Source organism: Bos javanicus, chromosome 24, assembly GCF_032452875.1.
Source record: "Bos javanicus breed banteng chromosome 24, ARS-OSU_banteng_1.0, whole genome shotgun sequence".
Lineage (NCBI taxonomy): Eukaryota > Metazoa > Chordata > Mammalia > Artiodactyla > Bovidae > Bos > Bos javanicus.
In genome coordinates this window covers 56730273-57018630 of record NC_083891.1, presented here as the reverse complement: position 1 = coordinate 57018630, position 288358 = coordinate 56730273, and the positions used below count along the sequence as shown (strand labels likewise).

Below are 288358 nucleotides of genomic sequence, written 5' to 3'. Positions count from 1 at the left end.
AAGTATTGGAGTTTCAGCTTCAGAATCAGTCCTTCCAATGAACACCCAGGACTGATTTCCTTTAGGATGGACTGGTTTGATCTCCTTGCTGTCCAAGGGACTCTCAAGAGTCTTCTCCAACACCACAGTTCAAAAGCATCAATTCTTCGGTGCTCAGCTTTCTTTACAGTGCAGCTCTCACATCCATACATGACGACAGGAAAAACCATAGCTTTGACTAGCCAGACCTTTGTTGGCAAAGTAGCGTCCCTGCTTCTTAATACGCTATCTAGGTTGGTCATAACTTTTCTTCCAAGGAGCAAGTGTCTTTTAATTTCATGGCAGCAGTCACCATCTGTAGTGATTTTGGAACCCAAAATACTGAGTGTCCTCAGTAGGACCCTTACGGGAGGCACACTTCTGCATTTGGACTAGAACCTGTAATGCCACGTCCCCAGCACACCCAGGACTGTACTTCTCAACTCCCTTTGTTGGTTGCATGGGGCCATGTGACTCTTCCAGTCAAGGAGTCCTGAGCAGAAGTGATGTGTGCCTTTTTGAGCAGGTACATTTAATGATCAGTGCCAGACCCTCCTGAACTCTTTCTTTCCAACCCAGCAATTGGTGACATTCAAGATGGTGGCTGCCCTATGAGCCAGGGTTCCTAAGTGACCATCCTTAGCACAGCCTTCTTACCCCTGGGTGCTTAGCGTAGGTAGGCTATGAACCTTTGGGTGAGATTGCTAGGGCTGACATAACAAAGTAGCAGGTTGGCTGGCATCAAGCACAGGTGCTTGCTCACGGTGCTGCAGGTTAGAAGCGCCAGCACACAGCGCCGGCGCGGTGGCTCCTTCTGAAGCCGTGAGGGAGGAAGCTGTCCCGAGTCTCCCGCCTTGGCTTCTAGATGATCATCTTCCCTTTTTACCTGCGTATCCTCTTCTCTCTGTGTGTTTGTGTGTCCAAATGTTCTCTTATAAAAAGCCCCATCCTACTGGATTAGAACCCATTTGAATGACCTTACTTTAAATTAATTACCTCTTGAAGACCCTCTCTCTGAACATGGTCGCATTCTGAGAGATTGAGACCTGGGACTTCCACATATAAATTTCGGTGGGGGAGGGGAGGGACACAACCCATTACAACCTTTATTGTTTTACACTACTGAGATTTGGAGGTTGTCAGCCACCTCAGCACAACCCAGACTATCCTGACTAACAAAGGAACAATCACCCAGAGACTCAGAATGACAGCTTCTTTGAGTTGTCTGTGCATATTTACGGCCCTGGCTTCCCTGGTGGCTCAGTGGTAAAGAATGCGCCTGCCCATCCAGGAGATTCCTGCCAATGCAGGAGACTCGGGTTCGATCTCTGGGTTGGGAAGATCCCCTGGAGAAGTCTTCCTGCCTGGGAAATCCCATGCACAGGGGAGCCTGATGAGCTACAGTCCGTGGGGTGGCAAAGAGTTACACATGACTGAACGACCAACAAAAATTTATGGCCCTATTAAAAATGGGCCTCTACTTGGGGGAGTTTACTTTTTAAAAAACTCACAGGCGTCACAGGCATGAACATAACCTTCAGCAGTAACTGAGCTGCAACTTTCTTTTTTTTCCCGTTTCAGGAATGGAAGCGAACTCTGGCAGACAGGGAAGTCCCTGCCCCAGGATGACTCCCAGTCACATGCAGATGCCCGCAGCGCAGCCTCCTTCCCGCCTGCCAGGAGCTGATGACCCCGCCAGTCACCCAGGCAGCAATCTCTCCCCTCAGGCCAGACCTGTCAGCGACTCCTCAGAGCCTGTCAGGCCTCCGTGGTGGTTCTGAACTCAGGATGCTGCTTGCTCACCGAGATGTTATCATCTGACTTCTGACAGAGTAATTCCTTAATCACCTGTTTGAGTTTTTCCAATTAACATTAAGCCTCACGTGCTACTTCCTCGTGGTTTTGAGGTGTTGAGAGCTTAGACGTGGTTCACTCCTTCTCCAGGAAGTGAGGTGGTCCTCCAGACTCTGAGAGGGACTCCTCAGGGAAGGAAAATACCCTCTGTGTTCCTTACCTGTAGCTGCTGTAGCAGTTGTCACAAGCTTGGTGACTGGAAGCAAAGCAGACAGAAACGTGCTCTCTCACAGTTCTGGAGGCCGGAAGTCCGAACTCAGGGTGTCCTCTGAAAGTTCCAGAGGAGCGTCCTTCCTGGCCTCTTCCAGCTGCTGGTGGCCCTGACGTTGCTCGGCTGTGTCACTCCAACCTTTGCTCTGTCTTCACATGACCTCCTCCTCCCATGTCTCAAATCTCTCTCTGCTCGTCTCCTGTAAGGATGAGTGTCATTGGATTTAGGGCCCACCTGGATAATCCGGGAGGAGCTCCTCTCAGGACCCTTGGCCTATTTACATCTGCGAAGAACTTTTTTCCCGAATAAGATCGCAACTACAACTTGATCAGGACATGACAATGTCCTTTGCAGGGGGCGCCGTTTAACCCACTGTACTCTGTGTGAGATTTGTGGAAACGTCTTTCCAGGACAAATGTGGGATGTGAACGAAGTCTGTGGTCTGCCTAGCTGTCCCTTTCTTGACTGGTTTGTCTCCTCTTAGCCCCCTGCTTCTGCCTTTTCTGCACAGCCTCGGATACTCCTGTTCCCTGGGTTTTAAGGGATTCATATGTGGTTCCTCCACAGATATTTGCAGTTTAAACTTATATAATAGACAGGGTAATGCTAATGCCAGTGGGAAAATGTTCTTTAAAATTTTGGATGTTGAAGAGAAATATATTTCTGGAATAGAAGAGGAAAGTTAGTGGCAAAGTTCCTTCGAGTGAGCGAACACTCCGTGTACCAGGGTCTATCAGATTCTGTCACTATGTTAATTTCTGGGATAGACTCAGAAAGAACACTGGTTAAAAATGTGTCTAGGACTTCCCCTTTCAATGCAGGGGACATGGATTCAGTCGTTGGTCAGGGAAAATCCCACATGCTACACGCGTCCAGCTTGAGGCTGGAAAGCTCTGTGTGTGTGTAGCAGATGTGACAGACAGCTCAACCTCAATAGGCTAAATTGCTGAAATCTGGAAAATTAAACCTAACAAGGCTAATATGATATTATTGGTAATATTTAGTAACAATATTAATTAACAATATTGTCTTCTACTAATATTACTAAAAAATGGAATCATTTATTTAGTGCTGACAGCTGGCTAGGCACTATGCTAGTTTCTTAAAAATTTCCCCCTTTGACCTTCAAAATCAGTAATTCATGTTCAGGACAAGGAAAACTTGCTTAAAAGTGGTTCCTTTGAAAAAAATTTAAAGGTGTCAGTTGGCCACAGGCTTAGTCACTGAGTAGCATCCTCAGCATGTGTGGGTGCAAAAGAGGGGCGCAAATTTAAGCCATTTTCATGACCCTGTGGTGCCCAAATTGAGGGTGATAAACAGAATATAGCAAGAGGACCCTTCTTGCACCTCATTTTTGGTCTTTTAAAAAATATATAGTTGATTTACGATGTTGTGTTAGTTTCAGGGGCACGGCAAAGTGATTCAATTAAATCCATTTTTTTCCAGATTATATTCCATTACAGGCTGTTATAAGACACCGAGTATACTGCCTTGTGCTATGTAGTAATCCTTGTGGCCTGTCTATCTTAGGTATACTAGTTCGTATCTGTTAATCCCATCCTCCCCGTTTATCCCTCCTCCTTGCCTTTTGGTAACCATCAGTTTGCTTTCTGTGTCTGTTTTGTATATACACTTATTTGTAGTATTGTTCAGATTCCACAGATAAGTGATATCAAGATATTTGTCTTTGTGTGACTTTCAGTTCAGTCGCTCAGTTGTGTCAGACTCTTTGCGACCCCATGAATCTCAGCACGCCAGGCCTCCCTGTCCATCACCAACTCCTGGAGTTCACTCAGACTCACGTCCATCGAGTCAGTGATGCCATCCAGCCATCTCATCCTCTGTCATCCCCTTCTCCTCCTGCCCACAATCCCTCCCAGCATCAGAGTCTTTTCCAATGAGTCAACTCTTCGCATGAGGTGGCCAAAGTACTGCAGTTTCAGCTTTAGCATCAGTCCTTCCAAAGAAATCCCAGGGCTGATCTCCTTCAGAATGGACTGGTTTGGATCTCCTTGCAATCCAAGGGACTCTCAAGAATCTTCTCCAACACCACAGTTCAAAAGCATCAATTCTTCGGCGCTCAGCCTTCTTCACAGTCCAACTCTCACATCCATACGTGACCACAGGAAAAACCATAGCCTTGACTAGATGGACCTGTGTTGGCAAAGTAATGTCTCTGCTTTTGAATATGCTATCTAGGTTGGTCATAACTTTCCTTCCAAGGAGTAAGCATCTTTTAATTTCATGGCTGCAGTCAACATCTGCAGTGATTTTGGAGCCCAGAAAAAGAAAGTCTGACACTGTTTCCACTGTTTCCCCATCTATTTCCCATGAAGTGATGGGACCAGATGCCATGATCTTCATTTTCTGAATGTTGAGCTTTAAGCCAACATTTTCACTCTCCTCTTTCACTTTCATCAAGAGGCTTTTTAGTTCCTCTTCTATGAAGACCTACAAGACCTTTTAGAACTAACACCCAAAAAAGATGTCCTTTTCATTATAAGGGACTGGAATGCAAAAGTAGCAAGTCAAGAAACACCTGGGGTAACAGGCAAATTTGGCCTTCGAATACGGAATGAAGCAGGGCAAAGACTGATAGAGTTTTGCCAAGAAAATGCACTGGTCATAACAAACACCCTCTTCCAACAACACAAGAGAAGACTCTATACATGGACATCACCAGATGGTCAACACCGAAATCAGATTGATTATATGCTTTACAGCCAAAGATGGAGAAGCACTATAGAGTCAACAAAAACAAGACCAGGAGCTGACTGTGGCTCAGACCATGAACTCCTTATTGCCAAATTCAGACTGAAATTGAAGAAAGTAGGGAAAACCACTAGACCATTCAAGTATGACCTAAATCAAATCCCTTATGATTATACAGTGGAAGTGAGAAATAGATTTAAGGGCCTAGATCTGATAGATAGAGTGCCTGATGAACTATGAAATGAGGTTTGTGACATTGTACAGGAGACAGGGATCAAGACCATTCCCATAGAAAAGAAATGCAAAAAAGCAAAATGGCTGTCTGGGGAGGCCTTACAAATAGCTGTGAAAAGAAGAGAAGCAAAAAGCAAAGGAGAAAAGGAAAGATATAAGCATCTGAATGCAGAGTTCCAAAGAATAGCAAGAAGAGATAAGAAAGCCTTCTTTCAGCCATCAATGCAAAGAAATAGAGGAAAACAACAGAATGGGAAAGACTAGGGATCTCTTCAAGAAAATCAGAGATACCAAAGGAACATTTCATGCAAAGATGAGCTCGATAAAGGTCAGAAATGGTATGGACCTAGCAGAAGCAGAAGATATTAAGAAGAGATGACAAGAATACACAGAAGAACTGTACAAAAAAGATCTTCACGACCCAGATCATCACAATGGTGTGATCACTGACCTAGAGCCAGACATCCTGGAATGTGAAGTCAAGTGAGCCTTAGAAAGCATCACTATGAACAAAGCTAGTGGAGGTGATGGAATTCCAGTTGAGCTATTCCAAATCCTGAAAGATGATGCTGTGAAAGTGCTGCACTCAATATGCCAGCAAATTTGGAAAACTCAGCAGTGGCCACAGGACTGGAAAAGGTCAGTTTTCATTCCAATCCCAAAGAAAGGCAAAGCCAAAGAATGCTCAAACTACGGCACAATTGCACTCATCTCACATGCTAGTAAAGTAATGCTCAAAATTCTCCAAGCCAGGCTTCAGCAATATGTGAACCGTGAACTTCCTGATGTTCAAGCTGGTTGTAGAAAAGGCAGAGGAACCAGAGATCAAATTGCTAACATCCGCTGGTATCATGGAAAAAGCAAGAGAGTTCCAGAAAAGCATCTATTTCTGCTTTATTGACTATGCCAAAGCCTTTGACTGTGTGGATCACAATAAACTGTGGAAAATTCTGAAAGAGATGGGAATACCAGACCACCTGACCTGCCTCTTGAGAAACCTGTATGCAGGTCAGGAAGCAACAGTTAGAACTGGACACGGAACAACAGACTGGTTCCAAATAGGAAAAGGAGTTCATCAAGGCTGTATATTGTCACCCTGCTTATTTAACTTCTATGCAGAGTCCATCGTGAGAAACGCTGGGCTGGAAGAAACACAAGCGGGAATCAAGATCACCGGGAGAAATAGCAATAATCAGATATGCAGATGACACCACCCTTATGGCAGAAAGTGAAGAGGAACTAAAAAGCCTCTTGATGAAGGTGAAAGTGGAGAGTGAAAAAGTTGGCTTAAAGCTCAACATTCAGAAAACGAAGATCATGGCATCTGGTCCCGTCACTTCATGGGAAATAGATGGGGAAACAGTGGAAACAGTGTCAGACTGTTTTTTTGGGCTCCAAAATCACTGCGGATGGTGACTGTAGCCATGAAATTAAAAGACGCTTACTCCTTGGAAGGAAAGTTATGACCAACCTAGATAGCATATTCAAAAGCAGAGACATTACTTTGCCAACACAGGTCCATCTAGTCAAGGCTATGGTTTTTCCTGTGGTCATGTATGGATGTGAGAGTTGGACTGTGAAGAAGGCTGAGCGCCGAAGAATTGATGCTTTTGAACTGTGGTGTTGGAGAAGATTCTTGAGAGTCCCTTGGATTGCAAGGAGATCCAAACCAGTCCATTCTGAAGGAGATCAGCCCTGGGATTTCTTTGGAAGGACTGATGCTAAAGCGGAAACTGCAGTACTTTGGCCACCTCATGCGAAGAGTTGACTCATTGGAAAAGACTCTGATGCTGGGAGGGATTGTGGGCAGGAGGAGAAGGGGACTACAGAGGATGAGATGGCTGGATGGCATCACTGACTCAATGGACGTGAGTCTGGGTGAACTCCAGGAGTTGGTGATGGACAGGGAGGCCTGGTGTGCTGCGATTCATGGGGTCGCAAAGAGTCGGACACGACTAAGCGACTGAACTGAACTGAACTGAATCAGAATATCTCCATGGAATCCCAGCTGGCTTCCTTTTCCTTGGAGAAAGCTTGAAAGCTCTGGGAGAAAAGCTTGAATCTCCCACTTTAGCTTTCTCTCCCTCCATATACTACAGGCCTGGAGTAGCCACCTCTGAGCTCCAGGTCTTGACCCTGACTTTCTCCAGGGTCCTTCCACCCCAAAGACCTCCTCCCACCAAGAATGGCCCAGCTGCCCCAGGTTACAAATAACCCTATGACTCCTACTCCAGGAGCCCACTGCAGCTCTTCTTCCTTGAGTCTCTCTGCATTGCAGGTCTCTCCAGGATGAAGACCAATGTGGGAAGGAGACATGAATCCTGATGGTAAGCCTTGAAAGAGAGGCAAACAGAATGGGGTGGGAGCTGACCACCATGTCAGGTGGGAGCTGCTGGAGAAAATGGAGATTATTCAAATTAGAGAAGACTTTGGGGTCCCAAGAGCTGAACCTAAATAACAATCATTCTAATTGCCATCTCTTGGATAAATACTTGGGTCCAGGCTCTGTCTTCCATATTTTATGGACATCATGCTTATTTCCTTTACCTTTCACATGAACCTTCTGAAAATTCAAGGCCCCTCTTTTAAAGATAAATAAGTCAAGACAATGAGAGCTTAATCAACTGATCTGAGATCCAACAGCTAAGTTAATGTCAAAGCCAGCATTCTTCCCCGGAAAGGTCTAATTCCACTCCATCACCATCAAGAGGGAGAGAGCAAAGACGTGTATTATGTTTCAGCAGAAGATGAATGCAGAAACAATGGACCAGCATTCTGGGAAGCAGATTGTTGGCTTTGCTCAGGGGAGAATTCTGTAGCAGTTAAAGCTGCCTGGTAACCAGTGGGCGGCCTGTGGCTCCCTGAGGCCCCTGTCACGGAGCGTCCAAGCAGAAGTCGGCAACCATCTGCTGCGGATATATTAAGGAATTCCTCCCTGGCATGAAGGTTGGGCCAGGAAAACTTGATGAGAGGCTGTGTGTGCTTTGTTCAATGAAACACTAACTGATTCAAGGCAATTCTATAAAAACCTGGCATTCTCTGATTTCTAGAGCCCGATAAATTCCTTTGCAACATACAACCCATAACAGTCAATGTCTCCTGAATCTTACCATTCAAACCAGAGAAAAGCAGTGTTTGACCATGGTCACTTCCTGGCTGCTTCTCTCTCCTGTAGGATTAACTCTACATTTGCTATATTTTCTTTTCTTTCATGCACCAGGGAACACTCGTGTACTTACACGCTCGTTAGAGTGTTCCTGAGACATGAATAAGGCCTGAATGCGCCATTCCTCTTGAATGAGTCCATGTGTACCAAGCATCAATTCATACACTTGATTCTACAATGAGGTTTTGGTTTCTCGGGCTGTGCGTTCTGAGCATCTGGTCTAAGAACTTCTTGGCATCCTCTGCTTCTTTCCGATTCCCCATTTTCCATGGTGTTGAATGCCTTCATTCTGAAGGCCGAAGAATGCCGACACAGGAAAGGGCTCTGCATCAGTGTACTTAAATCCACTTCAGTAGATAAACTCATTTCATCTTCGCAACAGCCCCATCGTGGGTACTATTCTAATTATTCCCATTTTAAAGATGAGGAAACAGACGCATAAGAACCTTAAGTAATTTGCAAGGATTCAAATCCAGGTTGTTGTTGTTTAGTTGCTAAGTGGTATCCAAATCCTTACGACCCCAAGGACTATAGCCCACCAGGCATCTCTGTCCATGGGATTTCCCAGGCAAGAATACTGGAGTGGGTCGCCATTTCCTTCCCCGGGGGATCTTCTTGACCCAGGGGATCTTCTTGATCAAAGCTGTGTCTCCTGTATTGGCAGGCAGATTCTTTACCACCTAGCCATCTGGGAAGTCCAGATCCAGGTAACTGGTTCTCTTATTCCCACTCTGAATCCACTCTTTCCTGCCTTGAGCTGTGGGTTTGCTGATGATGGAGGGTTCCTGGGTGAGTTACCCACTTCCCTGGGCTGCGGCTTCCTCATCTGTGAAGACCTGCCTAGGTTCTCAGCCACCTCCAGCTCTGAGGTTCCAGGAAGCAGCAAGTTCCAGGCTATGACTCTGTGTCTTCACAAGGCTCTGCAGTATACCTGAGAGCCAGCCAAGGAGCCTCCAGTCAACCTAATAGGAAGGGCTCCCTAGTCTGTTTTTGGTGCTCTCCAGGCATGAAGCTGATCTCATTTGACTCAGAAATCCACTCCACGGTACGGCTCCCTTTTCCTGTGTCAACTTCAATTCATTTCCTGCTTGTACTTCCATGTGGAGCTGGAGAACCCGGGCTCAACAAGGTGGATTAAAACACCTCTGGCTGCCGTGTGCTTCGTCGCTCAGTTGTGTCTGACTCTTCGGAACCGCATGGACTGTAGCCCACCAGGCTCCTCTGTCCATGGGGATTCTCCAGGCAAGAATACTGGAGTGGGTTTCCATGCCCTTCTCCAAAAGATCTTCCCAACCTAGGGATCGAACCCAGGTCTCCCGCATTGCAGGCAAATTCTTTATCATCTGAGCCACCAGGGAAGTCCATGAATACTGGAGTAGGTAGTCTATCCCTTCTTGAGGTGATCTTCCCGACACAGGAATTGAACTGGGGTCTCCTGAATCGCAGGCAGATTCTTTACCAGCTGAGTTACCAGGGAATTAAAACACCTTTGACATCCTGAGCTATTTATGAGCACTTCCTAACCTCCTTTTGACAAAGTACATATGAAATTTTATATTTTAGATTCATTTCTGCCTTTGCCCAATGCATATTTCTTGACAGCCTCTCATGTGCCAGGTACTGGGAGAAATTCTGTGTTTATATATTTACATTTTGCTGCAATCCAATTTGAGCAGCTGTATAAGGGTTTGCTAGTTGCAATAACCAAAAAAGAAGAAAAGAAAAAAATCTCCACATTTTAATGGCTTAACAGATAAAAGTTTATTTCTCATTCAGGTAACTGTAAAACTGGTTCTGCCCCAGGTTCTTTCCCTCTTGTGACTCCACCCTCCCCTGGGACATGGGAATCATTTACACTCAGCTGCCTGATGGGAAGTGAGCCAGAGCAGAGAAGCTGCACCTTTTCCATAATCACCTTTTCCCAGAGGTACCCATCCCCTCCACTCATGTTGGTGATGATCTGGGGTCTGGGGTGAGTGGATGGAGGTGGGGTGCTGAGGAATGTCACCCCAGCTTGGCAGCCTCTTCTCAGAGGGCAGCTTCCCTCTTGGGTGGTGGCTAGCATGGCTGGTTTGTGGCCCGTGTACCAGAAGGTGCCCATCAGGGACTGCTGGACCCTCCTGTGGAGTTTCCCCAGGCAGGTGTGCCCTACTTCATTGATGCTGACATTGCTCAGCAGATCTTTGGCAACCCTTCTTTGGAAATTTTAAAGCAATTGGGGAACAAAAGATCTTTCTTGACAAACCCCGCAAAGGTGGAAATATGCATTCTTTGTGCACTGATTTAATTCTTGCAAATTAAGTGTGAGTCATTCAGAGCTGAGTCTGGAGTATCAAGCAGAGACTCAGTCATGCAGTTTTGAATCAAAGTCAAAATTATCAATAAAGTGAAGAGACTGATTCACTTGTGTGCCCTCTGAATCAGCTCTGAAAGTGGTTCTGTGAAAGGTGCTGAGCTCCCAGTGTTTCGAGTCAGGGAAGGACCGTTTGATGAGGGCAGAGGGAGGGAGAAAGCTGTTCTTCTTGGTGTCAGAGCATCCAAATATAAACATATAAGCAGGACACACCCGGGAACCTCCATGGGCCTCAGTTTCCTTTTCTGTAAATTGAGGAGGGAGGGGGTAGATTACATCACTGCCTGTCTTCCTGGAAGCTCTGACATTTGCGATGCTAAGGACAGTTTCAAATACCATCTCTCGCCTGCACAGGTCGGTGCCGAGCATTTATTTTCAATATGGCCTCATAATAGCTAAATTCAGCCTTGTATTCCTGGCTATTTACACACTGGATGTTCCAGTTGAGAAGCTCATGTTGGAAGATCATCCATCAGGGTGCTTGTGGGTCATATGCAGCACTGGCCCAGCCTTGGAGCCTCCACTTCTTCAAATATAAACTGGACAAGTACTATTTCCTCCCTTTGGGCATAGTATAATAAGGGAAGGCAGTGTCTTAGCCCAATGAGTGGAACCAGAAAGCACCAATAGATCCTCAGTGTGGGGGCTGGGTTCTTTGGACCCTTGCCATCACCCAACTTCCTCCAGATCTCCCCTGTAACATCCCTGCTAGTGGTCTGTGGATGGGACCCCATGGCATGTCCCTTGGAAGAGGACTCTCTGCTTCACTCTTTGGATAGTGCTGTTTTTAAGACATATTTTATAAACGACGATGAAACCATGAAAGTGAAAGTGCTAGTCACTCAGGCCTGTCCGACTCTTTGCAACTCCATGGACTGTAGCCACCAGGCTCCTCTGTCCATAGAATTATACAGTCAAGAACACTGGAGTGGGCTCCATCTCCTTCTCCAGGAGATCTTCCTGACCCAGGAATCGAACCCAGGTCTCCCACATTGCAGGCAAATTCTTTACTGTCTGAGCCACCAGGGAAGCCCTTATCATAAAAGAGGATAATAATAGCTAATACCTGCTGTTCCCTGTTTCAAGCACCTCTTCTTGGGACCCACCATAAATAGAAGGCTCTTCCAAGAGACGGTCTTACACCCTGATCTCCAGGTACAGACACCACAGTGTTTATCCAAAGTCTTCACATTTTTGCTTTCTCAATTATTTCTCTTAATAAAAATAAGTTATTGTTCTTCCACAATTCTGACTCCTCTGTGAACAGTAACCAGCTTGTCTTTACTTCCCTTAAACTGGACACATGGAGTGAAGTCATAGGTGTCATTGGGCCAGAAAGTGAAACTCGCTCAGTTGTGTCCAACTCTTTGGGGCCCCATGGACTAATTCTAGAGACTAGAATTGGAGTGGGTAGCCTTTCCCTTCTCCAGGGGATCTTCCCAACCAAGGGATCGAACCCAGGTCTCCCACATTGCAGGCAGATTCTTTACCAGCGGAGCCACAAGGGAAGCCCAAGAATACTGGAGTGGGTAGCCTATCCCTTCTCCAGGGGACCTTCCCAACCCAGGAATCGAACTGGGGTCCCCTGGATTGCAGGTGGATTCTTTACCAGCTGATCTATCAGGGAAGCCTCACTGGGCCTGAACCCAACAGAGTAGCAACAGCTCAGGGTCTCACGTTGGGCGGTACATTGGGATCACTTGAGACTTTAAACATCCTGATGCTCAGGCTGCATCCCAGACCATTTTCACTGACTTTCTCGAGAATCTGACACCAGTGTTTTTATATCTTCCAGGCGGTTCCGGTGTGCTGCCAAGACTGCTAGGTGCCTGCTCCCTGTTAACATGGTCTGACGGTACAATCAGCATTTGCCGCTTCATTCATCATCATGTTATATTTAGAAAGACCACTACTTTTTTTTTTTTTAACTAAGCTGTGGATCTCCAGTTCTTTATGGTGTACTTGATTTTCTGCACATCTAAATCACGGATAAAACTGTGAACAAAATTAGTCTAAATCGGAGCCTGTCAAGACCACAGTGAGAGACCACCTCACACCCATTAGGATGGCTCTCATCAAAAAACAGAAAGCAAGTGTTGGCAAGGATGTGGAGGAAACTGGCGTCCTTATGCACTGTTGGGGGAAGTGTAAAATGATGCACCTTCTGCAGAGAACACTATGGCAGGTCCTCAAAAATTTAAACACAGAATTACTATATGATCCAGCAACTTCACTCCTCAAAGAAATTTAAAGCAAGCACTCAAACAGGCATTTGTACACCCGTGTTCACAGAAGCATTATTCACAATTGCTGTATGGGAACAACCCGTGTCCATCAGTGGGTGAATGGCCGAGCAAAACGCTGTACATGCATGTAGTGGAATTATTATTCACCTTAAAAAGGAATGGAATTCTGACAAGGATAAGTCTTGAGGACGTTACGCTAAGTGACATAAGCCAGACATAAGAGTGGAAATGATTCTACTTCTACGGGGAAACTAGAGTAGGCAAATTCAAACAGACATTAGAGGTTACCAAAGCCTGAGGGGAAAGGGAGAATGCAGACATGGAATTTCAATTTGGGAAAATGCAGAAGTTCTAGAGGTGGATGGTGGGGACAGTTGCACAGCAACAGAAACGTGCTTACAGCTCCGTAAGTGCCGGTAGGAATCCGCCTGCCAAAGAGATGTGAGATGAGGGTTCAGTCCCTGCGTGGGGAAGATCTGCTGGAGGAGGAAATGGCAACCCACGCCAATACTGGCTGAAAACTCCTGTGGACAGAGGAGGGTCCTGGGGGTCAACAGTCCATGGGGTCACAAAGAGTTGGACAAGGCTGAGCATCTGAGCACACACATTAAAAATGGTTAAAATGGAGGAAGTCTCTGGGTGCCTAGTGGTTAGAATTCTCGGCTTTTATTGCCTTGGCCCACGTTCAGTCCCTGGTTGGGGAACTGAGATCCTGTAAGCTGGGCGGTGTGGCCAAAAAAGAAGGTTAAATTGGCAAATTTTATGTTGTTTATCGTTTGCTGCAATTAACAAAACAACAACAAAACGGCCTGAAGGCTGCCTCTAAAGACCTCCCTCCTGTTATCAAAGCCTGAGCCCGTACACTTGGAATGTAACCGTTGTAGCACAGACTGAGTGATAGATAACTGTGAATAAAAATAAATAAATGAACCTGATGTCAATTTCCCATCTACATCATTTTCTTCTCATCGTAAAAATGTCAGCGTGTTCACTAACCTATGTCTATTAATTTACCAGCTTAGTCACTTGTCAAGGACAGGAAGTGAGGTTGGCTTTTCATTCTGAAAAAGAACAGTTGGTGGAGGACTTCAACATCAGGACCTGCTCAGACCTGAGACGCTCCCTCTGGGGTCCGTGACTGCCTCCCAACGGGAACAGACACCAGGAGCGGTCTGCTAGGCCCCTCCCGACAAGTATACAAACGGGAGGAGGTACTCCTTCTCCGTGTTTTTGCTGATCTCTTGTATATAACTCAACGTATGCAGTTGTGATCCACACAGTCAAAGGCTTTGGCATAGTTAATAAAGCAGAGGAAAACCTCTATTTCTGCTTTATTGACTGTGCCAAAGCCTTTGATTGTACGGATCACAATAAACTGTGGAAAATTCTTCAAGAGATGGGAATACCAGACCACCTGACCTGCCTCTTGAGAAACCTGTATGCAGGTCAGGAAGCAACAGTTAGAACTGGACATGGAACAACAGACTGGTTCCAAATAAGAAAAGGACTACATCAAGGCTATATATTGTCACCCTGCGTATTTAACTTATATGGAGAGTACATTATGAGAAATGCTGAGCTGGAAGAAGCACAAGCTGGAATCCAGATTGCCAGGAGAAATATCAATGACCTCAGATATGCAGATGACACCACCCTTATGGCAGAAAGTGAAGAGGAACTGAAAAGCCTCTTGATGAAAGTGAAAGTGGAGAGTGAAAAAGTTGGCTTAAAGCTCAACATTCAGAAAATGAAGATCATGTCATCTGGTCCCATCGCTTCATGGGAAATAGATGGGGAAACAATGGAAACAGTGTCAGACTTTATTTTGGGGGGCTCCAAAATCACTGCAGATGGTGACTGCAGCCATGAAATTAAAAGACACTTACTCCTTAGAAGGAAAGTTATGACCAACCTAGATAGCATATTCAAAAGCAGAGCCATTACTTTGCCAACAAAGGTCCATCTAGTCAAGGCTATGGTTTTTCCTGTGGTCATGTATGGATGTGAGAGTTAGACTGTGAAGAAAGCTGAGCAAAGGAGAATTGATGCTTTTGAACTGTGGTTGGTGTTGGAGAAGACTCTTGAGAGTCCCTTGGACTGCAAGGAGATTCAACCAATCCATTCTAAAGGAGATCAACCCTGGGTGTTCATTGGAAGGACTGATGCTGACGCTGAAACTCCAGTACTTTGGCCACCTCATACGAAGAGTTGACTCACTGGAAAAGACTCTGATGCTGGGAGGGAGTGGGGGCAGGAGGAGAAGGGGACGACAGAGGATGAGATGGCTGGATGGCATCACCGACTCGATGGACGTGAGTCTGAGTGAACTCCAGGAGTTGGTGATGGACAGGGAGGCCTGGCGTGCTGCGATTCATGGGGTCGCAAAGAGTCGGACGCGACTGAGCGACTGAACTGAACTGAACTGAACTGAACTGATGCACAGTTGAGCCGCTGCTGCCAACAGCGGATTCCATGAAGTGCAGAGAACCGCAGCGTCCCTGTGGTGTGTTGCGCCCTCTGGTGTTTACTGGCAAGAACAGACCAGAAAAACAGGCATTGCAGACTTTCCTCCTGTATTCGAACTTTTTTGCCACACAATTAGGCTTGTCCTGCGATTTCCAACAGCTGTCTGTTGTACCTATAACGTTCTGATGAAAACTTTCACGTATTATTATGAAAACACCTAAGACTATTTAAGTGTCCACAAAGAAAGAAAGGAAAGAAAAACTATGATGCTTTTTTAATTTTTCATTCTCAATTTCCCAGGGCAGTGTTCCAGAGGTAAAAGTCCTCTTATGACATAGGATTTTTAAGGAGCAAAATTAATTCCTATTTATTGCATAAACCATCCCCCTTTCATTATTTTCCCGCAAAGTTCCAGCATATCTCTGTACGACCACAAAGCTAAAGAGACTTTTCTTTTAAACTAAAGCTGGAGAACTATCAATACTACAACGAATCTCCTTTAAGGGCAGAGTTTTCACATCCTTAGCTTCTAAGGTCTTGTTTGAATAGTTTTCTCTCAAAAAGAAGTGGCTTACTGTTAATATTTCTAAGGTCACGAACTTTTGCGAAATAATGAAAGCTGTGGACCCAAACCCTTTCTATGCTCCTCAAATGCATAATAACACACACACACACACACACATAACACAAATGCACACACAACTCCAGGAGATTCAGTCTCTCTGAAATCCAGTTCTGGGTTAAGAATCCAAAGGGGGAAAGAGAGGGTGGGACTAATTGAGAGAGTAGCATTGAAACATATACATTACCACACGTGAAATAGATAGCCAGTGGGAATTTGCTGTATGACGCAGGGATCCCAAAGCTGGTGCTCTGTGACAACCTAGAGGGGTGGGGAGGGGAAGGGAGGCTCAAGAGGGAGGAGACATAGGTGTGCCTACAGCTGATTCATGTTGATGTATGGCAGAAACCATCACAATATTGTAAAGCAATTATCCTTCAATTAAAAATAAATAAATTTTTTAAAAATCCAAAGGGGATGATGGCCTTTCAGCGTGGAGGTTGAAGCCTGCTTAGAGTGGAGCTCCGTCCTTTCCTTGGGTGTGTGGCCAAAGTGGGTCCAGCTGTAAGAGCACATGCAGGACAGAGAAGCTCCCCGATTTCAGGGTGGCTCACGCGGTTGTCTCGTGACCCCACGACCACCTAGTGGGATGCGCAGGGGCAGTGCACGTGGCACCCACGAGGGAGCTATCAGAGAAACGCAGACGGAAAGCAGGGGCTGTCATTGCCAATACCACCTAGTTAGGAAACACTTGCCTCTTCCCCAGTTCCGTGAAGCCACAGGAACGGGAATTGCCTTATGATGCCCTGGGGAGTGACATCCGAGGAGGCTGTGCTCATTCAAAGGAGTAACTGAGATATCCCTAACCAGGTGTTCGTGGGGACGCCCAAGAGACTAACAACTGAACACCAAGCCTGGCACTAAACTAATGTGTTTTTCTTGACAGCACTGTTTCTTGCAGGGTCTGAGTTCCCCCGCCAGGGATTGAACTCGTGCCCTCTGCAATGGAAGTGCCGAGTCCTAATCAGTGGACTCCCAGGGAATTTCCTAATGGGCCTGTCTTCAGCAGGTGGGATATCCACCTCCCCAAAGTGTCACCATCTTCCTTACCCCCTGTGAATGCCCAAATAACATCCAGGGCTGCTGGGCAGTCCCTATTATAGCCCTTCCTGTGCCATCCTGCAATCAGAGGTTATTTTTCTCTTTTATTGGTTCTTCTGCAGGGTAGGGACCATGTTATTTATTTCTCAGGCTCCACACATAGCACAGTGCCTGACCCATAATCTCGGTTTCACACTCTACTCAAGAACCGTCACCTTCTGTGTTAGTCTAGGTCCTCTGAGAAGCAGCTGCCAAGATGGAATTACCCGCGCAAGGATTTTAACAGGGGCAGTGCCATGGTGAGAAACGATAAGGAGAGAGTTGGGTGATGCTGAATGCAGGAGGATGGGCGAGAAGGCTGGGGAGACGCTTGGATTGTCCTGCCGTCTAAGGAAGATTCATCAAAATCATGAGCTAAAGTCATGATCAGCAGCTAAAGTCAGCCACGTCAAGAACGTGTGCCCCTGAGCCTGCAGGCCTTACTACCTTTGCCACCCCCGCCTGCTGGCTGGAAGCAGCCCGTGGTCAGCGTGATCTTGGTGTAAACAGAGCGCCCTTGGTCACTTACACTTCTGCAGCTGGAGGTCTGGGAGTCCATTCCCGTGGCCGTCACCGCCGGCTCACTCTAATTCTGCAGCCTCGTTGAGCTCCTGGTCCACTAGCCCCACTTTCCACCAACCATCATTCCTTGGAATCTTCATTTCCCTTCCCTGTTTAGGCTTCAGGGCCCATCCCTGGAACCGTTCCCTGGTAAGCACCCTTAGCTCTGCCGACTGCCTCTCACTGAGATGCTCACCTGGCCTGTTACCCACACTCTCCTTCCTAACAGAATCCTCATGTCATCCATGCTGTTGGCCATGCTCTCCTAAGCCAGGGGTTCTCAGACTTTACTGTGAGTCATTATCAACCTGAAGGGCTTCTAAAGCTTGCTGGACCCCATACCCAGAATTTCCGATTTAATAGGTCTCCCCAGAGATCCAGGAATTTACCTTTTAGACAAATGATCGGGAGATGCTAATGCTGCTGGTCCCCAAATCCCACCTCGAGAACCACTGTTCTAAATCCATCCTAGTGACCCCATGGTCCTCCTTAAGGAGGCCTGACTGAAGCCAGCAAGCCCGTGGCATTCCCAACGGTCATTGCTCGCGTCTGGAGGAAAAGCCCTGTGTTCCCTGGCTAAAGAAGGTTTTCTTGGGGCTTCCCTAGTGGCTCAGTGGTAAAGAAATCTGCCTGTCAATGCAGGAGATGCGGGTTCGATCCCTGGTCCAGGGAGATCCCACAATGAAGGAGCAACTCAGCCCATGTGCCGCAACTATTGAGACTGTGCTCTAGAGCCTGTGCGCCGCAACAAGAGAAGCCACCGCAACGAGAAGCCTGCTCACTGCAACTCCGGAGTAGCCCCCGCTCGCCACAGCTAGAGCAAAGCCCCCGCAGCAACGAAGATCCAGCATGGCCAAAAATAAACAAATAAGCTTTTCTTTCTCCCCTGCTCTACGTGAATGAGGAAGCAAGCAGGCCTAATTGCCACCCTTGGATGTGTCACGAGCAAGACATCACTATAAGAAGCCCATCTGTGGGCAACAAAGTAGATTAGAAACCTGAAGGGAAAAAAGAACCTGTGTCCTTGATGAAATCCGTGTGCCATGGAATCAACCAACCTGGAGCCTGACCCACCTCTGAACTCTGCTTTAAGTTAAATAATTCATTTTCTTATTGTGTAAGCTAGTTCCAGAGAGGGTTTCTGTTACTTGCAATCAAAAGGCACCTTAGCTGAGGCACCCAGGAAAAACCAAACCCTGGTCTGCTGCTACCGCTCCCCGACTGCGCCTACACCGAAACAGCCGAATGCTTCTTATTTAACTGCACAAACCCAGCTGACTCAGTTTACATCAAAATCATGGCCACCTTTAGGATCTCAGCGGCACCGAGGAATGCCTGTCGGGCCGCCTCCAATCCCCTTTACTGTCCCCTTCCTTGCTGTCTGCGGAGGTGGCGGTTTGTTGCTCATTCCCCAGAGGCTAAAACTCAACGCTCCGTCAGCTAGAAGAGTCCAGGCGGGCAAGTGGAGGTTTGTGTCTGTGACAATGGTGGTCAGACCCCAGCGAGGGCGCGCCCCTCTGGTCTCCCGCCCGGCCCCCAGTGGTCCTGTGAGCACCCCGTGGGAGCCCCAGGAGAGGAATGGGAGTGAGGGCCGGGCTTCCTTGTGTCTGGGTTTCCTCTGGCTGCTGTACTGTCCTGCCTGCCGAGACTCAGCCTCTAGCCAGCGGTTACAATTTTAGCTGATTTTTTTTTTCTTTTTTTGAGCTGATTCCTTCTTACCTGCTTATATGCTGGCTGGTGTCTCCTTCTCCTGTGCTGGGCCACAGGTATAGCAGTCCACGTATCCCACTTCGGGGTGGGTCCTGGGCCACAGGCATAGCAGTCCACGTATCCCACTTCGGGGTGGGTCCTGTCCCTCCTTGGAGTTCCAACAGCTTAGTTGCCTCGCGGCATCTACTGTGTGAAATGCCCAGGGAAAGGTGTGACGCTGTATTGTACCCAGTTTTCCCGTATTTTAAAAGTGAAAGTCGCTAAGTCACGTCCAACTCTGCGACCCCATGGACTGTAGCCTGTCAGTCCTCTGTCCATGGGATTCTCCAGGCAAGAATACTGGAGTGGGAAGCCATTCCCTTCTCCAGGGGATCTTTGCAACCCAGGAATTGAACCCAGGTCTCCTGCATTGCAGGCAGATTCTTTACTGTCTGAGCCACCAGGGAAGCCCTCCCTCATTTTAAGGTAGGAGCAAATTCTTTCCAGCTTTCAGTAGAAGAATCATCACAGAGGTATTCTGAAATTCAAATGAAGAAATATAAGTGCAGTCATTGGAAAGATTCTATAGTCTTCATAGAAACGAAAGTGATTCCATTTACATGAAGGCAGCAGGTAAGATCTGTAGGAACACGTTATGATTTGTTGGGGCTTTATTTATTTATTTATTTTTGCCATTCTGCAAGGCTTGCAGGATTCTAGTTCCCCGACTAGGGATTGAACCCAGGCCCCAGTAGTAAAAGCATCCTAACCACTGGGCCACCAGAGAATTCCCTAGAATGCACCATGATTTGCAATAGCAATCAGACAAACAAAAACAGAAACAATCAAAATTTCTGTTGACAGCAGAGTAGATATTAACAAATAGTGATACAGGCATGGAATGGAATAAACACCTCACTGCATGAAACCACGCTAACCAATCTGAAAACGATGTCAAGCTAAAGAAGCCAGGCACGAAAGAGCACATACTGTATGCTTCCACTTATGGAAAGTTTGAAAACATGCAGAAAACTAAATCTATTTTAGGGGGTAGCATATAAAGTCAAGCTATAAGAAAAGCTAGAGAATGATTAGCACAAAATCCAGAATAGTGGTTACTATTTTTTAAAGTAATAACTTGATAAAAAGCCAGTGACATTTAGGATTTCTATTTCCCTGGGACAGCTGTCCTCATTATAGCACTTCGGGGAAGATCAGGTGTAATAACCGATGATGCGTTGGTCTCATTAGACATTAATTTTCTAGCCCCAGGGGTGGAGCTTGGATCAGATGCTTTCTTCCATGGATACGAAGGCTTCACTCAGGGACACTGACTCACAAACTATGTGGGCTTCATCGCCACCTCTTGTCATCCTGGGACCCCAGGGCTCTCTGGTAAAGCAGGGTGTGAAGGAGTCAAGTTCTCACAAGTCTAGCAGGGTTTGCTACATACTCGCTGCAGAAAAGAATGAGTGCGATCTAATGTAACAGCCTGATCTAATGTAACAGCCTGATCTAATGTAACAGCCTGATCTAATGTAACAGCCTGCACACGTGCTCAGTCCCATCCGACCCTTTGCAACCCCATGGACTGTAGCCCACCAGGCTCCTGTGTCCATGGAATTTCCCAGGCAAAAACACTGGAGTGGGTGGCCATTTCCTTCTCCAGGGGATCTTTCCATCCTAGGGATCAAACCCACGTCTCTTGCATCTCCTGCATTGGCAAATGTATTCTTTAGTGCCTCCTGGAAAGTTCAATACAACAGCCTGCTGCTGCTGCTAAGTCACTTCAGTCGTGTCTGACTCTGTGCAACCCCATAGATGGCAGCCCACCAGGCTCCGCCGTCCCTGGGATTCTCCAGGCAAGAACACTGGAGAGGGTTGCCATTTCCTTCTCCAATGCATGAAAGTGAAAAGTGAAAGTGAAGTCGCTCAGTCATGTCTGACTCCTAGTGACCCCATGGACTGCAGCCTACAGGCTCATCTCTCCATGGGATTTTCCAGGCAAGAGTATTGGAGTGGATTGCTATTGCCTTCTCCAATACAACAGCCTAGGTATCTTCAAAGAAAATTGGATTCCAGCTTGTCTCACTGGAAGAAGACTAACCGTTTGGTCAGGAGGTCTCAGTAGATGGGAGAGCAGTAGACAGTCCAGTAACCCAATGAAGGAAGTTACATTTCAAAGCACACACACACATATATAGGCTGCATCATGCCGCTTGCAGGATCTCAGTTCCCCAACCAGGGATTGAGTGCGGACCTTTGGCAGTGAAAGCTCATAGTCCTAACTACTGGACACCAGAGAATTCCCTGCAGCAAGTATTTTGGCGTGGTCGAATCCCCCATCCCTTGAAGAGGCACCAGGGACCTCTGATCCAGACAAATTGAAAGTGCTTTGAGAAACATTTAACAGAGCACTGACCAGCATTTACCTAGGACTTACAAAATGCCAGCCCCCGTTCTGGGCCCATTATAAATATTAGCCCACTTAATCCTCATAATAACCCTAAGAGGCAGGTAATATTATTATCCCCGGTTTATGGCAGAGACAGTAAGTGTGGGCTGAAACGTGGGCCGCGCCACCTGGCCCCGGAGCCCAGGCTCTCAACCTCTACCCTGGGCTGCCTCTGTGTCAACAGCAGCTTTCACCTGTGCCTAATCCATGGCGCCAGAGTGCTAAAGTCACCTGTTTGAATAGGCAGAGGGAGGGGTCTTGCCCAGCTTCCTCTGCCAGGGTGTAGATGTGAGCTCGTTTTCATAGAATTTACCTACTGGCCTGGAGCCAGTTGCTGGATTTGCATAGCCCAGAGTCCAGCCCTGCAGAATACCACCCAAGCCTGTCCTTGGTCCAGACTCTCAACGGCCCTGGGCCCCAAATCACAAGAATGTACAATAGACAGGGTAAAAATGGGCACTGAAATGAGAAATTGCATGAGTGATCTAGTGAGGGTAGAAGACCAGAATCAACAGGAAAGCACCTTGATCGTCTGCAGACAACTCCTTCCTGGTCTCCACCTGTGACATAAGAAGCTGGATCAGGAGTTTCCAGACATCCTCTAAATCCCCTGGAAAGCTATGGAAAAAATAGAGGCTTCTCCTCTTGACCCTCAAGTTCTGACTCAGCATAGAAAACTAGGCACCATTGTGTACCAGCTCATTCATCCATGAGTCAAGACGATCAAGTTTTTAGCATATACAAGGCTTAATAAGGGGCTTCCCTAGTGGCTCAGTGGTAGAGAATCCTCCTGTTGCCCAGGAGATGCAGGTTAGATCCCTGGGTTGGGAAGATCCCCTGGAGGAGGGCATGGTAACCCACTCCAGTATTCTTGCCTGGAGAATCCCCTGAACAGAGGAGCCTGGCGGGCTACAGTCCATGGGGCTGCAAAGAGTCGGACATGACTGAAGTGACTGAGCACGCACAGAGGCTAGTAAGGGAGAGTTCTGATTTACTGTGAGTTTGCATTAATTACAGAATTAAAAAGAATGCATAGCAAAATGTCAGCAACTCTGATGTATTTAGAAGTTGATAATCCCCCCTCTCTCATAAAAATAGTTTTAGATTTTGAATGGGAAGGAGAGAGCACTTTTTTAGGCTTTAGAATCAGAGCTCACATGTCACACTCTATATCAGGCCTGCGTAGTTTGTGCACCATTTTAAAGCTCTTTATTGGATTTGTCACAGTGCTTCTTTGCTTCTTCTGTTGTTTATGTTCTGATCTGGGGGCCATGAGGCGTGTGAGATGCCTCAGCTCCCCAACCAGGGATCGAACCCTCACCCTCTACCTTGGAAAGCAAAGTCGTAACCACTGGACTGCCAGCAGAGTCCCAGGCACCGTATGGTCTTATTGAACAGCCATCTGTGTTGTGTTCCATCATCTCCATTTTACAAGTGAAAAGTGGGATTATGGAAAAATGAGTATTTTTGCCACAAAACTCATAAAGGTCTGTCAGATGCTGAATAAATACATTCCATAAACGCTTGCCATGCATTCCCATAGATTCCTTCATGTCTATTCACAGGCCCATTCCATATATCCATTCACTCCTTCAACAAGTATTTCCTGAGCCATTTGCTCTCCTTAATGCCGAGAACACAAAAACGTACCAATTCCTGCTTGATTACAAGTCCATTTCAAAACACCTGAAGAGAACAGAAAAGATCTAAACCCTTTCTAAATGAACCAGTATAAATCCTTGGCTCTCAAACACAAAAGTCTTAATTCTGTGTTTTAAGAGCATCTGCATTCATCCTACAGTCAATACAAAATTGGCAGTTTTTTAAGAGTATTAACAGGAATGTTAATATCAAAAGAAATCCTGGAAAAGGAACCCCAGTAAAAGCAAAATTCAAGTCCAAAAAACATGAGAGAAAATTATAAAAGACATTCATGTCTCAGAAAACTATTTTTCTTAAACCACACTGTCGATAGTGGGCTCCAGTCATAGTTAATGAGCACCAGAGATGCACACAGCTCCTCCTCTGCCCTCAAACACGGCACATCTGGGAAAGGACTCCTGGCTCAGTGTGGGCCATTTTAACCATCACTTTAACTTGTTTAAACAGTTATCATTAAGACCACTTTCAGAACAAGTTGAGTAATTTAGTTTTACCCTCACTTTTTAACATTTTATTTGTTTACTTTTGGCTGAGCTGGGTCTTTGTTGCTGCACACAGGCTCTCTCTAACTATGGGGAGTAGGGTCTCCTCTCTAGGTGCGGAGTACAGACTCTAGGCTTCAGTAGTTAACAGCTCTCGGGCTCAGCAGTTGTGGCTCGTGGGCCTTAGGGTACAAGAGTTTTGTTTTTGATAGCAGCATGATACTACCAGACACCATCATTAAAAGCTAAAGTGAAAAACTGACCCATGCAGTTAGGCTCTAGAAGTTTTCTTAGAGAGCCTTTGGGCCAAATGTCCTCTTACATGCTTGAGGAGGCTGATGATCAGAGCTTGCTCGCTCCTCACCTGGGGCTCCTTCTCTTAGGTCTTTGAAGCTCCTTGAGAGAACAGCCCTACTCTGACGTCCTTAACTGGAGACTGAAACCAGGGAAAGGGAGATGGGGCTTGGATAGTGAGTGCTGAGCAGTCTGGGGCCATACATGGCGAGGCACTTAGCGATGGTGGGCGTCTTGTAGACAGGGGTGGGGGTGGGGGAAAGAAGCCACCAGCACACACACATAAATAGGCGCTCAAACGTGCTCACTGCTGCAAGATCCCAGTTTATTTAGTCAAGAGAATAAGGGTTTAGGAGAGGTGAGATGTTTACACAACGACAGACTCTACAACAGAGGCAGCATATAATTTTCCTGAGTTCCTTCAGGGCATGCAGCATTTCTCATGCTGTTTACTCTTTGCTGTCGTGCCTGACTCTTTGTGACCCCATGGACGCCAGCACACCAGGCTTCCCTGTCTTTCACTATCTCCTGGAGTTTGCCCAAGCTCATGTCCATTGAGTCGGTGATGCCATCCAACCATCTCATCCTCTGTCGTCCCCTTCTCTTCCTGACTTCAATCTTTCCCAGCATCAGGGTCTTTTCCAGTGAGTCAGCTATATCTGATAGACCCTCATGTCATGGAATGACAGTTGGGAGCAAGCAATGTTAGAATCGTGGTTGGAAGGGCATATAGCTCCATGGTTTGCAAGAGTTACATGCAGGATCTATGTAGTCAGAGTCCAGATCTGAACTTTTTACAATTTGTCTTTCCTTAATTTGGCCTTGCTGTGTGGCATGTAGCATCTTAGTCCTGAACCAGGGATCAAACCCTTGCCTCCTGCATTTGAAGGCTGGAGTCTTAACCACTGGGCCATCAGGGAAGTCCCCTAGAGTCTAAATTTTAAAAGCCCTTTAGATGGTTCTGGTGGACAAGTTGGTTTGGGAAACACTGCTGTGGATCAACTTCTACCTAGGGTCAGAGTCATTTCTCATGCAATCAGGAGCAGTCAAAGAAGGCTTAAATATTTCCAATGATGGGGAGCTTGAGAGCATCTGAAAATGATCCCCCATTGAAAAAAATATTTCTCTTTCATTCTGGTTTAGCCTTTGCCAATGATTGTTTGGAATCCTTCTACACCTTTTCAAATAAGTCACTAATAGTCCTCTTATAAGTACTGAAATTTAGTCCTTCTACTCCTTCAACTAAATAGTTAGGCCAAATGCCTTAGAAACGTCTGTACACATTGACACAATAATTCCATTTGTGGGGTCCTGTCCTAAGGAAATAATCTGAAATATTTTAGACACAGCCCAGAAGCTTATCACTCCCAGTTGGCCTTGTAAATAAAGCATCTGTATTCCTTTCTATAGCATAGTGATAAGAATAGCAATGGCTACAGTTTCCTTTTCCTGATTAAGGAGCCTCATGATGACAATCAAGCCTCTACTGGCTCATCAGCATTTTTCTCAGAATTGTTTCCTATGTGTCAGCTCTACTGGGCATCTTAAAGGAAGTAGAATATAACTACTGAAAAAAATATTATGCAATTTTTTTGAAAGTCAGATATTGGTTAAAACGTTGAGGGAACTCTATCCTCTTACCCTCCTATACACATTCATTCACTCAACTAATATTCATGAAAACCTCCTATGGCGCAGAATTTGTGTTAGAAATGGGAATCTGATGAACAGACAAGGCGTCTGCCCTTTTTGATTCTTAGACTATGTGGAAGAGGTAGACCATCGCCTGAACGTGACAAGTTCTATGACAAAGCAGAGACTGGAAGTGGGCATAGGTTTGGGGGCAGTGGGAGAGGAGAGAGTATAAATTATTTCCAAATACAGTCCCATTGAGGGTTAGAGAGTCAACATATGAATTTGACGGGTGGGGGACACAATTCAATCCATAACAGAAGGGAAAACTGAAGTCCTGGTGGGGAGAAAATTAAACCCAAAACAAGTATGTGGAAGGGGACTGAGTGCAGAAATAATGTTCCAGGCAGAGGGAACAGTAAGTGCAATGTCTCCCAAGCAAATGACACGCCTGTGAAGCGAAGATCAGGACAAAGCCAAGGTGAAAGGAACAGGAAGAAGGGGCAGGTGGTGAGTTGGTCAGTACACAGCTCGAGTTTGGCAAGGGCCAGAACTTGCAGAGACTTAGAGACCATGATAGAGCATTCTAGGCTTTATTTTATATGTGATAAAAAATGAATCAGAAGGGTTTTTTTTCCCCACAGGAAATCAACATGACCCAAATTACAATTCCAGATCACCATGGCTGTTGTCAGAAAAATAAAATATTGAGGGAAATATAAGCAGGGAGATAAGTAAGGAGGCTCTTGCAGAAGTTGAGGAGAATCATCATGACTGTCAACTTCAAGAAGAAGGCAGTGATCAACTGGTAGAAACACTCCCAATTTGTTATTCAGGTGGGATAAGCATTGCCTCATGGATCTGATGAGAGGAATTGGAGGGAGTACTGGGATCAAATAGCAGGTTGGCGTGAATGCAGGGGAGCATGGACATAGGGAGTCAAGCCAGAAACCATGACAAGTCTTTGGAGAGATTTTGAATGTAAAGGAGAACAGAAAAGTGAAACATAACTGGGGTAGAATGTAGGTGAAAGGGAAATGTCTAAAGACAGGATCCAAAGAATCCAGTAACAGGGAGGACTCTGGGGGAAAAAAGGAAAATTGCAGAGCAAGCCTGGGTCAAGAATATCCCCTGGAGGAAGAAATGGCAACTCATTCCAGTGTTCTTGCCTGGAGAATCCCGCCTGACAGAAGAGCCTGGAGGGTTACAGTCCATGGGCTCACACAGAGTCAGACCCGACTGAGCGCCTGAGCACCCACACACACCTAGGTCTCAGCTCCTTTGTCCAGAGAGGATCTAATAGTTGTTTCTAGCCCAATAATGTTCCCATGATACTTTGATTTCCCCTTTCCAGTTATTCCCTTTTTAAGAATTCCTTTTGATAGAGGGTTTAATCAATTCATGTCATTAAATTGGTTTTGGCTAACATCATGAGTCAGAAGTACCCATAAGACCCAAGTGCAAAAAGGGTGATTTTTAATGAATCTTCCCTGGAAGATCAGTGGATTTTGTTAAATTTACCCAAGATTTTTGGTTGTGGTTGGTGTATCTGATTCTGCTCTCAAAATACCATTTAAGCAACAAGCAATCAGAAAGCTCCTTCCCAGGCTAATGCAGAGACAGCTAGACAATTTTCTGATCCTATTTTCACAGCTCCCATCTTGCCTCTGATCCAAGGATTTAATTTTCCCAGCTTCCAGCCAGCTCTTTGTGAAAGCCATTATGTTTTGTCACCTTCCCTGGTCTCTCAGTAGGAAAATCCCCACTTGTCCAATATGCTGGCCATTAGCAATTTGAAATTTTACCTCTGAGAGTGCTGCTTATGGAGAAAGGAGCAATTTGCAGTCCATTTATTGTGCCCTTTGTTGTTTTTAAAATTTTAGGTCATTTGCTTTGATCCTTATTGCCGAAAGCGAATTGACCATTAGCAGGAGAATATGAGCTGCTAAGTGGAATCTATTGTAGATGAATCTAGAAGACCATTAGCTTTTCATTGAGGGGAACAATTAGTGTTTACTGCTTATTGTATAGTGCAATCACATGCATTTTCCCCCTAGAGGTTGTAAACCTTTAAAAGCACGGAGAATAGGTTTTTAAAGCCACTTGAAAATGTACAGGCAAGATGGAGATAGAGTTAGCGAGCAGGAGGAAGAGTCGATAGCCGGGGCTTTATTTTACTCGTGATCAGGCTGATTTACCTGCCTTCTAACTCAGTATATTATCCCCCTTCCCCTTGAGCTTCTGAGTTAATCATAAATAATGTGCATCAATTCATTTCACCCTAAATGCAAACATCAGTCCTGGAACAAATATTTAAATAGTACCAATCAGAGCCTTTTATGTTCTTTTATCAACCCCCAGTGTAAACAGCAGCTTCTGAAAAGGCTTTCTTTTTGATGAATGCTATTCTGAAATCTGGCTTACAGGCTACAGGGTTTGAACTTAGGCTTTGGCTTCACCAGGGAGGAGAATGAGGCAAAGTGATACAGCTGGGACCTGCTCTAGGACCCGGGCACTAGGGAGTAAAACCCAGGTTTGGGATGGACTTGTGCACACGGCTGTAATTCAAATGGATGACCACCAAGGTCCTCCTGTAGAGCACAGGGGACTCTGCTCAATGTCATGTGGCAGCCCGGATGGGAGGGGAGTTTGGGGGAGAATGGATACACGTGTATGTGTGGCTGAGTCCCTTTGCTGTCCGCCTAAAAGTATCATAACATTGTTAATTGGCTATACTCCAATACAAAAAAAAAAAAAAAAAAAACCTGCGTCTCTCAGCTGCCAGCCTGGGGCTCCCCCATCCCTCCTTTCCACAGGCACTCATTTGTTTCAGGAGTGGGGAGGCCTCTTCTGGCTTGATGCTCTTGCAGGGGAAGGAGTCTTCTCTCATTGCCAGAATGAGGGAGAGAGGAGTCTGTCTGTCCCTGGCTCAGGAGGGAGGCACAAAGTCTTGCTTCTCAAGACTGGGGCAGAGTGGGAGCCTCTTTCACTTACATGCATGAGGGAGGAGGAGGGAGAATCCCTTCTTAGACCAGAGTGGGATGGGGGCGATCACTCTCTACTAGAGCCTGAACATCTGCCCTGTCCCTCCCCATCCCTGCAGCACATCCACCAGCCTAGTCCCGACCACCACCCCTTCTCACTGGCTTGGGCAACAGTCTTTCAACTGGACTCAGCCCCTCTACTCCTCCAATCCAGCACCCATGCAGCCCAAGTGGACTTTCTGAAATGGAGATCTGACCACCCCGTGCAGGGGATCTGCCGTTTGGCAGGATAAAACCAACACCATGATATGACTTACCAGGTGCTTGGTAATCTGGGTCCTACTGCTTCTTCAGCCCCATCTCTCCACATCCAAAGAGTCTTCAGAACAAACAAACAAAAGAGCCTTCCAAAAAGGGAACGCACCTACACTGTTGCTGGGAATGTAAATCGGTGCAGCCACTATGGAGAGCAGTCTGAGTTTCCTTAAAAAACTAAAAATAGAGTTACCATGTGATCCAGCAAGGGTTTCCCAGGTGGCCCTAGGGTGAAGAACCCGGCTGCCAATGCCGGAGACATAAGAGACATGGTTCAATCCCCGGGTTGTGAAGAATTCCTAAAGAGGGGAGGGCATGGCAACCCACTCCAGTATCCTTGCCTGGAGAACTCCATGGACAGAGGAGCCTGTGGGCTACAGTCCACGGGTCATGAAGAACTGGACACGACTGAGCGCTCACACGTGCTGGTGTAATTGAGTCACTTTGTTGTACACCAGATGCGAGTACAACACTGTAAATCAACTATACTTACATTAAAACAAAAAATAAAAGAGAGAGCCCTCCTGCAGACTCTGTCCCTCAGCCCTGGGCCTCTGCTGTGCTGTGGACTGGAGTCTCTCCCTCTCCCACCCACTCCTGGTGTAATTATTCATTAATGTTTGCCTCCTCTAATACATCGCAAGTCCTACGGGGACAGAGTTATGTCTTTGTTGGTGGTTGTTGTGTTCTGGTGCATGCTGAGTCGTGTCCGATACTTTGAGACTCCATAGACTGTAGTCCACCAGGCTCCTCTGTCCTTGGGATTTCTCAGGCAAGAATACTGCAATGGCTTGCCATTTCCTTTTTCCAGGGGATCTTCCCAACCCAGGGAGCAAACCTGCGTCTCCTGCGTACCCTGCCTTGCAGGCGGGTTCTGTACCATTGAGCCACGGAGAAAGTCCCAGTGTCTATCCAGCTATTGCTTTCTTTCTCTGTTTGCCTGAATTCTTGCCTTTCCTGGTTTGTGAATCTTTCTCTTTCTCCGGTTTGTGGATCTTCTCCATCAATCAACCAGTCTCTCTCTCTCTTTCGATCATATTTTTCTCTGCTTCTTTTTGTAAAGTTAACATTCAAGCTGGATGACTTCGGGTAAATTATTCAACTTCTCTGTTTCCCTTACATAACTATAAATTGGAGATACTACTAATATTTCACAGGGTTTAGTGTTAAAATCAAAGAAAACCATACGTATAAAAAATGGAATGGTTCTTACCACGTATGAACTTATGGTGCCACTGCTACTGTTGAGATATAAACCTCCAGCCAGGCCTGCCCCAACCCGGGTCTGCAGCCCTCCCAGAGAAGCAATCAGCAGAGTTAGGGAACACCTCTGCACGATTCCAAACTCTCCAGAGACCTGGTGCGGGTCAGAGGTTTAATCTGGTGGGGGCCCGAGGCGTAGAGATAAAGTACAGGACTGTATTACCTGCTATAGGCTGGATTGTGTCTCCACCCAAATTCTCACGTAGAAGCCCTAACCCCCAGATTCGACTGCATTTGGAGGTGGGGCCTTTGAGGTAATTAAGGTTAAATGAGGTCCAGGGACATTCTGGGTGAAGTTGGACTCCAGCAGAATTGCTGCTCTTATAGAAACAGGTGGGCGTCGGGGGCGGACAGGCCGGGTGAGGGTGCCCAAAGTGGGTGCTGCCTGCAAGCCTGAAAGCTAGAGGCCTCGGGGGAGACAAACCTGTGGACGCCTTCCTGTCAGACGTGTAGCCTTCAGAACGGTGAGAGAGAAATCTCTGTTGTTTAAGCCCTCTAGTAGGTGGTATCTTGTATGGTGTGTGTGTGCTAGTCACTCAGTCGCATCTAACTCTCTGTGACCCCATGGACCATACAGTCCCTGGAATTCTTCAGGCCAGAATACTGGAGTGGGTAGCCTTTCCCTTCTCCAGGGGCTCTTCCCGACCCAGGGATCGAACCCCAGTCTCCCGGTCTCCCGCACTGCAGGCGGATTCTTTACAGTCTGAGCCACCAGGGAAGCCCATCTAGTATAGTAACTCTAGCAAAGTAACTCATTACTCAGAGACAGTTGATAGCCTTTGTTTTTGCTTTGAGAGAGTGAATCTTATGACTTAGGCAGAAAAAGAAGCACTTTTTCTTTTAAATTTAGTGCCTGGAACAGGGTAAGTGAGCTCTAAGTGGTCATAATTGTTTATTTCTTTTTTTTTTTAATGTGGACCATTCTTAAAGTCTTTATTGAATTTGTTACAAGATTGCCTCTGTTGTTTATGCTCTGGTTTTTTGGTTGGTGAGATCTCGGTTCAGAAGTAAAGAATCCACCTGCCAATGCGGGAGATGCAGGTTTAATCCTTGGGTCAGGAAGATCCCCTGGAGGAGGGCATGGCAACCCACTCCAGTATTCTTGTCTGGAGAATCCCATGGACAGAGGAGCCTGGCGGGCTGCAGTCCATGGGGTTGCAGAGAGTCTGAGCTGACTGAACAACTGAGCACAGGCATGTGTGAGATCTTAGGGCCACGGCCAGGGGTTGACCCCACACCCTTGGCGCTGAAGTCGACCCCCAGGCCGCCTGGGAGGGCTCACAGCTGTTTCTCATCTGTCAGCACTGTCGCTGCTGTTTCTGTTGCTGGTGGTCATGTTTCTGAAACACTCATTGATGAGAAGAGGAACCCAGACCACATTACAGCCCCCCAGAAGGTACAGAGACTGCCCCCCTCCCACAAGGGGCAAAAATAACTTTCGTGTTTTTTATATACAAGATTTTTTTAGGCACGGTTGAGAAACAACAGTATTAGTTTCACGTGTAAAACCATGATTTGACATTTGTGTATTTTGTGAAATGACGACCACAATGCAGTGCAGCGCTCAGGTCGCTTCAGTGTCTGACTTCGTGACCCCATGGACTGTAGCCTGCCAGGCTCCTCTGTCCATGGGATTTCCCAGGCAAGAATATGGAGTGGGTTGCCGTGCCCTCTTCCAGGGGATCTTCCTGACCCAGGGATCAAACCCACGTCTCCTGCGTCTCCTACATTGCAGGGGGATTCTTTGCTGCTGAGCCACTGAGGCTCAGACGAAAATACGTCTTAGTGCCACTCGTCACACAGAGCTAGAATTGTTTTCCTGGGATGAGGATTTTCAGAATCTACTCTCAAATTGCAGCACGGTGTTAGTAACTGTGGTCACCAGGCTGTCCCTTATACTCATGACATTAGTATCTGAAAGTTTCTGCCTTTCGACCTGCACAGGTCTTGCCTGTTTCCCCGGCTCCCTGTCTCTGGCACCCACCAATCTGTTCTCTGCTTCTGTGAGCTTTGTTGTTGTTGTCATCATTTTCCTAAAGATTTCGCGCGTAAGTGAGCCCATACGGCGTTTCTCTTTTCTCTGTCGTATTTCGCTTGGCATAATGCCCTTGAGGTCCATCCATGTCGCTTCAAATGGGCACTAGTTTGTTCTTTTTCACGGCTGAAAAGTGTCCATTGTAGATATGTTCACATTTTCTTTATCTAGTCATCTGCTGGTGGACACTTAGGTAGCTTCCATATCTTGACTATTGTAAGTAATGCTGCAATAATATGAAGGCGCCTGTATCTCCTCATATTAATGTTTTCGCTTTCTTTGGGAAAATACCCAGATGTGGAATTTCCGGATCATATGGTAGTTTAATCGTTAGTATCACATCTTATGTGAAAAAATTATCTTATCACAACAGAATTGAAATTCATTCCCTGCCTTGTAAATATGTTCCTGTTATAAAAGGTTAACTTCAGCCTTGTAAAATTCTGACTTAGTGAACTTTCCTCTTTAATGTTTATGAATTTCCTAAGTTTCTACAACAATGCATTTCATCGTCTTTTTACCATTAGAAAAAGAGTATACCAAAAGTATTTTTTTAAAGGAAAAAGACTGCAATTTTCTTTCATGTGATTTTTGAAAAATCAGAGTTGAAAAAATTCCATTTGGCATTGAGAAGAGTTCATATGATGCTGCTTCTCTTGAACAAAGCCGCAAACTTCATTTTCAATGTATTGTTTACCTTTGGACAGAAGATTGCCAAAGAACAGTGGGGAGGGCAGATGTACTTTACATGCAGTTAGCCTCATAAAAGCCAACTTATTCTTTGCCATCTGTTACCGACAACACCTGCTTGATGGGTGTAACAAAAGAAGTAGTCAGGGGCAGAGAACTACAGTTACACAGTTGAAAGTCAAGGTTGCTTCTTGGAGCTCATCAGATAGCAGTGGATTTTTTTCCTCTCAATAATAAATACACACGGTTCATGAATTTGAAATACTTTACAGCAAAAACTTTTTCAGAAAAAAAATTTAAAAATAAAATTAAAGCCATTTGAGAAAAGAAACCAACTTTTGTGGACTCCAGTTTTCATCTCCAAGCCCTTGCAGGTCACTGATTTGTTTGATCAGTTTCAAGTGTATTCTCACAGAATTTCTTCAGGCAAATATAAGTGCATATGACCTCATGCATATTTTAAGCTGTGGATCCCCTAAAGAACATGATATCTAGTGGGAATGATTTCTTTCAGAGTTTTTTTCCCTTTTGGGAATAAGGGAAAAAACCCATTGTGGTTAATGTTTATATGGCTCTACTGTTCTAACAATAGAAGAGATTGCCCAGCCTAGTAAAGAGAGCTGGGCTAGGCATCAGTAAATGTGCCATCAGTTTAAACTATAACTCTGACTGCAGTTCTCTCCTTCAGCTGAGAAGGAGACTGTGAATCTGCATGCAGGGAAAATGGAAACATGGATAACGTGGATGTATCATTGCCTTGAAATGTACAAGCTCCTGGGCAAAAAGAAGGTATTAATGATTGCCTTCATAAGGACCATAACATCTTCTAACTTTCCTTTGATGGATGAAGAGCCTTACATTGTACCTCAAAACTATAAACTAGATTTGCAAAGCAGAATGCTGCTAGCAAGACACTGCTATCAAATATAATCTTTTTTTTTTTTTTTTAAGTATTTTTGGCTATGCTGGGTCTTTACTGCTATGAGGGCTTTTCTCTAGTTGTGGTGAGTAGGGGCTACTCCTCCATGGCATGTAGGATCCCCCTGAATCAAGGATCAAACCTGTGTCTCCTGCATTGGCAGAAGGATTCTTTGCCACTGAGCCACCAGGGAAGCCTCAGATATAATCTTGACGATGAATTCATCAACCCAAACTTCTTTATTATTTGCAAATATCACTACCACTCAGTTCAGTTCAGTCACTCAGTCATGTCCGACTCTTTGCAACACCTGGACTGCAGCACGCCAGGCTTCCCTGTCTATCACCAACTCCCTGAGCTTACTCAAACTCATGTCCATCGAGTTGGTGATGCCATCCAACCATCTCATCCTCTGTCATCCCCTTCTCCTCCCACCTTCAATCTTGCCCACCATCAAGGTCTTTTCAAATGAGTCAGTTCTTTGCATCAGGTGGCCAAACTATTGGAGCTACAGCATCAGTCCTTCCAACGAACATTCAGGACTGATTTCCTTTAGGATAGAAAGGCTAATCACTATCACTAGCCAAAGTGTATTGAACTTCAGTGCTTTCTACCACACACAGCTGGACATCTTACTGGGAGACCTCTCTGGACATATAGAATGTCTGAAAAGGCAGCCAGTAGCCAGCCATAGAAGAGCTCTGTGGGCAATTGCTAAGGAAGTGATGAAGATGTCTTCTTTCTTTCAGTACAGCTAAGGAGTAAGTCAAGGGTGTATATTGTCACCCTGCTTATTTAACTTCTATGCAGAGTACATCATGAGAAACTCTGGGCTAGAAGAAGCACAAGCTGGAATCAAGATTGCTGGGAGAAATATCAATAACCTCATATATGCAGATGACACCACCCTTATGGCAGAAAGTGAAGAGGAACTAAAGAGCCTCTTGATGAAAGTGAAAGAGGAGAGTGAAAAAGTTGGCTTAAAGCTCAACATTCAGAAAACGAAGATTATGGCATCTGGTCCCATTACTTCATGGGAAATAGATGGGGAAACAGTGGAAACAGTGGCTGACTTTATTTTTGGGGGCTCCAAAATCACTGCAGATGGTGACTGCAGCCATGAAATTAAAAGACGCTTTCTCCTTGGAAGGAAAGTTATGACCAACCTAGATAGCATATTCAAAAGGAGAGACATTACTTTGCCAACAAAGATCCGTCTAGTCAAGGCTAGCTATGGTTTTTCAAGTAGTCATGTATGGATGTGAAAGTTGGACTGTGAAGAAAGCTGAGTGCTGGAGAATTGATGCTTTTGAACTGTGGTGTTGGAGAAGACTCTTGAGAGTCCCTTGGACTGCAAGGAGATACAACCAGTCCATTCTAAAGGAGATCAGCCCTGGGATTTCTTTGGAAGGAATGATGCTAAAGCTGAAACTCCAGTACTTTGGCCACCTCATGCGAAGAGTTGACTCATTGGAAAAGACTCTGATGTTGGGAGGGATTGGGGGCAGGAGGAGAAGGGGACGACAGAGGATGAGATGGCTGGATGGCATCACTGACTCGATGGACTTGAGTCTGAGTGAACTCCGGGAGTTGGTGATGGACAGGGAGGCCTGGCGTGGTGCGATTCATGGGGTCGCAAAGAGTCGGACACGACTGAGGGACTGAACTGAACTGAAGGACGCTAGTTTAACTGAGCAGGATTTCACAGCATGGTTCTACATAAATCAGTATTCTATAGGCTGCATTTTAAAAACCCTGTCCGGTATCTTTAGTCAGTCTAATCTATGGAAAGCATTTGCCTCATTTGTTTTATCTATATTTTACATAACATATATGCTACATGTTATACATATTTTTCTGAACATTTAAAACAAAGCTGTAGACATCACAGCCTTTAATCCTGAAAGATTAAATGTGTTTACTTCCTAAGAATGTACATTATCATAGTACAATTACCAAAATCAGAATTTTAACATTGGCACAATGCAGTTGTCGTTTGCGAATCTCATCCTAATCGCACCAATCGTATTGGAAATGTGCTCGACAGCAGTTTTAGTTTTTTCTTTAGCGTGGAGTCCAGTGCAGGGTCATTAAATGCATTTGGTTTCCTTCAGAATGCAATAGTTCCTCTGCTTTTGTCTCTCCCAGGATTGGCATCTTTGAAGAACACAGTCGTTTTGTATGAAAAGGGCAGGATGAATGAGAAGGATGAAATCACTGGTAGCGAGGGGGTGGAGGAAGAGAAAGAAAGGCAAACAGTGGCAAAGGCGCTGAAGAAAAGCCTTTGAATGAGATTGATTTGCAAATGAGCATGTGATAATATGCATATCTAAATAATTTTTTACATCAAAATAGTAGTCCTGGAAGGTCTGCATTCATGATGCATGTGCTCAAAATCTGAACGTATTGAACTCTTACTGCAGGATGTGTGCTGGGCCCTTTACACATGCAAAATAGAAGTCAGTTAAAATGCCTTGCACTTTGAGATGCAAATAATATTCGCTGGAACTCTATAACACTCGCTGCAGGGAAGGGGTGGCGCAGTTTCCCCAACCACCTCTAGCTACACCTCGGCCGCAGGGCTCAATTTCTTCCGGTGATCACCCCACCGTGACTCCCTTGGTGAGAAGATACCTTAACACTGCAGGGAGTTCCCTGGTGGCCTCGAGGTTAGGATTCTCTGCCCTCACCTCCAGGCTTCCCTGGTGGCTCGAAGTAAAGATTCCTCCTGTCAATGCAGGAGATGCCGGTTCATTCCCCGGTTGGGAAAATCCCCTGGAGGAGAAAATGGCAAACCACTCTCTAGATTTTCTTGCTTGGGAAATCCCTTGGACAGAGGAGCTTGGCAGGCTGCAGTCGGAGACGACGCATGCTCTCACCCTCTAGGGCCCAGGTTTGATCTCTGGTTGGGGAGCTGGAATTCTGCAGGCCATGCAGTGCGGTCCAGAAGAGTACCACTCCAGTAACTGGGGGTTGGAACACGTTCTGTCGGCAATGGACTGGGTTTTGTTTCCCTCTATTCCATATTAACTGCAATGAACATCCCTTTGGATAAACTGTAAAATATATCATGTGCACGCGTGCTAAGTTGCTTCAGTCCTGTCTGACTCTTTGCGACCTTATGAACTGTAGCCCACCAGACTCCTCTGTCCATGGGATTCTCCAGACAAGAATACTGGAGTAGGTCGCTATGCCCTCCTCCAGGGGATCTTCCCAACCCAGGGATGAAATCTGTGTCTCTTGCGTGTCCTGTATTGTCCAGCCGTTTTTATCACTACCCCCACCTGGGAAGCATAATTGCCCGGAAGTGAAATCCCTCATGAAAAGCAGTGAGCCGTTTTCAAAGCTTTGGACATAGATACTGCCAAACTGATTTCCAAAATATTGTAGCAAAACACACCCCAGCAAGCAGAGATTTCCTTTTCCTCAGCATCAGTACTGATACCAGAGATAAATTTTTCTAACCTGGTAAGTGAAAAAATAACATCTCGATGTTTTACTTTGTGCTGAATTGCTTTTGATGAAAGATAAATATGGATGGATAGGTAGGTAGATAACTAAATTTTAAACTAAAAAGATGAACAATCTCCACAATTGAGATCGATTAAAAAAAGAATATGCCACAGAGTCAAAATATAAATAAAAATAAAGCCCCAAAGGAGAGTTTCAACAGTGCTGTGAGCAGTAACAGAATTACTGGAATGCTCTTCAAGAATGATTTAAGATAAACAGCTTTTCATGTCTACATCTTAAGGAAAAATAGAAAACATGTGTTTTCTCTGGATTAGTGTCAGTTGTAAATAATACACGCAATACAGCTGGCACCTAACAGGAGATCAGCATGGGATTACGTACTTTTAAAAAGTTACATTATTTTAAAGACACACCTCAAGGGTATCTGATGTATTAGCAAACATGGAGAGTACAATAAAGGTTGAATTCAGGAAGCGAGAGTCTTGAAACATACTCATAATCCTCTGACTCCCACAAGGCTGAGCAAGCTTACTCCTCCTGTGTGGAATCACAGAATCTATTTATGCTGCGACAAGATTTCCCATGAGATGTTTACCAAAGTAGCCACAGTGTTCAACCCAGTTGATCCAGTTGACTGCACACATATCACATCTAGATCCACCTAGGAAAAATCTGGAAAATCATACAATAGTCCACAAGGATCATACCAACTGTCTGAGGCTACATTTGGCAGAACAGATCACGGGGAAAGATAAGGCAGGACGGATTTACAAGGAGACACACTTAGCGAAAATGCTTCCCAGGTGGCTCAGAGACACAGAACCTATCTGCCAGTGCAGGAGACGGGGGTTCAACCCCTGGATTGGGAAGACCCCCCTGGAGAAGGAAATGGCAATCCACTCCAGTATTCTTGCCTGGAGAATCCCTTGGACAGAGGAGCCTGGTGGACTGCATTCCATGAGGCCCGCAAAAGAATCGGACACCACTTAGTGACTAAATAACAACAATACTTACTGAAGCAAATTAGTACGTATGTAAAATGTTAGTTCTATAAATGTGTCTCAGTTCAGTTCAGTTCAGTTAAGTCGTTCAGTCGTGTCCGACTCTTTGCGACCCCATGAATCGCACCACGCCAGGCCTCCCTGTCCATCACCAGCTCCCGGAGTTCACCCAGACTCACGTCCATCAAGTCAGTGATGCCATCCAGCCATCTCATCCTCTGTCATCCGCTTCTCCTCCTGCCCCCAATCCCTCCCAGCATCAGAGTCTTTTCCAATGAGTCAACTCTTCGCATGAGGTGGCCAAAGTACTGGAGTTTCAGCTTTAGCATCATTCCTTCCAAAGAAATCCCAGGGCTGATCTCCTTCACAATGGACTGGTTGGATCTCCTTGCAGTCCAAGGGACTCTCAAGAGTATTCTCCAACACCACAGTTCAAAAGCATCAATTCTTCTGCGCTCAGCCTTCTTCACAGTCCAACTCTCACATCCATACATGACCACAGGAAAAACCATAGCCTTGACTAGACAAACCTTTGTTGGCAAAGTAATGTCTCTGCTTTTGAATATGCTATCTAGGTTGGTCATAACTTTCCTTCCAAGGAGTAAGTGTCTTTTAATTTCATGGCTGCAGTCACCATCTGCAGTGATTTTGGAGCCCAGAAAAATAAAGTCTGACACTGTTTCCACTGTTCCCCCATCTATTTCCCATGAAGTGATGGGACCGGATGCCATGACCTTCGTTTTCTGAATGTTGAGCTTTAAGCCAACTTTTTCACTCTCCTCTTTCACTTTCATCAAGAGGCTTTTGAGTTCCTCTTCACTTTCTGCCATAAGGGTGGTGTCATCTGCGTATCTGAGGTCATTGATATTTCTCCCGGCGATCTTGATTCCAGCTTGTGTTTCTTCCAGCCCAGCGTTTCTCATGATGTACTCTGCATAGAAGTTAAATAAGCAGGGTGACAATATACAGCCTTGACGAACTCCTTTTCCTATTTGGAACCAGTCTGTTGTTCCATGTCCAGTTCTAACTGTTGCTTCCTGACCTGCATACAGATTTCTCAAGAGGCAGATCAGGTGGTCTGGTATTCCCATCTCTTGAAGAATTTTCCACAGTTTATTGTGATCCACACAGCCAAAGGCTTTGGCATAGTCAATAAAGCAGAAATAGATGCTTTTCTGGAACGCTCTTGCTTTTTCCATGATCCAGCGGATGTTGGCAATTTGATCTCTGGTTCCTCTGCCTTTTCTAAAACCAGCTTGAACATCAGGAAGTTCACAGTTCACATATTGCTGAAGCCTGGCTTGGAGAATTTTGAGCATTACTTTACTAGTGTGTGAGATGAGTGCAATTGTGCGGTAGTTTGAGCATTCTTTGGCATTGCCTTTCTTTGGGATTGGAATGAAAACTGACCTTTTCCTGAGGCGATTTTAAATTTAAGAAATTGTTTTACACCCAACTGCAGTTTTGACTTTTCATTTTGAAATAATGATAGGATCACAACAAGTTGCAGGAGGAAAAAAAATGCAGGGAAAGTCAGCTGTACCCGGTGCCCAGCCTTCTCTGTGGTAAAATCTATCGTACAGCATCAGGTCTTCCCCGACGGTCCAGTGGTTCAGACTCTGAGCTTCCACTGTGGGTGACATGGATTTGATCCTGGTGGGGAAACTAAGATTCCCCATGGCTCACAGAGCAGCTTAGCAAAAAAAAAAAAGAAGAAGAAGAAGAAGAAGGAATGTTGTAGGATAGTATCAAAGCCAGGAAACTGATGCTGAGAAGATCCAAGGAGCTTATTCAGATTTCACTAATTTTACGAGCACTCATGTGTCTGGGTTAGTGGTATAGAAGCCGCCTGCCAATGCAGGAGATGTAAGAGATGCGGGTTCGATCCCTGGGTCAGGAAGATCCCTGGAGAAGAAGATGGCAACCTACTCCAGTATTCTTGCCTGGAGAATCCCTATGGACAGAGGAGCCTGGCGGGCTACAGTCCATGGGGTCGCACATAGTGGGGCACGACTGAAGTGACTGAGCACGCACACACGTGTATGTTGCGTATGTGTGTGTGTGTGAGAGGCATCCGATGCAGTTTTATCACGTGTGCCATCACGTAACCAGCAGCATAATTAAGATACTGAGCTGTTCCATCACCCCAGGCGACCTTGTGTGGCCTTTTCCTATCTCCCCAACTCCCACCCTCGGCCCTGGCAATCACTAGTCAGTTTTCCCTATCTGTAAGTTTGTTATTTCAGGAATGTTACATAACTGAAATCGTACAATATGGAACCTTTGTGATTGGCTTCTTTCTGCTTGAGGTCCATCCAGGTTGCGGTGAGTCAGGATTTCATTCCCTGTTATTGCTGGAGAGTGTTCCATGACACGGATGTACTACAGGTTGTTTAACCAGTCACCTATTGAACATCGGAGTTTTTTCCAGTTTGAGGTTATTGTCAATAAAGCTGCTGTGAACATTTGCGTACAGGTTTTGCATGAACGTAAGGTTTTGTTTCTCGGAGTAAATGCCAAAGAGTGCAGTTGCTGAGTCATATGGTAAATGCTTGTTTCATTTTTTAAGAAACTGAAAAACTGTTTTCTAGACAGGCTGCAGCATTTTATATTCCCACTAGCAATGTACGAGAGGCCCAGTGATTCATATCCTTGCCAGCATTCTGTGTTATCACAAATGTTTTACTCATTCTGATAGGTGTGTTCGGTATCTCGTGATGGCTTTCATTTGCATTTCCGTCATGGCTAAAGATGCTGAACATTTCTTTGCGTGCTTTGTCATTTGCATATGCTTTGCAATGAAATGTCTGTTAATCTTTCTTTTTCTAAATTGAAGTATAGTTGATTTACAGTATCAGTTTCAGGTAGGCAACCGTGATTCAGTATTTTTATAGCGTGTACTCCCTTTAAAATTGTTATGAAATATTGGCGATATCCCCTGCTCTGTACACTATATCCTTTTACCTTATTTTATGCAGAGTAGTTTATACCTCTCTGTCTCTCTTTTTTAACCTGCAGACTAGCCAGTTGCTTGGTTTGATTTTATATATACTTACATATTTGACCATGCGGCGTGCAGAAGTCTTAGTTTCTAAGAGGGAACTAAGACGCCCTTCTGTGGGAGCAGGGACTGCCGGGGGAATCCGGAGTGAGCCTCCTGATCGCCTGCACCGGCTTTGCCCCTCTTCTCTTCCCTCCGCCCACCAGATTGTTCTTTATACCTATGAGTCTCTTTCTGTTCTGTTTGTTTATTGACTCTGTTTTTTAGTTCCGCTTGTATCATAACTTACAGAATTTATCTTTCTCTGTCTGACATTTCTCCAAGCATAATATCCTGAAGGTCCATTGATGTTGTTACCAATGGCAAAATTTCATTCTTTTTAGGGCTAAGTAATATTCCACTGGCTATATGTACCACATCTTCCTTATCTATTTATTTGCTGATGGACACCTATGTTGAATACATATAGTGGCTATTATTAGTAATGGATAAAAAAACAACAAGAAGGCTGCTGTGAGCATTGCGGGGTGTGCATCTTTTTGAACTAGTGTTTTTGTTGTCTTTGGCCGCACGCCCGAGAGTGGGACTGCTGGATCCTGTGGCCGTTCTAGTTTTAGTTTTTTGTGGAATCTCCATTTCGTGTTCCATAGTGGCTGCACCAACTTACATTCCTGCCAACAGAGTGCTAGGGTCCCCTTTTTCCAACATCCTCTCCGACATTCGTTATTTCTAGACTTCAGTGACAGCTGTTCTGACAGGTGTGAGGTGATGTCTCATTGTGGTTTTCGTTTGCGTTTCTCTGCTTAGCAACATTGACCGTCTTTGCATGTGCGCTTAGCCATCTGCACACCTTATTTAGAAAAATGTCGAATTCAGGTCTCCTGCCCATTTTTTTAAGTCAAGTTGTTTGCTTTTATTAAAACCGAGTTGTATAAGCTGCTTGTATATCAACGCTTTATCAGTCGTATAATTTGCAAGTATTTTCTCCCATTCAATATGCTTCCCTTTTGTCTTGTCAAAGATGATCCTGAGCTTATTTCATGCAAAATGGAATTTTTGTGGCATCTCAGTGACTATTGGTGGCTTCCTAGATCATAGTGTTTGACCAGGATTCAGAGGTTAGCTCTGGGCTCAGAACAGAGTGCCATTTGCCCACGCTCAGAAGGGGGACTGGCAACATTAGACAAGCAACCGCCTGTCCCTCAGCTGGGGTGATCCTCTCATTACACCAACGAGGAACCAGGGGCCCCTGGAGTGCGACAGAGTGAGCGGCTGGGCAGTGCACACTGTTGGCTTGCAGGATCTCAGTTCCCCAACCAGGGACTGAACCCAGGCCTCAGGCAGTAAAAGTGCCAAGTCCTAAGCACCGGACTGCCAGGGAATTGGCTGGATTTTTTAAATGATCGTCAACATGAAACATTTTATGCCTTCACTATTTTCATGATTAAGTTCACTGAAGTAAAAGAAATGGAGTAATACACTGTCAGTCGCCCCGAGAAGTGTCCCAGCCTTTGAACTTGTGTTTTTTTTTCTCAGGGAGACCTTTTTTCCCTAGATTTGGGCCAGGCCTCCGATACTGTGGTTCCCTCTTCTTCCTTGTGGGTTCAGGGAGGAGAGAAAGGCTTATCTGCTTCCTTTCCTACCCCACACCCACAAAGATGCTCCTTGTTCTTTTATCTAAGTCCACAAGTCAACCTTTTTCTTTATCACTTACCCTGGTAGAAGAAGCTGCCCACACCACTCACCCTGGGCCAAACACGGACAGAGCCTCCACCCCAATCATACGTAGTCAAAGGTCCCTGAAGAAACCTGAAGCAACTTCTAAAGTAGTGCAATTGTGTTTAAAATGCCCAAGGAAGCATGCACTCTTTAAATAGTGCATAGAGTCATATATAACTTTTTTTTTAATTTCTTCATTTGTTTGGTAACTTTTGGTTTTTCATCTGCTGGGTTTCTCTAAAGAACACAACAGTGTTTAGGCACAGGCCACTTTCGTGGTTATCTTGGTGTCTACATTACTCTCCATGTTTTCAAGTGCTTATAACTTCAGTCATTCCACCGTGGCTCAGGAACCCCTGAAACACTGGATCAGGGCGATACACTGGAATTATGCAAGGGCAGCAGAAAGAACTGATCTTCTTGCCAATAGCTGAGCCAAGTAAAGAATATGAGTCGAGGGTAGGTGACAGGAAGATTATTATTTTTGACTGAGATGTTGTCAAGAACGAAAATGAGGATGTCAGACTCCAGGGGATGGATGGTCCTCTCTGGTTTACACACACACACACACACACACACAGAGCTGGGCTCAGTGACACCATATAACAGTAATAGACTTGAGCACAGACACAGTTGCACTGGGCTGCCATGGCTGGTGGGCCTCCCCAGGAACAACAGTCCACCTCCACCCACCTGAGTGTGGGGAGGGGCTTGTGTCCACCTGTGGTCAACCTAGGTGTTGACGGACAAAATGAGGTTCAGGTGTGATTCCTAAAAATTCCATTTGCAAACTTCTTGAGGGTGAAGGGTTGAACTAAGTGGAATTATGGAAGCAATTGTCTGCATTTAATCGTCTTCAGTAATCGTCTCCTGTGGTCACGCATCAGTTCATTCATCTATTCAGCAGGTGTATCCCATGCACGTCTTTGTACCATTGCTGTTGTGAGCACTGGCTTTATAAGGATGAATGGGACAAACTGGGCCCCAGGCCACCGAAAGCTTACAGTCTAGAGAGTGGCTGACCGATAGAAATGCCATGAAATCCACATGCGAGGCAAATACGTAATTTTGAATGTTCTAGTAAGTACAGTTTTAAAAAGTGAAAAGAAAAAGGAAAAATTTATAATAATATTTTATTGAGATTAATAAGGAGATATTTTCTTTTCCTTCTCTTACACTATGTCTTAGGCATCTTACACTATGTCTTAGGCATCTTACACTATGTCTTCGGTATCTTTCTTACACTATGTCTTAGGCATCTTACACTATGTCTTCGGTATCTTTCTTACACTATGTCTTCGGTATCTTTCTTACACTGTCTTAGGCATCTTACACTATGTCTTAGGCATCTCTCTTACACTACGTCTTAGGTATCTTTCTTACACTATGTCTTAGGCATCTTACACTATGTCTTCGGTATCTTTCTTACACTATGTCTTAGGCATCTTACACTATGTCTTCGGTATCTTTCTTACACTATGCTTCGGTATCTTTCTTACACTGTCTTAGGCATCTTACACTATGTCTTAGGCATCTCTCTTACACTACGTCTTAGGTATCTTTCTTACACTATGTCTTAGGCATCTTACACTATGTCTTCGGTATCTTTCTTACACTATGTCTTAGGCATCTTACACTATGTCTTCAGTATCTTTCTTACACTATGTCTTAGGCATCTTAAACTATGTCTTCGGCATCTCTCTTACACTATGTCTTCGGTATCTCTCTTACACTATGTCTTCGGCATCTGTGGCACATATTCCAGCTGTGGCGTGACTCAGTTTGGACCTGGCAGGTTTCTAGTTTTCAGTAGCTACGCACAGCTCGTGGCTACTATCTGAGATAGTGCGGCTCCAGGAAACACAGTTCTAGGTGCCACACTTTACACAGTGTTCAGAGACTCATTTATTTTTTAAAAGATGTTTTATATACATATCTGCAGGAGAATGGATAAACAAACTGTAGTATATATGTCATATATATTACATATGTTTAGTTGCTAAGTCATGTCCAACTCTTGGTGACCCCATGGACTGTATCCTGTCAAGCTTCTCTGTTCATGGGATTTTCCAGGCAAGAATACTGGAGTGGGTTGCCTTTTCCTTCTCAAGGCAGTGAAAATGAATGAAACAGAGCTACACCTATCAAGCCAATGGATGACTCAATGTTGAACAGGAAGTTGCAGTAGAATGCAGGGATGATGCTGTGAAAGTGCTGCACTCAACATGCCAGCAAATCTGGAAAACTCAGCAGTGGCCACAGGACGGAAAAGGGCAGCTTTCATTCCAATCCCAAAGAAAGGCATTGCCAAAGAATGCTCAAACTACCGCACAATTGCACTCATCTCACACACTAGTAAAGTAATGCTCAAAATTCTCCAAGCCAGGCTTCAGCAATATGTGAACCGTGAACGTCCTGATATTCAAGCTGGTTTTAGAAAAGGCAGAGGAACCAGAGATCAAATTGCCAACATCCGCTGGATCATCAAAAAAGCAAGAGAGTTCCAGAAAAGCATCTATTTCTGCTTTATTGACTATGCCAAAGCCTTTGACTGTGTGGATCACAATAAACTGTGGAAAAATCTTCAAGAGATGGGAATACCAGACCACCTGATCTGCCTCTTGAGAAATCTGTATGCAGGTCAGAAAGCAACAGTTAGAACTGGACATGGAACAACAGACTGGTTCCAAATAGGAAAAGGAGTTCGTCAAGGCTGTATATTGTCACCCTGCTTATTTAACTTCTATGCAGAGTCCATCGTGAGAAACGCTGGGCTGGAAGAAACACAAGCTGGAATCAAGATCGCCGGGAGAAATATCAATCACCTCAGATATGCAGATGACACCACCCTTATGGCAGAAAGTGAAGAGGAACTAAAGAGCCTCTTGATGAAAATGAAAGTGGAGAGTGAAAAAGTTGGCTTAAAGCTCAACATTCAGAAAACGGAGATCATGGCATCCGGTCCCATCACTTCATGGGAAATAGATGGGGAAACAGTGGAAACAGTGTCAGACTTCCTTTTTCTGGGCTCCAAAATCACTGCAGATGGTGACTGCAGCCATGAAATTAAAAGACGCTTACTCCTTGGAAGGAAAGTTATGACCAACCTAGATAGCATATTCAAAAGCAGAGACATTACTTTGGCAACAAGTTTCGTCTAGTCAAGGCTATGGTTTTTCCTATGGTCATGTATGGATGTGAGAGTTGGACTGTGAAGAAGGCTGAGCAAAGGAGAATTGATGCTTTTGAACTGTGGTGTTGGAGAATACTCTTGAGAGTCCCTTGGACTGCAAGGAGATCCAACAAGTCCATTGTGAAGGAGATCAGCCCTGGGATTTCTTTGGAAGGAATGATGCTAAAGCTGAAACTCCAGTACTTTGGCCACCTCATGCGAAGAGTTGACTCATTGGCAAAGACTCTGATGCTGGGAGGGATTGGGTGCAGGAGGAGAAGGGGATGACAGAGGATAAGATGGCTGGATGGCATCACTGACTCGATGGACGTGAGTCTCAGTGGACTCCAGGAGTTGGTGATGGATAGGGAGGCCTGGCGTGCTGCGATTCATGGGGTCGCAAAGAGTCGGACACGACTGAGCGACTGATCTGATCTGATCTGATCTGATTACTCTATTTATAAAATGATTCAAATGTACAACATTAAGTAACATACTGTTTAGAAGTATATGTATTAAAATATAAAGAAATGCCTGGGAATGGTTAGTTCCAAATTAAGGATAAGCCAAATTCAAAAAGAAAGAAAGGAATACATAGAAGGCTCCTATAGTGGTTCAGTCACTCAGTCGAGTCCAGCTCTTTGTGACCCCATGGACTGCAGCATGCCAGGCCTCCCTGTCCATCACCAACTCCCAGAGTTTATTCAAACTCATATGCATTGAGTTGGTGATGCCATCCAACCATCTCATCCTCTGTCATCCCCTTCTCCTCCTGCCCTCAATCTTTCCCAGTTCAGGGTCTTTTCCAATGAGTCAGCTCTTTGCATCAGGTGGTCAAAGTATTGGAGTTTCAGCTTCAGCATCAGTCCTTCCAATAAACATTCAGGACTGATCTCCTTTAGGATGGACTGGTTGGATCTCCTTGCAGTCCAAGGGACTCTCAAAAGTCTTCTCCAACTCCACAGTTCAAAAGCATCAGTTCTCCTGAGCTCAGCTTTCTTTATAGTCCAACTCTCACATCCATATATGACTACTGGAAAAATCATAGCCCTGACTAGATGGACCTTTGTTAGTAACGTTTTATTCCTTCCACTGGGTAGTGAGTGCAAGGATATTTGTTATGCCTCTCATCCTTTGCAATTGTCTTAACTATTTCATAGCTAAAATGTCCAAGGAATTAAAAACAACAACACCATGGGAATTCCTTAGCGGTCCAGCGGTTAAGACTTTGCCTTCCAACACAGGGAGTGTGGGTTCGATCCCCAGTTGGAGAGCTAAGATCCCACATGCCTTGCAGCCAAAAAACCAAAACATAAAGCAGGAGCAATATTGTAACACATTTAATAAAGACTATAAATACGGTCCACATCAAAAAAACTTAAAAAAAAAAAAAGCCAGACTTGAGCCTGCAGCTCTTTCTACCTATCAGCTAAGAAAGGAATGACACTTTCAAGAATCCTTCACTTAAGAGAGCTGGAGTAGACAGTGTTGGAAATGGATAGCTGGCATTTTCTCCAACCCTGGCCACAGGCAGCAAAGAGAGGGAGGCTAGATGGTGCTCTGAGATACAAGACAGGTCATCAAACCACCTTGTGAAGAGCCAGGTCTGATTACTCAGCCTCCGTTGTTCCCTTTCCTGCCACATGGAACATAAACTCCAACCTGATGAGGTCTTGGGCATGACACTGACCTTCAACTTAGCCCTGATGTGAACACTGAGGGATCCCTTATGGAAAAGTCTACTGTAACCACAAGGCTTACCTGCTTTGGAACATGGTCAAATGTCACAGACTTAGACCATTCATTCTGAGATGAGAACTCAGTACCTGTGGCCATCAGCTGTGAAACATACTGGCCGAGTCTATCCTCAGATAGAGACAGATAGGATTGCCATGGTCCACCCTGATGGTTGAGGTCACTGACATGAGCTGGGTATCTGTATGTGGATCTGCATTTTATTCTATCAGTTCACGTGAGAGGAAATGAGGGCAAAAGCATTTGTCACTTAAGAAATGTTTTTATTTCTTTGGATGAATTACAGTTATTTGTTTCATTTTTCCAAAACATTTGAGATTACTTTCCAGCTGAACTATGAAGTGAGTAAAGTCTGATTTTTGTTTCTTCATTCATGGTTCCCTCCCCTTGCCTTCTTTTGATGGTGAAATCAGTTAGGATACCAGGCCATCTGCCATAAAAGAGAGGATCCAAAATAATACTGCCCTGGGTAAGACACTCATAGGTAAGAGGTTTATTTCTCTGACACAGAAAAGTCTAAGCTAGTAGGGCCTCAAATGCTTACCTAGTTACTTTGCAGTCTTCAACATGTGTTTTTTTTGTATTTGGCTACACCCCCTGGACTGAACCCACACACCCTGCATGGAAGGCAGAGTCTTAATCACTGGACCACCAGGGAAATCCCCAACTTGCAGTTTTTTTAATCTCATGATCCAACCTAGCTGCTCCTGGTCCTGCTAACTCGCCCAGTCAAAAGCATGACTTGAAAATTACACACATCACTTCTGCTCAAGCCCCATTGGCCAGAATTTAGTCCTATGCACACACTAAGAGGCAAAGGGTAAGGGGACGGTTAGTTTAAAGCACAGGACAGTCATTTGGGTTCAAAATGAAGACCCAAGTGATTTAGAAAAGGTTACATTTGTTCACTATGTGGTAAGTTGGTGATTAATTTGAGACTGTGCTCTGGAGGAGAGCTGGAAGACCTGAGTGCGCTAAGAAGGTGCTGACAGATTCAGTGATGACAGGAAGCGATCCTCTGGCTGGGAAGGAGAAGCCATAAGTAAAGGAGAGAAACTGGGGAGCTTACGAAAAGGGGGCTTGTGGCATTCCCTTTCTCCTTTCAACTCAGACCTTCCTGACCACTGGTAAGACTACCATGTGCAGGGGGATCCTGGGAGTCCCTGTGAAATTTACATCAGGAGTGAATTAATTATGTTGTTTAGTCAAAACGTGATACTCCTCAGTTCAAATTGTACACTCTAAGCAAAGTCAAAAGTTCTTACCTTGGCCACAAAGCCCATTGTTCATCTGGCCCCCACCTGGATCCTCCATCTCCCATCACCTCATCCCATCTTTACTGTGGCTCTCTTGGCTGTTTCCTCAGGACATAGAGCGTGTTTCTGCCTCAGGGACTTTGCACTTCCTGTTCTTCAGTCTAGATGGCTCTTCCCCCAATTATGTACTAGGCTGGCTCTCCCTGACTCCTTTCAAGTCTCTGCTCAAATGTCACCTCTTTCAAAAGGCAATCTCTGACCACTCTCTTTAAAATGATGCTGCTCAAAGTGGGGCAACACTCTGGAACTGGTTTTTTTTTGCTTTGTTTTGTTTTTACTGGTTTGTTATGAGTTAAGCACAGAAGTTTTGGGGTCTTCCTCCAGAATGTTGACACTCTTACAACATCCAAGACTATGATCAGAGGATTTGTCTCACTATTCAGGGTTTAGAGGAGGAGTTCAGGTGTGGCTGAATTCACGTGCTGAGTCACTTATGGTTGTACCAAATGCTAGTACAACTTCATGATATCACGTGATACTTAAAGGTTAGCTTGTCAAGTGTAGGACTTCCCTGGTGGCTCAGATGGTAAAGAATACACCTGCAATGAAGGAGACCTGGGTTCGATCTCTGGGTCGGGAAGATCCCCTGGAGGAGGGAATGGCAACCCACTGCAGTATTCTTGCCTGGAGAATCCCACGGATGGAGGAGCCTGGTGGGCTACAGTCCATGGGGTCACACAGAGTCAGACACCGCTGGGTGACTAACACGTTCATTTTCACTGTCAACTGTAACTCAAAATACTAAAAAAAATTGTAGAAAATGTAAGCATGCACTTATCTTTTATATTACATAATCACTTTAAATTCTTAGTCAAGCCTCTTTTAGAGTTTAATATTTTTGGTTATACTAGGGAAGAAAGCTTTGTATTAATTTTCTCATGCTTGGACATTCTCACTCTCTAAAAATAATCTCAGTGATTTGTTACTAAATGACAAATTAAAAGGAACCTTGACAGGATATTCTGTAAATAGTTCTCTTCTAACTGGAAGTGTGATTAATTCTTGTTCTAAATAGATGAAAAATCAAGTTTGGTATATTTTTACATTTTTATTAATAGCATTCTAACAATTATTAAAACATCTTGATGTACTACATTCTATTTTTTTAATTAATTATTTTATAATTGACCTTGGCATGTGACATGTGGGATTCCACTTCACCAGGGACTGACCCCAAGCCCCCTAATGTGAGCATGGAGTCTTCACCACTGATCACCAGGGAAGTTTTGATGTACTACAGAAAGAAAGTTTTCATAAGATATAGGCAAATCTGGTAAAGACCATTTTGAGTTAGATTTGCAAAACTTGCATCGTTTCCTGCCTTGGGAACATGCTACGTATCAACATCAACATGTGATAGAGGCATTTGGAAGAAACTCTCATTGTTGGAGGTCTCTGGTACCCGAAACTCAGTCATTTCCAATTGCTTCAACTCCAGGTCAGAAGTGAAGGGACATTTTGTTGATGTGTGCTGATGGTTGTATAGGGAATGATAATGTAGAGACTGGCTAGTAATCATAGTTACACTGTAGTAGAGAGAATCATGGTCTCCCAAAGATGTCCACGTGTCCTAACCCTAGAACCTGTGAAGTGGACTTTGCAAATATGATGAAGTCATGGATATTGGTGTGGGCGTTACTCCAGTCTATTTCCATATTGGTAGATCCCAACCTTGGCTGCAAGATAGAATTACCTGGTGAGTGGTTGCAACTCCTGACGCATGGCCACACCCAACAATTAAATCAGTATTTTTAAAACTCGTCAGGTGATTCCAATGTGTAGTCAAGCTTGCATGACACTGGTCTGGAGCACGGCTTCTCAAACATTAACTTTCACACCATCACCTGGGGGTCTTATTAGATGCAAATTCCAATTCAGTAGGTCTGTGGCAAGCCTGAGATTCTCTGATTCTAACAAGCTCCCCGGTAAAGCTGATGCTGCTGGCCCAGGGACCACACTTTGAGTAGCAAGGTTCAAGATAATAAGTGGCACCTACATAAAGGTGCAACTCAGTTCAGTTCAGTCACTCAGTCGTGTCCGACTCTTCGCGACCCCATGAATCGCAGCATGCCAGGCCTCTCTGTCCATCTAGTGAACAATTATAAGGAAAACTGGTAAGACTTTAGAGAAAGCTCTTCAGACACATTGTTATTACATTGTGATAAAATATATAGAAATTAAAATGTATCATTTTAACCATATTTAATGTTCAGTGCAGGGCTTTCCTGGTGGCTGAATGGTAAAGAATCCACCTATCAATGCAGGAGATGTGGGTTCAATCCCTGGGTTGGGAAGATCCCCTGGAGAAGGAAATGGCAAGCCACTCCAGTATTCTTGGCTGGGAAATTCCAAAGACAGAGCAACCTGGTGGGCTTCAGTCCCCAGGTTTGCAAAAGAGTCGATACAACTGAGCAACCAAGAAGCAAAACACTGAGTGCCATCAAGCACATTGGTTTTGCAACTATCATGACCATCCATCTTCATGTCGTTTCATCTTCCCGAGCTGAAACTCTGTACCCATTAAACACTAGTTGTTCATTCCTTCCCTCCCCTCAGCCCCTGGCAACCACCATGATGCTTTCTGTCTCTGTGGATTTGACTCTGGGAATCTCTGTAAGTGGAATCTTTCGATATTTGTCTCCTTGCCACTGGTTTATCTTACTTGATACATTGTCCTCAAGGCTAATCCATGTTGTGGAATGTGTCAGAATTTTGGTCCTGAAATTCCATTGTCTGTATCAATTTCAGTTCAGTCACTCAGTCGTATCCGACTCTTTGCAACCCCATGTACCGCAGCTTGCCAGGCCTCCCTGTCCATCACCAATTCCCGGAGTTCACTCAAACTCATGTCCATTGAGTCGGTGATGCCATCCAAGCGTCTCATCCTCTGTCGTCCCCTTCTCCTCCTGCCTTCAATCTTTCCCAGCATCAGGGTCTTTTCTAAGGAGTCAGTTCGCATCAGGTGGCCAAAGTATTGGAGTTTCAGCTTCAGCAGACATCATTTTTTTTTAGTAAATCTATTTCTGTAGGAATGAATGGGATTACCGGTTCTGACTACAGAAGAGCACACCCAGAGTGCTTCAGTAAAAAGGAATCCATTAGGTCGGGCAAAGGTCATCGTCCAATATGGGCTTCCCTTTGAATATGAAAACCACCCATGGTCGGGGACCCTGGCTGACCATTCTTTTCCCAGTTAATATTAATCGGGAAATTCCTAGTTTGAAAAGGAATTATTAATGACCTAGCTATGGTAGCGGGCATGCACGGCAGCTCAGTGGTAAAGAATCTGCCTACCAATGTAGTTCAATCCCTAATCCAGGAAGATGCCCTGGAGAAGGAAATGGCAAACCACTCCAGTATTCCTGCTTGGGAAATCCCAAGGATTGAGGAAGCTGGTGGGCTACAGTCCATGGGATCTCAAAGAGTCGGACACGACTTAGTGACTAAACTAAAAGAAGAAGCATGGCAGAAAGAAGGCAACCATCCGCCCACGATGACGAGACTTCCGGTTCAGGAGCGGCTTCTGGACCAGATCCAGAAGGCTGATGTCACCCCCGAGCATCAGCTCCCAGGCTCTGGGGCTGTCTCAAAGTGACAGAGGCGCTTTAGGGGGAAACGCCCAGTGACAACTGCACAGAAGCAGCTGACCTCTAGGGCCCTGGTAACCATTTTTTCCTGGTAGAAGTACTGCCTTTCTAAAAAAGGATTTAAAAAAAAAGAAAAACCCAAAGGAAATGAACAGTGACTACTTTGCTGGACTGAAATGGAAAGGTTGACACCCAAGAAGAAAACAATGTAAAAGATATTCCAAAGGAAACACTCTGTCTCCATTTAGAAATGTGAAGATTTTACTTCGAGAAAACCAATAAGAACCAAACTGACCAAGTGGGGAGGTTCTTTTCATGAGTCTCAAATACCAGGAAGCTCTGCTTGAAGGCCTGTTCCTCACATAAATCTGACTGTGATCTCTGTTATCCTTGTTTTATGCCTTCCTTGGAGCATAAACTTTTGACCTGTTGCTCATTTCTCTGTTTAATTCTCATTTGTGAACAAGGGCTTCTCTAATGACTGGAGTGGAAGGAATTTGTGGTTTTGATTCCAGAAACAGCCTGGTATTAGTGGAAAGATCTTAGTGGCCTTAGAATTCAAGAATCCTCCCCTACCACTTACCAGCTTTGGGCAAGTTATTTATTTATACTGTCTCAGCTTCACTGATCTCGTTGGTAAAATGAAGCTATGGCTACCTGCCACATCAGATTATTATGAGGATTACATGAGATAGTGTTTGTAAAAGTGTCTGATTATAGGAGGTACTCTGAATATCGGTCCCCACATCCTCTCTGTATTTGTACTCCAGCCACAGTTAAATAGGAGGATCTAGGACTTCCCTTGTGGTCCAGTGATTAAGAATCCACCTGCCAATGCAGGGGACACGGGTTCGATCCCTGGTCCAGGAAGATCCCACATGCCGCACGGCAGCTAAGCTCCTGGATCACACTCCTGAGCTTGCGTGCCTAGAGCCTGTGCTCCACAATAAGAGCAGTCACCACAGTGAGAATCCCACACACCCCAACCAGGGAGTAGTCACTGCTCTCCGCAGCTAGAGAAAGCCCATGTAGCAGCAAAGAGCCAGTGCAGCAGTATTAAATAAGCAATAAATTAAAAAAAAAAAATAGGATCCAGTGGTGGCAAAACTAGATAACCACCTCCCCTTAAAGAGCTTACCGTCTAGAGGGGCGGCAGATCTTAATCAAACAGTCACGAATGTCCAGTTGATTCTGGGTCAAGCTCTGTAACAAGGAAAGGTACAGAATGCTATGAGGGTCATGAGAGGTGTGGACGGGACTCGCAGGAAGGACTTCTCTTGGAAGGGACGACTGGCCTGGGATCTGAAGAATAAACCGACGTTGGCCAGAGGAAGAGATGGAACAGTGTTCCAGGCAGAGGCTTCCAGATGGGGAGAAGGGTGGACCGCAGCGAGTGAGAGGACTTGAGAGAACCCTAGGAGAGCCAGAAGCCAGGGACACCCTGGGACGGGCGTGGGGGAGGCGCCGCACCAGGGGGAGGGCTGTGGGCCACACCCAGGGGTTTGTCTTTATTCTGAGGCCAAAGGAAGTCGTGAGTGTGGGCAGGTCACTGCTGAAGGCTACCGTTTCATTTTTATAAAGCTCCCTCCCTGGTCCAGGAGACAGATGATGGTAGACTGGGATGGTGGTGATGGGGACGGCAACATGGAGATGAAATGGAAAGTTGGGGGTAGGGGGATGTAAAACCCTAGGCATAACATTTTCTACGTGTTTATAGAACAAATCAATGAGTCAGTGGCCTTTTTAATGTACAGGACTGATGGCTAGCCCAGATGACCATCTGAAACACACGCAAAGTGATATGTGTGTATAACTTGGCGGTGAAAAAGAACAGAGCTCACGTTCTAACACAGATGTACCTTGAAAACATTATGCCCAGTCACAAAGACCGCATAGTGTATGATCCCACTTACATGAAATGCTAAGAATAGGCAGAAGTCAGAGAGACAAAGTAAATTGGTGACTGCAGGGGCTGAAGGAAACGGGAAAATTAGGGGGTGACAGCTAAAAGGTGTGGGGCTTACTGATTTTTAATATTTATTTGTCTATCTGGCTGTGTCAGGTCTTAGCTTCGGCAGGCACATGGGATCTTCAGCTGCAGCGTTTGGACTCCTGGTTTCGGCATGTGGGATCTAGTTTCCCCACCAGAGACTGACTGGGAGCCCCTGCATTGGGGCAGCTTCCCTGGTGGCTCAGCTGGTAAAGAATCCGCCTGCAATGCGGGAGACCTGGGTTCGATCTCTGAGTTGGGAAGATCCCCTGGAAAAGGGAACAGCTACCCACTCCAGTGTTCTGGCCTGGAGAATTCCATGGACAGTGTAGTCTGTGGGGTCGCAAAGAGTCGGACAGGACTGAGCGACTTTCACTCACTTGACCTGCATGAGGAGCACAGAGTCTTAGCCACTGGACTGCCAGGGAAGCCCCAGGGGCTTATATTTGAAGTGATGAAAATGCTCCAGAACCGAATGTGGAGATGATTGAACAGTTCCATGAATGTGCTAAAAATCATTAAGCTGCACACTGTTTTACTGTTTATTTATGTGGCTGGGTTGGGTCTTAGCTGGGGCATGTGGGATCTCTGTTTTTTGTTTTTTTTTAAATCTGCGGCGCTCGCGCGGGGAGGAGCGGCGCAAAGCGGGCGGCGGCCGCGTCCCCGCCCCGCGCGCCAGCCGAGCGCTGCCCGCAGCCCCCTGCGCCCGCGCCAGCCCCCGGGATCTCTGTTGAGGCACACAGACTCTCTAGCTGTGTCTCGAGGGCTCAGTAGTGGGGGCACACGAGCTTAGATGCTCCATGCCATGCGGGGGCCTCAGTTCCCTGACCAGGGCTGGAACCCATTGTTCCCGCATTGCAAGGTGGATTCTTAACCACTGGAGCACCAGGGGAGTCCCAAGTTGTACACTTCAAATGAGTGAATTATATAAAATTATATTTAATGATTTTTAAATTATATCTCAACAAATCTGTTTGAAAAACATATATACATGTGTATTTTAAACTTTTATTTATTTATGTATTTTGGCTGTGCTGGGTCTTTGCTGCTGCCCCAGTTTTTCTCTATTGCAGCAAGTGGGGGCTACTCTCTAGCTGTCATGTGGTGGGTCTCTCACTGCCGTGGCTCCTCTTGTTGCAAAACATGGACTCCAGGGCGCTCAGGCTTCAACAGATGCAGCGTGAGGGCTCAGGAGTTGTGGTTCCCGGGCTCCAGAGCACAGGCCCAGTAGTTGCAGGATTAGTTGCTCTGCAGCACGTGGGATCTTCCCGGATCAGGGATCAAACCCACGTCTCCTTCATTGGCAGGTGGATTCTTTACCAGTGAGCCGCCAGGGGAAGCCCCAAACATACTTATATTTATGTTTATATATTTTGTATTTACGGCTTTCCAGGTGGCACAGTGGTAAAGAACTTGCTTGCAACGCAGGAGACCCAGGCTCGATCCCTGGGTTGGGAAGATCCTCTGGAGAAGGAAATGGCAACTCACTCCAGGATGCTGGCTTGAAAAATCCCATGGACAGAGGAAACTGGCGGGCTACAGTCCATGGGGTCACAAACAGTCAGACATGACTGAGCGCACGTGCGAAGCACACTCACACACACATTTTTATATTTACAGGGGTGAGAAGTGCACGGTTGTAAGCACTGCACCCACGGCCAGAAGAACCCCATGGGCATGACCTCCCAGGTGTCCACACTGGCATTTTTGGATCCTTGGCCCCACTCTTGACCCTGGCTTCTGACTCCTTTCAGAACAAAGGAGATAGTACTGTCTGCAGACTTCAAGGGAAGGAAGAGAGAGGGCGTTTGTTTTTTAGCTACGTCATCACTATATATTTCACTCTGTGGATCTGGAGTGACGAACCATCACATGACATCAGCTGCCACTGAAGAGTCAGTGACTCAGGGAGGACAGAAACTCCTATTCATTCTCCAGGTCTCTATTTAGATGTCCCCTCCTCTAAGAAGCCTTCTGTGGTTTCTCAATGTGAGTCAGGGACCCCTCCTGCCTTCCTACCTGCCTTTTTTTCTTACAGGCACTAACACTCCTGGGCCAGGGTTGCTTGTTTCCTTACCTAAGTTCCCACTTTGTCCCATCCTTCAGGGCAAGCGTGGGGGCTGGGTCATTAGCTGTACTCCCCAGTTCTGCAGGCTTCTGCATACGACGAGTCTCTACTGCGTGAAGGAAACAAACACAGCCCTGGATCTGTTCACAAGGGAGACAAAATCCCTCCTTTCCAAAAACGGCTCATGAAATCTTAGATAATAAAAGATTTTGCCGCTGCTGTGGCCAAAACAGAGATTGGTCTCAGGGAGGTGCTGGGGAGCCAGACCCTTCACAGAGCGGAGAGAACAGGAATCAGCACGTGCAGATGACATCACGCTTCCCCAAAGCAACAATCGCTTTTGAATTGCTCATGCTTTGGGAATTCCCTTCCCAAACAACTCCAGGTGGTAACAGCCGTGACACTTGACCTATCTCCCTCTCCCTGTGGGGGAGAAGCAGTAATCCACCAATGCTGATACCAAGCTGGTTCCCATTTTTTTTTTTTTTTCCTTTCTTTTTCTATCCTATACCTCCGGATTTCTGGGACTTTGGGTTTAAATGAATGTCTCCTTGTGTGTGTGTGTGTGTGTGTGTGTGTGTGCTCATTGGCTCAGTTGTGTCTGACTATTGACAATCCCATGGACTGTAGCCCGCCAGGCTCCTCTGTCTATGAAATTTTCCTGGCAAGAATATCAGAGCGGGTTGCCATTTCCTTCTCCAGGGGAGCTTCCTGACCCAGGGATTGAACACACATCACCTGCGTTGCAGTCGAATTCTTTACCGATGAGCCACCAGGGAAGCTGTCTTCTTGAGTGGGTCCCCATAAAACCTTACGTAGGAAAATGAACACATACGAACCTATTTTCGTTTTTTTAAAGCTGCAAGAGTTCCAGGCTCCCACCATCTGCAACACAGTGTCATTTGACATTATTGTTATTTTGTTTTTTCCCTGCTTACAAGAACACATTTTATTTTAACTGAAGCATAACTGATGTCATCATTTGGCATTATTAATAGCTAAAAACATATTTGCAAGTAATTGAAGCACCTTTTACTCACCACCTCTTTAAAAGGGCAAAGTGACTACACTGGGGCCTTTGAAACGGTTGTCTGGTTGTCTGTCTGGCTTGGCTCTGTTATACCCTCCCCTGGGGCTACTCTTTTCCTCTGTGTACAGTTGGGGGGGTGTTGTTTGAGTGTTTTAAGGTGGCTTCTGTTTCTCCAAGGCTGCATTCTATTTTTGCTTGCTGACTCCTTCCTTAAAAAGGTGAAAATCTTAGTTGTACCGTTTAGTCTCCCTTTCCAGGGTGAGGATGGAATTGTACCTGAAGTGTCCACCATCCTAGTGTTTAACCCTAACAACTGTTAGTGTGAATGGCTTTCCAAGTGAGATAAAGCTCCTCTCGTGCCCAGGTTGACAAGCCCTTCAGTCCAGGCTGGTCTCTCGCTTCTGGAACAAAGGGCAGTGGCACCAGGTGACATGAGGGCCTCTGAGGAACGCTTGTTCCTGGAAGTTCTCCTAGGCTTGACTGTAGCTGCTCCCTGAAACTCCCCCGCTGAAGGGTTATTCCATTGAGACAAAACACTGACTTCTATTTAGAATGAAGCTACCATTGAAAGGGCTACCATATGGGACTACAACGGTCATTTCTCTCTCCCCGCTGACATCTAGGGGGAGAGGGTGCAGTGAATCGTGGGGCAGAGACCTATCTCGTCACTGTCACTGAGGTCCTTTCTAAAGCTGGCGGGTCTCAGAACAGGGCCTGAGGTTTCCCAGCACCTCAGGGAGGAAGAACAAGCCTGGGAGTGGGAGTTGCTGGGAGGGAGTTTAAGAAGTAGCCCCCGTGAATTTTGGATCAAAGATTTTGAGGGGTTTTTTTTTAAGTTGCTTTTGCTGTTTTGTTGTTGTTGCTGTTTGCTTTTTTTTGGCTACAGTGTGTGACCTGTAGGATCTTAGTTCCCTGACCAGGGTTTGAACCTACGCCCCCAGCAGTGGAGACATGCAGTCTTAACCACTGGACCGCCAGGGAAGTCCCAAGATTCTGAATTTTGAAAGGGACCTCAGGGATCATCTTGTCACACATACCCAGTTGACAGATGAGGAAACCGTTGAGGCAGTCTGAGTGCGGGTTGGAAGAGAATTTCCAGACACAGTTCAGAAGGGAGTAAGTTTATTAAGAGCAAAGAGCAGAGATAATGTGGGCCCTGCAAGCGCAGCGGGCTGGCGTCCTTACAGACCAGGGCGAGCTGATGCTTTTTGTGGGTTAGCAGCCAATTTGGGGGAGAAGGAAATGGCAACCCATTCCAGGATTCTTGCCTGGAGAATTCCGTGGACAGAAGAGCCTGGTGGGCTGCCGTCTATGGGGTCGCACAGAGCCGGATACGAGTGAAGCGACTTAGCAGCAGCAGCAGCCGCCAATTTTTATAGCCTCAAGACAAAATTCCTGCTGGAAGGCTGGCATTAGGTGATTGGTTAGGGCGCTATAGGGTGACTACTGGGGTGGGCATTTTTGCCTAATTTTGGTCAGGAAGCCTGCTGGTGATGATCAGAGGGGCTTTTGGCAATGGTTACAAAGGGGCTCTGGAGGCCTGGCGTGCTGCAACTCATGGGGTCGCAAAGAGTCGGACATGACGGAGCGACTGAACTGAACTGAACAAAGGGGCTCAGTCAACTTTGGAGGTGACCTTGGTTCTGGGCTCCGCTTCTGTGGCCTCGGTGCAGGGCCTCACACCTGAAGCCTTGGGGGCAGGACTCGATAGAAACCAAGTCCAAAAGAGGGCCCATGACCTGATGGAGGCTCACACAAGGCTAGGAGCAGGCACAGGCCTCCTCAGCCCCTTGTCTTCTGATTCCTAGTCTGAGGATGGTTCCACCTTACATGCTGTTCACCTTGTTCCACAGCGGATTAGGATTTGCTGGAGAAGGACTGAAGGGAAGAGGGGAAGGGGTGAGGCTCTGAGTAGAACCAGGTTTTATGGAGCCTGAAGTTTATACAACTGGTGGAGGGGAAAGCTCCTTAAAGAAAAAAAATTAAAAATACAGAATCAGGCAGAAGGCCTTGGAAGGACCCTGAACTTTCACTACCATTAGCTTCTTGGTAAACCTGCCACTGGGGGTCCCACCATGGATTCAAACAGGTCAGTTCCTCCCACTTCTGTTTTACACGACACTCCTGCTTTAAGGTGTGACCGTTAATGGCAGCAACAAAAAACACCTGTGTAAAAAAGTTTGCCAATCACTGTGCTGTCACTCAGCGTTGCTCAGGACAGCCACCGTAGCAGGAACAGTCACCTGCCAGCATTTCATTGTCAACATTTTTGAGGAATTAAATTGAGTGAGTCGTGGGCATATGTTTGTATTGGACATGCGTGCTGGGACTCAGGGAAGCACAGCGACCTTTGACTCACAAGATGGAATTTGAATAACTCTTGATCAGGGGCCCCATAATCAGAGGTCTTGCTTGTTTAGATTTTAAAACTTGTGGATTTAAAAATTACTTTCAAATGAAGTGTCCCTTCAAAAACCACTTTTTTTTAATGTATTTATTCGGCTGTGTTGGGTCACAGCTGCAGGAAGCGTGATCTTCATCGTGCTGCGTGAGATCTTTTGTTAAGGCACACAGACTCTCTAGTTGTGGCACACGGGCCCCAGAGTACACAGGTAGTTGTGGCACTCAGGCTGAGCTGCTCAGCAGCATGTGGGATCTTGGTTCCCTGACCAGGGACCGAACCCACGTCCCCTGCATCGCAAGACGGGTTCCTAACCACTGGACCAGCAGGGACGTCCCCTGGTGGGTGTTTCAGATACTGGCGTTTATTTCTACTAGTGGGTGAGTGAAGGCGTGTCAGCTCGAATTCTCGGTGCATTCTCTGACAAGGTGAGGAACATCTTGGGACTGTCCTCATCCTAATGAAAAAGAGGGAGATTAGAGCAACGAGCTTTATGCACCTTCACATCCTTGGTAATCTAGAGGAAAGAGCTGTCCCAAGAACAGTGTGGAGCTTCTGGCTTCGTTCCATCCCTAGTCTACGGACTGCTCTTGGATTCTAAAAGTGCTGTAAGATATCAGGGTCCACCCTGGACCTAACTGAGAGCTTACTGGACCCTGCTGAGAGGGCGACAAGAAAAAGGCGGAAAAGGCATTGCCTCTGTGATGAGGTTTCTCCCCTCTCTCCCGCAGACCCAGGGACAGGTCTTCTTTGCTTGGAAGCTCCCGGGGCCTGCAGACAGCAGTGGCTGATGGAAGATGCTGGGTGTCAGTGAAAGTGAAAGAGAAGTGAAGGTGTTCGTCGCTCAGTCATGTCCGACTCTGCAACCCCATGGACTGTAGCCCCCCAGGCGCCTCTGTCCATGGGATTCTCCAGGGAAGAATACGGCAGTGGGTTGCCATTCCCTTCTCCAGGGGATCTTCCCAACCCAGGGATCAAACCCAGGTCTCCTGCAATGCAGGCAGATTCCTTACTGTCTGAGCCACCAGGGAAGCCTTTATAGGGGCAGGAGCCACAGGAAGAGGGACTTGTATCCAGGGCACAACCAGCTGTGTCAGTGTGTTCTTACAAGCTGATCTCCAGGGACTGCATAACTCATTTGAGGAATTTATGGAACTCTGTACTGGCAGGTGAGGGTCAGCCCTGGAAACATAGGAGAGGGGATTTTTCTGTCATCTCAGATTCAAATTCTACAGTTCTGGTCAAATTTTGTTCCAAAGGGAAATAGGTAACATAGAAAAACAAACAAACAAACACATGACACCCAGAAACAGAAAAGAAAGGGACAAAACTCCCCAAACACACTCTCCACCAGCATTTGTCTTATTCTAATCGCACTTCTTGGGTGGCTCAGGTGTAAAGAATCTGCCTGCAGTGCAGGAGATGCAGGTTCCATCCCTGGCTCAGGAAGATCCCCTGGAGGAAGAAATGGCAACCCACTCGAGAATTCTTGCCTGGAAAATCCCATGGACAGAGGAGCCTGGCTGACTATAATCCATGAAGTTGTAAAAGAGTCAGACATGACTTAGTGACTGAAAAACAAGACAAATCCACTTGCCGGGGTGCAATAAAGCCAATCTACTGACACCCAATTACGGTGAAGGCAAGTGCAGCATTCACCGCAGGGCTCCAAGCAAGGAGTCCAGGGCAGCTGGTCCTGAAAACACCTCAACTCCATGCTGAATTTCAGGAAAGCATTTTTAAAGACCCGGCGAAAAGGGTTGCAGCGTGTGTGACCAGCTCATGCACAATTCTCTGATTGGCTGATGGTGGGGTAACAGGGTGGAGTCACAGGGTTTAACATTATCAGTCCTTAGGCTTCGGTAGGCCTGGGGGCCACCAGTTCATGGTCATTAAGTAGTTTACAGCCTTCCATCTGGTGGAGGTTTTAGCCTGTATATAACATCTCAGGAAATGTACATCCAATAGTGTTATCTAGATACTTCAGGCAATGGCACCCCACTCCAGTACTCTTGCCTGGAAAATCCCATGGACAGAGGAACCTGGTGGGCTACAGTCCACGGGGTTGCTAGGAGTCGGACACGACTGAGCGACTTCACTTTCACTTTTCATTTTCATGCATTGGAGAAGGAAATGGCAACCCACTCCAGTGTTCTTGCCTGGAGAATCCCAGGGACAGAGAAGCCTGGTAGGCTGCCGTCTATGGGGTCGCACAGAGTCGGACACGACTGAAGCGATTTAGCAGCAGCAGCAGCAGATACTTCAGGGAGACGCTAAAACAGAGAGTGTGGGGGAGGACTCTGTCCTGGCAAGGACTCATAGGGTCCTACTTGCTTACAGGACGAACGGGAGGTACCATGGAACAAACACATGTTGAACGTACAGCAAAGACGCCCTGCCAACCCCCTGTACAGTAGGAAAAAGATGCGTTCTGTATTACTCGCATTTGTGGTGTCTTTGAATAAAGGTATGTAATATGTTTCAGTGTTTTGTATACCCACCTTTTAAAAAGAAGAGGGGAAGGGTGGATTAACTAACTTTATTGTGGTAAACATTTCACAATACATATGTGCATCAAATCATAAAATTGTACACCCAAAGCTTACACTACATTATGTGTGTAATGAGCTTATTTTCTGTTTTTGTCTCCACATGTAAGAGAAATCATGTGGGGAATTCCCTGGTGTTCCAGTGGCTGGCACTGAGCCCATTCACTGCTGAAGCCTGGATCTGATCCCTGGTCAGAGGACTAAGACTATGCAAGCTGTGTGGCATGGCCAAAAAAAAAAAGAGAGAGAGCAGTTTTGTATTTGTCTTTTTCTGTCTAGCTTATTTCACATAGCACAATGGTCCATCCATGCAGTCTTGCAAAGAGCAAGATTTCATTTTTTATGGTTGAAATAAACATTCCTATGTATATTAGTATAAACCTCAGAATTTCTTTATCCGCTCATCCATCAATGGGCACAGACTGTTTCCACATCTCAGCTATTGTAAATAATGCTGCAGTGAACGCGGAGGTGCACATAGCTTTTCAAATTCGTGTTTCTGCTTTCTTTGGACAAATACTCGGAAGCTGGATCATAGGGTAGTTCTGCTTTCATTTTTGAGGAACCTCCATAGTGTTTTCCACAGTGGCTGCACCAATATACGTTCCCACCAAAAATGTGCAAGTTTTCCCAGTTCTCCGCATTCTACCCAGGATTTGTTATTTCTTGTCTTTTTGATCACAGTCATTCTGACGGATGTGAAGTGATATCTCATTGTGGTTTTGACTGGAATTTTCCTGCTGATGAATAATATTGAACATCTTTTTCTATACCTGTTGACCACCTGTGTGTCTTCTTTAGAAAAATGTCTATTCAGATCTTCTGCCAATTAAAAAAAAATCAGATAGTTTTGCTACTGAATTGTGTAAGTTCTTTATGTATTTTGGATTTAGTCCCTTATCAGATATATGACTTGCAATTATCTTCTCCTATCCAGGAGGTTAGATTTTCATTTTGTTGACGTTCTCCTTTGCTGTGAAGATTCTTTTTAGTTTGACGTTGTCCCACCTTATTTTTGCTTTTGTTTCTTTTGTTTTTGTTGTCAGATTAAAAAAGTCATCACCAAGGCCTGTGTTAAGCAGTTTACAGCCTATGTTTTTGTCTAGAAGTTTCATGGTTTCAGGTCTTACATTCGAGCCTTTAATCCATTTTGAGTTAATTTTTGTGTATGGTGTAAGACAGTGTTCCAGTTTCATTCTCCTGCATGTGGCTGTCCAATTTTTCCAGTACCATTTACAGAAGAGACTGTCCTTTCTCTCATTGAATACTCTTGGCTCCTTTGTGGTAAGTTAATTGGCCAAATATGCGTGGGTTTATTTCTGGGCTCTCTATTCTGTTTTGTTGGTCTATGTGTCTGTTTTTATGCCAATATTACATTGTTTTAATACTCTAGCTTTGGTAATACAGTTTGAAACCAAGGAGCACACATAGATGTGATTTACAGGGACACACTCTTTTTTACTTTGCCTTTTCATGTGACTGCACCTTGGAGATGTTCCTAACAGCCCAACAAGATCTCCTTGATTATTATACATTGTATGGATGTAACCTCTGTTAATGGACACTGAGGTCACCTCCTGTCTTTTGCAGTGAAAATCCTGCTGCAGTGAATATCTATGCACATTTACTTTTGTGTAAATGCTCAAATACAACTCTAAGATAAATTCCTAGACATGAGTTCTTATGGTACAAGGTATGTTTAAAATATTGATATGTGTTTCTGAAGTCCCTTCCAAAGAAGTTGTATAATCTGCACCCCACGAACTGTGTATGAAAGCCCATTTCCTTATAAAACTGCCAATGCAGTGCAATACCAGACTATTTTTTTTTTTATCTTTGCCAGTGTGATAAGTGAAAAATTTTTTCTCACTATTTGAGGTGTTTTTTTTGCATTTAATCTGCTTTTTTTTTTTAATTTGGAGGAATAATAATCACTCATGTTGGCTGCCAAAAAGGCAGTACTCATACAAAGCATAGGCTGCTCTGACTTAATGGAAAACTTGAATACCATTCTTCTTACTGTTCCAATAACAACATCAAAGACTTACTCATAACTCCTCTTGTACAGGAGGCACACTGTTTCTAGAATGAAGTAAAGGACAAATCACAACCCACTGAATAATAGGAGCCAGAGAAAAATAAGATGTTTAGAAGTCCTTAAAATAGTTGGTGGGTTGTGACTGATCAGATACTTCTGGAAGTTGATCTGATAAAGGCATAAATATTCAATGATAGCAAATGCTTAGATGAGAAGCTGCAGAAGAAAATACTATACAACTATTTGAGAATAGAACTCTGCAGACCATTCATTGGAATAGACACTTGGGATACCGTGGAATATTCTGGATCAAGAGATACCAAAAGAATAAGATCAGTATGGGGGTCTTGAAGGGCTCACAGTGCAGCAGGGGATGAGGAAGATGACCAAATAAAATATAACGGGAAGAGGTTTCTCTAGACTTTAGGTGCAAAGTGTTTTGGATACTACTCTCTGGGGGAGACTAGGGCATGGCTTTCCCAGAAGAAGTTGCTTTGGAATTGGAGACCCAGCAGATGAGGGCATTTCAAGCAAGGGAACATGTGCTATTCAGAATTCAGTGAATCAGAAGCAGCGTGGAATGGGTGGCGCTTAGGTCTCCGAGGATGGGGCACGAAGGTGAAAAGGGAGCTGTGTTTTCACGTCACAGTGGTCAATGATGAAAAGAGAGCATCAGGCAATACGTTCAAACGTCTGCTGCTGCTAAGTCGCTTCAGTCGTGTCCGACTCTGTGCGACCCCATAGACGGCAGCCCACTAGGCCCTACCGTCCCTGGGATTCTCCAGGCAAGAACACTGGAGTGGGTTGCCATTTCCTCCTCCAATGCATGAAAGTGAAAAGTGAAAGTGAAGTTGCTCAGTCATCTCCGACTCTAGCGACCCCATTGACTGCAGCCTATCAGGCTCCTCCGTCCATGGGATTTTCCAGGCAAAAGTAAAACTTCTTACAATTACATAAAAACATGGCTATGTATACTAACAATGACGCTAAGGTACTTTTAAAAATTATCGATTAAATGTCTACATTAACTATATTAAGTTTAATTAGTGTTCTACCATTTATATATCATATTAAATATTGATATATCATATAATTACTATATTTCCACAGAGATAATAGGTTAGTGGTGAGCCTGGATCAGAACCCAGGTCTACTGACTTCATAGCCCAAGCTTTTCTAACCATTATAAAGGAGTAAATCTGCATCTGGGTTTATAGACCAGTCCCTTGAGAATGTATTAAATATGGATTGCTGTTTGGGTACATTGACAAAATCAAGTTTCTGGTCCCACAACACTCAGGACCTGATACTGAGCTGAGGAAACTATTCAAAGGTCCTTGACCCAATGAGGTCTTAGCAGGGCTGCTGGCTGGCCACTGATCTCTACTCCTTTTTTACTTTTTTTTCTTTAAGGTAAAAAGTCATTTATTTTATTACTTAATTGACACATAGTTGATTTACAAGAATGCTCAAACTACTGCACAGTTGCACTCATCTCACATGCTAGTAAAGTCATGCTCAAAATTCTCCAAGCCAGGCTTCAGTAATATGTGAACCGTGAACTTCCTGATGTTCAAGCTGGTTTTAGAAAAGGCAGAGGAACCAGAGATCAAATTGCCAACATCCTCTGGATCATAGAAAAAGCAAGAGAGTTCCAGAAAAACATCTATTTCTGCTTTATTGACTATGCCAAAGCCTTTGGCTGTGTGGATCACAATAAACTGTGGAAAATTCTTCAAGAGATGGGAATACCAGACCACCTGATCTGCCTCTTGAGAAATCTGTATGCAGGTCAGGAAGCAACAGTTAGAACTGGACATGGAACAACAGACTGGTTCCAAATAGGAAAAGGAGTACGTCAAGGCTGTATATTGTCACCCTGTTTATTTAACTTCTATGCAGAGTCCATCATGAGAAACACTGGACTGGAAGAAACAGAAGCTGAAATCCAGATTGCTGGGAGAAATATCAATGACCTCAGATATGCAGATGACACCACCCTTATGGCAGAAAGTGAAGAGGAACTCAAAAGCCTCTTGATGAAGGTGAAACTGTAGAGTGAAAAAGTTGGCTTAAAGCTCAACATTCAGAAAATGAAGATCATGGCATCTGGTCCCATCACTTCATGGGAAATAGATGGGGAAACAGTGTGAGACTTCCTTTTTCTGGGCTCCAAAATCACTGCAGATGGTGACTGCAGCCATGAAATTAAAAGACGCTTACTCCTTGGAAGGAAAGTTATGACCAACCTAGATAGCATATTCAAAAGCAGAGACATTACTTTGCCAACAAAGGTCAGTCTAGTCAAGGCTATGGTTTTTCCAGTGGTCATGTATGGATGTGAGAGTTGGACTGTGAAGAAGGCTGAGCGCCAAAGAATTGATGCTTTTGAACTGTGGTGTTGGAGAAGACTCTTGAGAGTCCCTTGGACTGCAGGGAGATCCAACCAGTCCATTCTGAAGGAGATCAGCCCTGGGATTTCTTTGGAAGGAATGATGCTAAAGCTGAAACTCCAGTACTTCGGCCACCTCATGGGAAGAGTTGACTCCTTGGAAAAGACTCTGATGCTGGGAGGGATTGTGGGCAGGAGGAGAAGGGGACGACAGAGGATGAGATGGCTGGATGGCATCACTGACTCGATGGATGTGAGTCTGAGTGAACTCCAGGAGTTGGTGATGGACAGGGAGGCCTGGCGTGCTGTGATTCATGGGGTCGCAAAGAGTCGGACACGACTGAGCGACTGATCTGATCTGATTAGTTTCAGGTGTGCAGCATGGCGATTCAGTATTTTTGCAGATTAAATTCCATTATAAGCTATTATAAAATAATGGGTACAATGCCTTGTGCTATACAGTAAGTCCTTATTGCTTATCTATTTTACATATAGTATTTTTTAATCTGTTAATACTGTACCCTTAATTTGTCCCTAACATCCCTATTTCTGAATTTTAACTTCAACATTTATGACCTGATAACATCACAAAATAATCTGTCAGAGGGAACAGTTAACATATTTCCATTTTTTCCTGGAGGCTCAGTGGAAAGAATCTGCCTGCCAGTGCAGGAGATGCAGGCTCCATCCCTGGGTTGGGAAGATCCCTGGAAGAAGGCAACCCACTCCATTATTCTTGCTGGGAAAAATCTCATAGACAGAGGAGGCTGGCGGGCTACGGTCCCTGTGGTTACAGAGTCTGATACTAAACAACAGCAATAAGAGAGTACTAAAATCTCCTCCTTGAAGAAAGCATGTAGCCTAGTCCCATACATTTACAAACTCATAAATATGAGAAAAAAAAGACCAGTGAATTGTTATAATAGACCCAGGAATAACACCTGCCCTACAATCTCTTGCATGTTAAGCACTATTCAGAGAAGGCAATGGCATCCCACTCCAGTACTCTTGCCTGGAAAATCACATGGACGGAGGAGCCTAGTAGGCTACAGTCCACTACAGTCCATGGGGTCGCTAGGAGTCAGACACGACAGAGTGACTTCACTTTCACTTTTCACTTTCATGCTTTGGAGAAGGAAATGGCAACCCACTCCAATGTTCTTGCCTGGAGAATCCCAGGGACAGTAGGGCCTGATGGGCTGCCGTCTATGGGGTTGCACAGAGTCGGACGTGGCTGAAGCGACTTAGCAGCAGCAGCAGCAGTAACAAATTAACTGAGATACATTGTTAACTGAGGCTTAACATTGCTTTTGCAAACCCAATAAAAAATGTTGGTCAGAAAAAAAAATAAGTCACTTAGTAGTAAAAGAGGCGGAAAGCATACAAGTCCCAAGGAATCTGGAAAATTAGTTGTGCAGGAACAGCAGAATGTATCATCTGTAGCTGTTGTTTAAAACAGACTATTTGAAGCTTCTAATTTCACTTATTGCAAAGACGGGCTCCCCATAAAAGTTACCTTCTTTTCATGTTTTAAATTCTGGAGCCAGTCTAGACTGACTGTGAAGAATTCTCCTTCCAAGGAATTCATCTTAACTGCCAAGCACGGGTTACAATAACACCTGGTGTGGCATGTAATGCCACCTTTCCATTGGCATTAAATGCTTTAGCTTAAATGACCACAGAGCTTAGCAAAGAACTGAATACAGGCAGTATCACCTCTCTTTAAGCATATCTTTTATCCTTTAGCTCTTATAGAAAAAAATTCTAGGAAATGAACTTTTAGTAAAATTGGGTATGTTCTTTTGGCAACCTCCCCAGCCTTCCTACCTACATTGTGGAAATGCACAGGAATATTGCCAAGAAAAGGAAAAAAGAAAGGGAGTGAAAGAAACAAGAGGGAATTGTGAGCTACAAAAGATGAAAAGCGTTGTCATCCTCTTTTAGAAATGATTGTTTAATAATTTCCCCCAGCAGTTCACAGGTAAAGGTATTGGTTACTGATTGGGAGCTGCGTCCTATTCAGTCCCATCTTGGGATGCCGAGCAAGTGTGGGCTGAAGCCAGTGGCCCCCATCCTGGACAAAGAAGCCATCACTCAAAGGACTCACGGAAGGCACATTTCAACATCAACCTCTGCTGCATTCATGAGACACTTTTGATCATTGCCCTGACAAGGCACCCTGAAATTTGGCACAGTTCTTTCAGAGAGGTCAAGGGAAGGAGCTTACAGGTGAATGACCGCCTTTATCAGGAACATCAACAGACACACGCTGAGTCTCATTCCTTGCAACCAGGAAGATGCAGAAGACTTACATGGGGGAAATGCAATAGGACAAGGTTTGACCACGTCCCTTCTGGTGGATTCCAGGTGAGATGAGAGTTTTCTAAGAATTTCTCTCAATTGGGATGAAACTCCTTTACCTCCCGGCAAGCCAAATGTAGGTTTCCATGAAGTCTACCCCGACCACATTATTTAAAATTGCATCTCATTCTCCTACCTCTAATTCTTAAGCCTGTTCTTTTTTCCCCTAGGTGATGCTCTTTTTTTTTTTAATTGAAGTACAGTTGATTTACGGTACTATATTAGTTTCAGGTGTACAACATAGGGATTCAAAATTTTTATAGATTAAACTTCACTTAAGTTATTACAAAACGTTTGACTACATCCCTTGTGCTGTGCAATATATCCTTGTAGTTTATTTTAGTTTATATGGATTAGTTTGTACCTCTTAATCACCTTCTCTTAGCTTGCCCTTCCCTCTTCCTTCGCCACTAGTCTGTTTTTTATATCTGTGAATCTGTTTCTGTTTTGTTATATTCATGCCTTTGTTTGTTTTTTGTTTTTGATTCTACACGTAAGTGATAATGTACCGTATTTGTCTTTGTCTGACATTTCATTTTAGCATAAGACCCTCTATGTCTATCCATGTTGTTGCAAATAGTAGGATTTCATGCTTTCTCAATTGCTGAGTTGTAGTCCATTGTGTGTGTGTGTGTGTGTGTGTGTGTATACACATACCGCTTTTCCTTTATCTAGTAATCTGTTGATGGACACTTAGGGTGCTTCCATGTCTTGGCTATTATAAATAATGCTGCTTTGAACATTGGGGTGCATGTATTTTTTTTTAAATTAGTGTTGTTTTTCAGGTAAATACCCAGGACTGTAATTGCTGGATCATATGGTGACTCAGATGATAAGGACTCTACCTGCAAGGCAGGAGACCCGGGTTCAGACCCTGGTTTGGGAAAATCCCCTGGAGAAGGGAATGGCAACCCACTCCAGTATTCTTGCCTGGAGAATTCCATGGACAGAGGAGCCTGGAAGACTACAGTCCATGGGGTCGTAAAGAGTCGGACATGACTGAGCAGCACTAACATGGTAATTCTATTTTTAGTTTTTTTTTTCAGGAATCTCCATACTGTTTTCCATAGGAGCTGTACCAATTTATATTTGCACCGATATATACAGGGGCTCCCTTTTCTTCACATCCTTGCCGACATTTCTTACGTGTGGTCTTTTGTTGATAGCCATTCCGACAGTGTGAGGTGACACTTCACTGTGGTTTTAACTTGCATCTCCCTGATGACTAGTGATGCTGACGATCTTTTCATGTGCCTGTTGGCCATCTTATGTCTTCTTTGGAAAAATGTCTCTTCAGGTATTTGTCCATTTTTAATCAGGTTGTTTGTTTTATTGATATTGAGTTATATGAGCTCTTTATATATTAACCCCTTTTGGTCACATCATATGCAAACATTTTCTCCCATTCAGTACACTATCTTCATCTTGTCAATGGCTTCCTTTGCTGTGCCAAAGCTTTTACATTTAATTAGGTTCCATTTGTTTATTTTTGCTTTTGTTTCCTGCCTTAGACCAAATAATACATTGCCACAATTTATGTCAAAGAGTGTTCTGTTAATGTTTTTCCCAAGGAGTTTTAAGTGTCTGATTTTGGTCTTTTTTATTATTTAATTTTTTAGTATACAAATCTTAAGTACACAGTTCAATAAACTTCTCTCTCTATATATATATATATATGTATACACACACACACACACACACACACACACACACACACCATTAATAGAATAACTACCACCTGATCAAGATATAGAACTTGCACAGCACCCTAGAAGGCGTCCTCAGTGGCCCACCCCCCAGCCACTCCTGCTCTATTTTTTCAAAGCATTTGTCACCCTTTATGGTACAATTTGCCTGATTGGTTCATTGATGTACCCAAGCCACTAGAACCATGCCTAGCACATAGTAGGCAGTCAGTAAACATTTGTTAAGTGAATAAATCTTTGAAACAACACCCATCATGTTGCATTGTCCACACTTTCCCATCCCCACCTCCTACCCCCTCCCTGGGGCCTGTAAGAGAAGCAACCTAGCTTGAAATCTTCAGGGTCTACTTGTCGTTTAGACGCTGTTGTGCTCAACTCTTTTTTCGACCCCATGGACCCCTCAGGGAACTGGGCAGAGATACTGTGTGGACACGTCCACAGGTCACCTGCCGTGTGTGTGCATGCGTGTTCAGTTGTATCCGACTCTTTGTGACCCAAGGGAGTGAAGCCCACCAGGCTCCTCTGTCCATGGGATTCTCCAGGCGAGAATACTGGTGTGGGTTGCTATTTCCTTCTCCAGGGGATCTTCCTGACCCAGGGATCAAACTTGCATCATCTGCACTGCGGGTGGATTCTTTACTGCTGAGCCACCTGGGAAGCCCCGACACAGGGAAGTTAAATGCAGCTGTGGGAATGGTGTTTATCAGATCTGGGCACGGGACTGGAGCGATGTGTCTTAGTATAGTTTATCTCTTATGCACTGTTTTCCTGGACAGATTGAGCTCCTGCTGGGATGTCTGCAAGGAGGAAGGGATCCAATCATCTCTTGATTCCTAGGTTTACTGGCGTTTGCCTTTCTCAGCAGCCTCTCTCTCCTCCAACTCTCTTGTTCTTACTAATACCGTCACCCGGTCTGGAGAACTTGGCTCATCTTCCGTGCTGCAGGTTCTGGCCCCTCTGCACCCTGGCCATTTCTCCTCCCTCCTGTCCCGGGAGGCTCCTCCTCCTTTTCACCCCCACTGGCGGCTCCTTCAGGCCCGCTTTATGATACGAGGTACCAAGTCGCACCCTAATCCTCAGTCTTATTTTTCCAAACTATCCCCGTTGCTTCCCATAAAACACACCCTGATCGTGTCACTGCTGTGGCCATAAACTTTCAATCACTTGCAGGTGCTGCCAAAAGCAAGCCCCCAACTCAGCCCCTAAGTTGTGTCCAACTCTTTGGGACCCCACGAACTAGGCTTCCCTGTCCTTCACCATCTCCCGGAGTTTGCTCAAACTCATGTCCATTGAGTCGATGAGGCCAGCCAACCATCTCATCCTCTGCCGTGCCCTTCTCCCACCTTCAATCTTTCCCAGCATCAGGGTCTTTTTCAATGAGTCAGCTCTTCACATCAGGTGGCCAAAGTATTGGAGCTTCAGCTTCAGCATCAGTCCTTCCAATCAATATTCAGGGTTGATTTCCTTTAGGACTGACTGGTTTGATCTCCTTGCTGTTTCCAAGGAACTCTCAAGAGTCTTTTCCAGCACCATAGTTCAAAGGCATCAATTCTTCGGTGCTCAGCCTTTTTTTTACTGTTCAACTCTCACATCTGTACATGACTACTGGAAAAACCATAGCTTTGACTATATGCACATTTGTCAGCAAAGTGATGTTTCTGCTTTTTAATATGCTGTCTAGGATTGTCATAGCTTCTCTTCCAAGGAGCAGGCGTCTTTTAATTTCATGGCTGCAGTCACCATCCGCAGTGATTTTGGAGCCCAAGAAAATACAGTTTGTTACTGTTTCCATTGTTTCCCCATCTAATTGCCATGAAGTGATGGGACCGGATGCCATGATCTTAGTTTTTTGAATGTTGAGTTTTAAGCCAGGTTTTTTTTTTTTTCCATTGTCCTCTTTTACCTTCATCAAGAAGCTCTTTAGTTCCTCTTTGCTTTCTGCCATTAGAATGGTATTATCTGCATAACTGAGGTTATTGATATTTTTCCTGGCAATCTTGATTCCAGCTTGTGATTCATCCAGTGCAGTATTTCGTATGATGTACCCAGTTCTTTAGCCTGCGTTCAATCTTGGCCTGCTTCCAGGCTCCAGCCCCCTGCCTAGTGCTGTTTTACCCCCGCACTGCCAGTCTGGTCTACCCCATTGTCACTAAACAGTCACTGTGTTTTCTGGCTTCTGGACCTTTGCTCTATTGTTGGAGTCAGAAAATCAGCACTGAAATTCTAGGGATGAGAAAACTGTGAGCAGGAAAGATTAGATGACTGACCAGCACCACTGAGTCAAAGATCAAATGTAGTTAATGAAAAAGAAACTAAAGGCAGTCTAGTGTTTAACAAGATCAGTAGAGTCTTTCATCTGCTGAAGATCAAGTTGGTGGCCCACTTTTGGAACACCCTCCCCATGCAGCCCTGATTCCTGAATGTGTGGATCTTTGAGTCCCCACTCAAGCCTGCCACTTCAATGACATCTTCCTTAAGCTCCCAGTTGGGAGTCTGAACTCTGCCTCTCTGATCTGCAGATAACTAGTTACTGGTGTCTGAGTCCTATCTCCTCTACTATACTTTCAGCAGACTCTTTGATTCAGCTTTGGATTTCCTCCTTGCTTATCCCAGAGACTTGCCATAGCAGGTGAGCAGTAACATCCTGCGGAACCGAGTTTCTGATGTAAGGGAGGGGTGATTCAAGCGCCCAGACACCAGCCAGCAATCATGCACGAGAGTCCAAAAGTTCCAGTTGACACCAAACCATTTGCACGCTGCACTCCGGCTCGTTTTGACTCCAAACCAGTCAAGTCTTTTGGCGCCGTCTCTTCCCCCACCCTCCGCGCGGCGAGCCGCGACGCGCATTCGGTCACCGGTCCTGGAACGTGACTTGGCATCGAGAGGGTACAGCTCTCCTTACCGAGGGAGCTCAGGTCCGGGTCGAGCTGCGGCCTCGCCAGCTTTCCAGGCTGGCGCGGTCACCGACCCCAGGCGGCGGCCGGGCTAGTCGAGGGCAGCGGGAAAGTGACGCGGGGCGGACGGGGCGGGGTGGCAAGCGCGTCCCCAGGGAGGCGGGGGCGTCCGGGGAGGCGAGAGAGGCCCCGACGAGGCGGGGGACGCGCTCGGACCGCGGCCAGGGTGCCCACCTGCCGCCGGAGCGCGCAGGGCGGGGGACTGAAGCCGGGCCGCGTCGGCCGGTCTCGGGGCTCGGCGTCCGGCTCCTCTCCGCCCCAGGGAGGGACCGAGGGAGGGCCGACGGCCGGGCCCGCCCCCGAACCAGCTGAGGCTGCTAAAAGGAGACCAGAGGCACCACCCCGGAGCGGAGAAACCAGTTTGGCCGGTCCAGCCGAGCGGAGGGAAAAGGGCGGCCGCAGAGGAAGGGGGCGCGGACGCGGGGCGGGGGAAGGCGGGGAGCCATTGGAGAGCTGCGAGAGCCAGAGGAGCCGCCGCCAACTGGACACGCTTCCCGGGGCCCCGGCCAGCCCCGTGCGCCATGAAGCGCTAGCGCGGCGGCCAGCGCTGGGGCCGGCGGGCGGCGGCGGGCAGGTGCGCACCGAGCGCGCGGGGAGGCGCACACCCGGCGGATGCCCCAGCCGGGGCCCAGCGAGCGCCAGGTGAGGAGGGGCGCGGCGGCCGGACCCTCGATGTGCCCCACAGGTCCCCTGCCGTCCCGCGGGGCGACGAGTCCCGGGGAACCGGGAGGCGGGGGCAGCAGCTGTCTGCGCCCGCGGGCTCCGGAGCCCACACGGATGGGATCTGGGTGGAGGTGCCGGGAGCCTTCGCGGCCTCGGGGATGGGAAGACACAGCTGGCGGGGTAGGCTGCACCGCGGGGGCGGCCCTGGGCTCTTCACCGGGTGCGCCAGGCGTTCGGGTTCTGCGCTCGTTTGCTGCGCTCAGGTCCCGGCTTAAGCGCCGAAGATCCAACCTGGCTGGGCTTGTGGCTCCTTGAGGGGCGCCGCTGGCTTCCCCTCGGGTAGCCCCCGTTGACAGGGTTCTGCTGGGGGCCTCGTTGGGAGCCGATGCCCACGCATCCGGCAAAGACCTCCAGGGCTGAACATACCGGCCGCGCCTTCGAGGAAAGATGGGGAGTGAGCTCGCCGCCACCGCGCCTACTGCGGGACCGGCGCCCTCCAGACGGCTTCCGAGAGCCTTAATGCTGTTTGGGAAGTGATGGGGAGGAGGGATCCTGTTTTCTGCCGGGGACTGTAGGGGCTTATCCACCAGCTCCCATGGCACCTCCAACAGCCCAGCTCCTTCCCTCTCCAGCTTGGTGCCCGGCGCTGTCACCTCGCTGTCTGACTGCGGAGTGCCACTTGCGGGGAAGGGCTGTTGCAGAGAAGGGCGAGAGTTTTACCCGCCCCTCTTGCCCACCCCTCCCCACGTTGGGGAAGAGTTGTCATTGTCCCCTCAGCTTCTCCGAGGGAGTGTGCGCGCCTGGGCCCCGCCGGAGTGGGGTGAGGAGGCTTGGGACACTGATCGGTGACAGCTGTGGGGGAGCACGAGGTGCCCGGGGGATGCCGAACGCAGGAGGCGGGTTGACAGGTTCGGAGAAGGGGAACCTGAGCTCCATTTCCGCTGAGCGAGCCCGGCTCAACCCCACCCGGATCCCTCGGCCCGCCGCTCTCCAAGTCCTTCTTGGGTAGCTCCGGACGCCGCCAGTTTCCCCTCCCGGAAACTGCCCGCCCTGTGGGCCTAATAAAAGATTTCCCCCGTCTTCCTGGTCGCAGTGCCTGCAAGTCTCTTGCTTCCGTTCCTCGAGAATGAAATGAGACAACGCAGGCGACGCACTGAAAGACCACCCGGCGCGCCGCAGGTTAGAGGAGGGTTAACCGCGTTTAGAAACGAGCTTAAAAGGGTGTGTGATCGAGTCTCCAGTGATGGTAAACACGAGGCAGATAAAGAGAGAAAACAGCGCAAAGTAGGAAGGAGAAGTTCTAATTTTCATGTCTGGGGAGTACTTTTATGTTAGACCTTAAAATACCATTCATTAATTCCGGGCCTATTGTTGAAGGCTTTATTAAAACCTGTTATAAATGCATGTACTGTGCAAAAGTTGATGAATGGTTATTAGCTGATGCTTATTACTTCTGGGGGAGACGTCTGCCTGACTGCAATTACTCCTCTAAATCCTCTTGATAATATTCATTAGTTAGTGGAGGCTTCCTTGTTCTAATTTTAGGAAAGAAATCTTAACCTATGTTCACTTGCCATTTTCTAGTGATCACTTGGATAATTTTTAGGGATTCTTTGGTCTGTTATAGGGCGCCAAACAAGACTCAGACAGCTTAGTACTAGTGAACAGGAACACCATGTGTGAAAGCAGCCTTGGCCACTTTCGAGTTTTCCTTCTGTTTTTTGTTTTTTTTTTTTTAAGGAAAATGCATATCAGTGTGCACTTACTGTGGTTCAGTGGTGAAGAATCCCCCTACAATGAGGGAGATTTGATTCCTGGTGGGTGGGAAGATCCCCTGGAAAGGGAAATGGCAACCCATTCCAGTATTCTTGCCTGGGAAATCCCACGGATAGAGGAGCGTGATGGGCTGCAGTCCATGGGGTCACAAGAGAGTCAGACAGGACATGAGCCACTAAACAATAATGCTATTGTTAGTGATAGTCGTTAGGGATAGAGCTCGGAGGGGTCTTTTTATTTTTGTAATAATTGAGGCTTTAAGACAGTTTAGTAAAAAGTTGCAGGTGTAAGTAGTCTGCAGGCATAACGCAAGTTCAGGACTGGTTGTTTTGCCCGGTGTCTCTCCGGTCTTGGCACTAACAGCTCCAGCCACATCCAGCTGTGGAATGTTTCTTCCCATCCCTGGCTTCTCCCTCATTGCCTCCTTCCTTTTCTCCCTTCTTACCTCCCTCCTCTTCCCCTTTTTCCTGGAGCAAGGAGTTGTGGAAAACATAGGGATTTAGATTCCCACAGATTTCAATTCTTTTACTTTAAATTGTATTTAATCTTTACAGTTTATTCTTATCTTTATTTTTGAAATTGTGTCACTTTAGATGAATTCCTGAATTTTCTGAAAAAAATGTTTTTCAACCTCCCTGGCTTGCGGAAGATTAAATAAGAAAACAAGTAAACCTTGCTTATACATAGTAGGTGTTTGTTCTTTTCTTAGTTTTCTTTATTAAATGGATTTTTTAAAAAAATAGTATGATGCCCAGGTATTTAGTGTGTTTTTTGTATTTTATTGCCTTACTGAAGCTTGAATCCAGTGTTGGTGTTCAGTAGACTCATGGACTCCAGGTGATTCTTACAGCTCACCTGAGATTGTAATCTCCTAGTTACCTTTGCTCTTTAGTTTCAATCATTGTGTTAAAAAAAAAAAAAAAGCCTGTTCGCTTATGAATGCAGAGGAACTTGCTTTTTAGATACCAGAACAAGTGTTATGGGGTCTGTTCATGTTTTGTGTCTCTAAAGAGGTGCCTTTAAAGTTTCTCAGGCAGTTAATTTTAGAGTTTACTTCTAGACCTCCCTCTAGGTTAGTCTCCTGGAAAGTTTTTTTGTGTGTGTATAGGTGGTATCTTTAGGTGTCTTGTGAGTTTTCAGGCCTGTTTGTTGGCATTGTTCAATTAGATTAATTGTATTCATGCCTGTAGGTGTTGTTTTGTTACCTACTAAGATAAGTAAAAATTAATTTGCTACCAGAGGAGTTTTAAGCCCCTGGTGGCTCAGCAGTAAAGAATCTACCTGCCAAGGTTCGATCCCTGGGTCAGGAAAATCCCCTGGAGAAGATTTCCCACTCCAGCCTGGCGTGCTGCAGCCCATGGGGTCGCAAAGACTCGAACACAGCTGAGCGACTGAACATCAGTTCTTGCCCGGGAAATCCTGTGGACAGAGGAGCCTGGCAGGCTACAGTCCACGGGGTCACAAAAGAGTCGGACACCACTTAGTGACTGAACAGCAACAGTGAAAATTAATTTGCTACCAGAAGAGTTTTTATAACATGAAAAGAAGATAGGTCCTCCCAAATCCCCATCCTTGTGCCCAGCTAAAAATCATATCCAGTATGAGACCTTCAGAGGTCCCATATTGCTGAAGAGCTGGCATTATGGAAGAAGAGTCTAGAAAGCACACACACACACACACACATAATTAATAGTATATATATATATATATATAAAACAGTCTTGTATCTCATCTTTATTAGAAAACGAAGGATTTTTTTTTTCTCATCTGATCGTTAAGGAACACGTTAATACTTTTCCTAATTGTTAAAAATTTGTTTAGTCGTATCTGACTCTTTTGCAACCCCATGGATAATTGCACTTTAAATTGTCACCAAAACCACGCACAGTGGGAACTATGTTTGTTAGATGGTCCCGTGGACATTGAGCCCAGAGGCAGCAGTTAAGGACTGGTGCACGTGTGCTGGGGTACTGTGGTCTGGCTTGGGGTCCTGGCCTCACGGCTCCCGAGTTGTATAACCCACGGCCAGTTGTTACCTTGATTGCTCTAGCTTCAGTGTACTCATCTGTAAGATGGAAGCGGAATAGTACTACCTCAGAGTGTCACGTGATGAGTTCCAACTGAGGGGATTTAAAAGGGCTTAGCACAGACCTCAGTCAAGCGTAGTCAGTGTTACTACCGTTGTGCTGTTGATGGCTGCCTAGTCACTCAGTCATGTCCGACTCTTTGTGACCCCACGGCCTGTAGCCCCACCAGGCTCCTCTATCCATGGGATTCTCCAGCCAAGAATACTGGAGTGGGTTGCCATGCCCTCTTCCAGGGATCTTCCCAACTCAGGGACCAACCCCAGGTCTCCCGCATTGCAGGTGAATTCTTTACTGTCTGAGCCACCAGGGAAGCCTGGTGTGCTGTTGATACCAGTCAGATCAGTAAATACTCATGGCTCAGGCCACCTTTGCCTTTCTCCTAGACAGATCAGGAAATGGGCATCACTCCGTATGTTAGTATTCACTAGGCAAACATAGGTGTGTATTTGCACCAGGCAGTGGCAAGAAAAAGTCCTCTAGAGCCGGGGTGCGGTTCTGAACTTCTAGACCCAGGGCTTGGGTTCCAGAGTCCAGGTGTCTAAGGACCAGGGGGCACGGTGACCTAGGGGTATGCGTTCCCAGTCACAGCCTCGAGGGATGGCCGCCCCCACCTGGGTGCGCCCTCCTCCTGCAGAGTTGAGGGGCGGCCCTTGGGACACAGCTCCTCTCCTTCGCCCCCACTTCCTGACTGCTTTCATCTCCCTCACCTCTGTACTCTTATTCTTTATTTAAATTTTTTGGTCACACCCCATGACATGTGAGACTTTAGTTTCCTATCTGGGGATTGAACCTGCACCCCCTGCATTGGAAGGTCAAGTCCTAAGTGCTGAATTATGGAGAAAGCCCTGTATTCTTGCTTAAACAAAAAACGAAAACTCTTCTCTGTTCCAAACTTGGGTTCTTTTTAAAGGATCAGTGCTTTCTGTTGGTTTCTGAGTTGTGGCCCCTGGTGAGCATCACTAATGACAGAGACCACTGGTACAATCCCATTTACCTATCTATCCACCACCTACCCATCCATCCCATCCATTCATTTAAAAAATGGCTTGAGCATACTCTCCCAGCACTGGACTGGCGATGTGGAAGCCTTCGAAGTTCCTGGAGGGCCTGACTTCTGTTTTTGTCTTTTCCTCTTTGGTAAGGCAATGGCAACCCACTCCAGTACTCTTGCCTGGAAAACCCCATGGATGGAGGAGCCTGGTAGGCTGCAGTCCATGGGGTCGCTAAGAGTCAGACACGACTGAGCGACTTCACTTTCACTTTCATGCATTGGAGAAAGAAAAGGCAACCCACTCCAGTGTTCTTGCTTGGAGAATCCCAGGGACAGCGGAGCCTGGTGGGCTGCCGTCTCTAGGGTCGCACAGAGTCGGACACAACTGAAGTGACTTAACAGCAGCAGCAGCAGCAGTAAGACAGTAGAGTGGATGTTTTCTCTCTTCCTGCTCTGGACTTTGCCCCTCTGTACATGGGGAGGTGGTTGCCTTAGACCATGGAGGGTGGCCTGGGCCTCTCCCAGCTCTGAAGCTCTGTGTTCATTATTAGTCTTCAAGTCTTATACTTTATAAGGGAGAGCTGGGCCTGGAGGCTCTGGCGGATCAGCAGTAGGAAGCTGGCTGTCAGTCTGGGGAGAGGACTCCTGGGTTTGGGGGCCCCGGGTGTCAGAGGTCACCCTTGCTCCAGGGTCACCTTCCCTAGTGTGACTGAGAAGCCTGGTGCTTCTCATCGAGTATGTGTAGCCTGACCTTTGGCTAGCAGCTATGGCCCTTATTTACAGGACTGTCATTTATGGCTTTGTCTCTCTGCTGAGTAGCTTTTGTTCACCAGAGTTGAAGTTTGTTTGATTTAGAGCAAGGAAGCATTGGAAACCAGTTTTCTAACCTTTACTCAGATGGGGCCCAGTTGGAATATCCTCATCGGAACGACTCGGGCGCTGAGCATGATTGGCTCACAGCCTCTGACCGCCCGTTCCTGCCGTTTGGGGAGGCTCCTGTGGTGGGTGCGTTACTTATTTTATGGTGTGATATGAAACTGTCAGTCGCTCAGTTGTGTCCAACTCTTTGTGACCCCATGGACTGTAGCCCACCAGGCTCCTCTGTCCGTGGAATTCTCCAGGCCAGTATACTGGAGTGGGTTGCCATGCCCTCCCCCAGGGGATCTTCCTGACCCAGGGATCGAACCCTGGTCTCCTGCATTGCAGGCAGACTCTTTACCATCTGAGCCACCAGGGAAGCCCATGGTGTGCTGTGATTCATGTACAAACCTTTACCCTATCTTCTTGTGACGCAGTGAACTACTGAGACCACTCTCTGAGATTGGTATATGATCTGTGGATCCAGAAGAAACATTTAATATTCTCTCTAAGGAAACAGATAACCCTTGAACGTGGGTGGTTGAAACACACACTCATGTGGGGGGGTGGGTCGGGGTGTGTGTATTTCACCCTGGAACAGATCAGCCCAGCCACCATGGTGGAAATCATACGTGTGGGCCCCTAAGCCAGGCACTAGCAGATGCTCTATAAGCCTTCAGAACTCTTGATAAAACAGTGAAATTAAGTGTGTGTGGGGTCATCAGCTGCTGAGACGGTGAGAATGAAGTGAAAATCTACCCTCTGTTTTTGGTACCAGAACAACACTGGGAGGAGAGGAGGTTCCTCATGATGTCATCCCAGAGCAGTAGTTCATTTCATGGGAGTTTTGTTTCAATCACTGTAAAATATTTATAAAATTTGTCATTTCAGCCATTTTAAAGTGTGAATTCAGTGGCATTAAGCATATTCACAATATCTTGTGGCTCTCACCACTGTCCATATCCAGAAGTTTTCTACCATCCCATTTGGAAACTCTGTACCTATTAAACAGTCACTCCCCGTTTCGCCCTCACTGTATCCCCTAATAACCTCTGGCCTGCATGGTCTCCATGAAGTTGGCTGTTCTAAGGTCCCTCAGCTACATCACACAGCACGAGTCCTTTTATGACGCTGATTCCACTCAGCACAATGTCCTAAAGGTTCGTCCACGTTGCAGCATGAGTCAGAATTGCCTTTCGCTTCCTTTTCAAGGCTGAATGATATTCCCCGGTGTGTGTATACCACATTTGGTTTATCCAGTTGTCTGATGAAGGGCCTTTGGCTGTTGTGAACATGGGCATGTGAACATCTGTTTCTTCCTGGGAGCTGCTGCGATGTGATTCAGTTTTGTGAGATTTGTCATTCATAGAACATAGAACCTGGCTAAGATGACCAGGGTTAGAATCACATTTTCCTCCAAAGCATCTTGGAGATGAGGATGTGGGACACTGCGCGGAGGCTGGTGGCATGGAAGACACGTGGCAGCAGCCACGTTTCTCCTTTGCACCTGAGGCTGCTCTCACACAGCTGGCACACCTCCTCTCCTCCCAGTGTTGTTCTGGTACCAAAAACAGGTCATTCATCACCCGCTGACCTGCGGTGTGGGTGACACCGTGCTCTATACCAGGGTGGGCTTAAAAGCTCAGAAGGCCTGGCTCCACCATCTGAAGATTTCTGCAGGCCACAGCTGCCCTCCAGGGAGGCTATTTCCTAGTAGAGGTGAAAATCCGTAACTTTCCTCCAGAATTGACTTGAATTAAAGAAAAAAAAAATTTTTTTTTTTTGGTGGATAGAGGGAGCGTGAGAATGAGAGAAAAACTTATATGTAATGTTTGAAAATGGGATACTTAAAAATCAGATTGTTTTCTACCTTAGGGTAGAACCCATGGTTTTCAAAATAGGTTTCAAGGCAAGAGATCAGTCACAGGGTAGCAGAATTGTCAGATGTTGCATCTGTGTACTAATGTGCTTATTCATGGAGCAGGATCAAAACCAGAACCCTTTCGATCATGATTAGATGTCTGTTAGGCTAAAAACATCTTAATTGGAACAATAGACTCTTACGTGACCTTTTGCTCATAGGGTGTCTTGAAAATTAGCCTAGATAAGGATTTGCATATTTTAAAAGCAAGACTTTTTTTTTTTTTTAAGTAAAACATACACACATTTCCCACTGACTCCAATGTCACTATCCCTGGATATCATTCCATCTTCCTATCCTGTGCCAGTCCCAACCACAGAAAGGATATTAATCTGTCGGAGCTTTGCTACTTTATCTAGTTCAACTCGGTTGAGATTTAGAATATTTTTTTAAAATCAGTCTTAGCCTTCCCCTCTTGCATAGAGAAATATGGTGAAAATTCTCAAAGGTCACATAAGTAGCATCCAGTGTGACCTGGATCCTTGAGATCATTCAGAGCAACACTTGAAAAAAAAAAAGCTGAAGAAAGTTTGCTCAGGCCCTGTGCTCTTAGTCACTACTGGTCTCATTTCTTGAGTTCTAGCAGGTGGCTCAGTGGTAAAGAACCCGCCTGCCAATGCAGGAGACAAGGGTTTGGATCCCTGGGTTGGAAAGATCCCCTGGGAAAGGAAATGACAACCCACTCCAGTATTCTTGCCTGAGAAATCCCATGGACAGAGGAGCCTGGCGGGCTACAGTCCATGGGCTTGCCAGAGGCAGACATGACTGAGCAAGCTTCTTGAATGGCTTCTCTTAGGGAATTTCCTGTCTCCTCAGTCATTCCGCAGCATGGACACTCCTCCTTAGCCTTACAAAGTCTAAGACAGCTGGCCAACAGCTACTTACAAACCACATCCTTCGTGCCAGGCACTCAGCATCGGTCAATTAATCAAGGAGGTGAAGAGCCTGCCCTTAAGGAGCTCACATTCTATCGAGATGAGGACAGTGGATAATAAAGATAGTGAATAGGTAAATTACAGGCTTCCCTGGTGGCTCAGATGGTAAAGAATCTGCCTGCAATGCAGGAGACCTGGGTTCCATCCCTGGGTTGGGAAGATCCCCTGGAGGAGGAAATGGCAACCCATTCCAATATTCTTGCCTGAAGAATCCCATGGACAGAAGAGCCTGGCGGGCTACAGTCCAAGGGGTTGCAAAGAGTCGGACACTACTGAGCGACTAAGCACAGCGCACAGGTAAATTACATGGTGTGTGTGAAGATCAGTGCTACAGGGGAGGAAGAAGAGGAAGCTGAGAAGGGAAAAAGAATCTGGGCGGGGGGTGGTGGGGAAGGCAAGGGAGCAGGATGCAGTTGGACAGTGGACAGGGTGGCATCTGGGTGAAGACTCAGCAGGGAGAGAGTGAATTAGGAAGATCTTGGCAGAGCAGGGGTGGGGAGAGTGTCCCGGGCACAGATGACTTGGTGCTTGGCTGGTGTGGTGAAGGCAAACAGGTCATTGGCTGTTCCTCAAACCTGGAGTGCTGAGGGGCAGGGCCGGGAAGACAGAGCAAGGGGGTATGGCGCCCCTGGTGCAGGGCTTCCTATGAGTGTGAGGACTTTGGCTCTGACTTTGTGCAAGCTGGATGAGGGTGTCGGTGGAGGACGTTGCCCCCTGAGGGTCATGATCTAGCCTCTGACTTCTGTTTTAGTCCCTCCGGTTGCTGTGTGGAGACCATGCCAGGGGAAGGCTCTTAGACTGGGAGGGTAGTTAGGAAGCGGAACCAGGTGAACTATATTGGAGTCTGGGACCAAGGTGAGACGTCTGAGAGAAAGAAGGCTGTGGATATTTTTTCAAGGTAGAGCCAACAGGATTTCCAGATGGATTGAACTTGGGATGTAAGAGAAAGAGGAGTCAAAGATAACTTTCTTGGCAGACTCTGGGTTGCAGATGGAAATCTGAATTTTCAAAATGCGGTAAATTCAACGGGCTGTGTTCAGATCACTCATAATAGGTTATAAAAAGGCTCTTCAGAAGACACATTTGTGTAAGATTTTCATTCACAGAACTTCAGCAGAGAACTTTATCGTCAGAGCATGCCTTTCTTTGCTGGGGAGAGGGGAGGTGCTGGAAAAGATGATTTCCATGAAGCAGAGGCTTTTGCTTGTACTGGAAGGAAAGTGACCGTGTTAGGTGCTCAGTTATGTCTGACTCTGTGACCCTGTGGACTGTAGCCCACCAGGCTCCTCTGTCCACGGGATTTTCCAGGCAAGAATACTGGAGTGGGTTGCCATGCCCTCCTCCAGGGGATCTTCCTGATCCAGGGATTGAGCAGAGTTTTTACCCCTAGCTCCACCTGGGAAGGAAGATGGTCTGTATTCCATGGGGGGCGTAGGGTATGGAGACCTCTCCTGCAAGAGGAAACAGGTGAAATTGCTGGTAAGGCCCTGATCCCTGCTCCCACCGCTCCCAACCTTACCACGCATTGTCTAGTGGGGAAGCTGCTTCTCGCCCACAAACACAGGCTGGCCACCCCTATCTCCACACACGTGGGTTATCTTTTTTCAAACAGTTTTATTGAGATATAATTCCTGCACTGTACAATCCACCCTTTCACAGTGTACAGTTCTGTGGTTTTAGTCTATTTACAGAGTTGCACCACCATCACTACGGTCTTTTTTTTTAATATCTGAATACTTTTTTGGCCCCACTGGTCTTAGGTGTGGCATTCAGGATCTTTGATCTTCATCGCAGCTTGCAGACTCTTCGTCGTGGTGTTGGGCTCTAGTTCCTTGACCAGGGATCAAACCTGGGCCCCCTGCGTTGGGAGCACAGAATGTTAGCCACTAGACCACCAGGGAAGTCCCATCGCAGTCTATTCTGGAAGCTTTTTATAACCTCAAAAAAGGAGTCTGGTCCCCTTTAGCTGTCACTCGTAATCTTGCTCCCGTTAGCTCCTGGCAACCTCTGCTTTCTGAACCTGTGTATTTGCCAATCTGGACCTTTTCTCTAAATGGAAGCACACAACATATGTTCTTTTGTGAGCTGCCTTATTTCACTTAGCACGATGTTTCTGTGGTGTTTTGTTTAGCGTAATCATCCATGTTGTAGCATTTAGCCGTGTTTAAGTCCTTAATTGCTGAGTACACAAGTTACTTTTGCATGTGACGCATTCTTGAAAGGGTCACAGGGAATGGAAATGTGTGTTAGTCACAAATAGATCGATTAACATTGTTCGAAAAGGAATTGTTTGTGCCCAGAGAGCTAAATATTTCTCTGTGAAGGTGTATGTGTGTGTATATGTGTGTGTGTGCATTAATTTGTTCTTTCATAGCTAACTACAAAGTACATGGAATTTGTGGCTGACTCTACAAACTGGTGGCTTTTGAGCGGCCTTATCATTTTTCTTTCATTTTAAAAAGTCCACATTTACTTATTAAACGCTGACTACATTCCAGACCACGTGGCAGGTGCTGGTGGCTGATGCCAGGATGAACAAAACAGGGACCTTCCCCTGCGGTGCTCACAGGGTTGCTGGAGGAGGGTTAGTAGGAGTCAGTATTGAACCAAAGAGATATGAGATGCACTGATATTAGGATCTGTGATAAGCACTTACAGGAAAATAAGACATGACTAAGAATAATGAGGGCTGACTTTAAGATGGCCCCGGAGGAACCCAAATGGTCATGGAAGGATGGATGGATAAATACACAGTGATCATCCATATGATGGAATACTGTTCAGTCTTGAAACAGGAGGAAATTCTGACACACGCCACAACATGAATGAACCTTGAAGAATTATGCTGAATGAAATAAGTCAGACACAAAAGGAGAACTACTGTATGATTCCACTTCTGTGAGGTACACAGAATAGTCAAATCCATAGAGGCAGAAAGGAGAACAGGGGTTACCAGAGGTGGAGGGAGGGGGCATGGGAATTACTGTTTAAGAGGACAGAGTTTCGGTTGGGGAGGATGAGAACGTTCCCAAGGTGGGTGGCGGTGATGGTTGTACAATGGGCATGTACTGCACATCACTGAAGCATGCTCTTGGAAATGGCTAAAATGGTCAATTTTAGGTTGTGTATATTTTACCACAACAAACGACTTAGCCCAGGAAGATGTCTTGAAGGAGGTTATTCTGAGACCTGAAGGATGAGAAGGCATCAGGTAAGGCTTTTCCTGGTCCAGCTCAGGGCAAGAGCATGTGCGAAGACCCTATGGGGAGAGCTTCCTGCTGTGTCCTGCGACCTGTGAGAAGGCCAGGATAGCTGGGGCTGGGATGGCTGGGACCGAGAAGCTTGGGGTGAGGTGGGCACGGACCAAGCTGGTTGGAAGACATCGATGTATTTGTAAGCTGTGCAGTGACATGATTTGATTTTGAGTTTCACTTGAAAACTCAGACTATGATGTGGAGAATGGGCGGGGTAGGGAGCCAAGAGCAGAAGCAAGGAGACCAGTGAGGAGGCTGCTGCCCGGGTCTGAGAGAGAGAGATGAGAGGTGGGGCTTGGGCCAGGATGACGGTGGAGATGTGGAGCAGGGGGCGGAAGCTGCGGTTTGGTTGTGGAGTCTCCACCTGGGCGATGGATCAGATTCCAGGATCTCATGAATGGGAGGGAGCAGTTGATTCTCAGGTTTCTGACATAAGGGATGGGAGGCGAGGATGTCAGAGACAGAGGAGCAGGACGGAAGATTATGAATTTAGCGTTGGTTGTGTTCACTTCCACCCAGGAGTGGCCAGAGGTCAAGCTCTGATAAATTCAGGAATTTTGCCTGGAGATATGCAACCATGGGAACCGGTTGCGTGGAGATTGGTTTAAAGAATTCCATAGGGACATTGGAAACCTTACGAAACTGAGCACTTCCATGATGGTTCAGTGGTAAAGAATCCACCTGCAGTGCAGGAGACATAGGAGATGTGGGTTTGATTCCTGGGCTGGGATGTTGATTCCTGGAAGATCCCCTGGAGGAGGAAATGGCAACCCACTCCAATATTCTTGCCTGGAAAAATCCCACGGACAGGGGAGCCTGGTGGGCTGCAGCCCCAAGGGTTGCAAAGAGTCAGACATGGCCGAGCACAAGCATGGATGGGCAGGGGTGCTGGAAACCTTAGGAAACCAATGCTTTCCAACCTTAGGGCCATCCTTTTAATTTTTATTGTTTTTTTGTGGAATAGTACATTCAACTATTTTTTTAAGCAATAAAGCATTTAAATTTGAGCAAAGAAAGCACTTGTGGAAGTGCTCTAGTGTTGCCTTATGGAGAGAATGACAGAGGAACGCTGGTACAGGGTTATCTAGTTGGCAGGACCACCATACACAGGTCAAATGGTTGTATTAGACATGGGAAAGGGGCAGCTGGCATATTTAATGGGAACTCACTAAAGTTTCGGAGAAGGCAATGGCACCCCACTCCAGTACTCTTGCCTGGAAAATCCCATGGATGGAGGAGCCTGGTAGGCTGCAGTCCACTGGGTCTCGAAGAGTCAGACACGACCGAGTGACTTCACTTTCACTTTTCACTTTCCTGCATTGGAGAAGGAAATGGCAACCCGCTCCAGTGTTCTTGCCTGGAGAATCCCAGGGATGGGGGAGCCTGGTGGCTACCGTCTATGGGGTCACACAGAGTCGGACACGACTGAAGTGACTTAGCAGCAGTAGCAGCACTAAAGTTTGGGAATTTCTCATGGACAGTGCGGTATTTTTTTTTTTTTAATTATAGAAATTTATTGCAGTTTAGTTGATGTACAATATTGTGTTAATTTCAACAGTAGGGTATTTAAATTGGCTTATGTGGCCTTGTCTAAAAACCAAATTGTGCTTTTAAATATGCATATGAGGTGTGTGGGGCTTCCCTGGTAGCTTAGCTGGTAAAGAATCCACCTGCAGGAGACCCCGGTTCGATTCCTGGGTCAGGAAGATCCCCTGGAGAAGGGATAGGCTACCCACTCCACTATTCTTGGGCTTCCCTGGTGGCTCAGACAGTAAAGAATCAGCTTGTAGTGCAGAGACCTGGGTTCAATCCCCGGGTTGGGAAGAACCCCTGCAGGAGGGAACAGCAACCCACTCCAGTATTCTTGCCTAGAGAATCCCCATGGACAGAGGAGCCTGGTGGGCTACAGTCCATGGGATCACAAAAAGTTGGACACAGCTGAGGGACTAAGCACAGCCCAGCACACAGGGTGTATGACAAAGTGGTGTTGCCTGTGTTGACAGAGTTCTATGCTTGCACAAGTAGCATTTACCCACTTGGTCCTGTGCTGTCTCTACTTGTTGTTCAGTTGCTAAGTCGTGTCCTACTCTTGTGACCCCATGGACTGTAGCCCACCAGGCTCCTCTGTCCATGGGATTTCCCAGTGCAAGAATACTTAAGTGGGTTGCCATTTCCTTCTCCAGGGGAGGTTCCCAACCCAGGATCAAACCTGCATCTCCTGCATTGGCAGACAGATTTTCTACCACTGAGCCACCTGGGAAGCCCTGACTGTATTTACTGGCCTCTTTTTTTCCAAGTGAAGGAACTGTAGGTGGCTTGAAGTCTCAGAACGAGTAATTGACAAAAGCAGAAATTGAGCTGATTGAGGATTTCAAGACACCCAAGGTGAGGGTTCCCTTCAGGACCTTGCAGTTAATGGTTGGAAAAGCAGTACAAACAATTTTGAAATACAGAAGCAAATAAAAACACACAAGGCACACAATTAACTTTGAATCTTAACTAGACAACAAATACACTTTTAACATAAGTATGTCCTTCCCATGCAATATTTGAGACATACTGAGACTAAAAGATGATTTATCTAAAATTCAAATTTGACTGTGCATCCTGTGTGTTTTATTTGGCAACACTACTCAGAATAAAAATTTAGGAACACAAAGATGTTTGGAATTTAAAGACTATGTATATATTCAAGCTCCCTTTGACAACTCCTGGATCTTCTGTGCATTTTAAAAAAATCTGGAGTTGGGCATGAGAAGAGAATTGATTTTTTTCCCCTTAGTCTCTTGAAATGTCTGTGTTGTGTTATTCCTGAATTTTAGTGAATATTCCTTATTTGTGATTAGCAGCAGCCTGGTATTGGGGACAAGCTCTGAGTTCAGGAACTGGCAGATCTGACTGAGTCCCTGACCAGTTAGTTCTTTGACCTTGTCTGGAAATAACAGTGTTTTGCAGTTTTAGATCACTTCATAGTTTTAAAACCTTCTCAGTTGGGAGTTACTAGGACAGGTGTTGCTTCCATAGCACAGAAGAGAAACTCAAGGGAAAGTAAGGTTTGGGTGGCTGGCCAAAACTGGGCTAAGACACTCTTTTCAACTTTTGGTTCAGTGATCAGCCCATTGTTTTGTTAAGATCCCATTTCTTTGTGATTCAAATCATGGCTCTGATGTTTTATGGGCTTCCCAGTGGCACTAGTGGTGAAGAAACCCCTGCCAATGCAGGAGACTTAAGAGATGTGGGTTCAATTCCTGGGTTGGCAAGATCCCCTGGAGGAGGGCATGGCAACCCACGCCATTATTCTTGCCTTCAGAATCCCAAGGACAGAGGAGTCTGACAGGCTGTGGTCCATAGGGTCACAAAGAGTCGGACAAGGATATCATCTTGATGTGATTCCATGACTCTGCATGATCTCATCTGTCATAAGATTCCAGTTTTGAAAATTTACTTGGTGGAAACAATGTCAAGCATGGTAGGTTAAGAACACGATGAAACATATGCTTCATTGGCAGCCATGGAATTTGGCAGCCAGATTTCCAGGAATTATGATATTGTGGGTAGTATTGGGGAAGAATTAGGGTCCAATGTTCTGAAAGGGCAAGCTCAGTTTCTTCCAGGATGAAGCATTGTCTTAATAACGATATTCATTCAGATATTTGAAATCCTGGTCCTTAAAGTGTAGCAGTCCCAGTGGATACCGCTAATACCAAGATCTGGATGGATCATACTCTATTTTGAAGGGAGTTTGTCCTTTGTTTTTCTTGGAATTTTCTGTGTGCAGTCTGTGCTAACCACAGTTCCTTCTACATGGAAGGAGCTCAACAAATGTGTGGTGACTGGATGAACAGAACACCCTATCCTTGATGACCAGCTTGGATGGTCATTAATTTCACTTTCCATACTGACTTTAGGGAGCCATGACTGTGTTAGCAATAGTCCTTGCCCTTCAGATATTTAATATTTAATAGGGGAATCAGACAAAACCACATCTAACTAAAGTACAAGGCAGTATGGTCTTCACACAAAGAAAAGAAATATGCTTTTCATCTCTTTTTAAGAAACATGTTTTTCTGGTGGCAGAGATGCCTGGTGGGTTCTGTTTTGTTCTTTACATATTTGCTTTTATCAGCTTTTTTTTTGTTTTTGTTTTTGTTTTTTTTTTTTGTCTACATAGTGAATACTACATGTTCCTTCAGAAAGTTTATAAAATTCCAGATAAGGTCTTTTTATCTTAAATGCTTTTTCCTTCTATTTTGAGACATTTTAAATCTTCAGAAAAATTAAATAATACCAACATTTGTATACTTCACCACTGAGGCTAGACCATTTTTAAATGAAGAGACGCCTTTTTAAAAGTTGAAAATCAGTAAAGTTGTTAAATCAGCAAGTCACTAAAAACCAGTTTGGGAGAAGAAGCTCAGGGCAAAGACTGAGCTGGAATAAGAAGATGACATGCTGCCCAGTCTCAATTCTAGCTGGGACTTCATGCCCACTTCTCATCAGATGAAGTTACATCTTCTTATATATGGGCTCCTTAGTGTGTGTCATAAGGAAATAAGTAAGCATAATGTGTCTTTTATTGCACTTGGCACAGAACTCAGGGAATGCAAAGGCTGGTGACCACTGCAAGAACTACAGTACATTTTATTTGCTAGTAAAATTTAGTTTGCCACGTTGTCGTAGGTGTTGTGCAAGGATTTCCAGTCCAGAGCACTCCTAGAATTTAATGTTAATGTCTTAATTTATTGTCTTCAAACTTGTATCCTTGAATACTTCAGATCTTTTAAATATTCTAACATCCTGTTGGGCAGTCCTTGTATACTTTAGAATTTGTCTGACAAGCTCTGAGTTGTTGGAAAACATTTTTCTGCCTGAGCATTTTCAAAGTCAATGTTCCCTATCTGGCTTTATTTTAACCCCACTTGATAGTATCTTTCCTTTGCATTCAAGCAAATCTTGATTTTTAAAAAAGTTAAACATTTTTTTGGGAGTTCCTAGTTTTCTTGAACTTTAGACACATTTCTGAAATGAGGATCTTAGATTAGAAGATATCCGGGGCTTCACTGGGGGTCCAGTGGTTAAGAATCTGCCTGCCAACGCAGGGGTCATGGGTTCGATCCCTGGTCCCAGAAGATCCCACACGCCTCCGGGCAGCTAAGCACATGCGTCACAGCTATTGAAGCCCGTGTGCCCTAGAGCCCTGCTCTGCCCCGTGAGGAGCCCCTCCCATGATCAGCCCACACACCGCAGCTAGAGAGTAACCCTTGCTCACCGCAACTAGAGAGAGCCCGTGTGCAGCAACAGAGACCCAGCACAGCCAAAAGTAAATAGATAAATAAATAATATGAGTAAAAGTATCCCGCAGAATTCCCAGCTCTAACATTCCTATATTAAATTTACTAGATCCTTCCCTCTGCCTCTGCCCAACCGCTGCTTAAAAGGTGTTCCTGAGATGTTTCTGTCTTTGTTTCAGGTCCGTTGCAGGCGCCATCTTTACACTAACTCGGGGCATGCTGTATTTGCCCATGTCCTTAGTGATGTTAAAATGGCAGGGTTATTCGTATTTAATAATCCTGGTGTTGTGATCCACTTTTTAAAAGCATGGCCTGTTATTTAAGGAGGAAAGCATTCGTTGCAAAAGGAAAAAGGATGATAGTGAAATATTTGATCATTAAAACACTTCGCATAGAAAGGGAACGTTTTCATTCCTGATGTTAATTGTGTAGTTGCTTCTCCTAACCACCTGATAACAAACGGCACTCCCCTTTTACCTACAATTCTGTAGGGACGGAGCGCCCTCCCTGTGTCTCGGGGTCTTTGCCATACCGTGTCCTTCACCTGTGACATTTTTTCCCACCCTGCCTCCCCCTGCTGACCAGGTGTCCCCTCCTCCTGGATGACTTCCTGCTTCTTCACGCTCCCCGGTCAAAGTGAGCGGCCTCTCCTTTGCTCCGGTCCCTCTCTGTATATTCCGGTCGGAGCTTGGATCACGCCATCTCAGAGAGAGGCCAGCTGTTTATTTCACACGCCAACGCGGCTTGATGTCTGGATACTGCTTTTCAGAGTATGGTCCCCGAGGCAGCAGCATCAGCACAAGTGAGGGCCCCCTCCAGATTTACTGAGTCAGAAACTCAGGAACTGGGACCCAGCGTTCTGTGGCTGAACAAAACTTCCAGATGGTTCTGATGCCTTCCACAGTTACTTCTTCAGTGTATTAAGTTGGTTGTTTTTGCAGTGATCCAGGAGGTAGTGGAGGACAGGGAAGCCTGGCGTGCTGCAGTCTGTGGGGTCACAAAGAGTCTGACATGACTTAGGGACTGAACCTCGACAACAGCTGGGGTGGAAAGAACCCCCTGTGGACTGAGAGAACCAACTGCACGGCTTTCCTTCTTTTAGAAAGATGCCAGATGAGACGAGCCAAGTTCTTAGGCCTTATTACTTAGCACAACAGTCACAAACAAAAATAGGTATTTTAAGATTTTGGTACCAGCTTTTGTTTCTCATTGCCATCCTTTGCAAATGCCACATAATACTAGGGGTTATTTTTAGTTAACTCCTGTTTGGGAAAAATGGACTCTTGTGACATCTTGGTTTGGGTTAGAGATCTTTTTACTAATGGTACTTGGGAACGCCTAGATCTTTCTGCAGCTCTGAGCTAGAAGATGTTTGCATCCAAGGGAAGACAACTAATGCCTATATTCACTCACTATTCTGGTTTGGGTTTATGTTATTGTCAAAAGATGATAATGAGTTTCCAGGATCTTGAAAGTATCTTTACTTAGTATAGTGTAACTACATTTGTTTCCTAGTAGGTGGAGCAAAGTGAAGTTTAATACTTGGCCCAGTTGTATTCAATTTTATGTGCTTGTCCACAAAGTCAGAACGTGAGAAAGTTGATGTCGTTTGTAGAGCCCTTATCCTGAGTTGGCTGTGAACTTGTTGAAACAGAAATGAGCACCAGGTTTCTTAAAACATTCTGCAGAAATTTCCCCAACCTAATCAACCACAGGTGATTTGGGTCACAGGGGGACATTTTTGGTTGTCACAACTTAGGGGTTGCCACTGACATTTAGTAATTGAGGCTGGGAGTGTTGCTAAACCTCTGACAGCCCCCACCACGAAGGTCTCTCCCACCCAAAACATCAGTAATACTAAGGCTGAGAAATCCTGCTCTGAACGATGGACGGGAATGGCATAAAACCCTGGGGTTCCTCTGGACTCAGTCCCAGCCTTGTTTTCCCCTCCATGGGGTAATCGCCTCTGTTTCTGTGGCTTTGTTAGTTAGTGTTAGTCACTCAGTCGTGTCTGAATCTTGGTGACCCCGTGTAGCCCACCAGGCTCCTCTGTCCATGGAATTCACCAGGCAAAAATCCTGGAATGGGTTGCCGTTCCCCTCTCCAATAACTAACTACATACTATTAGTTCAATGTGCCGATTTCGGCTGACCTTCCATTACAGCCACCTTTTCTCTCTGCCAGCCTGTTCTCTCCACTTGAGCATCTTCAGAGCGCCCCGTCCCCCACCCGCAACCCCAGCACATCCAGCCCTGAACCCCAATCAGTTTAGACGACACTTCTCTACCTGTGGACTCGACCTGTGACGCTTTCTCTCCCGCACTCCACCATCTTGACCCCCACTTCCAGTCCATCTCCAGATCTGCTGCTTCTACTCCCAGAAGGTCTTGAATCTGCCTGCTTCTCTCCATTGCCGTCCCCTTAGTTCCAGCCCCCACCCTCCCTTTCCTGGACCGCCTCAGGGGTCTCCTGACTGGTGTCTCGTCTCCACTCTGCCCCTTCCGACCCAGAGCAGCCATTCATCCTGAAGCATGTCCACACCCAGCTGCAAAACCTGTCTGCAGCTCAGCATTGCAGTTTCAAGAACATTTCCCTTCTTAAAGGGCTCACCAGGCCCGGCCCCCCACCAGGTCCGTTCTTGTCCTCTTTCAGTTCCTGGAGCACGACGAAGCCCTTCCTGTCTCCACACCTGCGTATTTGTTGCTTTCTCACCGGGAAAGCTCTCCCTGCGAATGACTCCTCCTTATGTTACTGAAAGCGAGGTCTGGCTGCCTGCCACTCAGAGCCATTAACGAGGCCAGGTTGGTGGAAAGGAAAGTTTGCTTTATTTTGAATGCTGGCAACTAGGGTGGTGGGGGATCTTCCCTGGTGGCTCAGAGGGTAAAGAATCTGCCTGCTGTACAAGAGACCCATATTCGATCCTTGGATCAGGAAGATCCCTTGGAGAGGGAAATGGCAACCCACTCTAGTATTCTTGCCTGGAGAATTCCATGGACAGAGGAGCCTGGTGGGCTACAGTCCATGGGGTCGCAAAGAATTGGACATGACTGAGCAACTAACACACACACAGCCAGCAAGGGAGGGTGGTTGTCCATCCAAAGGCCTACTCTACCCCATCTCCCCTCCGCCTGAAAATCAGTGGGCAAGAGCTTTTATAGACAGAGAGAGGGGTCTACATGCAGAAACAGCACAGTCAGTTCTGACTGTCGTCTTGAGATTGGTCATCGATGGTCTGACCAGCATCATCTTGATTGCTCTAGGTACAGTTAACCTGAAGTTCCAGCATCGGTTTGTTTCCATTTTTTTGAGGCCAATTCTCGGAATGATGGCAGTTTATGTACGGCTACAGTCTAGTCATCATAGTTAACTTCTCCACTTGGCATTTCAGTATCTACAAGACAGCTCACAGGATATGGCTCGGAATATTATCTGTAGCCCTTGAGGAGGAACTAAAGGTCCCTGACTGTGTTTAATGGGTACATTATCATTATTTGGCCTGCTTTGACCGTTTTCCTTTGTTTATGCATTTTTTCACGTCTCTGATGAAGCTTGTTCTTGGGCTAGCATTTTTCCACAGACAAAAGGTGAGCTGAAAATGTGGGGGGTGGGCAACGGCCGTGGGGTCCTGCTCCTTTTCACTTATCTCTTGCTTTTTGGCTGAGTGTCGTTTCTTCAGAGTGTCCTCTGACCACCCAAAGGAAATAGGCTCTCCTGAGGGATGCCCTCTGCTCTTTCTCTTGAGAGGGAGACCCCTTGTTTGCGTGTGCAGTGATGGGTGTGCTGCCCTGTGAGCCTGGAATCTTCTGTCCCACTCGCTACAGCTCAGCAGCGGGCAGAATGGCTGAAGCTTGTGGTTTGATGACTCTCGGTGGAAGGTTAGTGGGAGAAGGTGTTGCCTGAGTGGGGAATGAATGGAGACCAGTCTGCAGGGGTGAGGGGAGGGGGCCTGAAACTCAAGGCTGTGGGGGCACAGAGAAGGGAGTTATCAAACAGTAACTCAGTTTAGAAGGGTTCAGGAAAGTTCCCAAGAAGAGGTTACTTTGGAGGGCCTCTTGAAGAATGATTGGTGTTCCTCAGAAGAATGACTTGGGAAATATTAATAGTGAAATTCTGATTGGGGTGGGGGTGATGCTGGGAATTAAATGGATTTTAAAGACAATCTGCTGCCTGATTGCGCCCACCCATGGCTGAGAAGGACCTTCCAGAAAGTGACTGCTTCTACAGTGTATACCAATGGCTTCTCAAACATAGATATGCATGTGAATCTCCAGGGGGTTCCTGTTCATAAGTGGCTTCTGGGTTTGATTGGTGGCAAAGTTCCATAATTCTCATGAGCCCTTGATCAGACATATTGATGAGAGAACAACAGCTCTGGCATCAGAGCCCTTTGATAAACAGTAGAAAAGATGACTTTTGTATTTTCTCCAATACTTAATTTTCTTTTAGCCTTTCCTGTGAATTGTGTCAAGAAGTATTTTAAGATTCATTTTCAGCAGCATCTACCAGGTGTATCTGATATTTTTAAAGTTCTTATTTTACATGGGCCTGCCTATACAATAAAAGAAATGGAAACATAAAATTGTTTTGAGACAGATGCCTCCGTCCTGTTTTATGACTGTCATCCTTTTCAAAGGACCCCAATAAATACAGTAGTAATTCTGTTAGATAGGAATTCACTTTGATATTGTTTTCTCCATGATTGCATTCCTCCAGGAGCATTTTTTCCCCACTCCCCACTCTAATCTGACCATTATCTATTTTATGACTGCTCTGTAGGGCATTTTTAGCCCAGACAGTCTGTTCTCTGCCACTTGTCATACTTCTGGGCAATTCCCCCCTCCTCCCCTATCAACCCATGTATCTTCAGAAAAGACAGACTAGTATTAATCCAAGCCAGTCATCCTTCAGGGGGTAAACTGCTTTCCTTACCACGTTGTAGTCCAGACTGAAATGGATTTCATGTTCTCTATAACCTTCGTTAAGACGCATAAACCAGAGGTGACTGTGGACTGTCTGTGGGAGGGAGGGTACAGTCCATTCTTGGTTTTGCAATGCATGAGACTGTCAAACTTGGCTACAAACTAGAATCACTTGAGGAGCATCGAATATATTGATGCTGGAGATTCTGATCACCCAACGTAGGTTCCCCTGGGGTCATTCTAATGCGAAGTCAAGGCAAAGAACTGTTCAGAAGGTAGATGCTGTAAGAGTCTGCTGTTTACAGGATGTCTTTTTAGCTTATCAAAATTTACTCAGGCTTACAGAAATGTCTAGATATAAAGACAGAGGGAAGTGATTGAAATAAATGAGGGGAGTAACTCAAGGACGTCAGACTGGATTCTGTAAAGCATCAGCTATGAATGGCCTTGATTAAATCCCTTAACCTCAGAGCTCACATCTGTGTAGTGATTTGCTGATTACCAAGCCCCTTCACGTGCTGGACACTAGATTCCCAATAATTCTAAAGGGAGGGCAGAGCCCCTTTGCCTTCTTCACCCTTTCTTTGAGGGAGCACAATGCTTTATTGTTTTCAGGTTCAGGTTCAGTGTTCTGGTCTGGAGCCCCTCCCAGGTACGTACTGGGCTGGGTCAGGTACCAGGCTGCGTCAGGTACCAGGCTGCGTCAGGTATGACTTCTTCCAAGACTGCAGTCCACCCTCTGGGGCATGCCACCTTCTCCTGCACTTTGCATATTGAACTATGATAATCTCTGTGATGGTTTCTCTCCTCTTGGGGAGATGGTCATCATATCTCATTCATCCCATGTTGTCCATAGCCTAGTAGACATACAGTAACTATTGGAAATTTAGTTCATCCATTAATCACCACTTTACTGATGGAGACACTGGAGTTGAGGGAGACTCAATATGGGTCCGGCACTGTCCCTTCCCCTAACCTTTCTGAGCTCCAGATTCTTCTTGTAAAATGAAGAGTTTGGACATTTTCTTTAACAATCCTTGTGACTCTAAAACAGGTGTTTCTATTTTAAGATCTTAACTGCTTGATAGTGGTGTAAAAACTCAACAAAGCTCTCCAGATGCGTATGAAAGTCTGAAGGATGAAGAGTAAAGAATATGATCAAGGTACCTCATCTATTGGCAAGAACGGAAATTCTTTTAACATTTCAGTCTAGGCCAGGAACGCAGTCCTAATTCTTGTTCGTCAACACAATCCACTTTCTCTGGAGGCTGAGAAAGTTGACTGTCCTGGGTCCTTGTCCATTTCTTTTTCTGAAGTTCCCCACGTGATTTCAAAATCGATTGAAATCAAGGCCTGCCTCTTGCTGTTTGGGAGATTGCTCACATCTGCCAGCAGTGGTTATGTGACTAGTCTGTAAGTCTGTCTTCTGAATTTTAGCCACCTGGTTGGCCCCAGAGCAGCCTGTTTGCACAGCCAGCGTTGGCCAGGCCACATAAATCGTGCTCGTAATCCTGAGACAAGGAAGTTGTTTGTCCGAATCATGATGTAATCAGGAACGCGCCTGCAGAAACTGGAGTCTTGGCCACTGAGAGATCATCATCTCCTAATCGGTTAGGGCGAAGGAGGAGGGGCGGGTGTGCTGGAAAAGGAAACGTGAAACCACGTCTTTCTCTTAGGATAAAAGTGTTCACCGGAAAAATAAGTTGTTCACATTTTGTGTGCAATATCACTTCTGTCAAGCAACCCCTTTGGCTAAAATCAGTGAACAGATGTGGAGGGTTACAAAATGTGAAGCCTGGGCAAGCATTTCTGAAAGCTTAAATGAAATAATTTCTCACACCAATGTAGAGGTAAATGGCCAATATAACGGTGACGCCTGCTCCCACCCATACACAGCTTCTGAGAAGTTTTCTTGCTTCACCCAGCGCTGCCCTGAATTGGAAGCCAGCCTACCGTATTTCTGCAGGACGATAAGATCTGACTCTCCTAATTGTTATATTCCCGAAGCTGTTAATATATGTCAACATACAACAGGATGTTCGTGGCAGCTGCGCATGATGACCTGGGAGCTGGGCCAGAGGGAGCCATTTCCAGAGTGAATCTTGTAAAACCCTCAGCTTTGTTTCGAGTTAAGGCAAATTTAGACATTTTCATTTTAAAAGGACTTTTGAAAGAAACTGACAAGTTGAATATTTAGTAACCCTTTCAAGGATTTACTCAAGTGAGTAAAAGAAAAAAATCTTGTTTGCTTTCTGTTTTAACCTGTTTTACATAGACTGATAAACTTGTGATTTTGAGATTCATTGTAATCAAACATGGCGATCAGAAATGTGGATTTCAGGATCACTTGATTTTTTTCAGCATTTGAACTCTAGCCTTTAAATTCCACAGTGATTTACAATGGGCTTCCCAGAAAGATAATGTTTGGCATTATTTCTAAGAATTTTCTTTCTCTTTCATTGCACAAGGTAAGTTAAGAATTGGTAGTTAATCATCCCCAAAAGAGTAAGATATAAACATCATGTCTGGTGCTGTGAACAAAAATTGAACATTGGACCATAGTTGATATCAACTTTGATGTGAAAAATTAATTGTAAGTTTTATTTTTGCCTCTTCTGGGATAACCCCCAGCTCCATCCTCTAGTGCGTCTGTGTCTCTCATCTCCCAAAGCTGGTCTGAGTGAAGTTGTGTCTCCCTGGTCTGGTCTCATTTCAGTTCGAGACCTCACAATTATTCCATGAGAGCTGTCTTGACCAAGTTTTGACTAAATTTGGGACCTGGCTAATACATCTCAGGATTCTCATTAAGTGTAATTTGTGGCTTACATTTCTGGGCATCCTCTCTCCTCGTGTGTGGGCTGGACCTGGTGATGTGCTTCTAATGCATAGACTGTGGTAAAAGGGGTGGGATGTCATGTCCAAGGTCAGGGTGCAAAAAGACCCTCCTTGGATTTGCCCTGAGCAAAGCCAGCTGCCGGGTTGTGAGCGGCCCTTGGGAGAGACACACGGCAGAGAACTTCGGGTAGCCTCCGTTCAGTAGCCGTGAGGAACCAAATCCTACCAACAGCCGTTTGAGTGAGCTCAGAGCCCTCCCGGGTGGGCCCAGAGGACCGCATCCCGGCTGACACCTGGACAGTAGCCTGTGAGAGGCCGTGAGCCGTTACGGAGTTGCTGGGCTACAGACACTGAGCTAACACTTGTGCTTTTCACCGCTTCATTTAGGGGACTGTTGTGGCAACCGAACTGAATGTAGCAATTGATAATTAGTACAAGGACAAAGATTTCAGGTGCAATTTAAGCGTCCCCTGCCTGCAGGGAGTTAGTTCACCATTTATCTAGTAAGCTCTTCAGTTGCCAAGCTGCAGGTAAACCAAGATGCCAAGTCGTCATCTTTGTCGTTTTCTGATGAAGGGCTCCAATGAGAATGGTTTCCAGCCTTCAGTTTTTGTCCCACGAATTTGTTTGCTTTCCAGTTTAATTAACCTTCAAAAGGTATGAGAGAATGTGAAGTGTAAAAATAATTATCCTGCTCCCTTCCACCCCAGTCCCCCGTTCCCCGCCTCCAAGGTGACAGGTGTTATGAGTTGATTGGCATACCTTCTAGAGCCGGTCTTGGTCTTTGCATTTACAGATGTGAACACCCATATTTCTTTTTTCCCCCAACACAAATGGCAGTGAGATTTGACTTTCAACTTCTTGAGATGGGAGTACGGTTGATACACAGCAGATTGAGAACTTACATAATTTCTGCCAATGGTTTCTGCTTTTAATAGATAAGAAGTTAACTTGAGGAAATAGTTGAGGACCTTTGAGAGAAAGGAAGATAACGTATTGCATAATGATGGGAGAGAGTGATAGGGGGACCTAGAGAAGCCATCTGGTTTGTCTTCTTGCCTGTGGGTAGCATGTGTGCTTAGGTGCTTGGTCATACCCGACTGTTTGTGACCCCCCTGGACGGTAGCTTGCCAGGCTCCTCTGTCCAAGGGATTTTCCAGGCAAGAATACTGGAGTGGGTTACCATTTCCTCCTCCAGGGCATGTTCCCGACCCAGGGATCGAACCCACACCTCTTGTGTCTCCTGCATTGCAGGTGGATTCTTTCTTTTGCTGCTGAGTTACTGGGGAAGCCCTGTGGTTAGCATAGTAAATATTTAACACAGCCAGGTAAGCTGCTTTTGAGAGACTTCCACAGGGAGGCATCTTGTTGATCTGTGGGAAGAGGAGCAGTGAAAATAACTCTCCATATCAGAAAATAAAAAAATACAAACAAAAACAGAAAATATATATCAGAAAAAAATCAGTTGTTCCAGCCTTTTCTCCCCTTATCTTCCAGTCATTTTCTTCCCAAGAGCCCTTTATGTTATGAAAAGTTAGATTGTGTATATGTGTGTGTGATTTGCTTCTGGTCACCTTTAGGCAACTAAGATGACCCTGGGTTAGATGTGTAGTGAGTCTTTTTTTTTTTTTTAATTGGAGGCTAATTACTTTACAATACTGTGGTGGTTTTTGCCATACATTGACATGAATCAGCCACAGGTGTACATGTGTTCCCCATCCTGAATCCCCCTCCCACCTCCCTTCCCATCCCATCCCTCAGGGTCATCCCAGTGCACCAGCCCTGAGCACCCTGTCTCATGCATCAAACCTGGACTGGCGATCTGTTTCACATATGATAATATACATGTAATGAGTCTTGAGAACAGTTAATGAAGAAGAAAGTGGTGGGGTTGCTCCTGCTGTGTTATGCCTCCTTCTTGCTGTCAGCCCCGTGGTGGTTGTCATGGTCCTGATGGTCGTGGTGGCTGGTGGAGGAGGAGGAGCCTTGGTAACTGTGTTGGTGGTGCTCCAGGCTGCCGGGACAGGAGATAGCGCCTTCCTGGCTGGCCCTGAGCCATTGACCACACACCTTAACCTGATCACATCTCCGTTTCTGTTCTGCAAGGGGAAGGTGATTACACCGTAACTTTCAAGAATGGCAGAAACCTAATTAACTTGGTATTGGAAGACTAACCGATGCCTTAGAAGAATTATGAATTGGAGGTAGCAGCATCATCCCAGTCTTTCCCTTTAAAATTCTAGACAGCCTGTCAAGTTGCAATGGAGGCAAAAGAACAGTTGAGCAGGAGTTCAGTTGAACACAGATGTGTTCCCCTAATGTGTAGCATTGACTTTAAATGGAATTGAATCATCAGATATGCTCACCTGGTATGTTATGCTGACTCATAAGATTGGCCAATTTTTTGCATTAATTGTTCAGAGCACCATAGAAGAATGTGGCCTATTTGGTGATGCATGATTCCTTTGATTGGGATCCAATGTGTTGTCTATTTTTGTCTTGACATTGTTACTAGATACTCATTTTCCATGAATGCTTAATTATCTCCCTGCTCCCTGACAGAAGCTGTTTTTCTAGGTAGAAGGACCAGCTAAGGTTTGTTCCAGGCCTCTCACCTGGACCCTGATGATAGATATGGAGTGAGAATCCCTCCCTCCCTCCTTCTCTCCATCCACCTCCACCTCTTTTTTCTCCCTTTCTTCCTTCTCTTTTCTTTTTCCCTCTCTTTCTTTCTTTTTCCCTTCCCTTCTTTCATTCCGTCTCACCAAATGCTATGTAGGAGCCACTAGCTAGAAGTTCTGGATGCCACGGGGAGAACAGGAGATACAGTCCCTGGCCACACGGAGCTTCCTTTCTCGTGTGGAGAGACAAAGTGGAATGTCAGCTGTCAGTGATAAATGCAAAGAAAACAATAAATTGGCATGAGGGCAATAAAGACTTAGGATGGGAGAGGCAAGGGCTGCCTGTTTCATACAGGTGACTGGGTGCCTCGTTCCCCAGGTGACCTTGCATCCACTCAGCAAATATCCAAACCGCTCTGATCAGTAAGGCCTTCACAGCCGTACCTGGGTCGCCCTCTCCAGCCCCTTCCAACTGTCTTCTTCGTACACCTGCCCTCACTTCTGTAACTAAACTAATCCTGAGTCCTCTGGGCTGCAGAACCTTCTTGCCTGCGGTTTCCTCTCCTGAAACGTCTGGCTTCTCCTAGCCCAATCACAGACCAACTTGACCTTCAAGGCCCAACTCAGTCCTCTTCTCTCCTCTCTGTCCTCCCCAGAAGCCTCTGCTCTCCAGGTGGAACTGTAATTGACCGCTCTCTCCCATGGATTCCCCTCCTCGCATCTGTCACAGTGGATTACCTTCTGGTAAAGTGTGTTTTTGCCCCTCTTACTGCATGGGCTGTAAGCTTGTGAGGGCAAGGCCTGTATTTTATATCTCTGTATACTCTTCGTACTTAGATATGCTTTACACGCTATATGTACTTTACGTCATAATATAGCTCTATCTTTATATACTTTATATATAACTAATAACTTGTTTATTGCATTAATTTGGGGGCTAATAGAGGAAACGATCATCCCATGGACATAGGAACTTGGCAGGCTAAAGTCCATGGGGTTGCAAAGAGTCAGCACCACTGAGCACACACTCACACACACACACAGAGGAAATGGTGCAATTTTGTATTTCAGGAGGCATGTTGCTTATGATTAATCTTTATGGGTTTCGTAAAGCACTGACATAAAGAACAAAATTTTAAGTGTGACATCAGAGAGCCCAGGAAGGTTCTTTCTGATCTTGGGGCTCTAGGATCTGGCTTATTTATCTCAAAGCCAGAGGTCTCCCCTCCCAGCTATTTATCATGAATTTCTGGGCCTCAGGCTGTGTTCCCTTTCGAATGTGGTTTTTCTGGTTGTTCCAAGCGAAATACTCAGTGTGCCTCTTAACATTACCAGAAAACTAATTTATCTTATTTGATGACACTCAGATCTTCAGAAACTGGGTATGTTCTGATCAGCTCATTGGTTTCCATCATCGAAGATTGCAGTAAGATTTAGTCTTGAGGCCAGTACTCCAGGGCACACAGCTCTGCGTGTGGCCCGAGTGACTCATGAGGCCCTGACAGCTCACCACTTATTAAAAAGGAAACTGTACAATGGACTTTTAAATTGTGCATGCCTAAAAAGGACTCCTCAGCTTGATTCTTGGAAGTTTAAGTAATGGAAAACTGGTTATCTCAGATCTCTTGGGAACTGTAAAGAGGCAAATTGGAGAGTCAGAATATGCCACAGAAGGAATGATCTCACAATATGAGATGAAGAGTCAGAATATGCCACAGAAGGAATGATCTCACAATATGAGATGAAGAGTCAGAATATGCCACAGAAGGAATGATCTCACAATATGAGATGATCAAAGTCCACTGCCGAGGGTGAACTGTGTCATGCTCGGCGAAACCACCTTCTGAGTGTGTGAAGGATGACTGACTTATCCTTTAAAGGAGGGAATTGACTCCAGTAGAAATAGTTCTATTTTGATTCCATGAGGTAGTTGTGAAAAAAGATACTCCCATCAGTTGTATCAGCACTGAATCCACATTTCCTGCTGATAAAAATGAAAATTCATAATCTTAGTGGAGGGGAGACACTGAATAACCCACATCTGCCTGTCCCTTTTCTCTAACATGTCCAGATGTTGTCACCTGTAGGTATGTTGCAGGGAGGGGAACCCCTTCCAGGGCCTGAGAGTGGGCTCTTGCTGAACTCAGAAATGAATTGTCCGAGGAGACACACACGCTGACAAAGCAAGAGGCTGTATTGGGAAGGGGTGCGCGGGCGGAGAGCAGCAGTACAGGGGAACCTAGGCAAGCTGCTCTGCCACGCGGCTCACCGGCCTGGGTTTTGTGGTGATGGGGTTAGTTTCCGGGTTGTCTCTGGCCAATCACTGTGACTCAGGGGCCGTCCTGATGGTGTGTGCATCACTCAGCCAAGATGGATTCCGGCGAGGATTCTGGGAGGTTGGCAGGACATGTGGACTGAAGTCTCCTTTTTGACCTTTCCCCAGTTTTTCTGGTTGGTGGTAGCTTGTTAGTTCTGCATTCCTTACCGGGACCTCCTGTTTTAAGATAACTCGTGCGAGTGGTTACTATGCTGCCTGGCCAGGGCCGGTGGTTTCAGTCAGTGGTTCCCCCAGTAGGTGTATTGCCATGCACTTGAAGTGTGCTACGGGAGGCAGACTGCCCCTCACACCTGGCTTCCCCTGCTGGTGGTGGTTGAGTTGCTGAGTCGTGTCCAACTCTTGTGACCATAGAGGAGCCCAGCAGGCTCCTCTGTCCATGGGATTCTCCAGGCAAGGATACTGGAGTGGGTTGACATTTCCTTCTCCAGGGGATCTTTCTGTCCTTAGGGATTGAACCTGCATCTCTGGTGTCTCCTGCATTGCAGGCATCGTCTTTACCACTGAGTCATTGCGGAATGCCATCCTGTCTTATTTCCAGACGACAATCTTAGAATGTAATTCCCGTAGGCAGTATGGGTGGGTAGTGTACTGGGGAGGATCGCTGGGCTAAGGTGCTTCTGCCTGAGAACAAAGACAGCAATGCTGATTTCCAGCATTCTGGAACCAGACTGACTCCATGTGCATCTAGGTTCTACCACATAAGGGCTGTGAGATCCTGGCTGAGTTCTTGACCTCAGTGTCTCCATCTGTAAAATGGGAATGACAGGACCAACTTCACTGGGCCTTTGTGAGCTCTGTATGCATTTATACATGTGACTGTTTGGACCAGTACCTGGCCCCAAGAGTTAGTTCAATAAAAAGCGACTTAGCAGCAGCAGCAGTGTTATCATTAATACATTACTAAATCAGAATTACAAATAATCTATTCTGGGAGAGAACTTGCCACTTGCTGCGCATCTGGAACGCTGTAGGCATCAGGCTGTGAGTCAGTTTCCTTCTTTGACTCCCATCTTGACTGTCTCTTCCAAGATCCTGTCTGCCTTTTCCCACTTGAGACAGTCCATGTAATGACTGCCTCTTGCTTTACCCCGCACCTCCAAGGAGCCTTACACCATTTCTTGCTGGTTGTTTCTGGTTTTAACTAAGCCAGGAATTGGTAAATAAGTGGCCTTCCACTCATGGTGGCTTGTTGTAGGAAGTCTCCTGGGCAGCTCTGGAAAGGCTTTAGAGCTGGGGTCCCCAGCCTCCTGGATCTCACGACTGATGGTCTGCGGTGGAGCTGATGCAATAACGAGAGGGGTAGAGTGCACAGTGAATGTGACGTGCTCGAATTATCCCGAAACCATCCCCCTCTGCTCGTCCGGTCCATGGAAAGACCATCTTCCATGAAACTGGACCCCGGTGCCCACAAGGTTGGGGACCTCTGCCCTAGATAACTGGTCTTAACGTGAGGGAGGATTCTAGCCACAGAGTGTGAAGGAGGAAACTGATTAGATCTCAGTCTCCGTATCCCTGCAGGACAGATCCCGACAGAGACGGAGCGCTGAGGAGGATGGAGTTGGATGTTGTTGAGTTGCTCAGTCATGTCCGACTCTTTTGCAACCCTATGGACTGTAGCCCGCCAGGCTCCTCTGTCCGTGGGATTTCCCAGATAAGAATACTGGAGTGGGTTGCCATTTCCTTCTCCAGGGGATCTTTTGAAGCCACATCTGCTACACTGGCAGGCAGATTCTTTACTGCTCAGCCACCAGGGAAGCCTGGAATTGCACATAGGCTGGAGAAAGCAGGGCTGGGGATGTGGGTTTGGCTGCCGTCTCCTGGGCTGGTTGGTGCTTTTGAGCAATGAATTAATTGATACCAGCTCCTGTTTGTTTGTGACATGCCTGGGTCTAGAGAATGGGGAGCAAAGAGGCCACATATGGGCTGCCTGGTATGCTTTCCAAAGCCCCCCTCCCTTGGCATCAGGACCAGAATGCTCGGTGACCTGGGAGGACCCAGTTCTTCACTAGGAATTCACCCACCAGATTCTCCAGCAGGTTTGCAGGGTGGGCTCCTGGTCATTGCCTCTCTACTCAGGCTGGTCAGTTACATCCTGGTCAGTTTCCCAGCGGAGAAAATAACAACATCTCTGCATTTTTGTTTGCAGAAATTATCACCGACTTCTGGCTTCTTGGGCTTTTTAAGTGGCAAACAATGATGGCTGTTATGATTAATGCAAGGGTTAAAACTTTCTGCTGGGCGTGTGTTTCATTTTACAACCTAACTCATTCTCTCCATGCATCAATTTCCAATTCTGTCCTTGGCTTGGGATTTTTTACCAACTTGGCAGGCAATGCCTCTTGCCTTTTATTTTTAGAACTTAGAGTAAGGATTAGCAATGTAATATTAAGAATCGGGTGAATTGAATTAGGTAAAATACACAATAGAGAAAAAGCTGTAAAAGCTTGACTTTTTTGACACATAAGCAGTAAAAACAGCCTTTTAGAATTTTAATCTAGGGCATGTTATCGGCCCTTCAATTCCCTTGGCCAATGACTCTGAGGATTTCAAAATGGATTTGGGGAATACGTGTGATTCTAGGATTCTTCTTAGTGACTCAGGAAAAAAGTTTCCTTGTCTCTTCTTATGGAAGTGATATGGGTATTTATAGCTTGAATATATATTACTAAGAACTGCCGATTGTCTAAGTTCTTACTCTGTGATTTTTTAAAAAAATCAATTTAGAGCTGTATGTGTGTGTGTTTTCATGAATGAAGGCTCAAACCAGTTGTGTACTGGTTTCCTACAATAAATCCAAGTTTCTGGCAAGCTCTGGATCCCGTCCTGCCTAATCTCCCAGACTAGTGTGTCTCATCGAGCTTCCTGTGGTGATGAAAATGTCCTTTATCTAGTCACTAGACACACATAGCTACTGGGCATTGAAATGTGGCTCGTGCACCTGACTGAGGAACTGGCTTTTAATTCGGTTTGAGTTAATAGCGTGTAAATACCCTCACATGTCCATGTGGGATCTCGCCCTGGGCTTGGACAGTTCCTATCAGAAACGGCCTGTAACTCAGGCAGCAGCCGGCTTTCTGAGGAACTCGAGTTCCCTTAGAGGTGGGATGAACCAAAAATCAGAGGGGGCAGGTGCCACTGTCCCCTCCGCAACCCCTCGGGCAGTGTCTCTGCTGGAAGTAAGCCTCCTTGGGAAGTGCTTTTCTACCCTTAGTCCTCTGAGCTTTAATACTGAAAGCCCTCCTAAGGCTCCGCACTGCTCTGAGGATAAGCTCTAGGCTCCTAATGACTTTTATTATCTGCTCACCTCTCACTTTCTTGCCCATCACTTTCCCCGTCATCTGGTGATTTCTCATCACATGGATAGACTTCCGTTCCACCATCGGGCTGTGTGCATCCTTACCGCTAGAGCTTTGCAGACACTGTGCCCTCTGCCTGGAATGCCCTTTCCCTCCCCTTCACCTGGTTCACTCCCCCCTGTCCTGTGGGTTTCAGATTGGATGTCAGTTCCCATAGCATCTCCTCTGGGAAAAGCTTTCTGGAGCCCTCCTCGGACAGGTAGGTGTCCCTCTTGGTATGCATGCTAAGTGGATCCCCGTCATACCACCTAGCACCCTTGATTGAAGTCACTGATTTTCCTGTACGTCTCTCCCTTTATACTGTGTGTGTGTGCTAAGTCCCTTCAGTCGTGTCCGATGCTTTGCGACCCCATGGACTGTAGCCCACCAGACTCCTCTGTCCATGGGGATTCTCCAGGCAACAATACTGGAGTGGGTTGCCATGCCTTCCTCCAGCGAATCCTCCTGACCCAGGGATTGAACACAAGTCTCTCACGTTTCCTGCATTGGTATGTGGGTTCTTTACCACTACCACCTCCTGGGAAGCCCCCACTTACACTAAAGCTTTGCAAAGTGAGGTCCCTGGACCAACCATATGAGCATCACCCAGGCATTGGCTAGAAGTGCATGTTCTCAGCTCCCAGCCTAGATCTCCTAAATCAAAAACTCCAAACACTGGGCCTAGTAAGCCCTCCAGGGGAGCCCGATGCCACTTCAAGTTACCGAACCACTGAGCTAAACCATACACTTCATGAAGGTTCATGACTTCCTATTCGACACTGTGTCCCTTAGCACACTACATGGCTTGGAGGAGTAGATGTTCAAGAAACACCTCCAAACACGGTACTTTGGTTATGCTTTGGGCTGCTTATCCTGTAAGGAGATTTTTACCTGAAACCAATTTAAATTTCTTCTCCTTTTGCCAGAGGATATGAAGAACTGAGTACTTTTTATAAAAAAAAGTACATTCTATATATGCATTCTAATATATTCAATGTATATTGAATATACGTTCTAATATATTCAATGTATATTGAATATACGTTCTAATATATTCAATATATATGTATATTATTTTTCATATTCTTTTCCATTGTGACTTCTCACAGGATATTGAATATAGTTCCCTGTGCTATATGGTGGGATCTTGTTTATCCATTCTATATATAATAGTTTGCATCCGCTAATCCCAAACTTTCAATCCATCTCTCCCTCATACCAACACTTGTTATTTTTTGTTTTTGATACTTGAGTACTTGAAAGAGAAAGTTAACTAGGATAGCGTCAGAGAAAGAGCCTTTAAATTCTTTAAATGTATTTCTTAGATCAATTAAAAGTTATACATTGAGTACCTATTATATAATAAATTGCTAAATTGAAAGAAATAAAATCAATAGAGTTTATTCCAGTTGCTCCTTGAAAATGTTTGTTTAAATTTGATTAAAAAAGAAAAAAAAACAGGCATGTGTGTTTGTGCTCAGTCACTCAGTAGTGTCTGACTCTTTGCAGCCCTATGGACTATAGCCCACCAGGTTCCTCTCTCCATGGGATTTTTCAGGCAAGAATACTGGAGTGGGTTGCCATTTTCCTTCTCCAGGGACTCTTCCTGACCCGGGGATTGAGCCTGCATCTCCTGCGTCTCCTGCATTGGCAGGCGGGTTCTTTACCATTGTGCCGCCTGGAAAGCCCCCATACCACACTTGATCTTAGCCAAAAGGTCAAGAAATGGAAAAAGTATATGAAAATGTAAATGCTGACATGTTACTACTAGTTCCTGATACAAGCGGTGGCAACAGAACTCCATCTTTAGAGATTTTCTGGACAACTATTCCAGTCTTAGAATTTATCCTAAGGAAATAACTGGATAAGTGTGCCGTGACTCTGTAGAGGATGTAAGAGAATATAGAAAAATTCTCTGCTTTTAAGGCCTGAAAATGATTAGGGTATTTATGATGTTGACCACTTCTGCCCACTCTTCAAACAGTTAAAAGACAGTCCCTCTGGGAGCTTGCCTGTGTAAACAGGTGAGTCCATGCGGCTGACCAGGGAGGGAGCCCAGCCTGGGATCCATAGATAGTGAAGAAATCAATCATTAAACATGCAAATAATCAAGGATTAACTTGATGAAGCGGTTGACGTGAAATTGCCAAAACCATAGGAAATTTTACCAAGGATTTTTATCTTGGTAGGAAAAATAAAAATGAGAGGAGTCAGCCTGTGTTCTAATCTTTCCCTTTAAAAAAGGTATGATTATATAATGTGTGAGTTTTACTACTGAAGTAGGATGCTAGCATAGGAGCAGTCTAATCAAGCAGTTCCGGCGCGAGTGTAATAAGTGAATATAAGAATACGTTCAAGCTTGGGGAATCTCCAATGTATGATTACACATTGTTGATAAACAACCCGAGACTATTTTGGGCTGATGGGTATAGCCTGTCTCTGGCTGGCAAGATACACACCGTATATGGTGGCAGAGGTGTCAGATGTCAAGACAGCTTCTATTTCTGAAAATAACACTTTCTCATTCTGAGAAATCCCACTTTTATCCATTATGCAGAGATCCAGGCCGGAGGAAGTATTGCTGAGATTATTTTGAGTTCCAGAGTCTGGTTTCTGTGACATCTTTTTCCTTTCCTTGGGAGAGTTGAAAAAGCAGGTAATGGATACGCCCTAGGCTGCTTTGTTGTGAGCGGCTGGGAGAGTGAAATATTTAATGTCTCCCTCACTACTAGGGTGACATTTTCCTGTGGCCAGAGCACGGCAGGTTACGAGCTAGGCATTCCCCTCCCCATTAATGATTCAACAAATGAAGGTGAATTTGAGCCTCAGCCTGGGCTGTAGTAACTGCTCAGCTGTTCCTGAACTGTTGCTTTCATCACACGTTTCTTCTAGTGTTTACTCCTCTTGCATAAAAATTAGGACAGCTAATGTTTATTGCACCCTCCCTGTGGGTCTGTTCCTGGAATTCCTATTCCAGGAATTTCTAAATATTCGCTCATTTCAGCCTCATGGCAACCCCCAGAGGCAGACACTATTATCTGGCCCATTTGACAGATGAGAAAACAGAAACAGCAGTACTACTTGATGAACTCTTCTGAGGTCTGGCGGCTGCAGGAGGTGTGTCTCCAGAGCCCACGCCCTTTGCCATGCATGTGGTGGGGACGCTGGGTCATGGCACCGGGACATGACCTTGGCAACTAAAGAAATGGGACTTGGTTCCAGTGTCAGCCCTGCGGCAACCAACTGTGGACCTTCAGTGCCGCCTGTCACCTTTCTCAGCCTCTTTGTGCATCCTGGAAGTGGGGGGTGGTACTGATATTCTACTCAGTTATGGGGGAGAAAAAAAACTAACAAAGGGGGGGACAGTGGTCAAGAGTCTGCCTGCCAGTGCAGGAGACCCAAGAAATGTGGGTTCCATCCTTGGGTGGGGAAGATCCCCTGGAGAAGGAAACAGCAACCCGCTCCAGTACTCTTGCCTGGAAAATTCCATGGACAGAGGAGCCTGGTGGGCTACAGTCCACAGGGTCTCAGGGAGTCGGACATGACTGAGCAACTGAGCACACAGTATTTGAGCTAAAAGTAATTCTTAAAAAAAAGTTGTTGGGGAGGGAGGAGGGAGGAGGGTTCAGGATGGGGAACACATGTATACCTGTGGCAGATTCATTTCGATATTTGGCAAAACCAATACAATATTGTAAAGTTTAAAAATAAAATTAAAAAAAAAAGTTGTGCGGGAGGGAAGGGGTAAATTGGAAGACTGTGATCGATAAATACACACTACTAAATATAAAATAGATAACTAATAAGGATCTATTGTATTGCACAGGGAGCTCTCTTCATTACTCTGTAATGACCTATGTGGAAAAAAAAATCCAAAAAAGAGTGGATATATGTACATGTATAACTGACACACTTTGCTATAGAGCAGAAACTAACACAACATTGTAAATCAACCATTCTCTAATAAAAATTTTTTTTAAGTTATAATGCACTAAAGCAAAGTAAATGCTAAATGTTCTTAGTGATCCAAAGAGCACACGTGCCTCTGCAGGTCCCATACAAATAGGGCAGCCCCAACCTAGAAAGAGTTCTCCGTGACATTTCACTTTATGCAATATTCAGTGAAATTCACTTTTCACTTTAGGAAATGTGAAATATTCATCTTGGCTTAAAAATACTCTTCTTTTGACCATAAAAAGGTTTCTTTCATGAGTTATTTAATATCTATCTGAGTTCTCATGACTGCACTAAGCATGTGGTCCCTTCAGAGCCTATGTTATGAATTAGGACACAGTGCACTGCATATGATGGTGACTTAATGGTAATACATTAATTTTAAGGCTTTTTGTTTTGTTTTGTTTCTTTACTTTTAATTGAGGAAGATTGTAAACATGTAGAAAAATAGAGTCGTATAATCAACCCTCTTTCTTCATGGCCATGTCGGTGGTCTTTCATCTATTCCTCTGTTTCCTCCCTTCCCGATGTTATTTCAGAATAAACTTAGTCAATGTATCTTTCCATCAAACCTGTTTTGAAATTTGTTTGTTTCACTTTTTCCTATCATGGTTGTTTGCCAACTCAGACTTTGAGAAAAGCAAACATCTGCATTAAAGGTAAGTAGTTAGATTACTAGCTGTAACTCTTCCCTAGATGGTGCCAGAGTGATAGTTTTGTTTGTTTCAATGCGGTCCACTTTTAGGGGGTCTTGGAGTTATTACCCTCTAGAAAGTACTTAGTGCCTTAAAGGATCATAGTTTTCTGAAGCCTTACCCCAGTGTCCAGACGAGGTGATGAGGGAAAGGATACAGGATTTGGATTCAGATAAGATCTGGTTCTGGTCCCCTGCTTGCTACAAGCTCTGAGAGCGTGGATGTAACTGTGAACTCTTAGCTTGATTCTTTATGTGTAAAGTTCATTCATTTGGTAGTTCTTCTATTCAAAGGTCCACTGTATGTCAGACCCTGTTCTGGATCATGGCAAGTATCACAGAGAATAAAACAAAAATAATTTACTTTTCAGTGACGTTGTATAGCTCAAGGGCATTAGTGGTACGTGAAAACTTGCTGCACACTCTCAAGTAAAATATGGTTATTATTATCTTTATTTTCTTGGATTGCTTTTCACTTGAAAACTTCAGTTCACAAGTATTCTAGGCTTATAGTAGTTTTTAATAAACAAGTTTTATTGAGGAGAAAAATATTACTCATTCTGTCATAGCTGGAATGTCTTGCTTAGTTTGTTACAAATGGTTACTTGAGTCTGAGCTACTGTGTACTCCGCTAAGGGTTTTACATGAGATCAAGATTGAGCTTCACAGGGACCTGTAAGGTGGGCCTTGCCTTTACTGTACAAATGAGGAGACTTAGGCCATTTTCCCCAAGGTCCCAGGAGCATAAGAGGTGGAGCCGGGATGTTAGCCGTGTCTGTCTCTTGGTCTTCAGACAGAAGCCCTCAACCATCCCTTGATCCTGCCTCACTTGGGAAATAAGAGAAAGAGGGCTTGGTCCTGAGCCTTTGGAATTTGCTTCTCCATGTGAGACAAAAGCAACCACAGTACAGGGTGGAATACAAGGGAAGGGTTGGGCAGACAGCAAATTCTTCCTAAATGAAAAAGCCCCTGCCTCGGGATTTGAGGATCTGCAAAAGGGATGGAAGGGCTCTGTTGCCTTTGTGGATGCTGGGAGGAGGAGGCCGCCGTGGCGTTGAGGGTGGGTGGGCCCGATGGGTGAGGCCAGAGCAGACAGCCACACAGCCTTTCTCATTTCTGGTCTGATATGAAACTGATCATTTCCGGAACGAAGTGCGACAGAAACCATCGGTCCACAGCTTTTGAAGACAACCTGAACGGTGGCCCAGATTCCCCCACTGGACCTAGGACAGCTGTTTCTTGAGAGTCACTGATGCAGATTTCAGAATGTATTTTTGTATTTGGTCTCAATACCAAAATTTTAATCTCTAGAAATGATTCCTCTTACTGATAGCCTAAGTGTTTAAACTGTGGCAAGCATTCATAAAGGTAGATCCTCATTGGTATGTGCAGACATACGCAGAATTAGCCGCATCAGGGCCGGGCAACATTGTTTTCTGTGTGTGGTGTGTAGACTTTGGAAATCTAACACACAAAGTCACCATCGCCAGATATCTGAGGTTGGAAAAAGCAGAGGAGGAGAGGGCGTGGCCTCTGAGTCTGACTGTAGCCAGCCCGGAGCCCATGGGCTGACCTGCTAGGCAGGTCCAGCTGAGGATTGTTTGGGGGTGGCCTGTTTTGTGGCCAACAACCAACTTTGGGTCTTGAGTGTAGCTTGGCTTTTTGTTGACTGTAGGATGACAGAGCATGCGTGTCACAACTCAAATATTAAGGACTGGCTGATTGTAAATCCAGAGCACAGGCTTTTAGAGTGCTTTAAAACATGCTTTGAAGAGATCTTAAATTGTTCCAGATACCTAAAGTTCAAATCCATGTAGTATTGAAAGGCTTTTGTGTAGGTTTTTCTTGGAGTGTGTGCCACATGCACATATTCATTCTTGACTTGGCTATGGAGGGTGATGGATTATTTAAGCCTCTCATTTACGGATTGATTGGTGCTCTTCTCTTCATTCTTACACTGTTTTTTCCTTTTCTTTTAAAGAGCTCTGGGCAGTCAGGAGGATTATTGGGTTGAAATGTTGAGTTCAGGACAGTGAGGTTTGCCACTTGTTGGGTGTTTGTCCCCGGCATTGGTTGATGATGGACAGTTGAGGATCTACTCTGGAGAGTGGAGGTGGGGGTGGGAGGTGATGGGGACATCCCTGGACATCTCAGTCAGAGCCTGCTTGCTCCCTAGACCCAGAGGCGACACTGACCATGAGCCTTGTTTCCTAAATAGAGGAACGATCCTCCGGCCTCAACTCAGGATTCCAGAGCAGGCCTGCACCTAAAGCAGGGGAAGTCACACATTAACTATTACAAAACTTTATAGCATTTGTAGCCGTTATGATAAAAGTTGTGAATAGTATGTCGATAACAATAGGGCTGAGGAAGTCAATTTTCTGTTCGTTAGGGCAAGTCCTTGCAGGAGGTGGGGGTTGAACTCTGGGCCCTCAGAGCAGGGGGCATGGGAAAGAGCAAAAACTACTCAAATGTATTTACTTTTTATTTCACTTCAGCGTTTTAAAAAGGAAATGTTATCTCTCTATTACAATGCCTTTCTGTTGGGGGTGAGGCTGGAGTGGGGTCAGTCAGTTCAGTCTCTCAGTAGTGCCGACTCTTTATGACCCGTTGAACTGCAGCACACCAGGCCTCCCTGTCCATCACCAACTCCCGGAGTTTACTCAGACTCACGTCCATTGAGTCGGTGATGCCAACCATCTCGTCCTCTGTCGTTGCCCCTTCTCCTCCCGCCTTCAATCTTTCCCAGCATCAGGGTCTTTTCCAGTAAGTCGGTTCTCCGCGTCAGGTGGCCAGAGCGTGAAAAGGCAGAAAGGGAGGGGCAGGTATTGCTCAATCCAGCACCAGCCTGGCCACTGAGTGCTCACGCTCCCGGAAGGCACACAGGAACTTTAAAGAGAAGCAAGTATTGATCAAGAGAGGAAAGAAAGCTCCAGAATGAATTGGCATTTTTCCTGGGGCCATGTTTTTTAGGAGATGGAGTGGAGACCTTATTTAATTGGTACTTTTTAAAACCTTGGAGCATTTTGAGGCTGTTTTAAGAAATGTTGGACGTCTCTATGGGTTGGTGTTTTCTCTTATAATGCAAATCAGAATAGCTGTTTGTGCAAGGCCTGCGTTAGTCATTTCTGTTTGCGCAGGCTGCCCTTATTTACATTAAATACCAGTTGTGGCACGTGGACATAGGTGCTCTGCGGCATGAAGAGTCTTCCCAGATCAGGGATGGAACCCATGTCCCCTGCACTGGCATGCAGATTCTTTACCACGGAGCCATGAGGGAAGCCCCCAGAATCCCACATTTACTGAAGAAAAACTATTTTTTTTAAGTTTACTTCTATATTATTGGGGGCTTCCCTGGTAGCTCAGCTGGCAAAGAATCCTCCTGCAATTCAGGAGACCCAGGTTCAATTCCTGGGTCAGGAAGATCCGCTGGAGAAGGGAACGGCTTCTTTACCACCAAACCACCAGGGAAGCCCCCAGAATCCCACATTTATTGTAGAAAAAGTATTTTTTAAAAGTTTACTTCTATATTATTAAAATTGAGTAGGAACTACAATAGAAAGATCTTTGAGGAGTATTTTATCACTGACATCCATTCATGGCAATAATAAAGTAATAAAAATTATGACTTTTTAGTTGGCTTTGCTACTGTTTTCGAATCTTCTACGGGGAATACACTCCTTATTACCTGAAAGCTGGGCCAACCAACCCATCCCCTTTGTAGGTCTCTGCGGTTGCAGCCTGCCCCTGACTAGCTGTGGGAACTTGGATGAGTCATATTAAATGATTCTACACCCAATTCTAGTGTGTGTGTGCTTTCTCACACCACCAAGCAATTTTCTGACCCCAGGTGGCTGTCCTAAGTTTGGCATAATTCTGACACTATCTGCCTGGAGAGAGCCTCAGATCCCGTGGGTTACGAGCTCAGCCCTACAAGGCGGCTCTCTCTCCAGTTCAGACGCCAGAGGCAAGTGCAGGTTGCCACCTGTGCTTCTGACCTTCCAGCTGTAGATGGGGGGTTCCAACGACCTCCTTGTGGGCTTCAATTACCTTGCTAACACAGCTCACAGGACTGGAATGATTTACTTATTCTAGATTACTGGTTTATTACAAAAGGCTGTAGCTCAGGAATAGCCAGATGGAAGACACGCACAGGGCAAGCCATCCTCCCCATGTGTCCACCTGTTCCCCAACCCAGAAGCTCTCCAGACCATCTCCTTTAGGACTTTACAGGACTGCATCTTACGGCGTGATTGGTTAAATCGCTGCTGGACAGGGAGGCCTGGCGTGCTGTGATTCATGGGGTTGCGAAGAGTCGAACACGACTGAGTGACTGAACTGAACTGATTGGCAGTTGATTCGATCAATAGCCCCTTCCCCAATCCGTGGATGCTTTCTGAAAGTCACCCCATTAAATAGCAAAAGGTACTTTTATAACTCTCACCACTTAGGAAATTCCAAGTTTTTAGGAGATCTATGGAAAATCCCATGGACAGAGGAGCCTGGTGGGCTGCAGTCCATGGGGTCGCTACGAGTCAGACACGACTGAGCCATTTCACTTTCACTTTTCACTTTCATGCATTGGAGAAGGAAATGGCAACCCACTCCAGTGTTCTTTCGTGGAGAATCCCAGGGATGGCAGAGCCTGGTGGGCTGCCGTCTATGGGGTCGCACAGAGTCGGACATGACTGAAGCAACTTAGCAGCAGCATACCAGGAATAGGACAAGGACCAAAGAGCTACTTCTTATTATTTAAGTCACGATATCACACACATCTCTCATTCTTAGTTTCTGGGAGAATGCGTCAGGGCAGTGGTCATTATATCTTTTTTTTTTGAAAGCCACAGTTCTTCAAATAAAAATTCTATTGTGCACCATAGATTTAAAAGAGAAGGCGGCCGAACTGCTGGCTCCTGCTGCCCCAAGGGCTCTGCTAAGGACGCTGCCAGTGGGCACCCTGGGGAAACCAGTGTGAGAGGCTGGGCAGGAGAGAGGGCGGGAACCAGGCAGCTCCAAGACCGGCTTCCCTCCAGGTGAACGGGGGGCAAAAGGCAGTTCATGTAAAGGCAGAGACCTGGGTTCTAGGTGACACTGAGGAATTCCCTGGCAAGGGAGGACCCTGCTTGCTCATAATGACCTCCGTTTTATGCTCCTCCCGTTGCTCAGTGTCCACAGAAGTCGAACCCTGAGTGGAGATATTGGAGGATGTCAAGGGCATCCAGACTGGACACGCTCCCATCCTAGCTCCAGCACAAAGTTAACTGTGTGTCTCTTAGTTATGTGTCTCCTCAGCTATAAATTGGATTAATTATCTCTTCTCCAGCTTAACCCCATGGTAATGTTATTAGGTACAATTAAGGCATTGAGTGTTGTGACTAAGAGCATAGGCTTTCAACAAGGATTCTGATCCCACGTACTGCCTGTATGCCCTTGGGCAGGGAACTTAACATCTCTGTCAGTTTTCTCATCTGTAAAATGGGGCTAACAATTGGACCCTGCGCAAATGAAATAAAATAGTACTTGCCAGGCATTCAGCTCATTGCCTGATACATAGGATATGTTTGTTTTGTTTTTGGTCACTCAGTCGTGTCTGACTCTTTTGTGACCCCGTGGACTGAAGCCCACCAGGCTTCTCTGTCCGTGGGATTTTCCAGGCAAGATTACTGGAGTGGGTTGCCATTTCCTCCTCCAAGGGATCTTCCTAACTCAGGCATCAGACCCGCATTTCCTGCATTGCAGGTGGATTTTTTTTTTTTTTTTTTTACCCACTGAGCCACTGGGGAAGCCCTTATAGAATGTGTCGTGAGCTCTTTTTAAACACTCACCACCCTCATCTCAGAAAAACAGAAGCTCTATATTATAAGACCCTGATGCTGGGAAAGACTGAGGGCAGGAGGAGAAGGGGGCAACAGAGGATGAGATGATTGGATGGCATCACTGACTCAGTGGACACGAGTTTGAGGAAATTTTGGGAGACGGTAAAAGACAGGGAAGCCTGTCCATGCTGCAGTTAATGGGGTCATAAAGAGTCGGACATGACTTAGTGACTGAACAACAATATTATAAATATTCTCATAAATCCTTAAACCTATTGAATATGTAGAAACTTAGATACTTCTGTTAGTTGACCTGTCCAAAAATCTGAAAGCCAGAACAGATAGTATAGCTGGCTGCCTGTAGGAAACTCTGGAGATTGTTCAGACCAAATGAGTGTCCAGGGGACATATGAAATATTAACCACATATTTGCAGGACAATCCTGGTCCCAAGCTTTGGGTGTGAATTCAGCTGTCTGGGTAGAGTTTGTAATCTAAGCTGAGTCTTCTAAGCTGACTTTAAATATAGTAGAGGAGACATTGATTAAATATCAGGTGTGGCCTTCATCCCTTAAACCTCTGGGACCCAGAATTTGTGAAGATGTTAACATTCAAATGGACCAAGAAGTAAGACTCTGTGACAGAGTGTAGACATTCATAAAACCTTGACAGTGTCTAGAAAAGATACCAAATATGTGCACTGATCATCCTTGATGTGTCAGTCATACATACTGTCTACTTAAACCTTGAAACATCTTTACATATGAATATTTGGAAAATTTATGACATCTTTATGTTAGAAAAAAGTACCAGGAGGGGGTTTGTATTTTCAGTTGAAGCTCCTTGGAAGAAAAGCTATGACAAACCTAAACCGTGTATTAAAAAGCAGAGACAAAAAAATAAATAAAAAGCAGAGACATCACTTTGCCAGCAAAAGTCTGTATAATCAAAGCTATGGTTCCAGTAGTCATGTATGGATGTGAGAGTTGGAACATAAAGAAGGCTGAGGACTGAAGAATTGATGCTTTTGAACTGTGGTGTTGGAGAAGGCTCTTGAGAGTCCCTTGGACTGCAAGGAGATCCAACCAGTCCATCCTAAAGGAGATCAGTCCTGCGTGTTCATTGGAAGGACTGATGCTGAAGCTCCACTACTTTGGCCACCTAATGGGAAGAGCCGACTCATTGGAAAAGACCCTGATACTGGGAAAGATTGAAGGCAGGAGGAGAAGGGGACCACAGAGGATGAGATGGTTAGATGGCATCACTGACTCAATGGACATGAGTTTGGGCAAACTGTGGGAGACAGTGAAGGCCAGGGAAGCCTAGTGTGCTGCAATCCATGGGGTCTCAAAAAGTCGGACACGACTGAACAACAACAGACTTTTCAGATGCAGATTATAGTGGGATGAGGAACAACTAACATTTTAAATCATCTTGTCACTGGACCTCTGCCCAGGGCTCTTGAGGTCTATTGTGTTTATTGCAGGCAGCCTGGAAGTTTAGTGAAGGCTGGTGGTTTGGGGTCTCCAGCCACACAGAGTACAGGTCAGCCAGGGCTCTAAGGAAAAGAAGGATCTAGACTAGATGTCATGGCATCCCATAATCCTTCAGTCCATGGGGTCGCAAAGAGTCAGACAGGACTGAGTGACTAGCACATGCAGCCACACGATCCTTAGGAGGGAACTGGGATTTTATGTTGACTAATGCACTGGGAAGGTGATGACGATTATGATATGAAAGATAAAAAGGTAGGTCTCATCTCTCTTGGCGTGCCCTGACACGCCAAGCATCCCTTTTTTGGTCTCACACCGCCTCTGGATGAAAGCTGGCACTTTTGGCTTTGCAATCATTTGCAAAGAAGCAGGATTGATAGTAAGGAAAAAAGGTATGGCTGGGCGCTCTGACACGTCTTTTCTCTGCCTTTGACCAGCTCTGAGACAGATCGTAAGAGATTTGAGGCCAAAAACATCTGATTGAAATCTCATTTATGACCCTGGAGCAGTTACCTAACCTCTAGAAAGCCTGCAAAATGAGGATAACACCTGCTTTTTAGTTACATCGTGAGGCTTTCAGGAATTGAGCCCAGCACCGAAGTGACTGCTGAATGGTCTTCAGTTGTAAGCGGGGGGGGGGCGGGGGGGGGCGGGGGGGGGTGAGGGGTGGAGGGACCATCAGTGTTGAGTCATCACTTACTTGGCTGTGCTGGGTCTTCACCACTGCTCGGGTTTTTCTCTAGTTGCGGCAAGCGGGGGCCACTCTGTCCGTGGGTGCATGGGCTTCTCACTGCGGCGGCCTCTCTCGTTGTGGAGCGGGGGCTCCAGGGCGCGTGGGCTTCAGTAGGCGCGGCTCCTGGGCTCTAGACGTAGGCTCAGTAGTTGTGGCACAAACTTAGTTGTCCCCGGGCATGTGGGATCTTCCCGGAACAGGGATGGAACCTGTGTATCCTGCACTGGCAGGCAGATTCTTAACCACTGAGCCACCAGGGAAGTCCTTGATTGTTGATTATTCCAGAAAAATAAACACACACATTGGGTTTCTTTCTCCAGCAAAAATTCTTTTCCAAAATATACATGTATGTATTATTTATAGAGATACTGTAATAGGACACAATTCTGATTTCAGTCTTTCCTCCAATTTAATATCGTATTTAAGGCATTTCCTGTGTTTCTAGGGCTGTCATTTTTTTGCTACTCTAAAATCATAACTTATAAAACTATTATACTGGTGGACATTCAGGTGGTTTCCATTCCAGCTTTATATAGCTGACAACAACAATCTAAAATTTTTCTGTGAATACTTATTTTACTTGTTGAATTGTTTTTGTTGGAAATTTCTATGAATGAGCTTACTGGGTCACATATTACAAGTATCTTTAGTGTATTGGTACAGGAAAGTAAAAGTGTTAGTTGCTCAGTCGTGTCCGACTCTTTGCGACCCCATGGACTGCAGCATGCCAGGCCTCCCTGTCTATTGCCGACTCCCGGAGTTCATTCAAACTTATGTCCATTGAGTCGGTGATGCCATCCAGCCATCTCATCCTCTGTCATCCCCTTTTCCTCCTGTCTTCCATTGGCATGTATCGATTTCATTGCGAGCAGCAGTGGTTGTGCGTGTGTGTGTGTGTGTGTGTGTGTGTGTGTATGTAGGTGTGTGAGAGAGAGAGCTTTACAACTGCCCAGCATTAGATATAGTCATTGAATATCGTTAACTTAATAGGCATAAAATGGTGTCTTACTGTTTCATCAGTATGCCCTGTAATTACTTGCAAGAGTAATCTTTTCCTGTGTGCTTATTCCCATTTACTTATCATATCTGCCCTTTTCCTACCCTTTTATTCAAACAAGCAGTTCCTCTTGAATCTGAATGGGGAATACAAATCTCTTTCCAAATTTTTTAAGATTTATGTTCAGTTTTGCAAAATGATGTGGATTCTTATATCCTTTTGTAGTGTAATCTTTTTGTGAATTGCATCCATCCATCAATAGGCTAGTGATTCTTCAAATATTAAAATGAATTCAACTCAACAGATTAACTTTTTGTTTTACCTTGGAGGTTTGGCTTCCAGGCAACTGTCAGTTGTAAAGCCCCAATGATTTTATATCATTCAAACACGAACATAATTGAAAAACCTAATCATAGAAGCAACAGTAATGAAGTAAAATGGGACCATTGTCTCTAATAAGCAAGGATGAAGCTTGAATGTAAAAATAACCATGCTTTTCTCCTGGTAACTTTCAGTATGTGTTATAAAAACACGTTGTGGATTGAAGCTGAATCTCCAAAGTAAACATACGGGGAATTCTGGCATTGTTTTCCTATGAGAATATTAGTCTTTATTTTACTTTTTTCTTAGTTTTCCAGACAAAAGAATGGCAGCCCCACCCGATCTTAATTTGAAACACATTTTTCTAGTTGCCACCACCCTAAGTTAGGCCTGTGTTCCTTCTTGCTGCAGCTACATCCGCTCACCGAGTGTTACTGCTAAACGTGTCTGCAGAGGTCATCGGACCGCACTGCTTGGGTTTGCAGGTGACAGAACTGTGCCTGGGAGATGCTCAGTGTCCGGTGTGACCTCGGGATGGTCTCCCTGCCCGGCTGTCACCTTTCTGGCCACCCACACCCCTCTGCTATCAGATTCATCTTCTTGAGGCGCTGGGCAGATCGGCTGTCTCTCCTTGTAGATACGCTCAGTGCTCCCTTCCAATCGCTGGAATGAAGTCCATGTCAGGCCCTCTTAGGCTGGGGGAGTGGACTCCAGCCAGCCGCTCACGAGCCCGGTGCCCTAAATCTTTCAGCCGGGTGGATATCTTATACTTCCCTGTGACTGGGTCTTCACTCCAGCTGTTCCTCGTTTCTGAAAATCTCTCTTCCACCCTGAGTACCTGATCCGCTCTGTGACTCCCACGCACCCTGCCCAGCTCAAGACAGCTTGGAAATGATTACTGATTTCAGTATACTTGAGCATGATATAAAGGGAGAAGCTTTTAAATTTTTGCAACTCTTTGGTGTAGGAGAAACCTGTCTGTAGGCGTCAAAGTTGGCTTTGTTTGGTCAAGTTCTCCGTATCCTTTGCTTACGTGTTTCCTGTGACTTAGGAGGCGCTCAGATGGTTTGTAGACAAGGAGAGCAGTTACCACCTGCAGTTGGGAAGTGGGCTCTGATGCTTCCTGCTGTGCACGAGTGCTCAGTCATGTCTGATTCTTTGTGACCCCACGGACTATAGGCTGCCAGGCTCCTCGGTCCATGGGATTCTCCAGGCAAGAATACTGCGGTGGGTTGCCATGCCCTCTGGGGAAGCTCGATGCTTCCTGGATGGATCTTCGATTCCAGCCTGAAGCCTCGATGCGTGTTCTGCATCACACCTAGCACAGAGCTGGGGATGTGCTGAGGGGGTGAATCCAGTCGGAGCTAAATAACCTCAGGAAGATTCCTTAAGCACCTTAGTTTTCTCTTTGGTAAAAGGACAATGGTAGCGCCCGACCACCCGTCTCAGAATAATTCCATGTTGACTGTGCGCGACGACGTGCACGCAGATACTTGCGAGTGAAGGCAAGGGGCAGCCTCATAGTAACAGGAAGTGGCCGCCGTTACTAGGCTATGTTAGGGAGCCCGCGACAGAGCTGGGGTGGCAGTGTCACCAAGAAATCCTTTTAAGTTTTATCAGGAAACTGACAAAACTGCCCTCTCTGAGAGGCAAAATTTCCAGATTCCTCTGCGCCTTTTTTAACGTAGTCATCCCGGTTGTGTGATATGAAGTGGGAGTCAGTCTTCTCTTGTGACAAAGGGCCCTGGGGTGGTCTTTCCGAGGAACAGAGGACGAAGCTGTGGACCTGGAGAAGCCTTTTGTATCATGAGTAAAGGCCTGACTGAGCTGTCCCCACAACGGTGGTATTAATGGGCCCTTAGTTTGATGCTGGCGCTTTTCAGGTGGCGCTAGCGGTAAAGACCCCGCCTGCCAGTGCAGGAGACACAACAGACGCGGTTCAGTCCCTGAGTTGGGAAGATGCCCTGGAGTAGGAAATGGCAACCCTCTCCAGTATTCTTGCCTGGAAAATTCCATAGGCAGAGGAGCCTGGCGGGCTATGGCATGGTCCACAGAGTCGGATGCGACTGAGCACAATTTCATGTTAGTTGTCCCAGACGTCTAGGTTTTCGAGGCTTCAGTTTAGAAGAAAATAAAACAATATAACCTTGTTTATCCTAGGAACGATAATTGTGTTGCTTCTAGAACAGTGTAAAGTTTGAATTTAATCTAGATCTTAGATAGGTTTTTATTACTCTTGGTTCGTGAGATTATTCTTGTCTAATTACAACGGTCATCAAGCTTGTCAGATTTTGCTCTCAAGAGAATTGAGTAGATTCCAGATAGGGTATGTGGCCTGTGTCTGGACTGACTCGGGTGATAAAGATTGCTGCTGCCTCTTTAATGGGGCTCCTCTTGGAATAAATGGAAACAATAGCAGCCATATTAGGTATCTTACCATAGAGTTCTCGTTATTTGTGATTAATGGTATGTGTATTAGTTTTCTATTACTACATAACAAATGACTCCAAAACAGCAGCTGAAACTCATCTCACGATTTTTGTGGATCAGGAATATGAGCTCTGCTTAACTGTGTCCTCTGCTTTAGGGTCTCTCTGTTGTTTACTCACTAAGTCGTGTCTGATCTTTGCATCCTCATGGACTGTGGCCTGACAGGCTCCTCTGTTCGTGAGATTTTCCAAGAATACTGGAGTAGGTCCCCTTCTTCAGGGGATCTTCCTGACCCAAGGATCGAACCCTCAGCTCCTACATTGTAGGTGGATTCTTTACTGCTGAACCACTGGGGAATCTGCATATCATGATAATATCTCATGTTAAATATTTTGTAATATTTTTCTGTAATAAAAAATATCTGTATCTAATAATAATCTGCTTTATCTGTAAGAATAATAATAATGAATAGGCAAATGAAATAAGAAATCCATGTCAGAAATACCCTTTCTTGCTGAGGACTTTACGGAGCCATAAAAAGATGAAGAAGAACAAACATGACTGCCGTGAGTCTCCCTTCCTGGTTTAGGCTGGGCCACTGCGGACACAAATCCGTTTGTACCACAAAGACATCATTGATCAGGGACTCTTGGCCTCCCCAGCCTCTGAGTGTGTCTGTGTACAGGTCAGACCCTGGCCGTGTCAGGACGCTCCTTGTTCCTTCTTTCCCTTCATTTGAATCTAGGAACCTTATGATCGCAGCGCAAGTTTGTACTTTCGTTACTTCTGACCTCAGAGTTCTATTGCAAGGGCAGAAAGGTATTTCTTTGTGCCTGAGTCTCCTTTTTCTCTCTCCTTTAGCACCCCGTCCACTACAAAAGGAACAGAGAATTTCAGGCATTCAGTCACTTGACAAGTATTTCATAGCCAAGTATTCAAAGATGACAGATGATAGATGTTAGGGGTTCGAGTTTGGAAATCCTGCCATTTACTCCTCCTATCTTCTGGGGTTTATGACCAAGAGGATTGAATACTGCAGAAGGCAGGACGGAGAATGAAGCATCTTCTCCTCTTCCCTTCCAAAATGTTAAACAACCCATCCAAGTGGTAAACTGGTGAACGGCAGAGCCAGGATTTGAATCCAGACCTGTGTTCTTTTCAATGAAATTATGCTGCTTCTCAGCCTGAGCAGGAACTAAAGATTCTGTTTTCCTAAGATCAAGTGACCAGAAAAATCCTTGAATGCTGTATTACGTTGACAAGTTTTCAAAAGTCCTGATAAAATTTTTGCTGCCTTGCTCCAACATTTACTCACCTTTCCATCTGCTGCCATGATTGTAAGCACATGGATTAATGATGAAATGCCGAATTGGACTGGGTATGAGAAGACGCATAACCACAGCTTCCTCACATGAAGCCAGAGATGACGGTGCGTTATTCCCTCAGTATTTGGAATTGTGCGTCCTCTCCAGTCACACAACTGTGCTGCAGCTGAAAGAGTACCGTTAACAATCAGTAGGGCGAATGTATGGTTTAGGGATGTTTTCCCACCACTGGCCCCGGTGGTTTATTTCACACCTTCAGAAAGCACCCATGATGTGTCCAGGTCGGTTATAATTGTGTCTGACTGTGGGCGTTAGTTGTTGACAACTTGTTTTGTTGTTCTCTTATTATCTTTTGTTTTAGTTTGGGGGTCAGCAGACTTTTTGTGTGTAAAGGGCCAGATAGTGAATATTTTTACCATTCATTGTCCATCACAACTATTCAACTCTGTTATTGTGTAAAATTGGCCATAAGCAGTACATGAAGGAGTGAGCAAGGATGTGTTCTAATAAAACTTTATTTACAAAAACAGACGATTGGCCAAATCTGGCCCTCAGGCTGTCACATGCTGACTCTTGTCTAGACTGTAAGCTCTCAACGGCAGAGACAGAAGGGCCTCCTGTGTGGTTTTTGGAGAGGATGCTCTCCTTGACCGCCATTTTGCAGTGTCCCCACGGGGCCTTTCTTCTGTGCATACACAGAAAGAGCTCTTAGGTGGTTTTTCCTCTTCTTATACAGACAGGAGAACTGTCTGATTGGGGCCCCACACATATAATGTTGTTTAACCTCTGTCACTTCTTTAAAGGGCTTCCCAGGTAGCTCAGCGGGTTAAGAATCCACCTGCAATGCAAAAGTTAAAGAAGACATGGGTTTGATCCCTGGGCAGGAAGATCCCCTGGAGGAGGGCATGGCAACCCACTCCAGTATTCTTCTCTGGAGAATCCCATGGACAGAGGAGCCTGGCAGTCTGCAGTCCATGGGGTCGCAAAGAGTGGGACACGACTGAAGCGCCTAAGCAGCAGCACCTTTAAAGGCCCTGTCTTCAAGTGCAGTTACATTAAGAGTTAGGGCTAATCTTTCAGTTTGGCGGAGGCAGTTCAGTCCATAATCCACAAGAAGGTCTAAGCAGGAGAAAGGCATGACTCTGAGGGACATGTGGAAGCTGATGGTGGGAAGTCCTGTTAGATTGCACCTGCGGCATTTAAGGAGCAAGATTGTGGTGTCCTGCATTATGGTGGTGGCTGCGGGGATGAAGAGGAGGGAGTGGGTTGGAGCTGTGTGTTTGGGGAGAAATGTCTCAGGACCCACACATAATTTACATATCTGTATCCCTCAGTAGGAGACATAAGAGACGTGGGTTTTCGAACCCTGGGTCGGGAAGATCCCCTGGAGGAGGGCATGGCAACCCACTCCAGTGTTCTTGCCTGGAGAATCCTGTGGACAAGAGCCTGGTGGGCTACAGTCCATAGGGTCGCAAAGGTCGGACATGACTGAGTGCCTGACACTTTCACTTTCATCCCTCAGTAACCTGAGGTGGCAGTTCAGTTCCTAGTGCCTAAGGTCGCAGCGTGTGCCTAGTACATGCTCAGTGAAGGTTGAATAAATTCACAGGTGTCTGTGATGGGCTGGAGTGGTGGGGACAGACATAAAGTTTCCAAATCTGTATTTTATGTAGTGCCTGCCTGACAGGATTATGACTAGACCTGGAAAGCTGCTCCATGTCCCCAAGAGCTTCAAGGGAATGATTTCCTACAAATTTTTCTTCGGTAGTCTAAGACGACAGAGTGTCTGCATATCACACACACTCACACACACACGTCTGCATATCACACACACTCACACACACGCACAGCAGAGAGCTTCCTGCTCAGCTCAGAACTCCCCGCCCAGCCTTCCAAGGCAGCCACACAGATCTGGCCTGGAGTGGGTGTTTGGGTGGTGAGTGGGCGGGTTGTGCAGTGGCTATTTTCTTTGGGTCACGTGGCTTGTGGGGAGTGGGTGTTTGGGTGGTGAGTGGGGTTGTGCAGTGGCTATTTTCTTTGGGTCACGTGGCTTCTGGTTATCAAGTCTATTCCTTTTTGTCTGTCTCCTTCAAACTCAGAGGACTGGATCCAATCTTAACATGGGAAATAAACACACAGGCACTCGGCAGTAATGATGACAAAATGATCACTTACGAAGTGTTTCTATAGAAGGCATTTATGCCACTAACCTGGATACTTACACATGCTTAGAATGGCAAATGCATGCTGTGTGTGTTTACTATTAATAACATGGGCTTCCCTGGTGGCTCAGATGGTAAAGAATCCGCCTGCAATGCAGGAGACCTGGGTTCGATCCCCGGGTCAGGAAGATCCTCTGGAGAAGGGAATAGCTACCCACTCCAGTATTCTTGCCTGGAGAATTCCATGGACAGAGGAGCCTGGTGGGCTACAGTCCATGAGTCACGAAGAGTCTGACATGACTGAATGACTCACATACTTTCACACGCTTTCTATTAATACAATAAGGAAACTTTCTCCATGGTGCTTTCAGGCCTTTGCATGCTGTGTGTGCCCTTGCAATGGAGAGATGAGATCCTGATTCTGTCACTTACCAGCTGAGCCCCAGCCTCCTTATCCGAAAGATGGGTAGATAATATCTACCTCACGGGGTTGTCCTGCTTGATATAAAATAGGTGTCTAGTACATGGTCACCACTTTTATTATTTTTGTTCTGAAAGATTTCTGATGAAAGTCTGCCCTTAAGAGTTTGAGAATTTTTAAAAGTGTGTATGTGTGTTAGGCGTTCAGTTGTGTCCAACTCTTTGTGACCCCATGGCCTGTAGCCCACTAGGCTCCTCTGTCCATGGAATTCTCCAGGCAAGAATACTATTCCCTTCTCAAGAGAGATTCCCGACCCAGGGATTGAACCCAGGTCTCCTGCATTGTAGGCAGATTCTTTACCGTCTCAGCCACTAGGGAAGCCCTAAGGAGTGTATTAAATTTAAATACTAGTTAAACCATAAAACTGCAAGTAAGGCCAATTAAGCAAGTGTAAAATCCCAAGAAACTGCCATTTACTAACCCATAGAAAATTAGGAAAGAGGGAAAATGTTTTACTTGGCAGTTAAAGGTTTTAACCCTGAGTCTGCCTGCCCTTAAGTCTACTTGTGTTTTGCAGTAGTCCAGTATTTTACTTGGCTTCCCTGGTGGCTCAGTGGTAAAGAACCTGCCTGCAAATGAAGGAGTTGTGGGTTCAGCCCCCTATGTCATGAAGATCCCCTGGAGAAGGGAGTGGTAACCCACTCCAGTATTCTTGCCTGGAGAATACTGGAGGAGCCAGATGGGCTATAGTCCGTGGGATCGCAAAAGAGTCAGACACAACTTAGCAGCTAAACAATAGCAATACTCATTGGATATCCATGTTGCTTCTGGGTTTTATTTTAAATAATGTTGGACAAAATCCTCACTTAAATATTTGAACATTTCTTAGATGTACACTCATTATAAAAATTTAGATGTTTAAGATGCTAGATTTGGTAAAAAGTGTGCAGCCAGCTAAATAGTTCCACTCAAGGCAACTAACCCTGATTAAAATATCTAAAAACTAAAACATGAAAGTGGAATATAAAAGATGAATCCTTGGAGAGCAATTGTTCTTACCTCCAGATTTCAGTAAATATTTTACAAGTTGTCCAGTGTTGTAAAGGTTTGGTTTCCCCCTCTGTAGACTACAAATAGCATTAATACCTTCACTATGCTGATGTGGAAAGTTTCAAGGAGCCAGTGTTGATAAAGCATTTCATTTAGAGGCCCTCATGCAGTTAACACTAAATAAATGTGAGCTGCCACTATTAATGATACCGAGTACATGGAGGTATGATGCTTATGCATCAGTAAATAATGCCAGGAAGTATTAGTGTAAATATATTCCTAATGTAAATAGAACTGAGGTTGCACTTAGCACTTGTGTGGTGTCACTTTATGCAGTGGTGTATACACAAACACAAATTCTAAATATAAGGAGTGGGTGGTCACAGGAAAATAGGCTAGAATGTGTTTTCAAGAAGCCATTAGGAAAATCTGAGGACTAAGCTGGTATTTAAAATACATCACACAGTAAAAGCTCAGAATATTAATGTTAATTGCAACCAGATATTGTAGGACAGTGGTTTTCAAACTTTGAAAGCAGGGCACACTTCCCAAGAGAAATTCAATTCCATTAAGACCCACAATGCAAATAAACATATGTATGTGTCAGCTTTGTAAAAGTGTTTAACCAAACAGTACTCTTTCTATGCCTGCTGTACTCTGATATTTTTAAATCCGTTTCATTTTATTTTAATGTTGGTTGTGAACCGATTAATTTTGCTGGGTAGAGACACACAATTTGAAATAAAACCTTAAAGCTTGTATACCCTTAAAAAAAGTTGGCAGCTACATTATTGTTGTAAATTCTCACCCAAGCATTTAATCAATAATGAATGGTTTTGTTCTTATTTGCATGATAAGTTGAACTTTGGGGGTCCTTCATCAGTCATATGTCCACGTGGGTAAATAACGTTCTGTCAAAAGCGTCATAAGCGAATACAGGAAGAATTCAACCAAAAACTAGGCACGGGTCCTATCTCACTCTGGTTTCCCTTTCTTTTAAACCAGGTAGTTCCAGTTTGCCAGCAGAATGAGTACAGAAAGAGACTCCGAAACGACGTTTGACGAGGATTCTCAGCCTAATGATGAAGTGGTCCCCTACAGCGATGATGAAACAGAAGATGAGCTTGACTACCACGAACCTGCGGTGGAACCACAGCAGAATCGGGTTAACAAAGAAGCGGAGGAAACCCGGGAGCCATTCAAAAAAGGTAACGTGCTGGAGTCAGGAGACCAGGCACCTGTCTGTCCTCACGTGGGCAGTAGCAACAGGTGCAAAGGACGGGTGCTCCGGGAGGTGTCTTCTTTCTCTTGGCTTCGGATGAAACTTGATGGGCTGGGAAGGTACACAGTGTCCTCAGAGTGGTGGGGCTGGTGGACCATAGCTGTCAAGTTCTGCAGAGAAAACAGAAGGTTCTTGCTGCCTGTCTCTATTTTTAGAAAGGAGCTGAGTGGGGAAGAATTTGCTTGTCACCACACCCAGGAACCTTGGAGTCACCGTAACGTTTGTTCAGTCCTTTGTGAATATAAAATGGTTTTGACTTTTTAGTAACAGGGGGAGAATGTGTAGGTCTCTGTCACGAGGGGCTGTGATGCAGCAAAGAGTGCTCCCTGCCCCGAATCAGGGCTGCTTCAAGGCCGGCTCTGGACCACGGACTGGCAGACATTTTCCGCCAAGGGACAGGTAGTAGCTATTTCAGGCTTTGTGACTCATACGGTCTCTGTCCCACTTACTCAGCACCACTGATGTTTCTTGAAAATGGCCATAGACAACCTGTCATTTGGGGTTATAGAACGTAGTTGACTTTTATGGTTGTGCTTTTTTTCTCCCATGACTTTTCTATTTCATTTCCTACAAACACATGCGGTCTTTTCTTCTAGCTCTTCCACTCCAGAAGGAAGCCGATCCTTTGGTCTTTACAGCCCAGATTTGCTCCATAGTTCAAGCTGAAAATGTTTTTCCTCCCCAGTCCCTTCAATTCCAGCAACATAACTGGTTTCCCACTCACAGAAATCACCAGGAGGTTGTTCTCTTTCTGCCTCTCCCGCTGCACCTCGTTCCAGCCTCAGTTAGAATAACCTCTGGTTTTGTCTGGTTTCCCCGTCATTGCCGACCCGCCTTCCAGGCCTACCAGAAGCCAGCTTCCCTTGTGTTTCCCTGCCCCCAGGCTCTCCCTCCAGGATTCTTCGGCCTGTTAAGCTGATTTGTTTGTTTGTTTGTTTTCCAAAGAGATTTCACCTGTAGAAAAACAGATAAAGCACGAAATCCCCCTGATGTAATGATTCCTCCTGCTCTGCTCAGACGGTGCCCGTCTTCTGCTCTTCTGTGTGGGGAGGTGATGTGTGCGTGTGCCCACGAGGGCCGCCTCCCATCACAGGCTCCGAGACCTAGGGAGGGCGTCTGCTCAACGACATCGTTTTCCCCTCCTCAGCTTTCTGTATCAAACCCTGAGCAGGATCAGGTCTTCCTGTGGATGTCTGGCTGTAATTTTAAGCTATTGAGTATCAGCGCCTCCTGAAAAGGCATTGAAATCACTATAATTGGGCTTCGTTGAAATGGAATCACTGTCAGTCTGATGAGGAATGTGGCCTCTGTCATAACAGGTCCAGACTGGATAGTGTTTGAATGGGGATAAGGCTGGAGTCCCCGGACGAGTTAGCAAGGGGAGTTCTAGTTGGTTGCCCAAATAGTAAATAACGTATTTCTTCCTCGTTCCTTCTTCCGCTGTACTTTTCAAGTTTTATGTAGCCATCATGGATTCGACCCTATGTAGGTATCTGATGAGCTGGCTGAGAATGGGCTTGGTGCGTCTACGGGTGAACTTTGCTTTGGGCTTGCTGCCGTGTTATCAGATGTGTGGTGCAGGACAAGGAAACAGACAGGGTTGGGTGCCTGTGGAATTGTCAGAGGGGCACGTAGTGGGTGGAGACGCTCACCTCTGTTTTTTTCCAGCTCTGCCTTCACATTCTACTGCCCAGGGTTCTCTGCTGATCATGCGGCTCCCAGGTCATATTTCTCGTAGATTGCTTCCCTCAGAACACAGGCATTGCAGGGAGCTCAGACTTGATCTTGGCTCTTCAGAGTCTTTTCCAAGGATAGAGGAATTTGGTGATTCTCAAAACCGCTTTCAAATGACTTTAAAAATATCGTTATTATTATTATGTGACCGAGAGACCACTAGTTCTCCACCAGGGATGGGACCCAGGCCCCAGTGATGCCAAGTCCCAACCACTGGCTGGCCAGTGGAATCCCCCCAAGTATTATTATTCTGACCCCTCTGTGTGCCCTTCCCAGACACAGAGGACACTCAGCGTGCGCTTGACCCCTTTCCTTTCATTCCTGCTTCTACCCTGCACCCCAGAAACCAGTCTTCATCCTCTCCTGCACCCCCACTTCTCTCCCTTCTTCCTCTGCGTCCTTCTTTCCCCCTCTTAATTCCCCCCCACCCCCATATCCCTACGTGGGCATTTTCCAAGTCATTCTGACTTCCTTTTTAACTGTCATCTGTCTATCTTGACATTTTACATGAAGGACAGTTTTCTCCAACGAACTCACTTCTTTAGAACTCAGAGCGTGAGTTACTCTGTGAAGTACCCTCCAGCTGAGTGATACCAGGGACCCGGGCCTCTTCCAGCAGAGCAGTGTCTAAGAGTGCCAGAACCACATTCATTTTTCTTAACGATAGTTTAGTGCAGAAAGTTGGTTCTCTTTTTTAAAAAGATGCTTAGCCCCACTTTAGTAAGCAAGGGTTTTGAGAGACCCATTGCAAGTACTTTTCAGCAGAAGGACATTTTTTGTGTGCTGCTAGAATCAAGAACAGATGTAAGCCTGTTGTCAGAATGTGCCTTGAGGGAAGAAAAACCCGCAGATTTTCCTACCTTGGTTTCCTCTGTGCGGCTGTTGACAAAACTAAGGGGCATGTTTCCATGCGATGGGATGGACATTCTCTTGTGAGCACACAAGAATGGTATGTCCCAAGTATGTCCAGATATTTCTGGACACAGAGATTCTTTGGTCCCTGAGACTGGAAACGCAGAATTCTTTGTCCTCTTGAAGTTTAAGGTTATCCATTAGCATATAAGAATCCCGGAAAGCTTTGACTCTAAAGAAACCAGTTTAATTTTATTCAGTCACAGGTTCCTGAAATTCCTTGACTCCAGGTGGTTTGTGGGTTGGTTTGTGAATGTAGCTTACCCCTCCACCCTCCTGGTAGCTCCAGGTCAACTCCTTGGGTAGTTCTGTGCCAGTCAGGAACCAGCGTAAAGATGGAAGTCCTTGGGAATGAACACGTGCCCTGCCTTAGCACACTGGCTTACTTTTCTGAGCCTGGGGATGGGACGAGAAAGCCATCTCCTGCCTCCTCAGCCACGTTGCTTGGTGAGTTAACCCTCCCCGCTTCTCGCACTGGCTGGCTTACAAACGCACATAACCGTGTTCCTTTCCTGCAGCAAACTCTCACCTGGATCCTGCTTTCTGCCTCAGGCAGCTATCCTGTCTCCTGTTCTCCTGACTGAACTTCTGGAAACCCATTTCTCTACCATCACAGCCCTGTGTTCCCCCGGCCCTTCCCCCCTGGGGCCCGCCCCAGCTCCCCAAGGATGGCGCTTTTGGCAAGAACACCAGGAACCCCAGTGCCCAGTCCAGTGGGCTTTTTTCACCCACCCTCTTCCCACGTCAGAGCAAACATCCTGCCTTGGACGGGAGTCAGGGAGCGCTTCCTAGTGGAAAGGCATGCCCGAGCTGCCAAGAGAAAGATGAGGAGGAGTTAACTAGGGGCGGGGAGAGGAAGGAGGCTGCCCAGTGGGGGGCCACGTCCAGATGCCCGCCGTGGCAGGAGGTAGTGTGGCACGCCTGTGGCACGTGGAGGAGCTGGAATTCAGCCTGGGGGAGCGAGGACCTTATGGGGAGAGGACCGTTGTAACCTCACCCCCCTCCTTTTCAGCATGCATCACAGTGTGACTTGGAAACCACTGGTTTTTATTTTACACTGCTTGTACAGTGCCCTTCTTCCAGCTAATCTGCAAGTGCTCCAAGGACCCAAGGTCCAAGCTGTCTTGTTTGTTCTGAGCTGGTGTCGGGGCAGCAGGCTTGGGGGGCATGTATGACTGACAGCAGGAGAAGCTTCAGCAGAGGTATGAGGGAACCAGGCGAGGCCTCCCCTGGTCAAGGAAGGCTTCCTGGAGGTGGCGACACCTGTGCTGAGTCCTGAGTAAAGGCGAGCGGCAAGTTGACCCCCATGGTCTCAGGGGCAGGGTGTGCCAGGGTGAGGCAGCGGGAAGCAGGGCTCCCAGGGGCTGAGAGTCCAGGAAACCTCGAGCCCTTTTGGAGCTTGATGATGGGTGGGGCGGTGCCCGTGCTGAAGAGTTTGGACACTTTGCTGAGGGCCAGCAATTTAGGCTGAAAACAGCCGGCTCCTCCCGCGGCTGCTGCTCTGCTGCTGTTTCCTCCTCTCAGTCCCAGCTCCATCCCTGCGGAAGACTGCCCTGCCCTGGGATCTGATTCCACCTGCTTCCCCTGGCAGCTCAGGCCCGTGTAACGGGGCCCTATCTTCCTCTCCGACCGAGACGGCTGTGTGCAGCTTGCAGCCTTGTCACGTGTTTGATTTGGAATGGAATGCAACATGTATTTGTGGGTATATGTGGACTTATTCAAAGATACTTTTAAGATTTACTCATTGTTGAATGTAGGTGTGTTTCTTCCCCATGACTACACAGGTTTCCATCTTTTCCTGTCTTCTCCTCTCTTGATTTATTCCCATTCACCATCCCATTGCCTTTCGGGATAATATTTTTTTTATTGACTTTTTTTTTTTTTTTGGCAGCACCACATGGCTTACGGGATCTAATTTCCCCAACCAGGGATTGAACCTGGGCCCTTGACAGCAAAAACTTGGAGCCCTAACCACTGAACTGCCAGGGAATTCCCTTGAGTAATATTTTCAAAAAATTAAACATAATGGCATCCTGCCCATAAGAAAATCAAGCAACTTACGTATATTGATTTAAATCTATTTATTATTTAATTAACCTATTATAAACATATTTATTGTCATCCAGTAAAGGGAATTACAAATGATTTTCCCCCCAAAGATAATAGTATTGATAAAGGGCTGCACTATTGCACATAGTATTGATAAAAGGGTGCAGAGTGAAGATGAACTCCCACCTGCCTCTTCTGTCTCTGCTCTTGCCCATTTCTCCTGTGTCCTTCTGGAGATATACAGACACCACTTTTTGCAAAGAATACTTACAAACAGGAGACTTTACATACCCATAGATACATATACACGTAGTCACACGTGTGCAAGTGTGTGTGCACGCCTGGATCCCTACTGTGCTCTCATTCTGTGCACTCATGCCTGCACGGTCAGGGTAATTTGACGATCTCCCCTGTCATGATGTACATGTAAAGCTGCCTCATTCTTGTTTGTGGACCACACGGACTTTCATTGTGTGAATATTTAACCAGCTGCTCATAGTGGTATTTAGGCTGTTTCTAATCTCCCTGATTAACAGGGCTGCATTGAATAGCCCTGAGATATGTTATTTCTTTATCCAAGAGTGTATACACTCTCAGTGAGCATGTCTGTGTTGAAGTTTGATAGATGTAGCCAACTTGTTCTCTGCAGAGACCACCTAAGAGGGCCTGTTTATTTTGCCTTTGTGGGATAAAAATGGGTACCTCACTGAAGAATTGTCCTTGTTTTTTGATGAACTTGGGTATCTTCATATTTTTAAGAGCCATTCAATTTCTCTTTGTATGCATGATCTATTTGTCCTTTACCCATTTCCCTCTTGGGTTGCTTTTTGTTTGTTTTCTGATGCTAAACTTTTGATCATTTAACTCTGCTGGTTTGCTGTAGTCTGCACCAACCAAAACAGCTTTTTGGTTGCAGAGTTGTCCATAATCAAGAGTTCAGAATGAGGGGTCGGGTAAAACTGACTTTCTCTGCCAGATGGTGATGATCAAAGGACTTGGTGACCATGAGAACACCCAACATCATGTAGCCATACTTACATGTATTAAATACATGTTTTCCAGATGATTTTGAGCCGGTGGCTGATGGTAATTGCATTGATGGTTTTATTAGGTACAACCCTTGTGAATTAATTTCCTTCTTGCTTTTAACCAAAGGGTCATCAGGTGAAGGTGAAATTTTTTTGTTGGTTAGTATATTACTTCTCTTTTCTTGGTCAATATTTCCATTCTAGAAAATGGTACAAGATTTCTACTTTTTCTATAAATTAGCCTTGGGGTCCAAGTGTCCAGTAAGGTTCTCTGTTTTAACTGAGTACTTAGTAAATGTTTGATCCAAAATGTAAATATTTCCAAGTGCTATTTTGCCTCCTTTCTTAAAGGCATGTGCTTAACACAACACTTCTCAAACGATATTAATAGGTGTTCTGTGATATTTTTAAAAAATGTGCCTTGGTCACATTAATTTTGAAAAGATTGGATTAAATAAAATTAAATAAGTTCTTTACTATAGGACTTCCCAGAGACTGTAATACACCAGTGGGTCCATTGAATGTCCAAGAGGAGGCTGTTGGATACTGTGTTTCACAAATGCGTTTGACCACAGAAACCGTTTTCACTTTCTTTATGGTCTCTCATTGAACTACTCCTCAAGCAATTAGCATGAAACTCAGGAAAGTATCAGGAAAAGGAATCGGTTACTTTGCCAACTGAAATTAGGTCAAATTTGTCTGAATTGGGCCAAATGAGGAACCCTGTTAGAAATAGTTATTTTGATTACTTGACTGCAATCCAATTTCTGAAATTAACTATAGATGCTGCTGTAGTTAAGCTCAGGGTACAGCAGACAAAGACACCAGTTACTTTCTCCAAGCTTTCCAAGATATTATTCACAGTGTAAAATGAAGAGACCAAGGTCATTTCTGATGGACCTCCACTGCTCTACTTGAGGTCAGATACCACCTTCAATCTGAAGCATCCCAATCAAACCGGGCTGGAGGTGAGGGGGTTGTGTGGAGACAGGAACCGTTGGCTGGAGGACTTAATTATGAAGCAAATTTAAGAAGCCACAAGCGGGGTGAAGAATCCAGCACATGAACAGGGTGGCTTATTCTTTCCTCTTGAGCATTTCTGGCTTTGGTTTTTATCCCTTCTCATTGGTGATTTCTCCCTTTTTAAGGAATCTTCAGTATTTTTCTTTTCAACCTTCCTGAATTTTCAAACAGCAGTTCTCAGAGGTGTTCTAGAACACTGGTGACCAGGGATATGTCATGAGTCATCTGAGAGCCAAATGAAACTGTTAACAATTTGCAGATTACCATAAAATAGAATGAGGAGGGCATGGCAACCGACTCCAGTCTTTTTGCCTGGAGAGTCTCATGGACAGAGGAGCGTGGTGGGCTACAGTCCATGGGGTCGCAAAGCATCAGACACAACTGAAGCGACAGCACACACACACAATTTATAAACCAAGTAAATGAATTTGAAGAAATAATTTAACTTAATTTAGCTGTGACCTTGTGGGGCTCTGGGGTTGTTGTTCAGGCCATGTTTAAATGAGGATTTTTCTTTTAGAATCAAATATTCTATGAACAGTGGTCAGTTTATAACATGGTCATTGGTTTGCTGAGGCTGCCCTAACAAATTACCACGAACTGGGTGACTTGAATGCAGAAGTGTGTTATGTCACAGTCCTGGAGGCTAGAAGTCTGAGATCGGTGTGTTGTGGTGTGTTGATTCCTTCTGAGGGCTATGAGGTAAGGGTCTGTTCCAGGCCTCTCTCCTTGGCTTGACTGTCTTCCCTCCATGGGCATCTCTGAGTCCTGGTTTCCTCCTATTCTAAGGATGACAGTCATATTGGATTAGGGTCCTCTCTAATGACCCCACTTTAACTTGCATCTGAGTGAATCTTGTTCCCAAATAAGGTCATACTCTGAGGTACGGGATGGGGTCAGAGCTTTAATGTGTGAATCTAGGAAAGACATAATTCAACCCATAGCAACAGGCTAATTTTCTCTTTCTTTTTTAAAGACTGTACATGGCAAGTCAAAGCCAATGATCGACGCTTCCACGAACAACCTCAGTTTATGAACACAGTATTCTTTTGCATTAAGGAGAGCAAATATGCGGTAAGTAGATTTTAATTAGTTAGCTTTATTAAAAGCCAGGTTTTTTCCCCCAATAGCCATGATGCTTACTCGCTTTGTTTGACACCTGCCTTCCAGGTAACCCCTGGCCTGGGGCCATTGACAGTCATTGTTAGTTCTCTAGAATGTCATTTTTTAAATTGAAGTATAGTTGATTTACAATGTTGTATCAATGTCTGCTGTACAGCAAAGTGATTCAGTTTATACATATATATATATATATTTCTTTAAAAAATTCTTTTCCATTCTGGTTTATCCCAGGACATTGAATAAGACTTTGTTGTTTATCCATCCTGTATGTAACAGTTTCCATCTGCTAGCTGCACACTCCCAGTCCGTTCTCCCTGGTGGTCCCAAGTCTGCTCTCTCTGTCTGTGAGTCTGCTTCCGGGTCACACATAGGCCCATTGGTGTCTTATTTTAGATTTCCTAGAATGTCCTTTTTTCTCATTGTGTTAAGATGACCTCCCTAAGGGTGTATGGGGCAGTGTGAAACAAAACAAAGTTGATTGAAATTTTCCCTCTGAATATACAGAGCTCTTTTAAAAAAATTTTATAAAAGAGCATACAGTAATATCACAAATGCCTCGCTTTTTGACAGCAATAAGAATTTGAAAGGAATCTTGGTAACTTATCTCTCCATCCTTGGCCTGTGATGGATTCAGAGACTTTGAAGATATTTTCGCCCCCAAAATGCTTATTATCATTGAAATATAAAGAACATGAGCTAAGTCTGGGCTGAAATGTTGTCTGTTAGATTCCTGGGACTACTCCACAGAATACCACCCACTGGGTGGTGTAAGACAACAGAAATTTATTCTCTTACAATTTGAAAAGGCCCAAAGTCTAAAATCAAGGTGTCAGTGGGCTGATTCCTTCTGGGGGATCCGCGGGAGAGACTGCTGCAGATTTCTCCTTGGTTTCTGGCTAACAGACCTTGGTGATCCTTAGCCACACACCACTCCAGTCTCTGTCTCCCTGTATGTTTCTCTGTGCCCAATTTTCCTCTACAAAGGCCAGCAGGCCTAATCACTGGATTAGGCCTTAATCCACCTTAATCCAGCATGACCTCACTGTAACTTGATCACCTTGGCAAAGACCATATTTCTAATATTTGGTTGGCCAAAAAGTTTGTTCGGATTTTTCTGTCCCACCTGATGGGGAAACCCAAACGAACTTATTGGCCAAGCCAGTAAGCTGACCATCGCAGGTCACAGGGTCAGAATTTGACTGTATCTTTGGGGGGCACACAATTCAACCAACACCTGTGTCTTTTACTCTTACACACCCTCCATTGCTCTTACAAGAATGTTCCTTTCCCACCCATGTTGACACGTCTCATTTTCTCCTCATCTTTGCCCTGTTTTCTAAGAGGCTCTAAGGATCAAGGAACCCAACAGCAGGATCTGTTTGGTCACAGTGAGAGTTGCCACAGAGACCTTTGAGGTGAAATCTCTGTGTCTTGTGACTCTGACATAAGCCTCCAAGGCGTCATTTTGAGGCCCAGTTAGAAGTAAAAACTTAAAGAAAATCTCAGTATCTTTCAAACAAATTATAGCCTTGTGTGCCTGTAGGCCACAGGGCTGATTTTTGTCTGGGCTTCGCTGGTAGCTCAGCTGGTAAAGAATCCGCCTGCAGTGCAGGAGACCCCGGTTAGATTCCTGGGTCGGAAAGATCCCCTGGAGAAGGGATAAGCTACCCACTCCAGTATTCTTGGACTTCCCTGGTGGCTCAACTGGTAAAGAATCCGCCTGCAATGCGGGAGACCTGGGTTCGATCCCTGGGTTGCTAAGATCCCCTGGGGGAGAGTGTGGCAGCCCACTCCAGTATTCTGGCCTGGAGAATTCCATGGACTGTATAGTCCATGGGGTCACAAAGAGTCAGACACGACTGGGCGCCTTTCACTTTCACTTCATACATCGTGTATTGTGGTAAATGTGGGACCGTTTAGAATGATTTTCTCATTTTTTCCAACAGAATAATGCAATTAAAACATACAAGTACAATGCGTTGACCTTTCTACCAATGAATTTGTTTGAGCAGTTTAAGAGAGCGGCCAATTTCTATTTCCTGGTCCTTCTCATCTTACAGGTAATAATAACCTTTGATATCTTAAATCTGTTTTGAGTTACAATGACTCAGTAACATTCAGGTTGTTAGTGTTTGAATTGTACATAAAATACAAATAATCTTGAAAGTTTTCTATACGGTCATCTGGGTTCTGGATGTAAGACAGTGTGACTAATACCCAGAATCAGTTCATGAACAGTGTTATGAACCTGAGCAAATGCGGATGTTATTTTAATTCTGTATTTTAAAAAGTTCAGTTTCATACTGATGTCAGTTAAAACATATTGATGTCATTGTTAAAACTGGTTTTCCTAAAGTGAGTCAGGTTCAAATGTTCACTTTGTGAAACAGTTGTACCTTAAAATTAAATCTATTTTTTATGCTTGGCTTTTATTTTTTATTTAGTTGCCAAAAGGTTATTGATTTTTATTAGGATTTTGCTCACAATTCTCATAATTATTTTTCTGATCTGGTTTTACACTGGAAAGGCCTTTTTTTCCTCCTACTTGGGGCAAGAAGTCCACTTAATCTAGAGAGCATTACTTTTATCTGTCTAGGAACTGTTTTACGATCAAAGAAACTATATACCCTCTAGTTGCCACTCAGAGTTTCCACCTTTAGCACTTGAAGTGCTGGTTACAAAGGATGGCATCTCCACTTGGTTTCATCAGATTCTTTATGTCAAGCGTTTGATTTGGAGAATAGTCTCACCTGCTGGGATTCGCCCAGTATAGTTTTGGGAAACTGTAACCTGTGTGTCTGAGTGGAGATGGCAGACGCATGGGTGGAGGGAAGACTCAGGAGGGAGAGCTAGACCCTCAACAGGTTTAGAGGAATCTGAGACCTGCTGACTTGATCATAAGGCGTGGTCTTATCGAGCGGGGCCTTAGAGACAGGCTCGTGTAGAGAGAAACACTGCCAACTTTACAGTGCTGCTGCATGACGAGTGGGCCACTTTCCCTTCCTTCCTTCCAGAAGGAAAAGGGGTGTTCTGCCTTATAGTCACAGTAACGTGGGACATGAACTTCCTCCCCCCATCTCCCCACACCTTGATTATCTTTCCTGAAGGCACAGCGATCCAGGTGCGGGTACTGGTAACAGCCTTAGCCCTTTCCTTGCACTGTTCCTTCATGTAATTCTTGTAGTCTGCGAGATTAGTATTGGGTTGGCCGAAAAGTTCGTGTGGGTTTTTCTGTAACGTGTCTCTGTCCCTAGGCTCTGTTCCAGGAAGCCAGAAGCTAGAGAGAGAGGCAGGAGAAGGGTTAGCTGGGTGCTTTGGCACCTTTCCATGCCTGCTACACAGGATGCCAGCTGGATGGTGGTGGCGATTAGACTTAACATTAGCGGTTGCCTGTAGCTCTGCCGTGTCTTCCTGGGCACACATGTCTGCCATTTTTCAATCTCTTTCAGGCAATCCCCCAAATCTCGACCCTGGCGTGGTACACCACGCTGGTGCCCTTGCTTGTAGTGCTGGGCGTCACGGCCGTCAAAGACCTTGTGGATGATGTGGTAAGGACTGCTCATGCAACCGCCTCCTCACCGCTGCAAGCGTTATTTTCTAGTGGCATTTATACTGGCCGTTTTGAGATGATTAAAATAACCTTTCCCCATCCCTCCTCTCAAGGCGCGCCATAAAATGGACAAGGAAGTCAACAATAGGACGTGTGAAGTCATTAAGGATGGCAGGTACCGTGCCTTTCTGAACGTGTGACTTTTCATCCAAGGATGTAATATACAAATACATCTAGAAGCAACCTTAGAGATAACTAGTTGAACTTGGAAGTCTAACAGCGCGTGAACCTCTTCCTTATAAAGGCCTTCTCCACTTACCGAGGCGAGGCTGTCCCCAGGTTGGAGTCCAGGCAGTTGCCTGCTGGAGGTCTGAGTCCTCAATCCTCCTGGGTTTCCTTCAGCCTGGAGTGTGCGACCCCATCTCCGCTCTCCCCCAGCGATTTGCCCAAATGTCCTGAAACCCTTCAGGAATCCCCAGCTACAGTGGTCTCTCCCTTTGCTGGGCTTTCAGAGCATTTTGTTTTCATCTTTCTTGTTATGAGCTGAGTTTTATTAGAATTAGTTATGTTGAAATCTCATCATCTGCAGTATCTCTGAGGTCTGCCATACTATATTTTAATTTTTTAAAATGTTCGTATGTTAGACAGTCAAATGGGTGTTTCCAGGAGAATTTAATACCAAAGGAAGCAATCTTTTTATTTTATCAATATTCTTATGAGGTTTGTTAGAAAAGTGATACACTCATTAAAAAGATAAGTTTAAACACTAGAGAGGAGACAAGTTAAGAACTAGAGTTGGGGGCTTCCCTGGTGGTCCCATGGCTTAGACTCTGGGCTCCTAATGCAGGGGACCCAGGTTTGATCCCTGGTTGGGGAAACAGATCCCAGATGCTACAACTGAGAGTCTGCATGCCACAGCTAAATATCCCGCATGCTGCAACGAAGATCAAAGATCCCGAGTGCTGCAACTAAGACCCAATGCAGCCAAATGTGTATAAAAACCAAAGTATCATGAGCATTCCAGATGGCCATGTGGGGTCCATAATGCTTCCCTCTCCTGGGATCAGCAGGCGATGGATAACTGAGTGGAAGGAAGCCGAGGGGCTGGGAACACAGGACATGAGCAAAAACAGAGGGGTGGCACGTGTCTCCTTCCTGCACATTTAAGGTGCCCCCACTGACCCCCGATCATACAACGCAGGATGGAAAGGAACGCATCAAAGTTAGCACGGCCTTTGTTTCTTCCTCCAGAGGAGAAGATGATTCTCATGACCCCTTAATCATCAGCTGGCTGACCTTCCCCTGGGATGTACATGTTTTCCCGGAATTTTTGGCTCCCAGGCAGCATAATCCAAATCCCCTGCCAGTAACTTGAAGAGTGCCACTGAACTATCATTCTTTTCTACATTCAGGTTCAAAGTTGCCAAGTGGAAAGACATTCAAGTCGGAGATGTCATTCGCCTGAAAAAAAATGACTTCATCCCAGTAAGTGGGCTCAAGCACTGCTGTCCCATGCCTTATCCTTCCATCTGACCTGGCATTCTATTCAGCCTCGGGCATGGGGGTCTCTGTGTTACTGGTGTGTTTTGTTTCAAACAGGCTGACATCCTGCTGCTGTCGAGCTCCGAACCTAACAGCCTCTGCTACGTGGAAACGGCCGAACTGGATGGGTGAGTGGGTCTTAGGCGGGCAGGTTGGGAAGCTCACCTTTGGAAGGCTGACCGTTGTTACATGAAACTTGTGCACTTGGACAGGAAGCCCTGAGGTCTGGCCTTAGCTCTACCTGCTAGATGCCCAGCAACCTCTCCTTATAGGAGACCAGCCTCTCGTTGTCTTTGCCTTTTTCCCTAGTCAGAACTGGTAGGACGAGCAAGAAGACGGCAGCGGTCTGACTCCCTAGTAGACCAGCTTCTCTTTACCTTATTCTGTATTTGTGCGCCTATCTTTCAGGGAAAGTAAAGCTCTGATTACAGAATGTGTGCCTGAGCCCTTTACCAGCTGCTGAGCAGTGTCAGACTGACAAACGGCTGCTAGTAACTATTTCGGGGGGGAAAAAATAGATTTTTAAAGTCTGCCAGTAGACAGTTTTCTCCCTTTGCTGGTTTTTGTTACTATGCTACCACTTGAAAGGATTTTTTGGACCATTTTGACCAGTTTTCAGTACATTTATGGAATACCGGCTGGGTTGCATTAATTTTACATGGTAGGTCATTTAATCTTTTTTTTTTTTTTAATTAAAAAAATCAGTATTCTTTCTTATTATTGGGCTGCACTGGGTCCTAGCTGCAGCATGTAAGATCCAGTTCCCCAACCAGGGACCAAACCCAGGCCCCCTGCATGGAAGACGTGGAGTCCCAGCCACAGGACCATCAGGGAAGTTCCTCATTTAATCTTTGCAGCAACCCTATGAGATGTGTGTTATCGCCTTGACGTAACCCGTGAGGAAACTGAGGCCCTGGAGGTGAGGTAGCCCGCCCAAGATCACACACCGGGTGGCAGAGTTGGGGCGCTGCTCCCCTCTGCTCACCCCCAGGGCTGCTGCCTGTGTTCCTCTCTTGGCATCAACCCCTTTCTCACACCCACAATGAGCATAAGCTTCTATGGAGACTGAGATCATCCAAGTAAAAACAAGGTCTATAAGTCAGTCGGTTGATCGTTCAACCTAAACTGTAAAACAGCTCTTATTCCCACAAGTGAGAGATCCTGAAGTTTTGCAAAGATAGAAACTCCTAGCGTGCCCTGTCGGAGCACACAGAATGGAAAGTTGAGAACTGCTGGTCCACTTCTTAATAGATGGGAATCCCCAGTCGGACTTTGTGGGGCTTGAAATAAGTGACTCGCTGCAGGAAGCTTGGCTTGCTCCCCAGAGTGCACGCGCCCAGCCTGGCCCTGGGGGTCCTCTTGCCTGTCTTTTGCCTTCCACTGTGTGTGTGGTGGGGGGCGGGGAATGTGCTCAGTACTGGGGGTAAGGTGACCACCTCCTTCCTTAGATAGAATTCATCTTTCAAAGGATCCGGTTATTCACTCTGGGCAATATTAAGTTGATAGAGTCTTGACCCTTTCTGTAACAAATACGTATCCTAGAATTATCTTAGTGTGATTAAATGTTAGAAAGAAAGTTTTAAGTAGCAGTTTGGTAGTCTTGGCGGGTGGTAAGGCTTAAGTTAGTAAGGGGAGAGACAGGAAGCTTCTGGGTGCCTCAGGCCTACCCAGGTTGCCTCATGGTAACTGACAGTAAAAGGGGGCCAACGTTTCCTGGGTCAGGAGTTTTTTTCTAGTTCAGAGGATAACTTCATCCAAAGCTGAAGTTCCAAGGAGAACAGAGAGTTTGAAAACAGAGAAGGCTGATTATGTAGCTTTCACTTCCTGGTATACCTAATGTTACTTCGTACAGTGTTCTTTATATTCCTTTTCCAACTCTGAAATTTGTTCATGCAATTCTTTTTTGCTTTCCCTTTAGAGAAACCAACTTAAAGTTCAAAATGGCACTTGAAATCACACACCAATATCTCCAAGAAGAAAATTCATTGGCAACATTTGATGGTTTGTGCAAATATGTCTTTTTGTTGTTGTTTAGTCACTAAGCTGTGTCCGACCCTTGCAACTCTGTGGACTGTAGCCTACCAGGCTCCCCTGTCCATGCGATTCTCCAGGCAACAATACGGGCGTGGGTTGCCATTTCCTTCTCCAGGGGATTTTCCCGACCCAGGGTCAAGCCTGCGTCTCCTTCATTGGCGGGGGGGTTCTTTACCACTAAGCCCCCAGGAAAGCCCTAACATGTCTTACTTTGTATTAAATTTTCATTGCTTGATTCAGTCTGCATTTTAATTAAAACCAGAAAATCTTTCATAAGTGAGTACTTATGTGAATCATATCTCTTTTAAAAGGTTTTATTGAATGTGAGGAACCGAATAACCGACTAGATAAGTTTACAGGAACACTATTTTGGAAAAACACAAGTTTTCCTTTGGATGCTGATAAAATTTTATTACGTGGTTGCGTCATCAGGAACACCGATTTCTGCCATGGACTGGTCATTTTTGCAGGTACTTTTGAAGTCTCTTGGGAAATTGATCTGTAGGCTCATTAAAGATGTAAATGAGGAAATTGATTGTCCTTTCTCTGTTGAAACCCAAGAGAGTTATTTTATTTACAGGCTAGTGAACTGATTTTCCCAATTGTTGATCAGATTGAATTTTTTCTTTCTAGGTGCTGACTCTAAAATAATGAAGAACAGTGGGAAAACCAGATTTAAAAGAACTAAAATCGATTACCTGATGAACTACATGGTTTATACGGTATTTATTTGCTGTTTTGGTAGAGTGCTATCTTTTGCTCTAGTTTCTTGTACGTTTTTCTAATGCAAAGAAATTTTACCTCTGGGGGCCAAGTAGAAAAATTCACAAGGTGGGGGAGGAGAGTCCCGCACCTCTTCTCAGAAATGCCGCATTTCTAATAGGAGACTCTCTGGGAATGTGAACCCCAGTGGTAGGGTGCCCTGAGTTGATACCTGAGTTGATCACCCTATAGAGTCATCAGCTGGGAAACTAGGGAGTCTTAGATAAGCCCTTGAAGTCAATGTAGGATTGATTTTACTGCTGTTAATTTCCCACAGGGATAGTTCTCTTAAAAGCAAACCTTTATCCCCCAAAATATACTGTGTAAGTCCAAATATAAGGCAAGTTTAGGTGTAAGATGAGTCAAAGATCTTTCTCCAAGACCACTCCCAGTATTGATGATTCATGAGGAAGACTTGAATTCAGTCTATAATTGTTCTCATAGTTAGGACTTATTATGATAAGTATCGCTTATTACAAAGCAAGATAGCAAAGGAAGGAGGTTCATGGGGCAAAGGGCAGAGAAAACCAGGGATGAGCTTCCAAGAGTCCTCTCCCAGTGGGGTCACTCACAACAGACCCACTGAATCCTCCCAGTGACAATCTGTGTCAGCCCATGTGAAATGTTGGCTCTCTAGGAAAGTTCATTAGAGACTCATTACCTGGGTTTTATTGGGGTCTGGCCATGTAGGCACTGTCTGCCTGGCGTGTACCAAAATCCCAGACTCCTTAAAGGAATCTGGGTAGTCAGTATAAACCATATTGTTTTATACAAACAGCTGGGCACAATGAGTCATTCTTATCAGAGAATAAGAAATAAGGAACCAGGAAGCCCTTCCAAAATCTGTTTCCTGTTGCCAGCCAACAGCCCGCTGTGTAAACAGGCTTCCAAGGCTGGAAGTCTTAAACCTGCTGTGTCCACTCTTCTGCACATAGAGGGGCCCTAAACATTAGACAGTCCTCCAACTTGCCAGTAAGGGTTTTTTTTTTTCAAGTATTTAGTTTTGATGTGTTCACGAGAAAGGTAACGTCCCTGTCCCTCTATTCCAGCATCTTATCTGATCCAGTTTAATTTGAACACAAAACATTTTAGGGACTCATAATACTTCCAATACTTTATATGGTCAAAAGCATATAATAGTAATGTGTTAATTTAAGAAAAAATTCTTTTTTCCCTGCTCTCACATTTCATGAAATCTTCATTTGAACTTTTCTGGTGCATCCTCCATGTCACTGTCTTGCTTGTGGCTGGAGCCCTCACAAGGAGTTTGTCATCTCTCCTCTGTGCCCAGTTCTTTTGAAATACAGCACTTTTAGAATCTGTGTCCAGAGATTTAAATTTGCCTTGGAAATTTTCTTCCTCCTCACAGATACCCAGTGTTCGCAGTTACCTTAAATACCCCAATAGCCCTAGGGCTGTTGACTTTTTAATTCATTCTTTAGGTATACACTCAGTTTTCACAATAGAATACTTACTGTATTGCTTCTTAAAGGATCTTAAATGTTAAGTAATCATTAAACCTTCAGGAATAATTACCCAAATTTGCATAAAATTTCCTTGCCTTCTTCTTTTTTTTTTAATCATTTCCATCGAACATTTTCTATAAGAATCCCAATTTTGCCTTCTTTGAAATTGTTCATGCTAAAGTAAGGTTATCTTCCCCAAACATTATGTTATTGCTCAAAGGAAAAGTTGTTGAGATAATGTCCCATATTATGAGAATGTTTAAGGATTTGAATATAAAACACCACCTTCTCTTCTGAAAGATAATTTTAGGAATAAAACCTTACCCTGCACATGGTAGGTAGGATAAATTAATCAACCACAGAAATAAATAGGCTTTGAAAGCATTCTTTCTGTTTATTTACCTTTTGGCCTTGCCACATGGGGCATATGGGAGCTTAGTTCCCTGAGCAGGGGTCGAACCTGCGCCCCCTGCAGTGGAAGCACAGAGTCTTCCTCAAGGAGCTGTTATGGCAGTGTCTCTATTTTAAGTGTGTTTGTTGTTGCTGTTCCGTTGCTAAGTTGTGTCCAACTCTTTGCAACCCCATGGACTCTGTCCTCCCCTGTCTCCCAGAGTTTGCTCATATTTGTATCCATTGAGTCAGTGATACTATCTAACCATTTCATCCTCTGCCGTCCCCTTCTCCTCTTGCTTTCAATCTTGCCAGCATCAGCATCTTTTGTGTTGCTTTTACAGCATACTAAATTATCATACACATGTAAAGTATTAAGGTAAATTAGAATCTATACAATGCATGGGATCGGGAATGTGTCCTTAGAGTTAAACCTAACCATTGTGTGTCTTTCAGATCTTTGTTGTTCTCATCTTGCTTTCTGCGGGTCTTGCCATCGGCCATGCTTACTGGGAAGCTCAAGTTGGCAATTTTTCCTGGTACCTCTATGATGGAGAAGACTCTACGCCCTCCTACCGTGGATTCCTGAATTTCTGGGGCTACATCATTGTTCTCAACACCCTGGTGCCCATCTCTCTCTATGTCAGGTAAGGCTGTCTTCTCTTTGGCCTTCTGCTTTAAGGAAGAACTTGGTACACCTTGCCAATTCAGCACCTTCAATTTTAGCGATACTTGTTTTAAAGGTCATAAGGAACAAATAAGAAAAGAGCTTTCACTTCAGAATTGAGGGTGATCTGGGCAAAGGAAATTAACACTGCATGTCTGCCCTGTGCTAGGCACAGCATCTTGTATCTTGACCTCTTGACAGATAAAGCTACTGGAGTTCAGAGGTCAAACTCCACTTCTGCAGTCACTTTCTTGGCAGGATTCTTCTGACTGGGTTCCAAAGCTCAAGCTCAAGCATCAGAAAGAGCTGGATGAAGATTTAGAATGTCATGGAATAACTTAGTTGTTCTCCATTTCCGGAGGCATCCTAACCTCTTTTCTGTATCTTCTATATTACTACCTGGTATATCTCCAGCTTGTAAAACTCCCTGGGCTTCCTAAATGCTGCCTCCCACATTTCGCCTCTCAAAATGTTTTCTTTCTCATCTCAACCCCAACTGTGATAAAAGAGTAATAGAAGAGGGTCATATGTCTGATAGATGGTCATCACGTTGTTTTCTGCTACTTTTTCCTTTTTTCCTTTTTTAATATCAAGCTTCACTGTCTCTGGTCAGTTGAACTTTAAACCACTGGGAGAAAAATTGTGCCTTGAAATATACCCAGCAGCCAGAGTCTGCTCTTGGTTCCAATAAGTAATAGCCCAGAGGCACATAAGACTACATGCACACCTGTAATTAGAAGCGTTTGCTTTATTTTAATTTTATTACACGTGCATTTGTTTTAGTTTTAATTTTATTAGCTGTAGTTACTGTCACTCTTTTCATGTGAAGTAAAGCCCTGGGGACCTGTGTGTTTGCAGTTACTTTAAAAAAAAACCATGATGACTTTTACCTTTGTTAGGGGAACTATCATACAGACTATTTTCTCTGTATTTGTACATATGTATTAGGGCTTCTGTGGTGGCTCAGATGGTGAAGAATCTGCCTGCAGTGCAGGAGACCTGATTTCGATCCCTGGGTTGAGAAGATCCCCTGGAGAAGGGAAAGGCAACCTACTCCAGTGTTCTTAAATGTAAAAGTGTTAGTTGCTCAGTCCTGTCTGACTCTGTGACCCCATGGACTGTATCCCACCAGCTACTCTGTCCATGGAATTCTCTAGACAAGAATACTGGAGTGAGTTGTCATTCCTTTCTCCAGGGGATCTTCCCAACCCAGGGATCGAACCTGGGTCTCCCGCATTGCAGGCATATTCTTTACCATCTGAGCCACATGGGAAGCCCCCAGTATTGTTGCCTGGAGAATTCCATGATCAGAGGAGCCTGGCAGGCTACAGTCCATGGGGTCACAAAAAGCTGGACGTGACTGAGCGACTGACACTTTGACACATGTATTTTATACATAAACTGTATATGGAGTTTTAGGTTTTAAAAAGTCATGTCATGTGATTAATATGATTTTTTTGTCGGTTTGTTTCTCTTGGAAGCGAAGGTCCTTTTGAAGCATCTGTCAGTCTGGTCATTTCAGATAGTATCTCTGTTCTGCTTTTAGCCCAAGAGTAGCTTTCTGTCTCATTCAGAATAGACCCACCGTAGTCACACTGCGCCCACAGGCCCATGGGACCCACTGCACTGCCCTGCATACCCATTCGTGACCTCCTGCACCTCCACCACTCCCCAGGATCCCTCACCTTGAGCCTCTTTGAATGTCTCAGTGGTATCAGCACCTGCCCCGGGGCCTTTGCACTTGCTCTGACCTCTCCTGGAATATCCTTTCCCCTCCATATCTACATGGTTGCTCTTTGATTTCCTTGAGATCTCTGCTCAAAGTTCACCTTATACCCCTGGCTATTCCTGACCCTCTCTGTCTTAAACATCACTTCTTCTGCCTGTCGGTCTCTGTCTGTCTTTATGGTGCTTTGATTTTCTACAGACGATTCTCACCATCTAATATAGTATATGTTTACTTAAGGGCAGGGATTTTTGTCTCTTTTGTTTATTGACGTATCCCCCGTACCTAGGATGATGTCTGGTAATTCTAGGCACTCACGAAGCATATAAGGGAGCAGAGAAGAAGGGAGTTATTTTTCCATCTGTTTAGTTCCATTCTTTACAGACATCCTTTGCCCACTGAACAGTGGCTAGATGTGTAAGCACCTTCCTTAAAACTGAGATAAATTTAGTCAGTTATAGTTTTCAAGTAGGAATGATCCTTTTAGAGTATTGCATTTTGGACATTCTATAATCTTATAAGAATTTAGGACTATATACAAAATAAGCTTCTCTGGTGGCTCAAATGGTAAAGAATCTGCCTGTAATTCAGGAGACCGAGGTTTGATCCCTGGGTTGGGAATATCCCCTGGAGACAGACATGGCAACCCACTCCAGTATTCTTGCCTAGAGAATTAAATGAGCCTGGTGGGCTTCAGTCCACGGGGTCCCAAAGAGTCGGACACAACTGAGTGACTAACACTTTCACTCACAAAATGGGTAAATGACAAGGACCTACTGTTTAGCACAGGAAACTATATTCCATATCTTGTAATAACCTCTAATGGAAAAGAATCTGAAAAAGAATATATATATATGTACATGTTCCTCAAAAAATGTATATTGCTGAATCACTTTGCTATATACCAGAAACTAACACAGCACTGTAAATTAACTGTACTTCAATTAAAAAATGTTTAAAAAAAAGAATTTACTTTTTAACAGTGTGCAGTTACAACTTGTGGGTTATCTGCCAAAAGTCCTGTGTGCTACTTGAGAGCACACGGGGTGTATAACCTAATGAACTCTCGCTCCTTTTGCCTCCGATTGAGGGCAGAGTTGAACACACCTTTCCATCGTCCCTGGGTGTGATGGGACTGAGAGAAGAGAGTAGAAATTGTCCCATGGGGGGTACCCCCTGCAGTGTTAGCTACCATGTCACCCGCATGGACTGTGTGTTCTGAACAGAGGCTTCCATGGCTGGATGTGCTCAGGAGTTTGTAGGAAATCATCTTGAGAGGACACTTTGACCTTGAAGCTGGAGAAAGATGTGTTTGGTCAGGAGAACCCAGAGGCTGGGCACAGAGGTCACTGCAGGGCTGGTCTCCCTGTAGATGAGTAGCTTGCTCCTATCGCAAAGCGAGGACAAAATCCACTGCCTGCCACTCGTATCTGAGGGCTCGATCGAAAGTAATCTTTTATCTTGCTAGTGTGGAGGTGATTCGTCTTGGCCAAAGTTACTTCATCAACTGGGACCTGCAGATGTACTATCCTGAGAAGGACACGCCTGCAAAGGCGAGAACCACCACGCTGAATGAGCAGCTCGGGCAGATCCATTACATCTTCTCCGACAAGACGGGGACCCTCACGCAGAACGTCATGACCTTTAAGAAGTGCTGCATCAATGGGCAAATTTACGGTGAGCAGAAGCTGTTACTCCATCTCTGGATGTGTGCGACCAGCGGCTGCCTCCCTGGAGTGGTCCCCCCCAGTGCAAAGCTCTGGTGGTTATTCTGGTGAAGTTTCTCAAGCAGCATCACTGGTGCGTTGAGACCACACATGTGGGAAGGTGAGGAGTCAGAATTAGGTATATATTCCTCAAAAAGTTAGCTTGCCACATGATCCAGCAAGTTTGCTCCTGGTTACACACCCAAAAGAACCAAAAGCAGGGACTCGAACAGGTGTTTGTACATCCGTGTCCGTAGTAGCATTATTCGTAATAGGGAAGGTGCAGTAGTAAGTTAAAGTGTCCATCAGTGGACGAATGGGTAAGGAAAATGTGATGTGTACACACAGGGGAATATTATACAGTCTTGAAAAGGAAGGAGACTGTGACACATTACGACATGGACGAACTTCGAGGATATTATGCTACGTGAGATAAGCCAGACACAAAAGGAAACATACTGCATGATTCCATTTCTTTGAGGTACTTGGAGAAGTCAAGTTCAGAGAGCTAGAGAGTAGAATGGTGATTGCCAGGGTTTAGGGGAAGAAGGGAATGAGGAATTAGTGTTTAATGAAAACGGCATTTCCGCTTTCACGGATGAAGGAGCCATCGAGATGGATGGTGGTGAAGGCTGCACAGCAGAGTGATTGTACTTAGTGCCACTGAACTGTCCATTTAAAAATAGTTGAGATGAAATTCCCTGGTGGTCCAGTGATTAGGACTCCTTACTTCCACTGCTGGGGGCCTGGATTTGATCCCTTATCAGGGAACTAAGATCCCACAAGCCTCGAGCCACGGCCAGAAAACAAACAACGAAGTAGTTGAGATGGTAAGCTTCGTTTTTCATCACAATTATATTTTAAAAGTTGATTTCCATTGTAATATTCTGAAATGTGCTATATACTTATAAAAATAACAAGGCTAGTGCTGCATTCAAAGTGGATGCCCCTAACATTTAAATATTTAAAAACATATAATTATTTTAAAAGCTATGAAAACATAAATTTCCTCTTGGAGGAAACGTTTTGCTGTGAGCTGCAGATTCACAGAATGTCAGTGAGGAAGGTGAGATGCTGAGGGCTTGAGGAAGGGGCTCTGCTGACAGGCTCCCAGACGGGCTATGAGACCCATTGATTCAATTTGTTTTGTCCTGTTTATTCCCAGGAGACCATCGAGATGCTTCTCAGAATAGTCATAGCAAAATAGAGGTGAGTCCTTTCACAGACGAAGCCGTTGGGGTGTGTATGACTTTCCTGGGCTGTAACAAGCTCCCATAGAATAGGTGTCTTACAGCAATAGGAACGTATTCCCGCACAGCTCTGGAGGCCAGAAGTTTGAATGGAGGAGTCAGCAGGCGCACGCTCCCTCTGGAATCTCTGGGGCAGAATCCGTCGTTGCCTCTTCCTGGGCTCTGGTGGTTGGTTGCCTGCAGTCCTGGGCGCTTGGCTGGCAGACACATTACTCAGATCTGCCTCTGTCATCACATGGCCTCCTTCTCCCTGTGTGTCTGTGTCCAAATCTCCTTCCTTTTATAAAGATACCAGTCACTGGATTGTGTGCGTGTGTGCTGTGTGTGTGCTCAGTCGCTCAGTCATGTCTGACTCTTTGCAACCCTATGGATTGTAGCTCACCAGTCTCTTCTATCCATGGGATTCTCCAAACAAGAAGACTGTAGTGGGTTGCCATGCCCTCCTCCAGGAGATCTTCCTGACCCAGAGGTCAAACCCACATTTCCTGCATTTCCTGCATTGCAGGTGGACTCGTTACCACTGAACCACCATACTCATTAGGGTCTCTCTAATCTGTTTAACCTCATCTTTGTTTTTTTGTTTTTTATATTAGGGCATAGTTGATTAATAATGTGTTAGTTTCAGGTGTACAGCAAAGTCATTCAGTTATTTAATATATACATGTATCTATTCTTTTTCAAAACCTTTTCCCATTTAGGTTATTACAGAGTATTGAGTATAGTTCCTTGTGCTCAGTATAAACTTCCTCTTGATTACATCTACCAAGACCTTATTTCCAAAGAAGGTCCTATTACCAGATACTAGGGGTTAGGACTGCAACCCATCTTTTTTGGTGGGGACACAATTCGACTCACACCAGGCTATGTTAAAACAGATATGAGCCTCTTGACACTTCAGAACATATTAAAATCCTAAGGTGATGTTTGGATGAAGACACAGCTTCCGAGAAAAGTTCGTATCATCTGTGAAGCCCGAGTCGTCTGTTTTAAACGACCATTTTTCCTTCTCCGTTTCTTTCAGCCAGTGGATTTTAGCTGGAATGTGTTCGCCGATGGGAAGCTTGAATTTTACGACCATTACCTCATTGAGCAGATCCAGTCGGGGAAGCAGCCGGAGGTGCAGCAGTTCTTCTTCCTGCTGGCCATGTGCCACACGGTCATGGCGGACAGGCTCAACGGTGAGTGTGGCTGTCGCATCTCGGACACCGGAGACCAGTTTTTGTTTTGTTTGTTTTTAGTTGACCGTGAACTCGTGCTTGGGACCTGAATGCATATGAAGAGTTGCGTGAACTAGAGGCGTTTCAGTTAGGTTTCACATCTTCATCTTATACCCCAGAGAAGTACACGGCTTACTTGGCATCCTCCAGGGAGACTTGCCTTCTAGATCCTGGGTTCTATTTCCCATAGGTAGGTCTTTGCCATAGATATCCTGCAGAAGGCTTTTCGGATGTAAGGCTTCTTCTTCCTAGCAAATGTCATTGGTCTGTTTACCCAGAAGGCCAGCAGACAAAACAACTAGACCCGATCCCCACCTCCTTCCTCCCTGCACCTGGAGAAAAGGACAGAATGGATAGCAGTCCAACCGTCGTCAAGTCCTCCACAGAACCCAGATACCTCCAAATTAAGTGACTTATGAAAATTAAGTGAATTCTGAAAAGCAGAATTCTTTTTTTTGTTGTTGTTAATTTTTAAAGAAAATTATAGTTGGTTTATACTGTTGTGTTAATTTCTGCTGTATAGCAAAGTGATTCAGTTACACAGGTATATACATTTTTATGTTTCATAGTGTTTTCCATTATGGTTTATCATAGCATATTGAATATAGTTCCCGGTGCTATGCAATCAGACCTTGCTGTATATCCATCCTATAGAATAGTTTGTATCTGCTGACCCCAAACTCCGAATCCATCCTCCGCCACACTCCCTCTCCCTCGGCACCCGCAAGTCCGTTCTCTCTCTGAGTCTGCCCCTGTTTCCTGGATAAGTCCGTGTTGTACTTTAGATCCCGCACGTGAGTGACACCACAGGGTATTTGTCTTTCTCTTTCCGACTTACGTCACTTGGTATGATAACCTCCGGGTTCACCCGTGCTGCTGCAAATGGCATCGTTTCGTTCTTTTTTGTGGCCGAGCAGTATTCCAGTGCCTGTGCACACACACACCACATCTTCTTCATCCATTCATCTGTCGGCGGACATTTATGTTGATGCCATGTCTGCAAAACTCTTAAGTGCAGCTTGTGCCAGCGCTGTCACAGCAAGATGGTCCGGCATCAGTGCCAGCTAGGCATCTTATCACCTAGTCACACGGTGATGCCTCACATAAATACATACGTGCATTCTGGAAAGAGCCAAAAGTGCCCCTTTGTCATGTGCATTCTCCACTTTGGGCTGCCCTGGTGGCTCAGGTGGTGAAAAGGCTGCCTGCAAGGCAGGAGATCAGGATTCGACCCTTGAGTCAGGAAGATCTCCTGGTGAGAGAATAGCAACCCACTCTAGGATTCTTCCCTGGAGAATTCCACAGACAGAGGAGCCTGTAGGCTACAGTCTGTGGGGTCACAAAGAGTCAAATCCAACTGAGTGACTATCGCTTACTTATTCCCCACTTCAATCAACCCAGCATAGGAACGGATGTCCCTTCTTGTTTTCTGATTCTGAGGTTTCATATGTAGAGGATGAACTCTTCAGAGGAGACATAAAAAACTAAATCTATAGATACTATGTTTATCTTGCAGCAAGTTTCAAAGACACTCATTCTCCAAGGATGAATCTAATTGTGCAATAAAGCTGAGATAACAGCAGAATTCAGGTTGGGTAGATACATGGAAGGGGCTATTAACAGGCCAAAGCAGGCAGATAGAAAAGGGTAAGATCAGGTCACAAATAACTGAAGCAGAGGTCAAAATCTGTTTGACTAGCTAAGCACATTTTACTCATATGATAAAAATCAAGTATGATATTTTTAAGCAACTGGGTTCTCTCAGTTTTTGGCTCATTGGTAAGTTTATTCTACTTTTTTTTTTTTTTTGGCATGTGTGATGGTATTATTTTGAAAGTTAACCTGCCAACTTAAGCAAGTGTGTATACATCTGCGGTCTCCATTTCCTTCTTTCTCCGCTGGGATTTCATGGGAAGAGTCCTGGGCTCTGTGCTGGAGGTGGGCCGTCCCCGTCTGGGCTCTTGCCATGACACACAATGCAGACCAGCGTTTTCTGCTGGGCAGTGGTTTCCTCATGTCACGGGAGGAGGGCTGGAGTTCAAAGGCCTTTCCAGTCTGATAGTGTGAGCTCTTTGTCCCACTGTCCACCGAGGCAGAATTGTACCCTTGAGGCATCTTGCCCCATGCAGCACATCACAGGCAAACTGCTCTGGACGCTGAAAGTGGAGGGCAGTTGGATTTCTAAGCACAGGAAGTAAAGGAGAGACTGATTTTGTTTTTGACCAATAATAGCACCTTGAAAGGGTCTGTGGGAAGGGACCTTGGGGATAACAACTCCCAATGTTACAGCTGAGAAATTCAGCCCCAGAAAGCACCCAATACCTCTTTGAGCTTGGACAACAGGTTAAAACTCATTTTAGCCGAGTCCTCTCGCTCTGCCGTGCTGGTGCGCCTTTGCTCTTTCCCTCTCATTTTCCTGCTTTTACAGGAGTGGAGATGGCTCTTCGGTCATTATGCATAATATGAGCAATGAGGGGACTGAATTCTTTCAGGCGCGCTCAGCAGACAGTGGTGTGGCCCACGTGTTGAGTATGTGTAGGAGGGCACGCGGCAGCTGAGTGTGGAGTAGCTGTGTTGGTTTTCTATGGCTCTACACTAGATGCCCACAACACAGTGGCTTGGATCATCCATTCCTTCGCCCACAGCTCTTTAGATGAGATGTCTGCGCAGGGCATGATGGGGTTCTCTGCCAAGGACCTCCCTAAAATCCAGGTCCGGCCACTCTGTTGTCCGGAGATCAGCATCCTCTTCCAAGCTGAGAGCAGGATCCATTGCTCTGGGGTCGCAGGACTGAGGTCTCCATTTCCTCGTTGGCTGTCAGCTGGGGCTGCTCTCTGCTCCCACAGGCCTCTCTCTCTTTCCTTGCCTCATGGTTCCCCTTGTCTTCAAAACTAGCAACCGCGAATCTCCCTCCCATCCACCCCTTTCATGCTTCAATCTCTCTCCCTGGGAAGAAGCCAGTCCCTTTGGAGAACTAGGGCTTCCCTGGTGGCTCAGCTGCTAAAGAATCCACTTGCAATGTGGGAGACCTAGGTTCGATCCCTGGGTTGGGAAGATGCCCTGGAGAAGGGAAAGGCTACCCATTCTAGTATTCTGGCCTGGAGAATGGGGTCTCTATGGACTATAGTCCATGGGGTCTCAAAGAGTCAGACATGACTGAGCAACTTTCACTTCACTTTGAAATTAAAAGACACTTGCTCCTTGGAAGAAAACCTATGACCAACCTAGACAGCATATTAAAAACCAGAGCCATTACTTTGCCAACAAAGGTCCCTCTAGTCAAAGCTACGATTTTTCCATTAATCATGTATGGACTATAAAGAAAGCTGAGCACAGAAGAATTGATGCTTTTGAACTGTGGTGTTGGAGAAGACTCTTGAGAGTCCCTTGGACTGCAAGGAGATGTAACCAGTCCATCCTAAAGGAGATCAGTCCTGGGTGTTCATTGGAAGGATTGATGCTGAAGCTGAAACTCCAATACTTTGGCCACCTGATGTGAAGAGCTGACTCACTGGAAAAGACCCTGATGCTGGGCAAGATTGAAGGGGGGAGGAGAAGGGGACGACAGAGGATGAGATGGCTGGATGGCATCACTGACTCGATGGACATGAGTTTGAGCAAGCTCTAGGAGTTGGTGATGGACAGGGAAGCCTAGTGTGCTGCAGTCCATGGGGTCACAAAGAGTCGGACATGACTGAGCACTGAAAGGAACTGAACTGACTGAACTTGAGACTAACCCAATTAGTTAAGGAGCACTCAGATAATCTCCTTATCTTACAGTCAACAGATTTGGACCTTAATTATATCTGTAAAATCCCTTCCCAGCAGTACTGTGATTAGAGTTTGCTTGAATAACTGGGAGAAAGTGTGTGTACACAGGAGCGGGGTAGGGGCCATCATCGACTCCTGCCCTTGCAGAGGCTGAGAACAGAGTTTGAAAAGAAAGAAGAAAGAAAGTGAAGTTGCTCAGTCGTGTCTGACTCTTTGCAACCCCATCGACTGTAGCCTGCCAGGCTCCTCCATCCATGGGATTTTCCAGGCAAGAGTACTGGAGTGGGGTGCCCTCTCCAGAGTTTGAAAGGCTTGGAGATATTGTCTCCACCTGAAGGCCTAAAGTGCGGATGCACCGTGAGATTGTGATCAGAGAGATAAGTTTTAGAAGTTTGGAGCTAGGACACATCAAATCAGTAAGGAAACTTAGGACCTGGATTAGTGGGAGTCTTTAGGAAGGACGAGCAAGTTACAAACAAGGAGGATATTCAGTCTGAGGGGTAACTTGTTTTAAGACTGGTGACTAGAATTATCAGCCAGAGAAAGCTATGGAATCAGGATAATAAGAGGTGAGATTTGTTGTTTGAGCATCTTTTTTATTTGAATCAGTTCTGTGATCCACAAATTAGCTTGTACAAGAAAAGAAAGTCTCTTTGGTTGTGCCTTGGTGTGGGGTAAATAAAGAATTTTCTTACAGGAAAGGTTTCTGGGGTTAATTTTTAGTCTGGATTTCCTCCTGCAAACATCAAGTTGGAGTTTGGACCAGATCTCTGAAGTTCCTCCCATCTCTGTTAGTTGGCAATCCTGTGATTCCATTACTAGAAGAAAATGGAAGGGTTTTCTTTTAATGATAAAAATATCAGTGTTTGCTCCAGATAGGATTGTCTTTACTCATGGGAACTTTACCACCTTTTATCATTCTGTTCCTTTTTTTTTTGGAGTAAGTTTGCCTTCAGTATGATGTAATATATCCCCGCCAGAGAAACCTGCCGATGGGAGGGGACTGATCTCACTGCTGCTTGTTTAGCTCTGGTTAAATATTTTACCGTCTGGCATGTGTGTGTGTTTGTAGAATGACTGGATTTAGCAAGTACATTTGTAACTTCTGGTGTGTGTCTTTCTGGGTGAACAAACAGATACCAGCCTCATCTTTAATTAGTATTTGGGAGTGATGAATATTGGCTTAGAGTGAACCATCTGAGTATGTCTGTCAAGGGAGGAGAATGTGAGGATGGGGCATTTAGCTCTACTGATAGCCTGCTTCCCCGGTGGCTCAGACGGTAAAGAATCCACCTGCAATGAAGGAGACCTGGGTTCGATCCCTGGGTTGGGAAGATCCTCTGGAGAAGGAAATGGCAGCCCACTCCAGTGGAGAATGCCTGGAGGATCCCCATGGACAGAGGAGCCTGTTGGGCTACAGTGCAGGGGGTCGCCAAGAGTCAGACACGACTGAGCGATTAAGCACACAGCCCTTCACCCTGGAGCATCCGCCCTCCCCTGTGGACAGACGGTGTAAAGAGATGCCCGTCTGCGGGCTGCAGCCTGGTCAAACCGTGGTGGGAAATGAAATGCCTTTTCCTGTGAAAATTCGTCTGACCATAGACATACTTTTCATTCTACTTGGAGGTGGAAGAATGAAGAGTTGAAAAACACAAACTCTTGGATAGGGAGAGCTTTTTTAAAATAAATGTTTTTTTTTTTTTTTTTACTGACGTACAAAGATAAGCATATAGCTCGGTGAATTTTCACCAGCCCAATACTCCCTTGTCATTAACGCCCAGATTTTTACAAACACAACATCACACCTCCCTTAGACGCCCTTCCCTGTTCCCTCTCTGTCATTGCCCCTCCAGAGGTGACTACTGTCCTGACTTTGAATGGTTCGGGTTAGCTTTATCTGCGGCGGGTTCATGTGGATGGAGTTAGGTGGTTATGTACTTGTGCTGTCTGGCTTCTTCACGCAGCATTGAGAGGTTCGCTTCTGTTGTGAAGCAGGTTTGCAAGTTGTGAAATAAATGTGGTTTCCCATTATTTAACTTTCAAAATCAAGATATTGAACAGATTGATACATTTTGAGATTTTTTTAAATTAGGAGACTATAGCTAAGGTGAAGAAGGTTCTAGAGAGAAGATAACCTGGTACAATCCTTTTAGAGAACAAGTGAGTAATGCGTGTGACAGCAGGCTTAAAAATTCTCAGTGTTGTTTACCTCAGTGTTTTCATTACTAGGAAGCTCTCCTTGGAAAACACGAAAACCCTTATACACGTATAGAATCCTTATTACAGTGTTATTTTGGGGAGTAAAAATATTATAGAAAGGCGGTCACACATTACATTCACAGGTTACATTTCTTTAAAATAATGCATAGAAAGAATTTTTAAAGCTGTGATAACATGCTCAAAATATAGTGTTAAAATCACCAGGATGTAAATGTATATTTAGCATGCCAGAAACTATTAGAGAAACAGGCATTTCCAAAAGGACAGAAAGAAATCGTAAAAAGCTATCAACAGTGCCATTCTTCCTCTGGATGGTGGGGTTATGAGGTTTTCTTTTTTCCCCTATTCTTGGCCAGATTTTTTTTTTTCACTTCTAGTTTATATTACTGTTTATAATCAGAAATAAAAGCTTAAAAACTGTGAACGTTGGCACACTCCTTAAGAATCAGCGATGTGTTTTCTTGGGGATGTTTTGGGCTTTGCAACAGAGTTGGCCCTCTGTGTCCATGATGCAGGGTGCCAACTGTATCTACTGTAGTCTGCCGCTTTCTAGAAGGGACCAGAGCATCCATGGCATTTGTTATCTGCGGACACTCCTGGAACCAATCCCCCATTGGTCTCAAGGGATCACTGGACATCCTCACCCCCACATGAACCGCACTGGTGAACACTCACTGGCCAACTCAGCTTTTCTGGTTTTCTCTCTTGCCTCTTCTGTTAGGTCAACTCAACTACCAGGCAGCCTCTCCTGACGAGGGTGCTCTCGTAAGCGCCGCCAGGAACTTCGGCTTTGTCTTCCTCGGCAGGACCCAGAACACAATCACCATCAGTGAGCTGGGCACAGAGAGGACCTACCATGTTCTTGCCCTTTTAGACTTCAACAGTGACCGGAAGCGGATGTCTATAATTGGTAGGTCTCCCTCAGAGTATGTCTGTCAGTCATTCACTGAGATGCTGCCTCTTGCACATTTTACTTAGCAACACCAGGATAAAACAGGCAATGAACGAGCCCCTTGGCTCCTGGAGGACTTCCGCAGACTTGTTGAAACTAGTGTTTCCTCGCTTCATTCTACACGATGTCCATCACTCAAAGGGACAAACGCAGTAGATCTGAACCTTGCATCACGTCTTCAACGATGTGGGCTGTCAGCTGTGAAATCTGGGTAGCAGCTCCATGGCTGGTAGACCCACAGCACGAGCTTTTCTATCGTGAGTTGCCCCATGCATTTCTGCTGGGGCCTTGCGGGATGTCAGGTTCAGGAGAACAGCGAGGCTGTGCTTATGAATGAAGATTCTCCCTCCAGCTCAGGCACAACGTAACAGGAACCCAGGAAGAAGCAATGATCACTTCCTGATAGTGCAATGTTTTCAGTTCATAATGTGAAATCATTGCAAACTCACAGAAAACTTGCAAGAACGCTTTAAAGAATCCTGTAGTTTCTTCCATGTCCAGTTGTCAGCATGGGTCAAAAGTTCTTTGTCATTGTTATTTATAGGTTCTTGTCTTCTGAACCATTTGAGAGTCGATTAAGGGCATTGAGGTCTAATGTCCCTTTCCCCCAAATACTTAAGTAGGTTTTTCTTAAGATCAAGAAACTTCACTTACTGTTATGTCCAGTATGGTGATCAGAATCAGAAAACTCAACAGTGCAGTGTTATTATCTAATCTACAGAGTGCTTTCAAGTTTCACCAGGGATTTTCTTTCTGATTCAGGACTCTACCCAAGATGCCACACTGCATTCAGTGATCGTTACACTGGTCTCCTTTATTCTGTGAGAGTTCCACAACCTGATTTTGATCTTCTGCACATAGACATTTTTGAAAAGCACAGGGCTGTCACCTTGCGGAGAGTCCCTCAGTTTGGTGTCTGATGTTCCCTCATGACTAGATGTAGATGGTGCCCTGTTGGCAGGAAGTGTACCTAGATCGGTGCCGTGTCCTTCCCAGCACAGCATATCAGAAGGTACATGATTGCAGGTCACATCAGCTTGGATCACTTGGTTAAGTGACGTCTGTAAGATTTTCCACCATGAGACTGACTTTTTAATTTTTATTTTTTAATTGGAGTATAAGCGGTTTACAATGTTGTGCTAGTTTCTGCTGTACAACAGTGTGACTCAGCCGTAAGTGTATGTATATCCCTCCTCTGGGCCTGCCTCCCATCCTGCCGTCCCGCCCAATGAGGGCTGCGCAGAGCTGAGCTTCCTGTGCTGTGCAGCAGGTTCCCGCGAACTGCTCGTTGCACACCTGTGCCTGTGCGCCCCTGCTGCCCCCGCTTCCTCCCACCCTCCCCGCCCCTCCCCTCCCCTCCCCTCCCCTTCTCTCCTCCACCACGCCCACAAGCCTGTTCTGTTTGCAGGGCAGGAATAGAGATTCACTTTTTAACCAATATAAAAGTTTAGCTGCTTCCTGATTTAGTCTCATCTTACTGATACTATTACTGAATTAAATGATTAGTCTCATTTTTACTGAGTGCTTCCTGTGGGCCTAACACTGATCTGGGCTGATGATCATGCCTGGCGAATACCTTAAGAGAACTTAAAAGCTAGTTAGTGGTGAGACATGTAATGCAATTAAAGTACTTCAGAGATCAAAAAAGCCGAGAAAATGGTCATGAGGATTCATGTTAATGGTCTGAGAATTAAAGGCAGTGAGTGTTGTGGATTTATAGATAAGAAGGGTTTCTACTGGCTGGCATGGACCAAGATGTCTACATGGAAAAACCCAACACACAGTAGGGAGCCAATAAGTATTTGCTCAAAGAATAAGCAAGCATATGAAAACTGAGCTGGCTAAAGGAATCTTTTCATATTTATTTCACTATTACATTCTATGTAGGCTTACCAATTGTTGAGAGCAACATTTTTCTAGGTCCATTGCTTATTTTAAACTAATTAGGAATGATTAGCACTGTAACTGTTCAGAAGATTAACTGTATAGTTTTCTTAAGAAATCAAACATTAACTTGGTTATTGGCTTTTCCTTCTCTCTCTTACTTTTTACTAGTAAGAACCCCAGAAGGCAATATCAGGCTTTACTGTAAGGGGGCCGACACTGTGATTTACGAACGGTTACATCAAACGAGCCCTATGAAACAAGAAACGCAGGACGCCCTGGATGTAAGTCTCACTTCACTCTTTATGCCTCGGATTGCAAACTTCCTTTCTGGTACTATCTCTGAAGCTGGAGTGAAAGCTTTGTGCTACCTGTTGACCCTTCTGCTGTCTTGGCATAGTTGAGTGGAAAGAGCACCCAAGTAGGAATATGGCAGGCTGGTTCTGATTCTGCCACAGAGGCTGGCTTCCTTGGAAACGAAGGCTGGTTCTGATTCTGCCACAGAGGCTGGCTTCCTTGGAAACGAGCTCAGTGCATCTCGGTTGGCAGGACCTGCAGGACTGACCCAGGAGAAAGGCTGGTCTTTCTTCCGGGGACCTTAAGCAAGTTACATAACCATCCTGTGCTCTCGTCTCAGTATCTGTGTGGCCTCCAAGAATTCTAGTGTCCTGTGTACAGTGAAGTCGAGAGAACATTCCTATAGGATGGGACATGAGAAAGCAGTCCACTGGATAATCAATGTCTTTGTTAGAGAATCAGTTTGGTCTTTGTTACTTCAAACTCGCTATTTTAGGGGATGGTGTGGGCGCAAGAGAGTCTGACACGGGTGAGGAACTAAGCACGCACACGTGCTTGGTTCAGGGATACTGCCGTTTTTCAGAATGCTTCTGGAAATCTGAGAATTGTATGCCCACCCTCATATTGTTTTGTTTTTATATAATGATGGCAGTGAAGCCTGGAGGGTGAATCATTAATTGCCAGTATGAACTATCCCGGGTCCCATCACTTCATGGCAAATAGATGGGGAAACAGTGGAAACAGTGGCTGACTTTATTTTTCTGGGCTCCAAAATCACTGCAGATGGTGATTGCAGCCATGAAATTAAAAGACACTTACTCCTTGGAAGGAAAGTTATGACCAACCTATACAGCATATTAAAAAGCAGAGACATTACTTTGTCAACAAAGGTCTGTGTAGTCAAGGCTATGGTTTTTCCAGTGGTCATGTATGGATGTGAGAGTTGGACTATAAAGAAAGCTGAGCACAGAAGAATTGATGCTTTTGAACTGTGGTGTTGGAGAAGACTCTTGAGAGTCCCTCGGACTGCAAGGAGATCCAACCAGTCCATCCTAAAGGAGATCAGTCCTGGGTGTTCATTGGAAGGACTGATGTTGAAGCTGAAACTCCAATACTTCGGCCACCTCATGCAGAGAGCTGAGTCATTTGAAAAGACCCTGATGCTGAGAAAGATTGAGGGCAGGAAGAGAAGGAGACGACAGAGGATGAGATGGCTGGATGGCATCACCGACTCAATGGACATGGGTTTGGGTGGACTCCAGGAGTTGGTGATGGACAGGGAGGCCTGGATTGCTGCGGTTTGTGGGGTTGCAAAGAGTCGGACACGACTGAGTAACTGAACTGAACTATCCCCGCATGGGGATAGTTCATACATGGAGCAACTTGCACAGTCCCCAGCACTTAGTCAGTGCTCAATAAAGGGGTCTTTTCCCCCTCCACTTGAAGGGTCTGAGTTTGGGGGCCAAAGATCCTTCAGAAAAAGTCTGCTGAATATGTTGTTTCCTAGGTGGGGTTACATTTTAAGGTTATATGTGTGTTGCTGAAGCAGTTACAGTGGGTAGTTCCTCATGAGAATTTGAATGAGGGTGGTCTAATCAAATACATGCAGAACTTGCCAGTCTTTGAAAGCAAACCCTTACTTGGGCGAACCTGTTCTGCTATTTTGACCGACAAGATGTGACTGTGAAATAATGAAACGTTTTTACTGGTTCACATTTTAGCTGTTTTAAAATGGCTTAAATCTGTTCGCCATGATTAAACTTTACATACTCTTTTTCATGAAAATGTTTTATCTCAGCTTTAACCATGGCACGTGTCTTTCAGAATTGGTTTGAGGGACTAAGGCTTGGTTGAGAGTTCGTAGTCTTTGAACCTGTAACTGTTTGTGGGAACAAATTGTAAAGCTGTCAGGTCTGGTTTACAAAACCTTTTACCACAAGGCACCGTCCTTGATCTCTTATTTTCTTAGTTGTCAAGGGGTTTTTGTTCATTCTCATGACTTGATTTACAAGAGAGTTATACTATTCCCTTTAATTAGAGAACTATAAATAAACAGTCCTAAGATTTTGAGAATTCTTAGGAAAACAAAGTATTAATATTTGTTTACTCTCCTCTATGGAATGTATGTGTACAGAATCATTTCACAGTCTCTTTTTAAATTATCTTATTATATTACTGCAAAATGAGATTTCAAACTTACATAAAAATAACTGTTCTTTGGGTGGTTGGATTGTCTTTTAAATTAAACAGATCTTTGCCAATGAGACTCTTAGAACACTGTGCCTTTGCTATAAGGAAATTGAAGAAAAAGAGTTTGAAGAATGGAATAAAAAGTTTATGGCTGCCAGTATAGCCTCAACCAACCGGGATGAAGCTCTGGATAAAGTATATGAGGAGATTGAAAAAGATTTAATTGTGAGTTTTAACCTTTGTAACTTTCCCCTTGATATTCTGAACAGAATTGGAGAACTTATTAAGTTTTATTCATTTTTAATCTCACTCTTGAAATATAATTCAAACTGCAGTATTTGAAACTGGTACAGTGGAACTCAGTCATTTGAATTTTTTTCAGCAAGCAAAATAGCAGTTGCCATTATGAGAAAACAAAAGACAAAACACTATGAGATTCTGATTCTATTATTTTTATATCACTTATTAAAATTCATTTTATACAATAATAAGCCAGCATATACTTATTACACTATCAGAATTACTGAGATGATTTATGTTGTACAAAATCTTGAAATAAGAAAAATAAGCCATTTGTAGAGACTTTCCAAAGTTTACTACTTATTGCTTGTAGAGTTTTGATGAAAAGGAAATGTTCAACAGATAGTAAGCACTGACCTTTAGCAAAAGAAATTGGTTTGTATCCATGTAAAGTAGTATACACACAACAATATTATATATTTTTAATGTCCTTGATTGGTACTTACATTTTTGTCTTGGTGAATTACTGTAAGAAAAAAGACTTTGGCTGCTTGGTTTTTGGTGAATGTGGAACACGGCAGCCTTCCCAGTTAATGCCAGCCGCTGGCCCCTGTAGCACAGCAGCTGGGGTGTATTTAGCCCATCTGCTTTTTACAGGTTGGCCGACTGCAAATACAGAACATTTTTGGCTTATGTGCTAATTCCTTTCTGTGAATGTACATTCCAGCTATTAGGAGCAACAGCTATTGAAGACAAGCTGCAAGATGGAGTCCCAGAAACCATTTCAAAACTTTCAAAAGCTGACATTAAGATCTGGGTGCTCACTGGAGACAAAAAGGGTGAGTCAGTTTGCAGGGAAGCCTATCTGTTAATTCACAAATATCCATAGCTCCTGTCTCCCCTGCTCAAGGGGACCTTCTCAGACTTCGCATCCTGCACAAGCACCATCTGTTTCCCTTGGGCAGAGATGCTTTCCGTAAGAAATCCTTCTGTGTTGCTCCAGCCCGCCCTGGCCGCCTCCTTCCTGAAACTCCCTTGTTGGCAGAGTCTCTTCCTCGTAACTGAGCTCCTGCTCGTGTCCTGCTGGCTGTCTTCAGTCTTCTATCTCTGCCCAACACGGGCTCCCGTCCTCAAAGGGCCAGCTCTCCGGGCCCTTCTGTCCTCCCAGCCCTGTACCGTCTGTCGGGCAGAGAGCAGAAGAGCGTAACATGCTCAACAGCAGCTTTGGTTTTCTTCCCTCTTTTATTGCTTGAAAATTGTAATTTTATCCCCACGGGAAGATTCTAATTTTTAAATTCAGAGCTCAACAAGGAGTTGATTGTTGTGTTATCGTTTCTGTCGATTTTTCCACTCCAGAAGCCTTCCATGGGAAACTAGATCATTTGTCTTATCCTGACATTGTTGGTGGATTACACATTCTGATAAGCTAAGGAATTAAGTCCTGACCTCAAACAAGTGGGGGTAGGGGTGGAAAAGGGGGGAAAATGTCCAGTAGGAGCCACATGTGAGGGCTGTGGAAATGGCTACCCTTCCCACCTTGTGTGTGTGTGTGAGTCACTCAGTTCTGCCCGACTCTGCGACCCCCTGGACTGTAGCCCACCAGACTCCTCTCCATGGAATTCTCCAGGCGAGAATACTGGAGTGGGTTGCCATTCCTTTCTCCAGGGGATCTTTCCGACCCAGATTAAACCACATGAACTAGATGTGTTCAGTATTTCAATGAACATTGATTTTATTAAATAACCAGCTTACACATTTGATATTACATTTCATTATTAAAAACATCTTGACCAGACGTTGGCTTATTAGACTTATTACAGAGAAAAGGATTTGTTTCCTTTAGTGATGTCTAGACATTGCTATAAAAAAAAAAAAAATCAAAAAGTGTATTTGATTGAATCTGGTTGTTTTATTAATTGAAAAAGTTGGTACTAGATGAAGCCCATTATTAAATTCATCAGTAGGAGTGACATTTGGCTTCATTTTTTTCTATTGTAGAAACTGCTGAAAATATAGGATTTGCCTGTGAACTTCTTACTGAAGATACCACTATCTGCTATGGGGAAGATATCAGGTGAGTAAGGGCCTGCAGTGAGAATATGTAACGTCTCATTTTTATAAAAACAAGACTGGACAGTAGACACAGATTCAGAGAGATGGAGCTAGAACGTGTCCCTTGGGACAGTTTCCTCAAGTTTAAGTGAAACAGGAGACAATAGGCAGCTCCAAGACACCACACTTCAACCTTCTGTTGTAGCGAAACTTGAGGCCTTCTTTGCCTTTTCAGGGGCTGTTTTTCTGTATTTCTTGCAAGCCCTCAGCGCTTGCCTGCTGAAAAAGGAAGTGGGCTTGAAATATCACTAATTATGAATTAGATTTCATATTTTTTCTCTTCCAGCCTTTAGTGATTTGTCTTGATCACTCCTTATTTTCAACTTGAAAATGAGAAGTTAATGTGGAAAAAGAACAATAGCTACCAGATCTCCTAGTGCAGTGGTTCTCAAGTTGGGTGGGGGAGGTAGGGACTCTGCCCTTGGGAACATCTGGTGATGTCTGAAGACATCTTTGGTTGTCGCAGGGGGAAGGAGGGGTGCTCCTGGCTTCTAGTGGGGTAGTGGCCAGGGGTGCTGCGAAGCATCCTACAGTATCTGTAACAGCCACATATAACAAAGAATCAGGAGTGCCAAGGCTGAGAAACCCGTTCTTGAAGGTGAAGACTAAAGGCTCTATGCATGTAAGACGGAAAATCCTGGCTGAGAGTTAGGAGACCTGAGTCCTCGTTGCATTCTTCCCATCAACTTGTTGCAGGCAAATCACAATATCTCTCAGACTTAATTTCCCTGTTTGTTAACATGAAGAGATTGGGTACTTACAGTCCCTTTTACTCCAGGATTCCATGCCTCACTTTCATATGAGCTGCATGTGGTCTTCTCAATAACTTGTTGATAGAAAGCATGAGAATAACTCAAAGGCAGACGTAACTTTATGTGGAAATAAGATATTTTTCCTGCCCAACAGTGATCACTGTTGATAGCACACTAGGGTTCACCCCATATTATAATTCTGATCAGGGTTGCCTTCCTTCTGTTGCTTGTGAACACATTTTCAACTGTATCTTCTTTTAGCCACCTTTGGCAAATTAATAAAGTACCCAGAACATGGTACCTCTGTGGTAGAGGAATCAAGACTTAGTAACATTATATGTCACTTGATTTAAAAAAATGGGCAAAAGGCTTGAATAGCTATTTCTCCAAAGAGACATATAAATGGCCGATAAGCATATGAAATAATGCTCAACATCACTAATCACTAAAGAAATGCAAATTAAAACCACAGTTTCACTTAACATTGATTTAGGATGACTACTATTTTAAAAACACAGAAAAAAGTGTTTGTACAAGTATATGGGAAATTGGAAACTTTGTGCACTGCTGGTGAATATAAAATGGTGCAGTCACTGTGGAAAACAGTATGATGATTCCTCAAAGCATTTTAAAATAGAATTATCATGATCCAGCAGTCCCACTTCTATATACATATCCCAGCGAATGAAGAGCAGGGACATGAAGAGAGATCTGCAAACCCACGTTCACAGTGGCATTGATCACAATAGCCAAGAGGTGGGAGCGCCTAAGGGCTCACTGACGGATGAATGGACAAACGAAACGTGGTATATCCACACGGTGGAATGGTGGGCTTTCCTAGTGGCTCCGACGGAAAGGGTGTTATTCAGCTTTAAAAAGGAAGACCGTTTTGACAAGTGCTACAACATGAATGAACCTTGAGAACAGTGAAATGAGCCACTAATTAACTGAAATAAACCAATTACAAAAAGGCATGTACTGTATGATTCCATTATGTGAGTTACCTGGGGTGGTCATATTCATAGAAATGGAAAGTCAAGTGGTGGTTACCAGGGGCTGGGGGAAGGGGAAACAGGGAGTTATTTAATGAGTATTGAAAGATGAAAAAGTTCTGGAGATTAGCAATGTGAATATACATACTACTACTGAACTGTATACTCGTATAGTTAAAGATGATAACTTTTATGCTAATGTGTTTTTATTGTTATTTTTAAAAGATTATATGTCAAAATTATCTCCCAATCAAGGGTGTGTTCATGGTCTTATACACACTTAAATTTTTCCCCAGTGCTCTTCTTCATACAAGGATGGAAAACCAGAGGAACAGAGGGGGAGTCTATGCAAAATTCGTACCCCAAGTGTATGAACCTTTTTTCCCATCTGGTGGAAACCGTGCCTTAATAATCACTGGTTCTTGGTTGGTATGTATCATTAGCATCTCTCCCTTTGGCTCAAACTAAAGCAGGTCATCCTGAACAAATTTTAGACGGTTTCATATTAATTACCAATGTTAAAATCTGTTAGCCTATAAATGAAAGGGCAATTTCCTAAGCCTGAGAGTTAATATTATATAATACATAAAATAAGTGATACATACAATAATATATGATATATATAATATTATGATATGTATATGCTACATATGATCATATATGTAATATTATTATTATATGATATAAACTGGTAGCAGTGGTTACTACTAGTTTGTCAACTAACAGAAAATTTTAATTTTCTCCACTGTACATTTTAAAATTTTCTGTAATTTTATAGTAAATATTTTATAATCAGAACAGTATCATCAGTAACGTAGGCCCAGAAATATCCCTCAGATGATTAAAATCTTGGGAATGGCACTCTTGATATAAAATCCCAAACAGACTGTGATCTTTTCCCCTCCTTAATTTCACAGAATGAAATCCTTCTCGAGAAAAAGTCCAAGAGAAGTAAGATTCCGAAGCTGAAGTTCCCCAGGACAGAAGAAGAGCAGCGACTGCGGACGCAGAGCATGAGGAAGCTGGAGGTGAGGAAGGAGCAGCAGCAGCAGAACTTTGTGGACCTGGCCTGCGAGTGCAGCGCGGTCATCTGCTGCCGCGTCACCCCCAAGCAGAAGGCCATGGTGGTGGACCTGGTGAAGCGCTACAAGAAGGCCATCACGCTGGCCATCGGGGACGGCGCCAACGACGTCAACATGATCAAAAGTGAGTCTCGCCCACGGGCCAGCTTGGTCAAACGGGCCAGAAAGCTTGACCAGATTCTCCCACAGCGTCTAATGGAAAAACCCACACAGACTTTTTAGCTAGCCCAGTAGTAGATGAGTTTCATGTGGGCGACCTTATCCTTGTTTCCTTCTACTGCATATGTTTGGATTTGGTTTTTCATTTTCTCTTGCTGCTTCCCCTCCTGTATTTCTTTAGGGTTTATTGAAAACCCTACTATAGAATAAGTTTTGCAAAAATCTCTGCTGAGGTTAGCATAAATTGTTGAATTCTGTTATTTGTTTGGGGAATGTTACTCTCCCACACCTAAGCATTGTTTTCTGGGGCTTTCTTCTTGCTGTTGGTAAATTGTTGAACTTCACCATTGGGTGACCTCGTGTGAGCTCAGAGTAACACACCTGGCATTGAAGCAAAGTTCCAATGTGGCCACAGCATTCTCCTGACCTCCCAAGGTCTTTTTACCTTTTGGAGGACCCTCGGTTCAGTTCAGTCGCTCAGTTGTGTCCGACTCTTTGCGACCCCATGAATTGTAGCACGCCAGGCCTCCCTGTCCATCACCGACTCCTGGAGTTCACTCAAATGAAAGGATTGACTCCTATCTTGTGGAAACAGTTTTGCTGGTGTTAAAGCATTCGGAACCAAATCCACAGCAATATGTCTGAATCCTGGTCCTTTTGTTTCCCTATAGAACTTGTAAGGGGTATCTTATAGTGAAAATGCCTGAATGAGATCTGAATACTTGCCTTCATCCTAATACCAACACGCTGTGTCACCCTGGGTTCATGCTCAGGCGTCAGCTTTCTCATTTGAGAACAAGAAAATTGTCTCTGATGTCACCTCTAGGTTTGTGATATTATTAAGATGAATAATCCATGGCATGTATGCACATGTCCTGCAGTGCTGGGTAGCTTAAAAGGATTATGTATATAACTGGACTTTGAATTCAGCCTATTTTGTAACTCATGCGTCTCTTTCTTTCCTTAGAGTCTCTTCCTCCTCCTCCTTGATATATACTAAGAATATTCCAACTTTACCTTCCTCAACAGAAGTCGGCTCTATGATGTACGTCTTCTTGCTTCTTTACCACGTGTATGTCTGTGGTCTCTACCAGTTTAATTTCTCTGCACTGTTTTGCTCATGCTCATCCTGCTGTGCGAATGGCATTCCTTGCTCTGAATCAGATGTTTCTTTCCTCTGCAGCTAGTTCTAGTTTGTTTTCCATTATGTACCTTAACATAAATGCCTCTGCCAAAAAAGTAAGTAACTCAAACAGTTACTTACTTCAGTTCTTCAGTTATAACGAAGACTTATAGATACTGGGGAAAGGGGATCCCCTTACAGACCTACCATCTGATTATGTGAGAGACTTGAAAACTCTTTTGTCCCTCTGGGTTCACTATTTGATAGCAAAAGGGATCACAGAGAATTGGCATAGATGAATCTCCTAGAGACTGTTTTTTCTTAAGTGGTTTTAAGCATTTTATTAATCTGTGTTATATAGTAGATGCTTTTGTATATAGTGTAGGAGGCATCCTTTGGGGATGAGTCAGAAAATCTCAGGTCTCCTTGGAAGTCCATAGCTTAATCCAAGTATTGTTAAGTACCTCTTTGAACTTTGTGAAGACTCTTATCTGTTTTACCTACATCAGGAACAAGGTACAGAAAGAAATCATTGTTTATAAAGAAGTACAGTGGAATTTAAGTATCTAAAACAATCTGACCATTTCCTAATGTTTCAGGGTTAGTGGTGTAGTCCCGTAGAAGTGGAGGGAATTGCACTCTACCAGTGTGCCCCTAGCAAGGGCCCAGGGACCCTCAGGGGCTGCCCTCTCCCCTCTTTGTGCCTGAAGACGGCTGGTAGGTGGTGTTTTACTTGGCTGAAACCCTGAGAATGAACAAGAGGCATTAAAGAGGCAGGAAGAAACTATCAGTTTGTTAGGCAATTATGAAGCAATTTACTTGGAAGGCATTTAAAACCACATCTGAAACTTTAGGAAAATCTAGATGTCTATATTTAGTTTTCAGGAAAACACAAGCAGTGTGGCCTTATAAAGTCCATCTGCCTAGTTGCCTTGAGCCACCCTGTGAACTGTGGCAATGTTCACTTCACACACTGTCCTTGGTCTGCACCACAGAGGCTGGCCGGGATGTCACAGCCTAGCACAGGGGCGCCTCGTCCTTGGCTCTGAAAGAATCACAACATTTCCCTGTTACTTGTTCAGGAAAGAAGGCCATGGTTTGGTAGGAAAGAGCAGTCTGGCAACCATGACTGGTCATTAAGAACTATTTATGTGTTTAGAAAGAGGTCATAAATATTGATTGAGATGCAGTTTATTCTATTTTTTTTTTTTTTTAGAATTGCAGAGTGTTATTAAAAAATGGAGGTTTTGGACAAGTCACTGTGTTGTCTCGAACTTGTCAGACCTTGTATTCTGCAACTGGGGCAGGGGTTTTGGAGCTTCTTTTAGCTGGAAACGCTGCTGAACTGGCAGACACTTCTCAGGGTCTTAGCAACAGTAGACTGTGTTCTCCAACACATGTTCTCAAAATGATCTCACTATTTGTCTTCCATGACTTTTAAGACCTAGATCAAACTCATAATTCTCTAAGTGGAACATATAATTTAATGACTATTGGAAAGATGGATAAAACTGGGACTATTATTTTTATCCATTCTGGAAACCTTCCTCCCCTTAAAACGACTGTCCGTCCTAAGGTCTCAGTGGGCCATGAATAAGCTTTTGAAAGTTTAATAGTATCTAAGTTAAAACACTTTTGATTGCAAGTCTTGGAGAACAATTAGTTAGCATATGAGAAAAACAAACCTAATTTGAAAGCTACAAATATGTGCTGCTCAAGGACCCAGGCCTCTGGATAATACTAGAACCAAGAAGCAGTACCAAGAACCCAGGTCTGTCTCTCTCATCCTTTCTCTCAGTTCAGTTCAGTTGCTCAGTCGTGTCCAACTCTTTACGACCCCACAAACCGCAGCACACCAGGCCTCCCTGTCCATCCCCAACTCCTGGAGTCCATCCAAACCCATGTCCATCAAGTTGATGATGCCATCCAACCATCTCATCCTCTGTCATCCCCTTCTCCTCCTGCCCTCAATCTTTTCCATCAGCAGCATCCTTTTTCTAGATTACTTTCTCAGTGCCTCAGAAAGAAGTATATCCATCCCACAACTCAAGAATTTACATGCTAGCATTCCAGACAAACACACCCAAATCCTAATTCCAAAACACCAAGAGAGACTGAGGGAAACAAATCCCTATAGGTACTCAAAGTAGGAAGTGATTAATACAGGGGACTAGGTGCTCAAAGAAATTCTGGATGGACTGAGGAAGGTTGGTTCCAGGTGGTGTCTCCAAGTCTGAGTCACTTGCCAGAGGAGTTTTGAGGAGTTGAGGCTCCTCTGAAGAGCTATCCAGTTGAGAAGCCCTTGCAGTTGTTTATCAGCATCCAGGAAGCTGGAGAATGGATATATGGAGTCTGTTGCAGGAATTGCAAACAGGGACGGGATGCTGGGCTCCCATCTACTTCTGCTTCTAGGTCACAAGTCGGGCCAAACAAGTGGAACCTAATTCACAGAGGACCTAGCTGCAAGGGAGTCTGAGCAATGTAGGGGTTTTATTTGCTTTCCCACCTCTCTAATTAAAGTAAAATTTTAGAATGAAGAATGAGAGCCAATTCTTAGTAACTACTACAGATTACATATCTGCCCAAGGCTGACGCAGCTGTGGCCAAGGAGGCAGGGAGACATGGTGTGTACATGGGTGCCTGGGGCTTGCCCTGTGGTTGGGAAGGATGGCTTATGAGCTGGGCAGATAATCCAAATGGAATTCCTCACCCATTGAGATCCTTACACAAATATTTATGGAGGCCCAACCATGTGCTCTGTGTAGCAACCTGTACCTGTGACTTTGAGTTCAGAAGTTGGGTGTAGAGGATTGTGAGCAATAGCTTTCACATTTATTGTTTCATAAATGTCAGATTGTTTTTTTTTTTTTTTTTTTGTATTGCCATAGAAACAGTTTTATCATCTCAATGTTTTGTTTTAAAATAAGCTTATGACTCACAGTATCTGCTTCCTCACCCCATAGCTGCCCACATCGGTGTTGGAATAAGTGGACAAGAAGGCATGCAAGCGGTCATGTCCAGTGACTATTCCTTTGCACAGTTCAGATACCTGCAGAGACTGCTGTTGGTGCATGGCCGGTGGTCTTACATAAGGATGTGCAAGTTCCTGCGATACTTCTTCTATAAAAACTTTGCATTTACTTTGGTTCATTTCTGGTACTCCTTCTTCAATGGGTACTCTGCACAGGTAATATACCACCATCATCATTATTATTAAATGAGTAACGCTCTTCTCTTACATGGATAAAACTACTTTTGAAAAAAAATTAATATTTTTTCCTCCCATGTTCACAGTTTTGATGCTGTGTCTCTTAACAATTGAGACATAGATCAATTAAGTTTATGAATTTTCTAAAATGTGTCTGGTGCTTTGAACTTACTTTGCCTTTAAAAAAGGCAGGATTTGTTCCTGGCCTGTTGACTTTTGTGTGTCTTTGCGTTCACCTTAGTTTTTTTTTTTTTTTCCAAGTCATCTTACCTTTAAGAATAGTGATAACAAATTGTTCAGCTTTGAACAAACTCTTCAGATTCAAGTATAAAATTATATTGTGACTAAAGGGATTATATAAATTTCAGGTGATCATAGACCCATTATGTCTCCATTGCTGCTAGTTTTTAAATTTTTACCTTTTGCTGAAATAGGAGTGGGAACATATCTAACATGTTAAATTGGTGATATGGCAGAAAAATACCATTAGTAAAATATGAGCCTAAGCCAGTGCCTGTGGTTGTCCAAACCTCTTTGATGCTATGCCACAGACAACTGGCATAAGAGGAGGGCCGATGTAGAAACTGGGCCAGGAGGTCTTGAGCAAGACTGGAACCTTCTTCCTGCTTCTGTGCAGGACTATGCATCAATGCTGGTGCTGAGTCAGCCTGTTTCCTCTACCCATCCTGATCCTCCCCCGGCCCCCCGAGGGCTGGTGTGTACACAGTCTTGCTTATCCCTTTCAGAAGCCTCTTTCTTATATTCAAAATGTTTTAGATAATGTTTAACTGGAAATGCTGAACCAGCAAGATAAAAGCAAATTTGAATGGTACATATGTACTTTTGAACCAGTTGGATGTAACCTAATTCATTAGTAAAAGAGGATGAACATGGATTTGTTTTCCAGCATTTTTCAAATAGACCAGATTCTTTTCCCCACTTATTTGAGGAGGGAGATGACTATGAGAAGCCCTTTGATTCTGCCCACTCCATCCAAACAATCTCATGCCTACTGTGGGTATAGCTGGTGGAGGGGGGCGGGGCTCTCCCTGGGGATGTCCCTGCTTTGAGACGGCAGGTGCATGTGCACGGACTAGCCTGGCAATGTTTCTTGGTCGGTGACACACAGACCCTGTCATCCCCTCACAGACCGCGTACGAAGACTGGTTCATCACCCTCTACAACGTGCTCTACTCCAGCCTGCCCGTGCTCCTCATGGGGCTGCTCAACCAGGTAGGATCCCGGTGCAGACAGGGATGCTCTGCACAGACTGAGCACCTGTATCAAAGCACACATCTCAATGTCTTCTCTTGGTTTTCACTTCTTTCTGAGTGAGCCCTATTATATTTCTGCTGTCAGGTGCTTCTAGTTTTATAGTAAGAAAAGATTTCTTTGCCTGGGTTGAATCCATTAACAAATTTGTTATCCTCATTTTGGATGCTGAGGTTTTCTTGTTAGATACCTAACAATATAGAATGTCTCTATGATAATGACTTATATATTTTTAAAGTAAATTATTTTAATACCTCCCCAAACTTCTTGGTTCAATTAAATCTACATTCTATCGTTACAATTTTTATAGAAGCTGCTTTAAAGAATAAAAAGAATAATCTGGAATTAGCTCATCATGAATGTGAAAATGCTTTCTCAAAGAATGAGAAACAATAATCTCTCAGGAGGTAAAAATAGGCTTCCTATGCTTTTTTTTTTTAACATTACTAATTTGCTTTCTGTAAGTAGAAACCAGTAGTTTACCTATCTCTCAAAATTAAATATCAAATAGCGGTGGGCTACTTCCCTGGTGGCTCAGACGGTAAAGAATCTGCCTGCAATGGGGGAGACCTGGATTCAATCCCTGGGTCAGGCAGATGCCCTGGAGAAGGAAATGGCTACCCACCCCAGTATTCTTGCCTGGAGAACGCCACAGACAGAGGAGCCTGGCGGCCTACAGTCCATGGCGTTGCAAAGAGTGGGACACGACTGAAGCGACCTAGCACAGCAATGAAGCTGCTGTCTGCACAATGAAATTATTCAGGATTTATCTTTAGTTTCTGCCTTCCTAAAACTTAACAAGTCGCAATTCTTTGTGAGATAGAAGTTGTAACAAATGTATCTGAGTTCTTCGATCCTGACAGGCAGTACACTCAACTCCGTGTTTTCCCCTTAAGGACGTGAGCGACAAATTGAGCCTCCGCTTCCCCAGCTTATATATAGTGGGACAGAGAGACTTGCTGTTCAACTACAGGAAATTCTTCGTCAGCTTGCTGCATGGAGCTTTAACCTCGCTGGTCCTCTTCTTCATACCTTATGGAGCCTATATGCAGACCATGGGGCAGGATGGAGAGGCGCCCTCGGACTACCAGTCTTTCGCCGTCACGATTGCCTCTGCTCTCGTAATAACAGTCAACTTCCAGGTATGTGGCTTTAGCTGACCGTGTCCAGGACCTACTGGTACTGCATCCACCTCTGTGTGTAGACCAGCAGACACATCTGCCTGGCTCCCACTCTCCCTCCAACCAAGCCTCTGCTGCTCTCCAAGTATGAATGAATGCTATTTTCATCCCTTATAACAAACGTATTTCCTATTTCTTGCCTGAACCAAGAGCAGCTTCTGATTGTTCAGAAGCCAAATCACGCCTAAATTGCTGAATTCTATTTTCAGAATCCTTAGATCCTTTATTTCTTGCTAACTCCCCAAAATGAATGCTCTGTTTTTCTCTGGTTTCCCAACAGATTGGCTTGGATACTTCTTATTGGACTTTTGTGAATGCTTTTTCAATTTTTGGAAGCATTGCACTTTATTTTGGCATCATGTTTGACTTTCATAGTGCTGGGATACATGTTCTCTTTCCATCTGCATTTCAATTCACAGGTTGGTATTTTCTAAATTCCAAAAATAAATAGAAAAATGTCATTAATTTAGATTCTGACATAATTTCAGGTTAAGTAAAAACACAAAGTGTGAATTACTGCGAATAAAAATTAATGTCCTGAGTAGAGACTGAACGGTGGTTAGTGGGTTGGAAGCAGGGTAACATGATGGGAGGAAAGCAAATTAAAATAACTTCAAGCTATAACTGTGCTTTTTATTTCTTCCATAAAATCTAATATTGGAAGGTTACTGCGAAACTAGGGATACATGTTTCCCAATATAGTACATGCTGATAGTATGATGGTTTAATTTTTCTAAACACTACCTAGAAATACGTAATAAATTTGGGGGTACATTTTGATTTAGTATTTCCACATGAGGAATATACCCTAAGATGAAACACACCAAATTTTGGAAAGGTAATCTGTACAAAGATTGTATCACTGCAACACTTTTTTTAAAAACTGGAAATAACCCAAAGACCTAAGAATATTAAATTAGCAAAGGAAATTATGATGGAATTCTAGAACTTAAAAGTGGATTGTATCATCAGAAATATGTGCACAGAGCAGTAAGTAAACTTATGAAAAACAATAGTTTACAGCTGTATAAAGTATGACAAATGTTAGAATGAACTAATATCATAAAATTTATAAATAGCATAAATTAGAATTTATGAACTTACTATGGATAGTGTAGCTTGGATTCAAAATGGAAAAAAAAAAAAAATGCCCATAAACTTGTTTGCCTGTAAAAGAATTTTTTTTAAATGACCAGTTGTTTGGTTATAAAACGCAGTAGCTGTGGTAAGAATCCACCTGCAATGCAGGAGATGCAGGAAATGTGGGTTCGATCCTTGGGTCCGCAAGTTCCCCTGGAGGAGGGCATGGCAATTCACTCTAGTATTTTTGCCTGGAATATTCCAGGGACAGAGCAGCCTGGCAGGCTACAGTACATGAGGTCACAAAGAGTTGGACACAACTGAGCACGTACGTGGTAATAACCCTTTTCTTATTGGAACTGAGCTCATTTTTGGGTCTGTGTTCTTCCTTACTGTGACTGTGTTCTAAACTTTTAGTACCTAGTTACTTAGGCTATTCCCATAGGGAGTGTTTCTTAAACCCATACACATTTATCAGTGTTAAAACCACATTTAAAAAATAAACACTATTATTTTTATAAACTCACAGTATTAAGTACAGAAAATATTGTGACAAATTTGTCTCAGTTGTAAAATTAAGTAGTATATATGATTACCTGGTTGTATTAACAGAATTGAATTGTTACTTCCTCTGACATAAAAAACTAGAAGCCGAATTCAGTAGAAAAAGCCAAGCTCTAGCTGGATGGATATGGATTTTAATTCAGGAGTTGCATAGCTAGTTCTGTTACCTTGGACCAATTTTTTATTAATACTTCTCCACTGCTTGGTTTCTTCATGTAGTAAAGACAGCAATACTCACCTCTCAGAAATGAGTAAATGGCATGATCTGTATAAAACACCTGCATAAGGCTTACCCACAAACAGTAGTACCCACTGTTAACATGTGGTTTCAAACCAAAGGTATAAATTGGAAAGTGCTTTTAAAATAAATTTGTTTTTAATTGAAGGATAATTGCTTTACAATATTGTGTTGGTTTCTGCCATACATCAACATGAATCAGCCATAGGTATATATAGGAAAGTGCTTTTTTAGGTTCCTGAAAAAAAAAAAATCCAAAGGTATAAATTGCCTACTTTTGCATTTCTAATTAATTCAGTGCCAACAAATGTACCTTTTTCCCTTATTTATTCACTTATATACATTTGCCTTGTTCCAAAGAATTTATGTTCCTAATTCTGCTTTGCTTAGTCTGGTTTTAAAATGTTCATTCCTTGAGTGGTGATGGGATGTTCTGGGGAGGGCAATCTGGTTGTAAAAGTTTACCGGAGAGAATCCATTTGTGGACTGTGGAGTATTAGCCATGGCCTCCCCGCCCTGGGATGAAAGGACCATTGTGAGTCATCCTCTGCTTTTTCCAGGCACAGCTTCAAATGCTCTGAGGCAGCCGTACATTTGGTTGACCATCATCCTGACTGTTGCTGTGTGCCTGCTGCCCGTTGTTGCCATTCGCTTCTTGTCAATGACCATCTGGCCATCGGAAAGCGATAAGGTATAGAAAAAAACAGACTTCCCCTAACTCCGAGTGCCTCCCCCAGAAATCAGAGCGTTTCTCCAAAGCAGCTTTCCTGAAAAGTCTCAGCTCTTAGGAAGCTTGGTCTGTTTTTAGGACTACTTCTCTTTAACTCCACCTTGCAAATAAGTCCTTTGGGGTTGGTATTTTTGTTTGCTTGTAGGATGGACAGTATGTACATCTACCCTCTCGATTTAGCAATTATACTATTAGTATTTTGCCCTGCATACAGGTTGGGATTTTTTTCCCATTTAAAGACAAATGTCACCTCTTATAGCAGGATCCTTTGAGCTGCAAGTATCAGGAAGATAGGGCTCAAAAGGACTCAGTGATAACGTACCACCTCCACTCACAGAACAGGCTTCAGGCTCAGGCGATGAGCAGCCGGCTGGGTTTCTTTCTCTCGCTCCCCTCTGCTGTCTCCACTGTTTGCTTCATCTTTCTGAAAGATGGCTACAGCAGTTCCTGGCACGGCATCCTGCCATGTCAGTACCCAGGGGAAGATCAGAGACTGATTCTCCTGGAGCTTTCCCTAGGAGCCTGGTGACTTTAGGGAGGGCTCAGCACACTCCCTTCATGTCTCCTGAGCCAGAATTAGGGCACATGCCCATTCCTGGACTAGTCGAGAACAAGGGAAATCAATCGGTCCCACCCTGCGGGTGGAGTCCACATCCCAGGAGGAGCTTAGCTGTGAGGAAGAGGAGGGCACCTGGATAAGCTCCATCTCCATCAGAAAGGAGGGGAGAGAAGCTGCCAGGCAGGCAAGGAACCTTCATGTCCTCTGCATCTCCCTCCCCCACTGACCAGAGTGTGCATTAAACACCCAGAGACACTAAAGGTCTTTTCTAAAACTGTGCCAGTCCGCTCTATGAACTGGAAAGAGCACCAGCTGAGGAGTGGGAGTCCTGGCTGCCCTGTTTCTAGCTCTGACAGATTGCAAGCCTCACGGAACCTCTGCCTCCGCTTCCTCCTCTCTAAAGCCAAGCTGGAGATGCCCACCCCTCAGGGAGGCGGGTGTGGGGAAGCCTGGTCCAGGGTCCGGGTCAGTCCGAGGGGCTCCCCCTGCGGGAACAGACCCGTGTTTCCATTCGGCCTCCCGGCTCTCCCTCATCTGGTCCCGCCTCTCCCGCTTCTGCAGATTCAGAAGCACCGGAAGCAGCTAAAAGCCGAGGAGCAGTGGCAGCGGCGCCAGCACGTGTTCCGCCGGGACGTGTCCACGCGGCGCTCGGCCTACGCCTTCTCGCACCAGCGCGGCTACGCCGACCTCATCTCCTCCGGCCGCAGCATCCGCAAGAAGCGCTCGCCCCTGGACGGGGTCATCGCCGACGCGTCGGCGGCGTACAGGCGCACCGCGGAGAGCTGAGGCGCCGGCTCCCGGGTGACCTGTAGAACAACAGTCACACGGAGGAAACGCCTATGTCTTTTTTTAATGAGACACTGGGAACTTTTTGTAAAAAACTGAACTTGTCACGGGGATGCTGAAGACAAGAACCTTTTCAGCAAACGACTTGGTTTTGCTGTGGCAATCGTTCAACCTAAGAAGACCTTTCGAAAAGTCAGATTATTCAGATGCTGATATTTCATTATGATTCAAAGTGAACATTTTAAACTCCGTCTCAATCTAGGACAAGAGAATTTGAAAACGTCTTCAATTTCAGTTCAAATGGTATCGTTTTATAAAATTAGTAAGCTCTTCCTGTCTGGGATCTTTGTCAGGAATTTCCCAGAGGCTCCTTTTTCTTCCTGGAGTCTACCTTACATAACAAAGACCTTATAATAGCAGTGACAGAAGACTCATGAATGTTCATCTCCTAAAAGCTAAGTGGTCTTTTTCAGAGTTGATAACGGGACTGCATGATTTCGTGTTCTCATGTGGATCTAATTCAGCTCAATCAACAAAAATGACTTCACATTTCATAAACACAAGGTCTGAGTCTGTTTCGGTTTACTACCAGGTTAAAAAAGGACATTACCTTCGTTTACTCTCACTATTGTATATTGTTTCAGCCACTTCCTGTAGAACAAGTGAGTTTATTGTCTATTATCGATTTAAAAAAACATGCATTTATGTTTTTTTTTTTAAGCGCTTTTAAAAACTGAGGGTATCAGTGATAAATGGCAGAATATTCTGCAAAGCTTTCTTTTGAAAAGCAAACTTTTGTGCCTGCCTATGTGTAAAGTGTTTTATAAGGGACATAAAACAGAGACCTCATTCTTTTCTACTTAAGAGAAATGGCTTTTGGTAGCCATATTCCTAATAGTGTATCCTTCTAAAATTGAAGATGACTTTGGCAATTACGGAAACTGGCCTCCAAGAGGTAAGAGTGATTTATCCAGGGGCTTTTCTCATCCTCTGTGTTTCACACTTTCATTTTCGCATTCCAGTGAAGATACAGAAGTGTCTTCAATAATTCTGTTCCTTACCATTAGGTTGTGAATGTTCACAATATTCATTCGAGTTCTTTGTGAGGAAATCGCAGTGTGTAAATAGTTCATTGTCCAGGTATAAGCAAAGAATGTTTAGCTCTTTATGGAAGTAAATTTCTGGAAGTTTACAACTTTTATCTTGTAAATAAACAAAAAATTATAAGGTTATTTTTTTTTTGTAAAGAAAAGTTAGCTTGTGTAATTCTGTCAGTTTCCAATTTCTCTCCTGTTTTGCGAATTGTGGGAAAGGTCGACAATGCAAATGTGTCAAAGACTTCCATGGTTGGGTGCAATATTAATTTTAAAATGCAAATTGTTTTGGATAAATTATTTCTATATTCTGTAAATCTGAGATTAATGTATATTTTTGTTTAAAAAATAAACTCTTTGGTAAAATTTTGGGAAGTACAATCTGTTAAAGTATTGTTTAAGTTCTTTATTTTAGAGTGGGGCAGATGATAGAGAATCTAGGCCTACCTGGTTTCCAAAGGAACACAGGGGTCCTTTGTGGTGAGAAGTAAGCTGCAGACGGGATACTAAGTGTAGGGGCGAAGTGGCTGAGACAAGAGGCTCCGACTACAGAGTCAGAGTATGGATTAACCATTGGTAAGAACAACTGTATCCAGGGAGAGTGCATCTTAGGATATGAGAAGGGGGACAATTCATCCAAATGACCTCAGCTCTCTGGAGGTAGAATAAAAGCAACAGTAACCCCTGACCAAAAGCAGGGGCTGGGAAGTAGGGAGACAGTTCAGAAATACAGGGTGAAGGACTGGCAGAAAAATAAGCAAAGGGATACTATCAGGATGTTGAAGGGCAGGAGAGCAGGTAGGGACCGGGAGGGCCAAGTCTGACACACGGCTGCGGAACAGGTGGTCAGCTCCTGGGCAGGAAGGCAGGCTGGGACCCCATTAGGGAAATGGCCCATCTCCCTTGCAGAGGAGGAGGTTCTCTGAAGGATAGCAATGGAAGACTTTGGCGGGGGGTATCAGTAGTAGTAGCAGGTGATGAGAGAGTTCTAGTTTTAGGGGTGTTTTGTAAGGTAGGAAATCAGGACCCCGCTCTCTGCTCTTCTACACCAGGTAGCCTGCTTCTGGAGCAGAATTTCATGTCCGCATCAGGGCAACCCACTGAAGTGGGGCAGGGGGGAGGAGACAAGACAAATTATTAGCCTCTGTAATAGGAATGGTATGAGAAAACCTCAGCAGACCTGGGGGATGGCCCCTTTAAAAAAAAAAGGCCACTTTTCCTTAGGATATGCTACTGTATTTAAACTGGTGAGGAACAAGTGTTTCTAACAAGAGAGCACCATCTAAAGGTTCCTGCTGACGCTCAGGACCAGAAACTGTTGAGTAAAGACAACTGGTGGAGAGAAAATGGTTCTTAAGAGACTCCGACATGATAGCAAAATGTACCCTGATGGCATCTAAATGTTTTAACAGTTGCTGCCTCATATGATGTGAACGAAGCTTAGGAAAATTTTAAGACAGCTTCTAAAAGTCTTGTCAGAATCTGCTAGTAAGTTAGAGCTGCAATAAAACTTGTGGTGCCTTTATAAATACAAAAAGGCCTGACAAGACACTGAGAGGAAAACCAAGCACTTCCAGGAAGAAGTAGAGATTGGGCTGGGCCCTTAAAAATAAACTGTAAAAATAATTTTCTTGACCTGAATAGTCATTTTTCCAAAGATTATAAATGTCTTATAAGCATATGAAAACATCCTCAAATATCATTAGTCAATAGAGAAGAACAAATCGAAACCATAATGAGATTCCACTTCACATCCACTAGAATGACTATTAACACAAAATAACATGTGTTGACAAAAATATGGAGAAATTATAACCCCCCCCATTTTTTGCAGATGGAAATGTAAGACACTGAACCCACTCTGGAACAGTTTGGCAGTTCCTCACAAGTTAAACAGAACTACCATATGACCCAGCAGTTCTCCTAGCTGTGTGCAGTGTGTATGTACATATATCCCCAAACACTGAAAGCAGGTACTCAAATACTTACACCTGAATGTCTACAGAAGCGCTATTTACAATAGCCAAAAAGGTAGAAACAGGGACTTCTCTGGTGGTTCAGTGGTTAAGAATCTGCCTGCTAATGCAGAGGACACAGGTTCAAACCCTGGTCTGGGATGATTCCACATGCCATGGGGCAGCAAAGCCCGTGTGTCACGGCTGAGCCCACACGCCCTAGAGTCCCTGCTCTGCAACAAGACGAGCCACCGCAATGAGAAGCTCGATCACCCCGACTGGAGAAAGCCAGCACACGGCAGCGAAGACCCAGCGCAACCAAAAGTGAGTAATATCTTTATCTTTTTTTAAAGGTAGAAACAATCTGGGGCTCCCCTGATGGCTCAGTGGTAAAGAATCCGCCTGCCAATGCAGGAGGCACTGGTTCCATCCTTGGGTTGGAAAGATCCCCTGGAGGAGGAAATGGCAACCCACTCCCGGATTCTTGTCTGGGAAATCCCACGGACAGGGGAACCTGGTGGGCTAGTCTGTGGGGTTGCAAAAGCGTTGGACACGACTTAGTGACTAAACAACAGCAAGAACAACCTAAATATCCACCAACAGGTAAACAAATGGGGTATATCCATATAATGGAATACTACTTTGCCATAAAACGAGGCCAGTTTAAGATAGTGACATAGGAAGACCCTGAATTCACTTCCGTCTGCAAACACACCAAATCTGTAGTTACGTACGGAACAACTTCCTCTGAAAACAAACCGAAAACAACAACGTGCTAAGGGACTCAAGGAAAAACACAAGAGGTGGGAAAAGCTGAGACATAATTTTACTGAAGAAGCCCACCCCTGGTACCCTAAACTCAGAGCTGCTCCACGAGGAACACAGGGTGTAACTCACATCGGGCATCCCAACATTTAAGACCTGCGCCTGAGACAAGGCCCGGACACATCCAGCTTTGAGAGCCAACGGGACTCACATCTAAGACCCACAGGTCACAGCAAAGAGAAATCGCTATTAAAGAGCTCATACCTTCAGACTCACCCGCACCAGGGCCGAGCAGAGAAGGAGCCGACCGAGATGCACCCGGACTTTATGTAAGAGGCTTACCGCTTACGTTCAAGCGTCGGCCCGAGGGGCAGGCGTCTGGTTTAGCGCCCGTGTGGGGCCTGCTGGGCACCCTCCCACGCAGAGGCTGGCGGACACCGTCTTTGTTGGCTCCCTTTGCCTCACTCCTGCTGGCAGGACACCATCCTTTTTATTTTTTTTAATCTAGGTCTCCTTTTCTCCCTGCAGTTGGCACCATCTTTATGCCCTCCCTATGCTGCAGTCTAGAGCACCAGTGTGTCCCAGCAGGGAGCTTTCACATGTATGTGGTATCGTGCTTTCCATCAGGTACCCTGGTTTTTGTGACTACAGCTTAGGGGACATAAGGGACACCCTTGATTAATCATCTGGCTATGGTGCCAAGTGGGGCTTATGCTCAGTAGGTCCCACAGGACTGTAACCAACAGAGAAAGCTTTTCACCGGCTCGCACATCCAGGGCACAGCAAGAGGCAACAGTCCGTGAAGTCGTACTATGAGAGTCCCGCTACCCTATCTCACTGTCTCTTAGTAGGTGACTTCAATACCGCAGTTTCATGGATAGATCACCCAGACAGGACACCAATAAGGAGACATTTGTTTTAAACAATACGTTAAAGGAAAGGGATCTAACAGATACACACCATTTCATCCAAAAGTAACAGATGTTTTTCTTAAGTGCACACGAAACTTTCTAAAGGGTAGATCATTTGTTCAGCCACAAAACAAGTCTTCTTAATTTAAGATGACAAATCATACCAAGCATCTTTCTGTCCATGGTGGTATGCAACTAGAAATCAATCACAAGAAGAAAACTGGGAAAAAATCACAAATATGTGAACTTCAAATAAACTACTATGGAACAACCAATGAGTCGATGCCAATGATGTGATATACATACAGAAAACTTCAAAGGCTCCACCCAAAAAACTGTAAAAACTAATAAACAAAAAATAGTAAAGCTGCAGGATACAGTATCAATACAGTTGACTCTTGAACAGCAAAGGTTTGCACTGAATGAATCACTTATATGTGACTTTTTTTCCAAGAAATACACTATAGTACGATACAGAGAAGGCAATGGCACCCCACTCCAGTACTCTTGCCTGGCAAATCCTATGGACAGAAGAGCTTGGAAGGCTGCAGTCCATGGGGTCGCTGAGGGTTGGACACGACTGAGCGACTTCATTTTCACTTTTCACTTTCATGCATTGGAGAAGGAAATGGGCTGCTGTCTATGGGGCTGCACAGAGTTGGACACGACTGAAGCGAAGCAGCAGCAGCAGCAGTACCATACGGTCTTGACAGCTGAATCTGTAGATGCTCTTTATGACGCCATGCAATCCACTCCCTGGCTCTTTATGACGCCACGCACTGCAGCCTGCCAGCGTTCACCTTCTCCACATCCTTGCCAACATCTGTTATTTGTTGTCTTTTTGACAATGGCCATTCCAACAAGTGTGAGGTGGTATCTCATTATGGCTGTGATTTACATTTTCCTGATAATGAGTGATGTGGAGAGTATCTTTTCATGTACCTGTTGGCTATGTGTGTCTCTTTTGGAAAAATGTCTATTTTTTAATTGTTTTTGGGGTTTTTTTTCCTGTTGAATTGTTTATACATTTTGTATATTAACGCCATACAGAAAATGACTGGCAAGTATTCCCCCCATTCAGTGGCGTCTTCCGCTGTTCAGGAGCTTTTTAATTTGGCGCAGTCCCACTTGTTTGCTTTTGCTTTTATTGCCTTTGTTTTTGGTGTCAAATCCAAAAAAAAAAAAATTATCACCAAGACTGACATCAAAGAACTTAGCACTTACGTGTTCTTCTAGGAGTTTTATGGCTTCAGGTCTTATATGCAAATAATTTGGTCCACTTTGAGTTAATTTCTCGGTATGATGTTAGACAGTGGCCACAGCAGCCTACCCTAACCAACATAAAATTAACCAGCACACTGGGAATGAGCAGTGAGCTAGCCCATCGGCAGCATCCATTAGAGGCATCATTACTTCTTCATATTTATATGCAGAGAAGACATTTAAGCTGATCCCCAAATGAGCACGTATAACCCTGAAATCTACGGTAGTTTTACCATTGTTTTTGTTTTGTATAAAAAGAAAATCTGTTTTTCTAGTATTTTTTCAGTTGATGTGAAATCCATGTAACTTAAAAGTAAGCATTTTAAAGTGTGCAGCTCAGGCATTTAGTACAGGAGTTCACAGTGCTGTGTAACCACCACAAAGATCAAGATCCAAAACATTTTCATTACAACAGAAGAAAACCCCACACCCACTGTGATGGTTAACGTTATGCGTCAACTTGGGTTGACAGATGGCAGAGGGAAGATTAGATTACTGACAAGGCTGAACTGCTGACTGACTGCTAACCGACCTCCAGACTACTTCCGTATGAGAACAATACATCCTTCCTTGTTTAAGCTGTGTTAGGGTTTCTGCTACTTGTGGCTGAAAGCAATTCTAAATAACACAATGCAAAAAATCACAGCAAATACACAAAAAGGAAGAAGTTTAAAGGAGGGAAAATGGTCTCAATACAATTAGATTTAAAAAATTAATTAGATGCATAATAACTGTGGGAAAGGAAATAAATCTACGATTGTTGAAGGTGATAATGGTTTTATTTTTGGAAAACACAGGAAGGTCAACTAAAGAAACTATGACAGTAAGAATTCAACACGATAGTGGGAACAAAACAAACGTAAGGATAACATTCATTTATCAGCAACAACAAACAGAAGATATAATGGGGAAAAGATAGTACTGCTGACCTTTGAACAAGGCAGGGGTTAGAGAGGCTGGCCCCTGCACAGCTGAAAATCCGAATAAAACTTGACAGTTGGGTCTCCATATGTGTAGTTCCATATCCATGGATTTAACCAACCATGGACCATGCAGTACTGACTGCAATATTAACGGAAAAAAAAATCTTATCTAAAAAGTGGGCCCATGCAGTTCAAATCTGTGTTGTTTAAGGTCGAATGTTTGCTGTTACTGTTGTTTAGTCAGTCATGTCCAACTATTTGCAACCCCATGACTGTAGCCTACCAAGCTTCTCCGTCCATGGGATTTCCGAGGCAATACTAGGGTGGGTCCCCATTTCCTCCTCCACAACTATGTTTACAACTTCAAAAAAAAAAAAAAAGGATAAAATACTGAGGAATAAAGTTGACAATTAAGACCTATATGAACAAAGCTTTAGAACAGTAGTGAATTCACAAGAATAGTTAAGCAACTGAAAGGCATGCTGTGTTCTTAGATCAGTTATAACACCATAAAGAGTAGTTTTCCTAGTATATAAAAGGCATATGATCTCTATAAAAATGCCAGTTATTTTCTTTAATAGACAGACTCAAGTTCACATGAAAATTATTACAATAAAAGCCAGGAAACTAAAAGAGAAAGCAATGTGGAGAGACTACCCCTACCATATATTAAATCATATAATTTTAAAAGTAATTTAAACAATGTGATTCTGCTGCATGATTATACATTCTATGAACAGTTTAGAAGGTCCAGAAATAGCTTCAAACATACGTGGAAATTTACTACACGTAAAGGTGAGCTCAAAGGTCAACGGGAGACAGACAGGCCTGGAAAATCCCACGGACGGAGGAGCCTGTGAGGCTGCAGTCCATGGGGTCGCGAAGAATCGGACTCGACTGAGCGACTTCACCTTCACTTCACTGGCACAACAGGAAAACAAATTGAATGCCTTACACTACAGTAGAATAAATTTCAAGTAAATAAAAGATTTAAATGTAAAAATACTCATAAAACCACTAGAAGAAAAACATGAGAAAATTCAAATACAGACTGAGTAGAGAAAGGCTTTCTAATTAAGACTAGGGAATTCCCTGGTGGCCCAGTGGGTAGGACTCTGCACATTCACTGAGAACCCAGTTTCAATCCCAGGTCAGGGAACTAAGATCCCACAAGCCCCGCGCACATCCAAAAAAAAAAAAAAGACTAAAAGTCCAAAGCCTCCAAAGAAGACTCAGACTAGTAAGTTCAAATGTAAAAATGTAAAAGCCTTCCTTACTTTAAAAAAGTACAAGAAGAAGATAAATGGTAAAGTAGATAAAAATACATTTGCAACTCACGTCAAAAAGCTAATTATCCTAATAAACAAAGACTTCCTTGGATCTGAAAGACTCCAACAATCCAACAGGAAAAAAAATACGGGCAAAGCACACAAATAAATCACAGCAAAAGAAATACAAATGGCTCTTACACACACACACAAAAGATGTTTAATCTTATCTGTAATAAGAGAAATCCAGATCAAAATGATTTTAGTAGACCACGTTCACCTATCAACTGGGCAAAAAAGATAAAGGTCGGCAATGCAATACTGATACTATGGCAAACAAACCCCCTATTTTATTATTGGTAGGAATATAAATTGATAAAACTCTTAGCAACTTATCTATTAAAATTTCAAATGTATATACATTGTGACCTAGCAATCACATTTCTCAAATTTATCCTGCAGCTAAATGTTTCCCACAGGGGAAATGACATGTACAATGATTATACTGCAGCACTGTTTGTAGAAAACACTGGCAGTGAACTAGGAATCCATCACAGGAGACTGGTTAAACGAAGCAAAGTACGTGCTGACAGCAGAACGCCATGAAACCACAGCAGAGACTACCAGGGAAAAAGATCTGCATGATTCACTGTTTTGTGAGAAGCGCGGGTACAGAACTGTGTGTGGCGGCTACCTTTATATACAAAACAACAGAGGAGGCGGCAATGAAACTGATCTACAGATTCACACACTCCCAATCAAAATTGCATAGGTTTTTTTATGGTAAGAACTGACAAACTGATTCTAAAATTCAAGTGGAAATGCCAAGGACCTATGATAGCCAAAACGAGAAAGAAAAATAAAGTCAGAGAAGCTAGTACCACTTGATTTCAAGAATTATTATAAAGCTATATTCATGCAAAGGTGGGCACGGTAAAGGACATAAATGGCAAGGACCTAATAGAAGCAGGAGACTAAGTGGCGGGAAGCATACACAGAAGAGGTACACTAAACAAGTCTCAGTGACCCAGCTCAGTGTGCTCACCCACCTAGGGCCAGACATCCCGCAGTGTGAGGTGGGCCTCAGGCAGCATCACAACGAACAAAGCCAGTGTGTGTGGGGCTGTGGGGGTAGGTGGGGTGGGGGGGGGTGGCATTCCACCTGAGCTATTTAAAACCCTAAAAGATGATGCTGTTAAAGTGTGCACTCACAGTCAAAGTCTTAGTTCTTAGTTGTGTCTGACTCCTTGTGATCCCCATGGACCGCAGCCCACCAGGCTTCTCTGACCACGGGGTTCTCCAGGCCAGAATACTGGAGTGGGCTGCATTTCCTTCTACAGGGATCTTCCCAACAGAGGGATCAAAACCAGGTTTCCTGCACTGCAGGTGGATTCTTTACCATCTGAGCCACCTGGGAAGCCCCAGCAAATTTGTAAACCTCAGCAGTGACCACAGGACTTTGTCGACAAAGGTCTGTCTAGTCAGAGCTATGGCTTTTCCAGTAGTCGTGTATGGATGTGAGAGTTGGACTATAAAGAAGGCTCAGCACCAAAGAATTAATGCTTTCAAATTGTGAAGCTGAAGAAGACTCTTGAGAGTCTCTTGAACAGCATAGAGATCAAGCCAGTCCATCCTAAAGGAAATCAACCCTGAATTTTCATTGGAAGGACTGATGCTAAAGTTCCAACACTTTGGTCACCTGACTTGAAGAGGCGACTCATTGGAAAAGACCCTGCTGCTGGGAAAGACTGAGGGCAGGAGGAGATGGGGGTGACAGAGAAAGAGATGGTTGGGTGGCATCATCAACTCTATGAACAGAGTTTGAGCAAGCTCCAGGAGATGGTGAAGGGCAGGGAAGCCTAGTGTGCTGCAGTCCGTGGGGTGGCAAAGAATCAGACATGACTGAGTGAGTGAACGACAACTCCAAAAGTTAAGTAACAACCACAACAGAAGAAATTATATTTAAACCAAAAAAGGATAGTTTGAATTGGTATTTCTTCCTACTTAAGTCACAAATCCTCTCAGAAGATTTCCCTAGCCCACATATTCCTCCCTAGACCAGCAGCCCTCCGAGGTTTACTGTGCCCCCTGGGGTGCCTGGGAATCCCAAGCCACGGTGGTTTCCCGTTCATGGTTACTGACCGAGAGCCATGTTCTATCAGGCCATTTACACACACGTTGTTCTTTGACCTCTGAAGAGTCTAACATCTTAAGAAAAAGGAAAGTGAAAGTGAAATCGCTCAGTTGTGTCCGACTCTCTGCGACCCCATGGACTGTAGCCCACCAGGCTCCTCCATCCATAGAATTTTCCAGGCAAGAGTACTGGAGTGGGTTGCCCTTTCCTTCTCTAGGGGATCTTCCCAACCCAGGGATGGAACCCAGGTCTCCTGCATTGCAGGCAGACGCTTTACCATCTGAGCCACCAAGGAAGCCGCCAAGGTCATGTTAAATAAATGGTAGCATCAATAAAAGTTGAGAGGATGTTCCGTATTCAAAGACCAGTACAGATTTACCATCCAATCAATTATCGGTTAAGATAAGCTCATTTGTAGGATGCATAGGAAGAAATAACTCTCAAAGTTCTTAAATTATCAGAAATTTGGCTTTGGGAATTCCCTGGCAGTCCAGTGGTTAGGACTCTTTGCTCTCCCTGCTGAAGGGCCTGGGTTCAATCCCTGGTTGGGGAACTAACTTTCTACAAGCTGAATAGTGGGGCATAAAAAAGAGAAAGAAGAGAAAGAAAACAAATGGTCTCAAAACTTTTTTGGGAGCCATATGGCTTGCGGGATCTTAACTCCCCAACCAGAGATTAAACTTACGTCCCTTGAAATGGAAGCAAGGAGTTCTAATCACTGGACTGCCAGGGAATTCCCCAGCCTCAAAAATTGAATCAAATTATAATGAAAGTGTTTACAATAAATATAAGAGGAAGGGGACTGCAGCCATGAAATTAAAAGATGCTTACTCCTTGGAAGGAAAGTTATGACCAACCTAGATAGCATATTCAAAAGCAGAGACGTTATTTGCCAAAAAAAAGTCCGTCTAGTCAAGGCTATGGTTTTTCCTGTGGTCATGTATGGATGTGAGAGTTGGACTGTGAAGAAGGCTGAGAATTGATGCTTTTGAACTGTGGTGTTGGAGAAGACTCTTGAGAGTCCCTTGGACTGCAAGGAGATCCAACCAGTCCATTGTGAAGGAGATCAGCCCTGGGATTTCTTTGGAAGGAATGATGCTAAAGCTGAAACTCCAGTACTTTGGCCACCTCATGGAAGAGCTGACTCAGTGGAAAAGACCCTGATGCTGGGAGGGATCCGGGGCAGGAGGAGAAGGGGACGACAGAGGATGAGATGGCTGGATGGCATCACTGACTTGATGGACATGAGTCTGAGTGAACTCTGGGAGTTGGTGATGGACAGGGAGGCCTGGAGTGCTGCGATTCATTGGGTCGCAAAGAGTTGGACACAACTGCGAGACTGAACTGAACTGAAGAGGAAGGGAAATTCTAACAGAGAAGAGAAATCTACACTTCCCAACCAAGTATGCTGGTGAAAAGGCCAGGGTGCTCTTGCCAAATTCAGGATCTATGTCACTCACTCCAGAATAACCTATGATCTCCACTTGGAGCAATGATCAATGTTCTTCATTCTCAAGGTGCTGTCACATGCCCTGGAATGCTTCTGTTTCTTCCCACCAGGGATTAAAGATACTAGATCTGGACTGTGAAGCCAAGGAGGGAGGGCTCCACTAGCTTTTGGCATCAGGAATCAATTCTTCCAAGTGATAAGAATCAACCTTTAGGCTAGAGGTCAATTTGCCAAATAGGACTCCTCTTGCAGGTTCATACAAAATGAGTGTGGAGCCAAGCTGCTTAACGAGTAAGCTAGTCTATGGAAATCCTATAGGAGGCTTCTAGTCTATGGAAATCCTACAGGAGGCTTCTAGTCTATGGAAATCCTACAGGAGGCTTCTAGTCTATGGAAATCCTACAGGAGGCTTCTAGTCTATGGAAATCCTATAGGAGGCTTCTTGAAGAGTTTAACAGAGGTAACACTAAGGACTATTTCTAAAAATAGAGCTAAAATCAAGTTTTTTGAATACTTGCATCAGGATTTCATCATTGTAAACATCTTGAGTAAATATTGGGGGCTTCCTCCAAGGTTCAGCAGGTCAAGAATCAGCCTGCAACACAGGAGACTGGGGTTCAATCCCTGGATCGGGAAGATCCCCTGGAGGAGGGCATGGCAACTCCCTCCAGCATTCCGGACAGGAAAATCCCATGGACAGAGGAGCCTGACGGGCTACAGTCCGTGGGGGCGCAAAGAGTTGGACGCGACTGAAGCGGCTGAGGTAAACACGGACCCGGAAGAGCTCTTTTCCATTCACTGGGTTTGTCCAAGACTGGGATATTTCTTAAGATTTTCTGACTTGGGGTGAAAATACCTTCACTTGGATCTGCTGCAACAGCAACAACAATCCTCATCAACCAAGAAATTACCAGCTGGGCCTCTGGGACTCCCAGAGACCCCCAGGAGCCTCAGCTCCTGCTAAACTGGTACCATGACTGCTTTTCCAAATTACCTGGAGGAGGCACCTCACTGCTTTCAGAGACACAATTCACTGCCTTGAAAGCTTCTCTGGCTCTTCTTCCATCTGATTCTGTCTTCACCTTTCTTCAAGGCTACCCCAAATCCCATGTTATACCCAGGACAACTCAAAGAAACAGGGGGTTGAGGGGTCACGGCACTAATCCCCACTTTGCAGAAAATCCAAATATAGCTTTATAATCAACCATCTGCAAATTCAACTACCCTCAGAGTGTAGTACTGTAGTATGCTATTGCTATTATTGGTTAGTCCACAAGTCATGTCTGACTCTTTTGCAATCCCATGAACTGCAGCCCATCAGGCTCCCCTGTCCATGGGATTTCCCAGGCAAGAATACTTGAGCGGGTTGCCATTTCCTTCTCCAGGGGATCTTCCCGACACAGGGATGGAACCCGCGTCTCCTGCATTGGTAGGCGGGTTCTTTGCCACTGAGCCACCAGGGAAGCCAGCATTTTTGGGGGAGGACGACTCATACTGGTTCAAACTCATGTTGTTCAAGAGTCAACTGTTGTACTTCTTACATTGAACTATAAGGTAAGGAAAGGTGTTGAAGCTGAAAAGTTGTGGAGTTTTGAGACTCAGAAAGCTCCTATTTAATGGCCTGAAGCTGCAAAGAGGGCATTTCCTGCGAGTTGGGCATTGGAAAGGATCTGCAAAGTCTGAGATACTTGGAATACTGGCCAGAATTCACTGGGGGTGAAGGAGGGTGGGACGGGATGGGGAGGGCCCACCAGCAGCCCTCAGCAGTTTGAAGGCTTGAAGGTTTGATTTTACAGGATCGTGAAACAAAAGAACAATGACTAACTATCAATACCACTTACGTTCTAATTCAGAAGGCTCTCTAGATGCCGAGCACACACTTTCTGTGTAACCTGACCTCATATTAACCTCACAAAGGGAACCTTTCCAGGGGGTTATTAGCATTTTACAGACGAAAACCCTGAGGCTCGGAGAAGTTAAGGAATGCAACCAGGGTCACCGAGGCACAAAGTAAGAGCCCCGCTTCATGGGGTATCTGGTTTTAGAGCCCCGTTATTCACCCTCCTTAAAGGACAGCAGGATTTCCAAATAATGTCATTCACTTGTAGGGAGACATGATAAGATAAAGGTAGCAGCTGACAACCATGAAGGCGTTCTGGGAATCACAGAAATAACGAAGTGAAGTGCTTAAATTTAACTTTACAAGGAAGAGGAAAGTTATGTTTTCAGGTCCTTAAATCAATAGCTTCACCGTAATCATAACCCTACTTTTATGTCTGCAATTTCAAACCAGTTTTAAATATTAAGCTTTTTTTTTTTTTTTGGACTGCTTGACCGACTTGTTAATTAGCAAACAATTAACCTCCCCTCCCCGTCCCACCCCTCCACCCCGTTCCCGGCCCAGGGACGGGGAAACGTGCCCGAGAGACGCTCACAGGGATTTTCGCCTCTTCTCTCTCCAAAACTGTTTCGAGGAGCAAATAACCGAGCGCATGAGGCAGCTCTAATGAGCCCTGTGATTCGGTTAGGAGACTGCGCGCTGAGAGCGTCGCCCCGAGGACAATGTGACGCCCCGCCTTCCCGCCGCACTTGGGAGGTGCGCGCGCACCCGGGAAAGCGCGCCCAGGGGTGGGACCGCGGATGTGCCCGGAGACAGCATGGCGGCTCCGGCGTCAGGAACCCGGAGCGCAAGCCGGTGGCCCGCTACGGTGGCCCGCGGGGGCCCTTATAGTGTTAGAACGCTGACTCCCCTTCGGCTCCTGGTGGAGCAAAGGGAATTTCCACCCAGGGATCAGAAGAACCCTGAGCGGTCGCGGGGCCGAACAGCCAGGACCACCAGAAGAGGACACCCCCAGCTGGCCAGAGTCGGAGGAAGAAAGAAGAGCAAGGCCATTCATTGAATTCCTTCATTCCCTCGTGAGCACCGACAAACTTCGGTTTGTTCTTGATAGTGACTCTTTTCCGCGATCTGTAAAGGGAAGTTCTGTTTCCGGAGAGATAGGCTGGACTAAATCAGTCCGTCCAACAGCTAGTTATCAAGCGCTTACGGAGTGTAAGGCCCTGTGCTAAGTGCCCCCAGAACAAGTGCCCCTTGTCACTCGTCATTGAGTGTTCTCCCTGGTTAGAGAAGATGCTATGTACTGTGGAGATGGACAGGGCATATCCTAAGTCCACAGATGCTGGCCCTGTAGGCAGGGAGGGTACATCCTGTCTGGACGGTGACTCACTCTACAGTTGACGGGCATGTTGCTGCCTCCTTCGGGGGTTAAAGGGCTTCCCTGGTGGCTCAGATGGTAAAGTGTCTGCCTGCAACGCGGGAGACCTGGGTTTGATCCCTGGGTGCGGAAGATCCTCTGGAGATGGAAATGGCAACCCACTCCAGTTTTCTTGCCTAGAAAATCCATGGACGGCGGTCACAAAGAGTCGGACACGACTGAGCGACTTCACTCACCCCGGGGGTTAAATGCAATTCACCAGCCACAGGGTCGCCTCAAAGATTAGTGTCCCATCAAGTCCTCAAATGATGCTTTTGAACTGTGGTGTTGGAGAAGACTCTTGAGAGTCCCTTGGACTGCAAGATCAAACAAGTCAATCCCAAAGAAAACCAGTCCTGAATATTCATTGGAAGGACTGATGCTAAAGCTGAAGCTCCAATACTTTGGCCACCTGATGTGAAGAACTGACTCATTTGAAAAGACCCTGATGCTGGGAAAGATTGAAGATGGGAGGAGAAGGGGCCAACAGAGGATGAGATGGTTGGATGGCATCACTGACTTGATGGACATGAATTTGAGTAAGCTCCAGGAGCTGGTGATGGACAGGGAAGCCTGGCATGCTGCAGTCCATGGGGTCGCAGAGTCATACACAACCGAGTGACTGAACTGAAGTCTTCAAAGTTAGTTTCCATTGTTGTCAGCTGGGTCCTCTGTAGTGGTAATCAGCCAGCCAGTTCAGCCTTGATGAAAGCCCATGTAGTTGAACTCATTCATAGCCTCCAGCCTGTTACTGTAGCCACAGTGTATGGTTTCTTTGAACAAGCACTGGGGGACTTGGAGGGTGGGGGAGGGAAAGCCAATATCCACAGTTTACAAAGACCTCCACTCCACCGAATGCCTTCTAAGGGGTGTTTACATGGGGCAAGATATCTTCATATTATGTGCCCATTCAGAAAAATTCATCCACATAACTCCCCACCAGACCACCATACCTAACCTCTAATCTTGTTCCTTCTAAGCCCCTGATTAACTGGTCAGCCCTTTAGCCAGTGTCCATCAGTCCCTCGTGCTACCTCTACGCACCTACGTGGTAAGCCAGTCATCCACTGAGAGTTCTAGCATCTGAGACGATTCCCCTTTGAAACTGTCTTTTTTAAAACTGTATCTTTTTTAGTTTATCTATTTATTGGCTGCACTGCACAGCATGTGGCATGTCCCTGACCAGGGATCAAATTTGTGCCCCATGCGTTGGAAGCACAGAGTCTTAACCATTGGACGGCCAGGGACATCCCACCACTGTCTTTTGAGAGCCGCACCCGAGCAAGGCTGTAATACTGGCTTGTGCCAGCCGATTATGCAAGTGTCAGAGACTGGGTGTGGGGCAATCCTGAGTGTGTGGGTGTGGCTTGGGAAGAGGCAAGAGTGCCATCAAAGCAGGCGCTCTGGGACCTTCAGGCCCAGCCCTGTAGACGCGCTTTCTTTCCTCTTTCCAGTGGGATACCTCTGTGTGCATCCAATTTTATGGATCAGATGACACTCAATGCATGAAAGACAATTCAGATGACAGTCTGTGGCCTTCAGGGGAAGGTGCAGCCAGCCTGCCATGAGGGAGCTGGAGCAGGAAGAACCCGACCTCACCCCATCCCTGCCAGTGCTCCCTACTGGCTATATCCGCCCAAAAGACAGAGAGCCCATTGATGTGTCTACATGAGCCAGCCTCTGGGGTCTCCGTGCAGGATGAAGAGGAGAAATTCACTGGTTGGGCTGTGATGGCAGCCTCTAAGATGGCCCCCACTTACCTCCACCCCCTGGAATTCACCCCCTGTGTAGTCTTCTCCCATATTGTAGTAGGGCTGGTCTGTGTGACCAGTTAAAATACAGCAGAAATGATAAATGTCATTCGTTGGTTGGGTTATGAAAAGGCACTACAGTCTGGGTTTTAGTTGGTGTGGCATGTAGCTTCCTGAGATGGCCCTGGGATCCCTGCCACCTCCTAGGATTCATGCCCTGGTGTACAACTCCTTTCCTGGAGTGTAGGCTGGACCAAGTGACTCGAATCTAAGGAACAGGATACGGCAAAAGGGGGGAAACCAAGGACCGTGGCTTCCGTCTTGCCTGCACACTCTTTTGCCTTCTTGTTCGCTTGCTCTGGTGAAGGACACTGCCCACCGGAAAAGCCCTCATGGCAAGGAGCTGAGGGAGACCTCGGGCCAAGAGCCAGCGAAGAACTGAGGCCTTGAGTCCAACAGCCTGAGGAAGTGAGTCCTCCTGACACCCACAGGAGCCTTTGGGAAGAGCATCACCCAGGTGAGACTTAAGAATCTCAGACTCTGCTCACTTCGGCAGCACATCTCCTAAAACTGGAATGGTAACAGAGATTAGCATGGCCCCCGTACGAAGACGGCACACAAATCTGTGAGGTGTTCTGTATATTTGTGTTATCTCACAACTTTCATCACAAACTGCTAAAAAACAATCTTAAATGAGCTCCAGATGACACCTCGATGGCAGCCTTTTTAGAGACCTGGTCCACAGGCAGTGTGAGAGAACAACTGCCGCTTGCAGTTTGGGGGTAATTTATTCTACAATATAGAATATAGGTACCCAATACAGTCTCGCTGCCTCTCTCCCTCCCTCCTCTTACTTCTGGGGAAAGTCAGCTGTCCTGTCATTGAGGAGCCCACCTGACATGAAACCACAGCCTCTTGCCAAGAGCCAGATCCTCACCTACTCAAGCCACCAGGTGACTGCAGCCCCTGCCCCACAGCTTGATTCAGAAGAGACCCTGGGTCTGAATACCACCCGCCCCCCATCCACTCCCCAGTGCTTCAGCCTCAGAAGCTACCTGAGATAACATATTTGCCTTTCAGCTGTAAGTAACTAGGGCATGGGCAAAGCAAGCATTCAACAAAGAGGGAAAGGGGAAAGCTCATGAAACTGGGTGAAATATTCTTAAATGAAAGTATCTGGTTTATATTTTTGATAGACTCTGAGCTTACCTATGGATTTATTTCCATAACCAAAGTATGCTTCCCTTTGACTCAGAGACAAACTCTGGTATACCAGTAAGTTGAGAATGATGACCCTAGCCACCCTTTACTACCTGTGACTGCTGGGCCCTGAACTTATTCATCCTTCACAAACAGGGAGATTGAAGTTTAGGTTAGCGCATTCAGCTCTAGTCACACAGCGACAGGCAGAACCAGAATTCCAGATCTGAAGCCCCAGTTCTTCACACGGTATTGTTACGACCTTCCTAATACTGATGTTTGTAAGTTAAAATAAAAATACACCCTGTGGAGGGAAGGGATATGTATACTCACGGCTGATTCAGACTGATGTAGGGCAGAAACCAACACAACGTTGTAAAGCAATTATCCTCCAATTCAAGATAATTTAAAAAAATACACACTATAATCCAAGTGACACAGAATTACATTCCTAAACTCAATGAAGCTAGAAAATTAAAGCGTCTTCATGTTCAAGGTAGGCAATGAATGGGAGACAGGACTACCCCTAGCTCTGCCCCTCACCCCTACCTCCGCCCCAGCTCGCGGCTGATGACGACATGGATCGTCATTAATTTGATGACGACATAAATTCCACTCCAGGATCTGAGGATCTGGGATGAACCCCTGGGTCTGGTTTCCAGGAGGGCCTGACCGCGCCCAAAGCAGGGGTAGGGGTGGGGCGGAACTAGGAGACTCAGCAGGGAAGTTGGGGAGATGGAGGCCGGAGGGACTGGGACTACAGCGCTGCCCGGGGTGTCTCGGGCCAAGGAGACCCCTGGCGGGACGTCTGCGCCTCGAGTCTCCAGCGCAGCCGGAAGGGAGGGGGTAGCCCGGAGGCGGCGCCGGAACCGGAAGTTGCCTCTGCCTGAACCGAAGATGGCGGCTGCGGCGCCGCGCGCCCTAGCTCCGTAACCACCCGTAACCAATGGAGCCGCGACGCTGGGGTGACTTACGGCGACGGCTTCTGCGCGACGTTCGATGATGCAATCTTCGTGTTGAGGAGGCTGCCGGCGCACTCCGCGGGGAGGCTAGGTGGCTGCGTGTTGGCGGCGATGTCCTTGGAGGTGGTCAGGGCGGCCGCAGGGATGGTGCTCGGTGAGTGAGGCCGGCGTCGGGGGTGAGGTGTGAGTGGCGCCCCTGCCGCGGGCCGCCCCCGCGTTCCTGCCGAGTACAGCTCTCAGCGCTGGGCGCGGGTGGAGGCGGGCGGGCCGGGCCGGGCTTCTCCCGGGCGCCGCAGGCTCCCCGCGCGGCCCCGCTGAAGGAAAGCCCGTGATTCCGCTGAGAGGCCCGGCCAGACCTCAGGGCCGCCCCCGAGGGTGTGCGTCTTCCGAGTGACCCTCAGGAGACGACTCGAGAATGCCTGTCTCGCTCACCCTCGTTTATGTGGGGAGGGCCTGGGAGGCCATCTGGTGCAGTAGGCAAAGGAGAAGCGTGTAGGAGATCCGAAGTGATGTCTCTGCCCGCTCACAGTTGTGAGGCCCTTGTGCAATTCGTTTACCTTCGGAACTTTTGGTTTTCTTTACAGGCCAGAGGAAACTGATGTTTATTTTGATTTTCTGTGCTCTGGCACCAGGATATCCGATTTATATATTTCATCCTCAGTACTTTAAGATATGGGTATCGTTTCCCTCATTTTACAGGCTCAGAAACAAGCCCAGAAAAGTTAAGTGAACTCTCCAGGGTCCCTGGCTGTTAAAGTGCAACGTCCCAGTCGGACAGTCTGGCCAACTACAAAGCCCTTGCTCTGTTGTTGGGATTCAAGTAGAAGCAGTATCACAAAGGAAAACGATCAGAGTTCATTTTGAAAAGCTAAATTTGATCAGTCTCTTCTTACCGAATGGATGTCCTTGGAGAGGGGAGTGGGGAAATAAACTGATAAAATTTCTTTTGGACTTTGATACATTTTTTTAATTAAAGAAAATCTAAGTATCTTTTGGCTGCGAGCATGGCTGTGGGATCTCAGGGATCCCGGGACTGAACCCGCACCTCCCGCATTGGCAGCGTGCAGTCGTTACCACTGGACCGGCAGAGAAGTCCCTGCTGCTGCTAAGTTGCGGCAGTCGCGTCCGACTCTGTGCGACCCCATAGATGGCAGCCCAACAGGCTCCCCGGTCCCTGGGATTCTCCAGGCAAGAACACTGGAGTGGGTTGCCATTTCCTTCTCCAGTGCACGAAAGTGAAAGTGAAGTCGCTCAGTCGTGTCCGACTCTTCGCGACCCCATGGACTGCAGCCTACCAGGCTCCTCGGTCCATGGGATTTTCCAGGCAAGAGTACTGGACTGGGGTGCCATTGCCTTCTCCAGGGAAGTCCCTGCAATTTGATAATTTTCACTGATCAGATACGTGTTCTGTTTACAAAGATAAAGAATGGATAAAGTAGCTGCAGTATGAGGTGACTGGTAATTATTGACCAAATGAGTAACTTATTCTTTTTTTGTAAAACAGCAGAACTGTATGTCTCCGACCGAGAGGGAAATGATGTTACTGGTGATGGAACCAAGGAGAAACCTTTTAAAACAGGCCTTAAGGTAGTGCCTCTTCCTCATTAGGAAAACGACTTTGTATTTACTAATGACTCCTGCCAGTTGTTATATGACTTGTCAGGAGTCTTATCTTAAGCACTAGATTTGAAGAGAACTTTCCGAAAAGGGCAAGTAAGGGGTGTATACAGGTATGTAGCTTTAAGGGTATTAGATGCTGTATGCCTAAAGTTATTTGAACTTCCTTTTTCAGAGGGGTGGGGGGGCATACGCCTTGAGGCTTGTGGGATTTTTAGTTCTCCGGCCAGGGATTGAAGCCAGGCCTTTGGCAGTGAAAACACCAAGTCCCTAACCTCTGGATTATCAGGGAATTCCCCTTGAATATTTTTAATAGGTGTCTTCTTTTCTTCCTTACCATCAGCATTGCATCTTGGAATTTTTCTCTCCAATGAGTCAAATGATCGGTCTTTTAATTCTTGTAGAAATAAAAGTTATCTTCCCATAGTCATACTGAGTTTATTCCAAACATTTCTTCCAAACGGACTCCTCAGAGTTCTCTTGGTGAATTTACCACTTGAATCCAGGTGTGACCTTGAACCTTGAGATTCAGGAACCTGATTTATATCAGTACTAGGAAGGGGACCCATTCCTCAGAACAGGCTCTCAGGATTGCATGAGTCTGGAGCCTAAAGCTGGGATGCTAATTTAACAGTAAATTATTGTTTCTCAGGATAGTAGAATCCATCAGTAAGTTTAGCATGTTCTCTAAGCCAACTTACATGAAAGGCCAAATACAGTGCAGATGAGTTCTTCAGAAGCTTGGACTTAGGACGTAGGTATCTGATTGTATTAGGTTACCGTGTAGGGCCAGGAAGCCATCCCTCTGGAGGTATCTGTGGCCTTGTCTGTTGACTGGAATGGCCACAGCTGCTACAGAAGGAAGGTGGATAGTGCCCGGCACCAGGGCGAGCACTGCCCTGATTTTCCTGTGTATCCGTGGCTGGCCAGTCCCCCTTGTGAGCTGTGTTACAGCATTTGTTTAGGTCATTATCAAGTGTTCCTGTCCTAGGACCATCGGCTCCTCTTTTAGCTCATACTCTGATTATGTTTTGGTATGTCAAACACGAATCTTACTGGTTTTAAACCTTAGCAGAAAGACTCTCATTTCAGATTGTTGGGGTGATTCCCCAGAACTGACAGTAGTGTTTAGATGAATGCATGCTGTTAGCAAAAAGTGTGCTGGTCTGATTTGGAGAATTACTCTTGGGTCCTTTCAATGTGTGATAGCAAAGAAAGAATCAGTACAGATTATCAGGTAGTAAATCAACTCTTAGTGATTTACAAACATCTTTACAAAGTCTGATTGTTAGAAGAAGAAGCTGAACTCTGTTGGATGTTTCCAAAAGATCCAGGTTCCCTCCTCCTCTTTAGCAGTAATTGAGTTGAGACTGCTGTTCAATCAAGAAGAAAAGTATTTTTCAGGTTTGGAAGCTACATCTTTAGAAAAGGTCAGATTTCATAAGCTTCAGATGTTATACTAGAGACAACAACTCATTAGTTTCTTGATTGATGATAATTTAGGAGCAGATTTGAAGAAATACTTGAAGCAATTAATAAAATACTTATTTTTTACATGCTTCCAACCATCGGTTTTTTTAGAAAAGAATATAAACTATAAGATATTAAATGATACAGTGATATCAGATATGTTCCAGTATATCTGGAAAGGTTGAAAAGGGGTACATATTCTACACATAGGAATTTTTCCAGTTAAATGAAACTTAGCCTTCTGCGTCCCTGACCATTATGTTGTTGAGAGTTTCTGAAATGACTTGCCTGGATCCTTCGTGAGGATTAACCGTCTGGAGCTGCTCTGCAGTTGGCCTCGGCTGTCCCTTCAGTTGTCAGCATACTTCCTGCTGGTCCCTGTGGCCTCTTCAGATCTGTTGCTTCTTGTTCACGAGTGTGGGGAACTACATTACTGTGTAACATGACATCGCTAGGATTGCTCAGGAGAGGATGGTCTACTACAGTCTTAGTATGTTCAGCCGTGCCTTCTATCAGCGTTGACTTTTGGCTGGTGGGGTCTTTGTGTTTTCTTCTGGGCTCTTGGTGATGTTCTAGGTGATGGAAGTTACCTCGTGAGTCAGGTGTTACCTTAATTTTAAACATTGCATGATGTTAAAGGAATGTCCTTTTTCTCCCTTCCCCAAGGCTTTGATGACAGTTGGAAAAGAACCCTTTCCTACCATTTACGTAGATTCACAAAAAGAAAATGAGGTAAGGTAAACCCAGAACTTTATAGGATTTGATTTTGTGAAGAAATTTTCATTAGAATACAGAGGTCTGGAAAACACTAAATGTCTATTTATCTCTCCAGAGGTGGGATGTTATTTCTAAGTCCCAGATGAAGAACATTAGGAAGCTGTGGCACAGGGAGCAGATGAAGAGTGAGTCCCGGGAGAAGAAAGAGGTGAGCAGTGGTGCTCTGTGACCGTTTTTCAGTTTGGGACACCAGATGCCATGTTAACAGATTGCCCACTTACTAAAACTAGGCAGAAGATAATTTGCGAAGAGAGAAGAACCTGGAAGAAGCAAAGAAGATTACCATTAAAAATGACCCAAGTCTTCCAGAGCCGAAATGTGTAAGTGTGATGCGTGTTGTTTCACATACGGTGGGCCCCCGGGTCACACTGTTCCTTTCTGTGTCTGAGGAGCGTGCTGCCTGCTCTGGTCTTTGCACTCTTTGTCTTTTCTTTCAGAAGGAAGAGAGAGCAGTAGTGCTGGAGAGTTGTGAGTCTGGTCCTTGTGGGGCTCACTTTTTAATAAAATTGAGTGATCTCTGTGTTGAACACATTCTGTCCCCACTGAAAGCTGGCAGCCCTGGCATCTGGGCCTGGTGGGCTGTGGGTCTCAGTCACGTGATTTTACCCTTCCTGGGGGCAGTTTCCTCACCATAAAAGGAAGAGGTTGAAATCCATGATTCTCATGACCTCTTAAGAGAAAAAGTTTTTCGTGATTTTTTTTTAATTGGATTATATTTTTGTTCTTTCTAGAAGAGAATAGTTATTATTGCTGCTGAATTGTTGTGTTTTTCCTGCTTCCTTAGTGAGGGAGCTGTGTGCTTGGCCACACCCGCCAGACCCTTCCTCCCCTCGCCGTTCCCCTCCATCCCCCGGATGAAAAGCCAGCCTTGGAAGCATCCACCTCCCAGGGTGGCGGGAGGGCCCGGGAGGTCAGGGAACGGGCTCTGCGTGGACTAGGGTTGTTGCTGCCATGAATTGTATTGACTCATTGACTTTATGTAGCAATATTGAAGTTCTGGGTGTTTCGCACAGCCAGTTCTGCACTAAGAGGAAGAAGACTTGGATTTTTGTTTTTAACCCCTCTGGTGTGGTGAGATTTTCTGGCTCTGACCTGCGGTGGAGTGGCTGTCTGCAGTTTTACGTCAGTTGTGGTTTTTTAACACTTTACTGCCACCCATCCGATATTCGTGACAAAGTTGGTATGTGATGAATGACATGCTGGGTCAAACGTTATTTACTTTAACTTGACAGGTGAAGATTCGGGAACTAAAAGGATACAGAGGCCAAAGGATAAAGGTGTTTGGCTGGGTCCACAGGCTGCGTAGGCAAGGTAACTGGCAGAGTTGTACTTTTCTCTCTCTCTTTAATTTTCAGCATTCCTGGTACAATATTGTCAAGTAATTAGCTTCCAATTAAATAAATTTATATTTTTTAAAAAGGCACATAAACTAGTTTAAGAAAAGATTCATTCTTTTCAATATAAATATTTAGACAAATCAAGAAATAAAATGGCATGTAGTATAAAATTTTTTTTCCATATCCCTAGTCTTAAATGAAGAACATAAGAAAAAGCATTTACTTAAGGGTATTTTTGTTTGGGAATGCTAGCTCTTTAAAGGAAACAGTGATTTATATCCTAAGGTCATTCTTTTAGTACAACTATTGAAAGTTTAAAAATTTAAATGTTGCTTAACTATACTGGATACAATCAGTTGTATCCACTGATCCTGGATCAGTGATCAGGAGGTATCCAGGAAGTGTTTGCTGAGCTGCACTGCGTTATGTAATGGAAAGCAGGGGTTGCCTACAGAAAGTGCAGAGCCAGATCCGAAGCTTCACTGGGGTCCCTGCTGACTTATGATTAGCGTATTTGTACTTAGTCCTGATGTTTTGCTTTCTCTTTTCATTATTATTATGCTTTTGCATGTCTTTTATTTTAAGTGGTTATCAAATCCTTCATAAAAAAAGAAACGGGGCATAAAAAGCCACGAGTGATTCCGTGTGGCCGTGTGTGCCCCCTCCAGGGGACACGCTGTGCTGGCCGTTGCAGGGGACTCGGGGGTGAAGGAGACTCAGCCCCTCGACTGCCATGTCTACGGCCTTGCTTTCCCCTGATGCTGTGGGTCAGGAGGCTCACATGGGGTTTGAAAATACAGTGAAGAAGGTGAAATACTTTCCGGATACTGAGTAGTGACACTACTCCAAAGGAACGAGGCCCCGTAGGAGGTTTGAATTTTCCACGTTTAAACTTGGCAGTTCCTTCATAAACGATTAAATTATGAGAAAGTCCTTTCAGGTGCCTCAAGAACAGTCCGGCTAAATGTCTTCTTTGTCGTTTTTAGGAAAGAATTTAATGTTTCTGGTGTTGCGGGACGGTACGGGTTTTCTCCAGTGTGTCCTGTCAGATGATCTGGTAAACATTTTTTCATATTTACGATGGCTGAATGTTTGATTTTTTTCAATAGGTTCCTTTATTGTTAGTTTAGGGAATTTGGGCATCTGGAACTGTTATTGTGGGAAATTTCAAACATCTCAAAAATGGAACATTAGGAGGAAACCTCCCAGGCTTCTCTCTCAGCCTCAGTAATGTCTTAGTTAAGCTGCTGTGACTGAGTGCCATAAACTGGGGGGCGTGGTAACAACAGAAGTTTATTTCTCACGGTTCTAGTGGTTGGAAGTCCAGATCAGGATGCTGGCGTGGTCAGGTTCTGGTGAGGGCCCTCTTCCCGGTTGCAGACTGCCCACTTCCTGTTGTATCCACATCCTCAGCTTGCAGAGAAGGGAAAGCATTCATCCCATTCATGAGGGTTCCACCCTCATGCCCTGATGTAATCCTAACTACCTCTCAAAGGCCCCACCTCCTAACAGCATCACGTGGCAGGAAAGGGTTTCAACATAGGGATTTGGGAGGGATACACATTAAATCTTTAATAATTAACATATTGCCAATTCTGGTTTATTCTCCACCCCCTTTTATTTCCCATACATCATATTTCATGTAAACATACTTGCATATGCTTCCCCAGGAAGAAATATTTTTAATATAACCAGACTACCATTATCACACCCTCCAAAAAAAAAATATCCAGTCAGATTCTCCCAATTGATACATAATGTCTTTTTACAGTTGGTTAGTTTGAATGAGGATTGGAACAAGAGCTACATGTTGCCTTTAGTTGATAATGTCTCTGAAATCTCTCTCAATCTATAGCAGTTCTCCCCTTTCATTTTCTTTTCTCCACTGCATTCCCCCATGCAATTATTGGAAAGAACTGGGTCATTTGTCCTGTAGGACTTGTCACATTCTGGATTGGTCGGTTGCATCCTAAGGTGTAAATGTTCCTCTATCCTTTTTGTTTCTTACAAGCTGGAGGTTAGGTCTGATCATATTCAAGTCTTCTTGATAGAACTACTTCATGTACATAGCTGTCTTCTTTCAATCACATCACACCATGAATCACATCATTCCAGTCGTCCTTATGATTAGTGGATTCGGGTGTTGATGGCCTATCCCTCCCTTATAAAGTTCTTCACTTTTTAAGAGAGGTGTGGACTAATGTGTGCACACATATGTATGCACGTATACATAGGATGTGTGCACATACGTGTATGCACGTGCACGTGGGGTGCGTGCACGTGTGTGTGTATCTACGTACAGATGAATGTTTGGTTGAATGGCCGTCTTTTATTTTACTAGTTTTGGACTAGATAACTTGTTTATAAATAACCCCCTTTGCTTTCTGTGTGGTAGAATATTTTACTATAAATGTGAGCAGCTAAATTTGAACTTGATCTTTTCGTAGTGTCAGTGTTACAATGGCGTTGTCTTGTCCACTGAGAGCAGTGTTGCAGTGTATGGAATGCTGAATCTTACCCCAAAGGGCAAGCAGGTGAGTGTGTGGAGTTTCTGAGAGAAGAGTGGTATGCTTGTTGCTTTCCAGTGTCTGGGTTTTTTTTTGGAATTTAGCATTATAGATATAAAGATGTGATGCCCTTGCTAACTTTAGAGTGCCGCCTTCTTTTCCAGTGAAATATGTGTGCTGTACAGCTTGTATGATGTAACAATCTCAGTGATTTTCAGCCTAAAGAATTACTGAATAATCTTCAAGGGCGAGAATAACTTGCTGTTTATATGTGAATAATTTCTCAGCTAGGTGAAAATAAAAATTTCATCTACTGGAAGTGTTTCAGGAAAGAACAGTAATCTAAATTTGAAACTCTTAAAATAGAATTTGAAAGGCTCTTAAAAAAAAAACTTAAATATAACTCGGACAGTCAGAATTGTTTGTTCCCCAGCCAACACACACGTCACCTAGTACCAGTTAAGAGCTGCTGCTACTGCTAAGTCGCTTCAGTCGTGTCCGACTCTGTGTGACCCCATAGACGGCAGCCTACCAGGCTCCCCCGTCCCTGGGATTCTCCAGGCAAGAACACTGGAGTGGGTTGCCATTGCCTTCTCCAATGCATGAAAGTGAAAAGTGAAAGTGAAGTCGCTCAGTCGTATCTGACTCTTAGCGACCCCATGGACTGCAGCCCACCAGGCTCCTCGGTCCATGGGATTTTCCAGGCAAGAGTACTGGAGTGGGGTGCCATCGCCTTCTCCGAGTTAAGAGCTACTTGTTGGTAATTATTGTTCAAGTAACAATTGTGGTGGGATTGGTTCCTGGGAAAGAAAACAAAGATGACATATTAAGCAGCAGAGGGAGCCCATGGGGTCCTCCCAAGAGACTAGAAACACTGGTAAAAGAGACTCCCAGAGTCCCTGTAAGGAACCTGTACTAGTGAATATCTGGTTCGGGGTGACTGGACTTGCCTGGTAAGTAATGCGATTGCACAGTGGTGTTTCTTGCTGCCAGTGTTGGGCACCGAGATGGCTATATATTCCACATTGTGTGGCTTCTACATACAAGGCTTTCGATGGGGGTATTAGGGAGGGTTGGAATTTCTACTATCTATACGTTCCAGAGAGAAACGTCTTTTAGTAAAACCTTGGTGTTTAAGGAAGTTTTCGATGTGGGTGTTACGTTACTTTTGAATTATTGGGCAGAGGTTGGAAAGATCTACTAAAATGTTGACAGTAGTTAGTGGTTACTCCAGGTCATGGGATTATAGTTTATTTTCTAGCTTGTGCTTTTCTGTTTTTTAAACAGTGTGTGTGTGTGTGTGTGAGTGAATTACTCTGAAAGAAATATTAAATCTGTCAATATGAAATTCAGTTACTGGGTCTTTGTGTTTAGAAGGGTAGGCTGGTAAAGATAGCTTCTTAGAAATATAAGCTTACTGAAAATGTTGCCACGAGTGAGGCCCCCTCGCCCTGTACACTTTCTGTCTCCTTCTCCCTCCCTCTCTTTCTCCCCGCTCTGTTTAAAACTGTAGGCTCCGGGGGGCCACGAGCTGAGCTGCGACTTCTGGGAGCTGATCGGGTTGGCCCCCGCCGGAGGTGCTGACAACTTGATCAACGAGGAGTCCGACGTGGACGTCCAGCTCAACAACAGACACATGATGATCCGCGGGGAGAACATGTCCAAAATCCTGAAGGCGCGCTCCGTGATCACCAGGTGCTTCAGAGACCACTTCTTCGACAGGGGGTACCACGAAGTAAGTGCGCGCGGTCGTCCCTGCACACGACGCCCTTCGCGTGTGTGCCCTTGAGCCCGGTGCTCACAGAAGGCCTGTCTACCCCTTTCCTGCTTGTTGGTGCAGATCACTCCTCCAACGTTGGTGCAAACACAGGTGGAAGGCGGCGCCACGCTCTTCAAGCTCGACTATTTTGGGGAAGAGGCATATCTGACGCAGTCCTCTCAGCTCTACCTGGAGACCTGCATTCCAGCTCTGGGGGACGTCTTTTGCATCGCACAGTCATACAGGGCAGAACAGTCCAGAACACGAAGGCACCTGGCTGAGTATGCGGTTGTCTTTTTGCTTTCGTTTTAAATTTTGTTTTCTGAGAAAACACGTTCAGAGAAGCAATCTTCGTGGAGGTAAATGACAGTCTGTGTAAAAACCTCTGAAGTATTAAGAGGTTTTATAAAGGGTACTTGAATGAATTAATGGAAACTGTCCAAGAAGTTCTACCTCGTAGCTCACGAAGGTCTGTTGATTTGCTCTCTCTTGATCCTTTATGTGTTGGGGAATAAACAAGAAATCACTAAGAAGGGGGAAAGGAAGTCGGGTGAGCTAAAACTGATTTGCAGAATTGGGAGTTGACTAGCACGGTGGGAGTTTTACTTTTCTGGACAGTTTCCCAGCGTTAAGATCCTTGCTCTAGAGAAACTTAGTGGAAAGAAGGGCAGCTCTGAGCTAGTGTCGTGTTCCTCAGATACACTCACGTGGAAGCCGAGTGTCCTTTCCTGACCTTCGAGGAGCTCCTGAACCGCCTGGAGGACTTGGTGTGTGACGTGGTTGATAGAGTCCTGAAATCACCCGCAGGAAACATAGTGCGCGACCTCAACCCGGTAGGCCTGCTGTTGTTTGGAGACATGAAATGAGGGTTCTGTTTTAGAAGGCAGCAAGGTCCATGTTCTCGATTTTTACAGATTTAATAGCTTGGGGTCCACATTCTCCATTTTTACAGATTTAATAGCTTGGTAAGCTTTGAAATAAATGACTGGTTTTTTGAATTATAATTGATATATAACATACTGTTTTCAGGTGCACACCGTAATGCCTTGATACATATATACGTATATATTAGAAAACGGGGCTTCCCTGGTGGTCCAGTGGTTGAGGGCCCGTCTGCCAGCGCAGGGAACGCGGATTCGATCCCCGGCCTGGGAGGGTTGCATGTGCCTCAGGGCCACTGGGCCTGCACACCACAACTACTGGAGCCCACGTGCGCTGGGCCTGTGCCCCCAAGCGAAGCCCCACAGTGAGAAGCCTGCACAGCACAACGCAGACCCAGCGCTAGGCCTGTGCCCCCCAGAGGAGCCCCACAGTGAGAAGCCTGCACAGCACAACGCAGACCCAGCGCTAGGCCTGTGCCCCCCAGAGGAGCCCCACAGTGAGAAGCCTGCACACCACAACGCAGACCCAGCGCTAGGCCTGTGCCCCCCAGAGAAACCCCACAGTGAGAAGCCTGCATACCACAACGCAGACCCAGCGCTAGGCCTGTGCCCCCCAGAGAAGCCCCACAGTGAGAAGCTGCACACCACAACATAGACCCAGCGCAGCCAAAAATAAATAAGATTTTAAAAAATAGAAGATGACCCCACGCCACACCTAGTTACAGCTTTTTTCTTGTGATGCAACCTTTCAAGATCCTTTCCTATCAACTTTCGGATTTATAATATAGTATTACTGATTATAGTCACCATGTCATCCATCACATCCTGTTGGGACTTAACCTCTTTTGTTACCTGGAAGTTTGTACTTTTTGATGCTCTTCACCCATTTCCAGACTGATATTTTAAAGACTAAAATTGGATACTAGTCATTGCCAATAATTTCGTAGTATTTTAACTTACATAGAAAGTTGGTATGTGTTTTCCATTTTTAGGGATGTCCAGTTTTGGGGAGGGGGTGTTTGACCGCACTGCATGGCTTGTGGGATCTTAGTTCCAGCTGGATACTTGGCATTGGAAATGCAGAGTCCTAACCACTGGACTGCCAGAGAATTCCCCAAGTTGCTTTTAAGTCTGAAAGAATTTTTTTTAAGGTTTAAAAATAGCTTTTATTTCTTAAAAGTTAACATGGCATAACAGGAAACCAAAAACACTCCAGATGCAGAAAACAAAGTCATTCGTAATCACAAGCACTTTACTGTTTGATAAGCCCTTCTAGTTCTTAGGTGTGTGTGTTCACAACTAAGCATCTATTTTTATATAATTAAGATCATAACAGTTATGTATCATACTGTTTCACACATCATGAATATTTACCTTTTCAAAGTCCCAAAGCTATGAGTATTTTGATAAACAAGAATGCACTGCACCAGCTCAATCTGGAAGGAAAAAGAATGTAATCCAGCCTTTCTTAGTGACAAAAATTTCAGAGGAAGGGCAACAAGCCTCTAGATAAAGATATTGGCAGAGTTAGGATTAAAATTCCCTTAATGTTCAATTAAAAATGAGACCTAAATCAACAGTACACAAAGTATAACGCTTCTAAGGGGACTCATTATCTGATCCAAACTATTAAAACTATTAGCAAGGAGGTGTGTTTCCCTTGAATTAATTACTATTTAGTGCGTTCCTGTAGTACCAAGAAATGTACACACACATTATCCTCAAAATATAAACATGAACACACCCACATCCACCCCTTCCTTTACGCTTCTGCTCCTCTGCTGCCAGCATCAATGAACAAGTCCTGGCGTTCATGAAGTAATATCTGATAATAATGGCAAATATCTCTTAAAATGTTCGTGTGAATGGTTTCTTTATATACACCATGTTTTTCCTTTCTACTGTAGAATTTTAAGCCCCCTAAACGGCCTTTCAAACGGATGAACTATTCAGACGCGATTGTGTGGCTGAAAGAACACAACATAAAGAAAGAAGACGGAACTTTCTATGAATTTGGAGAGGTACGAATTCCTCTGTAGTCACTGTGTCAAAGGGAGCCTCATGCTTCAGTGGATTGCTGCTTCCAGTCACCAGCTATGTAGGAGGCGTCTGCTTGTTAAATAAATGATAACCACAGACCCTCCTTCCTGGGCTTGTTTGAGCATCCATGGCTCAGTAGGTATCGCGTGGTCCTTGGGGCAGTGCCTTTTCTGGGGTCATCAGTACATATTAGCCAGTTTGTAGCCTTCGCACCCATCCTTTGTCTCATTCCTCTCCCGTAAGCCCTTGTTCTGACTAGCTCTGGTTGTAATTCTCTAGACTGGCAGGACCCTTCAGAACGTTGTGAACTTTGAAGTCACGTGCAAAGTGTTGGCATGTGTGTATGCTTGTCTTGGTTTTCTGGAGAAAGTAACTGACTCTTTCAAAAAGGATAAAAAGTGAAAGTGTTAGTCACTCAGTCATGTCTGACTCTGTGCTTCCCATGGACTCTTCCCGCCAGGCTCCTCTGTCCATGGGATTGCCCAGGCAAGAATACTTCCTTCCTCCATATCAGTGAGTTAAAACTCCTTCGTATGGAGGAGGTTCAAAGAAGAAAATAGCCACTGGTTAAAGTGTAAAACCAGGAGAGAAGGCTTTGATGGTGAAGGTGGCCCAGCGCCCCAGATACAGGGAGCATGTCTGTCTTGCCCGGGAGCACCCTCCCAGCACTGTGTGTGCGAACAGGTTATCAACACGATTCCAAACCCGCCTCCTTGTGCATTTAACCACTCTTTACGTAGTATTTGCAAATCTGTTTTACAAAGGAAATGTGTGATTTTTGTTTCATTTTTAGAAAGAAATTAGGACAGTGTACTAAGCTTATATAAATTACTTTAATTGTTTCATGAGTTCGGTTGACCTTGTGTAAAACCAGATTCTGTGCTGAAAACCTGAGCGCTGTCACCACCTAGTACAGCAAGCTGGTGGGATTGAGTGGAAAGAACGCGAGCCCCCCAGGTGGGCTTCAGTCCCACCTCTGTCCTCGCTGCTGAGTAACAGAGGCCAGCGACCCCACTGTCTGATTCCCTGTCTCTGCCTTGGAGGTAACGTCAGCTTGTAAAGTCAGAGGACTTATTGAGCTCAGGGCCCAGCAGGCAGTCCTCCGAGCCTGTCAGCATTTCCTCTCTGCAGCGGCATCCCACGCACAGGAGGGGGCTAGGATAGAGCAGAGGTCTCCAGCCCCTGGGACAAGTAGTGAGACCCTTTTCCTGCAGTTCGCATGTGAAGAGCTCTCCCGCTCACCGCTCATTTCCTCTCTGGACTGTAGAGGGCGCAGGGCTCCAGGGCCAGAGCTTGCAAACCACTGTGCCCGCCGACGGGGGAGCGCCCTCAGTGCTTAGCCTTAAATCAGTCAGTCTTGCCCCATTCTTTCCAATCAGTTTTTACCAGGATGAGTTTTTTCAGTTTGCACTTGAATTTATGTGTGGTTTACTGAAGGATGCGTGAGCAGAAAACAGATTAACTTGATTCATCATCATCTAACCTCTCTTGGCTAACTACTGCAGGTGTGGTTACACTTATAAATTCGACACTGATTATTTGTCTTACAGCTGTGTCTTAGGGCTGTTGAAGGCATGCAGATTTATTGTAACAGGAAAGGAGCGGAGATAACAGGGGAGTTTAAAGATTGGTGTTATTAATAACATAGTGTGTGTGTATAGATCAATGACGTTGTGAAGCATTTGCTGATTATCTTACACCTTATGGGACTGGGTGGACTGCGTTTGCTTCAGACTCAGATAAAACTGGCCATTGGAAAGGGATAATGGAGCAGTATATCATCCCTCTGCGTGTGTGTGTGTGTGTGTGTTCCTCGTGCAACGTGGCACAGATGTAATACAGGAAGAGGCAGATCTGCTTACAGAGATGGTCCCTTACACCCACGTGGTCATGGGTTATGGGTGGACGTGTGTTCTGGGCTCTGTTGGGTGAGTAAGATGACGGACTGCCGCTGGATCAGAGAGCTGCTTCTGCCAGGGCACCTTTCGAGGTCTAGATGTTCATGAAGCCCCTGTCTAACCTCAGGACATCCCGGAAGCTCCAGAGAGACTGATGACGGACACCATCAATGAACCCATCTTGCTATGTCGCTTTCCCGTGGAGATCAAGTCCTTCTACATGCAGCGCTGTCCCGAGGACCCCCGGCTCACCGAATCTGTCAGTCTAGGATTCACATAGTGATTTTGCTTCTGAAGGGTGGGGGGCGGGGGCGTTGGAATAAGACACAGCTCATAGCAGATATTTTATTATAAATCTCCAGCATTTCAGGAAGTGTTTTCTGTGCTCTGATGGTGTTTAACCTGTCTTGTTGGATTACGGCATTTGAGTCATACTTGCGTTTGGCACGATCATCAGACGCTTTTAGTGATTTCCATTCAAACTCTAGAGCAGTGCCGTGACTGAGAGCCTGGTCGTAACTGTTTTATTTACTCATTCTGAAAGGTCGACGTGTTGATGCCCAATGTTGGTGAGATCGTGGGTGGCTCCATGCGTATCTGGGATAATGAAGAGATCCTGGCAGGTTACAAAAGAGAAGGGATTGACCCCACTCCCTATTACTGGTACACGGATCAGGTAAAAACTTTTATTAAATAAACCCTTTAATGTTTTTTCAACATAATAGTTCTGTTTAAATTGAAATCGTCAAAAGAGAAGAATTCAGGGTGGTACCTTAGCATGTGAAGGAGCTGTATTCAGTCTCGTGGCTTTAATAATGTGGCATGTGAGCATTGCGGGTTTTGTTTTTGGCCACTAATATGTTAACTTAATTTGAAAACCTGTTAACTGCTGGCCTTGCTCGTTGCTACTGAGTTTTTAAAAATGTGTCATCAGATCCTACTAATATCTAGTTGTTCCTTTTCTTCTGATAAACAGACATTAGCTTAATTTGAAGTGTGAAATCTTTTCTTTCTAGGGTGTTAAATCCCTGGTTTATTTTTCATATCCAAGTATTTTTTCCCATGTGGTCCATGAAGGAGTGTAGCTTTAGGGTCGAATCCCTTGTTTGTTTTTGGCTGCGCTGGTCATGGTTGCGGGGCGCAGGCTCTAGGGTGTGCGGGCCGAAGTAGTTGCGGTGCCCGGGCTTAGCTGCTCCTGAGCACGTGGGATCTTCCCGGACCAGGGATCGAACCTGTGTCCCCAGCATTGGCAGGCAGATTCTTAACCACTGGATCCCTGGGGAAGTCCAAGGGTTGATCCCTTAACCACAATAAGCTGACTCATTTTACAGCAGAAAACTTTCACTATTTTAGACAAAATTGTAAACTAAGCCTTTATTCCTCTGTCTCTTTCTCTAACAGAGAAAATATGGCACGTGTCCACATGGCGGCTATGGCCTGGGCTTGGAACGATTCTTAACCTGGATTCTGGACAGATACCACATCCGAGATGTGTGTTTGTACCCTCGGTTTGTCCAGCGCTGCAAGCCATGATCGGTCCCCCCAACCCCCAGAGCTTTAAGGAGAGAACACGGTTCATGGAAGGAACAGACTGCCTCTTAAAAAAAAAAAAAAGAAGCCAAAATCTTCCCCCACTTTTTTTTTTTTAATTCCACTGGGGTATGTCCGTTTCTGTTTTCTCTTTTTTATTCCTGCTACCACAGAAAGCAGTTCAAAACATTTTGAATATCAAGTAACATTGATGTTATCATTTTAAGGAAAAAATACCCATTACAAAGTTTGGGAGAAACTGTGGCATGTAGCTTTGCAGTTAGGAGTATGTCTCAGTGCTTTATCCACCTTTAGGTTACAATCTTTATGTTGTATATACCACATATATCATTAAATAATTTTAAATTATGATCTGAGACATTCCAGTAATTTAATCTCTCTGTCCTTTTAAGTATAAATGGAATTCTTTTAATTTCTACCACTTTATCGTATCAATGAATTCAACACCTTGGGGAAAAATTGACAATATGCTGTAAAAATCTGCTAGTATTAGAACAGAGCCTAAATCAGTAGATACAGGAATGATATGACTACAATCTTTTGCATCCGTTGTGAATCTTTCCTAAATCTCATAGCTGCTTATAACTCTAAAGCATACAAGTTGGTGTGGAGGAATTTGTAAAAATGGAATTACCTTAAACAGTTGGAAGTGACAGCAAGTTTTTTGGCACATCAGTGAACAGCTTTCTTTCTCGGATTAGTTTAAAGAGGCAGGGTGATCTCTCTCTCCTGGTAGTTCCACAGTAATTCAGAACAGAGAAGTTCCCAAAGCGTTTGCAGCTGGCATCTTAAGGACAGCCCTCCGTGGTGGTTGGTGTCACCCCACATACTGTGTCTTTAGATCTAATTTCTCCTACCTTATTAACTCTCAGGCTTACTGAATGGCTTCCTTTCGGGTTTGGTTAATTTCTCCCCTCAAATGCATGTCAGTGTATTCTCAGTAAACTCTATTCCCAGCAATCAATAAATGGACACATGTAAAAACTCTTTGCCGACTTAATTTTTTAAAGCTGAATGTCTCTGTTTCACATTAATTCGTGCCTTTTGTATTTTTAAAATACTTTTCATGATTTGTATGTGTGAAATTAGATATTACTGAATTTAGTAGGTGTTACTAAATACATGGTAAGGAAAAGGAAGGTGTTTTTAAAATTAGATGTGGGTGCCAGTTTCATCGCTTTTATAATCCTTTTTGTGTTTCTGGACACATTAGAGTGTATCTTATTTTGCAGTTAAGTGAAATGACAGATGTAAATGGGTGCATTTGTAGTATATTTGGCCTCTATCTTTAAATAAGAAATACTGGTTAGAATGTGAATGAGCTTTAATTGGATTCAACTAGGCAATTCACTTGATGAGAGTTTAGGTGAGGAGATTAGACTCATGCATTTCAATTGTATGAATTGGTCAAGCATCTTAAATACTGACGGAAAGCAGTGGGACTAGGTGGGGATAGGGGGTCAAGGTGACATCAAACCAGGAGTCCAAGCAGCAAACCTTAGGCACGTGGGCTCATGTTTCCTTCGCTCTGGTTGTCACTGTGACCCGAGCACCACACCCCAGCACGTCCCCGCCAAGCGTCCACCTCGCAGACACCCGGGTTCTGAGTCCCTGCTCTGGTAGGACTCGTCTCATGGCCCATAACCTCTCCCTATTGTGTGATTCTCACACCAGCAACCCCCTGCACCATGGGTACTTGTGTAGCTGACCTGTTGCAAGTTTTGGAGACGGGTGGGAGGTTAGTCTTCACAGCAATTCAAATGACTTCAGTATTGGGTTGTCCAAAAAGCTTGTTCAGGTTTTTCCATGAGATGGTGCAGAAAAACCTGAACAAGCTTTTTGGCCAACCCCATACTAAGCTCTCCGTTTTGGTCAATGTCCTGCAGCCGTTTCTGGCCACCCGACTGCTCCCATCCGGCGGCCTCTAGCGTTTTCTAAAAGTCTGCTGTTCGTTGACGTGGCTGTGGCAGGTGTTAGTGGCACGCGAACTCTCAGCTGTGGCACGTGGGATCTAGTTCCTGGCCGGGGGCGAGCCTGGGCCCCCTGCCTTGGGAGTGGGGAGTCTTAGCCACTGGACCACCGGGGAAGTCCCCAGAATTTCTCGTTTAGTGTTGAGTAATATGACTATCAGAAGCAACCGTCCTACATACGGAGGTCACTTGGGACCGTGACCATACTGGTGCTCCGGCCTCATCCCAGACCAGTAGAATCTGAATTTCAGGATGGACCCAGGACTTTTTTTTTTTAATGTTTATTTTTATTTATGTATTTGGCTGTGCTGAGTCTTAGCTCTGGCATATAGGATGTAGTTCCCCAACTGGGAGTTGAACCCGGGCCCCCTGCCTTAGGAGCATGGAGTCTTAGCCACTGGACTACCAAGAAAGTCCCAGCATATTTTTTAAAAGCCTGCGCAGGTGAGGCTGTGGCAGAGTTAGGTTGACTGTCACCAAGTAGCTACCTCCCACTTCTGAAGCCAACTTTAAGCCTCATCACTGTAGGTCCTCATTATTTCACATTCATCTCTTTTGAGAGTGTTCCCAGCCTCAGGGTTGAAATGGGAACACTGGGGTAAAGCTGAGACTGTTCGATATTGACCAGTAGCCACAAAAAACACTATACCTGTGTACTCGTTAGCTTTCAAGTCATACTGGGAAATTCGCAAAATAATGGAGTACTGCTTTGTGTCAGCCATGTACTGTCACGTGCCTTAACCCCCACAATAGCCTGTGATGATTTATATAAATTTATAGCCCTCTAATAATAGCACTTATTATTCCTGAGATAATGGCTGAGAAAGGTTAAAAATCATTCCTGAAGATGCATGGTTAAAAGTGACAGAATGAAGTTTAAACTCCAAAGCTTGAATGATTTTAAACTTAGCGTCATATTATTTCATTCAGTCCTCCTAAGGGAAAAAGATGTTACCAGGTACAAGTGCTGTGATTCATAGTATTTGGTATGCTCTGCTCCGAGTGCTCCATCTTGTGCAATTCTTTGCGACCCCGTGGACTGTAGCCCGCCAGGCTCTCCTGTCCTGGGCTTCTCCAGGCCAGAATGCTGAGTGGGTTACCATTTCATTCTCCAGTAGTATTTGGTAATTGCCGGTCAATTAAATGATTCAGTTTCTTATGCTGAAAAGTTTCCTTCTACCTCCTGGATTGTTACTAATGATTAGGTGAAGAGTGTTAGCTCTGAAAAAACATTGGTATACTCTGCAGCTCAGAGATTCTGGTTTCTGGCATCAAAATTGAGTTTGTATTTAATCCATTCTAGTACTCTGGCTCACAGAAATGGAGATGTTCAAAAGTTTTAGCTTCTTCAGGCATTTACCTCCATGTTACTAAAAAAACAGGTCTACATTTTTTGGTTTTAGACATTCTCTCTTGCTCCTCCATGAAGATTTTGCTTCTTCCTTTCCCTGCCCCACGTTCATGTGCCCCCTTCTCATCTCTCTGTCCTTCCAGCTTAGCGATATCACTACTTTGGTTGACCGTGTTATTACTAATGCTTTCCTGGCCAACTTTCCCCCCATAATGAACAGTCAGGCTTTCCTGGTGGCTCAGATGGTAAGAGTCTGCCTGCAATGTGCGAGACCCGGATTCGACCCCTGGGTTGGGAAGGTCCCCCGGAGAAAGAAATGGCAACCCACTCCAGCATTCTTGCCTGAAAAATCCCATGGATGGAGGAGCCTGGCGGGCTATACAGTCCATGGGGTCATAAAGAGTCGGACATGACTGAGCGACTAACGTATAACGAACGGTCATCTTATTTTTCGTCATGAATTCAGTCCCCAGAGGTACTCAAGGCACATCAGGTGCTCATCAGAAGCTTCCCTTAGAGCTTGTCTGCTGTAGTCCGAACCAGCCGCACTGGAATCTTGAAACATATTTGTCATCCTGGGGTCTTCTTTGACTGCCACCCAGAGAACCCCCGTCATCTTTCTTCTCTATTGGACATCCTGTTTCCCATGTTTCCCTGTTTCTTGGTTTACTTCCTCATTTTGATGGAGCACATCCTCCAGTAATTTCCTGAGAAAGGGTGCATGAAAGGTCAGTTCACTGAGAACTTGTCTATCTAAAAAGTGTTTTTAGCTTATCTTCACACTGAAACCATGCATGCATGCTACGGGCTTCCCAGGTGGCGCTAGTGGTGAAGAATCCACCTGCCAATGCAGGAGCCAGAGACTCCATGAGTCTGGAATAGTCTCCGTATAAAATCGTGGATTAGAAAGCATTTTTCCCTCAGGATTTTGCAGCCCTGGCTTTCAGTGTTACCATTCTAGTTCCCAGTGTTGCTGTGTAGAATTCCCATTCTCATCCTTGGTCTTCTACATAAGACCTGTCTGTTCTAGAAGTTTGTCCCCATGTTCTGAAATATGATGATATTTCTTGGGACTGTTCTCCCATTCTGTTGGGAAGTTGATAGGCTTTTTAAATTCAGAAAGTCATGGCTTTCCTTTGTGAAAAAGTTTCCATTGTTTTTTAGAAAGTGTTCCCTCTTGTTTTTTTCCATAACTGCTATTATTCACGTAGCAGACCTCCTTTTAAATCCTTTTACCTTGTATGTTTTTTTCTTTTTGCTTGCTATTTTCTGAACGTTTTCTTCAACTTTTCCTCAAACCATCTATTGAGTTTTTTGTTTCCGTTAGCATAGTAAAATATTAAAAAAAAAAAAAAATTTTTTTTTACCCTGGTCTCAGCAAGTTCCATCTTTATGGTCTTTTATCCAAGTTTTCTTCTTCCTGTATCATGCCCGTTTCCTCCACGTTTTCTTCTGTGTGTTTGGGTCTCTGTCTCTCCTCTTAAAGCAGGGGTCCCCAACCCCTGGGCCGTGGACTTGTACCGGTCCGTGGCCTGATAGGAGCCGGGCTACACAGCAGGAGGTGAGTGGCAGGGGAGTGAGTGACGCTTCATCTGTATTTACAGCTGCTACCCATCGCTGCTCTTGAATCATCCCCAAACCACTCCCCAATCCCCACCCCAGGTCCATGGAAAAATTGTTTTCCTCAAAACCAGTCCCTGCTGCCAAACATGTTGTTGTCCTGGAGACTTTTCTCAGATGTCAAATGATACTTGTTTTTCTACTGAGAATTCCAAATAGGAGGTAAAATGCTTTTAAAGTGTGTTGGGAAAGATGTGAGCCCTCCTGTAGGGTGAGCTGCCTAAGCTGTTGGGTGTGAGTCCTTGATGTCAACATCCTTGGATACCTCCTCTTGCGCTGGTTGGACCGCAGACTCTTCCCATCTCCTGTGGAGGGAAAGGGGTGGAGGGTGAAGCGTATAGTTCCCTGAATCTGTCTCAGTCTAGCATCTCTCTCTTTCATCCCCATGTCCAGGGGTACCTGCTGCTGCCAACCTGGAACCTCCTAGGGAGGAGGGAAACCAGGGAAACCCTCATTATTCACTTTAATCAGGGAAACTTCTACTCGCTTCTTCCTCCCCCACTATAAACAGGTAACTTTACTGGATAAAGATATTAATTCCACACACATTCTCCTCTTAGCTGAGTGAAAGGAATACCTCTAGACATCAGAACTGGGGAAGAAGGAATAGAGAGGGTCTCCAAGCCAGAGCTGTTGGGTTAGGTACGGGAGTTAGAGGGAGAATTGAACCCAGATAAAGGCACTTGGGGTCTTTTTTAAAGTTGTACTAAAATATACCAAAAAAGGGCTTCCCTGGTAGCTCAGCAGGTAAAGAATCTGCCTACAATGCAGGAGACCCGGTTCGACTCCTGGGTTAGGAAGATCCGCTGGAGAAGGGATAGACTACCCACTCCAGTATTCTTGGGCTTCCCTTGTGGCTCAGCTGGTAAAGAATCCATCTGCAATGCGGGAGACCTGGGTTTGATCCCTGGGTTGGAAAGATCTCCTGGAGAAGGGAAAGGCTACCCCCTCCAGTATTCTGGCCTGGAGAATTCCTTGGACTGTATAGTCCATGAGGTCGCAAAAGAGTCGGACATGACTGAGCGACTTTCACTTCACTAAAATATACAAAAAAAGAGCACACATAAGTGTGCAACACTATGAATTTTCACAAAGTGAACACATCATATACGCGTCTTCTGGAATGCCCAGGCCACACCTAGACAGGACGATGGAGGAAGGGCTAGACCCATCCCTGCATGAAGGGGGCCCTTGGAAGGCTGGCTTTTCTGTGAAATCTAGAAAACTGGCCCCAAAGAGCACAGAAAGAAAAACTGCCTTCTGCACAGGGCTCTGACAGGGAATGAGAGCTTGCTGGAAAAAGTCAGCTGCCTTGGTTTGAATGTATCTGCAAGGAGCAGGACTGCCAAGCCGAGAAATAAACGCAAACCGCATCTAAGACTGGTGGGACCCTGGGATCCTGGCAGAGGCAGGCCAGAAGGGGTGGAGGGACCCTCCCAGCGCCCCGGGGGCAGTGATCTCAGAGAGAAACACTCTTGCCCAATATGATCTCAAATAAATAAATAAACAAAAACTAGAACCCCACGGAGGAAATGAACTTAGTCATCCGATACATGCCTTACAACTGGCATAAGAGCCCTACGTTTCTCTCTACACTGCAGGCAAAGTGAATGTTTTGAACTCAAAGCATGGATTACTCTGTTAGAGGGAGATCTGTTCAAAAGATGAAGTGTTTCATCTCCTCAGTTCAGTTCAGTCACTCAGTCTTGTCCGACTCTTTGTGACCCCATGAACCACAGCATGCCAGGCCTCCCTGTCCATCACCAACTCCCGTAGCCCACCCACCCATGTCCATTGAGTCGGTGATGCCATCCAGCCATCTCATCCTCTGTTGTCCCCTTCTCCTCCCACCTTCTATCTTTCCCAGCATCAGGGTCTTTTCAAATGAGTCAGCTCTTCGCATCAGGTGGCTAAAGTATTGGAGTTTCAGCTTCAACATCAGTCTAATCAGCCAAAATTCCTTGCCCTCCACCCCACAAACTCTGCTCAAGACATGCAGTTTCCTTTACTGTCCCTCAAGTCCTTCTTATGGGGTGAACTGTGTCCCCTGCCTCCCAAAAATTACCCCCTTCCCCTGTATATTAAAATCCTCCTGTCTGGTACTTGGAAATGTGACCTTATTAACAAGAGGTTCTTTGCAAGTGTAGCCAAATTCAGATGAGGTCAGTCGGGTGGGCTCTTTATCCAATATGGTGGTGGTGGTGGTTTAGTCGCTCAGTCCTGACTTTTTGCAACCCTGTGGACTGTAGCCCACCAGGTTCCTCTGTGCATGGGATTTTCCAACAAGAATACTGGACTCGGTTGTACGAGCGGTGTCCTTCTAGAGGGAAGATGGTTATGGGAAAGAGATGCACTGAGAAAAGACCTTGTGAAGACAGAGGCAGAGATCAGAGCGAGGCAGCTGCAAGGCCAGGAGCGTCAAGGGCTGCCAGAAGCTAGGAAGAGACAGGAAAGGGTTCAGGAGAACAGACTGCAGAGGAAGCATGGCCCTGTTGACCTGGACTTGAACTTCTAGCCCCAGACGAGAATGCAGTACATTTCTGTGGTCTTGAGCCCCCTGCTCTGTGGTATTCTGTTCCAGCAGCCCCATGGAATGAACAAAAGCCTCAATGTATCCCAGCACTTTCTGATTCTCTGCTCACAAAGCCCTTCCACAGACAGCGTCCCTCACTCCTCACAGGCCCCCCGCTCAACCACCACCTTTAGAGAAGCCATGTCCCACAGCAACCCCTCCCTCCATTCCTTCGTCCCCTTTATTTTTCCTCACGGTTCCTAGTCATAGCTGACATTGTGGCACGTATCTTTTGTTTATTGTCTGCCTTGCCTTCTAGAATGTAAGTTGCGTGAAAGTAGAGACAGCCCAGTTCATTGCTATGCCCACCGTGTGCCTGACATAGGTAGTGCGCCCTCTATACATATTTCTTTCATAAATGAATGAGCTACTTGGGAGTACAGTTTACTTTTTTAATTTATGTTTTAAATTGGAGTATAACGGCTTTACAATGGTGTGTTACCTTCTGTTATACAGCAGTGTGGATCAGCTATATGTAATATACATATCTGGGTTTCCCAGGTGGCACTAGTGATAAAGCACCCATCTGCCAGCGCAGGAGACATAAAAGACCTGGGCTCGATCCCTGGGTCGGGAAGATCCCCTGAGGAGGCCATGGCAAGCCACTCCAGTCTTCTTGCCTGGAGACTCCCATGAACAGAGGAGCCTGGTGGCTATAGTCCATGGGGTCGCAGAGAGTCGGACACGACTGAAGCGACTTAGCGCTCACACACACACGTGTATATGCATCCTCTCGCTTGAGCCTCCCTCCCACCCTGGCCCCAGTTACAGCCCTCCAGGTCATCACAGAGCCCTGAGCTGAGCGCGCTGACCACACAGCAGCCCCCACCGGCTGTCCACCCCACCCATGGCGGTGTACATGTCAACGCTGAGGGTGCAGTTTACTTTCTATCCTTCACAGTGTCTGATACAATGCTTGGCTCATCGTAGACGCTCCATCAAAATGTGCAGATGAGCTAAGAAACCCATCATCACGAGTGGGCTTGATTCTGAGGCTCTGTGTGGTTAAGGGGGCAGTCAATGCATATTCCATTGGCCTAGACTTTGGCGGCCTCTTTGCTAGAAAACAGTCGTGGGGACCATTGATCAGCTTTCCCTGAGTAATTATTAGAGCTCACCATTTGTCTGCCTCACGAAGCCACTCTTTCTCCCTACATTTAAGACCATCCCTCCCTCGCTCTGTTGTTTTTCTGATTAAGGAGACAGAATTGAGTAGTCTAAATTTAGTCTGTGCAGCCTGGAGGTGCCAGTCATGGCAAATAATGAATTAGGGGATCTCCTCCCACCCCCTTCTGCATTGAAGCATTGAGCTGAAACCAACAAATTCATTTTATTTAGGACCACAGGCTGAACTCTTGAGTGTTGGCTGTGACAAGAGAATGCTTTCTTCACTAATTAAGTCACCTGAGCTCAAACAAGCCCTCTCTCCATGTGATGGGGGTGCTGCTTATCTGAGTTGCCCAGAGACTGTGCCTTCTGTTTGTTAAGGAAAGTGGTTATTATTTTGCTACAGATATTTAAACCAGAAAAATACATTTATATATACATACATACATGTATATATACATAGAAATATATACATAATATATAAAAATCTCATATAGTTTTTTAAGTTCATTTAGCCTTTTAAAGATTTTCTGGATTTCTTAGTAAACCCATATTTAGAATTCACAGTTTCTGATGTAAGGGTTGTATTTTGCAATCAGTTTTGAAAAGGACACATACAAAGCATATTTTATCTGCTTTCATTTCAAAAGAACATAAAAATTTGCTCACTGAAAAGCTGTTATATTTGATGTTTATAAGAAATAAGCCATAGATTAGAAATAACAAATGTCATGAAGTTGTCTTTGGGGAAAAATAATAAAGTTCTGTTTCCATTTGTAACCTATGAGTCTTAATATGTGTATCGGGGGGGTTTATACATGAACATAATTTTGAATGAGTTTTTTTAAAAGTCAGTAAAAATAAAAATATAAGATGTGAGGAAAATGTATGAAATGGTGCATTCATTTTCTAAAAAATGTTATTATGTTGATACACTTAATAAAGCATGTTTTGCTAGCTCCTTTCTTATTTCTGGCAAGATACAAACTGAACTCGCCCCAGTGTTGATTATGTGAGATTTGGCACCTTTATGCCTTGTCACTAATCATTGGCATTTCCCTGGGAGGGGCCAGAAGACCCTCCTTATCTTCACTGAGCAGGTGGGGCCCAGTACCAGGGATGGAGAAGTGACTTATCCAGAGCCTCCCAGAAGTAGCTGAACTGTTAAAAACCCTTGAACTTTTCTAGCTCTCTGGCCTTGTTCATACTTTCTCTAGCACAGCATTTCAAAATGTAGAGACTTTTTGTGTAGTTGATTTAAAAGCAATAGGTTTAGACTTTAGGTAGAAGTCTTTAGGTTGACTTCTCTGGTAGCTTAGACGGTAAAGCATCTGTCTACAATGTGGGAGACCTGGGTTTGAGCCCTGGGTTGGGAAGATCCCCTGGAGAAGCAAATGGCAATCCACTCCAGTACTATTGCCTGGAAAATCCCATGGACAGAGGAGCCCGGTAGGCTACAGTCTATGGGGTCGCAAAGAGTCAGACACGACTGAGCGAATTCACTTCACTTCACTTTAGGTAGAAGAGTATATTATCTACAAAAACCACCTTAATAAAATTAAAAAAAAAAAAGAATAAATTTAAGAAACAAAATTCTTTAAAAATATTTACTTATTTATTAATACTTGGCTGTGCTGGGTCTTAGTTGTGGAATGCAATCAGTCTTCATTGAAGCATGCGGGATCTTTAGTTGAAGCATGTGGGATCTAAGTCCTTGACCAGGGATCAAACCCAGGCTCTCTGTATTGGGAAAGTGGAGTCTCAGCCACTGGACCACCGAGGAAGTCCAAGATCACCTCTTTAAAGGGCAAACTAAAGTGTGTTAGTCATTCAGTCATGTCCGACTCTTTGCTATCCCATGGACTGTAGCCCTCCAGACTCCTCTGTCCATGGAATTCTCCAGGCAAGAATACTGCAGTGAGTTATCATTTCCTTCTCCAAAAGGCCAAACTAAACTCATGTAATTTTTGTCCTAAGAATGGAAAGTTAGCCAAGCATATAGGAAAGCAGTGTCCACTTCTCAGTGAACATCTCCTTCTTGATTCAAAGATTATATACATAGTATGAAAGGCAATCCACTTAATTTGACATTTTACACTGAGCTTGAAACCATAAAAAGGACTATCTTTAAGAATAAACTAATTCAATCAAAAGCATACATTTTAGCTACAGAAAACTGGTTTTCCACTCGATCTAGACTCCATCTTCCTGCAATGTTCCACATGGCTTGCCCCCTTACTTCTTCAGGTCTCTGCCTAAGTGTCAGTGAGGACTTCTCTGACCCATCTGTTTCAATCACACTAGGCTCCCCTCCCCCATCTCCCTTCATTCTTTCTAACCCTCATCATTACCCCAAATACTGCATATTGTGATTGTTTTCTGTCTCTCCCCTATATCCCCATGTAAGACCCTTGTCTGTTCTCTTCACTGCTGTTTCCCCATTGCACACAGTAGGTGCTCAATACTTGTTCAGTGAATGAAAGAATAGTATGTGACACCTTTCTGTTCCAAAGGTTGATCTTGTACTTGGAGATGTACTGAAGGTAAGAACTGGAAGGGTGGGCAGAGGTGTGGCAATGTAGGAAGGGCTAGAAATGAGGGGGGCACCTGTTTCGTGGGCAGGTTTGGGGCCTGGCAGTCACCTTGCAAAGGTCAGCAGACATGATACTGACGAACCTCACCATCCCAGCCCTCCAAAAAAATGCGTTTGCCAGACTGGCCTTCACTTTTCCTAATGCTCCTATGTTAGCAGCATAAGGTTTGCTTTCTGGTTCCCAGCTGTCAAACTCTGCTGCAAAGAGATACTCAGAGGAACTTAATAATTATGTCATGAGTGTCTGACATAAAATAATTTCTTCTCTCAAAGCAAAATAAAACAGGGTCTGCCTAGTTGTGCTGCAACTAGGCAACAAAACTGGAGCACTGAGGCATTGTCCTATGTAACCAATAGTAATGGAAATGTCAAGAAAGTTCTTTCCTGCAGTTCCTGCCTTGGTTAGATGGGTGCTTGCAACCAGGCCGATTCTTTCAGGGCGACCGGAACAGCATTTTGGTGGTTGGGGTGGAAGATGCCAATAGCACAGTCCTGGGCCCTTTCTTGGGGCTTCCCAGGTGGCACCAGTGGGTTAAAAAAAAAAACAAAAAACTACCAAAAAACCCGCCTGCAACGCAGGGGAGGTAAGAGAAATGGGTTCGATCCCTGGGTCAGGAAGAGCCCCTGGAGGAGGACATAGCAACCCACTCCAGTATTCTTGTCTGGAGAATCCCATGGACAGAGGAGCCTGGTAGGCTACGGTCCATGGGGTCAGAAAAGGTCGAACACCACTAAAGCTCAGAACGCATCACTTGGAATTCAGCAGGCAGTGGCCTTTGCTTTGGGAACCGCCGGACAGAGGGGCGTGTCTCCGCCTGACCCCGCCCTCCTCCCCACCCGACAGCCAATGAGAGGGCGTCCAGCCGGTAGCGGGGCGTTGCCGCACCGGTGGGGCTGCGTGGCTGGTTGGTGCTGGGCTCCGCGGCTAGGCGGTTGGCGGGGCGGGTTCTTGGTTGTGCTGCCGCCGGAGGAACCCCGGTCCCGGGCCGGGCTTTCAGTCGGCGCAAACATGGCTGCGGCCTTGCGATCTGCGGGCGTCCTGCTCCGCGATCGGCGTAAGTGGGGCCGTGGCGGCCGCCGCCGAGGCGGGGACAGCGGGCAGCGGACACCGGAGCCCCGGAGCCTGGGGAACGTCCCGGACCGGCGGCGGGGGGCGCAGAGGGGCGGAGAAGGGATCCGGAAAGGGGGCCTCCCCTGGGAGGAGCGAGAGGGGGGCTACGTGGGTCACCCAGGGACCCTGAGCGGCCGCGGGGAGGGGTTCCGGAGCCCCGTGGGTCAGGTGGGTGGCCGTGAGCAGGGGCTGAAATTTCTGTCTTGAATCTCATCTGTAAAATACGACTAATGAGAGCCACAGGATGGTTGTGATCACGGGAGGCAGAGCGCGTTAAGGGCCCGCCGCAGAGACAGTAACGTTGGCATCGTTGTCAGGAGCATCAGCAGAGGTCTCCTCCCTGGGCTTCCCTCCCTGGTGGCGGAGATCACACTTTGCCCATTGCTGCCCTGCCCTGGCCCCTGGCAGCACCTCCGGTGCTCACTCGTCCTTGGCAGCAGGACCCACTCCAGGGCTAGAAAATACTAGCCCAGGATTAGATATTTGGGGAATAGTTTTCTAGCCCAAACTAGATATTTGGATAATAAACAATCCAGGGCAGCCTGGGCTAGTATTTCCTAGAGATATTTGGAGAATAAATAAGACCCACTGAGAACGCCACGGGTTTCTGATACACAGGTGAACATAGGATGCGTCCAAAACATGGGCCGATTGGACCCTGGTTCAGACACACCTGGCTGGGACACTAGCTAGCTCTGCAGCATTCCTGCGATTTCTACCCGCCCCCCACCCCGCCCAACCTCCCGCCTCCCCCCTTCCCCCATCCCGGAGCGAGGCATTCACCCCAGCGTGAAATTTGCCAGACCCAGAGAAGGTAATACCTCATAGGCTTGCCATGAAGATTAGCTGGTTACAGGTAAAGGCTGCAGCCAAGGGCCTGGCCCACAGTAGATACATAGATACCCTCAAAATGTTACTGTTGCATAAAAGGCTGCCTCTTGCTAAGATGCTTGATTAGTGCATTTGAATGTTGATTAGACCCAGACCTGATTTATTAAATTTTTTAAAAAGAAGTTCCCTAACTTGTCCACCTGGCACCTACTGAGAAGGAGTGGAGAGGGTCCATTCTGAGCTCCATATGTTAGTACAGGTGCCTTTGTTAGGACGCAGTGTCCAATGACAGTCAGGTCAGCAAGGGCAGTGGGAGATGAAAGACATTATCTTTTAAGAAAAGGGAGCCCAGTGCCAGTAACAGGGCTGAAAGAAGTGTCAAATTAGTCTTTTCTTTCACTGACCTTTTCCAGTGGCAAAGAAAGTCTGACAAGGCTCTAGAGTTGAGGTCATAGAACAATTTGAGTATCTTTAAATGCTTTGTTGTCCAGGTTATAAGTAACTAACTGGAAGGATTCAGAAGCCACAGCAGAAATAGATTTGAAGTTCAATTGAATTACAGACTGATTTCCCCTGGTGGCTCAGATGGTAAAGAATCTGCTGCAATACAGGATACCTGGGTTCAATCCCTAGGTCGGGAAGATGCCCTGGAGAAGGGAATGCCAAGCCACTCCAGTATTCTTGCCTGGAGAGTCCCATGGACAGAGGAGGCTGGTGGGCTATATAGTCCATGGGGTCTCAAAAGAGTCTGAGACTACTGAGTAACATTTTCACTTTCACTTTCATACTACTTTATCTTGTTTTATATGAAAGGATTAACATCTGGGATAGGAAAAATTGAATAGTATTTCTCAAAATGAATTCTCAAAGTAGAAAAGCAAAATGTTATATTCTGTGTTTTTAGCATATTACAGAATTAATTAGAAGCTCCTGGTATATACGTATATAGTATATGTATATTTTAGAAAGTTGATAGAATAACTATTGTTTCTCTGTGCCTTTTCCTTTCCAATTTTCTATGTTAGGCATATATATCTTTTGTAATTAGAAAAAAAGCAAATCTAGAATAATAAAAATATATATACATATCAATGTTTAATACATTAGAACATTGTGGCTCCATATCAGATAGATAACAATTCTTAAAGCCTCCTCTCCCCAAGTGCTTATTAATAGTTTTAACATAGAACCTTATTTCTGTTGATTTTTAAAATGATACACGTATTTATAAGGACCTTTTAAAATAATCCTCATCTCCTATGTGGTAGAAAAGAGCAGCATTAGGTCCTTGTGCACCTTGCTTCTACTCTCCCGTATACCAGCCCCAGGCAGCCAAAATATTAAATAATTTGGTTTCGGGGGACCAATTAATACTACTGAACGTCTTAAGTCATGTATTTGGTGTGTCCAGGAATTGATGACATTTTGTTTTCTTACACCATCTTCTCTTCTGTGTGTCCCTTGGTTTTATAGCTTTTATTGTCTGTAAGCCTTCCAAAGGTAGACCAGTTGTCCACGCCAAGAGTAGGGTTAGAATTACCTGGTCTTAGTTTATGGGCAGGCCAGTCCTTACTATTGAGTGTTCTTACTTCTTGATTAATTACCAGCATTGTGCCAGGCACTGTTCTTGGAGCTGGATATAGATTTCTAAAAGTTTTCCTAATCGTTGCAAGAGTGCTGAAAGTTTGGCCTCATCACTGTTTTACAGGTGAGGAAAAGTGAGGCTTGGAGTAGCTCAGTGAGTTGCCCAAGTACTGGCACATAACTTCGTTTGGTCCTGTCTGGAATTTCTACTTGGATCTCTCTAGCTCGGAACACACTGTCTACTCCAGATGATGCCACCTGTGCCTTTGAGTTTCTCTCAAGCAGTTAGCTGAGTATTTTCAGAAGTCTCATTTTGTTCTTTGAATAATTAAACTCCTTTAGATAGATTAATACTAATCATTAAGTAGGAGACACACTGCTTTTCTAAAGTCTTCAGATCATTGGGGAGAGGAGTGTTTTATTCATTTGTTCTTAAATTATTGATGGTTGGTATTTGGCTATGCTGCATGTTCACTGTGTAGGCTTTCTCTAGTTGTGGTGAGTGGGGCTACTCTCGAGCTGTGGTGCACAGGCTAGTTGCCCCGAGGCGTGTGGGATCTTCCCGAACCAGGATGGACCTGTGTCCCCTGGGTTGCCAGGGGAATTCTTTACCACTGGACCACCAGGGAAGTCCTTGAGAAGTGGGTGTGTTAACCCTATATCCTGAGCGGAAAGGCTCCATTCTTTTTAGCAGCATCACCCTTCTTTGAGAATGTGTTTCACCTCAGAGAAGAGAATTTTGTAAGTTAAGGGCATGACCATAGTGTAGCAGCTCAAAAAGCTCCCAGCTCCCAAATTGTTCTAAGAAATACTAATATACTGGTTGGAGACTCTCACCCCTTTTTGCCCCCACCCCCACCCCATCCCCTTTTAAAGTTTGCAGGAGGAAAGCTTATTATAGTACCAAAAGTCAAATTGTGTAATGCCAAATTTCCATTCTGATACCCCATAGAATCTGATATAACCTCATTCGTATAAGGAACTGGGGACATGGTGGCTTGATTGAGAGCCTGCTTAGGTCTCATCATGCAGTTCAGAATTGGGCTTGTCTAAAACAAGGAGATGGGAGTTGGTTCGAGACTTCATTTGAGTGGGCTTGCACTTCTGCATTTCAGTCTTTGCACTTCTGCTTTGAGTTAAGGATTGTTTGGCTCAAGCTCATGTTATTAGCTCTGCTGAGCATGTGCACAATCTGGATAGCTGGAAATCTAACTGGCCGGGAAATACCATTCTCCTATGTTTTATAGACATGCCAGGTGATTAAAATTAAAAAAAAAATTGAAGCAGGTGTAGCCCGGATGCTCTAGACACAGAAGAAAATGATACGGGCGCTAATTATATGTATGTATGCATGCTCAGTCGTGTCTGACTCTTTGTGACCCCCTGGACTGTAGCCCACCAGGCTCCTCTGCCCGTGGGGTTTTTCAGGCAAGAATCCTGGAGTGGGGTGACATTCCCTTCTCCTGGGGAACTAACTTCCCGACCCAGGGATCGAACCCAGGTGTCTTTAAGGAGCCTGCATTGGATTCTTTACTGCTAGCGCCACCTTCAGGCGTTGTGCAAATTACTCCACTGGTCTTACCTGCTGTAATGTTTACCAGGAGGCTGTGAATAGCAGGGTGTCATCATTTTTTGATGGGAAAGTAAGGGTCAAAAAGATTACAAGCCAGTCCCAGTTCTGTTACTAGTCAGTGGCAGAACTGTCCAGAGACCCAGCTGCTGGTCCACAGCCCGAGTCCCTCACCAGAACGCCTTTGACTCGTAAGTGGGAGGAGGGTAGAAGGAGATTGCTTTCACGTTGGTGTGAGACCTGCTGGTTTGAGAACGGGGTGGGGAAGTCGTGTGTATGCCGCGGGGCACGGTAGTAACCACTGTCCCGCATTGCCAGCTTCAGTACCTACTGCGTGGCTTCCGTTTCACTTCACTCCGTGTTGTTTAACGATGAATGCTCTCTAGACTGTAACGGGGTATGGCCCGTGCCCTCCTCCACTCTACAGGCCCACAACTAAGTCTTAAGGTGCCTGGGACAAGACCCGTAGATAGCCAGCTAGCAGACTGTTTTATGTTCTGTTCTGCTATGCTGACAAATAGACCTTGATAATGGCTGGAAGGGTGAACTCTTGAACTCTTCACAGTTGCTGTGTAAATGCCAGGGCCTTGAGCAAGTTGCCTCTGGTGGGCAGACCTCCCTGCTTCTCTCTCCATGCCTGGCCTGCTGGCATGATGAAGAGTCTTGTGCCTACTCCAGTGTTCATGTTCAAGTTCCACTCTTGACCGCATGAGCAGTCTACCCACTGGCTACCCTTCAGGTCAAGAATGACTAATACTGATGGTACAGTCCACCCTCAGGAGGATGGACACCGCAGAGGCCTGCGGACCCTGGAAGTGAGGCTTTGGACTCAGGGAATATGGGGTCCTGGGCACTGGGGAGCCTGGTCAGAAATTGTGCGGGGCAGGGGGTGGCTCTGGAAGTTCACGAATCCTTGGCGGTACAGATGGCATACCCCGTGGAGTGGAGTGGAGAAGGAGGAGGGCCAGCATCGGCCCTTGAAAACAAGGATTCTCCCAGCTTGTCAGAGTCCAGGCTCGATCCTGGGGTTCTCAGTCCCAGTGCCATACTGGAGAAGGCTCATAGGTAGATATGAGATTTATGCCAGTGTGGAAAACTGGCCCAGCTTCCCAGGTGGCACCAGTGGCAAAGAACCCGCCTGCTAGTGCAGGAGACATAAGAGACGTGAGTTCAACCCCTGGGTCGGGAATATCCCCCAGAGGAGGGCACAACAACCCACTCAGGTATTCTTGCCTGGAGATTCCCATGGACAGAGGAGCCTGGCGGGCTACAGTCCACGGGGTCGCAAAGAACTGGACACGACTGAAGCAACTTAGCACACATGTGTGCCACTCTAATCAGTGGTCTGAACCTTTTCTACCGGCTCCTTACCTTCATGAGTAGCATGTTGCCATCATAACATGCAGTGATTCTCTTGAGGGATCATATGAAAACCGGCAGCCAAAGCAGGGAGAGGAGGCTTCCAAGAAGGTTGCGTGCAGGCAGCTGTGATACGCCATCCCAGGGGACACCACCTCATCCCCTCAGACGGGGCTTAAGAGCCTGCACCCACCTGCAGAGAAATGCTGGGGAAGTCGCCTCTGCTGTAGCATCCCTTTAAATGTTAAATCCAGGAATTATGCTCTGAGGGTCTCTTCAAAAGAAATTACTTTCCAGCTAGATTTCATGCTGCCACTTTAATTTTGTCACAGTGCTGTACGGCGGCTCAAGGGCCTGTCAGCCACGGAAGTGCCAGTCGGGTGCGGCCACAGCGGCGGCCACCACGGAAACCACCCAGCGTGCCAGAAGCCCCAAGCCTCAGGCTCAGCCGGGGAACAGGTATGAGTCTGACTTTACATACTAATCAGGATTTCCTTTTTTCTGACGTAAACACCAGTGGATACCAGCTACCTAGGAGGAGAGGTGTTGGGAAAACCCAGTATGTAAGAAGTGGTATGTTATTTTCTTGGCTTCCTTTCAAAAGCTGTTAAACTATAGATTTCACCTCCAATTTAGGCTTTACAAGTTGTTTTGAATTTTGATAGATTTTTTCCATTTTTTAAAAATTAAACTTTTTTGCCCAGCTTCATTGAGATCTGCTTGACAAATAAAAATCCCACAGGGCTTTTGTTAAAGGACACAGAGTTGTGTGCAGTCTGCAAATCAGGTGGGAACTTAGTTCTGGAACACGTCATGTAACAGAGATTATGTGTATGCTGGAAATGTGTTTATGAACCTAACATAATTATACTTATGAAATACATGTCCTGTGCAGGGAAAAGAATAACTAATCTACCACAAATTTCTGTAGTAAACTGTCAAACCCATTGAACATAATTATAAACAACATGATAGGATTTACAGTTTATCAAAGAACAAAGCACGTCCCCTCCCTCGCCTCTGCTGTTTGCAGCTTGGACGTCAGCAGGCCTGGCGTTGCTGCCGAGTATCCTTTTCAATATCAGAAGCCACAGCTGTTTTCAAGTCTCCCTCTGGTACAGAGGCATTAGAAGACTATAACGGGCACTTTTTAGACAAGTACACAGATGGAAGTAGCGCACTTGAACACTGGGCAAGAGAGAAAGAAAGTAGCTGTGAGCCATTAACTCCCTGACCTTTCTGGTAGACCAGTTGTTCTGCCGGAGTTCTACAGCTTTGAAAATAAAACAGTTTTATTTTGTGTTTGTTACTTTTTGTCACGTGTGACCCTGGGCATGATGATTGAGCATCTGCAGGGAACTGAGATTTGTTGGGGATCGGGCACCAGGGTGGGGCCCAAGTCAACTCCTTTTGACTCTTGGGCGTCCTAAAAGAGCACCCATGGGGAGGAAGACCGGAAGCACAGATGCTGTCTGTGTCCTGGGGCAGGCCCAGCAGGAAGCCATTCCTCCCCCCGCCCTGCCCCTCTTTTCTCATCCCAGCCATAGTACAGAGTGCTTTAAATATTTAGGGTTTGGTGTAACCTGAAGAACTGATTGGATGTGGAACCCTGGGAGAAAAATTATTTTTTTACTATGTTATCCTAGTGGCCAAAGTCAACAACATAAATAGCCTTAAGATTAAATGATTAAAATTGAATTAAAAAAAATTAAAAAACTCCCAAATTCTAGTAAGTAACTTTATGTCATATTTATAGAAAAGAAATCAGTTCATTTTAGAAAGTACAGACAGAAGAAAAAAATCTGATAATCTCACCACCCAGTATCTTGTCTCTATACTTGTATCTATTAATATTTACTTGTATACCTATTAATATTTACTCAGTATATATTTATCAAAATGTGATAATGTTGCATAAATTATTTTTATAACTTCCTGTTTTTGTTTAATAATATGACTGTCACGTAACTATAAAAAGTTTACATTATTTTAATAGCCTAAAAGTATTTCCTGGTAGCTCAGCTGGTAAAGAAACTGCCTGCAATGCAGGACACCCTGGTTTGATTCCTGGGTTGGGACAATCTGCTGGAGAAGGGATAGGCTACCCACTCCAGTATTCTTGGGCTTCTCTGGTGGCTCAGCTGGTAAATAATCTGCCTTCAATGTGGGAGACCTGGATTTGATCCCTGGGTGGGGAAGATCCCCTGGAAAAGGGAATGGCTAACCACTCCAGTATTGTGGCCTGGAAAATTCCGTGGACAGTGGAGCCTGGCAGGCTACAATCCATGGGGCTGCAAAGAGTCAGACAGGACTAAGCGACTTTCACTCACTGAAGAGTATTTTATTAAATCATGATTTATTTATCCATGTTATAGAGCACATTGGTTATTTCTGGTATTTGAATACAAGAGATGATAGAACTCCCCTGGTGCTCCAGTAGTTAGGAATCCACCTGACAATGCAGGGGACATGGGTTCAGTCCCTGGTCTGGGAAGATCTCACATGCTGAGGAGCAGCCAAGTCCATGTGCCGCAGCCGCTGAGCCCATGCACTGCAGCTAATGAAACCCGAGTGCCTAGAGCCTGCGCTCTGCAACAAGAGAAGTCACCACAGTGAGAAGCCTGTGCGCCCCAACTGAAGAGTAGCCCCCACTCTGAGCAACTAGAGAAAGACTGCTCAGCAACGAAGACCTAGTACAGCCAAAAATAAATACATTTTTTTAAGTCACCATTTAAAAAAAAGAGAAATAATGAAGTGAGTGCTGCCATGAAATTAAGAGACACTTGCTCCTTAGAAGGAAAGCTGTGACCAACCTAGACTTAATATTAAGAAGCAGAGACATCACTTTGCCGACAGAGGTCCATATAGTCAAAGCTATGGTATTTCAAGTAGTCCTGTATGGATGTGAGAGTTGGACCATAAAGAAGGCTGAGTACTGAAGAACTGATGCTTTCTAATTGTGTTGGAGAAGACTCTTGAGAGTCCCTTGGACTGCAAGGAGATCAAACCAGTTGATCCTAAAGGAAATCAACCCTGAATATTCATTGGAAGGATTGATGCTGGAGCTGAAGCTACAATACTTTGGCCACTTGATGTGAAGAGACGACTCACTGGAAAAGACCCTGATGCTGGGAAAGATTGAAGGCAGGAGGAAGGGGTGGCAAAGGATGAGATGGTTGGATGGCATCACTGACTCAATGAACATGAATTTGAGCAAACTCCAAGAGCTAGTGAAGACAGGGAAGCCTGGAGTGCTGTAGTCCATGGTGTCTCAAAGAGTCAGACATTACTTAGCAACTGAACAATGACAATGAATTGGTGTCTTTGTGAGTCATTCTGATGCCAGATATGATGAAGGCCTTGTGTTGCTTAGTGTTCAGACTGCACTAGACGATACTACAGTACAAATTTGTCTGCAAAGCCCTGAGTGATTTTTTTAGGCTTTATGGGCCATTTGGTCTTGTTTACTGCTATTCACCTTTCCCATTGCAATGTGAGAGCAGCCACTGCTGATATGTAAACAAATGAATGGAACTCTATTCCAATAAAACTTTATTTACAAAAGCAGTCAGGGAGCATGGGGTCAAATTTGGCCGATGGACTGGAGTTTGCCAAACCCTGTTCTAGAGGCGGCAGAGATCCTCTGGCCGATTACATCTAGGGGATTTAATGAAGAGCTGGGATTTGTTTTTTTTTTTTTTTAATCTTGATGCCAATTATATACAGCAGAGTAGAATTATTTTGTTCCTTTATTAATTGATGAGCTTCAATTTTGGTTTTGTCCAATTAACAGTTCAAAGGAAAAAACCTTCTATTTTGAGAAGTCAAGAATATAAATGGCAGAATGTGGCAAACTTTTCAAATGAGAAACTTTGAATATGTTTGCCGTGAACACTTTTACCATTCAAACAAAGGGAACTTGGCCAATCAGACCTTGGTCTCAGATGTGCTGTGTCTGGAGGGGAGAGGAGATGTTGACCCTTGACTAAAGCTTTGCTCTTCACGTCTGGGAATAAAGGGCGTCAGACTAGGGCTTCCTAATGCTCCATTCATCATGCACAGCACAGTTCTGAATTAAGTGCACGTGTATTTAGGTATTTTCACATCGTGTGTCTCTTTCATGTATAAGATCAACATGGTTTGCAAAAACATGGGTTTGCAGGACAGAGTAACATCCCATTTAAAACCACTCTTGTTCTGAGCTCAGGTGTTATAGATGAAAAACAGTTCTAAATCCCGTTTGCACATTGATACCCTCTGTGGCTTAGGTAAGTCTCTTAAGCAGTAATCTGTTAACTGGCAGCAATCCACGGAAAAATGCACTTAATTTATTGTGAGTCACAGCTTTTTGAGGGTGAAAGACAGAATCCCAGGAGAACACCAGTGGCCTAAGTAGAAAGATTAAGGGAATATTGCAGTTTCACAATATAATGAATCTGGAATTTTCAGGTATCAAGAAAAGAAAACTAAACGCAGGTTTGTTAATTCATTGATATGACTTCTGGTCAGAGGGTGTGGAAAAGTTATGGAACAGTAACTTCAAAGTCGTTGTTTGGTTTGGTAAAAGGAGACTAAACCCCTTTCTCTAACATACTAGTTCTGAACAGAGGGTGGGGAGTGGATATTTTTGTCCCCTGGGACATATTTGGCAATAACTGGAGACGTTTTTGGTTGTCACAGCTGGGGTGTGGCGTGTGCTATTACCATCTAGTAACTGGAGGCCAGTGTAGCTACTAACCTCCTACATTACACAAGTCAGCCCCATAACAAAGGATTACCCAGCTACCAGCATTAGCGGGGCTGAGGTCAAGAAACCCTGGCCTAAGACAATGGTGGGAAAAGTGACCTTGGTTAATCTATACAGTGGGGTCTAAATGAGAAAATCCTTGACTTTGTTGTAATGCAGCTCTTCCCTTTCCCCAGGGATTGGTTCTTATTTTGAAAATTTAGGCCGAGAATTCAGATATCTACTTCATCCATCTAAAGTGTGTTCGATCAAGAAAACAGTTTCCACTTGTATAAATTTGACCCACTCTATTGCCTAAGATGATTGCCAAACATGACTGACACTTTTTAAAAAATTGCAATTAAACTGTCATCATATCATTAGCTTTAGAACCCTATACGAGCAATCTTCCAAAAGAGAGCCATCCCAGCAGGATTTCTCCAGTCACTGCTTTAACTGGAGGTGGTTTTGGCGTAGGAGACTGAGAAAATAGACCCCTCAGCATTTGTAATAATGGCGTTTTAAATAAATGTGAGGCTGCTTATTTCTCATTTTACCAAGAGTGAGTGGAGAGGATATCCAAATGATGGAATATTATTTGGCAACAAAAAGGAAAGAAGTACTGATTCGTGCTACAACATGAATGAACCTTGCAAACTTTATGCTAAGTGAAAAACCAGACACAGAAAACCACATATAATATTATTTAGGCCAATAGGCCAGAAATGATTCTGTTTCAATGAATAGGCAAATCGTAAGCAGATTAGAGGTTGCCAGGGGTGAGGGCCAGGGGGGATGGGGAATAGTTGTCACGGGTATGAGAGTTTTTTGAGGGTGACGAAAATGTTTAGGAATTAGAAAGCTGTAACGGTCGCCTAACCTTGTGCACATATTGGATTTTTGCACAGTCGTTTTTTTAAAAAAGGTCCCAGAAGCTGCTTGACTTTCTTTTTTGTTTCTCTTTGCTCATTCAGTAATGTTGATTCTTTAGCTTGGAACCAACTTGAGTAATTTAGACCAGTGTTTTGTAGGAGTTGCTCAAGTAGTTGGGTTTTAGGCGAAGGGTGGAGAGGTGCGGGGAAAGTGAGAAATGTAGTTCATCACAGCAGGAGACCCTGAAAAGGAGTCCAGGCAGGCTCTGGAGAAGGAAGCGGAGTAGCAGGGAATAACTTAGGTCAGTAATAATATAATAATTAACCAAAGAGAAGGGAATAAATAAGGATGTATTTATTTAGAGAGAGAACTGGGCTAGTAGTTCACTGTGGAGGTTTAAAATTATAGGGATGCCCACGGCTCTGCTGGAGAAGGCAATGGCACCCCACCCCAGTACTTTTGCCTAGAAAATCCCATGGACAGAGGAGCCTGGTAGGCTGCAGTCCATGGGGTCGCTAGAGTCAGACACGACTGAGCGACTTCACTTTCACTTTTCACTTTCATGCATTGGAGAAGGAAATGGCAACCCACTCCAGTGTTCTTGCCTGGAGAATCCCATGGACGGGAAGCCTGGTGGGCTGCAGTCCATGGGGTCACTAGAGTCAGACACGACTGAAGGACTTAGCAGCAGCAGCAGCAGCCACGGCTCTGCTGTGTAGGATGGAACCTACCGTACGTGCTGGCTCATGCTAAATGACCGAGCACGTTATCCGCTTAATCCTCCAAGTAACCTGTCTGTTTTACAGACGAGGAGACGTAAGCCTGGAGAGATCAGGTAACCTGTGTAGTCATGAGGCAGTCTTGTGAACAGGAGTTTCCTCCTCAGGACAATTTTAGGTTTATACTTTGACCCTCAGTCCCCAAAGAATGGGGTCTTTGCTCAGAGCTGGCAATTTAATAGAGAAACATTGGGCACCCAGGAACGTCTAGGGGCCGGGTTGGAGCTAGGAGGTGAGGGTCAGCGTCTGAGCTGGGCCTGGGACTGAGCTGACCTGGCCCCTTGCATTCACTGCGACGGCCGTGACGAGACCTGCCATCCACTGTTTTGGTCTTTGCATTGACAGCCGAGGTGAGAGTCTGCTGGCTGAACCAAGAGTCTACCTCAGAGGAAAATGAGAAGTACTTCAAACCCACTCTTACCTTTTGTTTTATGCAGGAAGCCGAGGACTGGAATATTGATGCTGAACATGGGGGGCCCGGAAACCGTCGAAGAAGTCCAGGACTTCCTTCAGAGGCTCTTCCTGGACCAAGACCTCATGACGCTCCCCGTCCAAGAGTAAGATCCGTGCGGACGCCTGTCCTTTATCCATTACCTGTGTGGTACATTTTGCCCTCCCTGGGTCTCATTTCTGTAGTTTCCAGAAGAAAAAAAAAATGGTTTTAATGCATATTGGTTAGGGCTGGAGCAGCAGCAGCATTTTTCTGTTGGCTATGAGAAAGCTATGATATCAGAATTGCAGGGGAGAGAGAAAGCCAGTCAGTAAGGATTCCCCCTGAGCCCTTCCCTCCCCAGAGCTCTGGAAATCGCGGTGGTGTGGACACACTGCGGAAGGACCTTTAAAGATCTTTGGAGATACATTTGTGCCTGGTGCTTGACGACTGGCTGACACTCAGGGAAGCAATGAGTATGATTCGTTTGCGATGTAAAGGTGGAGTCTTGCTGTCCTTCTTCCCTTCTTTCTTTCTTCCCTTCTTCCTTCTCTCCTTTATCTTTGAAAACTCATTTTATTTATTTTCGGCTGTGCTGGGTCTCTGTTGCTGCACAGGCTTTTCTTTAGTTGCAGCGAGCGTTTCCAGTTGCAGCGTGCAGGCTTCTCACTGCCCTGGCTTCTCTGGTTGTAGAGCATGGGCTCCAGGGTCCCTGGGCTTCAGGAGTTGCAGCTCCCGGGCTCTAGGGCACAGGCTCAGAAGTTGTGGTGCACGGGCTTAGTTGCTCTGTGGCATGTGGGATCTTCCTGGCCTGGGGATTAAACCCGTGTCTCCTGCATTGGCAATGGAATTTACCACTAAACCACCAGGGCAGCCCTTTTCTTTTTCTTTAAAATAGAGTTTTTAAATAAAAAAATTATGCATGCATATGATAAAAATGCCAACAATTAAAAAGTATTTACAGTAAAAAGTGGGTGTCTCTTTCCCCTTGGACTCTAGCCTTCCACTAACCCACCCCAGAGGTAAGTGCTCTTAGGTCCAGAAGTAGTCCATGGACATCCAAGTATACACACACACACAATCCCCCCTTTTACACAAATGTGAATGGGCTCATGTATGTTATTTATTTGTCACTTTGCTACTTTTTGTTTGAAACTTAATAATGTTTCTTGGAGATTATTCCGTAACACATGGTATAGATCTGGCTCATTCTGTTTCCATGGCTGTGTAGAACTGCACGGTGTGGGCATACCTTCATTTATTTAACCAGTGCCTCACTGGTGGACACTTGGACTGTGTTCAGTGTTCAGTGAACATGCTTGCCCATACGTCTTTGCTCACGTGAGCAAGTGCATTTTGGGATTAATGTGCGTTTTCTTGGATTAAGAGGGCTGTGCACTGCCAGATGTCTGGTTTGTCCCAGCTCTTGTAGGTGCAGGATCAAGAGTGGTTAAGTTAGGGGCTGGCACACAGCCGCAGGCTCTGCACGGGTGGTGGGCTCCTGCCACCAGAGCCGCTTGTGGGGCAGAGGAGGCTGCTCCTCGGGGACCAGCGGGTTCTCTATCTAGTCTGGGTCAAAAGAGCTGGCTGGTGTCCGTGACCTTGAGCTTCTGTTTCTAAAGGCTTGATTTATTAGGCTCTTCTTAAATTTTGCCTTTTTTTTGTTTTGTTTTAAATCGAGTAGAAAATGTTTCTGAGGTTGCTTAAGCTGGAATAAAATGATTTTGATGTTCAATGATTTAGTAAGCTGGGACCATTCATCGCCAAACGCCGAACCCCCAAAATTCAGGAGCAGTACCGCAGGATCGGAGGCGGATCGCCCATCAAGATGTGGACCTCCAAGCAGGGGGAAGGCATGGTGAAGCTGCTGGATGAGCTGTCCCCACACACAGGTAGGGCATTTCTCAACTCATGTCCCACTAGCCTTGTTCTTTCAAGGGGTAGTTATGAAATTCACAACGTTATTGGATGCCAAATGCTGTTCTGAGTACCAGCAGCTCTTGATTTGCGGGGGTTCCTACATGATGGCCCGGCCACTGACCTCAATTCTCTGGTGTTATAATTATCCTCTGTCCTCAGCTGTATAGCCTTTTCTACTACTTCCTTATGTTACAAATGGAAAACTAAGCTTTTGGAACATTAGCCTCAGAAGGAAGTTGGAGGTGTGTGCTGAACTGGATTATAAGGAAGAGGCTACCAACCGTGAAAAAAAAGAGGCACAGATCATCGTCCTGAGAAGAAAGAAATCTTTGGGAAATCAGTTGAGGCTGCTGCTTCCCAGATGGTGCTAGTGGTAAAGAACCTGCCTGCCAATGCAGGAGATGTAAGAGATGTGGGTTCGATCCCGTGTTGGGAAGATTCCCTGGAGGAGGGCATGGCAACCCACTCCAAAATTCTTGCCTGGAGAATCCCATGGACAGAGGAGCCTGGTGGGCTACAGTCCCATAGGGTCACAAAGAGTCATACACAACTGAGTGACTTAGTGACTTAGTTCTGTGTGGATGGCTAATTAGATCAGCCTTTAGAGCAGAGTCAGCAGCTGTCACTGCAGCCGTGGTCTCTACGCAACTTTCATCAACCGCTTCCAGCTCTTGGCAGCACCCTTGTGAGTCATTTAAGCGCCTCGTCGGGCATGGCACTAAAGAGGATTGTGTCCATCTGGTGGCTGTTCTCTGAGAACCTCTAACACAAATTATAATGTACACAATGAAACATTAACTGCTCGAAGGAACTCGAGGTGCTGTATTTAATTGATCGCAGGACGCACCATTGTTTTTGCATAATGTGCATGTGTGCTAAGTCGCTTCAGTCGTGTCTAACTCTTTTTGACCCTATGGACTGTAGCCTGCCAGGCTCCTCTGTCCATGGGATTCACGAAGACATAAGACCTCTGCCAGTTAATTTTAAGACAGCGTCTGCTGTAGACCAATGCAAGGTGTTAAAAAATGTGCATCTTAGGACACATGAAATGAGTTCATTGCTGGCAATTTAGGGTTCAGGATCAGGACAGGAGTGAGACATAGTGGGGACCGTCGAGGAGAGAGGCCCGCTAGGCAGAACCGAAAGCATCTCATTGAGTATTGACTCGAGTTGCTCTTGGAACCCACGGGTTTGGATCACACGTGGGACAATGGGCTCTGGCCCTTGGCAGGGCTTCTCACTTGGAAAATTGTTCAGTTGTACCTCTGACTGTCCGCTTCGCTCGCTCCCTTCGCTTGTGGCTGCAGGGTGCTGCTGACACGGTTCAGCCACATGTGACACAGTGTGTCTTTTAAATTGTCCGGTGAGGGAAACGTGATTGACCTCACCATACACCTGATAGAGAACACTCTCTCTAGTCATTAACAGTTTATCACAATAAAAGGTTCAGCGTGAACCAGATCTGCAGTTGCTGTGCTGCCCTCAGTGGACAAAGGTGCTGAGAAGACACCATCTTCCTGTTGACATCTTGGCCCAGCGCCCGTCACCATAAAGGCCCTAGTGGAGTTGTCAGCCTTGGAAAAGGAATACCCATGCGTCCTTCCTTGTCCCCTCTCTGTGGTGAGGCTGCTGGCTTGTCCAGGCCAGGCAGGCCAGCCATGGCCTCCACCTCCCAGGGCGGCCTGGAAAGAGCCCCATAGAATGACCTGAATTTACCCCAGCGTCCCATTCCCTGATTATCAGTGTCCCAGACCCTGATGCGGGGAAAGATTGAAGGCAAACAGAGAAGGCGGCAGAGGATGAGATGGTTAGATAGCATCACCGACGCAAATGGACATGAATTTGAGCAAACTCTGGGAGATGGTAGAGGACAGAGGAGCCTGGCGTGCTGCCGTCCATGGGTTCACAAGGAGTCAGACACGACGTAGCGACTGAACAGCAATAGTCTGCTCCCTGTCAGACACCTGGTGTTGACCCTAGGGCATGTCACCAGTCTCTGCGGCCTATACATGGGACTCTCTGATGTAGACAAGTTCAATTCTGCCTTTTTTCTGCGTGGTAGATGACCATCTCGTCCGCCAAGCAGGCCTGCTCTGGCGGCAGTGGGGGTGTTTAAGGAGGCCCATGACCACCCACACAGGCATTCATCAGTGGCCCAGCCAGTGCCCTTCCCTGGTTCATGCTGCTACTCAAAGTCGAAACACATGGCTTCTACTCACCAGAAGCTTCTAGTCTCGTGAGGCCTTGCTGCTACAGGCCAGTCTGCTTCAGGGGCCCAGAGGAAAATCTGTTGAAGGCTTACTGGAGCGATTCTCTACAAAACCAGTACGGCGGCTGACGAGGATGTTGCAAACAGCCTCAAGGTTTGGCAGCTTCTTTGGGGGAACTTTGCATGAAAGACTAATAAGGTGATTACCAGGTGTGGGTCCGTGGCTCCCTCAGGGGCTCCCCCAGGTTACCTGGAAGTTTTTCATCCTGCTGGTCACACTTCGCTGGGTAGACCTGAAGCCTGCAATGGGCCCCCAGCCGCCTCGGGGACTGGCACGGGTTCCCTCCTGGCTGCTTTTCCTTCCTGCTTCCTGCTTCCTGTCTCGGCCTCTTTCTCATTCCTCCTCCCATCTTATAGTTTTTATCCTGTGAAATTATAAAGTTTATTTCAGAACTGTGTCTGTTTGTTTATGTATATTTGGAAAAGTTCTCTTTAGGCAAATAAGCAAACAAAAAATGTGATGATTACAACCAGATAAGAATGTTTCATATTCCCATTTGGGGGGCAAACAGTTGTTACTTGGTAGCCAGGATAGACAGTTTGAGACTTGCACAGGCTCTGCACAAAATTGAGTATTGACTAAATACAGTGCACTCCATGAGGTAATATAACTTGGAATCAGTTTCACAGAGTTAGACTGCACTGCGCTCATTTAAGGAAGACAGAAGGAACACAGATGAGAGATGTAGTCATTACAGTTCATGACAAGTCTAAATCTAAGATACATTTTTAGGGCTTCCCTGGTGGTCTAATGGTTAGAGATCCGCCTGCCAGTGCAGGGGACACGGGTTCTATTCCTGGTCCAGGAAGGTTCCACCTGCCTCGGAGCAGCCTAAGCCCAGGGCCCACAGCTTCTGAAGCCTGTGCACCTAGAGCCTGTGCTCCACATCAAGAGAAGCCGCCGCAATGAGAAGCTCGCTCAGGGCAGCTGGAGAGCAGCCTCCGCTCACCGCAGGCAGAGAAAGCCCATGTGCCACAGCAAAGACCCAGCACAGCCAAAAATGATTGATCATACATGATCCTTTTTTAAAAAAAGGAATATAGCGAAACATATTTTACAAACGATATCTAGTTACATGCACTGTGCCTGCTGTCAGTGAAGCTCTTGAGTAAGTCTACTCAGTGAAAGACTTTTATTCTTTATTGGATGCGAAATGGGGTCATTTCAGGTGCAGCTGGCTTCCCCATTCCTGGTTGTGTGAGATCAGGCAGATGACTCCACTCGCTGAGCCCCATCTGGAAAATGGGGATGACAACACACTCCCACTCCTAGGATCACTGTGAACATTAAAATTAGATAATCCTGGAGGCATTAGCATGGTTACACAATAGAAATTCAGAAGATTTGATCTTTTCTTATTCACCATGATCGGCTACAAGTTAAAGAGCATCATAATAACTTCATGCCCTTCTCTCAAAGAGTCACGTACGAATCAGACCATGATCGGCTACAAGTTGAAAAGCATCATAATAGCTTCACGCCCTTCTCTCAGAGTCACGTACGAATCAGACGCTTGAACTGTTGCCCATGATAGTTGAATTATCGCCCATCGCTAAATGAATGGAGAGGAGGTTAACGAAGTTTTACCATTTAAAAAAATGGTTTTTCTGTTTGTTCCTTTTTTTTTTTTTTACTTCTCTGTAGTTCTCACCAAAGAGTGTTCACTGGGCATCTGCTCTGAGGCTGGACGAGGCAGGGTCAGCAAGTCGCGTGTTGCGGGCTCGCTCTGGCTGGATGTGGTGCCCACCAGACGGGGCTCTGCTGGTTGACACCCTGGAGCCGCCTTCGTCTCCCCGCGGTAGCTGGGAGCCCCGTGAAGGCTTGCTGGCTCCTCAGGAGAGGCCCAGTGCCTTGTCGCTTTTTCTGAAACATGTTTTTGCGGGCCGTCTTGAACTGGACCGTTTGGAAAGCATTATCTGTTCTTTCCAGAGTATTTTTCTCTGTCTCACCTCCAGATATGGTCGCCGCCCTGCCCTTATCTGTGAGGGAGGCCTCCACCTCTCTGAGTCTGTAACATCTGAGAAACTCCCAGGCCCCAGGCCTTTAGGCTGCGGCTTTCAACTCCCGGCAGCGGAAAGAAAAACGCCAGAAGCTGGTTGACCCACAGCGTTTGGGGGATCTTGCTCTGTCAGTCTGATCATTGTATTGTCTCAAAATAGATCAGAAAGCAAATTCCACTTCAGCCCCAGCTCAGAGCACCAAGAGCTCCTGAAAAACGGGCCTGATGATACCGTGATCGTGGACGCGAACCATGTAATCTTTGAACAATCTGTCCAGCAGTTTGCTTACCGGGTTTTGTCCTCTGGAGGGTTTTAATGGCAGGCCACCATGCTTTATGCAAGAGACCAGAAAATCGGAGGCCTCGAAGGGACAGGCAGCTGAGAAAGGTTTCATCTGTGCCCCCTCCTTCCTCTTTTTGTAGTCGCCACTGTAGATCACTGAATCAGACCATCCTTCCCACGCACAGACGGGCTCTCCCCTCTGTCGACACTCTGCCTCTGTTCTTGACAGCACAGTCCACTGATTCAGTCCCCTGGTCAGTTTACTAAGGGATGCTTTATATATCTATATCCACCACACACATATAATATATAATACACATACACACATATATAATACACATTTATACATATACGTAGGTTCCTGGTGGCTCAGAGGTTAAAGCGTCTGCCTGCAATGCGGGAGACCCAGGTTCAATCCCTGGATCGGGAAGATCCCCTGGAGAAGGAAATGGCAACCCACTCCAGTATTCTTCCCTGGAGAATCCCATGGACGGAGGAGTCTGGTAGGCTACAGTCCATGGGGTCGCAAAGAGTCAGACATGACTGAGCGACTTCACTTTCACTTTCATACATATACATAATACGCGCATACGTATATAACACATATAATACACATATATGCATATATAATATATACACACACATATAATACACACATATACATATATATAAAATACACATTATATATTGAGACACACACACAATTAATGTATTATCTTTTTCTTCTCTTTAACTTAAATGTTTCTTGCGGCAATTTAGCATCATATTCTTAGCTGCAGCCCTGGCTGAGGCCTGGACAGTAAGATGACCTTGGTTTTACTAGACTTAATGTTTATGTCGTGTATTTTCAATTTCATCCCTGAGCATAAACTGGGTATAACCCTGTGAAAAGACAACTAAACACGATGCGTGGGTGCTCAGTCGTGTCTGACTCTTATGTCTGGCCCATGGACTGCAGCCCACCAGGCTCCTCTGTCCATGAGATTTCCCAGGCAAGAATACTGGAGGGAGTTGTGGTTTCCTTCTTCAGGGGATCTTCCCGATTCAGGAATAGAACTGGAGCCTTCCGGTTGGTGGGTGGATTCTTTACCACTGAGCCACCTGGGAAGCCCTGGATAACTTTAGAAAGCTTCCAGTTTTATGATTTTATAAATGCCTAAAAAAATTGCTTGAGGAGCTTTTAAAATAATAAAGGAGGCAGAATTGGTGAAGTGATGGGAGCACAAAGACAGCCCCTGACTTGGGACATTTAAGAGCCAGAAGAATGATTTTATTATTAAGTTTTGTCCACTGCACTCAGCATGTGAGGTCTTAGTTCCGTGACCGGGGATTGAACCCACACTCCCTACATTGGAAGCAGAGTCTTAATCACTGGATTGCCACAGCAGTCCCAGAAGAATGATTTTAAATCCCATTTAGTGCCTCCAACTTAAGCATTGTTGTTGGGGTTGGTCTTGTTTTTCATGTAAGTGAGAAGAATCATTTCAATCATTTGTTACCAATGAACTTTTATCGAGTATCCCAGAGCTTTCATGTAGACTAGGTGGTCTGGGGTCTGAGGGAACAGGACAAGGGGACTTGGGCGATGAGAAGGCTGGGGTGAAGGGGTGGGCATGGACAGAGCGTAGGTTCTGGGGTGAAGAGACCACAGTGAATCTCATCTAGACCATCTGCTAGGTGTGCCTTTTGGTGGGTCATTAACCTTTAAGAGTCTGTTTCCTTATCTGAAAAACGGGGTTTAGAGAAGAAGAAAGCGCAGCGTCTGCCATGGTGCATGGTCCATAGAGGAGGTTATATTTAAGAATAAATGCTAGTTCTTGACTCCTTGCTCTCGAGTCTCTCTTGTCTTGGCCGAGAGCAGAGAATAAGGCACAGAAGCTTGAGTTTTAAAAACCATGCGCTCCATGAAAGTATGTGTGTGATGGCGGGGGGCGGGGGGCGGGGGGGAGTTGATCACAGAAAAGAGTGGTGAAAAATGCACCTACCGGTGAAAGGCTGGAGAAGATCCAAGGAATATTCTAACCTTGCTCACATTATCAGCCTCAGGAAATCAGGTTAACTGTCCTTTGTTCTGGGCACTGCATTATGTTCAGAATCTATATCAAGATGAATACTTTCTCCTTCCCACACATGCTTCCTAACAGCCCCGCACAAATACTATATTGGATTCCGGTACGTCCACCCGTTAACAGAGGAAGCAATTGAAGAGATGGAGAGGGACGGCCTGGAGAGGGCGGTTGCTTTCACGCAGTACCCCCAGTACAGCTGCTCCACCACAGGTAAGCTGCCCGCTGCCGGCGGAGGGCGGCTCCGGCCCCGGTGAGAAGAATGGGAGGCCGGAGGGCAGGAGGAGAGGATGGATCTCTTTTGATTTGAATGGCAAATCCAGCCTGTCTGTGTTAAATGCCAGAGTTCAGGTCCGTCTATTTGAAATCTCATGGTTCATCTGTCCCTTGAGTTATTAGCCAGTGGACTGAGAATTACAAATGGTGGGTGAAAGGCAGCGGCTTCCACTGTCCAGTGCTTTAATGCATGTAGAATGGATCCGTAATGCACCTTAAGCCACTTTCTGTGTTTGTGTAATAAAGCTTTATTTTTATGGCTACGCCAGTATTCTTATTAATGCAGCAAAGGTGATAGATGTTTCCATTTTGCAAGCAGAGGTGTCCGTATAACATTGGAAATATGGATATGTATTTTGGTTATGGGTTGGTTCCTGGTCAAACAAAGCCCAGTTTAGGGTTTCCTTTGCCAACTTCTCTCAGTGTTCTAGATTTGCGGAAGTATTACTAGGTGGTGTTTCCTAGATATTTAATTGGAGCTGGAGGATAATGTTTTGCCAATCTCTGTATCATTTAGCTATAGGTAAATCGTCTAATGTCACTCACAATTAACGTCTGTTTGCATTCTTTTTCAAGGCTCTGGGGTCAGCACGTTTTTACTTCTAAATTGCTTTTGGACATTAGTGCATATTATTTCTATAACAGGAAGGAGAAAACAAAAGACTACTGAAAGAAATCTCGGAAGCCTGCTGTGTGCCTTAAATATTTATTCAGAGCCCCTGTGAAAGTGCCCAAGTTCTCAGACACCCTCAAGAGTTTGAATTGTGATTTCTTTTGGATATGTGTCTTATGACCTTTCTAAGCTATACTTTTTGCCTGGCTTTAAAAAATATATCTTACCATGTAAATGTCTGCTCTCAAAATTAAGCAAGAAGATGGTTATTTATGTGACAAAGGATTGACCAGCGTTGCATCTCACAGCTGGCTCTGCCTGTGTGTTTAAAACGTCAAGGTCTGTGCAGGTTTTCCCCAAGACATAAGGGAAGGTGCAGCTTCACTGCAGAGATGTGAAGCTGTGTTCATTCTTGGAGGCCACTAGAGTGCCATTTGTCTGTTGCTTTATTTAGACACATGTTGTGGCAGCGCCAGTATATTCGATGTATCAATCACTTTTTTTAATCAGGTGATTTTTTTTTTTAGTTATGCTCTCCCCTTAATTACTACTTTAGGCAGTTCATTGAATGTTTCTGAGCGATCCAGAAGACCTCCTGTGGCTTCCAGAAGTCCTTTTGTATTGGCTTGACCACAAAGTTCCTTCAGGCACAGTGTTACAGAAAAATCCAAATGAACTTTCTGGCCAACCCGACCCATCGGACAATGAACGTCCCCCTGTGAAATGCGGCTCGCGACGTGCAGATGGCGTTGACTGCTTCGTGATTTCTGGAGAGACGGGTTTTGAACCTGGGATGGACTCCGTTTGGATTTATCTGACTCATTGTATTCTGCTCATAAAAACGGAACTCGATGTATTTTTTTTTTTTGAAAATCGAGTCTTAGCCTGAGAGTACATGCGATGTCAGTATGGCTTTGTGCTGGCAAGCGTTTTTTATCTGGAGACTTGACTGATGAACAGTTCTAGGAGAGAAACTAGTGGTGTCAGGAAGCACGGCCGTGTTTTGGAGCATTTGCCCCACGTGAAGATTGACGAGGAGGCCCCACGTTAGGGCTGATTTCATAGGATTAGGGGTTGGCCCCAGTGCCAAATCCTCTAGGCCAGGAAAAAAATTGCCCTGGGTTGGCACCATCTGCTTTCCTTTCTTTAGTCTTTGAATTTTCATGTTAACCATCTCTTGCTTAGAAATACGAGTTTTGATAGATTACCTACAAGGATTTGGTACCCATTTAACTTATTCTAGGGAGTGAGGATAATTTAATAAAGCAGATAAAAATAGAGAATGAGCTTAGAAGCCTTAATAAGCTGTTATTCTTGTCAATGGGCCATTAAAAAGGATGATTATAAAGCTTTTATTATAATGTGGAAAATATTCATCTCATGATGCTAAGTAAAAATGCCCTAAGCATTCAGGATACAGAAGTGCCCGTGTACTGAAATTAATTTGTGAAACATCACAGCTATAGGGAAACATCACTGGAAAGCACCAGTTAGAATGAAACGACGATTGTGGTAGCGTGCTGGGGTCACACCTCGTTTCTTTTTCCTTTCTTTCCCACGCTGTAAATGGGGTTGATTCCCTTCATAACGGGGGAAAAATGTAACATGCTTTCTGTTGTAAGACTTGGTCCTTGCAAATAACGACTGCTTATATTTCATAAATCCACCACCACTGTGCTTCTCTAGAGAAGTGGCCTCACTAATCTTAGAAAGGTCGTTGAAATTGATTGCTTTTTAGTGATCTGCATTTGCAGGGTAGTTAGATCTATATGCATTTTAGAGTATTGAAATGATTGTAATTAGACTGACTCAGTGCAGAAATTACCTGCTTTGAGCTTATAATTACTGCCTTTACTAGTCTGTTTTTTTACTTTCACCATAACCCACATGCACTAAGTAGCCCCTGTGTATTTCAGGCAGCAGCTTAAATGCCATTTACAGATACTACAATGAAGTGGGCAGGAAGCCCACCATGAAGTGGAGCACGATCGACAGGTGGCCCACGCACCCCCTCCTCATCCAGGTGAGCGACCACTGCCGGCTGCCGTCGCCCCGCTTCCGCCGTGGGCCAGGCTCTCGTCCCTGCCTGGTCTGTGGGTGTTCTTCCAAGCCTACTGTTCTCGTCCTTAAATTGTGTTCTGAGGAATTAAAAAAAAAAGGTATTTGAGTCTTGATTTATTATGCCAGGAGAAAAGAAATGTAAAGGTTAAAGGTTTAACTCTTCCTTTTCTTCAGATTAATAGTATTAGTTACAAACTATAGCAGAATTATGTTTTGAATTTTGTATTTCACAGTGACCAAAAGAACGTTAAAGAATATGCAAGGGAAAAGAATTAAGCAGGGTGTTTATCTAATCTCCATTCATAGATTGAATAACCGACTAATAGATTCTCTATTTTCTAAATCCATTAAAATATCAAGACCTAAAGGTTTTAAAGGGACTATATCTACGTGCTCTGAGACATAGAATAAATTTAACGCTTCAGTTGAGAAAGTGTCTATATTAGAAGTTTCATATTTCTCCTACGCAGTTTATATATGTAATATTTTTAGTAATAGATGCTTGGTTTTAAGAGAATCAGTTAAAGCACAATTGCAAAGCTCTGAAATGCTGCTGTTATACACCTTCTCACCCTTTGACTACAGGACCGCTACTGGGCACTGTCCTCCATCATACACACACTGCTTGGTTCCGCTGGTGGAAGTTTTCTACCTTTGAGTTAGTTTCGGTAGAAGAAACACTAAGTGACGGGGAACTCGTCTAGTTTGTGTTTCACTCCTCGGACGTTCTCAGCAAAGTGCCTGCTTCAGCGCTTTTTCTGCAGCCCGGCGGCACTTACATCTGTCACCACTAGGTGGTGGTGGACCTCGCGGAACGCTGGCCGGCTCGCCCCGAGCGGTCCGCGTCTTCCTTAGGCACGTAGGTGCTGTCAAGGGTTAACGCAGAGGCCGAAATTCAGTTTTAAGCGAGAAGTGGGAAGAAGGCGCCTTCTCTCAGGGGTGGGTGTCGTTTTGGTCCAGGTGCGGTGTCCCCACCGAGTTGGCTCTTTCCAGGGAGGCGGTTCCCGTCCAGACCGCCTGCAGCCCCAGCCTGGCCTGCCTGTTCCGCTCGGAGGCCCGGGGTTGGAAACGAGGGGTGTCTCAGGTCAGCACTGCCATGTGGCAGCAGAGAAGCGGGGATCTGTGCAGCATCTGCCTGCCCTGATCGAGGCAGTAATTAGATTTGCATTAAAATTCAGTCCTTTGAAAAGGGGGGAAGCAGAAAGATGGAAAGGTCTCTTAACTGAGGAAGTCTTCCTTCATAAAATGAAAGGGAATTTTAGAGGCATTTATCCACCCTCCTTGATGGTGTGATTGAAACCTCTGAGAGCCGCCTGCTGCTTTCATTCTGCAGAGGGGCTGCGCCTGGAAAATACCGCAGATGGGTTTTAGATGATTTCAGGGCACTTCTGCTTGCCCACGGCTCCTCAGTGCTGACAACGGCTTAGAGTCTGCTATAAGCCGTAACAAATTGTGTCTCTACTTGCATGCAAGATGATAAAAAGAGAAATCCTACTAAAATTTGGAGGAAACAAAAATTTAGAGGTTATTAGTATTATGTGGATTACACAAGGAGATTTGATATCTAGTGGAAATGGAAAAAAAAAAACCCCAAACTAAACAACAAAAGCTGGAACTAAAAATCTTGTGGTTAATCTACATTTCTACTTATGATAAGTAGTAATTACTGAAAATAGTCCTTTTGCTTCTGTTATCTAACTGCTGGAATATTTAGAGTAAATGTATGTTGCAGGCTGTCTTTAAACTTTGCTCTGGGCCTCCTTATCTGGGCTTGTACAAATATAATCTTTTCTGAGCATCCTTAGTCTACTAACACTGAAAAGACCACCAGAAAATATTGTTTATGTTGGTGTTTAATCCTATCACATTCACTCTGTAGGTAAATTATAAATTTTGAAAAGGGAGCGAACTCTCTAGGCACCATTTTGTGCCTTTGAGCATTAATTTATCAAAACCTGAGGGTTCTGAGAAAACTAATAATATTCCAATATTTGTTATGGAGTAATTGCTCATCCTGTCGTATTAAACACTGATGTATCAAAAATGCCAACAAGTGCAAATTTACATGGTTTTGGTAAACTGTCCTTTATAATTTTTTTAATATTATGTTTAAAAACATTTTTATTTGGAAATAATTTCAAGCATACATAAAAGTTCCCAGAATAGTATATAAGGAACCCCCATCTCTTTATTTAGATTCCTGTGTTAAAATTTATCCCACTTTATCATTTGCATACCCTTTATGTGTGTGCATATGCGTGTCTATGTATACATAATTTTTTCCTGAACCTTTTGAGAATAAGATGTATATACATACACACACACAGACGTATAAAACCACTCTTTACACCTAAACAGTGTATTCTTTTCCATTGCAATGATACAGTATTCAACTTCAGCAAACTTCATATTGACACTGAAATCTGTCCAACCTGCGTTCATACTCCAGTGTTGTCAGTTCACCCGTTCATGTCCTTTGTAGCCCTTTGCTTTATAAGTTGAATGACAGCATGATTAAAGAGAGAGATGAAAGGAAGCCTCCTCAGGTCTGGTATTTCAGCACCTACTGATGTGACTCTGGACGTGCCGGCCTCGGAAGGGGCTTGGCTGGTCTGGTGGACAGAGATGTGGAGGAGCAGGAGCTGCCTTCTGGCCCAGGTTCCGCAGATGGGACCCGACGGGCCCCCCAGTCAGCCACGTCTCTCCTCTGTGAATTGAACGAGAGTGGTGCAACCGTCTCGTCTGCTGTTAGGGAGGTCGTTACGAAGACTGACTCAGGGAGGCCAAGGTCGTAAAAAAGGAACCATATTTTCTTATCCCTCGGTTAGTTCTGTCTAATGTATTTTAATGTGATATGCCTGAAAGCCAAACTAAGGGAGATTCAGAAAGACCCTGTAAGCGGTTTTCCTGCTAACGGAGCAAGTGAGAGGTCTTAAAACAACTCCTCCTTCCCATCTGCGTTTCCTTTCCATCTGGAAATGTGCCCTGTGCCTCCCACGGGGAAGCAGGTCCAGAGCGTTCATTTTCAGTGAGCCATTAGCAAGCTTTAGAAGTTTCCCATCAAATTCCCCAGGCCCCTGGAACCGTTATGAGCCATTCTGATGATGAACCAAAGCTAGAGACACTGTACAGTTTGCAGGGTTTTTTTCCCTTAACAGAGACAGTTGCTGTGTTTGAGGGCTTCGCTGAGATTTGTGGTGTCACTCACACAGACTATTTTCTTCTCCTTCCATGTCTTTCTTCCCGCCCCCTCCGTATCCCCCCCTTTCTTGGTGTTCCCGCAGTGCTTTGCTGACCATATTCTGAAAGAGCTGGATCACTTTCCTCCTGAGAAGAGACGCGAGGTGGTCATTCTTTTTTCTGCTCACTCACTGCCAATGTCTGTAAGTAAGAACATTTCGTTGATGACCCAGTGGTAGAGGGGTCAAAAGGTTTAACGTGGGTCCAGTTTCCATTCAGCCTAAGCCCAGTGCAAGGAGGGACTCTAAAATCTCAAACTGAGCTTGGTGCTAATTTAGCTAGACTCATTTCTTGAGACCTGAAAATGAAAGTCGCTCAGTCATGTCTAACTCTTTGCAACCTCATGGGCATGTAGTCCATGGAATTCTCCAGCCCAGAAGACTGGAGTGGGTAACCTTTCCCTTCTCCAGGGGATCTTCCCAACCCAGGGGTTGAACCCAGGTCTCCCACATCGCAGGTGGATTCTTTACCAGCTGAGCCACCAGGGAAGCTCTTGAAACCTAATAACAATTAATTCAGACTATGATATTGTGAGTAGATATTATGTTCCTAAGTTCCTTTAAAATGATAAGTTGAAGATCCATTCCTATGTGAGAATTTTATTAAATGGGACAATTAAAGAAGGCTGTTTTCGCCTGCCCTGTTCAAGGAACTTGGATGGTAGGGCTTCCATATTCAGACTGAGCGCTCTCAACCCCATTCTTTTTGTCCTCAAGACTTGACAGAAGTTGTTTGAATTCCAGGAAGTGATTAGTTTTTCATTTGCCAAGGCTCAGGAGCACATTTTGGCCAGTGAATGTAAAGTGTATCCAGTTATGATCTGGTTGCTCCTTGGTTTCTCATATGACACCGGGTGTTTGTTAAAATAGCACCTCTGTGCCATCCTGGTGGGCTGCCATCTATGGGGTCGCACAGTGTCGGACACGACTGAAGCAACTTAGCAGCAGCAGCAGCAGCCATGACTATCGCATTTTTGGAGACAAGAATGATGGAGCTGGTATATGTATGATGTACAGAAATGCCTGGGGTGAGCAGCCCATTTCATCAGCTCGCAGCTAGCACTGTGTCCTGAAAACATCGCTCTCAAAGCTGGAGAGGCGGAGAATTACTGCTGTAGGCATGATTAAGGTTTTAGCTGCAGAGTTAATGAGTTAACCCAGGGTCCTCTCTGGGGCCCCCCTTCTGGCTGGCCTGTGGCGCCACCTGGCGGTCGCCAGGGGCGAGCCCTTCGCAGCCTGTGTCTCCCTCTCGCCCGGGGGGCACGATCCGGCAGTAGGCAGCTCTAGAGAGAAGCAAGCTGCTCTTCGGGAAGCCTGCCTGCCCTTCTTTCCGGTACCGCGCGCAGCTTCTTCAACACGTCCGTACTCCTGCTCGGCTCTCATCCTTTTTTTATACCCGCCCGTGTGTAATGAGGCAGCGGCTGAAGGGCCAGAGGGAAGCGGGAGAGGGGGAAACACGTGTTCATGTGTGAACAGTTCCAGGTGCTGTTTTCTCTCTGCTTTTCTCTCCCCTCACTTCCCTTTCTCCCCCTCAGGGACTGAACACGCGGCTTCCAGGTTTTTGTTTTGTTTTGTTTTGTTTTTCTGCCCAGGGTCTTGGGTAGAACTGAGGCACACCATGAAGTCAGGAGGGTCAGGATGGGGTCGGGAAGGCAGAGGGATTGTGGAGCTCAAGCTCTGCTGTTCGCCTGCATTTGCTCCTAATGACTTCTCCCCCTTACGTGCTAAGCGCTTCGGATGTGTTCAACCCTGCGACCCCACGGACTGTAGCCCACCAGGCTCCTCCGTCCATGGGGTTCTCCAGGTAAGAGCACTGGAGTGGATTGCAATTTCCTTCTCCAGGGGATCTTCCCAACCCAGGGATTGAACCCCTGTCTCTTATGTCTCCTGCACTGACAGGTGGGTTCTTTACCACTGGCACCACCTGGGAAGCCCCTTTCCCCCTTAATAATGTGTATATATATATATATATATATATATATATATATACATATACATATATATAATGTATGTTGAAGTCATTTTGGACTTACAGAAAAGTTACAGAATAGTACAGAGTTCCCTTAGCGTCTCCTAACGTTGACATCTCACATAACCGGAAGTCTAGCAATGGAAACTGAGAACTGAGTGGAGATGCAGAGCTGTTACCTGAGGACTTCACTCACTTTTCACCAGCTCCTCCTCAGGGGTTGCTTTCCTCTCCCAGGATCTCCCAGGGCAGTTACTTGTCCCAGCTCCTTAGGCTCCTCCAATCTGGGACAGTTCCTCCTCCTGTCATTTGTCTTTCCTGAACTTGATATTTTTGAAGCATGATTTTGTAGCAACGCTGGTAGCCCAGATGGTGAAGCATCTGCCTGCAATGTAGGAGACCCGGGTTCAATCCCTGAGTTGGGAAGACCCCCTGGAGAAGGACATGGCAACCCACTCCGGTATTCTTGCCTGGAGAATCCCATGGGCAGAGGAGCCTGGCGGGCTACAGTCCATGGGGTCGAAAAGAGTTGGACATGAGTGAGCAACTAGTGCACACACAAACACACACAGTTATTCCGCAGCATGCTCCTCCATTTGGATGTGTTGGGTGTTTTCTCATGCGTAGACTGAGGTTGTTTATTATCAGGAAGAATAACCCCTCCTCCCCCCGCCAGTGGCCTGTGCTTCTGAGTGCATCATGCTGGGAGTACATGCTGCCAGTTAATCTCACTACTCCTGAAGTGATCTGTGGTCATCAGCCTAAGGTGGTGTCTTCTGGATTTGCCCATTATAAAGTCATTATGTCTCTTTGTGATTAAAAATATCTTAAGTGAGCTACTTGGAGATTGTCAAAGAATAGCTCATCATTTCATCTCAACGGTGTTTATTGAACACCTACGCTATTCCAGGCACTGTTCTATCCCCTACCACAAAACAGGGGAATGAACAAAACAGAACAAAAAAATCTTCGCATTCAGGGAATGAGGGGGAGGAGACAGATAATAAGCATAACAGATAAGAAAGTAGTATGAAACAATAGAAGGTAATAAGTGTTGTGGGAAGAAATAAAGCAGGATGGGGGGTTAGAAAGTTGGTACACAACTAAATGGGCTTCCCAGGTAGCTGAATAGTAAAGAATCTACCTGCTAATGCAGGAGACGCGGGTTCGATCCCTGGGTCTGGAAGATTCCCCTGGAGGAGGAAATGGCAATCCACTCAAGTATTCTTGCCTGGAGAATCCCATGGACAGGGGAGCCTGGTGGGCTATGTTCCATGGAGTCTCAAAAGAACTGGACACGACTTAGCAACTAAAGAGAAACGATACAGCTAAATATTAAAGCAGTAAAAAGAAAATGTCTGTTGCACACTTTCAAAGGTGAGGAGCGCTTGCAGACACTGACTGCGCTCAAAGCATGGCCGTGGTCCACTGCTGTGGGAGGAGTGGGGAGAAGGAACTGGAAGGAGCTCGAAGGCACAGACCGTGTTCTCAAGGAGCCTGGAATCCGAACCACGTGCTGCTTCTTTCTCTTACTCCTCTAGTGTTCACCCCTTTTCTTCACCTGGTCCCCGTGAACTCAGTAGTTCTATACACTGTCCGTACAGTACTCTTTCAGTTCCATTTCTAAAATCAGGGAGTTCCCTGGGCAGTCCAGTGGTTAAGATCCCGGGTTTTCACTGCCATGGCCCAGGTTCAGTCCCTGTTCGGGGAACTGAGACCCTGCAAGCTGCAGAGCACAGTCAAAAATTAAAATAAAATCAGCCCTTCAGGTAAGTACCAAAAGTGAAGGCCCACCCCGTGCCAGCGTCTCTGTGTCATCCCTGTTCCAGCCAGGGGGCTGGAGAAACCCATCCTCCCATGGTGTGTGTTGTCAGTCTCCTCTGGGTGGCGTGGATGTAGAATCTGATGCATTCCTAGGAACCCGAGAGCTGATTTGGTACCCTGTGTGCCTTTGGCCGATGAAATCCATCCAAGTAAGTTGGGCCCTGAGCTCAGCTGGCGTGGGCATTAGTGCGGAGGACGAGGGGCAGCCTCCAGCCCAGGGCTCAGGCCGCTTCCCCGCCCAGCCCCAGGCTCTCAGAACCCTGCACGGTGTTGGCAACTGAACTCTTGTGTCTCTGCTGCAGGTGGTCAACAGAGGGGACCCCTATCCTCAAGAGGTAGGCGCCACTGTCCAGAGAGTCATGGACAAGCTGGGTTACTCCAACCCCTACCGACTGGTTTGGCAATCCAAGGTAGGTGACTTCCTCACGTTTGCAGGGGGTCAGCTCTTTGGAGGATGTCTATTTTAGGACTTGGTTATAAAACGATCAGATTTGGCCTTTTCACGCAGACAGAATGTTCTGCAATAACCTGACTGCTCATATGAGCAGGAGGAATTCTGCAAGCAAATATGATGGAGAGGAAAACAAGTGATGAGCAGAATTCCATTGATTCCATTCAAACAAGAGATTATTTTCAGTTGAAATCACAGAAATTCTTCTTTATATTTTGCCAGCTTCTAGACTTAGCAGCAGCAGACGGATTCAAGCCTAATAAAGAAATACCAAAACCCATTAGCGAGGTGTAAAGCGTGGCCCTCACTCTTACAGGGAGGCTGTGTGTGTGCGTGTGTGCATGCGTGTGCATATGAGTGTGTCCGGGGCAGTGGGCTGTGGTGAGACACGGTCCCTGTGTGCACTCCTCCTGCTTTCTCATAGGTTGGCCCGATGCCCTGGCTGGGTCCTCAGACAGACGAGGCCATCAAAGGGCTTTGTAAGAGGGGAAGGAAGAACATCCTTTTAGTGCCAATAGCGTTTACCAGCGATCACATCGAAACGCTCTATGAGCTGGACATCGAGTACTCTCAAGTTCTAGCCAGTGAGGTAAGTGTGGTTATTTATCCCATTTTGATTTGATTTTTTTGAAATGTGATTTGTTTTAAAAGGTAACTCTCTCTGCAGTGATCTAATTGTATCATTCAGAAATATCGCTTGGTATGTGTTCGCATGTACTGTGGCCTCATCGTTCCGGATAATACTTCATCCGAGTTCTGATCTGAGCAAATCGACTTCATCTCCACATTTGCAGGGGGAAAGCAGTTTCGTGCCTTTGCAAAACGGGTGACCGGGCATCACTGCAGGCAACATCATTGTGTTTAGTTTGAGTTACTGTACCCATTGAAAGTAGTGAAAACCACATTTCCTTGAGAAAAAAAATAAGTGTGCTTCTCACCAGTTTGGAAGAAAAGAATTTTATTGTTGTCTGTATAATTCCTTTCTTCACCTAATACTGCCCTTTGCTCAGGCTGTGATGCTGCTTCTGCTGGGTTTCGAGGCCCTAGAATCCTCCTCATTTAAGAAAGACCATGGGATGAACTCTGGAGCAGTTATGTGTTGTAATTTCCCTGACCTCTTTTATGCACTCACTTAATTAGCTGTTTGCTACTATGCTGTGATCAATCTGATTATTGAAATAACAAATACCAACCATCCTGAGTGTCTTGTAATGGAAGACGGATGTGATTGTCATCCATGTGGAGGAAAACCACTGTTGACCCATCTCAGGGCTTCTGAGGGCCGGCCTGAACCTGCGCCCCCTTTCCTAGTGTTGTTTCTGTGGGAACCGTGGAACCCTGGGGACCCAAAGAGACGTCCCCGCTCATCCTCCATCCCAGCTCCCGGCGCTGGTCATCCCACATGTGCTGGGTGGTCTCCCTCTCTGGGACCAGGTGGCAGGTGCCGGGCAGGGTGGAGAGTGGGTTGGGGGGAGCTTCAGCAGCAACCCCCGCCGCCCCCGCCCCGTTTTTTGTGTGTGCCTGCTGGTCCTAAAGGTAGAGGGCGCCTAAGGCGCTTGTCAGCAGTTTTGATAAGAAATTTATGTGAAAGTTGTAATTGGCTAAAATGAGATTGTAGGGTTGTCTATGGACTTCATTTAGTGATGCTTTCTAGGGACTTCCCTTGTGGTCCAGTGATTAAAAGTGCACGCTTCCACTGCACGGGGTGAGGGTTGCATCCCTGGTCAGGAACTAAGAACCTGCTTGCTGTGTGGTGTGGCCAAAACAAAACAGTGTTTGAGAACAGTGACCAACAGCAGGATAACCAGCTTACCTCTATATGAAGTTTTAGAATATGTTTGCTCTGTTGAGAACTGTGTGTTTGCTGAATCTCACCATTTTCCTGTTTCCAGTCTTCTAACTTAAAAGATACAGCAACCGAAAAGCCATCAGCATTTCAGAAAGGGAAAGAGAAGATCCTAGCTACCTGAGTAAATAATAGTTAGATATTTCTCAATTATTTGCAGAATAATTAGCTGGAATTAACAGGATATTTTTGAGTAAGGATGGTTGTGAAATATAATCCTTAGTTTTTTAACTTAGATTTTTCTAGGTAAGAATATATTTAAAATCCCAACTCTGTATATTAGATCCAATCTAGTTTCAATACACATTAAATTAATTTACCTCTTTTGGCACTTGGAATCAAAGCATGCATAAAAATTTAAGTCTCTAAAGCAACATTCTGCTTAGGTAGAGTCTATAAGTAGGCATTAGAAAGGTGGACTAAAAAAGAATGGTAAGCAGATTTAAATTATTTGAGTATTCTATCCTATAGAACCTCAAAAATGGTTTGGAAACACAGAACCCATTGGAAGGTCATGGGCTGGGGGATGGGAATAGAAATTGATGAGCAATTTGATAATAGGTAAAAATCAATGTCTGTGCCTGGTATCAGGACTGTTTTTCATTTCTGGGTGGTCTGTGAATACTTGGGTACCAAGACTTTGAGTTGTGTGTGTATCTGTATATGTATTTATTTTTTTGTAGCAGTTTCTTTAAAAAAAAAAAAAAAGGAAAATAAAATGTGTATGTGTTTTTCCTCCCTTTTCTCATTTGATTCAGTGTGGACTTGAAAACATCAGAAGAGCGGAGTCTCTTAATGGAAACCCACTGTTCTCGAAGGTATCTCTAATGTTACAACCATTTTAGTAGAGCATGTCGGAGAGCGGTCCTCTGAGAAACTCTTACAGAATATTGGTTTTCTCACATATTAGAACATTTTGAGTTCCAATTAATTAGAAAAATAAAATCGAATCCCTTACACTCCGGCTCTCTCCTCCTTCAGAGAGTCCCTGTTTTCTTATTTCTACCCACCCATCCCGACGTCTAATTTAAAATCTGCCTTCCAGAGACAAGGTTCGGCAGGTGGGGTGTGGGGATTTCGTTTTCTAAAACCTGAATTTTCGCCTTTTCTCTAAGCTGAGAATTCTTAGGAAAGGAAGACGTTATAGAATTGGGTTCAAAGGGTGCAAATAAATAATTCAGGTGAAGAGAAGCCCCACGCCCTAGTGCTCCCCTGGGCAGATGGGGGCGCGGAGGCGGCGTGGGGAGCAGCGGTGTCTGCGCTTCTGACCGTCTGTCCTTCCCGTCTGTCCTGCAGGCCCTGGCCGACCTGGTCCACTCTCACCTCCAGTCCAAGGAGCGCTGCTCCACACAGCTGACTCTGAGCTGTCCGCTGTGCGTGAACCCCACCTGCAGGGAGACCAAATCCTTCTTCACCAGCCAGCAGCTGTGACCCCGGCGGCACGCCGCTGGGAGGTGCGCGTGCCGCCTCCCGACACCTCCGAGGAGGAGGAGGGCGCATCCGGCCGTTAGGGAGGAGGTTACATCCGTGCCGGCGTAGCCTCTGGCCACAAACTGTGTGCTTTCTCCAGGAAGGGGCTCTGAAGTCCTTCTTGAGGGCTTTCTATTTTTATAGACCAACACAGTAAGCATTTATGGTCCCTCCTCCCTGGGTTACTAGTTTGGAATGTCCACTAGACCATTTTTTAAAATGAGTTTTAAAAATGTATCTTCTGAAATGCATACACATTCTCAGTACCGATTTTGGTTTTCTAGCAACACCCCAACCCCCCCAAAAAACAACCGTGCAAGGGTGTGAAGAGTTTGTTTTGTGGGCTGTCAGTGTGCATGGTGGGGGTGGTGGTTTAGTCGCTCAGTCTGTCCGACTCTTTGCGACCCACGGACTGTAGCCCCCAGGCTCCTCCATCCATGGGATTCTCCAGGCAGAGATGCTGGAGTGGGCTGCCACTTCCTTCTCCAGGCAGTGTGCGTGAGGTCTGTTTAAAGTCCCGCACTTGTCTTTTGAAGTGAACATAGTTGAGTAAAGGAGATATAATTTTAGAAAAGAAAGGCGCCTGCTCTTTCCCTCAGCCCGTGGGTTACGGAATGCCGGTCTGATGGTGTGGTGCCCACAGTGACTGCTCCTGGGAGGTCACTGTTGATCGGTCCTTTTGGTCTTCGTGTGTGATCCTCACGTTCCTCACCATCAGACCTAATCAAGCGTAGGTTCCAAAAGTGCCTTGAGGTTCCCAGGCACGCAGGGCTCATAAGCGTGTAGCAGTTGCGCATTTGTCCTCCCCACCTTGGTGGGGATCCTGGTGGCGCAGGAGAGGGGGCTCCTGATTGCTGTCTCCAGGGGCAGTGCAGCTGGAAATGAAGGGCTGCCCGCCCACAGCTCCTCCCCGACCTCTCCACCCAGCATCTTCTTCATCGTGGTTGAATGTCCCCTTTCCTGCCTTATTTGTTTGAAGATTTTTGAAAAGCCAACTATGTTTTGTAACTCCAAATTCTTTCTTAATTTACAATTTTTATTATAAAAATTATGTAACCATGCTATAGGAAATTTGGAGAAAAGGAAAAGAACCACTCTAATGTGACAATTATAATATATAATTATATTTCATGTTAAGTCATTTTTAGTGGATATTTAAGATGCCATTGTACAACTTTGTTCTTCAAAAAAGCATTTATTTGATTTTTTTTTAAGCCAGTGAAAGTTTTCATGGAGCCATAGATCTTCTATATTCAGGGTTTACTATATTAATAAATACGATATTATTAAGACTTTAACCAGTATGACTCATTGTCTCTGTTAAATCAAAAGTAATTCAGGGACTTTTGGGAGTCCAGTGACTAAGACTCTGTGCTCCCAACGCAGGGGGTTGGGGTTTGATCCCCGATCAGGAACCAGACCCCACGTGCCACAACTAAAAATCCCACGTGTCACACTAAGACCCCAGCACACCAAATAAAAATATATTGTTTTAAAAGCAATCCAAATTTGTTACTAATAAAAATTATTAGGAGGAATTTAATTTGTAATGCAAGAAACATGCCATTCACTTTCATTAATAATTTTCCCCCACTGATAACAGCTCTGAAATTTGAGTAGCATCTACATTTTTTTTCCCCAAATTGGCTTTCCTATTAGTAGATTTGTTTCCAGAAGAGGGTACATGGCATAGACAGTTGTTTAGAGCTGTCCCCTTCTGTTTCTGCCCACTTTGGGGGAACTGGGTTCAAGGTGGACTTTGAAGGACTGTCCCTCAGTGAAATGAGCTCTGTGGGTTGGCGCTGGAAGGCTGGTCCTGCCTGCAACCCTTCTGCCTCCTCCAGGAAATTCGCCGAGGGCCTGCTCACCTGCACTGCTCACTGAATGTATGTTATTTTAGAGATGCTGCGGGGAAAGTCCAACCAACAGCTCTGGCTACGGTGTCTGAAGACCCTTATTGCTAAGGAAACTTTAAATCAACAGTGCCTCGGCTGTCAGGAAAAGCATCCTTGACTCTAAGTTGCGCCAGACTGGCCTTTGTAGTGAGAGGCAAAGTGAAAGTGTTAGTGGCTCAGTTGTGTCTGACTCTGCCACACCAAGGGCTGTATTATATTATATAGCCCGCCAGGCTCCTCTGCCCATGGAATTCTCCAGGAAAGGATCCTAGAGTGGGTTGCCACTCCCTTCTCTGGGGGATCTTCCTGACCCAGGGATTGAACCTGGGTCTCCTGCATTGCAGGCAGAGTCTTTACCATCTGGGCCACCAGGGAAGCCCAGTGAGAGGCACAGGGGGATTTAATTATGAGGATCACTGCCTAGGCATTTGTTGATTTAAGAAGTGTTGCCTTCAACTGTTACTAACTAAAGATGGGTAGGGGCCCATGCCTGAAGGTGGAGCATTTGGTGGGATGGAATCAACAGTCGCTCTTTTTAGAACTAATGGTCTGTGGGAATTATTATCCTGTCTGTCAACTTTGAAATACAAATGTTTGCCTGGTAATTAGCAGTGTACAGCTGGCACTTTCTTTAAGCTGCACTTGTGCCCAGACCTGGCTTTAAGTGATGAATCACCTTATACAGCAAACTTGCAGAAGCTGTGATGATGAGGCAGTTTAGCTTGCCAGGGTTATTATAAGGCTCAGAACCCTGTCTATTTAGCACAAGAGGAAGGAACTCTTCTATAGAATATGCATTCTGGAACAACTGACCTTTTTAAGGTTAAAGGAAATTGTTGCACCCAAAGAAAATTTGTTTTGTATCAGGAGAAATGGAACTCATTATTAAAAGCCCTTTAAATGTACATCCATGGCTAGTCGATGCTGACTGGTAAAAACCCATGACTTTCCCTGGTAGTACCTCAGAGTACACATCCCTGCTCAAGTAATCCCCTAAGCAGAATGTGACATTTCTCCAGGGTTCTGTCACATTTTTCTTTATGGCTGAAATTATTTAGACAATGATGATTATGTAGCTATATGAAGAGTCAGTGGATTTTCTGTTCCAAATTGTCCAGACTGGCCTGTCCGAAGGTACATTATATTAACAATACTAAATTTACTTTAGGACATTTACATAATAATAGATATTTCATTTTCTTCTTCATTTCTTTTGGGGGAAGATACACTGAGTTGATGGGATGAGTCTCCTAGTAAAGTCACTGCATTTTTTTTTCCCTTGGCTAATCTGTTCTCATAAATTGGGTATTTAATTCAAGGAACCCTAAGGTATGCAAGAAGAGAGGTCATTTGCTCAATCTCACGCCACTGTGTTTATCCAGAATACAGCTTGCACCATGAGGGTGGGTCCCCGCCACTGCGCAGGCACAGCAGTGGGACATGCCCCCGCCCCAGAATGGACCTCGTGGGGCTGTGATCCTAGGACTCTGCTGTGTTCTTCCCTCCGCTCCCGGGCTGGGGCCTGTGGGAGGGGCGGGAGGAGGTGGGATGGGCAAGGAGCCCACTTCTCTGTTAGCCAGAGGGCAGAGCTTAAAGCTGGCGGCTGTAAGCAGGAACTCACACCTGTGTGCCTGTAGGCGAGTGCCGGTGTGTAAGCCTAGAGCCCTCGCCTGCATCCTCGGTATTGCATCTCTAAGGTCTTAAATCGGCCCGCGACAGCCCTGCTGTCAGGATCCTGAAGATGGCCCATGAACATGCTTCCCCACATCGGGTGGAAATGGGAAATTCACTAAGATGTTACGAGCTGGAAAAAGAAAATTCTGAGTTGACCCTAAAACTAAAGCATCCTAAGTTAGGATCCTGCAGTTTTTGACTTAATATGGGAATCCTCAGAGGAAGACAAAAGCTAACCATTTCTTTCATTATTTCTAAAAACTATACAATTAAAATCCTTTCATCAAGGTTGTGCCTGGACTTTGTAAATATCATTCTTGGGAATTTTGTTCTAATCGCCTAACAATTGAGATTCCATTGTAAGAAGCCCCATGAGTAACTTCTCCCAGTTCAGGCGGCTTTCTGCGACACTCAAATCTCTTTTTTTATTAGTAAAAGTTGGTATCATAAGGTTTCAGGATACATACATCAAATGAATTAAATCTGAACATGGAATGGCTCAAGAAACCTGAATTCTGCTTCAATCATTGCCAGCTGAAATATTTAATTGTGTCACAATGGACATGAGTTTGAGCAAACTCTGAGAGACAGGGACGGACAGGGAAGCCTGGCGTGCGGCAGCCCATGGGGTCTCCGCGGCGGACACCACTTAATGACTGAGCAACAATGATACCGAAGTGTGCGCGTACCTTCTCACACTCCTGGTTCATTCAAACAGTGGCGCCTGAAAACTTGGTTTTGGTTTTTTTGCTAGATTTGTCCTGGTTGGACAGTGGAGTGTTATGACCAATATCAGATCTTTGCCTTGAAAGCATGCTTCTTTTTACAATGTCTTCAGGAAAGTGTAAAGTGTGGCAAGCTGCAAGGCACTGAGCTGAGTGGTGGGCACTGGCGGGCACTCCAAGAGGAGGAAGCTGATGCTGTCAATGTTCGCCGAAAGGCAATCATGGCAAGCAACAGCAGTGGGCACTCTTCAGCGGAACTGCGGCTCCCAGCGTGAGACGAGCCTCAGGAGGGCTCTGGGGAGTCGCTGCCTCCAGAGACCACATTCACAGTCTAGGCCCTCAGGAGGGGAGGAAGCGGGTTTGCATTTGCTGTGGAAATCTTATTAAGCCTTTCTACAGGAAAGTGGAAAACAAAGGCACCCATGATAACGTTCCTTACAATATACTCTGTTGGTACCGCCTTAGTTACTTTTTGCTGAAATCATTAGCTTCCATTTTTAGCATAACTCCTGGCTAAATTAGTCTACAGTAAGCCATTAGGAGGGATGTTGGAATTAAAAACATTTTTGGAAAAAAGCCTGGCTTGAACCTTGGTGATAAGCTCTCTGGCAGGAGTGGCCAGCTCCCATTTCGGGTGGTTTGACAGCTGTCGTGCTGATGTTCCGGGCACCCCCTCAGTAGCCTGTTCTCGAAAGGAAAGTATCTAGGCTGGAGTTGCTCCTTCCACTCTCCCCAATGGGCTGAAGCTTTATCTTCCTGGTATTTTAAGAAATAATCATTTTACCCTGAGAATACAGGCGGTATTCTATATTTTTACCTTTTTCCTTGTTAAAAAAATTATATATATATAGACTTTCCAGGGGGCGCTAATGGTAAAGAACCTGCCTGCCAATGCAGGAGAGGAGATGTGGGTTCACACCCTGGGTTGGGAAGATGCCCTGGAGAAGGCACGCTGCTGCTGCTGCTAGGTCGCTTCAGTCATGTCTGACTCTGTGTGACCCCATAGACGGCAGCCCACCAGGCTCTCCTGCCCCTGGGATTCTCCAGGCAAGAACACTGGAGTGGGTTGCCATTTCCTTCTCCAATGCATGAAAGTGAAAAGTGAAAGTGAAGTCGCTTAGTCAGGTCCAACTCTGAGCGACCCCATGGACTGCAGCCCGCCAGGCTCCTCCGTCCATGGGATTTTCCAGGCAGGAGTACTGGAGTGGGGTGCCATTGCCTTCTCTGGGAGAAGGCATCGCAACCCATCTAGTATCCTTGCCTGGAGAATCCCATGGACAGAGGAGCCTGGCAGGCTACAGTCCCTGGGGTCACAAAAGAGTCAGACACGACTGAAGTGATTTAGCACCGCACAGCACGTGTATATATATATAACTCACGGGATGGGATTGACTGCACAGGGATACACGCAGGGGTTTGTCAGCCAGTTGGTTAAAATTTCAGGTTGTTACAGAGCAGTCATTAAAAATGTTATATCTTGGGCTTCCCTGGTGGCTCAATGGTGAAGAATCCGGCTGCCAATGCAAGAGAGACAGATTGGATCCCTGACCCGGGAAGATCCCATGGGCTGAGGAGCAACTAAGCCCATGCAGCACAAGTACTGAGCCTCTGCCCTGGAGCCCAGAACCCCAACTCCTGAGCCCTCGCCTAGCGCCTGTCCTCCCCAGCAAGAGAAGCCTCTGGAAGGAGAAGCCTGCTCACCACAACTCGGGAGCAGCCCCCGCTCTCCACAACTAGAGAAAAGCCAGCACGGCCACGAAGACCCGGCACAGCCAAAAGTAGTACAGATTTATTTAAAAGCATGTTAATATCTTACAGTAAAATTATATTTTAAAAAATAACACTCAATAATCATTTCCCAATGACCTTACTGTATTTTATCATCGTTTCTCTAGAGGTTATTTGCGTTTCTGACACCTCTGTGGTGAAGCTACTGTCTAATGATGAGCTACTTACCATTCTTTCCAGCTGACACCCTGTGGGTAGCTTGAAATTGACTACAAGAGGGCTGTTTACACTGGAAATCAGCACATACAACAACGCAGGGCTTGCTTGTTTTGTTGCTTACCTAGATTTAGAGTGATGGAAAAAATGTTCGTGTGTTTTAAAAGGTGTCACATCTGTAGCCGTTACAGTCATTGTGAATAGCACAAAACTTTGAGGAAATATCCTATTATGTGAAAAGTAGTATCTGATGTCTCCAAGTGAAATTATGTCACATTTGTATTACTCATTAATGTAAATAAAATCGTCAGCATTCATGTCAGAACTGTATAAGTTGGCTACAGATAAACATGGTTGTTGCTGTTTAGTTGCTCGGTTACATCCGACTCTTTGGGACCCCATGGACTGTAGCCCACCAGGCTCCTCTGTCTGTGGGATTTCCCAGGCAAGAATACTGGAGTGGGTTGCCGTTCCCTTCTGCAGGGGATCTTCCCAACCAAGAGATGGAACCTGTGTCTCCTGCTTTGGAAGGTAGATTCTTTACCACTGTCCCACCAGGGAAGCACATATGCAAGAGCTTGATAAAAATCAACAAAAGCATTCTTTGAGAATTTATTGACTACATGGGATTTATAGGAAAGAGTATTATGTATTTTGTTATTGGCTGTAAATTGTGCATCCTATGGCTTTTATACTGGTGAAAGTTATTAATATAATAAATATCCACACATATACATAGATCATTTTTTCCAGATACCTGGTTGGTGACCATTTACCAAAACACTATTGCCTGAAAGGGAACTTTTCAGGATGATGGAGATGGTCTATGCGGGTCTCAAGGTTGCATTGTTCCCAGATTCATTATATAGATCACTGTCTCTTTACAGTGGGAGCTACCCCGCGGTGACTGGAGATTTTAATGTTTTTAGTAAAATCCCAATTATGTCCAACAAATTCTCACGGACCTGTTGGTACTAAGAGAGGCCCTGAAGAGTGAAGGTTTCTCTCTCTCAATCAGCTGCGGCTGGAGGGGCGGATGGAGGCCTGATTTCCAGCATCAGAGGCCTGGGAAGCAGGGCTTCCTTCAACTTTCCAGGTCACTCGCCCGGAGGATCACAGGCTGCAGTGAGCGAGCGGTGTCTGTTCAGGGAACACGTGCCGCGCTTCCCAAGGTCGCCCGTGGCTCCGAGTGCCTTTCTGTGGTCCGCTCCCCTGATGAGCCAGACCTCGTGGGGCCGGTGACCACGGAGCGGATGAGACTAGCGCCCGGTCCAGGCCGCCTGATGGCCGCCCTGAGTCTTCCCATCCTATCGCAGTCCTCCCATCACATTCTGGTGTCTCTGGTTTCACGTCTCCTATTTTTCCTGAAGCAAAGCCATCTCTTCTGAGGGTTGGGCTCTGCAGATGAGGAATGTCCTTCCTTTGTGTCTTTTTTTTTTATGTCGAGTCTGTGACACGAGGAGGAAAAAAAAACAAAAACAAGCCTGGGTCAAATGGTGGATTCCAGCCTCTTCTATGCCTCCGAACTTGACTGAAATGGAGACCGCCGCTCCGGGCAGCCCCTTCACCCTTCGGCGCATCTGCGATGCTTTCAGCACCCCCGTTATCCTTTGCTGCAATCCCTTGATCCCTGGGAGCTGAGGATGTCTTCAGGGCTTTATGCCTGATCCGCTCCACATCCCCCTAAGGCCAAGTACCCAGCTGAGCTGTCACAGTGCTGCCGGGCAGAAAAGGTCGGTCTCGTCCCACCTTTATCCGGAGAGCGGACGGTCCCTTCTGGCGCATGCGCAGATACGTGCGGGCAGCTAGGTAACCCAAGGTACCCTTGGAGGGTAGGGGCATCCCTGTACAGACAATCCTCAAAGAAATGTAAATGGATTCCCCCAGACTAGCAATGTGCCCTGCTGAATGCTTCTGCCCGTTATCTCTGTCTGCATCAGCACCATCTGGACCAAATTATTTCCTGATCAGGTTTCACTCCCCGCTGAGTCCTCCACAAGCGCAGAAAAGAGCCAGGCTGGTTCAGGAAGCACACCTCCGCACCCCTGGAGGTGGCCCCAGGACTGGGAGCCAGAGCAGGGACCAGCGAGCCCCTTCGCCACCCTCCCCCCGACGAGGACATTTGGAGGAGGGGGACCTCGGGTCAAGGCGGTGGAGTTGTCCTGGACCGAGCACCTAAGTGGCTCTTCTTGTTTCAAACATCACTTGGGTCCATCAAGTTTGGGGATTTTAAAAAATGCCTTAGATGGCCTTTCTTTGACTGTTTCCTCTTGCTTGGATCCTTTTCAAATTAAGTGGCCACAAGGAGGGTGGAGAGGAGGCAAATTGGCAGGTTTGTAAATATGCAAGTTTTCTGAATTGTGACATCATTTCAAAACAACCTTCATATCCTGCATTAGTCTCTGCAGGCATAATCGTGTTTACAGCAAGAGTCCGGATAGTCGAACTTCATTTCCGTTATATGGATTTCTAGTTCTAAGACCACTCAGCCCTGTGCTGGACACTTAACAACTGGCTTTCTGGGAGGGAATAGGTCCTGCAATGTTCAGGGTTTGCGGGTTTCTATGGTGTAAATATGTCCACCTCAGCCAATTCCTGAGCTACCTTTGTGATGTCACTGATGGCAGAGTTGGGAAGAGATGCTAATAATTGGCTTCGGTGAGCACAGGCCAGCTCCATCACACTGCTGACTCCATTCCTTTTGGGAGACTTTGCTGACCATGTATCCTGGAATGGTCCCCTACCACATACTCCCTTCATGTCCAGAGCAGAGCAGAATTCTGGAAAACTCAAGCACCCATGCGGGGAAAAGTCAAAACAGGAATGAGACAGGTTACTCTGAAAGCCAAGGAGGCAGCAGGTGGAGCTGCGGCACCCTCATGGACAGGAGGGTTTGGAGCACCAGGCCGGTAGACCACAGCCTGGGCAACCCTCCTCCAGTGAGGCCTGGCTGCTGCCCGCTGAGGGGCAAAGGGAGGCTCTGGGCTCTTTGTATTTTTCTCTTTAATTTCTTTATATGTTTGGAAATCTGCAGAATTTGAAAACAACTGCCCTGTCCACCCAGAAAGACTGCTCTGAAGGTCCGCTGAGACAATGTGTGCAAAACCATGCTGTAGACCAGAAGGGCTTTGCATGTGAACTGGGCTAAGTTAACAAACATCTATGAACAACTGGACATAGTGCTTAGTTGCTCAGTCCTGTCTGAACTTTTTGTGACCCCATGGACTGTAGCCCGCTAGGCTCCTCTGTCCATGGGGATTCTCCAGGCAAGAATAGTGGAGTGGGTTGCCATGCCCTCCCTCCAAGGGACTGGACATGGTACTTGAGTCATTTTTAAAATTTTATTTAACACTGTTATTTTTTGGTCATGCTGCATGGCTTATGGAATCTAGTTCCCTGACCAGGGATTGAACCCAGGCCCTTGGCAGTGAAAGTTCCTAACCACTGGACTGCCAAGGAATTAATTCCCTTGAGTCATCATTTTTAAAAGATATTTCCTATCATAAAACTTTAAGAAATTAGAAGGAGAAATAAAAAGGGAAAGAATCGCTCATATTCCTATGGCACTTGATGAATCTCATCCCATGTGTTTTATGTATATTTATGTTGTGTACTTTAAACTTCTAAAAATACTCATCATGTTTCTACTCTTCTATGCTCATTACTCATCGAACACTATCTCATGGACAAATTTTATCTGTCATTACCTATTCTTTTACAGTATAGTTTTAAGTGGCTATACAATATTATGCTGTATGAATTTGTATTGTAATTTGTTTACCACCTGTTTATTATTGGAAATTATTATTTTAATTTTTTGCTTATATTTGATAAATAGGCTTATAGACAAAAAAAAAAATCTTTGGGCATATCCTCAATCATTTCCATAGGAAAAATCCCTAGAAGTGGGTTTTCTGGATCAAAGGATATTTTTGCAAATTTTTAAAAGAGGATTAAAGGAGATCACATGCATAATGTATTTAGTAAGGGGCAGTGCTTGGTGTATGGTCAGTGTATGGTCGCTATTATTGACTTGGGTTACTTGTTTGGTTAGCAGATGACGGCTGGCTGTCTTGTACTCAGTGTGACTTTATTCTAGGAGGTAGAATTTCACTGTGTTGTTTTTTCATGGAGATGTGATGTCAGAACGAACGTTATCCTTGAAGTTCAGAGCCCTCGCAGAACCTTTTTTAGGAATCGGGGATCAGTTCTCTAGTCCTGCCTTTCATGTTCCTTGTCGCTTCTACTTTTTGGTCACTTGCCCTGAGAAGGTCATGGGTAGAGGGAGAAGAGACAGACAATAAAGTTATTAGTCCTTCTTCATCAATAACTTTGCAAAGAGTTTGAATGTTGGAAGAAAACTGAGTTTCGGGTTGAAACAACTTGGGGGATTACGTGTGCATTTCACTTACCTGGTGGCTCAGATGGTAAAGCATCTGCTTGCAATGCAGGAGACCCGGCTTCGATTCCTGGGTCGGGAAGATCCCCTGGAGAAGGAAATGGCACCCCACTCCAGCACTCTTGCCTGGAAAATCCCATGGATGGAGGAGCCTGATAGACTACAGTCCATGGGGTCGCAAAGAGTCGGACACGACTGAGCGACTTCACTTCTTTTTTCACTTTATGGTTCTGCAGTTACCTGAGTGGAGCTGCACATGTCCTGCACGCCCACCTGTCCCCGCGTGGCTCTGAGCCAGCTCTCAGAGGGCAGCGCCGTCCATCAGAACTGGGTTGGGCCTCCAACTCAGGTAACCTCAGCACTTACACAATTGTCCCTTTAAGAAAGGTCAGCAGGAAGCGTGTTCCTGCCTGTTTCTACGCTTCCGAAGGTTTTCATGTCCATGCTAACCCACTGAGGCCCTGGGCCAAGACCAAGTCGCCCATCAACACTGTAGAGTAACCGTGTTATAAAACGTAGGAGACACACAAAGGGCAGTTCCCTGAAGTGACCAGCCCGCTGGGAGGGGACATTGGCTAAAAGGAGATTTCCCACTTGGAGACAGTGTGATGTCAAGTGCCCAGCTGGGGAGCCCCTTTATCCGCATGGGCTCAGAGCTTGGCGGGGGAAGGAAATCTGACCTGGCTTCAAATCCCACCTACAACTGTTAATTTATTTGGTTATCTATTAGCAGTCTCCTGGCAGCTTACTTTTATGTTTAAAATTAAGTGCTTGATTGATTATTTTCTAGAACAGTGATGGGCTGTTGTTTTATACTTAAGCCAACCCATTAGTGGGCTCTCTCATTACTGATCTCTTTCCTTCCTTTCTTGGTTCATCGAGTGTGTGTGTGTGTGTGTGTGTACGTGTGTGTGTGTGTGTGTGTGTACGTGTGTGTGTGTATGTGTGTGTACGTGTGTGTGTGTGTACGTGTGTGTGTGTATGTGTGTGTACGTGTGTGTGTGTGTGTGTGTGTGTGTGTACCTGAAGGTTGGGAGAGTTGGAGGAAAGGTGTCTTTGTTCTGAAATTGGAGGAAACTTGGACTTGTATGCATTCCCCAAACTCTACATCCACAAGGATTTTCCAGCCTCCAAGGATTAATTCTTGGCATGATTCACAGGGAGAGTCCCACAGAATTTGCTATTATGCTGATTTCATTTTATTAAAAATCTTAACATAAGCTTTTATTAAAAAAAACCAAACTCTCTCCTTTTATCTGCTTTGGAGGCATCCTCAAATATTTGTCTTTCCAAGGTTTGTGTCTGATGATTGGGACTATTCTTTTTTTAATTGAGTTTATTAAATATTAAATAGGTACTAAAAATAATTGTAAGACAGAACTTCCTGACTCTTGTGCTCAGGCAGGTTTCTCAGTGGTCTGGCTGCCTACTGGCCCTGCAGCCCTTGGGATGGACAGAGGTGACCTACACTGGCCTGACCTCCCAGGACATTCATCTCTGGCCATCAGAACAGCGCTGTTCCAGGATTCTTTAAACTGCCTACATTTGGGGCAGATGGTCCTTCTGATTTATAGATGAGAAGAGTAGGAACAGGGAAGGATGATTCAATCCATCAGCCCTACCTGCTGGTTTGCCGGTCCCAGATCCATCTTAGAAGGACATCCAGTTCCTTTCATCTCATAACCCCAGGGTTCCTTGTGAATAAACCCACAATCTGTGCCATGGATCATAATTTATGTAAAAGTGTGTTCCTAAATATCTCTATGGAGGTGGGTTTTGTAAATCTAATTACATTTGACATGTATTTGAAAGGTAAAAGAAAATAAAGGAAACCATCGATGAAGTAAAGAATCTTTCTCTAACACACTCGAGCCTTGACTAATTTGTAAATCTAGATTTTGGACTCAGGCTAGAACATGTCTGGGGTCTGTTGCCAAGTTTTACTGGGAAAGAAACTGGCCCTCATTAGGCAAAAATGGATGGAATAATAGTACCAAAAAACCCATCATTAGAAGCTTTGTAATGGTAAAGGGCTTGAGGAGGGCGGGCTGGAGTCTGGACTGGGAGGTGGTGTGAATTTACCAGATGGCCTTTCAGCTCCCAACCCTCCCATGAGAATGGAGATTTCAGTTTGACAGGACCAGGTTGTTGGCCTTAGAAGCCTAAGTAACTAATCTGGCTTCATGAGAAGGACTAGGATGCTGCAGACAGATGGGATCTGGATCCACATCCCCTAAAAAGGCACACAACTCTTCTGAGAGGAAATCTTTATTCTGTCTCATTCTCCAGGGCTACTGTAGCAATGTACCTCAAACTCCGTGGCATGAAAAGCCCAGAAATTTATTCTGTCCCGGTTTGGAAAGCAAGTCCAAAATGAAGGTGTTTGCAGAGCTGTTTTCCCTCTGAAGGCTCTAGGGAAAGCCCTTCCTTGCCTTTTCCAGCTTCCGGGAGCACCAGGCATTCCTCACTTGCGGAGGCCTCCCTGCGATCTCTGCCTCCACTTTCCCACAGCTTCTCCTCTGCGTCTGCATCTTCTCTTCCATCTCTGAGAAGGAGGTGTGTCATTGGATTGAGAGCCCAGCAGGATAATCCGGGGTAATCTCAATTTAAGATCCTTAATTATATCTGCAGAGACTCTTTTTCCAAAATAGATCACATCCCAGGTTCTGCGGTTTAAGCCATATACATGTTTTAGGAGGATACCTTTCAACCCCCTGCTTCCCTGGTGGCTCAGATGGTAAAGAATCCGCCTGCAATGCGGGAGACCCAGGTTTGATCCCTGGCTTGGGAAGATCCCCTGAAGAAGGGAAAGGCTACCCACTCTAGGACTCTGGGCTGGAGAATCCCATGGACAGAGGAGCCTGGCAGGCTACAGTCCATGGGGTCGCAGAGGCGGACATGACTCAGCAACTTTGACTTTACTTTCACTTTCAACCCCCTGCACCTGCTCTTCTTGCCTTTCCCCGAAACCACTCCCACTCATGCCTGAGGATCTGAGATGCTGCCATCTGCTTATAAGGCAGCATGGTAGGGTCAGAGCATAGAAATGCAGTCTCAGGACTGGGGTGGGTGGTTACGAGCATGACCAGGAACCCAGCCCTGGCTCCCCATGTATCAGATATGAGACCTGAGTAATCAAACCTCTCAAAACGCTGCCTCCTCACCACTCAGATGAGAGTAATACCTACCAGCCGCCTGTTGCAGAGATGAACTGAGATGACACATAAAACACAAATGCTCTGGACCAGAGTGACCACTCACCACGGTAACCATTATTATGGGCGGGGTTGGAGAAACCTGAGCTTCCATCCTGCCTGGTCCCAACTAGCCACGCAACCTCTGGTGGTCCTGCCCTGAGTGTCTACGAAGCAGATAAAGATGGGGTGCTCTGACCAAGTAAAGCCCAGCCTTTTCCAGTTACAGCAGCCTTGAACCCTCAACCCAGCAGAAACTGCCCCACCAGAGCACTCCGGGGCTTTGGTAACTCTCAATTTTGACCAGCTTTAGTAGAGTTCCTATATAATCTTAAACTAGGCTTCCAAAAGAGCATGGAAAATTTGGCGGCCCATTAAAAAAAATAATGTTTGATGCTCAGTTATCCTTTGGAAAATGGTTTCAGTGGGCTGTACTTCACTTTCCCTGAGAAGGAAACAGCTCGTGGGATTCCTGAGTTAAAGAATAGGATTAGAGGACTTCCCAGGTCATCCAGTGGTTGAGAGTTCGCCTGCCAATGCAGGGGACACAGTTCAGTCCCTGGTCTGGAAGATCCCACATGCGTGGGGCGACTAAGCCCTGAAAACTGAGCACCTAGAGCCTGTGCTCCGCAGCAAGAGAAGCCACCACAGTGAGAAGCCTGCGTGCTCAGAGAGGAGCCCCGGCTCTCCACAACTAGAGAAAGCGTGTACGCAGCAACAAAGACCTAACACAGCCAAAGATAAATAAATAAATTTACTTTTCAAAAAGAGTAGGGTTAGAGAGCCAGCTCTTTAGTCCATCCTCCTATGTTGGGGTATGATTGTCCAGGAACAGAGGAATTATGACAGTTTTGAGGTTGTCCTGGGCCCTGGACAGAGCCTGTGCTCAGCAGGCCCTTGGGAGGCACAAATGCGATTGCAAATTTACAGATGAAGAAATCCAAGCTCAGAGAGATGAGGTAGCCTGGGTAAGGTCACACAGCGCTGGTCTTCCAACTCACAGGCCAGGACTCTTGCTTTCTAGGGTTCTTATTCCATCTGAAATTGCTTTTGGGGACTGCTCTGGTGGTCCAGATGCCAAAGCCTTTGACTGTGTGGATCACAATAAACTGTGGAAAATTCTGAAAGAGATGGGAATACCAGAACACCTGACCTGCCTCTTGAGAAATCTGTATGCAGATCAGGAAGCAACAGCTAGAACTGGACATGGAACAGACTGGTTCCAAATAGGAAAAGGAGTATGTCAAGGCTGTATATTGTCACCGTGTTTATTAAACTTATATGAAGAGTACATCATGAGAAACGCTGGACTGGAAGAAACACAAACTGGAATCAAGATTGCTGGGAGAAATAGCAATAACCTCAGATATGTAGATGACACCAGCCTTATGGCAGAAAGTGAAGAGGAACTCAAAAGCCTCTTGATGAAGGTGAAAGAGGAGAGTGAAAAAGTAGGCTTACAGCTCAACATTCAGAAAACGAAGTTCATGGCATCTGGTCCCATCACTTCATGGGAAATAGATGGGGAAACAGTGGAAACAGTGTCAGACTTTCTTTTTTGGGGCTCCAAAATCACTGCAGATGGTGACTGCAGCCATGAAATTAAAAGATGCATACTCCTTGGAAGGAAAGTTATGTCCAACCTAGATAGCATATTCAAAAGCAGAGACATTACTTTGCCAACAAAGGTCCGTCTGGTCAAGGCTATTGTTTTTCCTGTGGTCATGTATGGATGTGAGAGTTGGACTGTGAAGAAGGCTGAGCGCCGAAGAATTGATGCTTTTGAAGTGTGGTGTTGGAGAAGACTCTTGAGAGTCCCTTGGACTGCAAGGAGATCCAACCAGTCCATTCTGAAGGAGATCAGCCCTGGGATTTCTTTGGAGGGAATGATGCTGAAGCTGAAACTCCAGTACTTTGGCCACCTCATGCGAAGAGTTGACTCATTGGAAAAGACTCTGATGCTGGGAGGGATTGGGGGCAGGAGGAGAAGGGGACGACAGAGGATGAGATGGCTGGATGGCATCACTGACTCGATGGATGTGAGTCTGAGTGAACTCCGGGAGTTGGTGATGGACAGGGAGGCCTGGCATGCTGCGATTCATGGCGTTGCGAAGAGTCGGACACGACTGAGCAACTGAACTGAACTAACTGAACTGGAGGTCCAGAGGGCTTCCCAGGTGGCACAGTGGTAAAGAACCCACCTGCCAATGCAGGAGACACAAGAGACACAAGTTCAACCCCTGGGTTGGGAAGATCCCCTGGAACAGGAGATGGCAACCCCCTCCAGTATTCTTGCCTGAAAAATCCTGGAGACAGAGGAACCTGGTGGGCTACAGTCCATGGTGTCATAGAGAGTCAGACACAACTGAGCGACTGAGCACACACATACTGGTGGTGCAGAGACTAAGACGCGCTTATCCCAATGCAGGGGGCCAGGTTCAATCCCTGGTCGGGGAACTAGATCCCACACGCTGCAACCAAGACCTGGCACAGCCAAACAATTAAGAAAAAAAAAAGAAATTGCTTTTGGGTCCAATTGTTCAGAACACATTTTTATTCAATACAATTGTGCTCCTGTTCAGATATAATTAAAAACATAGTCACACCTCCCGGGGCATTGACTGTTGGATGAGAAGTTGAAAGAGAAGGAGGAGACTGGATGAGATACAGTGGAGAGGAAATTTCTTCCAAATGGAGAGTATGCGATGAGGACCTACATGATCCTATATAATGTTTCTGTGTCACTACAGAGGAGAACATGTGTTCTATTTGCAAACCGAATCTTCATTTAAAAGGATAAGGCACATCTATTGCCCCCACCCCACGGTCTGGTCTCCCAACAGAACTTTTACTGGGCAACGTGCTCAAGATCCGTTTTGCAGCACCAGTGTCTGCTCTGGCTATGCTAGATACACATACTTAGATGTTTATTTTTTTTTAAAAATTAAGCTTCTTTGGTAATGAATGATGGGAGCAACTCCTATTCAGCTCCTGAACTATTCGAATTGTATTTCTCATCGGTTCAGAAATTAGTCTGACCTTTGCCCGGGGGCATGTGTACCAGGTATTAAGGGCTGATGAGGGACAATCTGTGGTACGGGAGGTGACGTGTTCGGCAGAACACGACCTGCTTTGCGGGGCCAGCCTCTCACCTATCTGACAAGTCCTCGTCGTCTGTGGGCTGTCTGCTTCACTGCCTCTCAGCCGTCTCTGAGGGTGGTTCTAGTGGCCGAGGAGAAAACCCTTGGCCTCTGATGGGCCTCACACATCTGTCCATGGTGGGCTTTGCCACTGGGCAAACCATCAGAAAGGGAAATGCTTGATTTTCAAGTGGCGGACGAGTACTGACCAGCGTGTGTGTGTGTGTGTGTGTGTGTGTGTGCACATGTGCCTGCATCTGATGGGGGCAGGAGGAGGGGAGGTAACCAATTTCTAAATGACATCTTGCAAATCCACGCATTCTGGGCCCGTCGTAAACTCCTTTTTTCGCTCTTCTCAAGCTTTGATTTATGTGTTCGGATCAGGGGATTTGTGTCCCTTCTTGTGATTCTAAGTTTGGATTTAGCAAGACGCCCCCGTGAAAATGTCCGGTGATTTGCACGCTCTGGGCTGATTGAGTTGCATTCTTCAGATGACCATTTTTGATGGATTGTCTCTGTGGGCCTGTGTCCTTTTGTTTTCTGGGGTTCAGAGGTTACATCAAAAACCTCCCTGCCTGCTGCCTGATGTGACCTTTGAACTGCAAAGGGCACAAGATCACAAGGCCATAAAATCAGGCACAGTCACGAAAGGTGCCATGCCAAGCGTCCTGCGAGAACGTGGAGTTTGGGGCCAGACCCCACGATTCCGGGTGGAGCCGTACGGAGACCGCAAAAGGGCAGGGGGCACCGCACATCTGAATCTCAGTCCAAAGCCAGTAAGGATGAGAGCGCCCTGGGGGATGGACATTATGCAAATTGCTGGAAATGTCAGCTGCATCTTTCTCAGCCATTTCTGGAAGGACAGCCCCAAGAGCATGCACCGGGCTCCGTCTGCAGCCTGCTGGGTGTGAGATGTTATTTTTTTAACTGTGTCACCTTGGTCAGGGTTCACTTTTCTGTGTGACTGCCCTGGGCAGCAGGAAGGGGACAGGAAGCTATCAGGAGAGGGTCTCTGTGCTGGCACTCAGTGTTCATAGTCTTAGGAAGGACCTCGAAGTGAGGCTGAAATCTGAGAACCGCAGCCTGCCCGGAGTGGAAGGAAGAAGTCTATATTAGCTGTTGGTTTTTTTGTTGTTGTTGTGTCTTTTTTTAAAGGGGAAGAAGCATTGGCTCAGTGTCCAACCTTCCCAGGAGTCTGTCATTATGAAGGGGAAAAAATCCATTTGGAATAATGATAAAGGTCTCCATGTGGCTGGCTAGCATTTCAGGGCAAACCAAAACAAACGTGCAAGGGAAATGCAGTGCAGCCCTTCATGGGCCCAGATGGAGAGGGAGGGCTCAGGCTCCCTGACATCAAATAAATTATCCAGATATTCTAAAACCGTAAATGGGCTGCTGATACTGATTTCTGCCGAGCTTTCCAAGGTCTTTCAAAAACGCACGTGAGGAGTGCTTCCACTCTGGAGTGGTGTAAGGAAATGGAGCAGAGCAGAAGGAAGGACCTGAGTGCAGCCTGGTTTAAAGCTGACAGCTGCAGATAAGCTGCTGTAGCAGGGAAGCCTGTAAACAGGGTCAGAAGGTGGGGCTGCCTTTAGAGAGAGGTCACAGTCCACTCCGGGTTGTACAGAGGGGAACACTGAGCCCCATGACCAGGGGGACCCTGAGACATCAGTTCCCAGATGTTCCCAGAGGTTGCTCTCACACCCAAACCCAGTGGAAGAAAAGGATTGGTTTTTTAAAAACTTTTTATTTTGTACTGGGGTATAGCCGATTAACAATGTTGTGATAGTTTCAGGTGGACAGCAAAGGACTCAGCTGTACACGTACATGCCTCCATTCTCCCCCAGAACCTCCTCCCCATCCAGGCTGCCACAGAACGCCGAGCAGAGTTCCACGTGCTATGCAGTAGGTGTCTGTTGGTTACCCGTGTTAAACACAGCCATGTGTGCCTGTCCATCCCCAACTCCCTATCTCGGGAAAAGGACATCTTTAAAGGCACAGAATGGACATGAGTCTGAGCAAACTCCGGGAGATGGTGATGGACAGGGAAGCTTGGCGTGCTGCAGTCCATGTGGTCTCAGAGAGTCGGCCACGACTGAGCGACTGACAAGCAACAACAAAGGAGCAGAAATGAGTGGAAATCTGAGGTCCCCCTGCGTCGGGGGCGCAGAAAGGGACTCTCCTGGCTTGAAACTCTGCATGGGGGCTATGGGTTTGAAGGCGGCAGAGGGCCAGGCAGACATTTGAGAATTTTAGACTGAATACTTGCGAGTCAGCTGCAGCTGAGGGAGGAGGGGCCCAGGAAGGGAGACGAGGAGGAGGATAGGGGGCCTGGGGGCGGCCAGGGGGCACCGGAGGGGCTCAGAGGGGAGACGGCTGAAGCTAGGGCAGCGGGTTCTTCTCAAGCTGGACAGGGACTTGCTATGGGCACAGAACGCAGGAAGGACGTTTTCTCTGGAACAACAAGGTGTTACACTTACTGCAGGGCCTGGGTGTTTAGGGATTAGCTCCTGGGCAGAGCCCAGCCACTGGACCAAAAACTCTCATCTGTCTCTGTCCCTTAGAGCAGCTGTTCTGAGATGACTGCGTTTGGGGTATTTGATGTCCCAAGGCTTTTCCGGTGACTCAGTGGTAAAGAGTTCACCTGCCAATGTGGGAGATGCAGGTTCAATCTCCGAGTTGGGAAGATTTCCCTGGAGAAGGAAATGGCAACCCCCTCCAGTATTCTTGCCCGGGAAATCCCATGGACAGAGGCGCCTAGTGGGCTCCTCTGACAGCCCAAGGGGTCGCAAAAGAGTCAGACACAACTTAGGGACTAAACCACAACCACCAACGATGCTTAGGTGTCTTTGAAGGGTGGTGTCTGCCCAGGGATGAGACCAGATCTCCTGACATGGGGTCTATGGGAGGTTCCCTGTGCTTTCTTGGATTTAGACCAGGGGCAGTTCAAGTGCCCGAGTGTCCCTGTTTGCCTGAGACAGAAAGAAGTCACCCTGGCGGGGAGGGGGATCAGCCCCAAGGCTGTCGGAGGGGAATGAAGGGAGGACGATTTCCCCTGAGGAGAGCGACGGGAGGCGGGTGGGGAGACTCGGGGAACAGCCTCCTCTTCCACCACGCGGCGGGGAAGGTGCTCCTTCAAGTTCCCGCACAGCTGGTCACCGTGGTCTGGGAGCTTTGCCGTGCGTGGCCTGCCTTCTCCACTGTTTGAAGCCCACCTTTCCTCAAAAGACCCGGTTAAACTGCCCCACCTGCCAGAAGTCTTCCTGGACCAGCCAGCCCATAGTGATCGTTCATTTCCGATCACGTGGGGCACCGTTCATTCAACGTGCATCATGCTTGGATTCCTACCATCAGTTAAATAGACCGCACTCGGGCACAGGTATATCTGTGTGTGTTTATCTACTTGGACATTTAAGCTCCTTCTGCGACCTAATTAAAGGCTCCTCCAGAGCAGGACATTCATCTTTCCTCTCATTCACCCCGCTCTCTAAAAATACTTCTTGGTTAATTGACGTGTTGACATCTTAGGTGCACCATACATCTTCCTTGGATGGACAGTCGTTTTATTAGAAGCTCAGCAAGAGAGCAGTGACTAGAAGCCCTCTCTAGCTTCCCCACTGCAGTGCTCCACGAGCCGGGGGATGTGAGGAGCAGTACAGTCCCATGGCATTCCCACACAGTGGCGCTCTCGGAGGGTCCGTAGGAGCGTTTTGATGGGGGTACAGGGTGAATCAGACTGTAAACGGGGGCCCTGACACCTGGCCCCACTCTCAGGGATTCTGATGTAAGTGATCTGAGTTGGGACTGACCTTGTTACATTTCTTACAAGTTCCCCAAAGGACTCTAATGTGCAGTTGGGGTTGGGTATTGCCGGTTTGTATGGGGAAGGAAGACTGTCTCCTCACTCCCGTGTATGTTTACCTGTTATAATTTGTACCCACACAGGTCTGCCGTCTCTGAGTTTCAGTTTCGAGCTGGTAGAAAAGGACATTTGACTGGCTCAGCTTGGTGACTGGGGTCCACCTTGGTCCAGTTAGCCACGGTGAGGGTGGCACTGGTCGTGATAACGTCATGAATCACCAGCCAGGCTCCTGCTGCTCCTTTCAATTCAGTCTGTTTCCCGAGAGTTTGAGGTTGTGAGCTGGGCAGACACCCCCAGAGATGACTGGTACACCCTGTGCCATCGTGGAATTGAGCTTCCCTGCAGTTATTTTGAGGTCTGAGAGCTCTTCAAGGGTAGAGCCTGTCATTTTGGGAAGTCCAGTGTCCTGATCATCTTTTTTCTTTTCTATATAGTATGATGCTTTGACATCTTGGGACCTTGCAGATTGGGAAAAACTGCCCCTCCCGTGTTCATTCCTAGAGCTATCGAATAATGGTCTGCAAGCCCGCCCTGGATGTGCAAACCACCAACCCCAAGTTCATGCACCCCACCCGCTTGCTTTCATCAGGCTCTGCTGCAAATCGGGGACATTCTCCTCCTGTCCAAATCACCCCAAGGCTGGGTACCAGAGAACAGGGGACCGCCTTTGTAGCCCAAAGCCTGGGGAAGCTCTGCAGACTGTCCAATGCCAAGCTTCCTCAACCTCACCCATCCCTCCCCATGAAAACCGTCAATAAGATGTTGGTCCTTGCTTGCCCCTCACTCCTGCCTCCTGACTGACCCCAGTGCTTCTCCGTGAGGCCTGTACCCGGTGGCACGGTGCACCCTCCTCCTGGGAGCTGTAAGTATCAAGCCATCTTTTCGTTTTCATGTTTGCGTTCAGCCGTATAACACCCGTGCAGAGCCTCGTACGGAGCATGTTCAGCTTCCAGAAAGTTCCTGTGTCCTCTGTGTGCCTTCAAAGTCACCACCCGCCCACCCACCCCTATTCTGACCTCTGTAAGTTTTAGATGTTCTTGAACCTCATATAAATGGACCTCTTTTTGCATCTGGCATTTTAAAAACTTTTATTTAATTGCAGGATAATTGCAATATTGTGTTGGTTTCTGCCATACATCTTGAATGAGCCATAGGCATACACATGTCCCCTCCGTCTTGAGCCTACCCCTCCACCTCCCGCCCCATCCCACCCCTCTATGTTGTCGTGGAACCCCCGTTTGAGTTCCCTGAGTCATACAGCAAACTCCCTTTTATCTATTTTACATGTTAGTGTGTGTTTCCATGCGACTCTCTCCATTTATCTCCCCCTCTCCTTCCTATCCACCACCCCGACGTGTCCATAAAGTCTGTTCTCTAAGTCTCCATCCCCCATTGCTGCTCTGCAAGTAGGTTCATCAGTACGATCTTTCCAGGTTCCATATACACGCGTTAATATATGCTATTTGTTTTTGCATCTGGCTTCTTGTACTCGTCATTATTCTCCGAGGTTCATCCATGTCATTGCATGGGTTTTCAGCTTTTTCTCTTTTTACGAGGGAATCTATCTGGCTGATGAAGGTCGGGAACTGTCTTTGCAGCAGCAGCCATCTCCTGATCTGCTGGCTTCACTGAACCTGAATTCAAACCAAAATTCTTGGTACATTTTTAGACACCGCTGGCACCTGGCAGAGTGCCTGTCGCACAGAAAGTGACTGATAAATATTTGTTGAATGGTTTGACTTGGACGGATGGCATGGATGGGCGAGCAGACCCTTGAGAATTTAGCGGGGGCATGGTGTTTGGTGCCCTGTCCAGGCCTGGGTGAGGATGCCCGCGCCCCTTCTCTTGTATTCCTTCCACTGTCATAAGAGCCAGAGGTGATTATAGAGGAAGAACAGAGCGGAGGGACCAAGGGACTGCCCCAAAAACAGCAATCAGACTGAAGACTCGGAGCAGAAGGAAAGGTTCAAGTTTAGCATCCGTGATCTGGTGGCAGATCTTCTTGGTGTTTGCGAGCAGAAATGATGAATCAACATGTTCAGACATCTATATCACCATGCCGGGCCCTCTGTCCCCTTCTCCTTACATTCCTTCTGCAGAATACAAGACGCTTGGCACCAGAGAACTGGTTTCCCTTCCGGTCAAAGCTAAGGGAAACTGACAAACTCAAGCCTGCTTCATTAAAGCCCTCGGTGAGTTACAGAAAGTGGAGGCCAGTTGTGAATGGAGGACGGTTAATGAGCCCTGGGCCTCCAGTGATGGACGGATGGATGGAAATGAATGTTAATCTACTCTCACTTGCTCCCATGATGTCATTGTGAACAACTGTGAGCATTACCCAGAAACCAACCTGGAGCCAGAACAGTAATAATGGGAGGCGGGGTTGCTGAGGAGAATGGTTAACTGGGTTTCAGGATCCTCACAGTCAGTCCCGCCACAAGTTCATTTAAATGCTCCGTTTAGCTCTTGAATTAAAAAACAAGACAGGCTAAAACTTTAATCAATCCAATTCAGCTGCCACACTGAGGCACGAGCAGAGAAGAAGACGAAGGTCACAGAAGTCTGGGAGAGAGGATTTGACAGTCTGTGAGATGAATGGGGTGGTGCCACATGGCCTTTGAGATGCAAAGGAGGCCCAGGTGGGCACTTCATTTACAGCAGCAGTGCCAGTCTGTCGATAGCTGGGGCCTGATTCCTGATCCTTGTTTTTCCAGAGCTTGCGTGTGTTTCACCTGCCCAAGTAGAAAAATCAGTAAGAAGCTGCTGAAAAAAACAAAACTCCTCTTTCATCACATTCACCTAATCAAGAGGCTTATTTATGTCAGTTAGCAACCAATTTCCAGGGAAGGTTAATTCATATTTTGATGTTGCTGGTACTTCTTCACATAATCTGACTGCTTTAGTCTATACTCCCGAACTCAGGGCTTCCCAGGTGGCTCAGTGGTGAAGAATCTGCCTGCCGATGCAGGAGACTCAGGTTTGATCCCCAAGTTGGGAAGATCCCCTGGAGGAGGAAATAGCAACCCATTCCAATATTCTTGCCTGGAAAATCGCATGGACAGAGGAGCCTGGTGGGCTACAGTCCATAGGGTTGCAGAGTTGGACATAGACTGAGCGACTGAGCACATACACACCTATTTGTTTGTTTAGTGTCTCTATCCCCTTGCTAGGACGTCAGCTCCATGAAAGCAAGGCTCTGTCTATTTGCATCCACAGTGCTCAAAGCAGTGCCTTCCTGAACGGATGGGTGAATCCGTACCCTCCCCACTGCTTGGCACACGTGGGGACCCTCCCCACTGCGCGGCACACGTGGGGAACTGGCCTTCAAGCTGCCCCTCAGGGCTTCTGTCACAGACCTCTGCCCTTCGGGACCCACCAGTTAAGCCCTCTCTTCCTTCTACACTTCTCAGCTCCCTCAGCCCAGAGAAACTTTATCTAGCCCGGGGCAGAGCTGTCTGACTCTGACT

The 288358-nt window shown here is 45.4% G+C and overlaps 3 protein-coding genes, 2 long non-coding RNA genes and 1 other non-coding gene across 8 annotated transcripts; 4 read left to right on the top strand and 2 right to left on the bottom strand.

Moving 5' to 3' along the window:
- The first annotated feature begins 74803 nt into the window (after positions 1-74803).
- Positions 74804-184003, top strand: ATP8B1 (ATPase phospholipid transporting 8B1). 2 transcript variants are annotated; one of them, XM_061400305.1, is made up of 28 exons: positions 74804-75099; positions 130682-130884; positions 138681-138778; positions 140773-140886; positions 142276-142374; positions 142490-142551; positions 143789-143861; positions 143976-144046; positions 145837-145919; positions 146264-146422; positions 146586-146674; positions 149027-149217; positions 152432-152640; positions 153835-153878; positions 154941-155097; positions 161849-162037; positions 164135-164247; positions 166511-166675; positions 167418-167529; positions 168689-168764; positions 170843-170975; positions 171464-171752; positions 175874-176097; positions 177268-177351; positions 178287-178532; positions 178852-178990; positions 181014-181144; positions 182304-184003. In XM_061400305.1, the coding sequence occupies exons 2-28, from the start codon at positions 130704-130706 to the stop codon at positions 182526-182528; spliced, it is 3756 nt and encodes a 1251-aa protein (XP_061256289.1). In that variant the 5' UTR covers positions 74804-75099; positions 130682-130703; the 3' UTR covers positions 182529-184003. The 2 variants fall into 2 exon arrangements, with proteins under 2 accessions (XP_061256289.1, XP_061256290.1); XM_061400306.1 differs by lacking the exons at positions 74804-75099; positions 130682-130884 and adding an exon at positions 131995-134051.
- LOC133237781 (uncharacterized) lies at positions 180570-198651 on the bottom strand. The gene is made up of 2 exons (XR_009733340.1): positions 196727-198651; positions 180570-182548 (listed from the first exon to the last, which is right to left on the bottom strand). It is a non-coding gene; the product is annotated as an uncharacterized LOC133237781 (long non-coding RNA).
- Positions 198652-199836: 1185 nt separating this feature from the next.
- Positions 199837-199941, top strand: LOC133237905 (U6 spliceosomal RNA). Its single transcript, XR_009733413.1, has one exon. It is a non-coding gene; the product is annotated as a U6 spliceosomal RNA (small nuclear RNA).
- Positions 199942-201370: 1429 nt separating this feature from the next.
- Positions 201371-218279, top strand: NARS1 (asparaginyl-tRNA synthetase 1). Of its 2 annotated transcripts, none has more exons than XM_061400308.1 (15): positions 201371-201612; positions 202966-203045; positions 205212-205277; positions 205378-205470; positions 205553-205642; positions 206555-206633; positions 207646-207716; positions 209107-209193; positions 210680-210901; positions 211007-211206; positions 211623-211758; positions 213714-213827; positions 215872-216003; positions 216289-216420; positions 217146-218279. In XM_061400308.1, exons 1-15 carry the CDS (start codon positions 201570-201572, stop codon positions 217275-217277), a joined length of 1677 nt encoding a protein of 558 aa, XP_061256292.1. In that variant the 5' UTR covers positions 201371-201569; the 3' UTR covers positions 217278-218279. The 2 variants fall into 2 exon arrangements, with proteins under 2 accessions (XP_061256292.1, XP_061256291.1); XM_061400307.1 differs by having other exon boundaries at positions 201372-201612; positions 202963-203045.
- An 11132-nt stretch (positions 218280-229411) lies between these two features.
- Positions 229412-265356, top strand: FECH (ferrochelatase). The gene is made up of 11 exons (XM_061400304.1): positions 229412-229563; positions 235296-235422; positions 241779-241898; positions 243515-243663; positions 250388-250522; positions 253115-253221; positions 256544-256642; positions 260594-260701; positions 261167-261331; positions 263347-263406; positions 263885-265356. Exons 1-11 carry the CDS (start codon positions 229518-229520, stop codon positions 264017-264019), a joined length of 1251 nt encoding a protein of 416 aa, XP_061256288.1. The 5' UTR covers positions 229412-229517; the 3' UTR covers positions 264020-265356.
- A 9013-nt stretch (positions 265357-274369) lies between these two features.
- On the bottom strand, positions 274370-278003 carry LOC133237777 (uncharacterized). The gene is made up of 2 exons (XR_009733339.1): positions 277884-278003; positions 274370-274559 (listed from the first exon to the last, which is right to left on the bottom strand). It is a non-coding gene; the product is annotated as an uncharacterized LOC133237777 (long non-coding RNA).
- Positions 278004-288358: the final 10355 nt, after the last annotated feature.

Excerpts from the sequence above, each read along its gene's own strand:
- NARS1 (XM_061400307.1), top strand. The coding sequence starts at position 201,570 with ATGTCCTTGGAGGTGGTCAGGGCGGCCGCAGGGATGGTGCTCG. Across the intron at positions 205,278-205,377 it reads ATTCACAAAAAGAAAATGAG|AGGTGGGATGTTATTTCTAA; the intron begins GTAAGGTAAACC and ends TTATCTCTCCAG. Across the intron at positions 211,759-213,713 it reads TAGTGCGCGACCTCAACCCG|AATTTTAAGCCCCCTAAACG; the intron begins GTAGGCCTGCTG and ends TTTCTACTGTAG.
- ATP8B1 (XM_061400305.1), top strand. The coding sequence starts at position 130,704 with ATGAGTACAGAAAGAGACTCCGAAACGACGTTTGACGAGGATTCTCAG. Across the intron at positions 153,879-154,940 it reads ATAGTCATAGCAAAATAGAG|CCAGTGGATTTTAGCTGGAA; the intron begins GTGAGTCCTTTC and ends CGTTTCTTTCAG. Across the intron at positions 168,765-170,842 it reads TGCTATGGGGAAGATATCAG|TGCTCTTCTTCATACAAGGA; the intron begins GTGAGTAAGGGC and ends ATTTTTCCCCAG.
- FECH (XM_061400304.1), top strand. The coding sequence starts at position 229,518 with ATGGCTGCGGCCTTGCGATCTGCGGGCGTCCTGCTCCGCGATCGGC. Across the intron at positions 241,899-243,514 it reads ATGACGCTCCCCGTCCAAGA|TAAGCTGGGACCATTCATCG; the intron begins GTAAGATCCGTG and ends TCAATGATTTAG. Across the intron at positions 263,407-263,884 it reads GAAACCCACTGTTCTCGAAG|GCCCTGGCCGACCTGGTCCA; the intron begins GTATCTCTAATG and ends TCTGTCCTGCAG.